A 284716-nucleotide genomic window follows, 5' to 3' on the forward strand; every position below is an offset into this window, starting at 1 on the left:
CAGGTGTGTATAATAGCTGCAGATAGTCGTTGATTTTCACTAAGCAGGTGGAGGTTCAGTGTTCATGCTTTGTTTCAGGAGGAGAAAAATTTTTGTAGCCTCCTTTTACCTGGAGTTCCCAGTCTTCTAAATCTGTATAATTCCACTTTGGAGGAAGAATCATTTGGGGTTTGTTAAACTTTTAAGTAGGTACTTAATCTTCTCTTGAAGCTCATTTCCTACCTTTATGATAAAGACTTGTTAGCCATGACTAGTTTGGTTTTCTTAACCCGCACACTTGAACTTAAAAATAGAGAAAACAAACTACTTTAGATCTCACTGTTCTACTGATTCACTGGGCTGCCATTTTGGTTTCAGCAAATACCTTCCAAATTCTTAGAAGATTGATGTATTAAAGGTGTCAACATTTTCCCCACTTTTTAAAACTTACATGTTTTGTTGTACTTGTAACTTTAACCCTTTAAACTTTATTGTTCCAGTGTTTGCATAGAGTGAAAACCCGAAGTATTTGTAATCGATATCCCAAGGGTGAACTAAAAATATTTTTTATATTTCTTAGTATGCTTTGCTTTCTCTGGTGTAAAAATGTGACTTTGAGACTACACAAATTTATTCCCTGGGTACTTTTTCTTAATTTTTTCATGAACACTTAACTGTTGAAATTCTTGTTAATCTTTGTGTTCTGCTTTTTTTTTTTTCCTTTTGTTTGCTGACCTTGGTAGTTTCTGAGAGAGAATATCTGGAGGGACTAAATCACACCAAGGAATAGTACATGTTGAGAATCTGTTCTTTCAGAAAGTAAGTTCGAAAGGCAGATTTTACTTTTCACCAAATTTTTGAGGAATCTTGTTACTATTCCGTAGTTCTTTTATTTTAATACCAATGGAATGCTTAAGAAGGACTTACTTCAGATCTTTTGTCTTCCAGGATCTTGAAATACATTTTCTGATAAGAAGATGAGAGATTTCGTGGATATCTCCTCAGAGATCATTTTTCTTTGACATGGTATTAGTAATGCTGCTTATGGTTTCGAAAATAGATGTTTGACATAAATTTGCCAGTCATCCAGTTCTTAATTGAACACACACAAGCGGTCTTTTAGCGTATTTTATTTTGTGAGGATCACTTTATTTTTTATGCATTAGTTTCAGGATTTTAATGTTGAAACCAGTCTTTATTTGAAGTGTATATGGGTATGCTTTAAAGGATTATTCACCTTGTAAGGCCTTTCAGCAGTAAACAGGGAAGTGGGGGGGGTCTTATCCTCTGGTTATCAAGCTAGTTGATTTTTGTTCTAAGCATACTTTTATGGTAGCCTTTTTTGTGAATCTCGAAATGTTTTTCTTTTCAAAATTTGAGAAACAGGGTTCTAGTTTGGTTCTTTTAGGAACTGTATCTTTGAACACCATCTATTTGTTGATAAATTGTTGTATTTTAACATATAGCCTATCTGGGAAGGAGTTAATGTATAGGACTTCAACTCTGCACATTAGATTCACTTGGGAGTTTTTTTTTTTAACTGATCTCTGGGTCATGCCCAGACTAATCAATCCGGCCAATTTGAGGCTTGGGCAAAGGCATATTTTAAAAGCACTGTATGATTCTGATATGCCGGCATTGAAAACCACTGGGCTGTTTCATCTAATAAGAGAACTTTCAAGTGGATAAATAAGAAAATGGATTTTTCCCCTCAATGTTTTCAGCTATTACCAAAATTATCTTTCATTAGGCACTAATTATATGTCAGTCCTGTTAAGCATTTCCATTTTGCTTGCTATGTAGATAGTATTATTTCCATTTTACAGGTGAGAGACTGAATCTGTCAAGAGTAGGTGCTTTAACTTCTGTGTCATGTTATTGAAATGATACTGATTACTCCTTTTGTCTTCGTACCAGGGATTAGACTCGGGCCTTCTCTAGCGGAACTATACCTCCAGCCTTTTTTATTTATATTTTTATTTTGAAACAGGGTCTCACTAAATTGCGATAAAGCTGGTCTCTAACCTGTACTGGGATTATAGGCTGGCACTCAGCTATTGAAGACTCATAAAAAAAAAAATTAGAAGTTTAGGGTTGTTTGCAGCACCCCAGTAACTTCAAAATAGTCTGCAGTTTGGTTAAAAGACATGTTAAAACTTCATAATAAATGTGTTCTTTGCCTTCTGCAAGTTTTCAAGCATATTCAGTGATAGTTGGTAGGTTTATGAATAATGTTAGGAAACTTTTCTGAAAAGATGTAAAAACATAGATATTTGGCTCCCAATAACTTAAATGTCCAATTGGACATTCAGTATTGTGAGGGCCTTCTCAGGTTGAGAATTCTGAGTTTAGTCTAAAATCAGTTTCTATTTTGTTTTGTTTTGTTTTGCAGTATGGAACCCAGGGGGAATTCTATCTCTGAGCTACACTATTTTTTTTTTGTAGCCCTATTTTTTTTCTTTATTTTGTGACAGGGTCTCACTAAGTTTCACTAAGTAGCCGAGTCTGTCCGTGAACCCTGATCCTCCTGTCTCAACCTCCCAAATGCTGGGATTAGAAGCATACGCCACCAGGCCCGGCTTAAAATCAAAACTAAAGTTTTTGTTTTGTATTTTTGTAGCATTGGCTGACAGTTATTCTAAGAAATGAATGAAATAGCAGTAAGAGACATTTGTTAATACCCTTGATTGCTTTTGCTAAATTCTATATGGGTGGAGAAGCCTATATTACAAATTAGGATCTATGAGCATTCCTTTTCTTCTTCTTTTTTTAATCTTCCAGTGCTGGAGATCGAACCCCAGGAGCCTCTGGGCAGGTTGGAGATATAGCTCTACCACTGAACTATATAGCGAACCCTATGAGCATTCTTAATAAGAAGAAAACTGCTCAATGGTCTTTCTGATAAATTATTTTACAAAATAGGATTTCGGAGATCATTGAAGTTTATGTAATTATTATAAGAAAAAAGACTTAGCCGGGCATGGTGATGCATGCTTATAATACCAGCATTTGGGAGGCTGAGACAGGAAGATCGTGGTTCGCAGATAGCCTCAGCTACTTAGTAAAGCCCTTGGGAACTCAGACCCTATTTCAAAATAAAGAATAAAATATAGGGCTGGAGGTGTAGCTCAGAGGTAGAATGTGCCTGGGTTCCATCCCCAATACTGCAAAAAAAGAAAGAAAGAAAGAAAGAAAGAAAAAGACTTGATGAAAGCGAAATGAAATTAAAATAATTGAATTTTCTCAATTTCTCTTGTTCGTTATAAAGTGATGACTACCGTAACGTATTATTTTAAGCAATGATATGAAAGAGTATCGTTAGGATGAGATAACTTACCTGAAGTTAGTTCTTCAAACATATGTAGAGTCCTAAGGCTATTAACATAGATACACACATATCCTTGTAACCGGCAGCAAATAGGTTTCCAGTTTTATTCTCAATTACTGCCTGACAGTGATTTTCTGATTTGACTATAAGAATCATCTGTAGCTGGGCGTGGTGGTGCACACTTATAATCCTGCAGGAGACAGGAGGATCACAGTACGCAGACAGCCTCAGCTACCCTGTTTCAAAATAAAGAATAAAAACTAGGGTTGGAGGTGTAGCTCTAAGGTAGAATGCCCCCCCCTGGGTTCCATTCCCAGCACCAAACACAAAAAAATCATCTGTGGAGTTTATTTCAAATGTTTCTACTTAGGTCTCTAGATTGTAATTAAATAGATCTGGAGCAGAAGCCAGGCATTCAAACAAAAACTTCAAGTGAAGCTGGTTGTGGTGGTGCATGCTTGTAATCCCAGTACTTGGGAGGCAAAGACAGAATAGGAGGATTGCAGGTTCTCAGCCAATGTTAGCTACTTAGATCTTTCGAAACTTAATGAGACCCTGTTTCAAAATAAAGAATAAGAAATAGGGGTGTAGCTTAGAGGTAGAACGCCCTTGGGTTTCACCTCCAGTACCACAAAAAACAAATCTTCAGGTGAGTCTCATGTGTGACTATGGGTTTTTTGTATTGTGTGTGTGACTGGTGATGGAACCCAGGGGCATTCTACCTCTGAGCTACACCCCAGACCTATTTTTTATTCTTTATTTTGAAATAGGGTCTCACTAAGTTGCAGGGGGCCTCACTAAGTCGCTGAGACTGTCCTTGAACCAGGATCCTCTTGTCTGAGCGTCCCAAATGCCGGAATTACAAACATATGCCACCACTTCCAGTTTTGTATTTTATCTTAGGGAAAGAGGAGATGAAGTCCTTTGCATTTTGTGTTGTACCATTAGGAGCTATACTCTTGCTTGAGTTTAGTTTTGTCATACACATTGACACATATTCCAGACTGGAACACAAACATAGTGGAAAATTCAGACAATAGATTAATACATGAGAAGGATTACAGTCAACATTACATATATATATATATATATATATATATATAGTATTCATTACTTATAAGCACCTTAGTTATGACGACACCTCCAAAATTAACCTTTTTCCTATCTGTTAAGGCATTGGTTGCCTTTTATAAATTCAGCAAATATTTATTGCACTTCTGCTATTTGTTAGGCACTACCAGTTTTTGTCGTCTGGAAGCTTATTGAATGAAGTGAGGGGAGTTGGAGTAACTGAGCTATAGAGTCCTTCCTGGCTCTCATTTTCTCCATTTTATGTGCCTAGAGAAGATTGAATGAAGTTGTTTTAAGAAATAGACTTTTTATGGTATAAGCCCATGGAATTATCCTGTTACCTTTCAGTTTCTTTAAGTAAAATAGGATTTTATTCTGCACTTTGTCATTTCTAGTGAGCCCAAATGTCAGGTGTAGTAGGAACGGTTTCTTTTAGAATTCCAGGCATATTGACTAGCAATTGCTATACTTAAACAATGCTTTTAATTTGGGGCCAGAAATGACATACTCTGGTGTTAACCCTTTTTCCTGTCATTTCTTTTCTGTGTTGATACTCTGTTTTTGCTACACTAAGCGTTTGTTCTTTTTATTAGTTCAGGCGATTTGATTGATTTTTGTCCTCCAAAGACATGTGCAGTGGTGAATGTCTATAGTCTCAAGTACTCAGGAGGCAGGCACAGGAGAATTGCTTGAGTCCTTGGGTTTGTGGCCAGCCTGGGGAACACAGACTCCTACCTCCACCTCCCTAATTACTTTTGCCCTCCAAATTCTTTTAGGTTGGTTCCTTTAGCACATACAAAGTATGTGGCATATAGACATTCAGTAACTGTTGGATAATCAGTTCTCTATATTACATTTTGGACATTATTGGCGGGGGGATTGCTGGAAATTGAACCCAAGGCCTCAAGCATGCTAGGCAAGTGCTCTACCATTGAGATATATCTGTAGCCCTGGATATGCTCTTTTTTTTGTGATACAGGGTATGGAACCTAGGGGCCTTCTACCTCCAGGTTATACTCCCAGACCTGTTTTATATTTTATTTGGAAACAGGGTCTCACTAAGTTGCTGAGAGCCATACTAAGTAACTGAGGCTGGCTTCGAACCTAGGCAATCCTGTCTCAGCCTCCGAAGTGCTGGGATTGCAAGCATGTGCAACCACGCCCAGCCTGAATATGGTTTTTAAAATTCCTTGCTCTTTTATTCTCTTCACTACTTGGAGTCACTTAACTTTAATAATGCTTTTATGATGATTCCTGTAATGGATCTTAGTTCTAGTCAGACCCTTCTCTTTTCACATGAAAGTGGCTCAAAGGGATGAAGTAGCATGACCAAGAGAGTATGTATGGATGGAACCCAGGGGCATTGTACCTCTGAGCTACACCCCCAGCCCTACTTTTTAGTCTTTTTTTGAAACAGGGTTTGAGTTGCAAAGGGCCTTGCTAAGTAGCTGAGGCTGTCTGCGATATTTCTTTTTTCTTTCTTTCTTTCTTTTCTTTTTTTTTTTTTTTTCAGGTCTGGGGATAGAACCCAGGGGCATTTGACCTCCAAGCTATACTCCCTGCCCTATTTTTTTATTCTTTATTTTGAAACCAGGTCTCACTGAGTTGCAGAGGGTCTCACTAAGTACTAGCTGAGGCTGTCCGCGAACCACTAGCCTCAGGTTTCGGCCTCCTGAATGCTGGGATTACAAGCATGCACCACCACACCCAGCTGCAATATTTCTTTATTTTTTTGTGTGGGTCTGGGGATGGAACCCAAAGGCATTTGACCTCTGAACGACATCCCTTGCTCTATTTTATTTTATTTTTGTGGTAATAGGATTAGAACCCAGGGGCTTTTCTACCTCTGGGCTATACTCCCAAACCTATTTTATACTTTATTTTGAAAGAAGTCTCAATAAGTTGCAGAGGGCCTCACTAAGTAGCTGAGGCTATCTGCAAACTGCAGTCCTTTGGGCTCAGCCTTCTGAATGCTTGGGATTATAAGTGTGTGCCACCACGCCCGTCTGATGGATTACCTTCTTCATAAAACTATATCTAACAAATGACATTAATTTTCTAAACCATTGCCTCTGTAGTCACTTAAAAAACTTATAAATTCTAGCCAGGTGTAGTGGCACATGCTTGTAATCCCAGCATTTGGGAGGCTGAGACCAGAGGATCATGGTTTGCAGAGAGCCTCAGCTACTTAGGCATTGTTTCAAAATAAAGAATAAAAAAAATAGGGCAAGGATTGTAGCTCTGAGGTCAAATGCTCCTGAGTTCTATCCCCAGACCCACCAAAAAAAAAAGTAAGTTCTTGCTCTGGTAATGGATAAAAAAAAGGTCAGAGACTGCTCTTCTTTGGTTATTACAAAGCACCTTAGACCAGTGCCATTCACAATAACTTTATAGACTCCCCGAATGGTGAAATCTAGGGAAGGACTGGCTTTTCAGTGCCTTGAACTGCTTGCACAAAATTGATGAGTCATCATTTTATGATGCCTTGGTTTATCCTTTCTGTAACTGATCAGTCATAGGAATTTTGAACATGTAAGGCCCCAGTTAACCAACTATTATCAAAATAATTTTTTTCCTTGTTATAACTTTAAGCTGATAATCTTGGATATTAGATCCCATACTCTACAGTCTAAATTGGAGAGAGAAGAAAACTTAAGAGAAAAAGAAGAGTAGGAGAAGCTTCTCATTTTTGTCTTATGCCAATTTCCTTCCTGTGACCGGCTGTTGAGAGGTGTAAGTTTGGATTGTTGTGTTGTCTCACTCTTCTGGTCTGTTCTCTCAGCTCATTAATTGGAACTTTTTTTTTTTTTTGCAGTACTGATGGAACCCCAGGGGCATTCTACCTCTGAGCTACACCCCCAGCTCTATTTGTTTTTTTTCTTTATTCTTTGTTTTGAAACGGTCTCACTAAGTTGCACAGGGTCTTATTAAGTAGCTGAGGCTGTCTGTGAACCAGAATCCTCCTGTCTTTGCCTCCTGAATGCTGGGATTACAAGCATGTGTCACCACCATGCTTGGCCTGGAACATCTTAAGTAAGGCTTCTGGTTACTAACTTCTACCCTAGAGAGCATGGAAATTGCAGTACCACATTAGACCCACGTTCTACCTTAACAGGGTTTCATCTCTGATCAAGATAATGTAGAAGGATATGGTTGTTCTCCTTGAAGACACCTCTAGTTCAGAGAGATCAGCAAACCTTTTCTATAAAGGGCAGATAATATTTTGGACTTTGTGAGCTTCGAGGACATTAGGCATACTTTGTATTGGCAAAATAAAAAATATACTGATAATTGGGTACAGTTGAGGTCTAATGAGAAAACATAATTTCATATGTGTGTGGGGGTAATGATATAGTATTTATTACTTAATTGGGGTTTAAAGTTAATGTTCCCTATCAAATTAATTGCAAATGTTGCTGTGTGAAATCCATTCTTGTGGACTGAGCAGAAGCAGGAGGCTGAATTTGGCCCGTGACCCTAGTTTGCTAGCTCCTGGTTCTCAAACCTGGAGGGCTTGTTAAAAGAGATTGCGTACCCTGAGAGTTTGATTCAACAGGTTTGTAGTGGATCTCTGAGAATATGCATTTCAAACAAGAGCCCACATAAGGAACCACCCCTAGAGAAATACTGATTTTTAGATTAATTCTACTATATTCAGTTCAGGGGCCTCAGCCTTGAAAGAGTTTTAAAACTCTTTCAAGATAAAGTGCTGGGGTGTAGCTCAGTGGTAGAGTGCCTCAGGGTTTGATCCCCAGTAGCACCCCCTAAAAGAGTGAGGCTCTCTTATAATTCTAGCCTGATTCTAGTCTAATTCTAGCCTGAATCTATTTGGGGGGGGGGTACTGGGGATAGTTCGAGGTTGTCCTTGAACCATGAACCTCCTGTCTCAGCCTCCCAAATGCTGGGATTATAAGAATGTGCCACCACTCCTGGTTCATGTACTTTAAGTTCAACAGTTGTAAAGTAGTATATCAAGCAATAGTAATAAATAGCATTATACCAGGCAATAGTAATAGAAGAAACACAGAATATAATTTTATTTATTTATTTATTTATTTATTTATTTATTTATTTATTTATTTATTTATTTTGTGGTACTGGGGATGGAGCCCAGGGGCACTGTACTTCTGAGCTACATCCCCAGCCTATTCTTTAGTCTTTTTTGTTTTTGAAACAGTTGCGAAGGGCCTTGCTAAGTAGCCAAGGTTGTCCACCAACCACCATCCTCCGGTCTCTGCCTCCCAGATTACAAGCGTGCGTTATCATGCCAGGCCAAAGTTTTATTTTAATATTTATTTATTTTGGTATTGGATATTGGATCCAGGAGATCATACCTCCAGCTACATCCCCAGCCTCATCTTTTTTTGTTTTGTTTTGAAGCATGGTCTCCATAGGTTGCTGTGTCACAACTTTGTTTAGACTGGCCTTGAACCTGCGATTCTCCTATCTCAGCCTCCCAAGTACTAGGATTATGGGCATGTGCCACCACACCTGGCCTGTTAAGAGTGAATTTAAAAATTAGCTTCCATAAACACTTTAGAGGTTAGAGTCTGTGAGGCAAAGAACACCATTTTGAAAACAGGCCAATGGTGTAAGCTAATTGGAAAAGGACATTGTCAGATACAGAAATATTTTATTAATTTGGTGTCTTGGGATAATTATATAAATTAATTTTCAGAACATTAAAGCTTGCTACTTAAATCATAATTTAATATTTAATGAAAAGCTTTTTTTTTTTTTTTTTGGTGGTGGTACTGGGGTTTCTGGAAGCCCTACCTCCGGGCTACACTTCCAGACCTATTTTTACATTTTTATTTGGAAACAGGGTCTCTTAAGCCAGCACACGTGGCTGGCTTCGAACCTGCGCGATCCTCCTGTCTCGTGCTTCCCAAGCGTGGGGATTACAAGTGTGCGCCACCACGCCCAGCTAATGAAAAGCTTTTTAAAGATGTTACTTTTTATAATTTTTATCTGTTTGTGAAATTAATATATTCTGTTAAGAAAAAGATTGGGGAGCATGAAGGGATAAGAGCAAAACACAAATCCCACCCTTGATAATTTCACTACATGGAAGCAACCTTATTATATTTTTTTATTTTTTATTTTTGGTGGTACTAGGGATGGAACCCAGAGGCTTTCTACCTCTGGGCTATATACTCCTAGATCTATTTTTTATATTTTATTTGGAAACAGGGTCTCACTAGGTTGCTGAGAGCCTCACTAAATAGCTGAGGCTGGCTTCAATCCTGTGTGATCATCCTGTCTCAGCCTCCCAAGCACGGGGATTACAAGCGTGCGCCACCACGCCTGGCGGAAGCAACCTTATTTGATAGATCTTTCCCTTTTTTTATGTTTTTTTGTGGTACTGGGGCGGGAACCCAGAGGCTTTTCTACCTTTGGGCCATATTCCCAGGTCTCTTTTTATATTTTGTTTGGAAACGGTCTCATAACTAAGTTGCCGAGAGCTTCACTAAGTAGCTGAGGCTGGCTTCGACCCTGTAGCCTGTAAGATCCTCCTGTCAGCCTTCCAAGTGCTGGGATTCAAGCATGTGCCACCACGCCCGGCTGATAGATATTTTTCTATCCTACCTTTTTTACTTTTAGGTGGGGGTGCTGTAGGGCATATTCTCTGTGCACAAATTTTATTTTATAACCTTTATTTTTCTGAATTAGGGATGGAACCCAAGAGGTGTTCTATCTCCAAGCCATATCCCCAGCTCAATTTTTAATTTCTTATTTGGAAACAGGGTCTCACTAGGTTGCTGAGCCTTACTAAGTTGCTGAGGATGGCTTTGAACTTGTGGTCCTCCTGTCTTGGCCTTTCAAGTACTGAGGTGACAAGCATGCACCATCACACCCAATTTAAAACTTTTTTTATAAGTATTTTTCAGTTTTTTAATATTCCATTGCATGAATTTATTACTATATAACTTTTATACCCCCAGTCCTTTTTTTTTTTTTGTAGGTCTGGGGATGGAACCCAGGGGCATTTGACCTCCCAGCTACACCCCCTGCCCTATTTTTCATTCTTTACTTTGAAACAGTGTCTCACTAAGTTACAGGGCCCTCACTAAGTAGCAGAGGTTGTCCTGGAACTGCAGTCCTCAGGTCTCACCCTCTCAAATGTTTGGATTACAAGATTAAAAGCGTGCGCCACCACACCTGGCTTTCCTGATCCTATGTTTTATTTGAAAACAAGAGTTTCATTAAGTTGTGATCCTCCTGTCTCAGCCTCCCAAGTACTGTGATTATGCTGGGTTTCCTGCTGAATTCTTGATTATTATGTTAAATCAAAAGTTCTCAGCTGGAAGCTGGGCATCATGGTACAGATTTGTAATCCCAGTATTTGGGAGGCTGAGACAGGAGGAATCCCAGGTTTGTGGCCAGCCTCAGCTACTTAGGCTCTCAGCAACTTAGTGAGACCCTGTTTCAAAATAAAGGATAAAAGATAGGGCTGGGGATGTAGCTTGGAGATGAATATCTGGGTTCCATCCCTGGTACTAACAAAGTTCTTAGCTGGGCTCCGTGGTACACACCTGTAATCCTAGTGCTTAGGAGGCTGAGACGGGAGGATCACAGGTTTGAGGACAACCTCAGTGAGAATCTCATCCATCTAGCAAGACCTTTATTTATTTTTTGGTATTGAACCCAGAGGCATTCTACTTCCAACCTATATCCCCAGTCCTATTTTATTTATTTATATTTTGAAACGGGGGTCTCTAGGTTGATGAGAGTGTCGCTACTTGTTGAAGCTGTCTTTGAACTTGCAATCCTCCTGTCTCAGCCTCCCAAATACTGGGATTATAGGCATTTACCACCACACCTGGCTTCTTTCTTCTTTTTAATGGGTTATGGACTTTGGAAATGAGATGAAGTGCTTATTACAGTTGTGTTGCATATAGAGTGAGGGTCTCAGCCAGGTGTGGTGGTGCATGCCTTTTGTAAATCCAGTACTTGGGTGGCTGAGTCAGGAGGATCACAGGTTCGGGGCTAGCTTCCCCAATTTTTTTCTTTTATTTAAAGGGTCTCACTAAGTTGCTGAAGGTCTTCGCTGGCCTCCATCCTCCTGTCTCAGCCTCCCAAGCACTAGGATTACAGGCGTGTGCCACCACGCCAAGCCCAGCTTCCACAATTTAGTAAAACTCTTTCAAGATAAAGTGCTGGGGTGTAGTTCAGTGGTAGAGTGCCTCAGGGTTTGATCCCCAGTAGCACCCCCCAAAAGAGTGAGGCTCTCTTATAAGAACTTTGTGATGAACTCTATTTCTACATTTTTTTCATTGGAAAGAAGTTAGCAAATCCTCAACTATGATGTATTTGGCTTTTGTGTTATCTCGACTTTGATACCTTAAGACCCCCTTAAAAAGTCATATTCAAGATGGGTGTGGTGGCACATGCCTATAATCCCAGTACTGAGACAGGAGAATCTCAGGTTCAAAGAAAGGCGCTCAGCAAATTCAATGAGGCCCTCTGTAGCTAGGATTACAGACATGTCCCATCTCGCCCAGCTAAGGAATGCATTGTGTATGAAAGCAAGATACTGCCTATCTACAGTGATCTCTGACCTCTTAGGGGAATTACTGTAGAAAATCTCATGTCAGTATGCATATATCTTTTTACTAAGTCCTCTGTAGATACACATTAACCAGTTATCCAGATTATTTTTTCTTTTTTGGTAGTGGGGATTGAATTTAGGGGCATTGTACCTCAGTTATACCCGCAGCCCTTTTTTATTTTTCTTTTTGAAACAGTCTAAGTTTCTGAGGCTGGTCTTCTTTTTTTTTTTTTGCAGGTGTAGGGATGGAACCCAGGGGTATTCGACCTCTGAGCTACATCCCCTGCCCTATTGTTTATTCTTTATATTGAAACAGGGTCTCACTAAATTGCAGGGGCCTCACTAAGTAGCTGAGGTTGCCCGCGAACCATGATCCTCCTGTCTCAGCCTCCCCAATGCTGGGATTATAAGTGTGCGCCACCATGCCTAGCCTCTGAGGCTGGTCTTGAACCTGTGATCCTCTTGTCTCAGCCTTCCAAGTACTGGGCTTACAGATGTATACCAAGTATTAGGATTATAGGTATGTGCTGGTACACCAGAGTTCTTAATGAGCTGTTAACTTGGAGCTTGCTGAGCTCACGGAAGAGGGATTGTGGGGCCAGACCTAGTGTTGGCAGAGGAACCTACTTAATGTATTGCTTGTCTGGTGTCAGTGCATATCATTATTTGAGCCATGTAAATGTAATCTGAGGATTGCTTTAGTTATCCTCGGTGCACGGTGAGAAGAGGCATCCTTTCAGTGAAAGGAGAATCCTGGTAAGATTCTTTGGCATCCATTCAGCTTCAAGAATCACCTTCTTCAAGGAAAGCTCCTTATCTCTTTCTGCTCCCCAAATGCTGCTCAAAATTCTTACTATGCCAGTTCCATCAGAATGAAATCATTTTTTCATGGTCCAGTCTACTTTTGCAAGATTCTCCTGTCTCAGCCTCCTGAATGCTGAGATCATAAGCGTGCACCACCACACCAGGCTTTTATTTTATTTTGATACGGAGTCTCAAAAGTTAAATTGCCCAAGATGACCTCAAACTTTGTGATCCTCCTGCCTCAGCCTCCCAGTTGGCTGGGATTACAGCCTGACTAGCTCATTACTCTGAATGGCGTTTTATGGGATGTCATAACTGCCCTTAACCTGATTGTAAGAATGTAGTGGGTAGCCAGGCCTGGTGGCGCACACTTGTAATCCTAGCATTGGGACGCTGAGACTGAAGGATTGCTGTTTGAGGATAGCCTCAGCTACTACTTAGGCCCTTTGCAGTTCAAGTGAGGCCCTGTTTCAAAATAAAAAATAAAAAAATAGGGCTTGAGATGTAGCTCCATGGTAAAATGCCCCTGGGTTCTATTAGGAGTCGCAAAACAACAAAAAACAAAAAGAAAGAATGTAGCGGGTAATAAAGAGCTTAAATTTCAGCTAAAAGGTCTGGGTTAAGGTTGTAACTACTAACTAGTAAACAAGTGGTTAAACCTTGATGAAACTGTAAAATAGAAAAACTGGGTGATTGTTCTCTTACTATGATTGAAATGAGTTCATTTAACACCATTTTAGGCAGAGGGAATATAAAGATAATCTTCATTTTCAAAGCTGTAAAGTCTAGTAGGCCAAGCAGGCAATTAGACAATTCCATTAGAATTGTGTGAGGGCCTGAGGGCATGTAGCTCACTGGTAGAGCTTGTCTTTAGGCTTTATGATGCTCTGGGTTCACTCCATGGCACCAAAAGAAAGAAAAAAGAATTAAAATTAAAGTGGGAAAAGGATGAGATCATTTGGTTTGGGTTTGGAAGAGGTTTCTTGGTCTTAAGACATAAGCCATTTTGGGTGGCCTTATGGAATTAGAGCAGGGACTTCCAGGAAGGCAGAAGCATCTTACAACTTAAGATCAGACAGGGTTTTTGACATCATTGGCCTGATGTTGTTTGACTGGATAATTCTTTGTTGTGGGTTGCTGCTCCATCATCTCTGACCTCTACTTACAAGGTGCAATAGGAACTTCTCCCTTCACTGTGACAACTAGAAATGTTTTTAGACATTCCTAAGTGTGCCCTGGGAGCAAAATTGAGAGCCATTACTTGAAATGGAGCGATGGGAAAGTGAAAAGATAGTGGTTTTAGTGGAAAACTGGTAGCATGTAGAAGGAACACTGAAGTTATTGGGTAAAGGGCATTAAAGATGAGATTAGAAAGGTAGTTTGATGCTAAGATCATAAGGAATGTTTGAGTGTCATGTTAGGGGTCTTTTGGAATAATAAGATAGGCCAAGTTTGTGAAAGGAGACATTTGGTTTGGGGGTATTTATTTATTTCATTTGTGGTACTGGGGGTGGAACCCAGGGACATTGTACCTCCAAGCTACACCCTAGCCCTATTTTTTTTTTTTTAGTCTTTTAGTTTTTGAAACAGGGTCTCACTGAGTTTGCAAATGGCCTCGCTAAGTAGCTGAGGCTATCTGTGAGAGGTGACCCTCCTCCCGTCTCTGCCTGCAGAATGCTGGGATTACAAGCTTGTGCCACCATGCCTGGCTTTTTTTTTTCTTTCCCTGCAGTACTGGGGATGAAACCCAGGGACATCCTATCTCTGAGTTACACCCCCGGCCCTATTTTTTTAGTCTTTTTAAAATTTTTTATATGGTCTCACTGAGTTGTGAAGGGCCTTACTAATTAGCCAAGGCTGTCCGTGAAACGCGATCTTCCAGTCTCTGCCTCCCAATCCTGGGAATACAAACTTGTGCCGCCATGCCCAGCCAATTTTGGGGTTTTTAAAGATGTATTTTTTTGTGGTGCTATGGGTGAAATCCAGGGCCATTCTATCTCTGAGCTATGCTCCCAGCCCTATTTTTACTTTTTATTTGAAATATCTTGATGGTCTCATTGAGTTGCTGAGGCTTGCTTTAAACCTCAGATCCTTTACTCAACTAAGTATTGGATTCACAGGTGTATGCTACCAGGCCTGGCTTAAAGATAATTATGATGACATCATTGGTGAAAATAGAAGAGAATTAATGTAGTAAGGGAATTGAGTTTGTATTTAATCTAAGTGAGGATTAATAATTACTTGGAAAAATGGAATAAAGGAATGAGATCTGTAGGGCTCCCATTTTACATGGGAGGTACTGCTAATTTGACTGGCTTCTCTGTCACCAATGGAGTCGTCTTTCAGCTCCTTCTCCTAACTCCAGGTCCATCTCTCACTGCCTGTTGAGATGTGTTGAAAGGTCATACAGAGACAGGAATCTGGGTTATAGAAGGAAGGACTATTCTCCCAATGTGGTTCTTTTACTTGAAGTGGTAGATTATCAAAACACATTTGTTTCTTCACCCCTCCTAAATGTAGGGTCTGGCATTTAGAGAACTTTAACTGTGGGTTCTCCTTGGTTTGTGTAGGTGTTGTTTAGCCACTTTTAAATAGTTTGAAAGCTGGGTGTGGTGGCGCACACTTGTAATCCCAGCATTCGGGAGGCTGAGACCGGAGGATCACAGTTTGCGGACAGCCTCAGCTACTTAGTGAGGCCCTCCACAACTCAGTGAGACCCGGTTTCAAAATCAAGAATAAAAAAATAGGGCAGAGGGTGTAGCTCGGAGGTAGAATGCCCCTGGGTTCCATCCCCAGACCCACACATACAAAAAAATAGTTTGAGCCAGGTATAGTGGTGCATGCTTGTAATCCCAGGATTCAGAAAGCTAAGACCAGAGGATAGCAGTTCGCAGACACCCTCAGCTACTTTGTGAGGCCCTTTGTAACTCAGAGAAACCCTGTTTTAAAAATTAAAAGTGTAAAAAATAGCGCTGGGGTGTAGCTCAGAGGTACAGTGTCCCTGGGCTCCATCCCCAAGTTGGGCATGGTGGTGCATGCCTGTAATTCAAGTACTTGGGAGGCTAAAATAGGAGGATGACAGGTTCTATTCCAGCGTCAGCAACTTAATGAGTCCCTGTTTCAGAACAAAAAATAAAATAGAGCTGATGCTGTAACTTAGAGATAGACAGCTCCTGGGTTTAATCCCTATTATCCCCCCCACACACACACACACATACACACAAATAAATACATGGGAAAAGTAGCGTTTAGAGAAAACAAATTTTCAAGTAAAGGAAAATAGCATAAAGGGGTTTAATGAGTTCAGGAGTTGTATTGATAGGTAAGCGGAGGGATAATATAACAACATGAGTGTTTCTTTCCCTTTGATTCTAGGTCTGTGTAGGGTCTGATAAGCTTTATTTAGAATGCTATGGATTAATTGTGCTTGGCCAATAGCTTCTAGTATGAATCTAGGGACCATAGATTTGGTAGCCAGAGGTATTTATTTGTCAGATCAACTTAAAGCTAGGTGATTGTTTGAGGGGTTTTATTATTTCTTTTTATGGTGCTGGGAATCTAACCCGGGCATGCTACCACTAAACTATAACCCAGCCTTGAAGCTCTTTGTGTGTGTGTGTGTGGTACTGGAGATGAAATCCAGGGGCCTTTTACCTCCAGGCTGCATTCCCAGACCTATTTTATATTTTATTTGGAAACAGGGTCTTGCTAAATTGCTGAGAGCCTCACTAAGTAGCTGAGGTTGACTTTGAACCTGCACGATCCTCCTGTCTCAGCCTCCCAAACGCGGGGCCGGCCTGAAGCTCAGTTTTTCTCTGAAGTCTTGCTTAAGCTTTAAAACATTATTGCTGCAAAAAAGTGATGTAGCCTATTGGGGAAGGTAATACTATGGGGAATTTTTTTTTAATTGTGGATGAAAATACACAGATAAACATAGCAATGATTTTTGTCTGGCACAGATGGTTTCAGAGAAAATACTGATACAACATATTCATCACTGTAAGAACTAGCAAAACGAGCTCTTTTTTGTGGTACTGGGGATAGAACCCAGGGGCATTCTACCTCTGAGCTATACCCCCAGCCCTGTTTTTTATTCTATATTTGGGAACAGGATCTTGATGAGTTGCAAAGGGCCTAAGTAGCTGAGGCTGTCCGCAAACCACTATCCTCCTGTCTCGGCCTCCCAAATGCTGGGATTACAAGCGTGCGCCACCATGCCCAGCTTTGAACTTTGTTTTTTATTTTTTCTTCCCAGTACCTGGAGTAGAACCCATGAGCATTCTACCTTGGAGCTACACCCCAGCCCTACTTTTAATTCTTTATTTTGAATCAAAGTCTCACTAAGTTGTAGAGGCTCTTGGCCTCCCAACTATTGGGATTACAAGGTTATGCCACCACTCCCAGCTTTTACTGTTTTTCTTAACCTGGTTATTCTCAAATTTACTGGTCTCAAGACCTCTTTATACTCTTAAATTATCAAGGACGAGCTGGGTGTGGTAGTGCATGATTTTGTAATTCCAGTACTTGAGAGGATGAGACAGGAGGATCTGGGTTTTTGGCCAACTTCAGCTACTTAATGAGGCCCTCTGCAACTTTAGTGAGAACCGGTTTCAAAATAAAGAATAAAAAATGGACTAAGAGTGTAGCTCAGTGGTAGAATGTCACTGGGTTCAATCCCAAGGAAAAGACATACACACTCATCAAGGACCCCCAAAGAGCTTTTGTTTATATGGGGCTAAACTCATCAATATTTAATATATTGGACATTTAGACAGATCTTTTAAAATTATGCATGCGTTTGAAAACGTACATTGCATGTCATTGTAATTTTTTTTTTTTTTTTTGCAGTACTGGGGATGTAACCCAGAGGCATTGTACCTCCGAGCAATACCCTTGCACTGTGGTTTTCTTCATTTTGAAACAGGGTCTTAACTGAGTCACAAAGGGCCTTACTAAGTAGCTGAGGCTGTCTGCGAACTGTTATCCTCCTGTCTCAACCTCCCAAATGCTAGGATTCCAAGCGTGTGCCACCACACCCAGCCATTGTAAATATTTTTATAAAAAACATTATTTTTCTAAAACAAAAGTTTACAAATGGCAGTTTTAGTTTGCCCAAATGTCTATAAGTACTGGATTCTGTCTACTGTCTTTTTTTCCATAATGGTACATTATATATTGTAGTCTCTGGAAAAAGTCTACTGTATACCCAGGAAGAAAATGACAGTGAAAATAGCAATAGTTATTACATTAAGGAAACAACTTTAACCTTTCAGACCTCTTGAAAAAAGATCTCAGAGATGCCAGGTGTCCCTACACCACATGTTTAAGAGGTTGCCTTAGACTGCCAAGCCAAGAGAATTTGATATTCTTTTATGTCGCATATTGTAATTTTCTACTTTTTAGCTGAAATATGTAACTTACACACAGTAAAATGCACAGTTCTTAAGTGAAAAGCTTGTAAAGTTTTACATGTGCATATGTCTGTATAACCACCCATCAGATCAAGATACAGAACTTTTCTAGCATTCTGGAAGATTCCCTCATGCCTCTACCCACCCTGTGCCCCCCAAAACAAGTATTCTGACCTCACTTTCATTGACTTATGCCTGTTATTGAACTTCATGTCAGTTAAGTAATATAATGTATAGTGTTGTATCTGGCCACTTTTGCTCAGTGCATGATTCATTAATTTCCTTTTCATTACTTTGTGATATACCATGATTTGTTCATTTACTATTGGTAGATATTACCAATATCTACCAATAGTTTTAATCAAAACAGAGAGTGTTCCCGCATGCATTTTTGTTATTGTCTTGGTGGGTCTTTACCATACTTTATTTTTGTATTGTTGTTATTATTTTTTGGTGGTACTGGGGATGGAACCCAGGGGCCTTCTACCTCCAGGCTACACTCCCAGACCTATTTTTTTAATATTTTATTTGGAAACAGGGTCTCTTAAACCAGCTGAGGCTGGCTTCGAACCTACGCAATCCTCCTGTCTCAGCCGGGATTACAAACGGGATTACAATCGTGCGCCACCACGCCAGGCTTTACCATACTTTAAGTATGGGTGAGAGGGATTAGGAAAGTTTACTCTAACATTATCTCCAGTTCATGAAGTAAAGCTATTTCTGTAAGATTTTTTTCCTCCATTGCTGGAGATCCAATCTAGGGCCTCTAGTAAGCTTAAATAACAACAATAAAAAAGATGCTCTGTACCACTGGGCTAGTTTAGGCCCTTCTCTTTGTTTAATAATAGCTGGGCATGGTGGGGCATGATTGTAATCCCAGCATTTGGGAGGCTGAGACAGGAAGATCTCCTGGTTTGAGGACAGCCCCAGCTACTTAGGCCTTTTGCAACTCAGTGAGGTTCTATTTCAAAATAAAAAAGAAGGCTGGTGATGCAGCTCAGAGGTAGAAATACCCTGGGTTTCGCTCCCAGTACAATTAATAATAATAATAATAATAATAATAATAATAGTAGTAGTAGTAGTAGTAGTAGTAGTAGTAGTAGTAGTGTTTCCCCAGGTGATGGCCTGTATTCTCAGCTATTCAGGAGGCTGAAGCTTGAGAATCCCTTGAGCCCAGGAGTTAGAGGGCATCCTGGAGAGACCTTGTCTTTAAAAGTTGTATTAAAAAATGCCTTCACACTATAATAAGGGGGATAAGGTATCATAATTAATTAATTTAGGGGATGTGGACACTGGGGACTGAACCCAAGGGTGTTCTACCTTTGAACTATATCCTTCTAACCCTATTTTATTTTATTTTATTTTATTTTATTTTGAAACAGGGTTTCCCTAAGTTTCTGAGTCTGGCCTGGAACCTGTGATCTTCCTGTCTCTACCTCCCAAGTACTGGGAATACAAGTATGTGCCACCACACCCAGCTTATTATTTATTTATTTATTTATTTATTTATTTATTTATTTACTTATTTATTGCAGTACTGGGGATGGAACTCAGGGCCATTCTACCTCTTAGCTGTACACCCCTAGCCCTATTATTTATTCTTTATTTGGAAACAGGGTCTCACTGAGTTGCGGAGGACCTCACTAAATAGCTGAGGTTGGCCGCAAATCTACAATCCTCCTGTCTTCAGCCTCCCAAGTACTGGGATTACAAGAATGTGCCACCATGCCCAGCATGTATTAGTATTTTAAGTCAATGTTGTTAACTCATTTTTATTGATGAATTATTGGAACCTTATACCATTTGTAAGGGTTTAATAAAATATTTAAAATTTGTATATCTTTCTCTTGAAAAGAGACCTAGTGGTATGTGCAAAATGTATCCTCAGGTCTCTTTAAAAAATTTTAAAAGATTATAATTTTGTTCCAGGGGGCAGAACTATATTTGATAGATGTATCAGTCACAAGGGAAGTTGATTTTTATTGGAGAAGGGGAAATAATTTTTTTGTTTTTGTTTTTGTGGTACTGGGGTTCCTGGAAGCCCTTCTACCTCTGGGCTACACTCCCAGACCCATTTTTATATTTTTTTATTTGGAAACAGGGTCTTTTAAGCCAGCGAGGCTGGCTTAGAACCTACGCAATCCTCCTGTCTCTGCCTCCCAAGCGCAGGGATTACAAGCGTGCACCACCACGCCTGGCTGGGGACATAATTTTTGACCAACAGTAGTGGACTTCACAGTGCTGAAACAATATGTCCAAGGGGAAAATAGATGTAGAATTTTATACATTTGGAGCAGTTATTTTTCAATTCTTAATATTCTCTCAGCACCCTTCCCTGCAGGGTTCTGGCCTTTCCAGTATCTTTTTGGTGCCCTTTTTATGTTCAAGTTAAAACAAAAGTGTTTTAAAAACAAGTCTTTTTATTATGATATCATTCAACATAAATACATGTATTTTTGACTGCCTGGATGATTGACTCATAATCAAGAACTGACACCATTTCAATACTAGTTAGCCTTGTGTTTTTAATGCCTTGGCGCTCATTTGTACCATTTAATTTGTGGGATAATAAGAATAACAGGCAAGCTTAATATATGAATGATGTGTTTGATGCCATGGGTGAATGATGTCACAGCACACCATGTATGCAAAGTGATGTGCTAATTGAAGTAGAAGTAGGAGAGCTAAGTCTCCCACATGATATTTGATGGTGTTGGTAAACCATGCAAAACACAGAGGAACCCATGCCTTAACAGTCAGCAAATGCTGCCATCTGTCACATTATATTAATATCAATGGGTTTGTTTGTATTTAGTTTATAAATTTGTTTTGGTTTTATAGTTATAGCAGTAAATATAAGGAGTTTAATCTTTTATTTCTGCATATATTTAAGCAGTATTTAAACAGAAAGCAAATTAACTTTTAAAAATTCTGTTTAGAACCAGAACTAGCAAATGAGCCAGCTTAGTTGTCCCCCCACTCCATGGTACTAGGGATTGAACCCAGGGTTGTTCTACCTCTGAGGTGCAGCCCTGTTTAGTTTGATATAGGGTCTTGTTAACTTGTGGAGGGCCTCCTAAGTTGCTGAGGCTGGCCTTGAGCCTGCAATTCTCCTGACTCAGCCTCCCAACTACTGGGATTACAGGCATGTGCCATCACGCCCAGCTCAGTATAGTGTTGTTGATAGAAAACTGGCGCTTGCAGTCAGATGATTAGAACTGGACCTACAGTTTCATATTTACTAGATTATTTCTCTGTTTATTAAAGAGAAAAAGATCTATTTCTACCTAGGAGAGTGATTCATTTGTTTTTCATTCAGTGGATAATTAGTAAATTGTATAGCACTGCATAATTTCGATGACTTTTTTTTGTGTGTGTGAGTCTGGGGATGGAACCCAGGGGCATTCAACCTCTGAGCTACACCCCTGCCCTATTTTAAATTCTTTATTTTGAAACAGGGTCTCACTAAATAGCAGAGGGCCTCACTAATGCTGGGATTACAAGCGTGCGCCACCACGCCCGGCTTAGCTTCATTATTAAAAGAAGTTTGGCTAGTGATTTAGGACTAGGAAAAAAAAAGAAAAGAAAACCATGATGGTCAGAAGGCATTTAAAGTTCTGAAAGAAACTATAATCCCTAGGCTTTCTACCTCTAAGCTAAACCCCTAGCCCTATTTTTAATTCTTTATTTTGAAGTACTGGCGATGGAACCCAGGGGCATTGCACATCCGAGCCATATCCCCAGTTTTATTTTTTAGTCTTTTTATTTTTTGAAACAGGGTCTCACTGAGTTGAAGGGTCTCGCACCCCCAGTCCTATTTTTTAGTCTTTTAAAAAATTTTTGAAACAGGGTCTTACTGAGTTGTGAAGGGTCTTGATAAATAAGTAGCTAGCTGAGGCTGTCCACAGAACACAATCCTCTGGTCTCCGCCTCCCAAAAGCTGGGATCACACCCGGCGTTATTCTTTATTTTGAAACAGGGTCTCACTGAGTTGCAAAGGGTCTAAGTAGCTGAGGCTGTCAGAAAACTGTGATCCTCCTGTCTCAGCCTCCCAAATGGCTGGGAGTACAAGCGTGTACCACCATGCCTGGCTAAAGATCACCACTGTTGCTGAGAATCCTTTATATGTGAAGGCTCACTTACTTAAAATTTTTTTTTTTTTTTGGCTTTTGGCACTTTGATGGTATTTCTCATTCCATGTCTCTACTTTTAGCCTAACAATAGCTGTTGTGAAGTCTTTGCTAAGTGTGACATCTGGACCCTCTCAAAGCCAGTTTCTTTGCCTACATCTTTTCCTTCTTGTGTGTGGATCACACATTTCTGTTTCTTTGCATGGCTTGCAGGTTTTAGTTTAGAATTGGACCATTTATATAATGTAGTAACTGGACATTGAATCCTTACTCCCCATCACCACTGGGGGTTTGTAGTTTTAGTTGTCCCTTCCCCTCCTGTCTTCTTCAGTGGACAAATCCTTAGTCAAGTTCATTGTCACTCTGGGGTAACAATGGTTTTGGAAAGGCATTTCTTTGTGAGCTTCTGTGCTTATATGTATGCTTGTGGGGTCTCCTTTTACACACAAATGTTAGCTCTGCTAATTGGTGACTATTGTTTTACACGGTACCTTGGTTTATAAGTTGACCTGCAGTCTGATCCAGTTTTCATGTTTTTCTGAGTTAAACTGGGACAGTGTATCTTAAGTTTATTCTGATCCAAGGAAGGTTTTCATAAGCTCTTTTTACCTGGTTCTCTTTGGTAAACTGCTTCCTGGATGGCTTAAGTTGTTACTTTAAGGCAATTACCATCCTTTGAATCCAAATATAGTCAGTTGACTTTGAGAACTTCAGAGTTTTCAGCTATGGGCTGCCTTTCCCCCTGGCCAAAAAAAAAAAAAAATTTATTGTAGTCCTGAGGATAGAACCTAGAGGTATTGTACCTCCGAGCTACACTCTCAGCTCTATTTTTGTTCGTCTTTTTATTTTTTGAAACAGGGTCTCACAGAGTTGCTAAGGGCCTTGCTAAGTAGCTGAGGCTATCTGGGAATGGCAGTCCTCTGGTCTCAGCCTCCCGAATGCTGCCATTACAGGAGTGCGCCACCACGCCCGGCTCTCTGGCAAAATCTTTATGCTATCCTTTCCTCTCTGCTTCTTGAGCAGGGTTCTGAGTGGAGACAGCAGCAGTCTCTGGTTGTCTCCCCTTGTCTCCTGCTGTGGAACCTTGGCTCTGTGGTTGAGATGGCGTGATGGCCGTTAGGACTGCACTGTTGTTGGTTTGCTGCACCTGAGGTTGATCTTCTGCCCCACATGTGAATGAAAAGAGCCCCAGAGTTCTTTGCTACTTGTTCCTGCAAATAGAGCCTCTGCAACTTAAAGTTGGGGGAGATGAGAAATGTTGGCTGCCTTGCCTCTCCTGGGGAGATACCATCAATTGGGAGGGGACAGTGTTCTTTACTGTATTCCCCTGGAATGGAGCTTCTGTCCTCTTGAGCTGGCTTAAATGCCAGACCGCTCTTAGGTGTGGTAGATTTTCTTGATTTTTTTAATTTCTTATATGCCATTGGACAATTTCCAGAGAAATTGAAGTATTTCTGTGTTCTAAAAAATTTACACCTGTTATGGTGGTGTCACTGGGGAAATTTCCCACAGAGCTTCTGATGCCGCCATTCATTCCAGAAGTCACTTTTAATTTAAAATTACTCAAATTGACTACAACAGCTTAAAAATTCCTATTTGAAAATGCCTTGGAAAGGATGCCAAAGTTTACTAAGGCTTTTATGTATGTCTAAATGCTTCCAGGGCCCTAATTGTGTACACATGACTTGACAGACCTTAGTATAGAGAAGTTTTGAATAAGTATTTGGCCAATTATCAAGCATTTCTAAGTGAATAATTGCTGCTGCCACAAAGAATTTTGAACACAGGATACAGTTCTATAGTAATGACTTCTAGGAAGTTATCCCCAGGAAATAGCCATGAACCTATTCAGTGATTTAGTGACAAAAAGAGATTTTTTTTGTTAGTTTGAAAACAGAATATGGATATTTAGCTCAAGTAACATGTTTGAATTTAACAAAGATTAATTGGACATCTTTGCATTTTATTATTATTAATAATTATTATTATTATTTTGGTGGTACTGGGGATGGAACCCAGAGTATTTCTACCTCTGGGCTATACTCCCAGACCCATTTTATTTTATTTTATTTTATTTGCGGGTCTAAGGATGGAACCCAGAGGCATTTGACCTCCGAGTAACACCCCCTGCCCAATTTTTTATTCTTTATTTTGAAACAGGGTCTCACTGAATTGTGAAGGGCCTCACTAAGTAGCTGAGGCTGTCCAAGAACTGCGATCCTCCAGTCTCAGCCTCCCAAATGCTGGGATTACAAGAGTGAGTCACCACGCCTGGCTCCTATTTTTATATTTTATTAGAAACAGGGTCTCACTAAGTTGCTGAGAGCCTCAGTAAGTAGCTGATGCTGGCTTTGAACCTACACAATCCTTCTGTTTCTGTCTCCCAAGTGCTTTGATTACAAGTGTGCACTACCGCACCCAGCTACATTTTCTGAATTATTGACGGGATGTGAAGTTGTCTAAAACTGATATCCGACTTGGAGGGAAAGCCCTGTGCTTAATATAGTTACCCTCTCTGATTTTGTGTCTTATTTAATATAATAATGAGGGATAAGACTGATAACCTCTATACTAATGAAAATGGCAATGCTGATGGAGCTAGAAAAAGAAAATCCTGTCTTTTGTTTCAGAGGCATTCTTACTCTGAGCTAGACCCCCCAATCCTTTTTTATTTTGAAATGGAATCACTTTGTTGCTGAGTGTCTTGCTAAATTCCTGAAGCTGGCCTTGAATCCATGGTCTTCCTGTCTCAACCTCCTGAATATTAGGATTGCAGACATGTACTGCCTTGCCCAGCTGAACTATAATTTTTATAACATGATTTCTTCTTATCATATTGTATTCTTTAGGAATAGAGCTAATTGTGTTTTAAAAAATATGAAACAGCCAGGCTCGGTGGCGCACGCTTGTAATCCCAGCATGGGGAGGCTGAGACCTGAGGATCACGGTTCATGGCCAGCCTTAACTACTTAGTGAGGCCATCTGCAACTTAGACTCTATTTCAAAATAAAGAATAAAAAAAAAAGAGGTGCCGGGCGTGGTGGCGCACGCTTGTAATCCCAGCATTCATGAGGCTGAGACTGGAGGATCATGGTTCGCGGACAGCCTCAGCTACTTAGTGAGGCCCTCTGCAACTCAGTAAGACCCGGTTTCAAAATAAAGAATAAATAATAGGTTGTAGCTTGGAGGTCAAATGCCCCTGGGTTCCATCCCCATACCCACCAAAAAAAAAAAAAAAATAGAAGAAAAGAAAAGAAAAAAAGAAACATGGGAAAATAAATCACAAATTAAGTGAAAAGTCTGATTTTTGTAAAACATATACTGCAGCATAAGATGCCTCCAACAGATGATGATAATAAAAGAGTTAAACATAGACATTTGAAAGGAAGAAAAGCTATCAAATAATTTTGATACATATAACCAGAATAGGTAGCCAATCCTGATGGCACATGTTTGTAATCCCAGCATTTGGGAGGCTGTGACAAGATAGCAGTTTGCCGCCAGCCTCAGCTACTTAAGTGTGGCCTTTTGCAACTCAGTAAGACCCTGTTTCAAAACAGAGAATCAAAAATAGGGCGGGGGGTGTAGCTTAGAGGTAGAATGCCCCTGGGTTCCATCTCCAGTACCATTAAAAACAACCCAGAATAGGTAAAATTCACAAATTGATAATTTTTATATAATATAAAATTGATAATTTTCTTTCTTCTTCTTCTTTTTTTTTTTTTTTTTTGGTGGTACTGGGATTTCCTGGAAACCCTTCTACCTCCGGGCTACCCTCCCAGACCTATTTTTATACTTTTTATTTGGAAACAGGGTCTCTTAAGCCAGTGCCCGCGGCTGGCTTTGAACCTGTGCAATCCTCCTGTATCCCCCTCCCAAGCGGGGGGGGGGGGAATTACAAGCGTGAGCCACCATGCCCGGCTATAATTTTTAAATACAGAATTTAAGAATGATCTTTCATCTTGTTTTCTAAGAAATAACTAATTTTGATTTCTAGTAAAGGAAATAATTTGATAGGGTATTTGAATTACTGTTGCATATTTTTCTTTTCTCAGCCTGTAATATTCTATTATTTGAGTCATTGTGCTCCAACCCTATTTTCATATTCTTAAAAGTTTGGCTATTATAGATATTAAGTATATATTTCTTTCCTTGAATGACTAAGCTTTGGGTGGGTGGGTGTTTGTGGCAGTGTGGATGGAACCCAGGGGCATTCTACCTCTGACCACCCCCAGCCCTGTGTTTTGTTGTTGTTGTTTTGGTGCTACTGAGGATGGAACCCATGAGCTCCTTTCTACCTCTGAACTACACCCCTAGTCCTATTTTTTTATTCTTTATTTTGAAACAAGGTGTCACTAAGTAGCTGAGGCTGTCTGTGAACCCGGAATCTTCTGTCTCAACCTCCCAGGTACTGGAATTACAAGTATGTGCCACCATGCTGTGCTTTTTTTTTTTTTAAACACAATCTCACAAAGTCACTGTGGGCCTTGCTGAGTTGATGAGGCTGGCTTGGAGACTTCGATTTTGTAATTCTCCAGTCGCAGCCTCTCAAGTAGTGGGATTACAGGTGTGTGGTACCAAATTTGCCTAAGTTTTTGGGTTTTTAAACATCTTTTGCTTTTGGATGAAAAGAAAAAAATTCAGAAAGAGAGCATCTTTATATATGTGTTGGTCAGTTTTCTATTACTCTAACAAATACTGAGAAGACCATCTTATAAAAGGGAAAGGTTAATTTGGGCTCACAGTTTTAGAGGTCTCAGCTTAGAATGAATTGGGCCTGTGGTTGCCATGATGAAAACCATTTAGGTTATGGCTAAAAGGCAAAAATTGTGGATGAAGGGGATGAGGACCTAATGTCCCCTTCAAGGGCAAAACCCCCCCCTCAGTGTCTGGAAGACCTCTTGCTAGGCCCTACTGCCTCTGGATTGCACTGTAGCCTGGTGTCCAAGCCTTTAATAATAAACCTTTGGGGGACACTTAGCCAGCAGTATTCTAGGGTCATATATAATATCATAGAGGATTTGAGCATGCTGTATGAAAGTTTCTGGAGTGAGTGGAAAATGAGCAGAGAAGGAATAATGACTAGGGAGAGAAGGAGCATTCTCTGTCAGAGGTGTTTTTTTTGTTACTAAAACCCTCTGGCTTGAAAGCTGCTGTGCAACATCAGTTCTGTAAAGTTTAAGTAGTTGGCTACTTAGGGAATACTAGCTTATTTAAGAAAATAAAGTTCAATTCTATCTAGGTAAAGGTAATGCTTTTCCCATAATGGAATGTGTTGAGATGGTAAGTTTGAATATGAAAAAATTGTTGTGCATCCTAAAGGCATTAGAATACATTAGTTTGGTTCTATTTTGTGTTGCAGAAAATTCAAGATGTAGTCGGACATCGTGGTCCACACCTATAACTCAGTATTTAGGAGGCTGAGACAGGAGGATCATATATTTAAGGACAGCCTCAGCAAGTCGTGATTCTCTTACCAACCTAGGAAGACCCTGCTTCAAAACAAAAATAAAGTAGGGGTAACACACCCCTGGGTTCAAGCCCCAGTACCTTTACCCCACACACAAGAAAATTCAAGATGCTGTTTGCTTGCCCAGTACTTTTTTTTCAGACTTTACACAATAAAAATTCACTTTGTGTTTCACCAAATTTGAGCATTTCTGTAGGAGCCATTGGTATGGTGTCAAGTTTTATTTATTTATTTATTTATTTTTGCAGGTCTGGGGATGAAACCCAGGGGCATTCTACCTCTGTGCTACACCCCAGCTTTATTTTTTATTCTTTATTTTGAAACACGGTCTCACTGAGTTACAAAGGGCCTCAGTAAGTAGCTGAGGCTGTCTGCGAACCGTGATCCTCTCAGTCTCTCAAGTACTCAGATTACAAACATGCACTACCACACCTGACTTCGTGTCAAATTATTTATTTATTTATTTATTTATTTATTTATTTAGCAGCTCTGGGGATGGAACCAAGGGTCATTTGACCTTTGAGCTACACCCCCTGTCCTATTTTTTTTATTCTTTTATTTTGAAACAGGGTCTCAGTGAGTTGCAAAGACCCTTATAAGTAGCTGAGGCCACAATCCTCTGGTCTCAGCCTCCCAAATACTGGGATTACAAGTGTGTGTCACCACGCCCAGCCTCCTGTCAAATTTCAAATGATTTGAGTAACTATTGAGCTGCTTGGTCATGTATAAGATACTGTTTCTATGACTTGGAAGAAAGCATGTTCCAGCCTTGCTTAATTAGATATGCCTAAATTGGGCATGTAACACATGAAAACAAGCCCTTTTTAAACTACGAGACTACTGCTTAAAATCAAGTAAAGCAAATGGTTCTAACCTGTTTCCACTTCAAGAAACATAACAGTAATTTTATCATTTCTGTGATATAATTTTCTCCCAAACATTTTCAGATCATCTGAAAATATTTTAAAATTTAATTCCTCAAATATTGAAGAACCCTGCAAAGTACCTTATAGAAAGGGAAAAGGAAATTACATTTTAAAAGCCTTACTCTGTGCTTGGTGTTTGTGAGGCACCTTTTATGAAAAACAAATTTTATGTCATTTTTGTGGGTAGCAGTATTTTTTTTTAATTTGGTAGTATTTCAGTTTTAAAATATGGGAAAAGTGAGAGGTGGTTATTGGGTTTTCAAATAGGCAGATCTTAAGTGGCAGAGGTAAGATTTTGAACAAGACTATGATTGAATTTAGAAATTATGTTTATTTGATCCATACCTATATCTTGCTTTTTAGATTGTTAGCTTAACATGCCAAGGGAGAAGGTATCAAATTCTCGGTATGATAGTAGAGAGATGGCTGGAGGATCATGGTTTGCAGATAGCCTCCGCTACTTAGTGAGGCCTTGTTTCAAAATAAAGAATAAAAAATAGGGCTGGGAGTGTACCTCCAAAATAGAATGCCCCTGGGTTCTATCCCCAGTACCGCAGGAAAAAAAAAAAAAAAGCCATCTGACTATAGCAGGGTATGGTATACTGAGACCTAGCATACCTGCCCAGCAATACTAGAATGAAACGAGAACTTATAGTACAAACAGAAAACAAGAGCTAGAAAGGTTGCAGTACTAGGGATTGAATCCAGGACACACTACCACTGAGCTATATCCCCATCCATTTTTATTTTATTTTGAGGCAGGTCATGCTAAGGCTGGCCTGGAACCAGTGATCCTCCTGTCTCATCCCCCTGAATCACTGAGATTACAGATATGCACCATCTCACCAGCCTATTATGCAGTGCTTTTTTTCTAGAAGTTTTGCCTCAATTTTTGTCAGATATTTGTCTATACCTGGAGGGTTGTGGGAAAACACACATACATATATATGGAGGAATATTGTACATAAAACAATATAAAGTTAGTGTATTTGCCCACGAAAATTGTAATTAAAGTTTTAAAAGTTAAAGCCAGGAGTGATGGCATACGCTTGTAATCCCAGCATTTGGGAGGCTGAGACCGGAGGATCACAGTTTGCGGGCAGCCTCAGCTACTTAGTGAGGCCCTTTTCAACTCAGTGAGACCCTGTGTAGCTCGGAGGTCGAATGCCCCTGGGTTCCATCCCCAGACCCGCAAAAAAAAAAAAAAAAGTTTGAAAAGTTAAAAGTAATGAGTTCTGCCAAGCGTGGTGGTATACGATCGTAAACCCAGCTTTTGGGAGGCTGAGACTGTTCGCAGACAGCCTCAGCTACTTAGGCCCTCTGGAACTGTTTCAAAATAAAGAATAAAAAATAGGGCTGGGGTTGTAAATACCATCCATTTCCACAACTTTTCTGTTTTCCTGACCTAAAAAACTGTCTCCTTGTGGCAACTCTCCACTGTCTCCTGGCCCTGACAACCACTATTCTACTTTCTGTCCTTATGAGTATGACTGAACTATAGGTTCTAGTGTAAGTAGAATCATGCAGTATTTGTCCTTTTTGACTGACTTTTTTCACTTAGCATAGTGTCCTTAAGGTAAATCCATGTCATACACATGTGCCTGTTTTCCATCCTTTTTATACATACATCCTTTGTATGTATAAACAGTTTGTTCATACATACATGTATATATGTTTACTCATCCATTGTTGGGCACTTGGGTTGCTTTAGAGCTGGTTGACTTAATGGACGAGGCAACAGAAGATGATCTAGGCATGTCTGCTTGTTTACTTGTTACCTATGTCCTTTGTAAACTGTTAACATTTACCGAAAGAATACTTGAAGTTTGATGTGCCTCAAGGTCCCCTACCCCCACTTGCCCTATTCATAGGAATATACTGTGCTGCCCACCTGCAATCATGACATACTTCTCAAAAGGAGGTGATAGAGGTTATATTTATTAAAATAAAACTCCCTTGTGATGCTAATGAATCCATCTCCTCTACTCTGGTGAATAATTAGCTCAAGATCCTAAATTTTGCCTAAATTACATACTTGTAGAGTCAGCTGTGTAGTAAATGGATGTTTTATCTCAGTTTTAATGTTTAAAACTACCATCACCACTACTGTGCTGTCCTTCCCCTTTCCCTTCCCTTTGAAAACAAAGAGGAGCAGAAACTTGGAATCTTGAAGCCAAGGAAGCCTAAGAGTCTCAAGAAGGGGAGGGCAGGTTTGGGGAAGCCATTGTTTCTGATGCTGAGAAAAATGCCAAACTGGATGAATATTATTGATCTGTGAACCAGCCCTCTCCATCCTTCCCCAGTGCACATACAAAACTTTGTGTGTTCTTTTTTAAGTTAAAGGCTTCAAACCTATCAGTAGACCTCAGTTAAGACCTTATGGCCTAAAGCCATTTTGGTAGTTTGGGCTGACAGAAAGGCAAAAGTGAAAAAGGAAGCAGGGACAGGACTTTTGCCTTGAGGATTGGTGACTTTTATATAATTCTTTTTGTACCTCAGGGTGTTTAAATGGAAGACCAAAAGTGAGAGACTGTTTAATCAGATATTTTCATTGTTTTTCACTTTATGTTTGAAAGAACTTCTATGTGGGTCCCTTGCCTTGTTGGTATTTGATATTATCTTAAGTTTTAGTTATCTTTATTTTATAATTTGCATTTTCACAATACTAATGAAGTTGAGAGGCAGGATAGGATATGGGTTAAGAGGTATGGACTTACGTGGATTAGAATCCCATTTTGCCACTTAATCATGCAGGCAGTTTTTTACTTTCACTTTCTTTTTCTCATCTGTAAAGAGGGGTGATAATAGTTCTTACTGTATACATTTGTGACACTTACAGTGCTTCAAACATTGCCTAATACATTTCATGTGTTTTGGGGTTTACTTAAACTTTTTCTAAGACTTTTAGTATCCTTTTTCTATTTTTCTACTGAGGTGTCACCTTTTTATTTGTAATATTTTAGAAATGTATAGATACTTTATGGCTCTGGGGATCAAATTCAGGCCTCATGTGCCTCTCTTCCCCAGAGCTAAATCTCCAGCCTTTTTATTTTTATTATTTTTTTTTGGGGGGGGGGTGCTACTGAGTATTTAGTCCAGGAGTTTTCTACCTCCAAACCACATTCCCAGCCCTATTTTCAAATTATTATTTTGAAACAGGGTCTTCCTAGGTTGGTGACAATCTTATTACTTGCTGAGGCTATCCTTGAATCTTCCTCCTCTCTCAGCCTCCCAAGTACTGGGATTACAGGCATGCCCCACTATGATCAGTGTACCTTTTAATTTTATTTATATATTTATTTATTTATTTTTGCGGTACCAGAGACGGAACCCAGAGGCATTACAAACATTACAAATAATGCCCTCTGAGCTATACCCCAGCCCTGTTTTTATTTATTTATTTTGATGGTACTGGAGGTGGAATCAAGGGGCTTTTCTACCTCCAGGCTATACTTCTAGACCTATTTTATACTTTATTTGGAAACAGGGTCTCAGTAAGTATCTGAGGCTGGCCTTGAACCTGTGCAATCCTCCTGTCTCAGCCTCCCAGCGCAGAGATTACAAGCATGTGCCACCATGCCTGGCCTCCTATTTTTTAGTCTTTTTATTTTTGAAACAAGGTCTCCCTGAGTTGCTAAGGGCAAGAGCCTTGATAAGTAGCTGAGGCTGTTCGCGAAATGCGATCCTCTGGTCTCTACCTCCCAAATGCTGGGATTACAAGTGTGCGCTACCATGCCTGGCATTAACTTTTAATTTTTACAGAAAAAAAAACTTTTAGACCAATAATCTATTCTTTTGTATGGTACCTTTTTTGGAAAGTGATAGAGAACTTGAAGAGGACGGTGTCAGATCTCAATTAGAGTTGGCTCTCCAAAGCTTGGACAAATACCTGCAGCTGTTACTTTTGACTCTGCTTTCTGTGCTGTGTAGACTGGATGTATTGTGCACAGAGCACTTGGAAACCTTGTACTTTACAGATGTAATGTTTTCCTCCTCTATGTGTCTTGTGATAAATACTTAATGTTACTAAAGCAGATGAGCTATAGGTATGTTTTATATACCGTGTTGTAAATTTGGTCTTGAATATCTTAAACAAGGTTATAATTTGAAAGAAGAGAAACTAGTGTTTTGGGGAAATGTTTTGAGCTTTGAGAACAACTGAGTTAGAACCTTGACTGGGTTAAGTGATTCTTTTTCGGTTTTAGGTAGACTTGGACTGTTCTGGGCTAAATCAGAGGTATGGTCACCTTACTTAAAACCAAATACAAGCCGGGCATGGTGGTGCATGCTTTGTAATCCCAGCATTTGGGAGGCTGAGCCTGGAGGATTGTGGTTCGCAGACAGCCTCAGCTACTTAGGCCCTCTGCAACTCAGTGAGATCCGATTTCAAAATAAAGAATAAAAAACAGGTCGGGGATATAGCTCGGAGGTCGAATGCCCCTAGGTTCCATCCCCAGACCCGCCTCCCCCCCAAAAAAAACAATACATATAGTGAACCAGCCGAAGTTTCTTGACCTGTTGGCACTTCATAATCAATTGCAGGAGAGATTCTTTTTTTTTTTTAAGCATTCATGTCTAATCCTTAAGCCTTACTCCCACATGATGTAATTTATTCCATCTGAAGAGAAACCTGGACATTAGTGTTGTTAAAAGTACCTTTGGTGATTTAACTACACAACTAGAGATGGAATGTACTGTCTTAGAATATAGAATTAAGGGTTTGGTAGTATTCTGTGTGCCTTTGTTAGGTTGCAAAGAATGGCTTCTAGTCCTGTTGGGGTTTCAAGAGTACCTGTGGCCAAAATCTTGCCCCAAACAGAAAGCTTGAGGTCACTGACAAACACAGTCGTATTGGAATGGTAATAAATATTTTGCCTTCTCCAAAGAAAAACTACCCCAGAGAGGATTTTTGTTTGGGGGAAGGATTGACAAAAATTTATTTTCTCTCCATTCTGAGGTTGGAAGTCCTCTAGAGAAAGGTGTTGCCAGGGTTGATTCTCTGCAAACCCCCCCACCCCCACTTCAGCCTAAAAGTGGCCACCTCTTTGCTGTCTTTACCTGGTCTTTATGCTGTATGTGCATACCCCTAGATCTCCCTTCCCCCTTCCCAGTATGGAAAACATTTTCATATATAGTGCCCTAGGATCAATGACAAATGTTAGATGTGCAGTCTTTCCTGAAGTGTTTTATTTATTTTTGCAGTACTAGAGATTGTACCTGTACCTAGGGTGTTCTACCTCTGAGGCACACCCTTACCTCCACTCCATGGGTGCACTATTTTATTTTTCATTTGGAAACAAGGTGTCACTAAGTTGCTAAGGCTGGCCTTGAACCTATGATCTTCCTGTACTAAAATTGTAGGCATGCACCACCACATCTGGCCTAACTTGTTTTTTTTAACGTGTTGTGTTGTGTGTGTGTGTTTTTTTTTTTTTTTTTTTTTTTTTTTGCTTTGTCTCAAGCACACATTTTTTGCCTTGTAATTAAGGCATTAGCAGGTTGAGGACAGATAGTATGTCATTCTATAATTCAATCAATTTTCAGCTAAGTAAGTGCCTCATACTGTGTTCAGAGTCAGCTTTAAAAGAAAACTGAAATATTACATAATAAGGCGATTATTACATGTTTTCTTATTATAATGTCTGGTGTACCATTATCAGTTTATTATGTTGAATGTGGTAATGAAATTTTAGCTTTTTATTTTTTCTCTCATTTATATAGCCACCTTTCTCCTGACCTAATTTGTTGCTGATAACTAAATTTGGACAGTTGTTTAATTCAGATTTTTATAGCTAAAATAAATGTATTTTTTTTTCTCCCTTGTAGGTTATGCAATGGTCTCTGCAAGATGGTTTATTCTTGAATTGGAGCTTTTTAAGACTGACAAATGCTGGTACTTCATCTTCTATAAGTGGACTATAATTTCTTTTCTTAAGACAACTACATAAGCAGACAAAATTGCAAAGATCTGCCCTGTGTCGAGTATGACAGCCACGACTCGTGGCTCTCCAGTTGGAGGGAATGACAACCAGGGCCAGGCACCTGATGGACAGTCTCAGCCCCCCCTCCAACAGAATCAGGTAGGATATTGAAGATACTGATAAAGCTACATTGGTATATTTACCGAATGATGAATCATGTTTATAATTTGCGTCGTAACCATAAAATTGTTTTGCTTTAAGAAAAGTTAACATAAGGTTTTATGCAATAACAATGAAGTATAGGTGCTCTAGACAGCAATGTTTGAGCCAATCTTTTTTGGGGGGTCTAATATTATCAGTTATTACAATTAAGTATTTAACCCCTGTGTCAGTTCTAGGGGGGAAACATTCAATGTAGTCTATGGAACCATCATAATATCACTTTGTACCCCATAATATATATATATATATATATATATATATATATATATATATATATATATATATATATATACACACAATATTTCTACTGTCAATTTAGAGTAAAAAAAAAACCATAGACTCAAGTTAAACTGCTAGTGTTCAAATTTTTAAAGTCTTAGGTAAGTTACTTAACCTTTATTTCTCAGTTTTTCTCTATAATGGAGGTAATGGTCTAACTAGCTTCATATTATTGTTAAAAGGATCAGCGAAATAATGTTCAAGAGGGGCTTAATACAGATTTTGGTATTAAGGTTTTATGCTGGCCTTAGAACATGCTAGTGGGCAATATTCTTTACTACTTGAATGAGTTTCTGTAAGGCTTCTGTTATTTTTTTATTAATGGTTTTGGGAAGATTTTACTGGTGGAACCATCTGTCCTGGGATTTATTTTTGTGGAAAGAATTAATTTGTAGACCAAACAGTTTTTAAAATAATTTTCTGGGTGGGGTTTTTGTATTTTGGTATGTTGCATTTTTCAAGGAATTTGTCCATCTTATCTAAATTTTTAAGTATATTGAAATGCAGTTGTTCTTACTCCGTGTGTGTGTGTGTGTGTGTGTGTGTGTGTGTGTGTGCGCGCGCGCGCGCGCACATACACACGTGTGCACACATGCTTAGGGATTAAACTCAGAGTCTTAAGCATGTACTCCACCACTGTACCCTTTATTATTATTATTATTATTATTATTATTATTAATTATTTTATTTATTTTTTGGTGTCACTGGGTATTGAACTCCGGGGCGGTCAAATTAGGCTCTGGCTAAAATGTCACCCATGGCCTGGAACCTGTAATCCTTCTGTCTCAGTCTCCCAAGTACTGGGATTACAGATGTATGTCACCACAACTCGCTCTTTATCATCTTTGAGTGTCTTATGGCCTATGGCATTATCTTTTTGTTTATTTATTCATTTTTCCTTTTTGTGGTATTGGGATGGAACCCGAGGGCAGTCTATCTCTGAGCTATACTCCCAGCCTGATCTCTCCCCCCCCCGCCCCACCCTGTACTGGGGATGGAATCCAGGGGCATTCTACCCCCTAGCTACACCCCTAGCCCTATTTTTTTTTTATTTATTTTGAAACCAGGTCTAACCAAGTTGCGCTAAGTAGCTTGAGGCTTGCCTACGAACCGCGATCCTCCTGTTTCAGCCTCCCAATGCTGGGACTACAAGCAAGCACCACTACACCCAGCTTCCAGCTCGATTTTTCATTCTTTATTTTGAAACAGGGTTTCACTGAGTTGCAAAGGGCCTCACTAAGTAACTGAAACCGTTCTCAAACTGCGATTTTTCTGTCTCAGCCTCCCAAATCCTGGGATTACAAGTGTGTGCCCCCACGCCCCGCTTCCTTGTTCATTTCTAATACTGCAAATTTGTGTTCTTTCTTGACAGTCTTTCTCTAGGGATTTGCCAATTTTATATGTTACAAAAACACAACTTTTGGGGTTTTGGTTCCACTCTATACATGTTTTTACCCTATCTCTTTGTTCTTTATACTTCCTTTGGATTCAGTTTGCTGTACTTTTCTCCATTTTTTGAAAAGGAAGTTTAGGTAATTTATTTGTCTTGTTTCCCAATATATACAGTGTTAAACTGAATAAGACAAATATTATAATTTGCTACACAGTTCGAATAGTGCCTAGAGTTAAATAAGCTGAGGTATGTATATATGAGTCATAAACATTCTGTTTTTAGTTGGTACATATTTTTATAGAATATGTGTGGATAAGTTTTAAGGGGAAAGAATTGTAGCATTGTTATCATAAACTTAAAATTTGTCATTTGAGGATAAGTTGTTGTTGTCGCAATTGCAGATTAGATCCTCTCTATATCACTTGTGTGATAGAAAAGAGCTGTTTGCCTTTTCTCTCTCCCTATGCCATTTTAGAGAAACAAGCAGGTCAAGTCCCAACCATGTAATAAATGTGTCAGATTTATTGTTTTTCCTCTCTATTTACCACTTTGAAGACATAAAATAGTGATGTCTGTGGCCATGGGTCTTGGACAGAATTAAACCTTTTCTGTGTCATAAATTCTATAATTCACTGTTTTGAAAGCTCTTTTATTAAGGCAATTACATTTGTTTCAAAAGCAATCGTAAACTGGGCGTGGTGGTGTACACTTGTAATCCCCGCTCTTGGGAGGCTGAGACAGGACGATCACGCAGGTTTGAAACCAGCCTTAGCTACTTAGTGAGGCTCTCAGCAACTTAAGTGAGACCCTGTTTCCAAATAAAATATAAAATGGGTCTGGGAGTATAGCCCGGAGGTAGAAAGCCTCTGGGTTTCACCTCCAGTACCACCAAAAAATAAAATTTGAGGCTGGTATAATTCCTTCCTTCCTTCCTTCCTTCCTTCCTTCCTTCCTTCCTTCCTTCCTTCCTTCCTTCCTTCCTTTCTTGCGGTACTGGGGTTGGAACCTGGGGCATTCTACCTCCAAGCTACACCCCTAGCCCTATTTTTAATTCTTTATTTTGAAACAGGTCTCACTGAGTTGCTGAGGCTGTCCATGAACTACTATCCTCCTGTCTCAGCCTCCCAAATGCTGGGATTACAAGCGTGCGCCACCACGCCCGGCTCTAGTGTCATTTCTTTAAGCATAGTCAAGAGGTTATATTGGATGCTAAAGAATCCTGTTTTTAAATATAACCATTACGAGTAGTTAGGAGTCCCAATATCATCCCTCTCTTTCTTCTTTTTTACACTTGGATTGTGCAAGGAAGTCTAGTGTTTGTAACTTTGTGTGGCTTTAGATAAAAATGAAACCTTTAGCCTGGCCTAGTGGCACACGCTTGTAATTCCAGCATTCGGGAGGCGGAGACCAGAGGATGGCGGTTGGTGGACAGCCTCAGCTTCTTAGTGAGGCCCCTTGAAACTCAGTGAGACCCTGCTTCAAAATAAATAAAGACTAAAAAGATAGGGCTGGGGGTGTAGCTCAGAGGTGCAATGGTCCTGGGTTCCATCCCCGTACCACAAAATAAACCTTTAACCTTTTGTTTTAAACTATACTTGGTTTTTAGATCTCTGCAATTAGTTTTATATGTCTATATATAGATAAAAACAATATTCTTATGTTTTTGAAGGTGACATGTACAGCAAAGAAAACCCTGAATTACATTTTTACCTATCTATGGAATTGCTGACCCTTTTACTTTGTTACCCTCTACTTTTTTTTTTCTTTTCTTTTCTTTTTTCTTTTTTTCGGATCTGGGGATGAAACCCAGGGGCATTCAACCTTTGAGCTAAACCCCCTGCCCAGTTTTTATTCTTTAATTTGAAATAGGGTCTCACTAAGTAGCTGAGGCTAGCTGTGAACCGTGATCCTCAGGTCTCAGCCTCCCAAATGCTGGGATTACAAGCATGCACCACCATGCTTGGCTGCCCTCTACTTCTAATGTTAGAGTTTAGGTTATTTCACAGGATCTGACACTGTTGCACCAAATAGGAGCAATAAAAACATAAATCACTCATCTTAAGGCTCAGCTTTTTGATTTTTTATGTGTTGGCATAAAGGGAATTTCTAAATTCAGGTTTTTCCACTTAGTATTCTTGGACTTGAGTATAGCTCAGTGTAGTTTTCCTAGTATGCATGAAGGTCAATCCCCAGCACAACAACAGTAAGAAAAATATTCTAATAGTGCATTCTTATAAAAAAATTTTAAGTTCTAGTATGTATGAAAACTCGATTACACCCAGGATTATGCCTATAATCCCAGTACTTGGGAGGCTGAAACAGTTGGATGGTAGATTCTTTTCTTTTCTTTTTTTTTTTTTTTGTGGTACTAGGGGTGGAACTCAGGGGCTCTTTTACCTCCGGGCTATACTCCCAGACCTATTTTCTATTTTATTTGGCAACAGGGTCTCACTAAGTTGCTGAGAACCTAAGTAGCTGAGGCTGGCTTTGAACCTGTGCGATCCTCCTGTCTCAGCCTCCCAAGTGCTGGGATTACAAGTGTGCGCCACCACGCCCGGCTCAGGATGGTAGATTCTTGGCCAGCCCTAGCAACCTAGCAAGACCTTGTTTCAAAATAATAAGATAGGGCTGGAGTCTAGCTCAAAGGTAGAATGCCCCTGGTTTCATTCCCTAGTACATATACACACACCTGTATAAAAGTGAAACAACCTTGGTTGAAGGCACTGGGGGTGAATACTTGTATATGGTTGCTAGGAAGGTGCTGAGTGGAATTTGGCACCATGTGTAAATGTCCTTAAAAGAAATTGTTTCTACTGTTGTTCTAGAAACCATATTTCTAGGATCTATTCCTAAGGGGAAAAAAGTCAGTGCAAAGTTCAGCGCAAAAAATTAACATAAAAAATCCAACATAAAGATTTTTATATGAAAAGATTCATTAGAAATACTGAATGTCCCTTAATCTAATTCACAATACTATCTGGCTATCAATTTGTTTTGAATAAAACAGGTACATCAAGTTTTTTCTACTGGTCTAACGCTTGAGTCCTGTTATTGAGACTAGAGATGTGGCACCTGCACAGTGTTCTTCGTTTTAAGGAAAAGCTCATCACTAGCTGCTAATTAGCCACATGAGTTCATGCACAAACTTTGTAACTGGAACATGTTATCATTGCAGGCATTTACCTATGCAACTCCAAAATTTAGTGAGGCCCTTGTAACTTAGACCTTTTTTTTTTTTTTTTTTTTTTTGTTTGTTTGTTTGCAGGTTTGGGGATGGAACCCAGGGGCATTCGACCTCCAAGCTACACTCCCTGCACTAGTTTTTATTCTTTAATTTGAAACAAGGTCTCACTAAGTTGCGGAGGGCCTAAGTAGCTGAGGTTGTCCGCTAACCGCGATCCTCCCGTCTCAGCCTTCCAAATGCTGAGATTACAAGCATACGCCACTACGCCCGGCTCCTATGCAACTCTTTATTATATACAGGTGCTTGAATAATACAGAAAAAGACATTTTTTCTAAAAGGGCCATCAATCTTTACTGAGTAGAAAATTCAAGAACAAGCTGGGCATGATGACATGACACAGTCCTGTATAATCCCAGTATCTGGGAGGCTAAGACCAGAGGATCACAAATTTGAGGTCAGTCTCAGCAATTTAATGAGACACTGTCTCAAAATAAGTAAAAAGTAGCTGACTGTGGTGGCATATGCCTGTAATCCTGGTACTTGGGAGGCTGAGACAGGACAATCACAGGTTTGAAGACAAGCCTCAGCAAGTAGTGAGACTCTTATCAACCTAGTGAGACCTGATTTCAAAATAAAAAAAATAGGACTGGGAGTGTACTCAGAGGTATAATGCCCCTGGTTCTATCCTCAGTATAAATAAATAAGCAAATAGGGTTGGGTGTATAGTTTGGAGGGAAAATACCCTTACACCACTAAATAAATCAATAGGGTTGGTAGTGTAGCTTGGAGTAGAATGACTCCTGGGTTCCATCTCCAGGACAAAAGAAATTTTAAGAACATGAATAAAAGTCAATCTAAAATAAGAATAAGGATCACGGCTGAGGATATAGCTCAGTGGTAGTGTATTTACCTTGTGTGTGTGAGGCCCTGGCTTCCGTCCCTGGCACACCACAAACACACACAAAGAATAATTATAAAAGTTAATTTAGTTGTAAAAATACTATACATAGCTAGCTAAAGTAGGGGAAGAGATGTGCTTAAAATGACAGAAATGAAAATAAGTACTGTTAGTTGAAAGTGACATGACTTGCTTAGAAACCACAATTGTGAAGTTTTAAATTATTATTTAAATACTTTGACAGAGAAATTATAGAAAATCATTTTCATTTTCTCCCTTCTAATAAAAAAAATAGAAGTTATAAGCCAGATGTGGCTTTGCACGCTAGTAATCCCAGCATTTGGGAGGCATTTGTAATCCCCGCATTTTGTAAAAATGTACAATGTTGACAAATTTTAAAAAAAATTTATAGTTCTAATCTTGGTTGAATTCAACTGAACCCAGCTGAATTACTGGATATTGTATATATACTGTAGAAAATTAAATCTGGAATGTTTAATTTTTGGTCAAGACTTCATCGCCTGATTCTTCAAATGAAAATTCCCCGGCAACTCCTCCAGATGAACAAGGTCAAGGTGATGCTCCCCCACAGATTGAAGATGAGGAGCCTGCATTCCCACATACTGACTTGGCGAAGTTGGATGATATGATTAACAGGTGAGTTCTTTTTTTATAATGTAGTAACATAATAGAAGTTTCTGAGCATTGTTTCTTCTAGTGCATAAGAAAATCCGAAGTGAAAGAAGAATATTGCGGTCACCCACTGTTCCCTTGCTAGTCTGCAAATCTCAGCCACTGCTCAATACTTTGTAGCCTGTGCTTTTAAATGGAGTTAATAAAGGGAGTGAGAATGTTAGTATAAATTTTTAGATTGGCGATGGCCCTAGCTCTTGTGTTCCTGAAGTAGAACTGTCAGTGCAGTTTCATTTCTTGAGAGTTTATGAGGCTTTCTCTCCTCACTGGCATGCTGTTTTCTGGATGATTTTAATTACATTGGGATGGCAATGGGGTAAACCAGGTCAGGAGGAGACCAAGTTCATCAGAGCCTGTTCTTAGTGACTCCCAGAGACAGTAAAGCTTTAAGCTTCTATGAAGGACAAGAAAAAGATTTAAACAGAATAAGAGCTGAGCATGTCAAGGAACCCCAAGTGGATGCAGTCCTCATTGGGCAGCATGCTCAACAAGTGAGTGCTGGAGAGGTATGACCCATTCACCCCCTTAAAAAGGAACAGCCAGCTGTGGTGTAACCCCAGTATTTATTAATTTTTTGCAGTACTTGGAATGGAACCCAGGGGCATTCTACCTCAGAGCTATACCCCCAGCCCAATTTTTTATTCTTTATTTTGAAACAGGCTCTCACTGAGTTCCAGAGGGCCTCACTAAGTAGTAGCTGAGGCTGTCTTTGAACCGTGATCCTCCTGTCTCAGCCTCCCAAATGCTGGGATTACAAGCGTGTGCCATCACGCCCAGCATAACCCCAGTATTTGAAAGGCTGAGACAGGAGGATGAAAGATTCAAACACCAGCCTCAACAAATTGGCAAGACCCTGTTTCAAATTAAAAGATAAGCCAGGTGTGGTGGCGCACACTTGTAATCCCAGCGCTTGGGAGGCTGAGACAGGAGAATCGCACAGGTTCGAACCCACCCTCAGCTAGTGTGGCTCTTAGCAACTTTAGTGAGACCCTGTTTTCAAATAAAGTATAAAATAGGTCTGGGAGTATAGCCTGGAGGTAGAAAAGCCCTGGGTTCCACCCCTAGTACCACTGGGGGGAAAAAAATTAAAAATAAAAAGAGCCGGGCTTGGTGGCGCATTCTTGTAATCGCAGTGCTTAGGAGGCTGAGATAGGATGATTGCACAGATTCAAAGCCAGCCTCAGCTACTTAGTGAGGCTCTCAGCTACTTAGTGAGACCCTATAAAATATAAAATAGGTCTGGGAGTATAGCCTGGAGATAGAAAAGCTCATGAGTTCTACCCCCAGTACCACCAAAACTAAAATAAATTAAAAAAAGATAAAAAGAGCTTCGAGTCTAACTGACAGGTAGAAAGCCCCTGGGTTCAATCCCTGGTGCCAAAATAAATAAAATAGGAAAAGCCAGGCTTGGTGGCACATGCTTGTTATCCCAGCATTCAGGAGGCTGAAACAGGAGGATCACGGTTCGTGGACAGCCTCAGCTACTTGGTGAGGCCCTCCACAACTTAGTGAGATCCTCTTTCAAAATAAAGAATAAAATATAGGGCAGGAGTGTAGCTCAGAGATCGAATGCCCCCTCTGGGTTCTATCCCCAAACCTGCAAAAAAATAAAGTAGGAAAGAAACAAAAAAAACACTAACACTCATAGGTACTTGCTAAAATAACACTATATTTAACACTATTAAAAGCATAATGTCGGAGAACATTATTCTTTGCGTTTAAGAAAATACCTGAATATATAATTAATAAATTTGGTCAAGCATTTTCTTACTCTTTTTTTTTTTTATTGTGGTAATAGGGATGGAACTCAGGGGCATTCTACCTCTGAGTTTCATTCCTAGCCCTATTTTTTAACCTTTATTTTGAAACAGGATCTCACTAAGTTGTGGAGGGCCTCACCAAGTATCTGCGGCTGGCACTGAGTTGCAGAGGGTTAGTAGCTGAGGTTTTCCATGTATCTGTCATCCTCCTGTGTCATCCTCCCAAGTACTGGGATTACCAGCATGCACCCACAGCTGGTTTAGCATAGAGCTATATTGTAGGTGAATTTCTCTTAAATTAGCAACCAGTATATTCTTTAAGATAATCTTTGTGTTGTCTATCATGTAAGTATATAGTAATAGTGTACATTGAATTGTAGTCAAACAAAAATTGTGTAAATATTTCTGTAATGGTCTCTGAAAACTCTGCATAGCAGAGACATCACAGCATAAAGTTGTTGGCTTATAGTGGGCATGGTGGCGCACACCAGTAATCCCAGTACTTGGGAAGTTAACACAGAAAGATTGCAGATTCATGGACAGCCTCAGCAATTTAGTGAGGCCTGCTACAACTTGGTGAGACCTTATTTCAAAATAAAAAATAGGGCTGGGGGGATGTACCTCAAAGATAGAATGCTCCTGGGTTCAATTCTTAGCAACATGCACACACACACACACACACAAACACACACACACATGCAAGTAAAGTTTTTGGCTTCTGATTTTGTCTGGAGGTTGGTGATTGTTAATGAAGTTCTTAGGCAAACTAGAGGATTGGGTTCCATGTTAACAATCCTTAAGGAAAAAATTACAAAGAACATTTTATATTTTAATACAATGACAAAGTTTCTATACATGTGTTTCTAATAGATTATCTGGTAATGGATTGTCTTTATTAAAACACAGAGGTATTTGAGAATTTTGCCAGGTCTTAAGGCATAAATAAGGGGATTGTTTGAAGAATCTTGCCATTTGTGGGAAGCAGTGGTCATTTAGGTGGTGGTGGTGAGGAGGGTAAAGGATAGGAAAAGGGTGAAGGACGAGATGTTGGGCTGGCACCCAGATCACGAAGCATTTGGGTATAGGCCGCATCCTTGTTTGAGGGAGAAGGGCGCCTGTGTAAAACAGATAGTAGACCCACGGCTCACTTTCAGGAAAAGTTTGAGTTCTGATGGATTGAAGCATAAATCAATCTTTTGTCTTCTAAATTTTTTGTTCTTAGGAAATTCAATCCATATCCCATCTAATCGGAATCGCAAAAGACTCTTCCTGTGAACTTTAGCAATAGGCATTTATTGTACCTAATTAATTTCATATATGATTATTATAGTAGTGTCATAGTCTGCTATTAAAATATCTTTTTTCTCTTATTGTTACTTCTTTATCTTTTGTTTGACAATCCCATAAGAATTCTATTTGTAGAGACAACAAGTGGTGCTTAGTCACACAAAGATTTGGCCAACTTCACCATTTTAATGTTACTTTAGTTTTAATATTTAATATCTTCCTAGAGAGGTAATTACAATTGGTGTAACTTATTTATAGTACCTCTTTAAGTGTGCACTGAATAAATATCTTTATTTTATAAAATCTCTTAGGCCTCGATGGGTGGTTCCAGTTTTGCCGAAAGGGGAATTAGAAGTGCTTTTAGAAGCTGCTATTGATCTTAGTAAGAAAGGTAAGTTTCAATGTTATACTTTCTGTAATGTATACTACTAAATAGGGTTTCACTTTATCCCTGAAGACTTTTGTTTGCTTCTGTTATAAACACTTTACTATAGCTTATGGAAAAGGCTAATAACCTTTGGGCAGTTTTTGTAACCTTTGGACACCTGTCAAAGTGTATTGATGAACTCTCTAAAGTTAGATAGAAAATTTAAGTATATTCATATTTCTAAGGAATGGATCTCTTAATTTAGTCAGATTCATAAAGGGGTTGTTGCTCAAAGATTAAGCTTTTGTGTGTGTGTGGTACTGGAGGTTGAGGCAGGGGCATTCTACTTTGAAGCTATACCTCAAGCCCTACTTAATTTTTGTTTGGAAAGAGGATCTTGCTAGTTATGGTGGTCTTCACTAGGTTACTGAGGCTGGCATGAACCTGTGATTTCCTGTCTCAGCCTCTCAAGTACAGGGATTACAGGCATTTGCCCCTGTACCCTACTACAACAAAACAAAAAGTGTTTCAATGTAGGGTTCTGTGAGGGAAAATGTGATACACACTAAAGAACATTTTACAGCTAAGTACACTGTAGGTGATGGGTGGTATGGACTTCAGATATAGCTGGCTATGTATGTGTATGTTTATCCTGAGCCATTTCTGGCCCCTGTATAAACACTGTCTAATTTGTCAGATTATATGACTTTTTTTTTGTAGTACTGGGGATGGAACCCAGGGTCCTTCTACCTACATGCTAAACCTCCAGACCTATTTTATATTTGGAAACAGGGTCTCACTACATTGTTGAGAGCATCACTAAGCTGCTGAGTCTGGCTTCAAACCTGTGATCCTCCTGTCTCAGCCTCCCAAGTTACTGGGATTACAAGCATGTGCCACCGTGCCTGGCATTATATGACTTTTGACTTTGCTTTACTGAAATACCAGTGAATCAAGGACATATGGATCTTTGTAACTAGTAGAATCTTCATCTGTGATCCTTTGAATGAAGATACCATTTTATTAATAGTGCTTTTAAAATAAATGATTTAAAGCTGGGTGTGATGGTGCATGCTTGTAATCCCAGCATTTGGGAGGCTGAGACAGGATGATTGTGGTTCTCAGACAGCTTCAGCTACTTAGTGAGGCCCTTTGCAACTCAGGGAGACTGTTTCAAAATAAAGAATAAAAAATAGGAGTGTAACTTGGAGGTAAAATGCCCCTGGGTTCCATCCCCAGTACCACACACACACACACACACAAAAGTTGATGATACATAAATCACATAAAATTAAGCAAAATAGAAAGAAGTCTAGATGCCCAGACAGTGATACAGTGAAAGAGACTAGTAAGGGAGACAAAACAGTTCATCTTACTTGATTAAACACAGAGTCTTATAAGGATCTGTGTGCTAACTGGATGCTTTTTAACAAAGTAAAATTTTCTTTCTTTTTTTCTGGTATTGGGGATGGAACTCGGGGCATTATATCTCCGAGCTGCACCTCCAGTCCTAATTTTTAGTCTCTTTATTTTTGAAACAGGGTCTCACTGAGTTACAAAGAGCCTCACAAAGTAGCTGAGGCTGGACGCCTACCATGATCATCTTGTCTCTGCCTCCCGAATGCTGAGATTATAGGCGTGCACCACTACGCCTGGCTTAAAATTTCAAAAATAGTTGTGAAAGGGCTTATTTTCAGGAAGTACCATGCTGTGAAGTATTTAGATTTTCTCTCATGGGTTTACTGACAGCCATTTTGTGTTTAAGATTCAGTGTCATAATTTGTGGCATTTTCAATTAGTTTTACTATTACTAGCTTAATGTACTTTAAATATGTTTAGCCAGGAGTGGTGGCGCACGCTTGTAATCCCTGCGCTTGGGAGGCTGAGACAGGAGGATCGCACAGGTTCGAAGCCAGCCTCAGCTACTTAGTGAGGCTCTCAGCAACTTAGTGAGACCCTGTTTCCAAATAAAATATAAAATAGGTCTGGGAGTATAGCCCGGAGGTAGAAAGCCTCTAGGTTCCACCCCCAGTACCACACAAAAAAATAATAATAATTAAAATGTTTAGAATATATTGGAGATTATTTTTCTTTCTGAATCAAGTTATCTTTTTGACACATAGGGACTTTAATAATTTAGGTATATAATTAAGTTAACTTTTTGACTTAACACTGCCGTGAATTTTTTCTCAAAGCTATTCTGTATTTATTAGCTGTCATTGAAGAGTTTACTATTATTAGATCTTTTACCACTGAAAAATATCAAACAATCAGAAAAATACTATGTTCATGATAATTTTCTTCCCCCTTTTTAGGCCTTGATGTTAAAAGTGAAGCATGTCAGCGATTTTTCCGAGACGGACTAACAATATCGTTCACTAAAATCCTTACAGATGAAGCAGTGAGTGGCTGGAAGTTTGAAATACATGTGAGTCTTGAATCTGACTTAGTAAGATCAAATTTATATAGTTAAACTTTGAGTGGGTAGGAGGGGGGAAGGGGAGGAGGTATTTAGTTATATATGTTGGGCCCATTAATTGAATTAGAGTATAAAAATGCAAATTTGTATATGGGCAGACACTGGTGATTATGAACACAGGTGCATTCTGTCTCTGAGCTACACCCCCCAGCCCTATTTTATTTTTATTTTGAAACAAGTTCTTGCCAATTTGATGAAAGTATCACTGGTTGAGGCTCTCCTCGAACCTGACATCCTCATGTCTCAGCCTCTCCAGTATTGGAATTACAAACATGTACCACCATGCCCAGCTAAAATGAAACTTTCAAAATAATTGTTTATGAATTATTTTCTATTGAAGGTCTTATGGTCATTTAGAATGAGCATGAGATTTAGAATTAGAAAATTTGTTACATAGGCAAATCACTGCATTTCCTTGAAAGTCTATTGCTGTCCATTATAAGGTACAACACTGTTTCAGTACCACTAAGGAAGAAAAATACTCAAGATAGGGAATGTAACACATGTCTGAGATACCAAAAAGGTCAGTGTAGAAGTAAATGAGAAATGAAGTCATTCAGGAAGGGACAGCAAAGAAACATGTTTCTTTCCAACCTTGGCACCTGGTGGAGGGAAAAATATATATATAAAAATTTAAGTCGGAGGGAAAAAATATATATAAAAATTTAAGTCATTAGCCAGTATTTAATTAGTTTTGTAGTCTAGATTCAAATTATAGTTGTAATATAAGCTTTTATTGGAGACTTTAGAGCTGGGGTTGATGGCATATGCCTGTAATCCCAGTACTTGGCAAGCCTAGACAAGAAAATTGCAGGTTCAAGGACAGCCTCAGCCAAGAAGTGAGACTCATCAACCTAGCACCCCTGTTTCAAAATAAAAATAAAACAGGGTGGCGGAGTATCCCAGAGATAGAATGCTTTTGGTTCTTACCACTAGTACCGCTATTAAAAAAAAAGACTTTAAAGTGGATTCAGGTTGGGTGTGGTGGTGCACACTTATAATCCCAGTACTTGGGGGGGCAAGACAGGAGGATCACAAGTTCACACCCTGCCTCAGCTACTTAGTAAGGCCCTGTTTCCAAATAAAGAACAAAAAGGAAGGTTGGGATGGAGTTGAAAGGTAGCATGCCCCTTGGGTTCAATCACTAGTTCTTTAAAAAAAAAAAGGTAAATTCAGGTCTGCATTGTTCTTCAGTGACTTGCCTAGGTGAACATAAATTCTATCCACATAAACATCTCAATCAATGCTCATTGTTTTTAAGATAGAGATTTTAGAGATCTTAAAAAGTAAAAAAAAAAAGTCTTAGACTGATGAAAATCTATTTCTGGTTTTATATGGAAGTGGTCATTAAGTTGTAAAGCAGATGATACATTTGTGGTTCGTAAACTATTTCCCAATTATGACCATGGCATAGTAATTCTAATATCTTCAGATTTAATGTATAATTTTAAAAGACTTAGAAATGTAAAGTTTGGAAGTGGTATCATTAGGGTAGCAAATCTGCTCCATTGTGGATAATTGACATAAACATGTAGATTTTAATCATGTTGTCTGTAATGTATAAATTCCAAAGAGGAAAAAAATAACTTGTATCATTTGTGGACATAAAACAGAAATTGGTAACTTGTGATGCTGCCTTCATTTTTAATGGCTTTTGAAAGTAATGTAAATTCTGAAGTAAAAATTTTTGTTTTTGATAGTTTGATCCCAGTATGAGGGAAATACAATTCAAATGCTGAGTATGGACAAAAAGGAAAGACCATTATCAAGATAAGAGTAATTAAAATTATAACATGTTCCTGTTTAAAAGTGCAATGTTTTGATATTCTCAAATCACCTTCTCCCCACACCATAATAGAGATGTATTATTAACAATACTCATCGTCTGGTGGAGCTGTGTGTGGCCAAGTTGTCCCAAGATTGGTTTCCACTCCTAGAACTTCTTGCCATGGCCTTAAATCCTCATTGCAAATTCCATATCTACAACGGTACACGTCCGTGCGAATCCGTTTCCTCAAGTGTTCAGTTGCCTGAAGATGAACTCTTTGCTCGTTCTCCAGACCCTCGATCACCAAAAGTGCGTTTTTTTTCTTCAAAATTAACTATTAACATTGTCTTATTTTGCCATATAACTTTTCAGTACTCTGAACCTACTGTTGTTAATGGTACAAAGTGTAATTTCATATTATTCTTGAAGAGATTCTGTAGATTTTGTGGTTTGGAGTCTGCACTTTATACCAAAGCTTTACTCTGTCTTTTGTTTCTACTACTGGCAAGTTTTTCTATATTGAATTATTTAAAAAGTGACAGTAAAATTTGCTTTGAGGTGTTAAATGAAAATATATAGAACTGGGAGCCTTTTTGCTTAGGTTGTAGCATTCTAGTTCACTGCTTAGGGCCATCGCTTTTTTTTTTTTTCACATTCTTCATGCATTGTTCAGTCCTTATAATCTTTTGTTCAGTCTCATTAAAAATAAGAGTTAATATGAACTAGACTGTATTTTTATAGTAAAAATAGGCAATTACTTGAAGACCTCGGTTGTTAATCTGTAAGGCCATATATTTATGGATATTTTATGATTCTAACTCCTAAATCCAGTATATCCTCTTAATGTTTAATAAATGACAAAAGCAAGTAGTAAATGTTCACATTACACTCTCACACACACACGTATCTATTAGTTTCCATAAATTTTGTTATTCCCTAATTTCTGCTCTTACCCATTCATCATTCAATAGTGTATCATTCAATCTCCATGTATTTGAATAATTTCTTTTGAGTTTCCTTTTGTTGATTTCTACTTTTATTCCATTATGGTCTGAAAAGATGCAAGGAATTTTATTACATCTTTTGAATTTGCTGGTGCTTTCTTTGTGTCCCAGGATGTGGTCTATTTTGGAGAAGGTTCCATGGGCTGCTGAGAAGAATGTGTATTCTGTAGTTCCTGGCTGAAATATTCTGTAAATGTCTATTAGGTCCATTTGGTTTAAATGGTATACATATATGCCGGGCGTGGTGGCGCACGCTTGTAATCCCCGCGCTTGGGAGGCTGAGACAGGAGAATCACACGGGTTCAAAGCCAGCCCCAGCTACTTAGTGAGGTTCTCAGCAACTTAGTGAGACCCTGTTTCCAAATAAAATAGAAAATAGGTCTGGGAGTATAGCCTGGAGGTAGAAAGCCTCTGGGTTCCACCCCCAGTACCACCAAAAATAAATAAATGGTATACATATAAACTGTACTTGGTGCCCTCTCCCCCCACCCTGTCCCCGTTTTCCCTTCTCTCCCTCCCACCAATGATTGCCCAGGGTAACCATGCCATATTCATACTTTTACACATATTCGGATGTAGACCCTCATTAATCAAGTTCAGCCTTCCTCTTCTATCTTTCCATTCAGACTTTGTTGAGATTTCCCCTCCATTATCTGGAGTCCCTCTGGTATCCCCTATGTTCCCTAGTTTGGGCATATTAGAGGAAATATGTCTCCTTCTGTGCTTGGCTGATCTCACTTAACATAATGTTCTCCAGAACTTTCCATCTTCTTCCAAGACACACGTATATATTAAATGTTAAGTTCCTATATCATTGTAAGCAGAGTACACAATTTTTATTTATATTTATTTATTTATTTATTTATTTATTTATTTATTTATTTATTTATTTATTTATTGGTGGTACTGTGGGTGGAACCCAGGGGCTTTCTACCTCCGGGCTATATTCACAGACCTATTTTTTTATATTTTATTTGGAAACAGGGTATCACTAAGTTGCTGGGAGCCTCACTAAGTAGCTGAGACTGGCTTCAAACCTGTGCGATCCTCCTGTCTCAGCCTCCCAAGCACAGGGATTACAAGTGTGGACCACCACGCCCGGCTAAACTACACAATTTTTTGCAGAGCTGAGTGTGGTGACACATGCCAGTAATTCCAGTACTTGGAAGTTTCAAAATAAATAAAAAGGTCAGGAGTTGTGGCTGAGAGGTAGAATGTCCCGGTTCAATCCCTAGTACCACCAAAAAAGTATTCTTCATAATTTTTAAAACTATAATTTACCAGAGCTGGGCATGGTGCTGCGCACACACTTGTAATCCCAACATTTGGGAGGCTGAGACAGGAAGTGCAGGTTTGAAGCTAGTCTTAGCTACTTAGTGAAGTTTTCAGCAACATAGTGAGACCCTGTGTCCAAATAAAATATAAAATAGGCCATCAAAGTGTAGCCCTGAGGTAGAAAGTCCCTAGGTTCCATCTCCAGTAACACACACACACACACACACACACACACACACACACACACATACACACACACACGCACACCTTGGTGTTTTTATTTTCCAGTTCTGAGGAATGAACCCAGGGTCATTCTATCTCTGAGATACACCCCCCCCAGCCCTATTTTTTATTTATTTTTGAAGCAAAGAAGCAGAGAATCACTAAGTTGCAGTGAGCCTAAGTAGCTGAGGCTGGCTGTAAACCTGTGATCCTCCTGTCTCAGCCTCCCAAGTCTTGAGACTACAGGCATGTCACCATGCCTGATTTATTTATTTTATTTTATTTTATTTATTTATTTATTTTTATTTATTTATTTATTTATTGGTGGTACTGGGGTTCCTGGAAGCCCTTCTACCTCCGGGCTACACTCCCAGACCTATTTTTACATTTTCATTTTTGGAAACAGGGTCTCCTAAGCCAACGCGCGCGGCTGGCTTCGAACCTGCGCGATCCTCCTGTCTCCGCCTCCCAAGCGCGGGGATTACAAGCGTGCGCCACCACGCCCGGCCACCATGCCTGATTTAGAGTGATGTTTCTAATATTGTGAATCTTGTAGGAAACTTTTTAAAAATCTAACTATCCATTAAAAGAACTTAAGTCATTGCCGGGCGTAGTGGCACATGCTTGTAATCCCCGTGTTTGGGAGGCGGAGAAAGGAGGATCGCGCAGTTTCGAAGCCAGGCTTGCTGGCTTAAGAGACCCTGTTTCCAAATAAAAATATAAAATAGGTCTGGGAGTGTAGCCCGGAGGTAGAAGGGTTTCCAGGAACCCCAGTACCCCCCAAAAAAATACTTAAGTCATGCATACAGTGCTGTTTATTTTATTAGAAACTGAATCCATAAAAAAATAGGTGAGATTTTTTTTATCTTTTTGCAGTACTGGGGATGGAATCCAGGGGCATTCTACTGCCGAGCTACACCCCCCAGCTCTATATTTTTTTATTCTTTATTTTGAAACAAGGTCTCATTGAGTTGCAAAGGGCCTCACTAAGTGGCTGAGGCTGTCAGCGAACTCAGATCCTCCTGTATCAGCCTCCCAAATGCTGGGATTACAAGCATGCTGGTCTCTAGTTGAGATGTTTTTTGAAAGTTCCCATTTCATATTATCGCCACTAGATGGCATGCTTTTGGTTGAATATCTATTTCTTTAGGTTTTACTTAATGGGTCAGTAATCTACAATATAAGATACAAGTGACTTGATTGAACACAGCGAATACAGTTTTTCGATGACTTCTCATTGAAGATTTTTTTTTATAACTTTGAATTCAATTCTTATGAAATACAGGGTACATAACTATTAAAAGCCTTTAAAAGCACTTTTTTTCTTTTTTGGTACTAGGGATTGAACCTAAGAATATTCAACTTCCGAGCTACATCTCCAGCCCCATTTTTTATTTTTTATTTTGAAACAGGGCCTTATTGAATTGCAGAGCACCTCACTAAGTAGCTGAGGTTGGCCGCAAACCCTCCATCCTCCTGTTTCAGCCTCCCAAGTACTGGGATTACAAGTGTGGGCCATCTCGCTTGGCTAGGTTGGTGCTGCTTCTAAGATATAAATCAAAGTATCAACTGATGTATTGTAGTTAGGAACAGGAAATGTTATTAATACCAGAGTTATCTGTTTTATAGGGGGAGTTAATTATTTTTTGCATGGAGATGAGAATGGAACCCAGGGCCTTGCATGTATTATGTGGCAACTACTCTGCTTCTGAACCACATTCCCGGCCCACCAGTTTTTAATTGACAGTTCATTCTCATGCTTTAAGATTATTTTATTTATTTTTGATAATGTGAATTGAACCAAGGGGCATTCTACCTTAGAGCTGCACCTCCAGCCCTTTAGGTGTTTTTTGTTTTGTTTTGTTTTGTTTTGTTTTTGCGGGCCTGGGGATGGAACTCAGGGGCATTCAACCTCTGACCTGTACCCTCTGCCCTATTTTTTTTTTTATTCTTTATTTTGAAACCGGGTCTCACTGAGTTGCAGATGGTCTCACTAAGTAGCTGAAGCTGTCTGTGAATCACGATCCTCCGATCTCAGTCTCTGGAATGCTGGGATTACAAGCATGCACCACCATGCCTGGCTAGCCCTTTAGTTTTGAAACAGACGCTCATTAAAATTGCTGAGGTCGTCCTGGAACCTGCAATCCTCCTGTCTCACATTCCCAAGTACGGGATTCCAGGTGTGCACCACTAGGTACAGCACAAAAATATTTTATTGGGAATTTTGCCCCCTTCTACTGAATATTGAACCCAGGAGCATTCTACCTTTGAGCTACACCCCCAGCCTTATTTTTTTTTAATTCTTTATTTTGAAATGGCATTACTAAGTTGCAGAGAGCCTCACTAAGTAGCTGAGCTCACTAAGTAGCCTCACTAAGTAGCACACGTGGCACAAGCTTGTAATCAGAAATTTTATCTATTGGGAAATTTGATACTTAGAGTTATGGAAATGGATTAAGACCTATTTATACTAAGTTACTAAATAACTTTTTCTTGATTTATTTTCCCCTGAATTCTTTATACCTCAATTATTTTAATAGAGTATTTTCGTGTAAGTAGAAGATATTCATTCTCTTTTGAAATTGCTGAAAAGGAATTGTTGTTTCTGTTTTCTCTCCACTAGCTAATTTCTAGAAACAGAGCTGCACCCCTATGAGCTAATCTATACTTGCTGTTTATTCTGCTACATCTCATAAATTGGGAGTATTATTTAAAAATTGCTGTATTTTGAAGTCTTTTCAAAGATAAATTGACATAATTTGTTTTAGTGAATTTACTATTTCTAGTATGTGTGAATCAAGGTAGTATTCTCTCCCCCAAATGAAAAATGTTAACTTTTTTTGTTAATTGTTTTGCAGGGTTGGCTAGTGGATCTTCTCAACAAATTTGGCACTTTAAATGGGTTCCAGATATTGCATGATCGCTTTATTAATGGATCAGCACTAAATGTTCAAATAATTGCAGCCCTTATTAAGTAAGTCATTTTAAGATGAATGTGCTATGTACTATAGAAATTGCTATTTTATTGCTTGATTAAAAAAATGAGTTATTCAGCTGTAGGGTGTTTTTGTTTTTGTTGTGGGTTTTTTTTTTTTTTTTTTTTTGGTACTGGCAATTGGAACCTAGGGGCATTCTACCTTCGAGCTACACTCCCAACCCTATTTTTTAGTCTTTATTTAGAAACAGGGTCTCACTAAGTTGTAGAGGGCCTCACTAAGTTTCTGCAGCTGTCTACGAACTGCAGTCCTCCTGTCTCTGCCTCCCAAGTGCTAGGATTACAAGGGTGTACCACCACACTCAGTTAGCTGTAGGTTTTTCTTAAACTCATTACTTGGATTTTTTTTAAATAATATAATCTGAGAGTTCAATCTTAATTGATTTTATGAAATTGAGAATTACAGGAGTTTAATATCTTTCTTATTTCAGACCTTTTGGACAATGCTATGAGTTTCTCACTCTTCATACAGTGAAGAAGTACTTTCTTCCAATAATTGAAATGGTTCCACAGTTCTTAGAAAACTTAACTGATGAAGAACTGAAAAAAGAAGCAAAGAATGAAGCCAAAAATGATGCCCTTTCAATGATTATTAAATCTTTGAAGAATTTAGCTTCAAGGGTTCCAGGACAAGAAGAAACTGTAAAAAACTTAGAAATATTTAGGTTAAAAATGATACTTAGGTAAGTTTCTTATCTCTTGAAGTAATAATGTATGTACATTTGCAGACTTGCACTCATCACTAAATTTCACTTCTAGATTATTGCAGATTTCTTCTTTCAATGGAAAGATGAATGCACTGAATGAAGTGAATAAAGTGATATCTAGTGTATCATACTATACCCATCGGCATGGTAATCCTGAGGAGGAAGAGTGGCTCACAGCTGAAAGAATGGCGGTAAGTAACTCACTAAGTAACTGAGGCTGGCTTTGAACCTGTGTGATCTTCCTGTCTCAGCCTCCCAAGTGTTGGGATTACAAACGTGCGCTGCCATGCCCAGCTTTTAATTCTTTATTTTGAAACAGGATCTTACAGAGTTTCAAAGGGCCTAAGTACCTGAGGCTGTCCGTGAACCGTGATCCTCCTGTCTCAGCTTCCCAAATGCTGGGATTAGAAGCGTGCACCACCACACTTAGCTACAATTAACTTATTTTTAAATGTGATGTGCTGAAGTAATTCTTAGCATTTTAGGGAGTTGGGAGTTCATGGTAGTGGAATAACTAGAAGTGATCTGTGAAGTGGATGGAGTATAATTCCATATAATGGTGCCTAATGAATAAAGTAGCCTCTTCTTCATTTGACTAATTCCAGTTAACGGTTTTAAAATAGTATAATTACTGGAATACAGTCTATACCAATTAAGGTTTTATCTTGACCTTAAGCATTTCATTTTGAAATCACCTGTGTTTGTATCATTTTGACATTGAACATTTGGCAAACTTTTTAGCTATTTTATGAATTATAGTTTTTAAACAAATAAGTTGTCATTTAACTTACAGAACCTATGTTGAGAGTATATTGTGTGGTATCTATAAAACTATATCCTGAACCTCAAGGAGCCCTCAGTTTAGTAGAGGAAATAATGAATAGAATATGATAAAATGTTTGTGGTATGGCTTAGCTGGAAATGTTGCTCAGTGAGTCCCTGGGCTCAATCCTTAGCACCAAAAAAGAAGAAGAAGAAGAAAGTATGGGAGGGAGGAGTGTATTGAATGCTTAGACTTTGGCTGTCCTGTGTTAGTCAGGTGTTAGATGTCTGGTTTTGTACCTGGGAAAATCATGTACAGGGCTCCTCAAATTATGATCTGAAACTGCTCCTGGCTTCGAACTGTAACACATCGTAGAGAATCAGAAAATGGCATTAAGTACCAATTTGATAGTCACTGTGTGTGTGTGTGTGTGTGTGTGTGTGTGTGTGTGTGTGTGTGCAGCTGGGGATGGAACTCAGGGGCTTTCTGCCTCCAGGCTACATCTGCAGACAATTTTATATTTTATTTGAAAACAGGTTCTTACTAAGTTGCTCAGAGCCTCACTAAATAGCTGAGGCTGCCTTCAAACCTGTGCGATCCTCCTGTCTCAGCCTCCCAAGTGCAGGAATTACAAGTGTATGCCACCACACCTGGCTGGATACTGTCACATTTTTATAATATTATACGAAATTATCTGTACCAAATTAGAACATTTTTAAAAGTTGGTCTTTAATCATCTGAGAAGTATACTTTTATAACACATTTTGGTTGCAACTGCTTTGTATTTTCAGTAGGCTGAGTTTTATAAATCAGATAGTGTAGATGTGACTACATTTTTAAAAGCCATGGATCTAGCACTTTATTGCTCTCAGTGCCAGATGAGCACCAGTCAGGGAGCCTAGCACACAATAGAAGCATGCAGACTTGATGCAGATTCCAGTTCCAGCCCATGTAAACCTGTTTACTTTCCTATAATAGGATAATGTATCTCTATCTAGGTTTGTTTGGAAGATGGAAGAGCTAATACATAGGCAATGTGTTTGACACATGGTAATCAGTTGAATAAAAGTAAAAAATAAAGAGTGCCTTTTTAACCATGGTCATTATCACACCTGTTTTTCTGAGGAAATGGAAGATTATGTATAGAATCTCCTTTTCTTTCTTTTTCTTGGTGTGAGATTTGAACCTAATGCCTTGTGTATGATTGACAAAAACTTTATCACTGATTTCAGTGTTTTCCAGTTCATTGGGGCATTTTTGTATGTGGAGGATTTAAGTGGTAAGAAATTACTGTAATCTTTTTTTCCGTAAGTTTCCTTTCCAACAGCACATAAGCGTACTATCAGTGTATGTTACTTTAAAAGTGTATTTTGTTATTTCTACTTAGATTAATAGTGTGAACAATTAAAAAGATTTAAGTTTTTAAAGTCTTTTTTAAAGACTTCTGTTTTAGTTTCTACTTACAAACAAGTTTTATTTTTAAAATACATTTAGGAATGGATACAGCAGAACAATATTTTATCCATAGTCTTGCGCGATAGTCTTCATCAACCACAGTATGTAGAGAAGCTTGAGAAGATTCTTCGTTTTGTCATCAAAGAAAAAGCTCTGACATTGCAAGATCTTGATAATATCTGGGCAGCACAGGTAAGGAATTTAGGGTGGGATTATATAATTTTCTATAAGAAAGTTACAGTATAAAGAAATGCAGTAGTCATGAAATGGAATTGCATGTTTTTATTATTTGACTTTTACAACATTTAAACACTTGCTATATTTGCAGAAATTCTGCAAAGAAACTTTTTGAAATAGTAATATTTTAAAATACTCCATTTCTATTTGGTAAAGGTTGACAGTATGGAGGTGGTTTTAAATAAGAGTCAAGCGTAAAGTATAAGTAATATTAAAGTATAAGACATCTATGATTGATTTCTTTTTATACTTGGAAAACACCTTCACTATCAGCAGAGCTAAATCACTCTATTTTCAAAGGCTTGTAACAATTATTTCTAAGAATTTACAACTTGTCAGAGGGTTAGCAACCTTTTTGAAAAATTTCAGAGTAAGAATATACATAAGTCCTTGGATTATCATAATGGCAGGTTTCTACTTATGAATTATATTGCATTGTATAGTGCGAGGTTACAAAGCTTTGAGTTTTTGTGTTGGGGGTGGAGTCTGGGGATGGAACCCAAGGGTATTCAACCACCGAGCTACATCCCCTGCCCTAATTATTCTTTATTTTGAAACAGGATTTCACTGAGTTGCAGAGGGCCTCACTAAGTAGCTGAGGCTGTCCGCAAACCACGATCCTCCAGTCTCAGCCTCCCAAATGCTGGGATTACAAGCGTGCGCCACCACACCCGGCTACTTTGGCTTTTTTAATGTACAGAAATCAGAAAATAGTTTTTCTTTTAATTTCACTTGTATACCTTATTTTAATCCTATTTGTAATATTAAAATAAGTGTGTTAAATTCCATAAACTACAATAAAGGTTCATAGGACTTGTCAGAATACACATTAGCTAGATAGCCGGGTGTGGTGGCGCACGCTTGTAATCCCTGCGCTTGGGAGGCAGAGACAGGAGGATCGCGCAGGTTCGAAGCCAGCCGCGCGCACTGGCTTAGGAGACCCTGTTTCCAAATAAAAATGTAAAAATAGGTCTGGGAGTGTAGCCTGAAGGTAGAAGGGCTTCCAGGAACCCCAGTACCACAAAAAAAAATATATATATATATATATATATATATATGTATGTAAAGGAGCTGGGTGTAGTGGTGCACGCTTGTAATCCCAGCATTCGGGAGGCTGAGACAGGGAGGATTACGGTTCATGGACAGCCTCAGCTACTTAGTGAGGTAGGTCCCCAGTACCACCCAAAAAAAAAAAAAAAGAATACACATTAGCTTCATATTCATATATATATATATATATATATGTATAATATTTGTACTGGGGGTGGGACCCAGGGGCTTTTCTACCTCCGGGCTATACTCCCAGACCTATTTATTTATACTTTATTTGGAAACGGAGTCTATGTTACTGAGAGCCTTACTCAGTAGCTGAGGCTGGCTTCGAACCTGTGCTATCCTCCTGACAAGCTTCCCAAGTGCTAGTATTATAAGCGTGCACCACTACGCCCAGCCCTAGCCTCATATACTCAGAAACTAAATTGCCAGATTTTATGTCACAAACATTTATACTATTTTATGTTACATAATTAAATGAAGAAAATGGGAATAACTTACTAATAGTAATCAACAATCAACATACACTGCTTTTCTATTACTCAGTCTGATGCGCTATGATTTTTCTTTTTTGTTGTTTCTTCATAGGCAGGGAAGCATGAAGCCATTGTGAAGAATGTACATGATCTACTGGCAAAATTGGCATGGGATTTTTCTCCTGAACAACTTGATCATCTTTTTGATTGCTTTAAGGTAATTTTTAACTTAGTAAAGTTATCACCTTTTTATATTGGATAGAATTAATTCATTAGATCTGTGAGTTCTTAGAAATATTTAATTAAAAGTTTAATTAAATCTCTGTTGTGAAGGAATTTGCCATTTTTTTCTGGTAAGAACTTAATGTTTTTTTAATGGTAGTAACAGGTCTCATAAATTAAGTAATCTCACTGTTTTTCAAAACTCAGTTCATCAATTTGGATACTCCCCTATACAAAGCAGTTTGTACTTTGATAATAGATTGCAAAGAATTATAGGACTGCAGAAAAGGATGATTGTAGGGAAAAGTATAAATGCTTAATGGATGTACTTCATAAGATAGCCTAAGACCCATTCACACCCTTTTCTGCATTGCTGTCATCATGTGCACTTTTTTGTGGGGGGCGTGGTACTATAGGTGGAACCCAGAGGTGTTCTATCTCCGAGCAACACCATCTTCTTTTTAAGGTTGGGTTGTGTAATATTCTCTCATTAGTCGGTTGGGTTTGTAAAAGCTCAAGTGATTAGTGAATTTTTGGATTAAGAGTATATGACCTGCCAGGTGTAATGGCGCAAGTCTGTGATCCCAGTACTTGAGATACTGAAATAAGAGAATTGAAGGTTCCCAATTATTTTCAGCAACCTAGCAAGACCCTGTTTCAAAAGAAAAAAAGGGCTGGGGACATAAGTTGGAGGTAGGATGCCCCCAGGCTCAATCTCCAATACCATATAAGAAAAAAATATATGAGACCTTAGGCAGGTGTGGTGCCACACACTTGTAGTCCCAGTATTTGGAAGGCAGAAATAGGAAGATTGCCAGGCCCAGCAATTTAGTGACCCTTAATTTTAAAATAAAAAATTGGCCTGGGGATGTAGCTCAGTGGTAAAACAACCCTGTGTTCAATCCCCAGTGTCACAAAAAATATTTTTAAAAAGTACTATACTAGCCAGGCATGGTGGTGCACGCTTGTAATCCCAGCATTTGGGAGGCTGAGACGGGAGGATCACAGTTCACGGACAGCCTCAGCTATTCAGTGAGGCCCTCTGCAACTCGGGACCTCTGCAATTCAGTGAGACTCTTTTGAAATAAAGAATAAAAAATAGGGCTGGGTGTATAACTCCCAGGTAGAATGCCCCTGGGTTCCAACCCCAGTACTTCAAAAGAAAAAAAAAGAAAAATATACTCTACTGACTGCTGGCACAAACAAACATATGTTCTAGTAGCCACTTTAGAAAATAGATGAGGAGGCTCAAGATGTAGCTCATTGGTAGAGGTCTTCCGTACTGTGCAAAAGGCCCTGGGTTCAATCCCAAACAACTTAAAAGGAGAAGAAAAGAAAAAAGAAAAATGTGGTATTCCTTGTAAAGTACAGTATTTTCATGATTCCTTAGTTTGTTTTCTGAATATGTACTTGAGAAAGTCATGCATCTGTGTATCAGGATACATGTTCAAAATTACTTGTAGCAAGTCAGGCAGTGGTGGCACATGCTTGTAATCCAAGTACTTGGGAGGCTGAGACAGGAGGATTATGCAGATTTCCAAACCAGCCTTAGCTACCTAGGCTCTCAGCAACTTAGTGAGACTTCGTTTCTAAATAAAATCTTAAATAGGTCTCGGAATGTTAGCCTGGAGGTAGAAAGCCCCTGGGTTCCATCCCCATTACTACCAAAAAAAGAAAAAAGAAACTTGTAGCAAAGTTAAAAGGAATAAAATCATACCATCATTAATATACCCTGGTTATATTGACATAAACTGCAGAAATGGCTCCTGGTATGTTACTTATATCATATGCTATTTTTGTCCTTGTTAATAGTTACACAAATGTTTGCATTGTATACTATAATAATGGTTTGTGGGGAGGACCCAAATTACTTCCACCCCTAAATCAGAATTGCTAGATCTAAAGCCCGGCAATGTATATTTTAAGCAGATTTCTCAGATGAATCCTAAGCACATTAAAGTGTAAATTAATATTTTATGGAAAATTTCAGTTTGAAGGGAACCAAGTATTTAGTAAATTATTTGTGATTCGTAAATTTAAGACATTTTATATTTACAAATATAAGACATTTGTACTTTTCCCCTCATCCATTGAAGTACATCACAACACCTGAGGAAATAATCGATAACCATGGGTACCTCTCTTAGTCAGTTTTCCTGACACTGGGACAAATGTACCTCACAAGAACAACTTAGAAGAAGAAAGCTTTATTAGTGCTCAAGGTTTCGGTCCATGGGGCCCATTCCAAAGTAGAAACATGTGCAGTGGCTGTTGTGCTTAGCAAAGGGATGCAGCTCTGTCATCTCAGCTGAAAGCTAAGAAGGAGAGGAGGGAGGAAACCTAGTCATATATTATCGCCAAGATCATACTCCTAGTGACCCTCCTCCTCTAGTCAAGATTCACCTCAAAACCTTGCTGTTAGGAGCTTTTGGGGAATCCCCTAGGTTTTCCACTTCTGCACTACGTACAGTAATTTAAAAAAATACAGTAATTTTCTAAAGATAATTCCTTATGGTTTTTTCTCTTGGCTCATCAAATGTTTTTGAGGACTTAATATTTAGTAACAAGCACTGTTTTGTGATATTCAGATTTGAACCCAGGGACATTCTACCAATGAACAACACCCCCAGTACTTTTTTATTTTTTATTTGGAAACAGAGTCTTGCTAAGTTATGGCATTCTGGCCTCACAACCTGCAATCCTGTCTCAACCTCCCAGGTACTGGGATTACTGGTGTGTGCCTCCACACCTAGTTCATTTAAAAGTCTTAAATGACTGTTCTACTAAATTGAAATAACATTGTTATTTCTGAGTACTTTTTATTTAAATTTATTTACTTATTTTTGTGGCACTGTGGATTCTATTTCTGAGCCACACCCCCAGCCCTATTTTTTACCCCCAGCCCTATTTTTTATTCTTTGTTTTTTATTCTTTATTTAAAAACAGGATATCACTAAGTTATGAAGGGCCTCACTAAGTGTAGCTGAGACTGGCCACAAACCTGCAATCCTTCTGTCTCAGTCTCCCAAGTACTGGGATTGTAAGCATGGGCCACCACACCTTGCCAGGTTACTGGTAACACACTCTTTGTTTTGTTTGGTGTTACTATTGAACACAGGGGGCTCTTCACTGAGCTACATTCTCTTGCTTTTTGTAATTTGAGAGTTGCTGAGGCTGGCTTTGAACTTTGGATTAGATTCTTCTGCCTAAACTTCCCAAATCACTGCAATTAGAGTCCCTGAAATTACAGGCATGTACCATCATACCCAACAGTATTTTGTCTTGATGAATTTTGTGTGTGGGGGGGGGATACTGGGGGTGGAACCCAGAGGCTTCCTACCTCCAGGCTATACTCCCAGACCTATTTTATATTTTTATATGGAAACAGGGTCTCACTAAGTTGCTGAGCCTCACTAAGTAGCTGAGGCTGGCTTCGAACATGGTGCGATCCTCCTGTCTCAGCCTCCTAAGGCCTGGGATTACAAGCGTGCGCCACCATGCCTGGCTAGGTGGGGGTCTTTTAAATGACTCCTTGAGTATGGCTCCTTCTTTTTATCCCAGAATCACACCACACCCGGCTCTTTTTTTTAACGGGTCGAGGATGGAACCCAGGGGCATTCGATCTCCAAGCTACACTCCATGCCCTATTTTTTATTCTTTATTTTGAAACAGGGTCTTACTAAGTTGCAGAGGACGTCACTAAGTAGCTGAGGCTGTCCGTGAACCACGCTCCTCCAGTCTCAACCTCCCGAATGCTGGGATTACCCTGCTTGCACACCCGCTCTTGATGAATAATTTAGACTTTGTCAGAGTTTTTTGTTTTCACACATGATATACTGTAGTCAATAACTGAGACTCTTTGTTCATTATGAAAATCTTGGTTACATCAAGTTGTCTTTCCTGTCTTTACTATAAAGTCATAAGAGCAGTTCAAATATAAGACAGTAATTCAGACATTTTAAGTTATCTTGGGTAGGATTGCTACTGGGTAGAGGCTAAGGGTGATGCTAAAAATATCCTACAGTGCACAGGGAAGCCCCACAATAAAGACATTTCCAGCTTTAGATGTCAGGAATACTGAAATTGAGAATTCCAAGTTAAGGCATTCAACTGTAAATGAAAGTTTTTTGTAATTTAACTGTGCTCCCTGAATACTGTCTTAGATGTTACTTGAACAATTCTGTGCTCATCTCTGATTTTCTAATGAATTAACCTGGTAACACTTTATTTAGAAATTATAACCAGCTGGGTGTGGTGGCGCACACTTGTAATCCCAATGCTTGGGAGGCTGTGTACAGGAAGATCACACAGGTTCAAAGCCAGTCTCAGGGACTTAGTGAGTCTCTCGGCAACTTAGTGAGACACTGTTTCCAATTAAAATATAAAATAGGTCTGGGAGTATAGCCTGGAGGTAGAAGAGACCCTAGGTTCCACCCCCAAGTAACACACACAAAAGTAACCAAATATGGGTTGTTTACAGCCTGGCATGGTGGCGCAGGCTTGTAATCCCCATGCTTGGGAGGCTGAGACAGGAGGATCGTGCAGGTTCGAAGCCAGCCTCAACTACTTAGTGAGGCTTTCAGCTACTTAGTAAGGCTCTCAGCAACTTAGTGAGACCCTGTTTCCAAATAAAATATAAAATGGGTCTGGGAGTATAGCCCGGAAGTAGAAAGCCTCTGGGTTCCACCCCCAGTACCACCAAAAAAAAAAAGAAAAATCAAATATGGGTTGTTTTCATGTCGTTTACATTTCTTTTTAGGCCAGTTGGACAAATGCAAGTAAAAAGCAACGGGAAAAGCTGCTTGAGCTGATTCGTCGTCTTGCAGAAGATGATAAAGATGGCGTGATGGCACACAAAGTTTTGAACCTTTTGTGGAATTTAGCCCATAGTGATGATGTGCCTGTAGATATCATGGACCTGGCTCTCAGTGCCCACATAAAAATACTAGATTATAGTTGCTCCCAGGTAAGGTGTGCTGCTTAGCTTACTTGTTAACTTTTTCCTTTATTCCAGGATGGCTTAGTTGCAGAATAGGTCCAGATTGTTCCAGCATTGTTTTTTTTTTAAATGATCTTCAAGAGTTGCCATCCTTTTGTCTGTATATCAAGATTTTGTCAATTGTCCGAGCCAACTTGGGAGAAAGATGTACAAACAGTAGACAGTTTAGTGGTTGTATATCAAATGTAAGATGCAGAAACATCAATTTCAAATGTATCGTAAAATATTAAAGATGATTAGGGACTTGAGGTAAGATAAAATACTAGTTATTCTTTCATGGGCAGATTAAGAAATATTGCTAGAATTAATTTCCTTCCTTCCTTCCTGTACTGGGGATGGAACCCAGGAGCATTCTACCTCCGAGCTATGCCCCAGCCCTATTTTTTTATTCTTTTTTTTTTGGGGGGGGTGCTGGTGGTGGTACTGGGGGTGGAACCCAGAGGCTTTCTGCCTCCGGGCTATACTCCCAGACCTATTTTCTATTTTATTTGGAAACAGGGTCTCACTAAGTTGCTGAGAGCCTCACTAAGTAGCTGAGGCTGGCTTCGAACCTGTGTGATCCTCCTGTCTCAGCCTCCCAAGCGCGGGGATTACAAGCATGCGCCACCACTCCGGCTTTTATTCGTTATTTTGAAACATGGTCCCACTGAGTTTCAAAGGGCATCGCTAAGTAGCTGAGGCTATCCACGAACCATGATCCTCTTGTCTCAGCCTCCCAAATGCTGGGATTGCAAGCATGCACCACCACGCCTGGATGAATTTCTTAAATGATATAACATTTAATTCTGGATATTATATATCCAGTTCTGTGCTATATCAGATTTTGTGTGTGTGTGTGTGTGTGGTACTGGGGACGAAATCCAGGGACATTCTACCTCTGAGCTACAACCAGAGCCCTATTTTTTATTTTGAAACAAGGTCCCACTGAGTTGCAGAGGGGGTCAGTAAGTAGCTGAGGCTGTCCGTGAACAGCAGTCCTTCTGTCTTGTCTCAGCTTCCCAAATGCTGGGATTATGAACGTACACCACCACTCTCGGCTGTGTGTGCGTGTGTGTGTGTCTGTGTGTGGTACTGGGGCTGGAACCCAGGGGCATTCTTCCTTGGAGCTATACCCCCAGCCCAATTTTTTATTTTATTTTGAAACAAGGTCTCAGGAAGTTGTGGAGGGTCTCACTAAGGTAGCTGAGGCTTTCCTCAAACAACGATCCTACTATCTTAGCTTCCAGGTACTACGATTACAAGCATGCACTACCACACTCGGCTTATTATCAGAATCTTAAAACACCAAATAAAACTCAATACCTCCTGGAAAACTTAGTCAAACTATACTGAATTTTTATAATAGTGCTTTACAATTTGAAGTTTGGGTAGTACATGTAAAAACAACACATTCAAGCTGAGCATCATGGTGGAAGCCAAGCCTATAATCCTAGCTACTTCAGAGGCAGAGGCAGGAGAATCTCAAATTCCATGCCAGCCTGGTCAACTTAGCAAAACTCCATCTGAAAATTAGAGAAGGACTTGGAATGTTTCTGACTGGTAAAGAGCCCCTGAATTCTAACCCCAGTACCATTAGAAAAATGTCTTAAATAAAAATAATCCTTACTACAACTATAGCATAATTGTAAATGCTCATCTTACAAGAAAATCATTTATTTTATAATTCTTTAAATGATATTGTCAATTAGTAGAATTTTACTGAGTATTGATTTATACATATAAAACCATTAAAATTGTTTGTTTAAGGACCGTGACACCCAAAAGATTCAGTGGATAGATCGCTTTATAGAAGAACTTCGCACAAATGACAAATGGGTTATTCCTGCACTGAAACAAATTAGAGAAATTTGTAGTTTGTTTGGTGAAGCACCTCAAAATTTGAGGTAAGATTTTTAAATCTAGGCAATTTTAGTCTTTTTATTTACATATCTTGTTAAAAAAGAATTAGTGAATCCGTTGCTAAAAGCAAATTTTAAAGAAGGAAAATTACTGTGGTAACATGGTACAAAGTGAAGGGGATTAATTTGGAGCAAAAGAGTTCTTTGTTTTATCTACCTCCTTTGATTTATTGAGAGAGACTTAGCTGCAGTTAAGTGATAAGTATCAGAAACAAGATGATATTACCTTCAGGTTCTTGATTCAGAGTTATCTCTTATTTCCAGCAAGTATGTCAGATAATTTCATGGCACATTCTATGTCTATTAACCTCATTGATTTTATTTTATCCTCTCTGCATTTCTTATTTGAAACAGTCTGCTACAGAATAGTTTTTAAAGTAAAACCTATTTTTAAAGTTTATTTCTAAGATTAGACTACAAAGACATAAATGATGGAAGATGATAGGATATAGTTGAAAATATTTTTTAGCTAAATTGCCTTAGATGCCAAATCCTGCTTACTGAAATAATTTGTCTTTATATTTTCTGGTAATAGAATTGGAAGTAATAAACTAAAGGGAAAAATAATGTTTAGAGAAAGAGTTGAGTATAGTGGAAAGAATATCCATATGAAGTACAAACCTTTGTCAAACCAGTCATTTAATGTTTTAAGTATTATCATTGTTTATAAGTATTATCATTGTTTTAATCATTATCATTGTTTAAATATCATTGTTCTTATATTGGCAAGCTCTAATACAACTCTGGATTATTTTAAGAGAGAAGAAAAGTTTATACATATCTTTTGATATTAGTAATTGTACTTTATCTCATTTTTAGAAACTCAAAAAGCTAGTCTAAGAAGTGATTGGGAAATTCTGACATTTATCTTATTTACTAGTACCATTTATTCTTTACTAACAATTACAATGCTATTCTTGCAAGGATTGTTTCTATTTATAATTCTCAAATTATAATGTAACATAACATATGTGCTTTGCTGTACTACTATAGGAGTAGAAATAAGTCATTGATATAGACTCCCATGGGGGTGAAGTTAGAGAATACTAGTGCATGGTTTTCTGGTAAAATGGGAATATAATAAGATTATTTTCCTTTAAATTGCTTAATGTTTTCATTAAATGAAATAAATGGACAAAACTAGAGTTTTTAAAAATTTTAATTAATAGCTAAAGATTTAGGTAGTATAAACTCTTGATTACAACAGAGTTTAATTGCCTAATTATATTGTTAAGTTCTTCTCGTTTCAGTCAAACTCAGCGAAGTCCCCATGTATTTTATCGCCATGACTTAATCAATCAACTTCAGCACAATCATGCCCTAGTAACTTTGGTAGCAGAAAACCTTGCAACATATATGGAAAGCATGAGACTGTATGCTAGAGGTATGTATTGTACGATAAATTGAACTATGAAAAGTAATGGTGATCTCTTTTTTTGTATTAATCACCTTGGGAATAACAGATTTAAGAGCTACAAAGTATTTGGTGTTATGAATTGTGGTTTTTTATGGTTTTCTGATCCACCTTTACTCCCAAATCTTATGTAAACTATACTCCAGCCCAGCATTTCAAGGCTTACTTTACTTAGTGCTTGTCTCCCTCCTTGTTGACTTCTTTTTCTTCCCTGCCTTGGGAGCTCTGCCAGCCTGTACTGTATTTGGTTGTTACCATCTGAAGTATGTAGTTGACTCATTTTCAACTTTGCTTTTTGATTTTGTGATGCTGAGGATTGAACCCTGGGGCATTCTACCTCTGAGCTACACCCCCAGCCCCACTTCTTATTTTTTATTTTGAAACAAGATCTCACTGAGGTGAACAGGGCCTCACTAAGTAGCTAAGGCTGTCTGTGAACTGTGATCCTCCTGTCTCGGCCTCCCAAATGTTAGGATCACAAGTGTGCACCACCACACCTGGCTTCAACCTTTGTATTCTTTCTGGTTTTTTTTTTTTTTTTTTTTTTTTGTTTTTTTTTTTTTTTTTTTTTTTTGCATTTGACTTCCGAGCTACACCCCCTGCCCTATTTTTTATTCTTTATTTTGAAACCAGGTCTCACTGAGTTGCAGAGGGCCTCACTAAGTAGCTGAGGCTGTCTGAGAACCATGATCCTCCATGTCTCAGCCTCCCGAATGCTGGGATTACAAGCGTGCACCACCACGCCCTGCACAACCTTTGTTTTCTGATTGCCACCACAATTATTACTTTATGAAAAGGTATTTTGGGGGGAGCAGCACTGGGGATGGAACTACGGGCATTCTACCTCCAAGCTACACTCCCAGTCCTATTTTTTTTAATTCTTTATTTTGAAATAGGGTCTTCACTGAGTTGCAAAGAGTTTAAGTGGTAGTTGAGGGTGTCCTTGAACTGCAGTCCTTCTGTCTCAGCCTCCCAAATGCTGGGATTACAAGAATGTGCCACCACGCCTGGCTCTAAAAAGCTGTTTTGTTAGTCTGTTCTTGCTTGTATTATAGTTATTTTATTATCCTAAGCCTGTTTTATAAGTATTTCAAACTTTATGAGTTAAAAATTCATGGAGACAAGCATCTGGGTGTTTATGTGTGTTTTGACATGTTAATTTGTTTAAAAATGTTGAGATGAAGTTTCCTGAGGTTTCAACAGATAAGTTTTAAATGTCGGTGATAATAAGGAGCTTTGTGTCAGAGCTTGTTTTGCTTTTTAACTCTTGTCAGAATCTGTGCTAGAATGTAGATAGGTGGGTTCTTAGTACATGTTCTCCTATGTCTTATGGCAAATTCAAAGCCTCCTCCACCCCCTCAAAAAAAGAAATCTATGTGTATTCTCTAGTGTGTTCCCAGAGCCATAGAGAAGAGGCTTGAACATCAATGTTATTAAACATACCACTCATTGAGCATGTTATACCAGGAGCTGCAGAAGACAATCATATATATTAAAAGTGGAGATATTTGCAGTACTCATTTCAGAAGCAGACTCTTGATATTGAAGAAAACTCCATGATACTATAAATCACTAGACTTTGGTTTAATACTTAAATTCAGATAAACATAAAGGTTAAGTCAAGCAACTCATAAACTAGCCATGTTGATTTTATTGGCTGTGTCTTTCCTTTCCTTTTCTTTTTTTTTTTTTTTTTTTTTTTTGGTGGTACTGGGGTTCCTGGAAGCCCTTCTACCTCCGGGCTACACTCCCAGACCTATTTTTTATACTTTTTTATTTGGAAACAGGGTCTCCTAAGCCAGCGCGCGCGGCTGGCTTCGAACCTGCGCGATCCTCCTGTCTCTGCCTCCCAAGCGCAGGGATTACAAGCGTGCGCCACCACGCCCGGCTCTGTGTCTTTCCTTTTCTACTTTTTGGGCCTGCTGAGTCAGATTGTAGAGCTAGACACAGTCTTAAGCATCAGGCAGCTGATAGGCACCTTGGCAATGGTGTTTTATCATCTGAGTCCTAGTTTTTTTTTCCTAGGCAGCAGGATAGAGCAGTGAAAGCAATATAGGCATGCAGCCATTTCACATTATTTAGACTTTTTGTCATTGCTTCTTTGTGGTACAAAGCCTTACATTTGCCAGTGTAGCCCTTTTCCCAAACCCAGAGTCATATAAATATGTGCTTCAATGCTAATTTTCATCTCTTTCATTTGCACATGGTATATTACTTAATTTTATTATCAGAAGATAGGAAATCTACTATTGGACACTCAGAAGGTAGTGTGCGTGCAATTCAACCTTTAGCGTTTTCTCCACTTTAGTCTCTACATGAGTTACTGCCTCATCTGAATTTCATGGTCACAGGAATATTTGTATTCTTCAGGTTACCCCTTCTTTAGTCTATCACTCCACAAGGTAAGAGATGTGAATCTGCACATTGCCTAGCTTTGAGATGACACAAATGTATTCCCTAAGACCTTGGGCATGTTATTTGTGTTAGAACGATATCTGGCACTTGGGAATTTTTTTTTTTGCTTTAAATATTTTCCTCTGAATTCATTGACATCATATACCTTCAGTTTCTTCTAATCTTTATTTCGCTAATTTTTAACACTATTCTAGTTGATACTCATCAATGATAGATACTTAAGGCCTATGTACAGAGGAAGGTAATTGTTAACATTAGTAAAAATTCTCCTTTTAAAATTTTAACATTAAATCAGTTTTGTGGTAACATTATCCACCAACATTTCCGAATTTGCAATTCTACAGTAAATCATGGTTTTTGCATCTGCATAATAAAACTGTAGCATGAATCCCAGTGGGTATGAGACATATTATTCAGCAGGATAACATCAGGCTTTTACAGCTTTCTAATGTTTTCGATTTTAGATAACTTTTTCACCAGTATTGGTTCTGCCCATATTTCATCTCCACTGGCATTTTCAGATTTGGAGAAAGAACGCCATTTACTAGTTGGCGAAAGGCCAGTGGCTTTCCCCAGTAGCATGGGGAAACATCTCTTGTTTTAATGTTGCTTAGATTAAGGAATTAGCTTATTAAAAATCTCTCCATTGTTCATTCATGTGTCTCACTACTAAAGATTTTCATTTGGACACAACAAAGTATAAACTATCTGTCAGAGCTAGGCATACTTGTGCATACCTGTAATCCCAGTACTTGGAAGACCAAGATAGGATTGTAGGTTTGAGGACAGCTTTGGCAAATAGTGAGCTTTTGATCAACCTACTGAGACCCTGTTGTTTTTAAAATAAAAGTAAATAGGACTAGGAGAATAGCTCAGAAGTAGAAATGAAATGCCCCTGGGTTCAATCTCCAGTACAAAAATAAATAAAAACCATTTGCCATTTATCATTGAGGTTTTAGATCACTGGTAGAATGGTCATTGTACTCACTTGAACAGTTACTGAAATTTTAATTTGCCATTTTTCTGGTTTCTGAATAGATTTGAATGACTTGTATTCACTGTAGATGACATTTTTATCTTCTTTTTTCTAAAGATTGCTACCTTTCACTACTACTTCTCAATCTCTTACATCCAGCACTGACAGTTTTGGAACAATTTCTACCCCCACCCCACAAAAAGATTTCTTCATAACTGTCATTTACCAGCAGTGTTCTGTTAGGATACAGATCCTGGGCTAGGTTTTCTTGGGAACCTGACTCATTCCTACACGTCACTTCTTCAAGTAGAAAGTCTGTGGGGTCTTGTGTTTTTTTGTGTGTTTGTTTGTTTTTTGTTTGTTTTTTTATAAGCTAGTATTATCTGTTTTGTTAACAGTGTATACTTTTGTGGAGAAATAGCTATTTCCAGACTTGGAGCGAGTAAAGTGTAAGATGATTATTCAACATCTTATTTCAGGAAGTAAAAAAAAGAATCATGTTATCGCAAAAGGACAATGGAGTTGGCTTTTGCTAGCCCAAACTCTGGGTCAGAACAGTACAAATAATTGAACCCATTTAAAGTGTCTAGAAATTGTCGTAAAGAATATAGCAATTGGGGAAATATTTACTGAAAAAAATCTATCATCCTTCAGAATAAAACAGCAAGAGTTGTAAAATCACAACTTTCTCATCTCCTCACGGAGCTCTGTCATGTAGAAACTTACTGTGGGTTGGTGTGACTAAGAGGGTGGGCTTCCTCTCCCTACAAATGCTTGTCTAAGTTACAAATTCACCCCAGAAGCAGCAGGGTTTCAACATTTCTTAACCTGTTGAGAGAGAGAACCTATCTCTCTCCCAGACAGACCTGCCTAGAGGACCAATGGTCCCTTACTCATGCCTACTAATCCGCCATCCCTACTAATCTGCTGAAACTTTACTCTACGCATTACAGGCTGAAATACTGAGGCTCTAATTATCCTCTCTCCAGTTTGCTCCAACTGTGGAAGTTTCACGTGAGGGGGACAGTCTGAGAAAATATGTGGCGTCTCCCTTAACTCCCCCCCCCACACACACACACACACTAGCACCTTCTCATAAAACAGGGCTATCATTCTGGGAGAAGTTGGCTGCTGTCCCACCTCATGTTTCAGTACAGTGGCACAGATGTTCTGCCCATAGGGAAAGAGAAACTTTGACGACAAAGAGCTTAGCAGTTATGCTTGAAGGGATGACTGTTTGGACTAGAGCATGCCAGGGCAAAGAACTTATTAAAAAAAAATGAAGATTCAGGTGAAGAATAATTAAGAAGGTACTGGTAGCTCCCTTGTACTGATATCAATAAGAACAACCAGAAATTTATCTAGACAAAAGGCAAGACAAGCCCTTCTGGGATCCCAGCCCATCCAAGGGGTATATATGTGGCTGGGCGTGGTGGCGCACACTTGTAATCCCAGCATTTGGGAGGTGGAGATCAGTTTGCAGACAGTCTCAGCTGCTTAGCAAGGCACTTCGCTACTCAGACCGTTTCAAACAATAAAAAAGACTTAAAAATAGGGCTGGGGTGTAGCTCGGAAGTATAATGCCTCTGGGTTTTATCTCCAGTACCACACACAAAAAAATTGGGCTGGGGTTGTAGCTTGGATGTAGAATGGACCTGGGTTCAATCCCCAGCAATAATAATAATAATGATGATGATGATGATGTGTGTGTACTAGGCTGTATTTACTCAAAAGCAATCAGCAGGACACTGGAATCCGTCAGCAAAGGCTGATCCAACCTCACTAGCACAAAGATTTCAAATTACAATTCTGACCATCAACACTGGATGAACACTAAGTGCCCTTACTCAGGAAGAACTCTTGGGAAGCCACGCTTAAAATTATATGCATTCGTGGCATTCTGGAAGACTGTATGCATGCCCAGGACTTCATTGATTCTGGAGTTTTGGAAAAAGGGAACATCCAGACTACTAGTCCCCGACTGAACATAGGACAAAATCATAGGCTTCTTCAACTGTGATAACAGCCTCCAAGACTTGTAAGGGTAAAAATGTAGCCAGAGGCCTTAAGCATAAGTTTGTTCAATGGAGACATGCTGATCTGGGAGTAACCCCTGGGTTGTTTTAAAAAAAAACTATGGGGAAAGTATTTGAGCAGAGCTCTAAGAAGCTGTGGACTGAGGGGGAAAACACACTTCACAAAGTTCAGCCTAGTCAGTGAACACCTTACCAAGCAAATAGCATCAACTAGAGAGGAAGGGAGGGAGGGACAATCTTCAAGTTGCTGCAATATATAAAAAATGTCTATTTCAACAAATTTAAAATGTGAACACAGGCAGGAAGATGTGACCCATAGATTAACACAGCAAATGGCCTTGAAAAGGGGCTTAGATGGTGAACTTTGCATAAAATAGAAAGCTATTATAAATATGTTCAGAGTTGGGCATGATGGTGCACACTTATAACCCAATATTTGGGAGGCTGAGACAGGAGAATTGCAGGTTCACAGCTAGCCTCAGCTACTTAGGCCCTCTGCAACTTAGACCCTGTTTCAAAATAAAGAATAAAAAATAGGGCTGGATATGCAGATTGGAGGTAGAATGCTCCTGGGTTGAATCCCCAAGACTGCAAAAAATAAATATGTTCAGAAAACTGAAGGAAATAATGTCTAAAGGATTAAAAGTAGTGATTCCAGATATTTTTTTTTAGTACTGGGTAATCCTTAGCCCTTGCTATGTTTTATGTTGAGACAGGGTCTCCCTAAACTGCTCAGTCTGCCCTTGAACTTGGTCATCTCTTGCCTTAGCCTCCTGAGTACCTGCAATTATATCTGTGTACCACTGTGCCTGATTAAGAGAGAAACTACTTCTTAAAAACTTAAAGGGGATAAAAAAAACACCACTTGGAAATTCTTCACTTTAAAAGTATAGTCAAGCCGGGTGTGGTGGCGCATGCTTATAATCCCCGCGCTTGGGAGGTGGAAACAGGATTGCACAGGTTCGAAGCCAGCCTCACTGGCTTAAGAGACACTGTTTCCAAATAAAATATAAAATAGGTCTGGGAGTGTAGCCAGGGTTCCATCCCCAGTACCACCAAAAAAAAAAAGTATATCCAAGAGCCAGGTGGTTCATGCTTGTAATCCCAGTAGTTGGGAAGGTGAGACAGGATTGCAGGTTTTAGACCAGCCTCCGCAACCTAGCAAGACCCCGTTTCCATATAAAAAATAAAATTGAGCTGAAGGTATAGATAGCTCAGAGGTAGAATAGAATGCCCCTGGATTCAATCCCCAGTACCACAAAAAAAAAAGTCAAAATGAAAATTTCACTAGGATTCAAAAGTAGATTTGATCTGGCAGAAGAAAAAACTTGATCTGAACTTGAAGATCAGTAAAGAGTATGCAAGATATGAAGAAAAATGAGCAACTTCAGGAGATGTAGGCTTACATTAAGCACACCAACATACATTTAAATCGAATATTGGAAAAAGGGAAGCCGGGTGTGATGGCTCACACTTGTAAGCCCAGCACTTGGGAGGCCAATACAAGGACGATCACAGTTCATGGCCAGCCTCAGATACTTAGGCCCTTTGCAACTCAGACCCTGTTTCAAAATAAAGGATAAAAGCTGGGTGTGGTGGCGCATGCTTGTAATCCCAGCATCTGGGAGCCTGTGAAACAGGAAGATCATGGTTCGAGGACTGCCTTAGCTACATAGTGTGGCCCTCTGCAACTCAGACCATGTTTCAAAATAAAGAATAAGAAATAGAACTGGTGTGTCACTCGGAGGTAGAATACCCCTGGGTTCCATCCCCAACACTGCAAAAAAAAAGGGGGGGTGCAAAAAAGTTGGTGAAAGATAGTTCTAAGCTCAAGAAGGTAAAAAATTCCAAGTAGAATAAATGAAAGACCCAGACTCAGACACAAGGAAAATCCTTGATTCCTTATCACAAGGAAACTCCAGTAGTAACAAACAGCTGACTTCTTACCAAAAACTCCGGAGGCCAAAACTCAATAGAGTAGCATACTCCCAAGTGCTGGTATAGTGAGACAGCCTGACAACCAAAAATTTTGCATTCATTTAAACTGTCTTTCAAGCAGGCGTGGTGGCGCATCCTTGTAATTCCAGCATTGCAAGAGGCATGGTTCTTGGACAGCCTCAGCTACTTAGCAAGGCCTTTGCAACTTGGTGAGACCCTATTTTAAAAAATAAGACTGAAAAATTGGACTGAGGGTGTGGCTTGGAGGTACAGTGCTCCTGGTTTCCATCCCCAGTATCGCCAAAAAACAAAACAAAAAAAACAAAAAAACTATCTTTCAAAACAAAGAGGGGAAAAAAGGATATTCCTAGATAAAGACAGAATTTATTACTATCATACTTGATTTGTAAGAAATCCTAAAGGAGTATTTAGGTGAAAAGCAAGTGACATCAGTGATTCAAAATCTTCAAGAAAAAGAAACAGAAGACTTGAACATTGTAAACCAGACATAGAACAATGATGAGGAAACTACCAAAACAACATGACCAATTTCAATAGTGGCAGAAAAAACATTTGACAAAATCCTATGATGTTTCATTATAATAACACTCAACAAATCAGGAATAAAAATTAACTTCTTCAGATTGATGAAGGGTATCATCTCAACAAACGCAGAGCTTACATCATACTAAATGCTTAAAGACTGAGTTTCTCCCTAGGATCAACACTGAGGTAAGGTAAAGTATCTCAATCGAGAATTAAGAAAATTGTAAGTATTGTTACAGAAAATCATGAGGAATTCAGTAAGAACTATTACAGTGAGTTCAAGTAGATTATTGGAAAAAAATTAATACACAAGTAGGAGTTAATGACCGGATAATCAGTTAACAATTTCAATTACAGTAGCATCAACAAGCATAAAATACTTGGAAATATATGGACAAAACTAAGGCACTGGAAACTACAAAAGGTCAAAAAGAAGTTAAAGATCTAAATAGATGCAAGGATATCACATGTTTGTGGAGTAGACTTAAGGTGATAACATGCTGTAAATATGTCTCTCAAAAACTGATGGGCATGGTGGCGCAGCCTTTTGTAATCCAAGCATTTGGGAGGCTGAGAGTGGAGAATCGCAGTTTGCGGACATCTTCAGCTACTTAGGTCCTTTGCAACTCAGTGAGACCCTGTTTCAAAATTAAAGAATTAAAAAAAAAAGAAATAGGGCTGGGGATACATCTCAGAGGTAGAATGCCCCTAGGTTCCATCCCCAATATCACAAAAATAAATGTCTCTTAAATTCTGCATGTTTTAAATTTAATCCCTAATTCTATAAAAGGTGACTATATTATATGGATTAATATCACTGTTGATGGAATAGGTTAGATACTGTAAGAGTGGGTTATTGTGGCCAGTTTGGTCCCCTCTTTGTCTCTCTCTCTTGCCCTGCCATCATTCACCATGGTTTGGCACATGAAGAAGACCCTCATCAGATACAAGCACTTACACATGGGAGACATTGGACTTACCCACCTCCAGAGTGCTAAGGAATAAATCTCTCTTAATAAGTTACCCAGTCACAGAAGTTGTTATATAATAGCAGCACAGAATGGACTAAGAGTTGATCTTCAGATTCACCACAATCTCTAAATATCCCAACTTGCCTTATTTTCCTGTAGAAATTAACAACACTGATACTAAAATTCATTTAGAAATGCAAAGGGCTCCAATAACCAAAACAAACCTGACAAAAATTCAAGAGACTTTTACTTTCTGATTTCAAAACTTAATACAAAGCAACAGAAACAAGATAGTGTGGTACTGGCATGAAGATAGATGTATCAACGAAATACAGTTCACAGTCCAGAAATAAACCAGCACATTTATGGTCGATTGACTTACGAGGATGCCAAGAACATGCAGTGAAAAATGAACAATATTTCATAAATGTTTCTGGGACAACTGGATCTTTTCATCTAAAAGGATATGATTGGCTCCCCTTCCTCATACCATATGTAAGAAACAGGTACTAGGCTTACGGTAACAGCTAAAAGTGTAATACTTCTAGAAGAAAACAGGTACAAATCTGAGACATTAAGTTTAGAGAGAGCACAGAATGGTTAGGCTGAAAAGAACAAATGGGGAGGGGTGGTAAATTGTACTGTATCAAACTTTAAAACTTAACCTGCTGCAAATGAAAGCCTCCAGAAAGGGAAAAGAGAACTCAAGAATCAGTCTAATAAGGGACTTACAAGCAGAATACGTAAAAACTTATTACTTAATTAAAAGACAACCTATGAGATAGTCAAAGGATCTGATGAGAAATTTCTCCATAGAAGATAGTGCTCGCAGCGGATAAGCACATGAAAAGATGCTTGATATTGATATTAGGGAAGTGCAAATCAAAACCATAATGCATACTACCTTACCACTACAGAATGTCAAGACAATAAACAGCAAGTGTTGGTAAGGATGTAATTAGAGGCTTTATACATTGTGGAATTGTAACGTTATATCCACCTTGCTTAAATGGTTGGCAATTCCTTAAAATGTTAAACAGAATTTACCATGTGCTCCTTTCCCAGCTGTATACTGAGTGAAATGGAAACATGAATCCATGCGAAAACTTGCACATGAATGTTCATAGCAGCATTGTTTCTAATAGCCCAAATGTGAAAACAACCTAAATGTCTGTTGATGAATAAGCACAGTGTGTTTGTATATGCAAGGAAATACTACACAGCACTTAGAAAACAGTAATACATGGCACAGTGTGTACACACCTTGACAGGAAAAGGCCACATATTACATGATAATATTTATATGAAATGTCTCAAAATAAGGGGCGGGTGTGGGTAGAGATGGAGTGATTTGTAAGCATATCTGAGGTGATGAAAACTATATAGATTGTGATAGTAATTACACAATCCTATTAGAAATTGGATTTATTCTCCAAATTGCTGGATTTTGTGGTATTTGTGCTTGCTTGAATCCCAGTATTTGGGAGGCTGAGACAATAGGATTACAAGTTTGAAGCGAGCCTCTGCAACTTAGTGAGACCCTGTTTCAAAATAAGAAAATAGGGCAAGGTGACCCTAAAAATGACTTGCCAGCCAGGTGTGGTGGCACATGCTTGTAATCTCAGCATTTGGGAGGTTGAGACAGGAGGAAAGCCTAAACTACTTTGGCCCTGAGCAACTCTGTGAGACCCTGTTTCAAAATGAAAAATAGGGCTGGAGGTATGGCTCGGAGGTAGAATGCCCCTGGGTTCCATCCCCAGTACCACACACCAACAAAATTGCCTAATAAATGATGCTGTATATGAAGTCCCAGAATTGGAAAGGGGGGCAGGATTATCTGACATTCAGAATTTAGACAGATATCTCATACTTCAAGGCTATTGCTGTAAAAAAAATTTTTTTACATGGTTAAAGAGGATTTTTTTCTGTCCTGTTTCTTGTTTTTTTCTTAGGTGCTATAAATCAAACTCGGGGCTATACCTCTAGTCTCTATCCACTTTCTTAAGAAAACCTTTTTTTTTTAATGTGGTACTGGGGTTCCTTCTACCTCCAGACTACACTCCCAGACCTATTTTTATACTTTTTTATTTGGAAACAGGGTCTCTTAAACCAGCATGCACGGCTGGCTTCGAACCTGCACATCCTCCTGTCTCTACCTCCCAAGCGTGGGGATTACAAGCGTGCACCAAGCATGTGCCACCATGCCCGGCTAAAGAAAACCTTTTGACTCCAGTGCTTTTTAAATCCTGAGTGGTAATAAAATTGACTTTCACAGAGGTAGACAATATGCATTTAGGACTCCTGTCAGTTACTAATATTTATGCAAGTAGAAAATGTTTTTCAAACACTAAAAGTCTCACCTTCACAGCATATTAAGATGCTCAGGGAAGAAGCCTCACTGTCTAGGAATACGTCGATTAACTCTATTCTTTCCAAAAGGGAATTATAATTTTTGGCAGTACTGTGCATGTGCTGTAAAATTCAATATATTGATAGCATAGAGATATCAACAATTAATGCTAAATGAAAATGACATGTTTGACAGGAAAAGAAATTGAAAGAAGTTACTTTGGTTTGGTTGTCCATTTATTACAGACCACTCAAGTCAGTCTTCTGCTACAGTGATAAATAGTTAAATTGTATATGAAGGTTGAGTGAAAGGTTAATTATTTTGTATGTTAACATTTTTCTCTTGGTTATGTAAGAGGAAAGTTTATTTTTGTGGGAACAGTAGGACATGAGTAGAAACCACTGATTATCAAATGTCCAGATATTAGTAAATTTTAGGCTGCCTCCTAATGATAAAGGATTAAGAACTTAACTGATAATTTATTTGAAGCAGCAGTGAGTGGTGTGTGTAGGTGTCCATGTGTTTGATGCATAATTTTTTTTAATTTGCAGACCACGAAGACTATGACCCACAAACTGTGAGGCTGGGAAGTAGATATAGTCATGTTCAAGAAGTCCAAGAACGGCTTAACTTTCTTAGGTTTGTATTGCATAATTATCGTTGCTCTCTTTGGGACACAGGTGAGGAATGTAGAGTAAATATGCTATGTAGCTTGGATCTTTCTTAGGTGATCTTTTCCCAGTGCCACCTTTTATTTTCTCACATAAAAATTCTCACCTAAAAGTTACACATCTCCAACATTTGTTAATAAATACTTTTTAAACTAACGGCCAAGTTTTAACTTTCTACTTTGTAGTATTTCGAGAAAACACATTTTAAACTTTAGGATAAAGCCAGGCGTGGTGGCGCACACTTGTAATCCCAGCATTTCGGAGGCTGAGACCGGAGGATCGCAGTTTGTGGACAGCCTCAGCTACTTAGGCTCTCCGCAACTTAGTGAGACCCTTTTTCAAAATTAAGAATACAAAATAGAGCCGGGCGTGGTGGCGCACGCTTGTAATCCCAGCATTCGGGAGGCTGAGACCTGGAGGATCGCGGTTCGCGGACAGCCTCAGCTACTTAGTGAGGCCCTCTGCAACTCAGTGAGACCCGGTTTCAAAATAAAGAATAAAAAATAGGGCAGAGGGTGTAGCCCGGAGGTCAAATGCCCCTGGGTTCCATCCCCAGACCCGCAAAAAAAAAAAAAAAAAAAAATACAAAATAGGTCAGGGGATGTAGCTCAGAGGTAGAATGCCCCTGGGTTCCATCCCCAGACCCACCACCAAAAAAAACCACTTTAAGATATACTTTTATTTGTATATGCTGGAAATAATGTTTTTAAAGGATAGATTTTTATATTTTGATAACAACTAGGAAACTGTTCTAAAATTTTGATCAAAAGGTTGTTAGATCAGCACCCTCAAAGAGTGGTTTGAGTCTTAAGCACCTTGTTTAGTTTAACAATGGACAAAGGCAATCTGAAGTCATGTTAATTACGCCCTTTTTGATAATGAAGAAAATAGGTCTGTTCTACTAAGCCAAAGTGAAATGCCCAAAGATGAATTTCCTCTGTAAAATGTAGCTTTAACTGATTATACATTTGAAGATTTAAAAGTACCTTTGTGGCTAAAACTATAATGTATCTTGTGAATTCAGAAAACCACATGGAGTAGCAGAAAAGTTTATTCTTCTAAGTATGCCAAACAAATTCCCAGATTATCAGTGCTTTAGAAAATCTATTAACTTAGTATTTTGATAAGAGAATGCTCCTTGGCTTCATTAATTAGGAACTTCTCTTTATTGAATTCTGTGCTTTTTAATGAGAAAACAAAGTACTTAGATGATGATGTTAACTTGAGAAAAACCATCAGATTTTAAGAAAGTTGACATTCGTTTAAAGTGAAGTGGTTTTAAGAGTTTTTTGGCTCTTTTGACCACTTGAATAGAGGAACCTGCCTCCCCTTTGTTTGTTTATTGGCATATATATTCCTTCAGTTTACTCAAACAGAAAAGCTGTTGTTACAAGCCCTCTTTTGCCATATTAATGCTTGGAATCAGAGGACCTATTTTTATAACCCCTACTCTATTAGCAATTGTGACCTGTAGCAACTCACTTAAGGCAAAGGAACCTGTTGCTTGATTTATGTTTGGCTCATATTATACATTTTACATTTATACATAACAATGCAGTAAAGTATAGGCAGTAACTCCCATTTGATCAGCAGGGAAAAGTTCAGATGGCCTACTGTAGCTTATTTGAAATCACACAACGAGGATGTGATGGAATTATGTTTCTCAACTAGATCTCTGTTCTTCCTATCACAGTAATAATTTTTCAGATTTGAGGTTTTCAGACTTCTGAGTAAATTCCTCCAAGATTTCTGAGCAAGCACTGGGAAGTTTTATCCTTTTTTCCTTTTTCACCTTCCAACAACCAGAACAGCTCCTCGTCTGTACATCAAAGTTTTAAATAGCATTTCCACTTAAAGGCTCCTGCTATCTTTTAAAAACAAAACTGTGCTGGGCAAGATGGTGCACCTGCAATCCCAGTACTTGGGAGGCTGAGACAGGAGGATCACAGATTCACAGCTATCCTCAGCTACTTAGACCTGGTTTTAAATAAAAGAATAAACTAGGGATGGGGGTATAGCTTGGAAGTAGAATCCCCCCTGTGTTCCACCCACTAGTACCACAAAAAAAGAAATTCAAAAGCACTAGTACCACAAAAAAATTTAAAAGTAAATAAAAACAAAGCCAAAAAAATGCAGAAGACCCTAAGTATTCAGATTCAAAACTGCTTTGAAATAGAAAGAGGGCTTACTAACATGCACCTTAATTCTAACAGGACTCATAGCCACCATTATGGTATGAGCTAAGAAATAAATGTTACACGTTCAGAATAAAATGACAAGTTCTTTCTCTGTCATTCCTAGATGCGGCAGTACGTAGTGGGTGGGTGAATGCTAAAAAAGGGGTGGGGGGGCTAACCAAAAGAAGCATAGTTATCTGACTATATATAGTTAGAGTGAAACTCACTTTCATCGTTGAGTGACCAAATCCAGTAGTCACAAAACTAAAAAGAGCTAGATAACATCATTGAATAATTCACAAGCATCATGTTGGTTACTGACAAAGTGTTTAAAACATATGTAAGTTAATTGTATTTATTGTGACCAGATAATAATGTGTTTAGTTAGGTCATCAGGACTATTAAATTTTAGGCATTTTTAACTTATCAAACTCATTTAGTTGGAATACCTCATTTTTCAGTGGTGCCATATAAACTAAATGCTAAATCTTTTAAACTCAAATTACTTTCAAAATGCCTGGTTTCTAAGACTAAACTATTTGAGGTCAAGGAATAAATATTTTATTCATAATCACCTAGCTGAGTTCCACAGAGCTCAGAGTGGGTAGGTACCCAGGAAAGGCTCATGGAAAGAATTCATATCTGGTATAGTTTTTTGTACCAGATAAATCTTACTGACATATTTTTGTCTATAGTTAAAATATAATTGTGATAAATGTATTACTTCATACATAAACATTGCCATTCCATATAAAAATTATGTTAAGTCTAATTGCAAATTTTTTGTTTTTCCAAGATTTTTATTGAAGGATGGCCAACTGTGGCTATGTGCTCCTCAGGCAAAACAAATATGGAAATGCTTAGCTGAGAATGCAGTTTACCTTTGTGATCGTGAAGCCTGTTTTAAGTGGTATTCCAAATTGATGGGGGATGAACCAGACTTAGATCCTGATATTAATAAGGACTTCTTTGAAAGTAATGTGCTTCAGCTCGATCCATCCCTATTAACTGAAAATGGAATGAAATGTTTTGAGCGATTCTTCAAAGCTGTGAATTGTCGAGAAGGAAAACTAGTAGCAAAAAGGAGAGCCTATATGATGGATGATTTGGAGTTGATAGGATTAGACTATCTTTGGAGGGTAAGTCAAAAGTAGGAACACTGTAAACATTGTATCTAATGTTCTTTGAATAGGTAAGGAATTATAACTTTACATATCAATTATGTACTGCTGCCTTCCCCAGGAGTATGAGGTATTCATATTTATGTTTCTATGCCATTTATCTTTTGAGAAGTTTTTTTTTTCTCTTCTCCCTCATTCTACCTGATGTTCTCTTGTTTGGGCTTGGAATCTGTGTGTTCATTTATGTTTAGGAGTATACTTGACCATGCAAATCTTACATGAATTCCTCTTTGAAGTTAAATCTCCCCACCCCAGTTCTCATTCAGTGTAAATCTGTTTCTACCTCTTGTGAGTTTGGGGTTATTATACACTTATCACTAAAAAGAGGACAAGAGGCCAGGCATGGTGGTGCACACTTGTAATCCTAGCGCTTGGGAGACTGAGACAGGAGGATCACACAGGTTCGAAGCCAGCCTCATCTACTTAGGCTCAGAACAACTTAGTGAGACCCTGTTTTCCAAATGAAATATAAAAATAGTTCTGGGAGGCTGGGCGTGGTGGCGCATGCTTGTAATCCCAGCATTCGGGAGGCTGAGACCAGAGGATCAGGGTTCGCGGACAGCCTCAGCTACTTAGTGAGGCCCTCTGCAACTCATTGAAACCTGGTTGCAAAATAAAGAATAAAAAATAGGGCAGGGGCTGTAGCTCGAAGGTTCAATGCCCCTGGGTTCCATCCCCAAACCCGCAAAAGAAAAACAAAACAAAAAACACATAGTTCTGGAGTATTGCCCGGAGGTAGAAAAGACCCTGGGTTCCACTCCCAGTACTAAATATATATATATATTAGAGGAACTCAGGAGCATTCTACCTCTGAGCTACACCCCCAGCCCTATTTTTTATTCTGTGTTTTGAAACAGGGTCTCACTGAGTTGCAAAGGGCTTCACTAAGTAGTTGAAGCTGTCCATGAATCCAGATCCTCCTGTCTCCGCTTCCCAAATGCTGGGATTACAAGCATGTGCCACCACGCCCAGCTAGGAACTTTATTTAGAAGGGACTATGACTGTGTACTTTATTGGTACTGTTTAACCTGTGATATACTTGGGGAAGTGTAATATCCATTTAAGATGAATCTTTTCATTTTTTATATAGTGTTCATGTATTTATTACTGTATTTGAAATCTGACCTGAGACCAGGCATAGTGGCACACATTTGTAATCCCAGTACTTGGGAAGCTGAGACAGAAAGATGGCAGATTTGAGGTCACACTCGGCAACTTAGTAAGAACCTATCTGAAAATAAAAGGAACCAGGTGCAGTGGAGCATGCCTATTATCCCAGCACTAGGGAAGCTGAGAAATAAGCCTGCAGGTTTGAGGCCAGCCTTAGCTATTTAGTGAGACCCTATTTCAAAATAAAATGTAGAGTAGGTCTAGGATGTGACTCATGGTTAGAATGTTCCTATAAATAAATAACAAATCCCCAGTGCCACACACACACACACACACAAATAATAATAATAATAATAATATAATAATAATAATAATAATAATAATAATAAAAGGGCAGCGGTGTTAGCTCAGTGGTAAAGCACCTCTAGGTTCAAATCATTCCGTTGACTAAAACATCCATCTTTTTTTTTTTGTGGTGGTACTGGGGGTGGAACCCAGAGGCTTTCTACAACTCCAGGCTATACTCCCAGACTTTTTTTTTATATATATATTTTATATTTTATTTGGACAAAGGGTCTCACTAAGTTGCTGAGAACCTCACTGAGTAGCTGGGGCTGGCTTCAAACCTGTGTGATCCTCCTGTCTCAGCCTCCCAAGTGCAGGGATTACAAGCGTGCGCCACCACGCCCAGCTAAAAATATCCATCGTATTAGCAGTTTATATTGCTTCTTAGGTTTCTATTAAATATTTTTATGCAAACCATAAAGTGTCGAATATGGCATTTGTGTATTTAAAAACTGAGTGATTGACCATTTTTTAACAGCAAAAAGCATTAGGGGAGCCGGGTGTGGTGGCACCATCTTGAAATCCCAATACTTGGGAGGCTGAAACAGGAGGATCACGGCCACCCTCAGCAACTTGTGAGGCCCTGCAACTTAGTGAGACCCTGTTTCAAAATAAAGAATAAAATAAGGCTAGGGGTATAGCTTGAAGGTAGAATGCCCCTGGGATCAATTCCCAATACCAAAAAAAAAGCATTAGGGTATAGCGCATGCTTAGCATATTAGCATGGGGAAGTCCCTGAATTCAATCCTCAGCACACACACAAAAACTTAGCAATAGAAACACTTTTCAAAAATCAAACTCTATTGAATAGCCCCTAAAATGTCCAGTTGTTTGAACAAAGAAAGCCTGTGTTTTTCTCTTGTTCTTCAATGTCCACATACTTTATCTCTTTACCCTCCCCTCTTAAAGGTGTCAGCCTGGAAACATCTCCTTTAAGCCTTCGGATTTGGGATGAACTACATCCTAAGGATTAGAATTGGGGGTGGAAGGGACTGGATTTGCTTTTTACATTAAAATGTATTTTAGGAAGTTTTGTACTTCCTTCCAAATAATTGGAATTCTTCCTGTAATGCCTCACATATTGGTTGTAAAGATGTTAAATTACAAGGTTAAATAATAATGGTTAATGCCTTTTTTATACTTAGTAAGATGTTTTATTTTTAAACAAATTGCTTTATTCAAACATTTTTTATCACCTGAATTTTACTTGATTATCAAAGTCAGCTTAATTATTGAATAGTGTACCAAAAATAACTGCATTGAGATTTAACTCTCAACTTACATATTTGAGGACTAACACTTAATAATCTTCTGCACCTAGGTTGTGATTCAGAGTAATGATGATATTGCCAGCAGAGCTATAGATCTCCTTAAAGAGATATACACAAACCTTGGTCCACGACTACAAGTCAATCAGGTGAGGATCATGTGTATTAAAACTTTGAAATAAACTGAATACAGTAACACTAGCCTGTAATCCCACCTGTGTGGGAGGCTGAGGCAGGAGGATTGCAAGTTCAAGGCCAGCCTGGCAATTTTGTAAGATCCTATCTTAAAAGGGGGCCAGGAATATAGCTCAGAGATAAAGTGCTTCCCTATCATGTACAAGGCCTTGGGTTCCAGCCCCAGTACAAAAATTACAAAATTCCACATAATAGAATTCCAGTTCACTACATATCTTGAAATAATTCTTACCTTTTTATTGGTGCATTGTAGTTATACATCTTAATGGAGTACATGCACTCATTGCCCAATTAGCCCTTACCCAATTCCTCCCACCTCCCTCCTTCTCATGTTTGGCTTAGTGATTTACTTTGATATGTTTGTTAATGAACATTAGAGAATTTTTTCTCTCCCCCCGTCCCATCCCCTCAGGTCACCTTGTTTGTTCATCTATAGTATTCTCTTCTTTAAAAGAATTTTTTACTATCTTGTTTATCCTTGTTAACTTAAGTAGCACTAGCTTCTTTTTAAGAAACTTGGTCTGTGTTATCAGTATAGACTATACGTAAATATTACTAAGAACTACTTTTACATTCACTATTGCTATCTCTAATTAGAGTACTGTTGTCTTAATTTTTGCATTTCTGAGCAACTTAAACTGTCTTTATTTGACCCTTTATTTCTAGGTGGTGATCCATGAAGATTTCATTCAGTCTTGTTTTGACCGCTTGAAAGCCTCTTATGACACGTTGTGTGTATTGGATGGTGACAAAGACAGTATTAATTGTGCAAGACAGGAAGCTGTTAGAATGGTTCGAGTATTAACTGTTTTGAGGGAATATATAAATGAATGTGACAGTGATTACCATGAGGAAAGAACAATTCTACCTATGTCGAGGTTTGTAAATAACTGATAAGCTGGGGCTACTTCATAATTATTTGGTGTTTTCCAAACTAATTTGATTTTTAAAAAGATGCATATAGGTAAAAGAATTGGGAAAGTGCTCTTTTTTGAAAATGTTAGTGTCTTGGTCTTTAAAAATTATTTGCTTAAGCTAGGCATGGTCACACAAGTTTGTACTCTCAATATTTAGGCGGCTGAGACAGGAGGATCACAGGTTCGTGGCCAGCCTCAGCTAATTAGTGAGGCTCTTTGAGACTCAGTGAGACCCTGTTTCAAAATAAAGAAAAGCCAGGCATGGTGGCGCATGCTTGTAATCCCAGCATTTGGGCTGAGATCTGAGGATCGCGGTTCGCGGACAGCCTCAGGTACTTAGTGAGGCCCTCTGCAACTCAGTGAGACCCTGTTTCAAAATAAAGAATAAAACATTGGGTAGGGGGTGTAGCTCAGAGTTCCATCCTCAGACCCTCCTCCCTCAAAAAAAGAAAAAAGAAATAGGGCTGGGGGTATGGCTCGTGGGGGTATGGCTCGGAGGTAGAACACCCCTGGGTTCTAGCACACCAGCTATTCCAGAGGCTAAAGCAAGAGTATCATGAAGTCAAGGCCAGTCTGAGCAACATAGCAAAATCCAGTCCTTTTTTTTTTTTTTTTTTTTGGTGGTGGTGGTGGTACTGGGGATGGAACCCAGGGGCCTTCTACCTCCGGGCTATACTCCCAGACCTATTTTTTATATTTATTTTAAATTTGGAAACCGGGTCTCTTAAGCCAGCAGAGGCTGGCTTCGAACCTGCCTGGTCCCCCTGTCTCAGCCTCCCATAAAACCCAGTCTTTTTTTTGTGGGTCTGGGGATGGAATCCAGGGGCATCATTGTACCTCTGAGCTACACCCTGGTATTAACAGTCAGGTGCTCTCATGCCTGGCTACATTTGAAGTATCTTTATTTTGATGTTGTTTCTATTGTTTAAAAAGTAATATAGTCAGATTGGGGGATAATTGGAAAGAACTCTTCTTTTTCCTCCAGTACTGGGGTTGAATCCCAAGGTCCTCTACTACTAAGTTATATCCCCAGCCCTATTTATTGTCTATTTTGAGACATTCTTTAAGTTGCCAAGGCTGGCATTGAACTTGCCATCATCCTCCCTTGACCTCCTGAGTCACTGCGGTATTATAAGTGTGGGCCACAATGCCCAGATAGAACTCTTAAAAGCTTTCTTGACAGGAACAGATATTGTAGTAAGAAATATTTTTTCGCCGGGCGTGGTGCGCACGCTTGTAATCCCTGCACTTTGAAGGCAGAGACAGGAGGATCGCACAGGTTTGAAGCCAGCCTTGCTGGCTTAAGAGACCCTGTTTCAAATAGGTCTGGGAGTGCAGCCCAGAGGTAGAAGGGCATCCAGGAACCCCAGTACCACAAAAAAAAAAAAAGAAATTTTTTCTTTTCTTGGGGGAGAGGAAGGGGTGTCCTGGAGACTGAACCCAGAGGCTTTCTACCTCCAAGCTATACCCCCAGCCCAATTTTATTTCTTATCTGGAAACAATCTCACTGGTCTGCTACAAGTCTCACTACGTTGGCAAGGCAGCATTTATCTTAAAGCTTCACTATTTAGTAATTCACATGATATAGTTCAGGGATGTTTATGAAAGTGTCTTTTTTTTGTGGTACTGGGGTTCCTGGAAGCCCTTCTACCTCCGGGCTACACTCCCAGACCTATTTTTACATTTTTATTTGGAAACAGGGTCTCCTAAGCCAGAGCGCGCTTCGAACCTGCGCGATCCTCCTGTCTCTGCCTCCCAAGCGCAGGGATTACAAGCGTGTGCCACCACGCCCGGCAAGTGTCATCTTTTTTAAAAAAATTATTTTTGTTGATGCTGAATTATATAAAGTTGCTCCTTTAGTATGATTTTGTTTTTTATCTTAATAAAGATAATATACTAATGTAAATGCTATTTTGGAGTGAATTTTGATCTTACGGGTTTCTCAGGAAAAATGTTTATCAGATTTTTTTGTGGGTGGGGGAGTATAGGAGAAAAAATTGAGGGGCATTCTGCCTCCGAGCTATTCTCCCAGCACTAATTTATTTTGAAATAGGGTCTAAGTTGCAGAGTGCCTCACTAAGTTGCTAAGGCTAGCCACAAGCCTTTGATTCTCCTGTCTCAACCTCCTAAATTCTGAGATTACAAACATGGGCTATTACACCCATCTAGCATTATTATTGCTAATCTCGAAAAGTTTGTCTTTCATATTTACAAAGCCTTAGTGAGTTGGATTTTTACAGCATAAAGTGAAGTGTACTAAATGAGTGGCACATGCCTGTAATCCTGTGCATACCTATAATCCCAGTACTTGGGAGGCTCAGACAAGTGTAGCACAGGTTTGCGGACAGCCTCAGCTACTTAGTGAGGCACTCTATAACTTAGATCCTGTTTTAAAATAAAGAATAAAAAAAATAGGGCAGGGGGTGTAGCTCGGAGGTCAAATGCCCCTGGGTTCCATCCCCAGACCCGCAAAAATAAATAAATAAATATAATAAAAATAATAAATTAGCCGGGTGTGGTGGTGCATGCTTATAATCCCAGTACTTGGGAGGCTGAGACAGATGTATTACAGGTTTGTAGCCAGCTTCAGCAACTTGTGAGGCCCTCCACAATTTAGTGAGACTCTATTTCAAAATAAGAAATAAAATAGGGCTGGGGGTATAACTCGGAGGTAGAATGCCCCTGGGCTTAATCCCCAGTACCACAATAATTAAATAAATAATTAATTAAAAGGGCTAGGGGTATAGTTTGGAGGCAGACCATCTCTGGGTTCAATCTCCAGTACCACACACACAAAGAAAGCAGATAATTGTGTGCATGGATGTCACTATCACTATGAACTACATTATTATGTGAGATTATTATTGTACCAATAAAAATATAAAAAATGAAATTAAATTGTTTTGGTAGTGACTTTGTTAATATAATCATTGTTTATGTTTATAAGTATATACAAATACATTTTTATTATATTTAATAGTTTTGAATATATAAAAAATATTAAATATCATTTGTAGTTAAAAGGAGCAATCAATTTTTCTTCTCTAGATACTAAAAACATTAAGTATCTTTAAGTCATTTTCTTTTTTTTAATAAGAAAATACTGAATGTCATTGAATTTCCAGCTTTATTTTGCCACAAGATTTGAAAGTCTATTGAATCTGATGTCTTCCTTTTTTTCCCCCACCAGAGCTTTCCGTGGGAAACATCTTTCTTTTATAGTTCGATTTCCAAACCAGGGCAGACAGGTAGATGACTTGGAGGTATGGTCTCATACAAATGATACAATTGGTTCAGTTCGACGATGTATTCTCAACCGAATTAAAGCCAATGTAGCCCATACAAAAATTGAGCTCTTTGTGGGCGGTGAGCTGATAGATCCTGGAGATGATAGAAAGTTGATTGGACAGTTGAACCTAAAAGATAAATCGGTGAGTAAAGTATATATAGTTACTAAGGTTTTTGTTTGGTGGTTTTTTTTTTTTTTTTTTTTTTTTAGTGGTACTGGGGATGGAACCCAGAGGCTTTCTACCTCCAGGTTATACTCCCAGACCTATTTTATATATTTTATTTGGAAACAGGGTCTCACTAAGTTGCTGAGAGCCTCACTAAGTAGCCGAGGCTGGCTTCGAACCTGTGCGATCCTCCTGTCTCAGCCTCCCAAGTGTGGGGATTACAAGCATGCGCCACCACGCCCGGCTTAGTTACCAAACTTTATCAAAACCAAGCCTAAAACTGTTTCTTCAGTAAATGCTGATTGACTATTGGTTATAACACTAACTAAAACATCCCCACAATTAAGATGTATTAGAATAAAGGGTTTATAAAAACAAAACTAAATATGTAAGTAAGAATACTATTAAATTTATTTTTGAAAGTATAGCATGTTTTGGGGGGGATTTTGTTGGTATGTAACTAGGCTCATGGTTTGTTTTGTGTTTGTCTTTGATACTAAAAAATAGTCTATCATTTTCAGCTAATTACAGCCAAGCTTACACAAATAAGTTCCAATATGCCTTCAAGCCCTGATAGTTCTTCTGATTCCTCAACTGGATCTCCTGGAAACCATGGTAACCATTACAGCGATGGTCCTAATCCAGAAGTAGAAAGCTGTTTGCCTGGAGTGGTGAGTAGATGCAGTTGGGAACTACTGTATAGAAGGCATTTTACTATGAGAATTTTTAAAAAGTGTATCAGGAACCGGGCGTGGTAGTGCATGCTTGTAATCCTAGTATTTAGGAGGCTGAAACAGAACGATCACAGGTTTGCGGCCAGCCTCAGCTACTTAGTGAGGCCCTCTACAACTTAAGGAGACCCTGTTTCAAAATAATAAAAAAATAGGGCTGGAGGTGTAGCCCAGAGGTAGAGTGCCCCTGTTTTCAATGCCCAGCACCACAAAAAGAAAGTATATTCGTATTTTTCCTGAGGAGTTTATAGTTTAATGAGGCAAAATATCAAGTAACTACACAATCATCAGCTTCAGAATGGATTAATCTGAAAGGTAATTATTACACAGTTGAAATGTAACCCAAAACTTGTATATAAATAGTGTGGCTATGTTTACATAGAAGTAATTTATTAAAATTTAAATGTAACACATGAATATATAAATTTAGAAACGTGCCATTTTTCTAATGCCAATTATATTTTGCATTTGTATTGGAGCGTGGATGCTTCCTTTCAATTTTTTTATATAGACAACATCTGTAATCTTTCTCAGGTTCTGAATAAAACACCTTGTATCCAAAGAAACAATCCACTCCTTTTCGCCAATCCCCATAAAAATTTTAGTGGCTGCAATAACACCAGCCATTCCAGTGTCAGAATAATCTTGCTCCCTACAATGGGTGGATTAGGGATGTAGGTAGTAAGTATGGTAGACTTTTGTGTGTTCAGTTTCAGTTGCGTGTATATGAGAATTTTGTGTGTGGTGCTGCAAATGGAAGCCAAAGGCTTTCTACCTTCGGGTAACACTCCCAGACCTATTTGGTATTTTATTTGGAAACAGGGTCTCACAAAGTAGCTGAGGCTGGCTTCGAACCTGCACAGTCCTCGTGTCTCAGCCCCCCAAGTACTGGGATTACAAGCATATGCCATACCAGCTGCCGGCTGAGAAAAAATTTAATAGAACAGTGAAAAAGCTATCACAGAAATTACTGGAGATGTCTTAGACATATGTTCAGTCTGCATTATAAAGGGTTATTAAATGTGAGAAGATGTAGAGGGCAATTTCTGAGTAGAAATGAGATAAGCAAAGTATGGAGATAAGCAATCTTATTAGAGATTTAATTTATATGTAATTATATTGTGTGTTTATATTCTAGATAATGTCACTACACCCCAGATACATCTCTTTTCTTTGGCAAGTTGCAGACTTAGGTAGCAGCCTAAATATGCCACCTCTTAGAGATGGAGCAAGAGTGCTTATGAAGCTTATGCCACCAGGTAAGCATTTTAAATGAAGGTAAAGTATATACTGGACAAAACAGGGATATTTTAACAAATTCTATTTCTCAATGAATCATTCATCAAGGATTGACAAACTAGAGCACATAGGCTCATGTTTATAATCTCAGTACTTGGAAGGCTGAGACAGGAGGATCTCAGGTTTGTGGCCAGCTTCAGCTACTTAGGTGAGGCCCTCCACAACTAAGACCCCGTTTCAAAATGGAAAAAATAGGGCGGGGGTGTGGCTTGGAGGTAGAATGCCCCTGGGTTTAATCTCCAGTACCACCAAAAAAAACTGGCTCTTTACAGAGAATATTTGCCTACACTTGTCCTCTTATATAGATCATGTGCCATCTTCAGAATTGTTGCTTTTTTTCTGATGAAATTTACCTTGCTAGAAGAGAGCCTCACTAAATTGCTGAGGTCCTCACTAAGTTACTAAGGCTCACCACAAACCTGTGACCTTCTTTACCATCCTCCCAAGTACTGGGATTACAGATGTTCGCCGCCACACTTGACTGGAAGCCTGTCTGCTTATATGCATTTGATTCATTTGTGTCTTCCCAAGTACTTGGCATTAAATTCTTAGTTTTGTTAGATTCATTGAAATTAAATTTTTAGAGTCCCTCTTCATTTCCTACTTGCCCCCTTAAAACTCCTGGTTCAGCCAGGCATGGTGGCTCACGCTTGTAGTCCCGCGCTTGGGAGGCTGAGACAGGAGGATCACACAGGTTCAAGGCCAGCCTCAGCTACTTAGTGAGGCTCTCAGCAACTTAGTGAGACCCTGTTTCCAAATAAAGTATAAAATCGGTCTGGGAGTATAGCCCGGAGGTAGAAAGCCTCTTGGGTTCCACCCCTAGTACCACCAAATAAATAAATTAATTTAAAAATAAATAATTAAAAAAAAAACTCCTGGTTCAGCTAACGCAACCAATGATATTCCATCCTCTCTGAGCCTTCTGTAGTTTGACCACTCTCTAGTGTTGCTTTCACTTGTTTTTATGACCTTCTGAGCTTATGTTTTTATGTATTTTTTTATTTTATTTTATTTTTGGGGGTGGTACTGGGGATGGAACCCAGGGGCCTTCTACCTCCAGGCTACACTCCCAGGCCTCTTTTATATTTTATTTGGAAATAGGGTCTCTTAAGCCAGAAGAGGCTGGCTTCGAACCTGCGCGATCCTCCTGTCTCAGCCTCCCAAGCGCAGGGATTACAAGCATGCGCCACCACGCCCGGCCTGAGCTTATGTTTTTATACTCATTTTAGTAGAGCTTGAGGATAAAACATTGTTGATAAGTACAGTCCTATATGGCCTACATAATATTTGGGGGGGCAGTATTGGAGATTGAACCTGGGAGCATTCTACCTCTGAGCGATACCCCCAGCCCTATATTTATCTTTTTATTTTATTTTATTTTTATTATTTATTTATTTATTTTATGGGTCTGGGGATGGAACCCAGGGGCATTCGATCTCTGAGCTACACCCTCTGCCTTATTTTTTATTCTTTATTTTGAAACAGGGTCTCGGTTGCGGAGGGCCTCACTAAGTAGCTGAGGCTGGCCATGAACCGCTCTCCTCCGGTCTCAGCCTCTCAAATGTTTGTATTACAAGCGTGTGCCACATGCCCGGCTTCCCAGCCCTATTTTTTATTCTTTATTTTGAAATAGAGTCTCATTAAGTTGTGGAGGTCCTCACTAAGTAGCTGAGGCTGGCCACGAACCCAGATCCTCCTGTCTCAGCCTTTCAAGTACTGGGATTACAAGCTTGTGCCACAACTCCCAGCTGGTCTAGATACTTTTTTAAATGGTCTTGTGCTTCTGAAGTTGCTGCATTTTTCTAAAGTAAGCAGCCTGTTGGCTTTCTTTTCTTTATTTCTCTTCTTATGGGGTAGAATCAGTTTACTAAATATTAGATTCTCAGCAAGGCTTCTCAATTTTATTCAGTTTTGATCATTGTTACATTGATAATTACCTCCAAATCAATTGTGGCATTATGTATGCAGATTCAACCTTCACCTTTTAAAACACCCCCTATAGAATTCTGATCTTGTTATTTGATCCTTATTCCACCAGATGGCACAAGTGAGCTCTTGCCAGGAAGTTCAGGCAGGAAACTTAATGCTGCTTGCTTTTTGTTGGGGGGGGTGGGGGGGGCTTACAAATTAAAAAGCCAGTCCTGGTGGCACATGCTTGTAATCCCAGTACTTGAGAGGCTGAGACTGGAGAATTGCAGGTTCGTGGACAGCCTCAGCTACTTAGTGCCAGCCCTCCACAACTTAGTGAGAACCTGTTTTAAAATAAAGAATAAGCCAGGTGTAGTGGTGCATGCTTATAATCCCAGCATTCAAGAGGCTGAGACAGGAGGATCGTGGTTTGTGGAGAGCCTCAGCTACTGCTTAGTGTAACCCTTTGCAAAACTCAGACCTTGTTTCAAAATAAAGAATAAAAAATCAAGCAGGGGTTGTAGATCCAGGTAGAATTCCCCTGGGTTCAATCCCTAGCACCACACACACAAAAAAATAGAATAAAATGGGGCTGGGGGTGTAGTTCAAAGGTAGAATGCCCTTAGGTCTACTCCTCAGTGCCATGAAAAAAATGTCTTCATAGCCGGCCGTGGCGGCGCACGCAGGCTTGTAATCCCTGCGCTTGGGAGGCAGAGACAGGAAGATTGTGCTGGTTCGAAGTCAGCCTCGCTGGTTTAAGAGACCCTGTTTCCAAATAAAAATATAAAATAGGTCTGGGAGTGTAGCCCGAAGATAGAAGGGTTTCCAGGAACCCCAGTACCACAAAAAAAAAAGTATTCAATACAAATCATAGTATCTCTTAAAAACACTAGTTTTAATTATATTACTCGAATATATTTACTCAAACTCTTGTTTCTCGTTTTTTCTATGTAGCCTCAGACATGAGTCGTCTTAGGTGGATTTTTTTTGTAGCTTTTTTTTGGGGGGGGGTGGAACCCAGGGGCATTTGACCTCCAAGCTACACCCCCTGCCCTATTTTTTATTCTTTATTTTGAAAACGGGTCTCACTGAGTTGCACAAGGCCTCACTAAGTAGCTGAGGCTGTCCACGAACCGCAATCTTCCGGTCTCGGCCTCCCGAATGCTGGGATTACAAGCGTGCGCCACCACACCCAGCTTGCTTTTGTTTTTTATACCACACACACACCCCTTGTTTTTTACTCCATCTTTCATTAAGGATTTAAGGATTATTTTTATTTTGGGCACTAGGGATTGAACCCAGAGGCATTCTGTGTCCAAGTTATACTCCAGCCCGATTTTATTTCTTATTTGGAAACAGGGTCTCACTAGGTTGTTGAGAGGCTTGCTAAGTTGCTGAGACTGGCTTTGAACCTCATTCAGGATATTTTGAAACCTCTTGAGACACTCTAATTAGAGCATGGTGCCATGCATGGTGGCACACGCTTGTAATCCCAGTTGTTTGGGAGACTAAGACAGGAGTATCTCACAGGTTCAAAGCCAGCCTCAGCTACTTAGTGAGGCTCTCAGCAACTTAGTGAGACCCTGTTTCCAAATAAAATATAAAATAGGGCTGGAAGTATAGCCCAAAGGTAGAAAATCCCTAGGTTCCACCCCTAGTACTACACACACACACACACACACACACACACACACACACAGAATAAATGAATAAATAAATATGGCATGGTTTGTCTTTAATGAGTAATTTGACAGTCTATGTAAAGTCTTGAACTTTAGGTCCAAGTTCTTAATGCTTACAGGGTTTTTTTTTTGGGGGGGGGTGCTGGGGATTGAACCCAGAAGCAGTCTACCTCTGAGCTATGCCTTCAGCCTTATTTTTTTATTCTTTTCTTTTGAAACAGGGTCTCAATAAAGTTATGAAGGGCCTTGAGAAGCTGAGGCTGGCCTTCTGTCTCAGCTACCCAAGTAGTGGGATCACAAGCATGCACTACCACACCTGGCTTACTTACAGGATTTTTTTTGTGTCTGTGTATGTGGTACCAGGAATGGAAACCAGTGGCTTTCTACCTCCAGGCTATACTCTCAGACCTTTTTTTTTCTTTTTTTTTAAACAAGGTCTCACTAAGTTTCTGAGCGCCTCATTTAAGTACCTGAGCTTGGCTTCAAACCTGTGCGATCCTCCTGTCTCAGCCTCCCAAGTTTTGAGATTATATGCATGTGCCACCATGCCTGGCTACTTATAGGATTTTTTTGGGGGGGGTGGTACTGGGGTTCCTGGAAACTCTTCTACCTCCAGGCTACACTCCCAGACCTATTTTATACTTTTTTATTTTTGGAAACAGGGTCTCTTAAGCCAGCGCGGCTGGCTTCGAACCTGCACGATCCTCCTGTCTCCACCTCCCAAGCGCGGGGATTACAAGCGTGTGCCACCATACCCAGCGTACTTACAGGATTTGTAATGATGAAATAATTGAAAGGATTCAGATTCTGTGGGTTTGTTTTTTGTTTTTTTGTTTTTTGGGGGGTTTTTTTTGGTTCTATGGGATGAACCCAGAGGCATTCTACCTCCAAGCTACAACCCCAGCTCTGTTATTTTTCATTCTTTATTTTGAAACAGGGTCTCGATGGGTTTGAGTCTCACTGCTCTTTGAGCCTGTCCTTGAACTTGTGATCCTCCTGTCGCAGCCTTCAAAGTACTATGGTTACAAGTGTTCACCATCACACCCAGCTTTTCTGGTATCTTTTGCTTATAGAAAAATGGGGGGAAACCTAAGTGCTCAAAAATGGGAAATGGTAAAATGGAAATATCAGCAAAGTTTGAATGGAAAGATAGGAGAGGAGGAAGGCTGATCTTGATTAATGAGGGTCTACATCTGAATATGTGTAAAATTATGAATATGATATGGTTAACCTGGACAACCATTGGTGGGAGGGGGGAAGGGAAAACGGGGGCGGGGGGCACCAAATAAAGTTTAAATGTATACCATTTATGTTCAATAAAAAAATTTGTTTAAAAAAAAATAAAATAAGCAACAAAAACACACCAAGAAGGTTTTTTAGAGCTTGGCTTATAAGCATGTGCCACCACGCCCAGCCTACTTACTTTTTTAAAAAAATATTTTACCATTCCCACCATTACCATGCTTTCATATTGCAATTGGGCCTGAATACTGTTCCTGACTTTTTAGATTTTTTTTTTTTTTAGGTTAAGGGATGGAACCCAGGGGCATTCTACCTCTGAGCTACACTCCCAACCCTATTTTATTTCTATTTTGAGACAGGGTTTTGCCAGGTTGATGAAAGTCACATTACTTGCGGAGGCTATCCTTGAACCTGCGATTCTTCTGTCTCAGCTTCCCAAGTACTAGAATTACAGACCTGTGTCACATAACTTCTTAGAATTTAATGCTGACAGGAACTGTCATCTAGATTAATCATTGTATTATCCTCAGCAGACAAGTCCATATGTTTTAGCTTGCAAGCAGGCTCTTCCTCACAGCCTGACTTTCAGTGCAACAGTAGTGGCTACTTGCTGTGGGTTCATCACCTATTTGGAGCTGGGATGTTATACGTATGCTTTTTCCTAATTCACAGTTCTTATTAACCATCTTAGATAATAAATCTATAGGTGAGAAAGTGAAAAAAATGGCATGTCATTTTAAATCACCAGTAAAAATGTAAGAAATGAACTTTTAATAAAATGATACATTCACAACTATCTAACTATAAAAATAAAAACATTGTATTTTGTTACATATGAGAGCTATTTCCAGGCCTATAAAAAGAAAATTTGTAGCTGGGCATGGTGGCACACGCTTGTAATCCCAGCATTCGGGAGGCTTGAGACCTGGAGGATCGCGGTTCGTGGACAGCCTCAGCTACTTAGTGAGGCCCTCTGCAACTCAGTGAGAACCGGTTTCAAAATAAAGAATAAAAAGTAGGGCAGGGGGTGTAGCTCGGAGGTCGCATGCTCCCTGGGTTCCATCCCCAAACCCACAAAAAAAAAGAAAAGAAAATTTGTAGTAATTTGAGTTACTTTTTTCTTTCTTTCTTTCTTTCTTTTTTTTCCTTTGATGGTACTGGGTTCCTGGAAACCCTTCTACCTCCGGGCTACACTCCAAAACATCTATTTTTTATATTTTTATTTGGAAACAGGGTCTCTTAAAGCCAGCAAGGTTGGCTCCTAACCTGTACTATCCTCCTGTCTCCACCTCCCAAGCACGGGGATTACAAGCGTGCGCCACCACACCCACCCAGCCTCAATCTTATTTTCTATGTGGCTTTTTAATCATAGGGCAATTACCTTAGAAATGACTTGATTATAACTTTCTAAAGATAATTGAGTATTTTTAGGTTTTTTGTTTGTTTGTTTGTTTGTTTTGGGGTGGTACTGGGGTTCCTGGAAGCCCTTCTACCTCCGGGCTACACTCCCAGACCTATTTTTTATATATATATTTATATATATATATTTTTTTTTTTGGAAACAGGGTCTCTTAAGCCAGCGAGGCTGGCTTCAAACCTGCGTGATCCTCCTGTCCCCGCCTCCCAAGCCTGGGGATTATAAGCATGCGCCAGCACGCCCGGCTATTTATAGTTTTTATATTGTTTTGTTGTTTGCTTTTGTGGTACTAGAAATTGAACCCAGAGGCATTCTGCTTCAGCTACACACCCCAGACCGATTTTATTTCTTATTTGGAAACAGAGTCTTACTGTGTTGCTGAGAGCCTCCCTACTTGCTGAGGCTGTCCTGAACTATAATTCTTCTTTCTCAGCCTCCCAAGTACAGAGATCAGAGACATGTATTACCACACCTGGCTGACTATTCTTAGTTTGAGTGGTAGCATATACTTAGTAGCAGATACTTAATTATACTGTAGGATTATCATTTTTAAACTTTTTTTGCTGTAGTTTAAAAGAAAAAGATGGTTTTGTTTGGGTTTTTGGGGGGAGGTCTATGTATTGGGGATTGAACCAGGGCAGTTTACCTCCAAGCTATACCCCCAGCCCTATTTTTTATTTTATTTGTTTATTTTTCAGTACTGAGATAGAATCCAGACATTCTATCTCCCAGCTACACTTCCAGCCCTATTATTCTTTATTTTGAAACAGGTTCTCACTAAACTGTGGAGGGCCTCACTAAGTAGATGAGGCTAGCCATGAGCCAACAATCCTCTTGTCTTAGCCTCCTAAATGCTGAGATTACAAGCGTGCGCCACCACACCTAACCTTTTCTTTTTATTTTTAATTTTTTTGGTGGTGGTACTGGAATGTGGAACCCAGGGGCTTTTCTAATCCTAGGCTATACTCCCAAACCTATTTTATATTTTATTTGGAACCAGGGTCTCACTAAATTGCTGAGAGCCTCACTAAGTAGCTGAGGCTGGTTTCGAACCTGTGTGATCCTTCTGTCTCAGCCTCTCAAGTGCTCAGATTATAAGCGTGCACCACCACGCCTGGCCTATTTTTTTTTCTTTTGAAACAAGGTCTCACTAGGTTCCTGAGAGTTTTACTACCTTCAGAGGGTATCCTCACACCTGTGTTCCTCTTGTTTCACCCTCCCAAGTACTGGGATTTCAAGCATGCACTACCATTCTTGCCTGAAAAAGATGTCTTAATAATATGAGAAAAGGGAAAAAGGGAGGAGCATTATGCACTATTTATTTCTCTTTTTGCTTTTTAGGGTTCAGTTACTTGGATACCACTAAGTGTCTCAGTGATAAAACCTAGTTAGTATATAGTGTTATGGGGGGACAAACAGAAGTTGACAGGAAGAGATTATAATTTTCTTTTTGGTTATATTCAATCAGAACTACTTGCTTCTAAAATGTATTATATTTTTTCAGTCTCCATTTGCTCAGGAAAGCATGTTGACTGGAGGCCTCTGAGTGGAGATGGCTTGCTTTGTGTTTAAGCTAACTGATGAGAAGGCCCTGGTTAGTGGTTGGGTTATTTCTTTGCTTTAAATAAATCAAGGTCGAGCCAGGCATGGTGATGCATGCTTGTAATCCCCACACTTGGGAGGCTGCGACAGAAGGATCCCCCAAATTCGACGCCAGCCTCAGCTACCTAGTGAGGCTCTCAGCAACTTATTGATACCCTTTTTTCAAATAAAATATAAAATAAGTCTGGGAGAATGGCCCAGAGGTAGAAAGCCTCTGGGTTCCATGCCAGTACCACAAAAAATAAATTAAATAAATAATAAATAAATCCAGGTTTGGTATATCTTAAAAAGTTTGAGCCTCTGGTCCCATTGAATTAATACTCTGTTTATGAAATAGTCTTCAAATATGAGAAGTAAAATATCAACATGTGAATTATGTTTTGTTTCAGACCATGTTTCTCTTTCTTACAGATAGTACAACAATAGAAAAATTAAGAGCTATTTGTTTAGACCACGCCAAACTTGGAGAAAGCAGCCTTAGTCCATCTCTTGACTCACTTTTCTTTGGTCCTTCAGCCTCACAAGTGCTATACCTAACAGAGGTTGGTTTTGTCCTTTTGAAATTATTCCATGTTCTTTCAGTTTCACCCTTCATATATATTCATGTAAAGAATGTGAATAGGACTGTAATGGGTTATTTTGGAAATGGTCAGGATTTTCTTAGCAATGACGGTAGGAGAGGTAGAAGTCATTATTTTTTTAAGAAACCTTTTAATCCAGTCTTTCATGTCTTCCTTTGTTTTCCAGGTAGTCTATGCCTTGTTAATGCCTGCTGGTGCACCTCTGGCTGATGACTCCTCTGATTTTCAGTTTCACTTCTTGAAAAGTGGTGGTCTACCCCTTGTCCTGAGTATGCTAACCAGAAATAACTTCCTACCAAATGCAGATATGGAAACTCGAAGGGGTGCCTACCTCAATGCTCTTAAAATAGCCAAACTGTTGCTAACTGCCATTGGCTATGGCCACGTTCGGGCTGTGGCAGAAGCTTGTCAGCCAGGTGTCGAAGGCGTGAATCCCTTGACAACGGTAATACAGAATTTTTAAAAATCTTTATAATACTAGATAGTAAAGTTAAGGTTAAACTTCTCAGCAACTGTTAGGTATACAGTTCAGGATTGACTCAATCTTTCTTAGAGATCTTTTAAAGAAGTTTTTTCCTCTACTAAACTATATAGTAAAAGTACCAATGTAGCCAACTGTAGTGACACATTCCTGTAATCTCAAGACTAGGAAGACTGAGACAGGAGAATCACAGGTTTGAGGCCAGCCTCAGTGATTTATTGAGACCATGTTTCAAAATAAAGGCAGAGGATTTAACTCAGTGGTATGAGTATCTCTTTGTTCAATCTCCCAATACCTCCCACACACACACAAGTGCTCTGCTAGTCACTTGACTATACTAATTTGAAAGGGTAGTTTCTCTCAGCTTACATACTGCTTGAATTCCAGTTATTTTAAGTCTAACAAAAGCTCCATGCAAAGAAAGAAATTTCTTACTTTAGAAATGACTAAGCCAGTAGTTCAGGGGGCTGGGGTGTAGCTCAGAGGTAAAATATCCCTGAGTTCAATCCCCAGTGCAAAAAAGAAGCAATTACTTAGGTCTCAGTTGGGGAAGGTTTTGGTGGTTGTTTTTTTTTTTTTTTTTGTGTGTGTGTGTGTGTGTGTGTGTGTGTGTGTGTGTGTGTGTGGTACTGGGGCTACAGCCTAGGAGTATTCTACCTCTAAGCTACACCACCAGGCCTGTTTATTCTTTATTTTGATACAAGGTCTCACTGAGTTGCAAAGGTCTTCACTAAGTAGTTGACACTGTCCTCAAACCGCAATCCTCCTGTCTCAGTCTCCCAGATGCTGGGATTACAAGAATGTACCACCACACCCGGCTAATTGGGGAAGGTTTTAATGTTAATTATGATATCGCACACAGTTTTTTTTGTTTGTTTTTTGTTTTTTGGGTTTTTTTGGTGGTACTGGGGTTCTGGAAGCCCTTCTACCTCCAGGCTACACTCCCAGACCTATTTTATATTTTTATTTGGAAACAGGGTCTCTTAAGCTAGCAAGGCTGGCTTCGTACCTGCGCAATCCTCCCATCTCCACCTCCCAAGCGCGGGGATTACAAGCGTGCACCACCACGCCCGGCCAGTGTATGTATGTGTGTGTGTGTATATATATATATATATATATATGTATATAATTTTTTTAATACTAGCAATTGAACCTGAGGAATTCTACCTCCAAGCTACACCTTTAGCCTGATTTTATATCTTTATTTGGAAAAAGGGTCTTACTAAGGTTCTGAGAGCCTTGCTGTGTTGCTGAGGCTGGCTTTGAACCTGTGATCCTTTATCAGCCTTCCAAGTACTAGCATTATAAGGGTGGGCATCATACCCTGCATCATAGTTTTAGATATGATAATATTGTTGTTGTATTTGAAAGAAAGAGACCTTATATTTCTGAAATAATTGCTGAAATGTTTACAGATGAAATTATGTGATACCCGGGATTTGTCTAAAAATAATCCTGAGATGGGGACAGGATGGAAAGTTAAAGGGAATAGTTTTTTCCCATTAAAGTAGTTTTTACATGCTTTTTAAACATATTTTTATTAGGGCAGAAGTAGGGTTCTTTTTTTTTTCCCATAATGCCTGACACAGGTGCTTAATGAAGTACTTAAAACAATCAGACTTTTTTTTTTTTTACCTTTTCTGCAATCTCTTCTCCCTTTTTACTTTTTTTTGCCTCCATTCTCGAGCTCACAGCCAGTAGGGAGCTAACTGCAAAATTAGTTTTATAGGAATCTTTCAAATGATGTAGAAATATTTACAATTCATAGTTAGAACTCAGATGCAGTTCAAATCGCTTGGTTAACCTTAAAATTAACCTGTTCTTTATCATAGAGTTAAGACCTTGGTTATATTATTTTGTAAAAACACTACTATAAGCCAGGCATGGTTGTGCACACTTAAAATCCCAGTATTCAGGAGGCTGAAACTGGAGGATCATGTTTTGTGGACAGCCTCAGCTACTTAATGAGGCCTGTAGCTTGTTGAATGCCCCCTGGGTTTTATCTCCAGTACCACAAAAACAAAAAATAAAACACTGCTATCTTGTTCTTCTTTTTATATTCCTTTATTGTTCTCCTGTGGGGTTTTTTTTGTTGTTTGTTTGTTTTTGTTTTTCTTTTGTGTATGTGTGTGTCATATTACCCCAGGGGCGTTCTACCTCTAAGCTATATCCCCAGCCCTGTTTTTTATTCTTTATTTTGAAACATCTCACTAAGTTGGAGAGGGCCTCACAAAGTAGCTGAGGCTAGCCACAAATCTGTGATTCTCAGCCTCCCAAGTACTAGTATTATAAGCATATGCTACCACACCCAGCTGATTTTTCTTTTTTTTTTTTTTTAAGCAGAATTTGGTGACAGTGGAGAATGCCAACAGGGTCTGTCCAGGGTCATGTGTATAAAAGATGTGTAATGTTTCACTGAGTTTCTAGATAAGGTTGGACTCAGTCTGTTCAGTTTATCATTTATAATATGTAAGTTAAGCTGAGCCTAGTAGTAAAGATAGAAATTGGATTGATCTAGAATGGAGATTTGCAGAAAGTATGTGGGACTTAAAACTCAAGAAAGAGGCAGCCTACACCTTGTTGGCAATGTGAAGTACATTTTATATAAGTTGCCACAGGTTCTAAGGAATTTCAAGAATGTTCAAGGATAGAGGTGCAAATGATTGTATCTGATTATATATAAATTATTTATTCAAAATAACTTTTTCCAGGTCAACCAGGTTACTCATGATCAAGCAGTGGTGCTACAAAGTGCCCTTCAAAGCATTCCTAACCCATCATCTGAGTGCATGCTTCGAAATGTGTCAGTTCGTCTTGCCCAGCAGATATCTGATGAGGTTAGTATTATAAGGGTTATATGGTATATGGTTTTTATGTTACATTCTAAGGGTTACTTATTATAAGCACAATTTTAATCTCTTTTTTTTCTCTCTTTTGTGGTACTGGGGATGGAACCCAGTTGCATTCTACCTCTGAGCTACACCCCCTGCCCTATTTTTGTTTTTTATTCTTTATTTTCAAACAGGGTCTTACTACGTTGCAGAGAGCTTCACTAAGTAGCTGAGACTGTCCGCAAACTGCGATCCTCCAGTCTCAGCCTCCTGAATGCTTGGATTACAAGCATGCGTCACCATGGTTGGCTCCACAATTTTATTTTATTTTATTTTATTTTTTATTTTATTTTCTTTTTTGGTAGTACTGGGCTTCCCGGGGAACCCTTCTACCTCTGGGCTATACTCTCAGACCTATTATTTGTTTGTTTTTTGGAAACAGGATCTCTAACGCCAAGGCTGGCTTCCAACCTTGAGCAATCCTCCTGTCTCCGCCTCCCAAGCGCGGGGATTACAAGCATGCGCCACCATGCCCAGCCACAATTTTAATTTTTTGACCCACTCATTTTACTCACTCTCAGTTTAAAGTTCTCTTAATATCAATCTTGTCCTTAATATTATTACTTTAGCATCCTTCTAAAAGACAGAGTTCAGTGGATGGTGACGAATGCATACTTGAAATCGTTGCACAGAATTTATGTGGGGTTTGGGGTATTGGGAAGCAAATTGTGGGCCTCACACCTGCATCCTTAAGACTCAGAATATTTCTTTCACTCTGTGTGCCCCTTTGTAGTTCCTTCTTTGCTCTTGCTCTGTTCCCTCTGATCTTTTTGTCCCGATATAGTTTTATTTTCTAGAATTTTCACTAAGAATCATACCTTTAATAATTACATATCCTGTCTGTATGAGCAGTTCATTCATTCCTTATGGTTGCTGAATAGTATCCCACTATGAATATTCCACATTTTGTTTCTCTCTATGCTGGGGTTGGTTTTCCTTTTGGTTGTGCATAAAGATGCTTTGGATGTTCTGAACATGCGTTTGTATGAACATAGGATTTTACTTGGATATGAACTGAGAGTGCAATACTTGTCATCTTTGTAGTCTTAAGATTTTCACAAAAATAGTGCAGAGCCCCACTACCTATCTGGAGAGTATATTTTATGATATTGATGTTTAAACAAAAAAAAGGCAAAAAGATCCTAAAGTCAAGGATACTACTTTATATGGCAACTCCTATTTTCTTTATAAGGAGAACTTTTTTTGGTAATTATTTCATTCTAATATTCTATTAATAGTTTTAACTACTCACTATCTTGCAGGCCTCAAGATATATGCCTGATATTTGTGTGATCAGAGCTATACAAAAAATTATCTGGGCGTCAGGATGTGGAGCATTACAGCTAGTATTTAGCCCAAATGAAGAAATCACTAAAATTTATGAGAAGGTAAGAATTGTGATGGACACATTCCTTTTAAATAATTATTGCTAATTGTGTATATATAGATAAATTTGTATTATGTTGACTATCTTTAAAACTTTAATCATTCTCATCCTAATGGTTGGAAATGAACTGGTAGGTATCCTTGAGAATTCATTAAAATTTTGCTTTGAAAATACTTAATCCTGCCGGACGTGGTGGCGCACGCTTGTAATCCCTACGCTTGGGAGGCTGAGACAGGAGGATCACACAGGTTCGAAGCCAGCCTCAGCTACTCAGGCTCTCAGCAACTTAGTGAGACCCTGTTTCCAAATAAAATAGAAAATAGGTCTGGGAGTATAGCCCGGATGTAGAAAGCCTGTGGGTTCTACCCCCAGTGCCACAAAAAAAAAAAAAAAAAAAAAAAACAATCCTGGCCGGGCGTGGTGGCGCATGCTTGTAATCCCAGCACTTGGGAGGCTAAGTCAGAAGGATCACACAGGTTCGAAGCCAGCCTCAGCTACTTAGTAAGGCTCTCAGCAACTTAGACCATGTTTCCAAATAAAATAGAAAATAGATCTGGGTATATAGCCCAGAGGTAGAAAAGCCCCTTGGTCTGGGTTCCACCCCCAGTACCAGAAAAAAACAAAAAGAAAATACTTAATCCTGCCATGAGGCTGCTTTTCTAATGGGTCTATGTTTATCTGTTTATTTCAGTCAGATAAAATTGTCTCATTAAATTTACTTCCTTTTATTCTCTTCCTTTGCCTTTTTTTTTTCAGTACTTGGGATTGAATCACTCCAATGAGCTGCATCACTAGCCTTTTTATCTTATTTTAAAAGAGGGTCTGGATAAGTTGCTGAAGCTTACCTCAAAATTATCCTCCTCTACAACTCAGTGAGACTCTGTTTTAAAATAAAGAATAAAAAATAGGACTGGATGTGTAGCTCTGAGGTAGAATACTTCTGGGTTCCATCCCCAGTACCACCAAAATTTTTTTAAATTATTTTGCAGCCTTCTGAATAACAAAGATTACTTGTAACATGTGCCATCACTGCTTGATTTTCTTAAAACTGAAAAGTAGAGAACATACCAGTCAGTTAGGTATTATCCCTGACCTTCTGTTAAAATAATATACAGAAGAAAGCTCTGCTTTTCTCTTTATATTCTGTCATGTGTATGTGGTCCTGATAGGTAGGCACTGCTGCGTAGTTTGAAGGACAAACTGACTTCTCCGAACTTTTCAGGCATGGTAGTTTCCCTTTTGTAATCAACACATAACACTCATTGGCCTCATTACTTTATTGATTCCCCATAGTATCTCTCGGGTACAGTCCTGAGTATTCAGCAAATATTGGAGTGTCTATTCTACTTCAGACATGTACTATAATTAATATTGCTTTTTTTGTCTGTGTGGGTCTGGGGATGGAACCCAGGGGTATTCACCCTCAGGTATACCCCCTGCCCTATTTTTTATTCTTTGCTTTGAAACAGGTTCTCACGGAGTTGCAGAAGGCCTCACTAAGTAGCTGAGGCTGTCCGCGAATCATGATCCTCCGGTCTCAGCTTCCTAAATGCTGGGATTACAAGTGTGCGCCACCACACCGGCCAAAATATTGCTTTTTAATGAATAAAGTCACATAAGCATAATTTAGGCTATAAAAATCTTTGAATACCTTGCTCAACAATTGTCCAAGACAGTTAATATTGAATAAAATGGCACAGTGGGCAAACCTCGATGATGGACCCTGTCAAAAGTACCTAACTGCTGTGCTAGAGTGATTCTTGAAGGACAAATAGTTTTTGGTACAGAAATACACTCATGTGAGCCAGGTGACACATGCCCATAATCCCAATACTTGGGAGGCTGAGACAAGAAGATTGCAGGTTTGAGGCTTGCTTTGCCAACTTAGGGAGACCCTATTTCAGAATCAGAAAGACTAGCGGTGTAGCTCAAAAGTAGAATGCTCTTGGGTTCAATCCCCAGCACCAGAAACAAAATTAAAGAAATGGTAATTTTATTCCTTTTCTAGTGATTTAGTACTTTCTGGTGAGGACTGGTTCTCACTTGTAAAACATATCGAGCAGCCAGGCATGGTGGCACATGCTTGTAATCCCTACGCTTGGGAGGTGGAGACAGGAGAATCGCGCAGGTTCAAAGCCAGCCACGCTGGCATAAGAGACCCTGTTTCCAAATTTCAAAAAGTATAAAAATAGGCATGGGAGTGTAGCCTGGAGGTAGAAGGATTTCCAGGAACCCTAGTACCACCAAAGGAAGGAAAAAAAAAAACGAGCATAAAATGAAAAAAAGAAATACACAGCTCTCAAAAGGTCTTTAGGAGCCTAAAGGACAAAGAATGAGATTGTATATGAATTATGTTTTTTTTGTTTGTTTGTTTTTTTGCGGGTCTGGGGATGGAACCCAGGGGCATTTGACCTCCGGGCTACACCCCCTGCCCTATTTTTTATTCTTTATTTTGAAACCGGGTCTCACTGAGTTGCAGAGGGCCTCACTAAGTAGCTGAGGCTGTCTGCGAACCGCAATCCTCCAGGTCTCAGCCTCCCGAATGCTGGGATTACAAGCGTGTGCCACCACGCCCGGCGTGAATTATGTTTCTTCACCCCTTTTGGAGACAGAAAACTACTGGAGTTAGACTCCATTTTTCTATTATAGTTTCTAGACTATTCCTGTGGGGCCTCACGAATTCCAGGTAAGGAGACTGAGGTCAGCCATATGGTTTAAGCAAGTAGGTTAAGTTTTAAGCAGTAACTTAGAGTCTCATGAGATTTTTCTTGAGTGCTTCTCTATGTAATTTCCTCATTATAATTTTACAGACCAATGCAGGCAATGAGCCAGACTTGGAAGATGAGCAGGTTTGCTGTGAAGCATTGGAAGTGATGACATTATGCTTTGCCTTGATTCCAACAGCCTTAGATGCTCTCAGTAAAGAGAAGGCTTGGCAGACTTTTATTATTGACTTACTATTGCACTGTCATAGCAAGTAAGTGTCTTTAATTTTATGAAACTATACAAGCAGGAATGAATTGATTTATGTTGGCAAACTATCATAAATCCAATAGTTTCTATGGCACTTTGGTGTTGGAAAAAATTTTATGTAACAGTGTTTTTGCTTAACTTTGATTTTAGTCCCTACAAAATGCCAACATTCTCAAAGTACTGATTAATTTTTCTGCTTGTAGCATTCAGTGTCACCTGAGAGGTATATATATCAGATTTAAATAGGATATTGGCTTCCTGTCTTAGATTCCTAGTTTTCTTTAGTCAAACTTAATTTGATGTAAAATTCATTAGACAGTGTTACTATAGGAACTTTTACATTTTACACTGGGATAAAGATCATATTAGCCCCCATTTTCAAGAGTCAGTAACAATTTTATTGCAAGCTTTTTTTTATATAGTCAATTAGATTTGTAGAAACTATTTTTCCCTCCCTTTTATGTCAATCTGATCCTGACCTTCATATATTAAAGTAAATTTGTAAAACTAGTGTCATGATTATATGTAATCTGTTATTTTGTGAAAAAGTAGAACATTTTCACTGTATTATTTAGTCACATGTCCATGAGTAATGAGAAAATGAGCTGATGAAAGCTTTAGTGTAAAGTCAAAATAAGCAATTTGCTGAAATGAAGGCTAGTGATCAATAAAGCTGAAAAAATGTATATGATGTAATTATGTAGTTTCAATCTTCTCCCTTTTGAGAAGGTTCTAAAATAACAGTGTCTTGAATGGGAATGTTTATTATTTTCAAAAGTTCCTTGAGCCAGGCATGGTGACACACACCTGTGATCTCAGTACTTGGGAGATTGAGACAGGAGGATCGCAGATCAAGACCATCCTTGGCAACATAGTGAGATGCTTAGCAACCTATTGAGACTTATTTCAGAATAAAAAAATGCAGCCAGGCATGGTGGCTCACACTTGTAATCCCAGCATTTGGGGGGCTGAGACAGGAGGATCCAGGTTCGTATACAGTTTCAACAACTCAGTGAGACCCCGTTTCAAAATAAAGAATAAAAAACAGGGCTGGAAGTATAACTCGGAAGAGAATGCTCCTGGGTTCCATCCTCAGTACCAAAAATATTTTAAAAATGAAAATGCCTGGGGGTGTAGCTGCCCTTGGGTTCTGTTTACCAAACCACAGAAAAATGGGAAAAAATGTTTTTTTTTTTTAAGCTGGGCATGGTGGTGCACACCTGTAATCCCAGCAACTTGGGAGACTGAGACTGGAGGATCGCAAGTTCAAGACTAGCCTGACGAATTAGCAAGATCCTATTTCAAAATGGAAATTTTAAAAAGACTGGAGGTGTAGCCAACTGGTACACATCAGAATTTGATCTCTAGTATCAGTAAAGAAAAAAGAAATTAGTCTTGTGTAATTTCCTAGAAGAATCTAGTGTTGGCCCTTTCAGAAATGTCTTTCACGGGATCTTCACAAATCAGGATAGGAGGAAGACTTGCTACTTCCTTGAGAAAACTTTATTATGCTTAACAGCTATATATATTGGAAAATATAAATAGGTTGAATAAATCTAACTCTATTTAATACGGCATTTGGGTGGGAGTGGTGAGGAGAAAGTTGACTAGCCAGTAGTTTTAATGAAATCAAAACAGGAGATAGCACATTTCTTACTCTGTGATGATTTTTCTAAACCTTAAATTAGGAGCATGATTTAATCTCTTGTGAACATGTTCTCTGCCTCCATTTATAAAAATTTCTCTTGCCAGTCGATGATGGCGCACACTTGTAGTCTTAGTACTTTGGGGGCTGAGACAGGAGGATTGCAGGTTCATTGCCCACCTCTGCAACTTAAAGGCTGGGGGTATAGCTCAGTGGTAGAATGCTTGCCTAAAATGTATGAGGCCCTAGGTTCAACCTCTAACACCACCAAAACCAAAATTCTTATATGTTGTAGAACCATTTCACTCTTCTCTTTTCCTGAAACTGCCCATAATGGGGAAAAGTGCTATAGAAAGCATGTAATATCAGATCTTTCTTACTTTGTAATGATAAAGTATTCTTTTTTTTTGGGGGGGGGTCTGGGGATGGAACCCAGGGGCATTTAACCTCCGAGCTACACCCCCTGCCCTATTTTTTATTCTTTATTTTGAGACAGGGTCTCACTAGGTCACTTTGGGCCTCACTAAGTAGCTGTGGCTGTCCGCGAACCATGATCCTCCAGTCTCAGCCTCCCGAATGCTGGGATTACAAGCATGTGCCACCACGCCCGGCTCATTGATAAAGTATTCTAACGATAGTATCTTTGAGCTTTTAGGTATTCCTTATCTGAAATGCTTGGGTCTAGTATTTCAGATTTTGAAGTTTTCCAAATTCTGGACTATTTGCTTATTTGCGTAGACTTTACTATTAGAGGATCTCTAATTCAAAAACTCTAGATGCTCCAAAACTTGAGGCTTAAGTATCTACTGTTCATAAAAATCCCCTATTTCCAGTTTATAAAAATTTGACAGCAAACCTGACCTGAATATTATGTTGTTGGCATTAACTTTCTAAAGTTTATGTTCTGGAACATACCTGGATCAAAACTTACAGGGCCTGTGAACCGACATACATGAATTTGTCCTCAGTTAGGGTCTTCACTTGAATAATCATACTAGTAAACAGTGTAGCTATTTACAAAGCACTTCTCACTTGATCCCTATAGTAATTCAAAGGTAGACTTTGAGCTGGAGCATATAGCATGCATAAGGTCCTCTGGCTTCCCTTCCCAGCACCAGCGAAAAGTATATTTTGCTGACTGGAAAGGCTGAGGCTATTGAAATGAAATGATTGACATCACTAAATGTTAAAACTTAAGTCTCAAACAAGGTTTTCTACCTGTTGGATTCTGACTTGTTTTTGCCACACAGTTTGACTTTGGGTATAATAATCCACCAGCAGTATATATGTGAGTCCTTACTATGTGCTTCGCAATTAAAAAGTCAGTATAAGGAACTTTGGGATAGAAATTGGTGCCATAAAAAGATAGTACTTTGATAATTAGAAGAATAGGTTATTTTCATTGAAGAGTTGTTTTTGGTTTTTGTTTTTTTTTTAGGATAAAATATATAAGCTCATGTTTGAAAAGGATTTGTATGTACATAAAAATGAAAAACTAGAGGTTGAGATTATATCGTGTGGGGGGGGTGGTACTGGAGGTGGAACCCAGGGCTTTTCTACCTCTGGGCTATACTCCAAGACCTATTTTATACTTTATTTGGAAACAGGGTCTCACTAAGTTGCTGAAAGCCTCACTAAGTAGCTGAGGCTGGCTTGAACCTGTGCGATCCTCCTGTCTCAGCCTCCCAAGCGCAGGGATTACAAGCGTTCGCCACCACACCTGGCTTGAGATTATAGTTCAGTGGTAGAGCACTTGCTTTAACTTCCTATGGCTTTCACTTCTATACACTTTTCTTTCCTCCCGTTGTACTGCTTCTCACCCTAAGCAAGCAGCTCCTTTTGCTGGACAACTGCAGTACCTTTGACCTCCCTGCCACTGGTTTACACTCCTTAACCTATGAACCATACAGAATGATCTCCAAAAAGTGCATTTATGTTGCTTTCCTGCTTAAAATGATTTCAATTCCAAACATTAAAATTTGGCTTATAATATGTACACTAAAGTTTATCCCGTTTTGACTCATTCAAATTTTAGCTTAAATGCCACATTTTCCAGTAACTTTTTATTGTCCTTAGATGAGGAAGGTTTCCCAGACCTCTATTCTTATTAAAAGATCTGCTTTCCCATTACAACACAGATGCTTGTACTTGGGAGGCTGAGACAGAAGGATCACAGGTTTGTGGCCAGCCTCAGCAACTTGTGAGGCCCTCCACAATATAGTGAGACCCCATTTCAAAATAAAGAATAAAATAGGGCTGGGGGGCAAGCATGGTGGCACACGCTTGTAATCCCAGTACTTGGGAGTCTGAGACAGGAGGATTACAGGTTTGCAGCCAGCCTCAGCTACTTAGACCCTCCGCAATTTAGCGAGACCCTGTTTCAAAATAAAGAATAAAAAAAAAGAGGGCTGGGAGTATAGCTCGGAGGTAGAATGCCCCTGAGTTCCATCTCCAGTGTATGTACACACACGCCTGCCTGCCTGCCTACCTACCTACCTACCTACGTACCTTCTGGGTTCTAGAGGCACAGTGTTGATGTTTCTGCCCCTTTGGAATTTTTTTTCCTAGGGAAATCTGTGTAGTATATAAAATCTGTGTAGTATATAAAAGTTTTGTTTTTCCTTAAATATCTTTAATGCTCATGTAAAATTTTCAGTACTAAGACGAGAGCCCGGCGTGGTGGTGCACATTTGTTATCCCAGCATTCAGGAGGCTGAGACTGGAACATCGCTGTTCGCGGACAGCCTCAGCTACTTAGTGAAATAAAGAATAAAAAATAGGGCAGGGCGTGTATCTCGGAGGTAGAGTACCCCTGGGTTCCATCCCTAGACCCACAAAAAAAATGCATCATCACTTCTCACTACCCCCAGTATATCTGAGGCAGGACATCTGGGATGGGGCCTGAAAACTGGCAGGTCTAACAAGTTCCAAGATGATCTGGTGTTGCTGACCTGGAGACTGTGCTTTTGAAATGACTAATACAATGTAAGGATTATCTTACAGGATTCCTACAGAATTCTGTTATTCCAGTGCACAGTTGAAGGAAAATTCCGTGGAAGGCTTGCTATCGAGCTTTTTGTATCCAAAGGAGCATTTCCATCCTGTTCTGAGAGAGGGACATTAGAAGACAGCCCTCAGACTATTAACAACAGTGTGAGGTGATAGTTCTGGGCACATGACAGCCTGAGTTCATCTGCTATGTATTGCTGATAAGAGTGCTTAACTAAGGTTACCTTGTATAGTTAATATTAACTTATAACCCCCAAGAGAGAACAGTGTGAGGTTTTTTTTATTTATTTTTTGAGAATAACATGTTGAATGTGGAATATTTCTATTTCAGAACTGTTCGTCAGGTGGCCCAGGAGCAGTTCTTTTTAATGTGCACCAGGTGTTGCATGGGACACAGGCCTCTACTTTTCTTCATTACTCTGCTCTTTACCGTTTTGGGGGTGAGACATTTTTTAATATGCTTACCATTGTAGTTTGTTCTTTCAACAAGGACATTCAAGAATGTGTAGTTTTAGCTTGTGTTTGTTAGGTCAGTCTATATTTAATAAATAAAATATTAGGAATTTCCCTATTATAGTAATCTGCTGTAGTCAATTAAGTTTTTAAAAATTGGATTCTAAGCATGGACATAAATTCATTGTACTTTTTGTTTTCAGAGCACAGCTAGAGAGAGAGCTAAACATTCAGGCGACTACTTCACTCTCTTGAGACACCTTCTTAATTATGCTTACAACAGTAATATTAATGTACCCAATGCTGAAGTTCTTCTCAATAATGAAATTGATTGGCTTAAAAGAATTAGGGTAAGTTGCAAGTTATATTGTTTGTGTCATTGTTTTTAAAAAATGAGATTTATTAATAGATGGTTCTGTATCGGGGTGGCACACGCTTGTAATACCGGTACTTGGGAGGATGAGACTGGAGGACCAGAGTTCGCGGACAGCCTCAGCTACTTAGTGAGGCCCTTTGCAACTTAGACCCTGTTTCGAAAATAAAGAAGTCGGGCATGGTGGCACATGCTTATAATCCCAGCATTCAGGAGGCGGGGACCCGGGGGATCACAGTTCACAGACGGCCTCAGCCACTTAGCAAGACCCTTTGCAAATCAGAGAGACCTCATTTCAAAAAATAAAAAGACTAAAAAAATAGGACTAGGGATGTAGCCCAGAGGTGCAATGCCTCTGGATTCCAGCCCCAGTACTACCCCCAAAAAATTAATAAATAATTGGGCTAGGATGTAGCTTGGAGGTAGAATTCCACTGGGTTCAATTCCTAGCACCACAAAAAACAAAGAGAGAGGGTTTTATAAGTTTTTTAAAGCCACATGTGATGATGTACACCTGTAATCTGAGTACTTGGGACACATAGACAAGATTTCAGATTCAAAACCAGCATTAGTAACTTAGCAAAATTGAAAAATGTTAAAGTATTTTTGAATGGTTTTCATCAAAAATGAGTCTGTCAAACTTTGACTTTTGATTAAAACTCTTAGACGTAATTGTATGAGAATTTCTTTCTGATGACATGTAAAGTTTTGGCCTTCAGATTCAGCATTTTGTTTAGGAGTTTGTAAAGCACATTTTTAGGAAGTTCTGAAGCTAATTTAAACTTGTTTAATTGGAAAGATGTTGGGGAATTATTATTTCATGTCCTTCTAGCTCTGTCTTGTTCTGGCTCCTCCTTTACTCTTTACTTCCTTTTCATAACTTAGGCATTCCATTTTTTTTCCCATTGGCAGGATGATGTTAAAAGAACAGGCGAAACAGGTGTTGAAGAGACCATCTTAGAAGGTCACCTTGGGGTAACCAAAGAACTACTGGCCTTTCAAACACCTGAGAAGAAATTTCACATTGGTTGTGAAAAAGGAGGTGCTAATCTTATTAAAGTAAGCTCATCATTCTTGATCCTAAACTAGATAACATACCTTTCTAAATGATTCATTATCAAATTTGTCAGATTGATAGGTAGTATCATGTCTTTAGAGCAGGACATGGTGGTACACACTTGTAATCCCAGTACTTGGGAGGCTGAGACAGAATCACGCATGTTTAAAGCCAGCCTCAGCTACTTAGTGAGGCCCTCTGCAGTTTATGAGACCCTGTTTTCAAATAAAATATTAAAAATAGGTCTGGGAGTGTAACCCAGAGATAGAAAGCCCCTGGATTCCATACCAGTACCACAAAAAAATATATAGTATCATGTTTTTAGTTGCATTTTCTTGATTTTTTTTTAATTTTTAAGAATTTTTATCAAGGCTTCAGTAGGTTTTTAAAATATACCCATGTTTTGCATTATTTAATCGGTATTTACAAATGTATATAAGTAAAACTTCTAAGCCAGGTGTGATAGGACACACCTATGTAATCCCAGTACTTGGGAGGCTGAGACAGAAGGGTCTTAGGTTCAAGGACAGCCTCAGCAAGTAGTTAGTGAGACTCTTTATCAATGTAGTGAGATGCTTTTTCAAAATAAAAATAGAGCTGGAGGTGTGGATTAAATTTCTGTATACAGTATTAAAGCAAGTACTGTTTAACGTTTCTCTTATGAAAATCTGAATTAAGCTGGGCAGTTTGCACTCATCTGTAATCTCAGTACGTAGGAGACTGAGACAGGTTGCAGTTTTAAGGCCAGCCTCAGCAGCTTGGAGAGACCCTGTTTCAAAATAAACAAGCCAGGTGTGGTGGCGGACACTTGTAATCCCAGCATTTGGGAGGCTGAGACAGGTGGCGATTGCAGTTCATGGATAGCCTCAGCTACTTAGGCCCTTTGCAGCTCAGTGAGGCTCTGTTTTAAAATAAAGAATAAAAACATAGGCCTGAGGGTGTCTCTTAGAGGTAGAATGCCTCTGGATTCCATCCCCAGTACCACAAAAAAGTAAATAAATAAAAAATAGGGCTGAGTATTTAACTCAAGAGACAGAACTCCCCTGGGCTCAATCCCCACCACAAATAAAGAAAAAAATATGAATTATTCATTTCACCCAGCTATTTAAATGGGGCAGGCCTCTGTTTTGCAAGACTGCATTATATTTCTTTAATGAGTTTCTTGTGTATGGTAATTCAAACAAAAATTATCTTAATGAATTTTATTTTTATTTGGAATTGGTTTACTTTGAAATGCATTTGATTAAAGGAGTAAAAAAATATAAATTTTATTAACACATTTCTTCCCATGAGAAATTGTGTTTATTAATAATAGTAGTATTTTGAAGTGAGATCTTTTTATTAGAAAATAAGTGGTTTTTTTACAAGAGACATTTCTTTGGTTTTCTGAATGTATTATTACTAATATATACTCCTTTTTTTTAACTCCCTAGGAATTAATTGACGACTTCATCTTTCCTGCATCCAATGTTTACCTGCAGTATATGAGGAATGGAGAGCTCCCAGCCGAACAGGCTATTCCAGTCTGTAGTTCCCCAGCTACAATTAATGCTGGTTTTGAATTACTTGTAGCCTTAGCTGTTGGCTGTGTGAGGAATCTCAAACAGATAGTAGATTCTTTAACTGAAATGTATTACATTGGCACAGCAATAACTAGTAAGTATTTTTAAAGACAAAGTTGTGATAATAGCTCTCATGTTTCAAATTCTAGGTTTTTTTTTTTTAATGAAAACCTTCTAGTTGTGTTTTTTTTTCCTCTAGCAGCTAGTTTAACATTTTTAGAAAATGAATATATAATTAAATTATTATTAGCAAAAAATTTTATACAGGAAATATTTTCACATGTTTATTAAATGTCATCCCAAACCAGGCATGGTGGCACATGCCTATAATCCCAGTACTTGGGATGATGAGACCAGAGGATTTCAGGTGTGAGGTCAGACTTGGCAACTTAGTGAGGCCCTCAGCAACTTAGCAGGACCCTGTTTCAAAATAAAAAGGACTGGGGGTGTAGTTCAGAGGTAGACTACTCCTCAGTTCGATCTCCAGTTACTTGTCAGATTTGAAGTAGAACCTAAAGTCCAAAATAATAAATAGCCAGAGCAAATGCTACTTAAAACTAAATTGCAATACATTCAAAAACCTCTCATGGTGACGCATACCTGTAATCCCATTACTTGGGAGGCTGAGAAGAGGATGGCAAATTCAAGGTCAGCCTCAGTGACTTAGTGTGAGACCCTGTCTAAACATCAAAAACAAGAGATAAATAAAACAAGCCTCATAGCCCCACTGAACCTTATTGGAAGAGTGACCCTTGAGTTCAGTCCCACTACAGCAAAATTGAAAACTTCCGGGCTCTTAGGAGTTCTTCAACATTATTTTCATAGGAGTTATACAAAAACCTGTTTTTTCAAAGTTTAGACTCTGAGAAGATACTATTTCAGTACATTTTATTTATAGCCTCAATTGATACTCATATTTAGCCAATGAAACTAGACTGCAGATTTCAGATCTGAAAGAACTGAAGGTCAAAAGGAATGAGGGCAATATAAAATAACACCTAGCAGAAATACATGTAGGCTGCTTTTTGTTGTTGTTTTACTAGGGACTGAACCCAGAGTTTTGTACCTCAGAGCTACACCCCAGTCCTTATTTATTTTGAAACAAGGTATTGATTATTTGGCTGAGGGTATCGTTAAGTTGTCAAGGCTGGCCTCAAACCTGCAGTCCTCCTTTTTTAACCTCCTAGGTACTGGGATTATAAGCATGTACCACCACACCAAGCTGCCTGTTGCATATTAAGAAAACTATAGCACCAAGCATGTGGTACATGTTTGCAATCCTAGTACTTGGAGGCTGAGACAGAAGGATCACAGGTTCAAAGACAGCTTAAGTGAGGGAGACTCTCATCAACCTAGAGAAACCCTGTTTCAAAATAAAAAGTAAAATAGGGCTGAGAGTATAGCTTGGAGGTAGAATTCCCCTGAGTTCAATCTCTAGTATCACAAAAGAAAAGAATTGATTATATTAAATATGTAAGAACATGTTATTTTACTTTTCAATATGTTATGTCTCAAAACATAAGGAAGTTTTAGTTTTTTGTTTTTTTGTTTTGGTCTTTTTGTTGTTATACTGGGCATTGAACCCCAAGCTACACCCCCAGCCCTATTTCATTTTTAATTTTGAAACGGGCTCTTGCTAGGTTGATGAGAGTCTTACTGCTATTTATTTATTTACTTATTTATTTTATTTTGTGGGTCTGGGGATGGAACCCAGAGGCATTCTACCTCTGAGCTACACCCCCTGTCCTATTTTTTATTCTTTCTAATTTAAAACAGGGCTTCACTAAGTAGCTGAGGCTGTCTGGGAACCATGATCCTCTGGTCTCGGCCTCCCGAATGCTGGGATTACAAGCATGCGCCACCACGCCCAGCTAGTCTCACTGCTTTCTGAGGTTATCCTCGAACCTGCCATTCTCCTGTCTCAGCCTCCCAAGTATTGTGATTACAAGCATGTACCACCATGCCCACCACCAAAAATTAGACTTTTAGCTATTATCTTTTTTTTTCTTTTTTTTTTTTGTGTGGTGTTTGGGATAGAACCCAGGGGCATTCTAACTCCGAGCTACACCCCCAGCCCTATTTTCTTTATTTTGAAACAGGGTCTCACTAAATTGCCAAGAGCCTCTGCAAACCACAATCCTCCTGTTTCAGCCTCCCAAATGCTGAGATTATAAGATGGACCACCGCACTTGGCTCTTACCAAATTTTCTTATACTAGGTGATTTTTGTTTTTATTTTTAACTTAATGGAGGGGAATTCATGTGCTTATTTTTATTTTAAAGTATTACATTGGTATGGTAAAATCTTTAAATGCTAGAGATAATATATACTAGAAAGTATGTTTCTACTAATGCATTTCCTCAGTTCCCTCTCTTTGTTTTGTTTTGGTTTATTGTTTGTATTGTGCTGGGGATGGAACCAGGGACATTCTACCTCTGAACTACACCTCCGCCCTATTTTTTTTTTTTTAAGATCTTATTAAGTTGCTGAGGCTGGACTTGAACCTACTATTTTCCTGTCTCAGCCTACCAAGTACTAGGATTACAAGAGTACACCACCATGCCTGGCTCAGTTCCTTCTTTTTAAAATACTTTAAAGTACAGTGTAATTATGTATCATAGTGAGAATCAGAGTGATATGAACATGTATGCACATGTAACTTAATGTGTTTCCCTCCTTGTACCCCTGCCCACTCTCCTTCCTCCCTCCACATACATGTTAGTTTAGTAGTAATGCCATCTTACATGGATGTAACCTTGTTTGAATCCTTCCTCAATTCCTTTTGAAAGCTATAATAGTTGCCACTACTTTTATTTCTATCCTTCCAGGTTCTCTGTATATGCAAAATATTTTTCTTAGTGTTTTAACCACAAATGGGAATGTAGTACAATGTTCTTCAGTTTGTTTTCCACTTAATATGACTTCCATTGTTCCCTATCTGACCATAAGTTTTTACGTAATTCAATTTGTTGACTATATACCTTTCAGTATGGTTCCCTAGAAAATAAAGCTTTAATTGTTCCAGGGATATGTATATTGATTTATACCTTTTCTAAAACTTTGAAATCCACTGTCTGGTTTGCTTCTGAAGATAGCATTTCAGAAAAGGGAAAGCAACTGTTCTTAGATGGAGGGAAAGAAAGCTCACCTGAAGGTAAAAAAAATAGTGTCAGAACCAAGTTGAGAACCTAGGTGATTTTTAGAATTATTTATTTTATTTATTTATTTATTTATTTTGGTGGTACTGGGTGTGGAACCCAGAGGCTTTCTACCTCCAGGCTATACTCCCAGACCTGTTTTATACTTTATTTGGAGACAGGGTCTCACTAAGTTGCTGAGAGCCTCACAGTAGCTGAGGCTGGCCTCAAACCTGTGCGATACTCCTGTCTCAGGCTCCCAAGCGCAGGGATTACAAGCGTGCGCCACCACGCTCGGCCTAGAATGATTTAAAACTGAACAAACTATCATGTATTGATGTATTTTGTAGGCATCCTTAAAACATACAAAAGCATAAAGTGCTAAGAAAATTAGTAATGACTAAATGGTAAAGATATGAGAATCATTGGAGGTGCAGCTCAGTAGTAAAGTGCTTTCCTAACATGCATCAGGCCCTGGTTCAATCCTCAGCACTGTAATATATATATATCCAAATTTAGCATGTGTAGATATTAGCGTTATGTCATCTCATATGATTACTTTTGAGACAACCATAGAAGCACACCAGATAAGACTCAAGAGTTTGTGGACATATGGGTAAGAATCTTAGATGGAGGGGGGTGTTGAAAGCGAAGTGAGCACATTCACTGCCTTCAGTGGATTTGGAGTTGGGGAGAGATCTTCACTACTATTCTGTTGATCTTGAAAGCACAAAATGCTACAAGATTCTTTCCTTCTCTCAGCTTGTGAAGCACTTACTGAGTGGGAGTATCTGCCACCTGTTGGACCTCGCCCACCAAAAGGATTTGTTGGGCTGAAAAATGCTGGTGCTACTTGTTACATGAATTCTGTGATTCAGCAACTCTACATGATTCCCTCCATCAGGAATGGTATTCTTGCGATTGAAGGCACAGGTAGTGATGTAGATGATGATATGTCTGGGGATGAGAAGCAGGACAATGAGGTAAATTTAAGTTATTTTTCTTTTCTGTGTTTGACATTGTGATACCAGATATCATGGATACAGCTGTCTCTCAGTATCCAAGGCAATTGGTATAGGAGCCCCTGAGGATACCAAAATTCATATACGTGTATGTGTATGTATATATGTATAAGTAAAAAAGGAAACTGAAATTCAGATGGCATACACCTGTAATCCCAGTTCTTAGGAGGATGAGAAAGGAGTCTCACAGGTTTGAGGCCAGCCAGAGTAATTTAAGAAGACCCTGTTTGAAGATTAAAAAAGTCAAATAAGGCTGGTGGTGTAGCTTAGAGGTAGAATGCCCCTAGATTCAGTCCCCAATGCAAAAGAAAGGAGTTTTGTGGTTTCAACTCTTATATTTAAGATTTGGGTACATTTTGAATTAATTTTGATATAGTGTTAATGCTAAGGGTTCACAGCTTTATTCTTTTGCATATAGATACCTGATTTTCCCAGCACTGAAGAGTGCTGTTATTAACATGTTCATTTTATTGAATATTTATAGTTCCAAACACTTTCTATATAGTAACTCATAGTTCTCAAAATAGCCATGAGTGTATTATCCTCATTCATACATAAGGAAATTGAAGTTTAGAAAGTTTAAACCAGGCATGGTGGCTCACACTTGTAATCCCAGTACTTGGGAGGCTGAGACAGGAGCATCACAGGTTCACAGATAGCTTCAGCAAGTAGTAACACTGTCATCAACCTAACACCACCCTGTTTCAGAATAAAAATAGGGCTGGAATGTAACTCAGATGTAGAATTCCCCTGGATTCAATCCACAGTACCAAAAAAAGAAAAAAAGTTTTACTTGGCCAAAGTTACTTGTAAGTTTTAGAGAGTACTTTTGTGTTCATTCAGTCTACCTCAATCACTACATTAATTTTATTCTGCTATGTTATGTTACTAATATTATCTGCCTCTCTGTATCACGGTCAGGGTTATTCACTTAGGATAACTCATGTGGAATGGTGTACATGGTGGCGCACGCTTGTAATCCCAGTGCTTGGGAGGCTGAGATAGGATCATAGGTTTGCGGCCAGCCTCAGGTACTTAGGTCCTCCACAACTTAGTGAGGCCCTGTTTCAAAAATAAAAAGTAGGCCTGAGGGTATATCACAGAGGTAGAATTCCCCTGAGTTCAATACCCAGTACTGCCCAAAAATATAGATGGGTGGGTGTGGGTATGGGTGTGGATGTATAAGTATAAAATCAAGCCAGGCGTAGTAACACGCACTTATATATTCCCAGTACTTGGAAGGCTGAGGCAGGAGGATTGCACAGATTCAAAGCCAGACTTGTCTGCTTAGTGAGACCCTGTTTTCAAATAAAAATACAGCTGGGGGTGTAGCCCAGAGGTAGAAGGCCCCTGAGTTCCATCCCCAATACCATTAAGGAAAAAAAAAGAAAAGGCAAAAGTAAAAATCAATTGTTCGCTAACTGGCATTTGTCTCAACATATTTTGCTACACTTAAGATGAACTTGTTAATGATACTGTTTGGTTTCTAGAGCAATGTTGATCCCAGGGATGATGTGTTTGGATATCCCCAACAATTTGAAGACAAACCAGCACTGAGTAAAACAGAGGACAGGAAAGAGTACAATATTGGTGTCCTAAGACACCTTCAGGTTATCTTTGGTCATTTAGCTGCTTCTCGACTACAATACTATGTGCCCAGAGGATTTTGGAAACAGTTCAGGTAAACTATGGATGGATAATTATTAGGGATACTTGTTGAATTGTGATGAACATCTCAATACACTTAATGTTTAACTTCTGAAATACTTAAGACATCTTTCTGTTCAGCATTGAAGCAATCATAATAATCCCAACTATCCTTGAACCCCAGGGACTCATGTATATGTTGGGCAAGTGCTCTGCCACTGAGGTACTCCCAGCCCTTGTTGATTTTCTTTTTTAATTGACACATAAAAATTTTACATATAGCCAGGCATGGTGGCGCACACTTGTAATCCCAGCATTCAGGAGGCTGAGATCAGAGATTCGCAGACAGCCTCAGATACTTAGCAAGGCCCTCCACAACTTAGTGAAACCCTGTTTAAAAATAAAGAATAAAAAATAGGGCAGGAGGTGTAGCTTGAAGGTCAAATCCCCCTGGGTTCCATCCTCAGACCTGCAAAAATAAATAAATAAAATTATACATATGTAAGCTGGGTGTGGTGGCACATGCCTGTGATTCCAGTACTTGGGAGGCTAGAACAGGAGGTGTACAGGTTCGTAGCTAGCCTCAGCAACTTAGTAAAACCCTGTTTCAAAATAAAAAGAATAGCTGAGCTGGTGGGACACACTTGTAATCCTAGCATTTGAGAGGCTGAAACAGCTACTAATTGAGGCCCTTTGCAACTCAGTGAGACCCTGTGAGGCGGAGACTGGAGGATCGCACAGGTTCAAAGCCACCCTCCGTGGCTTAAGAGACCCTACTTCCAAATAAAATATTTTTAAAAAGGAAAATAGGTCTGGGAGTGTAGCCCGGAGGTAGAAGGGTTCCATCCCCAGTACCACCCCCCAAAAAAAAAAAAAGAAGAAGAAAAATGGGAAAAAAAATAGGGCTAGAGATGCAGCTTAGAGGTAGAACGCCCCTGGGTTTCATCTCCAGTACCACCACCACCCCCCCCCAAAAAAAACTACATATGTATGGGATACTATGTGATTTTTCAATACATAGAGAAGCAGCATTCAATCCCCAGTACCGCCAAGAAAATAAAATATATATCAATATATATACATAGAGTGTATTTGTTATGACTGTCACAAGTAATATGTTTTATTCTATTTATTTCCTAGACTTTGGGGTGAGCCTGTTAATCTGCGTGAACAACATGATGCTTTAGAATTTTTTAATTCGTTGGTGGATAGTTTAGATGAAGCTCTAAAAGCTTTAGGACATCCAGCTATGCTAAGTAAAGTCTTAGGAGGTTCCTTTGCAGATCAGAAGATTTGCCAAGGCTGCCCACATAGGTAAGTGCTAATTACCTGTTGAAAGTATGTTTAGTACTGTGTATATATTAACAAAAGCAGAGTATGCCACTGTTTATTAAATACCTAAAAGTGAGTGAATTATATAATGTGCATACCTAATTCTTGTGAGACATTTTTTATTTTCTCAAATAACTTTTCCTTTTACTATACTTAATTTCTTATTATTTCATACTCTTAAATTCTTTTATAGAGCCAGGTGTGGTGGTGCACGCTTGTATTCCCAGCATTTGGGAGACTGAGACAGGAGGATCATGGTTTGTGGATAGTCTCTGCTACTTAGGCCGTCTGCAACTCAGTGAGACCTCGTTTCAAAATAAAGAATAAAAAAGGGCTGGGGCTGTAGCTTGGAGGTAGAATGCCCCTGGGTTCCATCCCCAGTACCACAAAAAAAAGAACTATGTCCAGTCGGGCCTTGCAGAGTACCCTTGTAATCCTGGCACTTAGGAGGCTGAGACAGTAGGATTGTGCAGGTTTGAAGGCAGCCTCAGCTACTTAGTGAGGCTCTCAGTAACTTAGTGAAACCCTTTTTCCAAATAAAATATAAAATAAGTCTAGGGGTATAGCTGGGGATAGAAAGCCCCAGGGTTCAAACCCTAGTATCACCAAAAAAAGGCAAAAAGACTATGTCCATAAAGAAGTTATAAAAAATCTGAATGGATTGAAGGAATAAACAAACAATTGCATTGGATTTATTACTAATAGAATAGACCACATGGAAAACAAAGTCTCAGCCGGAGAAAATAGTACATTCAAAACTGAAAATGAAGTGATAAATTTACTTTAAAAAAAAAAAAAAAAAGCCGGGCGTGGTGGCACACGCTTGTAATCCCAGCATTCAGGAGGCTGAGACCGGAGCTCCGATCGTGGTTCATGGACAGCCTCAGCTACTTAGTGAGTGCCTCTCCAACTCAGACCTGGTTTCAAAATAAAGAATTAAAAAATAGGGCAGGAGGTGTAGCTCCGAGGTTGAATGCCCCTGGGTATAAAAACAGGATAAGAACACGAGCTTCAGGATATTGGGGGGGAGGATCTGGGGATGAAACCCAGGGGCATTTGACCTTTGAGCTACATTTTATTCTTTATTTTGAAACAGGGTCTCACTAAGTTAGGGAGTGCCTCACTAAGTAGCTGAGGCTGTCCAGGAACCAAGATACTCAGGTCTCAGCCTCACAAATGCTGGGATTATAAGCGTGTGCCACCATGCCCGGCATTCAGGAAAAATTTAAAAGACCAAACCGAAGAATAATTGGCATTGAGGAAAGCATAGAATTAAGGGAATTAAGAATCTTTTCAGATAAATATTATCAGAAAATTTTCCAAACTTGGATCAAGGATGAGGACATTCAAATACATCCAGAACCCCAGTCACACAAGACAAGAACAACCCCATACCACATTATAATCAAAATGAACAACATTGAGACTAAGGAGAGACTCCTTAAAAAAAAAAAAGTTCCTCAATCCCCAGTACAAGAAAAAGAAAAAAGAAATGATTGAGAAAGAATAGTACATGAATGAGAAATTGAGACTAAGGAGAGACTCCTTAAAAAAAAAAAGTTCCTCAATCCCCAGTACAAGAAAAAGAAAAAAGAAATGATTGAGAAAGAATAGTACATGAATGAGAAATTTTATGGAATTATAGTTCTGTTCATTCAGAATTAGGACATACGGTTATTTTTATTCATTTATTTATTTGTGGTACTGAGTATGAAACCTAGGGGCTACACTCCCAGACCTATTTTATACATTTTATTTGGAAACAGGGTCTCTTAAGCCAGCGCGGCTGACTTCGAACCTGCGTGATCCTCCTGTCTCCACCTCTCAAGAGCGGGGATTACAAGTGTGCGCCACCACGCCCAACAACCTAGGGGCTTTCTACATTCTACCTTTGAGCTTATACATACAGCTTTTTTTTTTTTTTTTTTTTTTTTAGGTACTTAGGTTGATATCTTGATACCCAGGGACATTCTACCTCTGAGCTTTATTCCCTGCCCTATTCTTTATTCTTTATTTTAAAAGAGGGTCTCATTGAGTTTCAAAGGGCCTCACTAAGTAGTTGAGGCTGTCCAGGAACTGTGATCCTCCTGTCTCAGCCTCCCAAGTGCTGAGAATTACAAGCATGAGCCACCATGTGGGACCATAAGCTTATGTTTTATTTTTAGCCTGGGCAGCTTTTAGTCTTTCCTCTAAAAGAGGTTTTACATTGGTTAACAATAGTTTGCCTTATTTATTTTTGTTACAGGAGATAGAACTGATGGGCATTCTACCTCCAAGCTACATCTACAGCTCTTTTTTTTTTTTTTTCATAAACAGTCTCACTGAGTTGCTGAGGGTCTCCCTAAGTTGATAAGGCCGTACTCAAAACTGCAATCCTCCTGTCTGAGCTTCCCAAGTACTGAGATTGCAGGCATGTGCCATCATGCCCAGCTTCAAGTTTATCTTTTAGATAGAACAGGGTTCAATAGACTCTACAGCATGGATCAAATCTAGCTCCTCCCTTGTTTCAGTATAGCTTTATTGGAACATGCTCACTCAGTTAGGTCTTACCTGGATGCTTTTGCTATAAGAGCAGAATAATTGCTACAGAGACCAGAGAGTCCATAATTTCCCTCTAAACAAATCACACTAAAGTACTGTTGGGGGGATACAAAGAGCTTAAGCTGTAAACTCAGATCAACCTTGCTTTCAAACACTTTTTGCCCACTTTTCTCATCACTAAAGTAGGGACAATGACATTTCTCTAGCAGATTTGTCGTGAACACAAGGAACCTAGTATAAAAGTGTTGAAATAACCTAATGTGGTGACTAACTTAGGCAAATAACTGATAATTACCATTGGCATTAATAACATTCTGTGACTTAGGAGTTTCATATAATTTTTCAAATGTTATTTTTTTCAACTTTATAACTACATAAAATGTTTAGAAAACTAAGGAATAAATTCTTTTTCATTCTTTCTTTAATATCTTTAGGTACGAATGTGAAGAATCTTTTACGACTCTGAATGTAGACATTAGAAATCACCAAAATCTTCTTGACTCTTTGGAGCAGTATGTCAAGGGAGATTTACTAGAAGGTGCAAATGCGTATCATTGTGAAAAATGCAATAAGAAGGTATGAATCATCCAGCTTTAAAATATTTATGACATTTAGCGATTTTAAAGAAGTTGGCTTTTTGTTGTTTTCACCCTCAGAATTCATTCCTTTTTAATTCTGTACTCAATTGTAATTATAATGGATATGTAGTCAAAATGATAACTAACTTAAAAATTTATCAAGAAACGAAGGTTAAAAAGTGCCAGAAGCCGGCCGTGGTGGCACAGGCTTGTAATACCTGGGCTTGGGAGGCTGAGACAGGAGGATCACACAGGTTTGAAGCCAGCCTCAGCTACTAAGTGAAGCTCTCAGCAATTTAGCAAGACCCTGTTTCCAAATAAAATATAAAATAGGTCTAGGAGCCTAGCCCAGAAGTAGAAGGCCCCTGGATTCCATCCCCAGTAACCACCTAAATAAATAAATAAATAAATAAATAAATAAATAAATAAATTTTTTTAAGTGCCGGAAAGCTGGGCGTGGTGGTGCATGCTTGTAATCCCAGCACTTGGGAGGCTGAGACAGGAGGATCCCACAGGTTCAAAGCCAGCCTCAGCTACTTAGTGAGGCTCTCAGCAACTTAGTGAGACCCTGTTTCCAAATAAAGTATAAAATAGGTCTGAGAGTATAGCCTGAGGATAGAAAAGCCCTAGGTTCCACCCCAGTACCACCAAAAAAAAAAAAAAGTGCCAGAAAACAGGTGTATAAGAGTGAATAATTTTAGCCGGGCATGGTGGTGCACGCTTGTAATCCCTGCACTCTGGAGGGTGAGACAGGAGGATCGCACATGTTTGAAGCCAGCCTCAGCTACTTAGTGAGGCTCTCAGCAACTTAGTGAGACCCTGTTTCCAAGTAAAAATATAAAATAGGTCTGTGAGTATAGCCTGGTGGTAGAAAAGCCCCTAGGTTCCACCCCCAGTACCACCAAAAAAAAAATGAATAATTTTAGAACGTACAACAGATTAATACTACCTTTTCTTAGGTGAGTTACAAACTCTTATGGAACTGTTCATATAGAGCTAGTAAAGAAAAGCATTTCTTTTTTTGTGTCCTTTACTTGGTAAAACCATTAATTTATTTGATCACGTAAGATTTCTTTTGCTACCCATGTTTTTATTTTTAATTTTAATTTTTAATTTTATTTATTTATTTATTTATTTATTTTTGCGGGTCTGGGGATGGAACCCAGGGGCATTTGACCTCCAAGCTACAGTTCCTGCCCTATTTTTTATTCTTTATTCTGAAACTGGATGTCACTGAGTTGCAGAGGGCCTCACTAAGGCTGAGGCTGTCCACAAACTGCAATGCTCCCGAATGCTGGGATTACAAGTGTGCGCCACCACGCCCCGCTCTACCCATGTTTTTAAATTATATGAGTCAGATTTCTGGACCCACCCTGATTAGTTTTTATCTGTGGGAACTTAGTATTTTTTTGGGAAAGATGATTACACGCATAGATAGTAAATAATGTGTATTACTTCAGACACCCAAACCCTCTCACCTCCAAGTCCCCTGTGCTTTTTAGACCTTATGCGCCACATAGAGATATATTAAAATCTAGATACAGAAATGTGGGCTGTGAAACCTTGCTGCCTGCCACCTGTAGTTCTATGAAATGAGACAAGTTACTAAACCTCTCTAGGACTCCTAGTCTTTGTTTTTTGTTTGTTTGGTTTTTTGGTTTTTTTGTTTTTGCGTGTTTGGGGATGGAACCCAGGGGTATTCAACCTCCAAGCTATATCCTTTGACTTTTTTTTATTATTATTTATTTTGAAACACAGTCTTACTAAGTTGCAGAGGGCTTCACTAAGTAGCTGAGGCTCTCTGGCTGGGATTACAAGCATGCACCACCATGCCCGGCTTTCTAGTCTTTAAGTAGTACCTGCTTTTGAAGGCTGTAAGGATTAATGAGTTACTGCTTAATGAGTTACTGCTTGGGCCACACTTAAAATATTATGTGGCCTTTAATTACCCTATGAATAAGTTTCATTTCTTTAGTTTGCTCACAACAAACCACCTTCATTAAAATAACAGTAAACATCAAACAAGTAATAATGACTAGACAGCAATGACAGTATAGAAACCAGCCAACAAAGAATATCTATATCACTAATTTTTGCAATTTGTAACATATGGCACACTTCATTTCATCTAAATTTTACTTAACATTTAAGTAACTGACGAATTACCTTGAGTGTATTTGTTATATATTATTTTCTTACTTGAAAACTGAAGTGCGCCTAAAAGAAATTTGAATGCCAGGCGTGGTGGCACATGCTTGTAATCCCCACGCTTGGGAGGCGGAGACAGGAGGATCGCACAAGTTCGAAGCCAGCCATGCTGGCTTAAGAGACCCTGTTTCCAAATAAAAATATAAAATAGGTCTGGGAGTGTAGTCCGGAGGTAGAAGGGCTTCCAGGAACCCAAGCACCACAAAAGTTAATTAATTAAGAAAGATAGAGGGGGGGAGGGAGGGAGGAGGGAGGGGGAGAAAGAAAGAAAGAAATTTGATATTTAAATTTTGCTTGGGTTTTCTTTTGTACATTTTTAGCAGTGGGTTTTAAAAATATTTGTTTTATGTAATTTTTTATTTTAGGTCGATACGGTAAAGCGCTTGCTAATTAAAAAATTACCTCCTGTCCTTGCTATTCAACTGAAACGATTCGACTATGACTGGGAAAGAGAATGTGCAATCAAGTTCAATGACTATTTTGAATTTCCCCGAGAACTGGACATGGAACCTTACACAGTTGCAGGTGTTGCTAAACTGGAAGGAGACAATGTTAATCCTGAGAGTCAGCTGATACAACAGAACGAGCAGTCTGAAAGTGAGACAGCTGGAAGCACAAAGTACAGGCTTGTAGGTGTGCTTGTCCACAGTGGCCAAGCAAGTGGGGGGCATTATTATTCTTATATCATTCAGAGGAATGGTGGAGATGGTGAGAAAAATCGCTGGTATAAATTTGATGATGGAGATGTTACTGAGTGTAAAATGGATGATGATGAAGAAATGAAAAACCAGTGTTTTGGTGGCGAGTACATGGGAGAAGTATTCGATCACATGATGAAGCGCATGTCGTACAGGCGCCAGAAGAGGTGGTGGAATGCTTACATACTGTTCTATGAACGAATGGACACAATAGACCAAGGTGATGAATTGATAAGATATATATCAGAGCTTGCTATCACCACAAGGCCTCACCAGATCATCATGCCGTCAGCAATTGAGAGAAGTGTGCGCAAGCAGAACGTACAGTTCATGCATAACCGCATGCAGTACAGTTTGGAGTATTTCCAGTTTATGAAAAAACTGCTTACATGTAATGGTGTTTACTTAAACCCTCCACCAGGTAAGCTTCAAGGGTATTGCTTCTTAGTAATAATGATTCTTACTTGTAGGATGTATTGGGCATTAACATGTTTAAATGGGTCTGAATTTTTGCTTTTCGGTATTTTAAAGTAACATTAAAAATGACTTACCTTTGAGCAGTATTTACTGACTTCCATTTGGGGATAGATGAGGTTTCATTTCTTTCAATAATGTGTTTTCAACTTGTGCAGTTCATTTGAAACGCTTTGGAGAGCTGCTAAAATCAGGAATAAGTATTTCATAAATAGCTTGAGAAGGGTTTTTTTTTTTAACAAATTTAGGACTTCTGAAAATACAAACTTGTTTAAAAATGGGGCTTAAGAATAAAAAATTGTTTGATTTTTATATCTGCATTTTATTTATAGGGCAAGATCACCTGTTGCCTGAAGCAGAAGAAATCACTATGATTAGTATTCAACTTGCTGCTAGGTTCCTCTTTACAACAGGATTTCATACAAAGAAAATAGTCCGTGGCTCTGCCAGTGATTGGTACATTGCTTTGACTTTTCATTCCTGTTCACTATCATTTGGTTTGGTTCTTTAATAAAGTTGCTTTATCTTTTCCAAACCATGAGACATTTGAAATGAAATGGGGCGTGATGGCACAGGCCTGTAATCCCAGTATTTGGGAGACAGGAGAATCACAGATTCTCTGTCACAGAATCTCTGAGACAGGAGAATCACAGATTCCAGGCTAACCTCAGCAATTTAGCAAGACCCTATTTCAAAAAATATAGTTGGTCTGGGGATGTAGATTGGAGGTAGAATGCCTGCCACTGGGAGCTATCCTCAATACAAAAAAAGTTTTGAAATTAATAGTAAAGAATTCTTTGGTAGCAATAGTAAGAGAAATGATACTAAAATACTTAGCCTAAACATGACCAATTTTATAATTTAGAAGCTGGCTTCTGCTTCTGTTCCTTTTGTATCCCATCCTTAAAGTCTGTGTATAAAACAAGAATGAGGTTGAAAAGTCTAAGCTATTTAGTCAAGAAATCACTAGATTGGGCTTCCCTGGTTTAAAATTCTGCCAAAGATTTAAAGTGGCTTTAACTTTCTAATTATAAAAGTACAGATTGTACAAGGTATCCATTGTAATACCTTGATTTAAAAATTTTACTGTCAGGTGTGGTGGCACAGGCTTGTAATCCTAATACTTGGGAGGCTGAGACAGGAAGATCACAAGTTCAAAGCCAGCCTCCACAACTTATGGAGATTCTCAGCAATGTAGTGAAACACTGTTTCCAAATACGAAATAAAATCAAGCTGGAGGTATAGCTTGTATGGAGGTAGAATGCCTCTGGGTTCCATCCCTAGTGCCAGTAAAAAAAAAAAAAAATTATATACACACACACATACTAATTTTACTCATCCAAAAGTAAAAGGAAAGTTTAAGGGAAAAGGAGAATATTTTGTTATGTAACATAAGATTTTGATAATGAATTTTTAGAGAAAAATGCAAGATTGACTCATAGTATTCATCTATCATTTTAATGTTAGTACTAGAAGCAACCATTGCTACTGCTTTCTCCATAAAAGAAAGTTCTTCATATTTTTTGTGATTCATAGAGATCATCCCTTTTCTATATGAAACAAGTTACCGAATTGATAGTCATAAGTTCTGTTTGTTTGTTTTAGGTATGATGCATTGTGTATCCTCCTTCGTCACAGCAAGAATGTACGTTTTTGGTTTGCTCATAATGTCCTTTTTAATGTTTCAAATCGCTTCTCCGAATACCTTTTGGAATGCCCTAGTGCCGAAGTGAGGGGTGCGTTTGCAAAACTTATAGTTTTTATTGCACATTTTTCCTTGCAAGATGGGCCATGTCCTTCACCTTTTGCATCTCCTGGACCTTCTAGTCAGGTAATTGCACTGCTTTCTAATGATTAAATGCTTACTAAATAGTGTTTCTTGGAAATTGAAATCACAGACTTATGTGCACCTCTTTGATATGTTTATCTAAATACACACGTTACACATCTGGTGTCTGAGTTCAATGAAAATTAATGCATAGAAAAAAGTGATTATTGGCTCTTTTAGAACATATAATTAAGCTACTGATTACAGTTGAGTAAAATTTTTTAAAGGCTTTTTATGGTACTGAGGATGGAACCCAGGGCATTCTACATTCAAGCTACACCCTCAGCCCTATTTTTTATTCTTTATCTTGAAACAGGGTCTCACTGAGTTGCAAAAGACCTAAGTAGTAGTTGAGGCTGGCCATGAACCGTGATCCTCCTGTTTCAGCCTCCCAAATGCACAGATTACAAGCGTGCGCCACCACACCCGGACTTCATGGACTTTATAGTTTATATCATGAAGGATTTATAATGAAATCTATATCAGATCTTCATTCCCCTTTTTTTTTCCGATATTGGGGACTGAACCCAGAGACATTCTATCGCCAAACTACACCCCCACCCTATTTTATTCTTTATTTAGAAACAGGATCTCACTAAGTTGAGAGGACCTCACGAGTAGCAAACAAACCTTCCATCCTCCTGTTTCAGTCTCCCAAGTACTGGGATTAAAGGTGTGCACCACCATGCCTGGCTTTCATTTCTTTCTCAAGAAACGGCCCTTTTTAATAATTTAATCAATCCCTCCATAAATATATGCTTGTATTCAGCTAGTTCTAATTTTTTGGAAATAGAATTATTATGCCTACTCATTGCTGAGAAGCAACTAATATTTTGTCTTTTACAGGCTTATGACAACTTAAGCTTGAGCGACCACTTACTAAGAGCAGTGCTAAATCTCTTGAGAAGGGAAGTTTCAGAGCATGGACGTCATTTACAGCAGTATTTCAACTTGTTTGTAATGTATGCCAATCTAGGTAAGAATCTAGGTTTTCATAATCTATTTTGTGTTAAGCAGTGAAGTCACATTTCTGCATGTGTCTTAGCTCTGCATTATACACAGATGAGAATCTGTCTTAATCATGTTTTGTCCTACAGTAGTGGTTGCAGATCTGACTGCTTTTTGAATGTACTCATTCATAGGCCCCGTCCCACACTGATACCAGAATTCACAAAGTCAATACAAGGAATCCCATGTTTTCAAATGTCCCAGATGGTTATACTCCCCATGTTTGTTTTTATATTATGGAAACACTGGTAAAGTAAATGAAAATAAGTGGTAATATATTCACTTAGGGGACTTAGTGGTAGAGTGCTTGCCTAGTATGCATGAGACCTTAAGTTCAGTCTTCAGCACTGCAAACAAAAAATTAGGAGTTGACATGAATTACTGTGTTACCTCTGTGTATATCAACTCTTCTTTTCAAAGCAATTTGTTCTTTCTAAAACCACTTGGTGATTTCTCTCAGGGATTACTAGGCTGGGCCGCTTAATCACCGCTTGCTCTGTTATACATTGGCAGGATTCATGATTTTGCATTGTTCCCCAACTACTAGATTCTGCAGTGCTCAGAAAATGTTCACTGAGTAGCTGGAGAGTAAGGAATATCAAGAAGTCCTTCCAATGTTAACTTTGGTGTTTTTATCTTTTTTTTTTTTTTTTTTTTTTTTTACTTTTGGGAAGGAAGGTAATATAAATTTTTTTAAAAAGTGTTAGTGTACTGATCCCAAAATGATTAATTTTTGAGACATTCCAGTCAAAGTCTAGAGATGATAATATGTATAGGGCCAGATAAGGAATTGAGTCAGATACTTGATAGGTAGTTCTTGAGTAGCTTAAAGTACCTTATATAAAAAAATTGTTTTATACCCAAGTATCCCTATTTAAGATTTTTCTTTATTAACATACTAATCACCAATTGATACAAAGCCCTTTTGACATCAGGAACATTTTATTCTATTTTTGTCCCTGTAGTTGGTCATCTTTCCCTTAACCTTTCTATTACCAGAGATGATTGGGTGTCAAAAATAACAAATTTAGGTATTCACAAAATTTCTGTTAACTCCTCTTCTAGATACTACCTATTCATAAAATAATATCATTGGTCCATAAGGGAACCACTGGTAAAATTTCCCTGCTAAAGGCAGATAATAGGTCTGCAGACCTAAAGATGAACCCCCTAAGATAAGATACACTTAGAGATTCAAAATTGTTTGTATTTAAGAAAGGTAAAGCAGAGCCAGGGGTGGTGGAGCATGCCTGTGATCCCAGTAACTTAGGAGGCTTCGAGGACAGCATTAGCAACCTAGTGAGACCCTGTTTCAAAATAAAAATAGGACTGGGAGTGTAGCTCAGAGGTAGAATATCGCTGAGCTCATTCCCAAGGTAAGGCAGAATCGGATTGATGTGCTCCCAGTACTTGGGAGGCTGAGATGGGAGGATCACAGGTTGGAGGTAATCTTAGCAACTTCATGAGGCCTTCAGCAACTTATACCCTTTTTCTAAATAAAAAGTGTTGGGGGTATAGTTTGGAGGTACACTGTTCCTGGGTTTCATCTCCTGTACCAAAAATAATAATAGCTAGAACTTAAAGCTATTGGTGTGGGCTTGGTCATCCAGGGAAAGCATAGAGTGTGAAAAGATAGCCTGGCCTGGGAACTTTGAAGAGGATCAATTTTTAATGGATGAGAAGAAGCCAGATGTGGTCATACACCTGTAATCTCAGTACTTAGGGGGATTTCAGGTTCATGGCCAACCTCGGCACCTTAACGAGATTCAAAACAAAAGGGGGACTAGGGAGTGTAACTTAAAAGTAGAATGTCCCTGGCTTTAATCCCCAGTACTAAAATAAAAGGGATGGGAAGAACTCACAAGTAAGACCAAGAGCCAAAGAGGAATCCAAGGAGGATGTGGTTAAGGGATAAAAACTGTTCCATAGCTTTACCCCATAAAAGGGACTAGGAACCAAATTGGTACAAGTTGTAAGGAATGAGCAAATGAGAAGGTAGAGAAACTAGATATAAGCATCTTTTTCAAGAAGTTGGGTCATGGAGAACAGAGAATCAATTTATGAAATGTCATTTCTCAGTATAGTTCTTACTGCCTTTACAGTAAAGGATGCAGTAGGAAACTTATCCCCTTATGGCCCCGAATAGCTCAGTGGTAGAGCTCTCACTTAGCATGTGCAAGGTCCTGGGTTCAATCCCAGCACCAAAAACAAGAAAGAATGAGTAGGAAATACTTTTAATAATTCCTTCTTTGGTTCCCAAAGCCCTTGCCATCCTAATGTTTCTTTTCCTCTCCTCCCCTATTCTTCATTGTAGGTGTGGCAGAGAAGACACAGCTGCTCAAACTGAGTGTACCTGCCACCTTTATGCTTGTGTCTTTAGATGAAGGACCAGGTCCTCCAATCAAGTATCAGTATGCTGAATTAGGCAAATTATACTCAGTAGTGTCACAATTGATCCGCTGTTGCAACGTCTCCTCAAGAATGCAGTCTTCTATCAATGGTAAAGTAGAAAGTCTCTTCCTTGACAACATTTTTTTCAGTACTGCTAGGTATAGGTATATATAGTACTTGATCAGATGTGTCTGAAGGAAGATCCATGCTTGGGAATACTTTATATTTCGAGTTTGATACCTTTTTCACGTGTTTTTTTTTTTAAGTTTGGAATTTGCTATTTATTGCCGGGCGTGGTGGCGCACACTTGTAAGGTGCTAGGGAGGCTGAGACAGAAGGATCACACAGGTCGAAGCCAGCCTCAGCTACTTAGTGAGGCTCTTAGCAACTTAAGTGAGACTCTGTTTCCAATTAAAATATAAAATGGGTCTGGGAGTATAGCCCAGAGGTAGAAAGCCTCTGGGTTCCACCCCAGTACCACAAAAAAAATTGTTATTTATTATAGAAGCATACATGTTTCCCCTGAGATCCCACCCTGCCTCCCTCTACCCCTTCATACATATTATTGAGATTGGGATTGATAACTTCCAATATATAAACATTATTTGAACTATGTCCATCATCTTCCTTCATCTTTTTTCTTCCTCATCTTCCTCCCCACATCCCCTTTCATTATTCTTTCATTATTCTACTGGTTATCTCTCTTCATTTATCTGAAGTCTCTTTTTGTTTCCCAATTTCTCTATAGTTTCCACTTAAGAGACCCTATTTATGACCCTACTTCACTTTCTGAGACTGGCTGATGTCACTCAGTGTAATATTCTGTAATTCTGTTCATTTTCCTACAAGGCCATAATGTTGTTCTTTATGACTGAGTAAAATTCTATTTGTATAAATCAGTTTTGTAATCCATCCATCTGTTGACGAAAACCTAGGCTGGTTCTATAATTTGGCTATTGTGAATTTTACTGCTATGGAGATCTCTTCTGTCTGCTGTTAAGTAGTTGATAAGTTAACTTTTTTGTTTTTGTGATACTGGGGATTAAACTCAGAGGCATTCTACCTTCGAGCTACACCCCCAGGCCAGTTTTTTATTTCTTATTTTGAAACCAGATCTCACTAGGTTGATGAAAAGCTCACTTCTTACTGAGGCTGCCCTCAAACCTGCAATCCTCCTGTCTCAGCCTCCCAAGTTCTGGGATTACAGGTTTGTACCACCATGCCCACCTTGAGTTAACTTTTTGGCCAGGCACCGTGGCGCATGCTTATAATCCAAGGGACTCAGAAGGTTGAGGAAGGAGGATCACAAGTTCAAGACCAGCCTTGGCAATTTAGTGAGACCCTGTCTCAAGACAATGTAAAAAGGTCTAGGGGTGTAGCTTAGTGGTATTGCACCCCTGGGTTGAATCCCCAGTGCCACAAAATAAAAAAGAATTAACTTTCTGCATTTTATCATATCAGTATATTGATATATATAATCATTGTAACACACACTCTATTGTCCATGATACTTAAGCATGATTTAGCCAGGTGTGCTGGTGCATGCCTGTAATCCCAGTATTTGGGAGGCTGAGACAAGAGAATCATAGGTTCAAGACTAGCCTCAGCAGTTTGGCAAAGACCCTGTTTCAAATTTTTAAAAATAAAAAGGACCAGGGATGTAGTTCAGATGTAGAATGCCTATACATTCAATCCCCAGCACAAAAAAGAAAAAAGAAGCTACTTCATTTGCATTGTTACTTTTCTAAAATAAATTTACAGGCTGTCTTCTGCAGTGAAATCTGTGTATTACTGTGGAGAAGCTTATTCCTTACTGATACCAAATCTGCATTCTAGGTAATCCTCCTCTTCCTAATCCTTTTGGTGATCCTAATTTATCACAACCTATAATGCCAATTCAGCAAAACGTGGCTGACATTTTATTTGTGAGAACAAGTTATGTGAAGAAAATCATTGAGGACTGCAGTAACTCAGAGGAAACTGTCAAACTGCTTCGTTTTTGCTGCTGGGAGAATCCTCAGTTCTCATCTACTGTCCTCAGTGAACTTCTCTGGCAGGTTAAAAGACAACATTCATCAGTTCTATGATTTGGCTTGTTATTCGTATAAGTTACTCACTATGTCTTACCTGTATTTTAGGTTGCATATTCCTACACCTATGAACTTCGGCCTTATTTGGATCTGCTTCTACAAATCTTACTGATTGAGGACTCCTGGCAGACTCACAGGTAGATATTCATTTTATTAACAGACTAACTAGATTTGTGCAGTACAGTCACTGCATTTTTCTTTTAAACTTTTGAAGTTAAAATGTTTCATCTTTAATTAGGAAGAGCCGGGCGTGGTGGTGTACACTTGTAATCCCGGCTTGGGAGGCGGAGACAGGAGGATCGTAGGTTCGAAGCCAGCCACGTTGGCTTAAGAGATCCTGCTTCCAAATAAAAAAGTATAAAAATAGGTCTGAGAGTATAGCCCGGAGGTAGAAGGGTTTCCAGGAACCCCAGTACCACCAAAAAAAAAAAAAATTTAGGAAGAGCATACTATTGTAATCCCAGCATTTGGGAGGCTGAGACAAGAGGACCGTGGTTCAAGGACAGCGGTTCAAGGACAGCCTCAACTACTTAGTGAGGTCCTTTGCAACTCAGTGAGACCCTGTTTCAAAATAAAGAATATAAAATAGGGCTGGGGGCGTAGTTTGGAGGTAGAATCCCTCTGGGTTCCATCCCAGTACTGCAAAAAAAAAAAGAAAAAAAGACTCAGGGTGGCTGAGCCCAGTGACACAGGCCTGTAATCCCAGCTCAAGAAGCTTAGGCAAGAGGATCATTAAGATCAAGGCCGGTCTCAACAACTTATCTAGACTCTATCTTTTAAAAAAAAAGGGGGGGGGCAGATATGCGGCTTTGTGATATAGCTGGTGATTAACATATGCACTTCTATCTCCAGCACCAGAAAAAAAATAGCATTAAACCAGAAATCAGTTTTCATGATAGAGAAATTTAGTAGTTCCAAAGTATAGTCATTCATTTCAGGTAGTACTCAATACATCTCTCAATAATATCAAAGGATTTAAGACATTTCTTCTGAGTTGATTTAATAAAATCTGATTTTTAATTTTTCTTCTTTTAATATTGTGTTTCATCTTCGATCATTAGAGCAAGTGAAAATAGTAAAGGCTCCAGGCATGGTGGCACATACATGTAAGCCCAGCACTTGGGAGGCTGAGATAGGAGGATCCGGTTTTGCAGCCAGCCTCAGCTGCTTAGTGAGGCCCTTTGCAACTCAGCGAGACCCTGTTCCCAAATAAAGAATAAAAGGGCTAGCTGAGGGTGTAGCTCGGAGGTAGAATGCCCCTGGGTTCTATCCTCAGTACCACCAAAAAAAAAAAAAAAAGTGAAGGCATATGTGCTAGATTAAGTACTTTGAAGTAGTAGTATGCATGACTAGCCCAGTCTCAGTAATTTTTCATAAGTGAGCTTTTAGTTGAGTAAACAGTTTCACATATTTATGGAATGCCTACCATGTGTCCAGCATTGTTAGGCATCAGAGAATTAGGCAGGCAAAGATATTAAAGATGGCATTTGAGCCAGGCATGGTGGCACACCTTAATAATCCCAGTACTTAGGAGGCTGAGACAAGAGGATCACAGGCTCAAAGCCAGCCTCAGCTACTTAGTGGGGCCCTCTGAAATTTAGTGAGACACTGTTTCAAAAATAAAAAAAAAAATAGGGCTTGGGCTATAGCTTGGAGGTAGAATGCCCTTGGATTTCACCCCCAGTACACGTGTATGTGTGCACACATACACGTTGATGCTAATAGGAAGAAAACATGGCAAAAATGTGTGGGGTTTTTTTTTTTGGGGGGGGGTTGGTGGTACTAGGGTTCCTGGAAGCCCTTCTACCTCCGGGCTACACTCCCAGACCTATTTTATACTTTTTTATTTTTGGAAACAGGGTCTCTTAAGCCAGCACGCCTGGCTTCGAACCTGTGCCATCCTCCTGTCTTCGCCTCCCAAGTGCAGGGATTACAAGCATGCGCCACCACACCCAGCTCAAAAATGTTTTAAACGTCATTGTCACTTGACAAAACTGACAGTAAACACTAGTGCTGTGCTTCATATTAAACATTAAGAAACCTATATGTAGCCGGGTATGGTGGCGCATGCTTGTAACCCTGTACTTGGAAGGCTGAGACAGGAGGATCTGGGTTTGCAGACAGCCTCAGCTACTTAGGCCTTCTGTAACTTAGTGAGACCCTGTTTCAAATAAAGAATAAAAAAATAAGGCTGGAGGTATATCTCAGAGATAGAATACCCCTGGGTTCAATCAGAATAAAAAGAAAGCCTGTATGTGGTTTCTAACTTGCTGAGGGTCTCAGTTACTATCTGAGGTTGGCCCTTAACCTATGATCCTCCTGTACTGAAATTATAGGCATGTGCCACCACGCCCAGCTATACAATCATTTTTTTAAAGTTGCTTATTTCAGAAAAGAACAAAAATAGCTGGCCATGAATTATCCTGTTGTTTGTTAAGAATTCAAATGAAATCCCTGTTAATTAGTACATTAGCCTAATTGTACTATTGCTGGTAAAAATTTCTTTGCCATGTATTCCCATGATTTGAATTCAAATTCTCTACTTCCAAATTATATCACTGTCCCATAGTCACTGAATCCTAACTTAACCTTTAGAAAAACAGTTTTATAGCCGGGTGTGGTGGCTCACGCTTGTCATCCCCGCACTTGGGAGGCTGAGACAGGGGATCGCACTGGTTCGAAAGCAGCCTCAGCTACTTAGTGAGGCTCTCAGCAACTGAGTGAGACCCTGTTTCCAAATAAAGTATAAAAAATAGGCCTGGGAGTATAACCCAGAGGTAGAAAAACCCCTGGGTTCCACCCTCAGTACCACAAAAGAAAGGAAAAGAAATACAGTTTTATGAAAGGAACTGACCTAAAGCAGATTATTCTCAACTGATAATTGTTAACTTTTTTAAGACTGCAGTACCCTGAGTGTCTTGAATTCACTTCTGGTAATGTATTTGAGTTACATACACAAGACTATTTCGGGGGGAGTACTAGTTATGGAACCCTGGGGCTTTCTACCCCCGTGCTACACTCCCAGACCTGTTTTATATTTTGTTTTGAAACAGGGTCTCACTAAGTTGCTGAGAGCCTCACTAAGTAGCTGAGGCTGGCTTCGAACATGCGGGATCCTCCTTTCTCAGCCTCCCAAGCGCTGGGATTACAAGCGTGCGCCACCCCGCCTGGCTACAACAAGACCATTTTGGACTGGTAACAAGTTAGTAAGAACACAGACCTGAGGTAGCCTTCTGACCTGAAGCAAGTCATTTTACATGTTTCTCACCTTTGTAATTGCTCAGTAACAGTACTTTCTGTCTGGTGTCAGATTCAGTGACTAAATCAGGCGATCAGTGAACAACATATAGTAGGCACTCAGTAAATGATAGTTGAGTCAGGCGTGGTGGCGCACGCTAATAATCCTAGCATTTGGGAGGCTGAGACCAGAGGATCGTGGTTCGGGGACAACCTCAGCTATTTAGTGAGGCCCTCTGCAACTCAGTGAGACACTGAAAATAAAGAATAAAAAACAGGGCAGGGAGTGTAGCTTGGAGGTCAACTGCCCCAGGGTTTCATCCCTAGACCTGCAACAAAAAAAAAATGATAGTTACTAGATTTTAGAAATTTTAATCATATATCTGGTTTTTTCAGAATTCATAATGCCCTTAAAGGAATTCCAGATGACCGAGATGGACTCTTTGACACTATCCAGCGCTCTAAGAATCACTATCAAAAAAGAGCATACCAATGTATAAAATGTATGGTGGCTCTGTTTAGTAATTGTCCTGTTGCTTACCAAATCCTGCAGGTGAGGAGCTTTCTTAGAACTTTGTAGAAATTTTCATTAAAATTATGTTATTCATTTTTGAAATAAGAGAATCCTGGGTAGTTGGTGTTCTCATTTTAAATTAAGTTTGAAGTATTTCAAATCTTCTTACATATTTTCATTTGTCTTTTGAAGGGCAATGGAGATCTAAAAAGAAAGTGGACCTGGGCAGTGGAATGGCTTGGAGATGAGCTTGAAAGAAGACCATACACTGGCAATCCTCAGTACACTTACAACAATTGGTCTCCCCCAGTACAAAGCAATGAAACTTCAAATGGCTATTTCTTAGAGAGATCCCATAGTGCTCGGATGACACTTGCAAAAGCTTGTGAACTCTGTCCAGAGGAGGTAAATTTTAAAAAAAGGAAAAGAAAATTTGCCATTGTGTAGCACATAGAAGTAGAAGAAAATCACAAAGTAATTTTTTATGGCCCAGTAATACCAGTTAATGTATTACTAGGATTTAAAAAAGGTTAGGAGCCAGTCGTGGTGGCACAGGCTTGTAATCACAGTACTTGGGAGCCTGAGACAGGAGGATTGCAGGTTCGTGGCCAACCTCATCAAGTTGTGAGACTCTCATCAACCTTGCTAGCAAGACTGTGTTTCCAAATAGAAGTAAAATAGGATGGGAGACATAGATCAGAGGTAGAATGCGCTTGGGTTCAATCCTCAAGACCACATAAATTTTCAGTTTAATCCTAGCACTGGGGAAAAAATGGTTATTACGAAGTTTTGTTTGCTGGTAATGCCTGAAATTTATTTCTAAGAGAATTCAAATCAGGGCTTTTTCCATTTGTTTTAATTTGTTGGTATGGAGTAAAAGAAAAGTTAGTTTTATAGGTTTTTAAATTTTAGTCTGAAGCTAGGCGTGGTAGCACATGCTTCTGTAATCCCAGCATTTGGGAGGCAGAGATAGGAGGATAGCAGTTCAAGGACAGCCTCAGCTACTACTTAGGCACTTTGCAACTCAGTGAGACCCTGTTTTAAAATAAATAATAAAAATAATAGGGCCGGTGGTATAGCTTGAAGGTAGAATAACCCTGGGTTCCATCCCCAGTTACTGCAAAAAAAAAAAAAAAAATCAGGGCTTGGGAAGTATAGCTCAGTGGTAAAGTGCTTGACAAGTAAGTACAAGTCCCTTGGTTAGATCCTCAGCACCATAAAACAAAGGCAGGCGCAGTGGCACGCACCTGTAATCCTATCTACTTTGGAGACTGAAGCAGGAGGATCATAAATTCAAGCCCATCCTCAGCAAGTTGATGAGGTCCTGTCTCAAAAGCAGTTGGGAATATGGCTCGGATGGGTTCAGTCCTCAGTACCACACAAAATTAGTTAGCTAGACATGGTGGTGCACACCTAATTCCAGTATTTCTGAGAATTAGACAGGAAGATCACAAGTTTGAGGCAAACGTTAGCAACATAGCGAGACTCGATGCCCTTGCAAGACCCCGTTCAAAATAAAAAGAGCTAGCTGGGAGTGGTGCCACACACTTGTAATCCCAGTATATAGGAGGCTGAGAAAGGAAGTTTGCAGGTTCATGGCCAGCCAAAGCTACTTAGTGATGTCCTCTGCAACTTAGACCCTGTTTCAAAATAAAGAATTAAAAAAAAAAACAGGGCTGAGGGTGTAGCTTGGAAGTAGAATGCCCCTGGGTTCAATCCCTAATACCATAATCTAACAATTAAAAGAAAATTGAATCAAATAGAGAAAGTTTAAATTGAGCAGGAATTTGCCTCCATAAATCTTTTCTTCAAATATTTGCATTAGGAGCCTGATGACCAAGATGCCCCTGATGAGCATGAGTCTCCTCCACCTGAAGATGCTCCATTATACCCCCATTCACCTGGATCTCAGTATCAACAGGTAAACAGGCATTTGATGGTGTATTTATCCCCTAGAACCAGTTCAAAGGCTTTATGTGAAAGGATTGCTTTATTTGAAACCCAAATTTAGGGTTGTAGCTTTCGGGCATGATCAGAGGACGACCTAGAGTGGGTCATGGTGCGCACTTGAACTTGCCCCTGTGTTATTTTCCTTGTCAAATAGGTGTCCTGATACTGATGGTTATACTAACATTAAAATGATAGCCAATGTTTAGTGCAAATGATTTTAATGCTATTTTCTGTTAGGCTAAATTCTCAGATGGATTCTAAAGTCATTAAGGTGTAGCAGTGAAATAAAAAGTTGTTGGTTACTTATCCCCTTATTTCAGTGAGAGTAAAATTTATCAGCCGGGCATGGTGGCACACGCTTGTAATCCCAGCATTTGGGAGGCTGAGACGGGAGGATCACACAGGTTTTTAGCCTGCCTCAGCTACTTAGTGAGGCTCTCCACAACTTAAGTGAGACCCTGTTTCCAAATAAAGTATAAAATAGTTCTGAGAGTATAGCCCTGGGGGTAGAAAAGACCCTGGGTTCTACCCTCAGTACCACAAAAAAAAATTATCAAAAAATTGAGAATTTTGCAGATCTCCATGGGTGATTAACTGTAAAAATAACCCAAAAAAAGTGAAGAAACACTCTAAATGAGAACTTTTTAAAAACCCAGTTGTGACTGAATCCAACTTTTGAAATGACAGTGGTACTGAAACTTGAAGAAGCATCAGTCTCCTGGCAGGCTTGTCATGGCACAAGGTTGCTGGAGCAGAGCAGCTGCTTCCATAGGTGTGCCTAGCCAGGCAGCAGGCAGTCGACAGTTCTTAGCAGGTCCCAGGCGCTGCTGTTGTTTCTCTGAAAAACCACAGTTTTGAGGAATACATAAGGCATTCTTTGGAGTCAATATTGTAAATAGAAGAATACTGAAGAGTTAGTGTATATTCAGCATATTTGTTTTCATAATACAGATTATAGGAAGTAAAGACTAAAGTCTTGGCTGATGAAGATGTACAGAAAAATGAAAAATAAATTCTTGAGCCTTTGAGACTCAAGAATTTAAAAAATTTATCTGGGCATGGTGGCACATGCTTGTGTAATCCCTGTGTTTGGGAGGTCGATACAGAAGGATAGCAAGTTTGCAGCCAGCCTCAGCAACTTAGGCCAAGTGTGACTTACTGAGATGCTGTTTTAAAATAAAAGAACAGAATGCCTCCAGGTTCTATCTCCAGTACAACAACAACAAAAAAAATTAAATTTAAGGAACAAAATCCACAGGAGAAAGTTACCCTAAGGAAGCTCTTATTAATCGTGCCTGATTACATATCTTCTTCAACGTTTTTTTTTTCTTTCATTAATTTCATTCTGTGTTCGTGATTTTTGCTCCTGCAGATTTCATCATGGTCAGATTTATCATAAAAGTCAGAATTCCATGTGTTCTAGCTCACAAATCATTCTTTGGGAGGATCTTAACAAAGATTAATGGGCTAGTCCTTTATTTGTCAGACTCTTGCACTAACTGTTTTGGCACCAAAAATGACTAGTCAAAAAGTTACGCGTAGCTACACACTCCAGAATTTGTGGCTTTGGGGTTTGTATTTAAACTAGTTTTTTCTCTTTCAAACCAGTTTATCTTTTCACTATTAGCCCAAGTGTGTTTTTTAAGGGTAAATTCCAGGAATGAAAGAAATGCTTGTATCACCACAACTTTGAGCTCGTGATTTTTGAGCTTGTAACCTGCAAATCTCTTCTCCCCTCCAGAATAACCATGTGCATGGACAGCCATACACAGGCCCAGCGGCACATCACATGAACAACCCTCAGAGAAGCGGCCAACGAGCACAAGAAAACTATGAAGGCAGTGAAGAAGTGTCCCCACCTCAGACCAAGGATCAGTGAAATGCACAGAACTAACTGGTTCCATCAAGACTGTGCACCCAGGCCTTACAGTCCAACCTTTTTCTGTGTCTGGCTAATATTTAAAACTAGAAAAACTATCCTAATCAACATGGAGTGGAGAGTTTATTCACTGTCTTATCTGCAGAAATTTGCTGTCAATATATAACCCGCCTGCAGTGGAAAGTGTATAGTGTTTTGTAATAAATGGCCTGATGCTAATGTGTAAATGGCAAAGGTGTATATAGTATATTAATGTTTGACTGTTAATTCTTAAGCAAGAAACTTTTTTCTTGATGAGACTCATAGATCTACAAAAACTACAAAAGTTAATTTTCTTGTTATACCCACTGCACTCTGCAACCAGTGTTGCCTGCCTTGTGGCAGTTGGATCTATTCCTACAAAAAACAAAAACAAAAAATAAAGCAACAGCAACAAAACAGCCCCAATCATGTCAGCCACACCAATAGTTTCATGTTAATTCTTTGCCACTGGAGTCCATTTTACTATGAGCAATGTAAGGCTGGTAACCTTTCAATTATTTGGTTAATGTGGAAAATTGGTGATGTAACATTGTTTCTAGATCTTTTTCATTGCCTTTTTATTCTGATATTAGGTTAATCACTTTGAAGCTATAGTTATGCTGTAACATTTAGCATGGCTTCACACCAAGTTAGTGTAGCCAATGAGGAGAAAATTACCATAATGACTGCAGTTGTCCCACAGTGACAGCTGTGTTACTCAGAGCTTTTCCTTCTTACACCTAGAACATAAAATAGAACGAGGGGAGAAATGCGACAGGCAGGCCGTTTTCAGTTGCACATATGATCCTTCTCTTGTTGGACAGCTCAGTCTCTGGGTGGATGGAAGAGCACTAAGTATCAGTAATGGGGATTTTAAGAGATATAAAACAAATATGCAAAAAGTTGCTATGCCACAATGCTGGAGCATAATATAGGAGACTGGATTTGGTGTGCTTGTTTTGTTTCTTTGGTAGCGCTTATTAGGTGAACTTCTGCAAACCTTCCTCCTACTGGATCCCGGTGACTTGGAAGTCGTCAGAATCCCACAGTCCTTGGAGTACCTCTGCACCGAGATGTCTGGCTGATTTTCTGTTCAGTCAAAATTTTACTTGAAAGCAAGAATTGTCTTAGCTCCTTTTCCATTATTCCAAAAATATTAATATTCAAAGCAGGGTCTAATTTAAAAAGAAACTACTGGTTAGTTAATATAATTGAAGTATCACAATTTTGGAATAAACATTTGATTAAAGATAAAGAAAATTCATCAGTTGATACTGTATTTAAAAGAGAATTGGTGACTTGAATGTGTGTAATTTTTTGGAACCTGTCTAAAAACCAAATACCCCTGCAAACGGATACAGTCCACCCTATTCTATTTAAATATTTTGCTGTTTTGTTTTATAGAAATTATTTTGCTGAATTCACAAATAGAATTTGATTTAAGAAGAACTTTTTGTCCTGTGGTGTGTTTTTGTTTTGTTTTTTTGTTAGTTTTTTGTCCTTTCTTTTTTTTCAAGGACTGCTTATTAAAATTCTGTGCATAGCATGCATAGGCATGACCCTGAATTCAGGATTTCAGTCACGTTGTTTTTGTGCACAGAAAGGTTAGACCCTTGGCCCTTTACTACAGACTAAGAGAAAACAGGATGTTGACACTGTCAAAGTTTCCTAACAATCAATCTTGTACTTTTTGTATGTTTTTTATATACATGTATATTTAATGAGCACAAGCTTGGTTGTATTTTTTACAATTCGGTTAGTAGGAAAATATCAAAAGGCTATAGTTGGAACGGAACGAAACAACTGAGCATTGCATTATTTTGTGATTAAAAGGGGCAGGTATTTAAAATGAAGCTTTGGGAATCTTCTTTGCAGTACTCTATAGTCAATCGAAGCTTCTAGGTTTTCTGTAGTATTAGAAAGTTTTGACACCAGATAGTTCTAATTTTAAAGATGTCACATCTGCACTTATGTGTTTAGTGGGCTTTTTCCATTTTATTTGTATCTTGCAGAGCTGGAGGTGGAAGTCAGGTTTTGAAGCATGCTAAACAAACGCTCTACCGCTGAGCTCCATCCCCAGCCCAAGTTTCAGTTTGAGCAAAAGTAGTACAGTGTTGGCAGTTTCAATTGGTAGTTGTATCTTAAAAGTTCCTCGCTCACAAGCCTTCTCAACTAGCAAAATAGATTAACTTTATTTGGACACATAACTATCATTAATTACACCACCTCTCTGTCTGAGGGGTGATTTTTAATTTCCTGTTCCTTTGCAAAAGTACGGAATGTGCTTAATTTCAAAATGTAATGACTTCCTAGATGAGAAAAAACTTGACATTTTAAAAGGCTGTGAATTTTTCTCTATAGAGGGAGATCCCAACTTGGGTTGCTTTAAATTTCTGAGCCCTGAAGTGGCAGGTAAGGACTAGTGAATCTTTTCCCTCTGTGTGAGGAAGAATGGTCTGTGTGACCAGGAGTGAGGGGAAGTGCACAGAGTTATTTTTGTTTGTGCAGATTCCTTTCTGTATTAACTCTTCAGCATTGATGTATAACTGGAAATTTTAAGATGCATGTTATTGTAAGAGCAACATAGTGGTGATTTTGAGGTCTTTTCTTGAACACAAATGGCACGTTTTAAATTTCAAGTCTTCAAAGTGCCTAAAGATTATTCTCCCTCAACTGATTTTTTTTTTTTTGAGCCATATTTCCTACTTTAAATGTTTGTTGCAGAATCACTAGTCTTCCTTGGAAAGAAAAACTCCAAATGGCATGATCATTCTATAGAAGACAGTAGAATCTGTGAACATTATAAAGACTGAAGATATTTTAGTTGTAAAACTTTGTGAACCAGGGCTTTGCCCTGTTGGATCTTAAGTATTTCAGTGTACAACGTGGTCAAAACCATATTGCTGCTGTTTAAGCCCTCCACCAACCAAAATTTTATGTTCAATGTGGTAGAGGCAGAAATAAGAACTTATTTGGGGGTATCTTTTGTTGTTGAATTTTCTCTCAGTGATAATTCCCAGCCTTGTGTCTTTTAGCTATTATGTATACAAATTTAGAATTATTAAAATGTTTTCTATTTTTTTCATGATTTTTATCAGTGAATGATAAGTCTTTAGTCCTCTTTGTGGTTAAAGAGATGAGGAGCTTCTTTTTTTTTTTAATTTGAATTATGTTTGTAAACGAAAGCCAGTCTGAGTATTCAGATGACAATTTCAGAATAGTTTTCCATTTTTTATTAGGATTTTTCTAGCTTATGTTCTCCAGTTGACTCTTTTACTTTGCTGAATTTTGTGGTTAATTTGGTGGATATATCCTGCCTTATTTTGAAATTCTAACTGGATAAGAAAATTGCCTTTTCGTTTTAAGTGCCCAGTTTCCGTCTCCAGTTTGAAGGTACTACATACAGGCTGCCGATAAAGACAACACCCCCCTTGCCCCAGTTTTTCTGTTACCAAGAAAGAAACCAGTACTGGTTTCCTAGCAGGGCTACCAGAACTGGTCCTACGCCTATGTGAGTGTTTAGTATTTGAAAATAAGGTTTTTGGTGTGATAAATCACTATAGAAGTGCTAAATGTATTAAGAACTTACTGCCGATTGTATTTATAAGTTATTTTGTGCTTGCAGAAATGTAGCACTTTTTCTCCAAATTTATAGGTATAAGAAAAGGTGGGGAGAGGTGCACCACATTTTAAAGTCACAAGTGAGTGCAAATTTGTTTTTTTAGTTTGAAATCCAGATTCCGGAAAGGAAATTTCACCACTCAAATCACTCACACTTCTTAGCCTTTTACAAGCCAACAGACTGACATAAAGATTGTCCACAGTTCCTAAGATTTAGCACATATGCGAAATAAAACTTTATAAATTAAATGTCGGGTTTTCCTTTCATTTATTAAAAATTTCTAAGATCTGAAGGGATTTTTTTGTGTGTGTATGTGTGTGCAGCTGAGGCCCAAGGCCCAGAGCTTGCATGGGCAAGTTGGCTGAGGGAATTTTTTAAAGACAAATGTTTTGGGAGATTGTAGATCAAAAGTGTATTCACATTTGCAGTTCTACACTGAAGTTGCCGGGCTTGGTGGCACATGCTTGTAATCCCAGGGTTTGGGAGGCTGAGAAAGGATCGCACAAGTTCAAAGTCAGTCGCAACCACTTAGTGAGGCTCTCTGCAACTTAGACCATTTCCAAATATGAAGTAGGCCTGGGAGTATAGCCCGGAGTTAGAAATGCCCCCTGGGTTCCACCCCCAGTACCACCAAAAAATTTTTTAAAAAGGTTCAATAGTTTGTTTCAGAGTGAGTACTTTCAGATTATGAAATCAAGCAAGTGTCTTGTTTGAGGGGAAGTCATAAAACGGAAAGTTGAGATACGTCTAACACATTTGATCTCTCTCACTCTCTAACTTGTCAGCTGGGCGTGGTGGCGCACGCTTGTAATCCCCGCGCTTGGGAGGCTGAGACAGGAGGATCACACAGGTTTGAAGCCAGCCTCAGCTACTGAGTGAGGCTCTCAGCAACTGAGTGAGACCCTGTTTCCAAATAAAGTATAAAATAGGTCTAGGAGTATAGCCCGGGGATAGGAAAGCCCCTGAGTACCACAAAAAATAGTCACGTTTCAAGAAAATAGGCCTTCTAAGGGTACATCCCTAAAAATTGGGCTTTTTGTTTTTGTTCTTGGTGCTAGGGATTGAACGCAAAGCATTCTAATACACAACCATATTTTATATTTGATTTCACAGGTTTGAGGACAGCCTCGGCAATTTAACAAGATTATTTCAAAATTTAAGATATGGCAGGTGTGGTGGTGCACACATAAAAAAAAAATCCCTGTATTTGGGAGGCTGAGACAGGAGGATTGCAGATTTGAAGGCAGTCTCAGCAATTTAGTAAGGCTCTCAGAAACCTAGGGAGACTGTTTCCAAATAAAATCTGGGTGTAGCTCAGAGGTAGAATGCCCCGGGTTCAGCCCCCAAAATCCCCTCACCCACCCTACACACACACACACACACACACACACACACACACAAAGAGGGAATGCACCACATTTTACCAAATCAGATATCAAAAACCAGGCATGTTGGCACATGCTTGTAATCCCAATACTTAGGTGGCTGATACAGGAAGATTGGAGATTTAAGGACAGCCTCAGCAATTTAGACCCTGTTTTCTTTCTCTTTTTTTTTGCGGGTCTGGGGATGAAACCCAGGGGCATTTGGCCTCCGAGCTACACCCCCTGCCCTATTTTTATTTTTTATTCTTTATTTTGAAATCGGGTCTCACTGAGTTGCAGTGGGCCTCACTAAGTAGCTGAGGCTGTCTGCGAACTGTGATCCTACAGGTCTCAGCCTCCCGAATGCTGGGATTACAAGCGTGCGCCACCACGCCCGGCTGACCCTGCTTTCAAATAAAAGATTAAACTCATTGGCACACCCTTGTAACCCTGGTACTTAGGAGGTCAGCCTCAGCAATTTACCTAGACCCTTTGCAATTTAAAGAGGGGCTAGGAGAGCTGGCGTGGTGGCACACCCATGTAATCCCAGCATTCAGGAGGCTAAGACCAAAGGATCATGGTTTGTGGACGGCCTCATCTACTTAGGCCCTCTGCAATTTAGACCCTGTTTCAAAATAAAGAATAAAAAATAGGGCAGGGGGTTTTGGAGGTCAAATGTCCCTGGGTTCTATCCCCAGACCCTCAAAAAAAAAAAAAAATAGCCACACGTGGTGGTACACGCTTGTAATCTCAGTACTTGAGAGGCTGAAGACAGGAGGATTGGGCAGGTTCAAAACCAGCCTCATCAGTTTAGTGATGCTCTCAGCAGGTTTGAGGCCAGCCTTAGCAACCTAGCAAGACACTGTTTCAGGAAAGAAAAAGGGGCGCCGGGCATGGTGTCACACGCCTGTAATCCCAGCATTTATAAATCTGAAAGAAGATCACAGGTTCAATGACAGCCTCAGCAAAGCAGCGAGACCCTACTTCAAAACAAAAAGTTTAGCTGGGCATGGTGGCACACACTTGTAATCCCCGCGCTTGGGAGGCGGAGACAGGATGATCACGCAAGTTTGAAGCCAGCCTCAGCTACTTAGTCTCTCAGCAACCTGGTGAGACCCTGTTTCCAAGTAAAATATGTCTGAAAGTGTAGCCCAGAGGTAGAAAGCCCCTGGGTTCTATCCACAGTACCACACAAAATAAAAATAAATTTAGAAAGGGCTGGGGATGTGACTCAGAGGCAGAACACTCCTGAGTTCAATCCTCTTGTACTACACAAACACACACACAAAAGAAGGGAGGGGTGCTGGGGGCGTGGCTTGAAGGTGGAAACTCCCCTGAGTTCAGTCCCCTAACCCTCCCTCTTGTCCCACCTCAGTACTGACCTCACAGTGTCTGTTAGCTGAAGGAGGCCTTTGCAGTGCAGTGTACCCAGGAAAGAGCATGAGAGCATGTACTGTGTTGGAAGTCCTTCATAATCCATTTTCCTATGGTGTTTAAGTGCTTTGGATGTGTCCCTGACATTTGTTTTCTTTTCCTCTTTCTTTCTTTCTTTCTTTCTTTCTTTCTTTCTTTCTTTTTTTTTTTTTTTTTTTTTTTGTGGTACTGGGATTCCTGGAAGCCCTTCTATCTCCGGACTACACTCCCAGACCTATTTTATATTTTTATTTGGAAACAGGGTCTCTTAAGCCAGCGGGGCTGGCTTCGAACCTGCGCGATCCTCCTGTCTCCGCCTCCCAAGCGCGGGGATTACAAGCGTGGGCCACCTCATCCGGCTTCCCTGACATTTCTTGATGTATACCCATATGTTCTAGCCTGGCATGGTGGTGCACGCTTGTAATCCCAGCATTCCAAAGGCTGAGACAGAAGGATCTGGGTTCACAGACAGCCTCAGCTAGTTAGTGAGGCCCTTTGCAACTCAGTAAGACCCTGTTTCAAAATAAAGAATAAAAAATAGGGCTCAGAGGTAGAATGCCCCTGGGTTCCATCCCCAGACCCACGAAATGAAAGAAAGAAAAAGAGAGAGAGAGAGAAAGAAAGAAAGAAAGAAAGAAAGAAAGAAAGAAAGAAAGAAAGAAAGGGAGAAAGAAGAAAAGGAAAGGAAAGAAGGAAGGAAGGAAGATCAGCTTCTGTTCTGTTGGGTAATTAGGGAAAAAAATTACCTAACAGTTTTTCAGTCTGTGCTTAAAATGAGAAACCCATGTAGTGGCAGCTTAAATTTGGTAAGTTAGAACCTTCGTGTGTGTGTGTGTATGTGTGTGTGTGTGTGTGTGTGTGTGTGTGTGTGTGTGTGTGTGTTACTAGGGATTGAATTTCCAGGGGATTTCTACTTCTGAGCCATATCCCAGTCCTAGTTTTTATTTTTATTTTGAAACAGAGTTTCCCTAGGTTGATGAAAACCTCACTAAGTTGCGGAGCCTGCGATCCTCCTATGTCAGCCTCCCAAGTACTGAGATTTCAACTGTGCACCACCACACCCAGTCAAGTTAGTACCCTTCTATGTAAATATTAACCAGTACTATTAGTAATGACTTCTTCCTGCCCTGTTTTTTTGTTTTGTTTTGTTTTTGTGTTTTGTGGTACTGGGGATGGAACCCAGGGGCATTCAACCTCCGAGCTACATCCCCAGCCCTGTTTTTTTGTTATTTATTTATTTATTTATTTATTTATTTATGCAGGTCTGGGGATGGAACCTCCGAGCTACACCCCCTGCCCTATTTTTTTTTTTTATTCTTTATTTTGAAACCAGGTCTCACTGAGTTGCAAAGGGCCTAAGTAGCTGAGGCTGTCCGCAAACCATGATCCTCCAGTCTCAGCCTCCCAAATGCTAGGATTACAAACGTGTGCCACCACGCCCAGCGTATTCTTTATTTTATTTTTTATATTTATTTATTTACTTATTTATTTATTTATTTATTGCGGGTCTGGGGGTGGAACCCAGGGGCATTCGACCTCCGAGCTACACCCCCTGCCCTATTTTTTATTCTTTATTTTGAAACAGGGTCTCACTGAGTTGCAGAGGGCCTCACTAAGTAGCTGAGGCTGTCCGTGAACCGTGATCCTCCGGTCTCAGCCTTCCGAATGCTGGGATTACAAGCGTGTGCCACCATGGCCGGCTGTATTCTTTATTTTAAAACAGAGTCTCACTGAGTTGCAAAGGGCCTCACTAAGTAGCTGAGGCTGGCCGCAAACCTGGATCCTCCTGTCTCTAAAGAGATTTAAAAACTGAAGAAAGTTCTTAAGTCAGTTTTAAATACCAAGCTCTGAGCTGGGTATTGTGGTGCATGCGTGTAATCTCAGTACAAGTCTGAGACAGGAGGATCACAGGTTGGTGGACTGCCTCAGCAAGTAGGGAGACTCTCATCAACTTAGTGAGACCCTGTTTCAAAATAAAAATAAAATAGGGCTGGGGATGTAGCTCAGAGGTAGAATGCCCCTGGGTTCAGTCCCTAGTACCACAAAGAAATAAATACCAAGCTCTTTGGTAAATTAATATGTTTTTCACTATTTTTCCATGATTGGTGTTTTTAACTAATAGAAAAGTAAAAACAGAGCTAAATGACTCTGTATCACTATGCCTTGCAAGCTTTCTTCTTAGAAAACTACGAGCCGGGCATGGTGGTGCACGCTTGTTATCCCTGCGCTTGGGAGGCTGAGACAGGAGGGTCGCGCAGGTTCGAAGCCAGCCTCAGCTACTTAGTGAGGCTCTCAGCAACTTAGTGAGACCCTGTTTCCAAATAAAATAGAAAATAGGTCTGGGAGTATAGCCTGAAGGTAGAAAGCCCCTGGGTTCCATCTCCAGTACAAAAAAGAAAAGAAAAAAGAAAAGAAAAAGAAAGAAAGAAAGAAAGAAAGAAAGAAAGAAAGAAAGAAAGAAAGAAAGAAAAGAAAAGAAGTGTGCTGCAGCTTCCCAAAGCCTGGCCATCAGGGGACTTAGATTCTGCCCAAGATTCCTGCGGCTTTAAACCTACCATCAGCCTAACTTTGCAATATTCTCCAAACAAATAATGAGAAATGAAGCCCTTGAAACCATCTGTCCCAGTGGGTGCACTCTGCCTCTAGTGTTTATAAACCTGCCTTGACGAAAAGCAAAAACAAAGCTCAGAGTTTAGCAAAAACCAGGGTTGGGTAAGCCACCCAAACAATTTCCATCTCTGAAGGAAACAAGGGAATTTATTTTTATCCAAGATGTTTTAGTAATGCAGGGTTTGCTGTGTGTGTGTGTGTGTGTGTGTGTGTGTGTGTGTGTGTGTATGTGTGTGTTGCTGGGGATTTGACCCAGGGATATTCTACTTCAGAGCTATTCCCCCGGCCCTATTTTATTTTGTTTTATTTATTTATTTTGGTGGTACTGGGGATGGAACCTCCTATTTTTTACTTTTTATTTGGAAACAGGGTCTCTTAAGCCAGCAAGGCTGGCTTTGAACCTGCAGGATCCTTCTGTCTCTGCCTCCCAAGCGTGGGGATTACAAGCGTGCGCCACCACGCCCAGCTTTATTTTTTAATTTCGAAACAGGGTCTCACCAGGTTGCTGAAAGTCTCACTACTTGCTGAGGCTGTCCTCAAACCTGTGATCCTCCTGTCTCACCCTCCCTAGTACTGGGATTACAGGCTTGCACCACCAAGCCTGGCTTGGAGTATTTTGTAAAGCCTCCAAAACAAACACTTTCAGAGTATTTGCTCTGGGATTCCTTAACAACTTCTTAGGAAGGCCCTGCATCCTGGGACAGCAGCTGTTCTGAGCCCTGACATTTACAGAGAAACCTTAGAAACCCTGAGACTTCTGACTTAGTGTATTAACAACAAGCAGAATTTTGAACGTGTTGCTTTCCTGCATTGGATCAAAACAAGTCTAAGTGGCTGATCAAAGGGTGAGAAAGCAAGCATCCTGCTGGTGAGCGATGGTCTTGTGCTCTTCTATTTATCTCTGTCTTTGGCCTGTGGGCTAATTTTAAGGCAAAAGATTAGAAAGCTGCCTGTATGTGACTCATTCTCAACTCTGGCAGATATTAACGTTTTTGTAACTGCAAAGCGTGCCCCCTCTTATTATCGGCATGAATCGACTTGATTGCACGAGCATTTTGCCCTGGAAGAAAATCGACTTCCCTCCTTGGGATGCAATGCTATTTTCATTGGGAATGAAAATAACTGCAAGCCCTAAGTATCATCAACCCTTCCTGCAAACTGGCTCCCGTGGGGGCGGGGGAGGGGTGCGCACCACAAATATAAAGCCTTCTAGATGCTACGAGGGGTTCTGATTAGAGCAGTGTGCTTCCTCATCACCCAGCGCCCCCAGAATCCCTGATGAAGGAAACTGGAAAGAAGGCAACCAGGAAGCTCAGAGGAGCAGCTGGCTGGTCGGGGAGGCCCCTGCGGGGTTGGGAGGCTCAGGGCTGCTGCTTCCCGAGCCCCTGAGGATTTTGCTCTATGTGAGGGAAAATTAGATCCAAACTGGAGGGAAGTTTTAAATTTGGCCTCTGAAGTTGCAACCATTTGAGTCTATGAAATCAACTGACAAGAGGCAGACTGGGAAAGGAGCCCAGGAAGTCTGCTACATTTTGACCCTTATAATAAGAAGAGTTTAAAGAAACCCCGAGGCTCGAGGCTGGGGTAGAGGGATAGAGGCTCAGTTTGCAGCCAGGGTGGACTTGTGATGCAGATGGCGTCTCCTAGGCAACAGCCACCTGCCGTGGTCTCTGTGTGGCAGGTACCAGGCCCCCACCTGTTACTACTGAAAAGAGCCCTTCCAGGCAGAAAGAGATGGGCCTCTGCACGGGGATCGGCTTTTCTCATGCAGATACATGGAGATTGCCTTTGATAAAAGGACCACTTTCCAAGCCTTCTCGCTTCTGCAGAGGACTGAGGTTTCTCTGAATGACTAACAGGAAAGATGCCGACAAATATATTGCGGGCGGCATGTTTTGTCCGCCCCACACACAAAATGGAGTAAGCAGGGCACGGTGGCGCGTGCCTGTAATCCCAATATTTGGGAGGCTGAGGTGGGAGGATGGTTCCTTCAGCAACCTAGTGAGACCGTTTCCAAATAAAATAGAAAAAGGGCTGGGGGTGTAGCTCGGTGGTACAATGGCCTGGAGTTTAACTCCAATACCAAAAAAAAAAATTTTTTTTTCTAATGGAGTAAGATTTTTCTAAAGCTGAATTTACTCCATTTAAAAGACTATTCGGAGCCAGACAGGAGGATGGCAGGTTCCAGGCCAGCCTCAGCTACTTAGTGAGGCCCTCTGCAACTTAATGAGACCCTGTTTCAATGCGCCTGGGTTCCATCCCCAGTACCGCAAAATATAAATAAGTAAAGAAAGAAAGAATAAAAAGTAGGGCTGGGGGGGGGGGGGGAGTGTAGTTTGGAGGTAGAATGCCCCTGGATTCAATCCCTAGTTCTGCCAAAAAAAAAAAATTAAAATTAAAATTAAATAAAAAGGGCTGGGGTATAGCTCAGAGGTAGAAAACCCCTGGGTTCAATTCCCAGTGCCAAAAAAAAAAAAAAAAAAAAGCAGTTACAGCTGAGGAGGCGCACTCCTATAATACCTGCGAGTCCCAAGACTGAGACAGGAGGATCAAAGGTTCGAGGCCAGCCTGGGCAAATTTGCAAGACCCTGTCTCAAAATAAAATATAAAAAGGGCAGAGGGTGTAGTTCAGTGCTAGAGGGATCCTGGATTCAATCCTCACTCCCAGAAAGAAGAAAAACAGGTCTGGCCCGGGCCAGGCCGGGTGGGCGCGTCTCCTGCTGCAATTCCGGGGCCCTGGAGATCGCCAGAGCGAGGCGGGCCGCGGGCCTCTGAAGGCACCCTGGCAATGGAGCCTCCGCGGCAGCCCAAGATGAGACTATAGTGCCCTCTAGCGTCGAGGAGTAACATGATCCATAGTGCGCCGGGGCGGAGGTTTTATTCAAGGTCCCAGGGGCCCAGGCAATGATGTAAATCCTACCCTTCTTTGCTCGCTCTTCGGCATTTCGCTGCCTTTTTTTTTTTTTATTGTTTGAAACAGGGTCTAAGCTGCAGAGGTCATCGCTAAGTAGCCGAGGCTGTCTGCTAACCTCCGTCCTCCGGTCTCTGCCTCCCTAATGCTGGGATTGCAAGCCTGCGCCATCACGCGGGGCTTCGCTGCACCTTTTCAATTTAATTTTTTTCCATACTGGGGGTGAACTTAGGGGCATTCTACCTCCCAGCTGTACCCCCAGCCCCTTTTAATTTTGAAACAGTCTACTGGCCTCGAACCTGCAATCCTTGGGAGGCCGAGACAGGAGGATAGCAGGTTCAAGGCCAGTCTCAGCAACTTCAATCTCAGTACTTGGGGGACTGATACAGGACGATTGCAATTTGAAAACAGCCTCAGCAACTTAATGAGACCCTGTCTCCAAATAACAATTAAAAAGGGCTGGTGGTTCGGCTCAGAGGTAAAACACCCCTGGGTTCTATCTCCAGTACCAAAGAAAAGAGAGAGAGAGAAAAAAAAAAAAAAACACAGGAAGAAAGAAAAGAAAGCAACAAACAGAATCCTCACACCATCATACATAGGCGGAACACCTACACAAAACTAATAAGGCTCCAGCTCAGGCCCCAGATTTGCAAAAGGTCCTTCCGGGGCTCTGGAGGGACCCCAGAAATGAACACACAAGGTACAAAAAAGAATGATTTGGAGCCGGGCGTGGTGGCGCGCTTGTAATCCCAGCATCTGGAAGGCTGAGACCGGAGGATCGCGGTTCGAGGACAGCCTCAGCTACTTAGTGAGGCCCTCTGCAACTCAGTGAGACCCTGTTTCAAAATAAAGAATAAAAGCCGGGTGTGGTGGCGCTTGGGAGGCCGAGGCAGGAGGATCGCGCTGGTTCGGAGCCAGCCTTGCTGGCTTTAAGAGACCCAGTTTCCAAATAAAAAAAATATAAAATAGGTCTGGGAGTATAACCCGGAGGTAGAAGGGTTTCCAGGAACCCCAGTACCATCAAAAATAAATAAACAAATAAATAAATAAGAAAGAAAGAAAGAAAGAAAGAAAGAAAGAAAGAAAGAAAGAAAGAATAAAAAACAGGGCTGGGGTTTAGCATGGCCCTGGGTTCCATCCCTGATACTGAAAGAAAAAAAATAGAGAGAATGGCTCGCATTGCTATTGGTTAGGGTTCCTGTCCCTTCCCACTGTGAGTGACTCTTTTCACTGTGACCTCCGCCCCACACCCGGGGTCCTGGAGTGTCGCACGCAGTGACGACTCTTACACGATCTTCCTCAAGCAGTTTTATTACCCCAGGTTCTTGTACAGTTACCATTCCTCTTTAATGCTCTCTCAACGCCCTCTCAGGTAAAAACAACATCAGTCTTCTATCCTCTCCCTCATCACTCCACCAACCCTCTTCCGTGGCACTCTACGTCTCTGCTGCAGCACACACCGGTCACAGTGGTGGCTTTGTGAACATGTCCGTCCCAGCTCGGAGCCCGGAGCAGTCCGCCAAGGAACTGCTCTTCCTGTCCACCAACCCTCTTAGCTCCTTCTCCTTCTTCCCGCTAGGGCATGCGCGCTTTTTAACCTTCTCCTGGGCGGGCAGGTGGTAGCACGAGGCGTTGCGTCACTAATTATCCGTAAGGCGCCTGATAGGGCTCACTGCGCAGGCTCAGGGCACCGCCAGCCTCGTGAGCCTCGTGACTTGGCTGCAAGCCCAGGCGCCATCTTGAGTCCACGCTGGCAACAAGCCTGGGTGCCACCTCGGTCCTGCCGAGTGGTCCCCAACATATCTCCCTTTTTGTTTTATTAAAATAAGGCTCGGGATCGTGCCTGTCTTAGGTTGCCGACCCTCAAGGACCATTCTTACCCGTCATTGGGAGAACAATAGCATGATTGTTTCCCTGTCTTAGGTTGAAAGGTCCCGGGGACGATCTTACCCGTCACTGACTACCGATCCAGCATACTGAGCCGTACATGGGGAGATAAGCCAGCTTCAAGGGCTGCCATAGCTTGCACCAATATGCGCTGTTGTTGCAGTGTGCGTTGTCGAGTTCGCCTGATATATCCAACCATGAAACATCATGCTACCACCAGCAAGAATGCCCAGAACGCCATGCCACCCCAGTCTTTTAAAAAACCCAATGTTCCGTGTATTAAGTCCATTCATTGTTGTACTGTGGCGACTTCCACGCGGGTAGAATTAATTGCAGCGATGGATGCTCATAGCTCAATCATGGTGTGTTCAAATTCACGGCTCCAAGTTCCTAGAAGCGTCTTGCTTAATTGACGAAACAAATTGCCTGCATGGGAGAAATTCTGATACTGCACATACGTTATACATATAGTCCAGATAATTGAGCTTGCTGAGCCATGCCAGCAGCCACATGTGAGGATAGAGCATTCATAGTGGCTGCAATAACTGCCACGGCCACAGAGGCCACAATTACAGCAATAAGAGCAGAAATTCCAAAGTCTCCAAGGGTGCATAGAAGCATAGCAGAAAGTCAGAAAACAGGTATCAATAAAACAACCTAAACTATCATTAACCAAGGTAAAGGAAGAGGGAAAGTAGAAATAATTCCCCAAAGATCTTAAAGAAAACAACTCATCTCTACGGTACCGAGCAGCAGTTTACAACTCTTACGTTAGGAACTAATCTTCTGACCTATCCTTTACACATTAGGCGCCTTTTCCAACTAACCTCAGGTGTCTTCCATCTATGGTGGCGGATTAGGAGAGGGAGTCGAATCAGGACCAGCCCGATTCTCTAACTTGCTTACACTAAAAAAATATCCTCCTTAATGGAGCCCCCTTTGATCGGGGAAAATACAGCGCTGTCCCTCGCTTTTCCGCGAGCCTCGCTTATCCGCGAGCCTTATTTAAAAAATATCCTCCTTAATGGAGCCCCCTTTGATCGGGGAAAATACAGCGCTGTCCCTCGCTTTTCCGCGAGCCTCGCTTATCCGCGAGCCTTATTTAAAAAATATCCTCCTTAATGGAGCCCCCTTTGATCGGGGAAAATACAGCGCTGTCCCTCGCTTTTCCGCGAGCCTCGCTTATCCGCGAGCCTTATTTAAAAAATATCCTCCTTAATGGAGCCCCCTTTGATCGGGGAAAATACAGCGCTGTCCCTCGCTTTTCCGCGAGCCTCGCTTATCCGCGAGCCTTATTTAAAAAATATCCTCCTTAATGGAGCCCCCTTTGATCGGGGAAAATACAGCGCTGTCCCTCGCTTTTCCGCGAGCCTCGCTTATCCGCGAGCCTTATTTAAAAAATATCCTCCTTAATGGAGCCCCCTTTGATCGGGGAAAATAACCCTCCGTAAACGGAGCCTCCTCCTCCCTTTTCGGAGTCAAGGAGTACTTACCAGCCAGCTGCCCCAGCTGCCCTGGACTGCCGAGGTTCTGATCAAAGCGAAGTTCCCCGTACGGGCCACCACTTGTCGTGCGCAGTGACGACTCTTACTCGATCTTCCTCAAGCAGTTTTATTACCCCAGGTTCTTGTACAGTTACCATTCCTCTTTAATGCTCTCTCAACGCCCTCTCAGGTAAAAACAACATCAGTCTTCTATCCTCTCCCTCATCACTCCACCAACCCTCTTCCGTGGCACTCTACGTCTCTGCTGCAGCACACACCGGTCACAGTGGTGGCTTTGTGAACATGTCCGTCCCAGCTCGGAGCCCGGAGCAGTCCGCCAAGGAACTGCTCTTCCTGTCCACCAACCCTCTTAGCTCCTTCTCCTTCTTCCCGCTAGGGCATGCGCGCTTTTTAACCTTCTCCTGGGCGGGCAGGTGGTAGCACGAGGCGTTGCGTCACTAATTATCCGTAAGGCGCCTGATAGGGCTCACTGCGCAGGCTCAGGGCACCGCCAGCCTCGTGAGCCTCGTGACTTGGCTGCAAGCCCAGGCGCCATCTTGAGTCCACGCTGGCAACAAGCCTGGGTGCCACCTCGGTCCTGCCGAGTGGTCCCCAACACTGGAGCATGTGAGGGGCTGGGGGGCTTCGGATGTGGAGTTGAGTCAGAGACACTTTTAGTGTGACTTTTCACGGGCGGTGTCCACATATAGCTATGACTGGCCGCCGGGGCAGGAAGGACTCCCAGGAATACTCTCGCCGGCTGGAGGGGGCTGAGCTGTGGCAGCTGCCACGTGGGTGGCGCTAGAGAAACGAGGTTGGAAATGTTCAGAGCCAGAAGCTGGTAGGGGGAAATTCTCCCCAGTACCAAAAGTGAAAACTTGTGAGCAGGTCAAAATGGAAGTTTTTCCTGATAAGAATACAATCAATAATCAATTCCCTGGGGATAATTGTGAACTCACTATACAATAAAGCTATTTTTCAAATATTTTTTTGCGGCTAAACAAAATAAAAAAGTGTTCTGACATTAAGAAAAAGTGGCTAGCCGGGCGTGGTGGTGCACGCTTGTAATCCCAGTACTTGGGAGGCTGAAACAGAAGGATCACAGGTTCACAGCCAATCTCAGCTACTTAGTGAAGCCCCCCAAGGCTTAGTGAGACCCTGTTTTAAAATAAAGAATAAAAAAATAGGGCTGGGAGTGTAGCTTGGAGGTAGAATGCCCCTGGGTTCCATTCCTAGTACAATAAATAAATAATAAAGAAAACTAAATAAATCAATAAAATAGGCAGAACAAATGTAATCCCATACTTGGGAGGCGGAGACAAGAAGATTGAGGCCAGCCCCAGCAATTAGTGAGGGCCCTGCAATTTAGCAAGGCCCTGTTTCAAAAAAAAAACAAACATAGCCGGGCGTGGTGGCGCACGCTTGTCATCCCCGCGCTTGGGAGGCAGAGACAGGAGGATCGCGCAGGTTCGAAGCCAGCCACGCGTGTTGGCTTAGGAGACCTTGTTTCCAAATAAAAAAAAATGTAAAAATGGGTCTGGGAGTGTAGCCTGGAGGTAGAAGGGCTTCCAGGAACCCCAGTACCACCAAAAAAATAAATAAACATAAAGGTGGGTGTGGTGGCGCAACCCTGCAAGCCTAGGAGGCTGAGACAGGCGGATCATAGGTTGGAAATCAGCCTCAGTAACTCAGGAATTTACCGAGCCCCTGTTTCCAAATAAAAAACACAAAAATAGGGCTGGGGGTGTAGCTCAGAGGTAGGAAGCCCCTGGGTTCCACCTCTAGTACCACAAAAAAAAAAAAAAAAACATAAAAGAGGACTGGGAGTGCAGCTCAGAGGCAGGATGCCCTAAATTTAATCCCTAGTACCATAAATAAATAAATAAATAAATAAGTAATAGGGCTTAGGATATAGCCTGGAGATAGAGTATTCTTACTCCTGGGTTCCATCCCCAGTAACGAAAGAAAGAAAGAAAGAAAGAAAGAAAGAAAGAAAGAAAGAAAGAAAGAAAGAAGAAAAAAGGAAAAGAAAAAAAGAAAGACAGGCATGAAAGCTGGTTGCTGGGCATGGCGATGTACACCTGTACTTGGGAGGTTGCAACAGGAAGATCACAGGTTGGAGACCAACCTCAGCAACTTAGTGAGACTGGGAGTGTAGCTAGGAGGTAAAATGCCCCTGGGTTCAATCCCCAGTACTGAAAAAGAAAAAAATTGTACGCTCCCTAAACTATGCGTGGTGGCACACGCTTGTAATCCCAGTACTTGGGAGGCTGAGATAGGAGGATTACAGGTTTGAGGCCAGCCTCAGCTACTTACTGAGGCCCTCCACAATTTAGTGAAACTCTATTTCAAAATAAAGAATAAAAAAATTGGGCTGCAGATGTAGCTCAAAGGTAGAATGCCCCTGGGTTCAATTCCCAGTACCACAAAGAAAATATAAGGGGAAAAAAAAAAAAACCAGAAAAGGTAAAAGGAAAAAAAAGAAAGAAAAAAGAAATTATAAAATATTTTCATATCATACCCAAAGATGAAGAGATAAACCATTTTTTGCTAAATAAATACAGCTTTATTCATCTTCCAGAGATGGTCCTTAGTTTGAGAAGTATATATATATAATTTTTCAATACTGGCAATTGAACCCAGGGGCATTCTACCTCTGAGCTACACCCTCAGGCCCCTTTTTTATTCTTTCTTTGGAAACAGGGTCTCACTGACTTGCAAAGGGCCTCAGTAAGTAGCTGAGGCTGTCCGCGAACTGTGAACCACAATCCTCCTTCCTCTTGGCCTCCCGAATGCTGGGATTACAAGCGTGCGCCACCACGCCCGGCCACCCAGCTATTTTAAACAAGGTCTTGCTAAATTGCTGAAACTGACCTCGACCCCAATGTGATACTCTTGTCTCAGCCTCCGGAGCCCCGGGAGTACAGACCTGTCACCGCGCCTGACTTTGTCTTTTTTTTTTAAGGGCCTCCAACCTGGGTGTAATCCTAGTACTTGGGAGGCTGAGATAGGAGGATCGTGGTTCGCAGACAGCCTCAGCTACTTAGTGAGGCCCTTTGCAAGTCAGTGAGACCCTGTTTCAAAATAAGAATTAAAAATAGGGCAGAGGGCCTGGCGTGGTGGCGCACGCTTGTAATCCCCGCGCTTGGGAGGCTAAACCAGGAGGATCGCGCAGGTTCGAAGCCAGCCGCGCTGGCTTAAGAGGCCCTGTTTCCAAAAATAAAAAAAATATATAAAATGGGTCTGGGAGTATAACCCAGAGGTAGAAGGGCTTCCAGGAACCCCAGTACCACAAAAAAAAAAAAAAAAAAAAAAAAATATATATATATATATATATATATATATATATATATAGGACAGAGGGTGTATCTTGGAGGTCGAATGCCCCTGGGTTTCATCCCCAGACCCGCAAAAAAAAAAAAAAATAGGTCTAGGGGTGTAGCTCAGAGGTAGAATGTCTCTGGGTTCCATCCCCAGTATTGCAACAGCAACAACAACAATAACAATAATAATAATAATAATGGGCCCCCAAATTGTACAATCAGATACCCAAACACGTGGCTACACCCCCAAGCATGTTTACACACAGGTACAGGCGCAAACACATAGATGATTTGCACGCTCCCACATGCCCTTCTGCACATATTCCAGAAAACTCACAAAATGGCAAAATAACTCCCAATTTATTAGAAGCTTGTTCTGCGGGGAATCATTTGTTGTAATTAAGCTAATTTTATTAATAAAGCCGATTTTCCTGTTACTTCCCTCCAGGGCCTTCCAGTCTGAACTTCAGCACCATCCCCATAGACACCGTGGAGGACGGGACTGGGGCGCTGACTTCACCATCACCTCGGAGGGGCAGTTTATCTTCCTTCTTAGTCTTTGGAGTATTTTAAGATTATCATCTGCTATGGGAAAAAAATCAAACTTTCACTTTTCATGTTCATGTTTCATAACCTCAATTTCTCAATTTCTGTTCTTTTGTTCTATAGGGAGAGGATGTGTGTCTGGACGCGTGCGTGTGTGGGTGCGTATGTATAGTGCTGAGGAGTGAACCCGGGGGCATTCTACCACTAAATTACACCCCCGGCTCTATCTTATTTTTTCTTTTGAAACAGAGTCTCACTAAGTTGCTGAGGCTGGCCTCAAATCTGCAATCCTGTTTTAGCCTCCCAAGTACTGGGATCACAGGTGTGCGCCACCACATCTGACTAGCAGAGGATTTTTTTTTTTTTTTGTATTGGGAGTGGAAACCAGGGGCTTTTCTACCTCCGGGCTACACTCTCAGACCTATTTTCTATTTTATTTGGAAACAGGGTCTCACTAAGTTGCTGAGAGCCTCACTAAGTAGCTGAGGCTGGCTTCGAACCTGTGTGATCCTCCTGTCTCAGCCTCCCAAGTGCTATGGTCACAAGCGTGCGCCACCATGCCCGGTTTAGCAGATGATTTTTTAAAAGTCTGTTTCTCAAAATTTAGCAGACATTACCTGAAGAGAGTTCCTTGCCCCTTTTAAGATATAATATCCTTGTTGATAAGGAGTTTTGAGTCCCGCGATGTTTTTTTTTTCCTCTGTCTCTCTTTTTCTGGTTGTCCTAGAAGAAATATAAAAGGCATATGGCTATGCCAGATGGTGAAAAATAGGTTCACAGCACCAAAATAGTGTTGTATTTATTAAAAACTAAGCTGGTATTGAATGCCAGAAGGCACAGAAGCCAGCACTGAGTGAGAATGTCATATTTAGCATTGAGCTCGGCCCAGCTCTGGGGGCGCTGGTCCGCCTGGGGATGTCCCTGCAAGCTGGCTCCTGCCAAGCCAGCTCAACCTGTCCCCTCCGTTCCTACCATAGGACTGGGAGTCCTCAGCCCACGCTCTCCAACTCAACGCATTTCTCCTTCAGCCTGGATATTCACTCTCTGAATCTGTCTTTCTTCTGTGGCACTGGGGATTTTTTTTTTTCTTTTGGTGGTACTGGGGTGGAACCCAGGGGCTTTTCTACCTCCAGGCTATACTCTCAGACCTATTTTATACTTTATTTGGAAACAGGGTCTCACTAAGTTGCTGAGAGCCTCACTAAGTAGCCGAGGCTGGCTTCGAAACTGCGCGATCCTCCCTCAGCCTCCCAAGTGCGGGGATGACAAGCCTGCGCCAGCACGCCCGGCTTGGTGCTGGGGATTTTACCCAGGGCTTCATTTACACCAGGCGAGTGCTCTCCCGCTGAGCTCCACCCACCCACTGCCATATAACGACAGCATGTGTGTGTGCCTGCTTGCGTGCATGCATGTGTGCGTGCGTGTGTGTGTGTTATGGGATTTGAACCCAGGGGCATTCTCCTTCAGCCCTATCTTATTTTTTATTTATTTATATAAATATTTTTTATGGTACTGGAGATTGAACCCAGAGGCATTCTACCTCCAAGCTATACCTTTAGCCCTTTTTTTTTTTTTTTTTTTTTTTTTTTTTGCAGGTCTGGGGATGGAACCCAGGGGCATTTGACCTCCGAGCTACACCCCCTGCCCTATATTTTATTCTTTATTTTGAAACCGGGTCTCACTGAGTTGCAGAGGGCCTCACTAAGTAGCTGAGGCTGTCCACGAACCGCGATCCTCCTGTCTCAGCCTCTTGAATGCTGGGATTACAAGCGTGCGCCACCACACCCGGCTTACCTTTAGCCCTTTTTTAAATTTTTTAAATTTAAGCCGGCAATGGTGGTACACGTTTGTGATCCCAGTACTTGGGAGGCAGAGACAGGAGGATTGTGGTTTGAGGACAGCCTCAGCTACTTAGTGAAGCCCTTTGCAACTCAGTGAGACCCTGTTTCCAAATAAAGGATTAAAAAAAATAGGGTTATGTGTATAGCTTGGAGGTAGAATGCCCCTGGGTTCAATCCACAACTGAAAGAAAAAGAAAGGAAGAAAGAAGGAAAGAGAGAGAGAGAGAGAGGAAGGAAGAAAGGAAGGAAGGAAGGAAGGGAGGGAGGGAGGGAGGGAGGGTTGAGGATGTAGCTCGGAGGTAGAATGCCTTTGGGTTCAATCCTCAGTACTAAAAAGAGGAAGAAAGAAAGAATAAAAATAGGGCTGGGGTGTAGCTCAGAGGTAGAATGCCCCTGGGTTCAATTCCCAATATTGCCAAAAAAAAAAGGTATGTCATGCTCCTTGATATTTACCCACAGAAGATGAAAATATGCGCACACACTGTGTGTGTTGTAAAAACAAAAGGAGCTCATTTTGTACCTAACAGCCATGTTCTGTTCCCATTCTGTCCCCCGCAGTTTAGACATGTGGTGAGTCCTCGGTTCAGGAACTTGGGGTCCGCAGGGTCCTTGGCTAACATGACGGAAAAGAATTTGAGCACACGCCAGTTAGAGACATGGACAGAGGTTTATTGGGGAAAAGGGGAGGAAATACACATTCAAGAGAGAATGCGGCCCCTCAAGATGAGGAAGGCATTTGGGGGAGTTCAGGGTTCTCTTCTTATAGGGGACTTTCGTGAGGGGTGGGCTAGACACGGTATGCGAGGATGAGCTCAGTCCGGCAGTCCCAAGGCGGTTTATGGTGGGCAGGTGTCTGGCAGCCTTAGGGTGGGAGAGCTCAGTCCAGGAGTCCCGAGGCGCTTCCTGAGGGTCTGTGGTCTGGTCAGCCTTAGGGTGGGTGATCTCCGGTTGATTGGGGTCCTCATTAGCTGATTGATGGATAAGCTGGAATATCCTAAATTATAGATTTTCTCGGAAATAGTGTTAACTCTAGGATCTACAGGTTTCCCAAGAATTTATGGGAGAGTCAGGCCTGGGAAACAGAACTGGTTTGTGGACTAGAGGCAGAAACACTTCAGCTCCAGGTTCTCATATCAAAGTTATATTTTTTACTTTTCCTTCCTGTCTGTCTCCTTTCTACCTACTTATTCCTTCTATCCTACATCAGACGGCCACCCGTTTGTGGGTTTTCCCCTTATAAACCCCTCCCATGGCTGGCAGGTGGCCCCTCCAGCCAGCCTTCTGGACTGAGGGCACCGCTGCTGGCCAGCTAATAAAGGCTTCAATTGGCCCATACCCCTGGACTCTTTCTGTACCTGCATGTTTGTGTGTTACTAGGGTTAGAACCGAGAGGCATTCTATCAAGCTACATACCCTTAACCTTTATTTTTTATTTCTTCTTCTTTCTTTTTGTTTTGTTTTGTTTTGTTTTGCAGTCTGAGATGGAACCCAGGGGCATTCTACCTCTGAGCTACATTCCCAGCCCTATTTTTTCTTTATTTTGAAACAGGGTCTCAATGAGAGGCAGAGGGCCTCACTAGCTGAGGCTGTCTCTGAACCGCGATCCTCCTGTCTCAACCTCCCAAATGCTGGGATTACAAGTGTCTGCTACCACACCCAGCTAATTTATTTATCCTTATTTTTTATTTTTCTTGTGGTACTGGGGATTGAACCCAGGGCACACCCTGAGCCACACTCTCAGCCCTATTTGATTTTGAAACAGGGTCTCACCAGGTTGCTGAGAGCCTAAGTAGCTGAGGTTGGACAAAAACCTTCGATCTTTCTGTCTCAATCTCCCAAATACTGTCCGCCACCACGCCCCAGAGAAATCAAGTATTAAGCTATGAAATGACATGAGAAGAATTATTTTTTCTTTTCGGTATGATTCCAACTCTATGACATTCTGGAAAAGACACAACTATGGAGACAATCAAAGGATCTGTAGTAGCTTGGGGTGGTGGTGCACGCCTGTAAGCCCCGCACTTGGGAGACAGACTGGGGGATCGTAGTTTCAAGGTCAGCCTCCGCTGCTACCTCAGGAAAGGCAGCTCAGCCTGAATGATAAAACCCGCTCCACCCTCCGGGCGGCCGCGGATCCTGTCGCCCTGAGATCCCTTTGTTCTTTCTTGCCGGGTGTCGCGTGCCGGGGTGCCCTGCGCCCAGCCTTGTGGAGGAGAAGCCTCGGCCTCTCCGCGTCGCCTCTGGGCTTTGATCATCGCCGATAGTAAACACTGTGAAAACCAAGATGTCCCCCGAAGTGAGGGGACGGGTCTCCAAGGAGGCCGCGGGGCGGCGGGAGGGCGGGAGTCCCCGGCGGGCGGCGGCCCGGCGGATCCCGCGCCGGCTTCCGTTTGCTGTCCCCCAGCCCCGCTCCAGCCCGGAGCCATCCTCCCACCCTCCCGGCCTCCGGCTCTCGGCAGGTCCAGTCCTTCCCCTGGCCCCCTGCGAGGCTGGAGGGAGCGAGCGGGGGCTGGTGCCGCCAAGATGCTGGCGCCAGGGCCAACACGTAAGCCGGGGGATTTTTATGACTTCCTTTTTATTTTCTGCACTCTGGTTAATAATAAACTACTGCTGCCGAAGACAAGGGAACCTGGCAGGACCTCTACGTCGCTGGGTTACGTAAGAGGGATGAACCGAGGCGGTGGGTTGGAAACGTGGCTCCCAGGGCTCAAGCCCACCCGAAAGCACGCGAGCACACTCCCTCCCCCGGCCGGAGCCGGGCTGCCAGCAGGACCTCGCCCCGAGGCCTGGGCCGTGGACTCTCCTGCACAGGAATGTAGGATTGGGATAAAGAGGAAACCCTGTGTACGAAGAGGCAAAAATATTCTGGTGAGAGCTGGGCGTGGTACACGCCTGTGATCCCAGGATTTGAGAGTCTGGAACAGGAGATCGCAGGTTTGCAGCCAACCTCGGCAACCGCACCATAAGGAGACCCTCTGCAGCTTAGACCCTCAAAACAAAAATAAAATAAAATAGGGCTGGCTGAAGCCGGGCGTGGTGGCGCACGCTTGTAATCCCAGCTTTTGGGAGGCTGAGACAGGAGGATTCGCAGCCAGCCTCAGCTACTTAGTGAGGCCCTTTGCAACTCAGTGAGACCCTGTTTCAAAATACAGAATTAAAAAAAGAAAATAAGATTGGGGATGTAGCTTGGAGTTGGAATCCCCTGGGGATCCATCCTAAGTACTGCAGATAAACAAATAAATAAATAGGGCTGAGTAGGGGCGTAGCTCAAAGGTATAATGCCCAATATCATTAAATTTTTTTTTCCTGTTTATACTTTTCCAACCCTTCTGAACTTTAGTGTTCACAATATATAACATCTTCCAATTAAGGGAAAAGCCTATTTCAGCCCTGCAAGTAAACCGGAATCAAATGTTTTCGCTTTAAGAAAAGAGAAGATAATCATTAATGAATCCTGGAAACCAGAGATCCCAGCATTTCTGGTTTCAGTTGTGGTCCAACCCGTCGGGAACATTCTTTGACTTCGTCTTCCGCAGCAGGTTCCAGCAGGTCCCAGTGGCGCCCTTGGGAGAGCGCCTGGCTCAGCCCCTCCCCCTCCCAGGGCTGTCCAAGGGTCTGGCGCTTTTCTGCTGGCACCAAGTTTAAAGAGCACCTGCCCACACTCCTGCCTCCTGATTTCTCTGGAGGTCGAAATCAGTGTGCTACCGGCAGGGGTTGCTCTAGTTCAGTCCCCACACTGTCTCTGCAGCACCCTCCTGTCATAAAACCAGTAGCACTTTATTTATTTATTTATTTATTTATTTATTGTGGTACTGAGGATGGAATCCAGGGGCTTTCTACCTCCGGGCTACACTCCCAGACCATTAAGTTGCTGAGAGCCTCACTAAGTAGCTGAGGCTGTCCGTGAACCCCGATCCTCTTCTCTCAGCCTCCCAAATGCTGAGATTACAAGTGTGCACCACCACGCCCAGCTCTGTTTTGTTTTGAAACAGAGTCTCACTAAGTTGTGAAAAGCCTCATTAAGTTGTCGAGGTTGTCCTCAAACCTGTAATCCTCCTATCTCAGTCTCCCAAATACTGGGATTATAGGCGCGCACCACCATGCCCAGCCCAACACTTTGGATTTGGAATGTTCTCCAAGACCTCACAAAGGGTGAGCAGCCATGTTGAAAGTGGAACTTGGTTGAGAAGGGGCCCCTGGGGGTGTGGCCTTGGGAGTTATATAAGGCCCCGCTTCTATTTAGTCCCTCTTGTTTCCAGCCCTTGTAATATGAGAGCAAAACCTTACTCTCTTTCTCTCTCTGCTTCCAGACTCCATGCCCTGAGCTCTGTAAACCCGTCCTGACATGGACTGAACCTCTGAAACCTCCAAAAACTGTGAGCAAATCTTCTTTCCTCTAAGTTGTGTGGTAGGTTGTTTTGGCTTACAGTGGTGAACACAGTGACTGAGACAACCTGTGAGGATGAAATCTGGTGAAAGGGAGGAAGCATAAGATAGACTAGGGAAACTGAGGGATCAGAGATTGGGACCAGGTGGATGGCTTCAACAGCACAAGTGCCTGTCAGCTTTGGAAGGACATGGCCATTTGATCAGTCTACTTGGGGAAGGACCTAATACTTGGATGAAGATCAGGTGAGCTGAGAGGCCAAAGAGGAAGGCCGGGTAAAGGAGGAGGCCCCAGTTAATTGCTCTGCAGGAGTTTCAGGCAAGGGGATAAAACGTCTTTGAATCTGCAGTGAGGAGCAGGGAACCTCTGCAGTCAGGTCCAGGCATTGCCAGGCACACAGCTGGAGCTCATTAATCAGCAATGGAGCCAGTCAGTGTGTTTATGGATTCTACCCTAGCAACCCAGGAGTGAAGTAGAGAAACAAACATTTCAGACGCCACTTCCCTGCCAGCCCCTGGACCACGCAGGCTTCTCCCAGGAGGCACAAAGTCCAAATAGGCCTGTCTCCACTGGGGTGGCCAGTTCACCATGCCACCCTGCGGCCTGGCTTTCTGTTCCCTCCAGCCAGGCACCCACGTCCCAGGGCCCTGCTTGAGCTGGAGTGGTTGGGGATGGGGTGCACCTTCTCTGATGACTGCCAGTGCTGAGTTCCCCTTGCCCATGGGGGAAAATCTCTAGAGGTCCCTGGGAGCCAGCTTTTTGAGAGCTCTGCTCGTTCCATTGCCCCCCAGGGATTTAAGGGAAAGTAGATCCCTCCTGGAAGGAAGAGACAGCTTGGCCAGAGCCCAAGCGCTTTCCCTGCGAACCCATCACCTGCCATCCTCCCTGGCTTGGTCTTTCCATCTCTACCTCATGATTACAAGATTACATGCTCATTATCAGGCACTGAAATAATGTGGAAGTGTACAATATAGAATATTAACTGTGTCCCCACCTCTGGCAGTGACTGTTCACTTGGGATATATATATATTCTCATATTGAAAATGTAGTCAAAGCCGGGCGTGGTGGTGCGCACTTGTAATCCCAGCATTCGGGAGACTGAGACAGGGGGATCATGGTTTGCTGACAGCCTCAGCTACTTAGTAGGCCCTTTGCAACTCAGTGAGACCCTGCTTCAAAATAAATAAAAAATAGGGCTGGAGGTGTAGCTCGGAGGGAGAATGTTTCTGGGTTTCATCCCCAGTACTGAGAAAAAAAAAAAAAAAAGAATATAGTCACCGGGCGTAGTGGTACACACTTGTAATCCCAGCATTTGGGAGGCCGAGAAAGGAGGATCCGGGCTCTTGGCCAACCTCAGCTACTTTGCAACTCAGTGAGACCCTGTTTCAAGAAATAAAGAATAGTAAAGATGGGTGTGGTGGCACATGCTTGTAATCCCAGTACTTGGGAGGCTGAGACAGGAGGATTGCAGGTTAGCAGCCAGCCTTAGCAACTTGTGAGGCCCTCTGCAATTTAGTGAGACCCTGTTTCAAAATAAAAAATAACATAAGTCTGGGGATATAGCTCAGAGGCAGAATGCCCCCAGGGTTCCATCTCCAGTACTGCAAAAAATAAAAATAAAAAGAACGTAGTCTTCGGCCAAGCATGGCATGGTGGCGCACACCTGTACACCTGTAATTCCAGTACTGAGAGGCTAAGACAGGAGGAACGCAGTTTGAAGACAGCTTCAGAAAATAGATTCTCATCAACCTGGTAAGACCCTGTTTCAAAATAAAAATTAAAACTTAGAGCAGGATGTGGTAGCATACACTTGTAGTACTTGGGAAGATTGTAGGTTTGCGGCCAGCCTCAACTTAGTGATGTCCTGTCTTAAAATAAGAAGTATATAGGGCTGGGATGTAGCTCAGAGGTAGAATTCTCCTAGGTCCAATTCCCAGTGCCACACACACACACACACACACACATACACACACACACACAGGAAGAGGAAGACAGACTGGTTAAAGAGGAAAGGTTGCTGAGACAGGAGGATCACGGCTCGCAGCCAGCCTCAGCTACTTAGTGAGGCCCTCCACGACTTAAGGAGACCCTGTTTCAAAATAAAGAATAAAAAATAAGCCGGGCGTGGTGGCGCACACTTGTAATCCCAGCATTTGGGAGGCTGAGACCGGAGGATCGCCGTTCACGGACAGCCTCAGCTACTTAGTGAGGCCCTCTGCAACTCAGTGAGACCCGGTTTCAAAATCAAGAAGAAAAAATAGAAGTCAGACGTGGTGGCGCACGCTTGTAATCCCAGCATTCGGGAGGCTGAGACCAGAGGATCGCAGTTCGCAGACAGCCTCAGCTACTTAGTGAGGCCCTCTGCAACTCAGTGAGACCTGGTTTCAAAATAAAGAAGAAAAAATAGGGCAGGGGGTGTAGCTCAGAGGTAGAATGCCCCTGGGTTCCATCGCCAGTACCAAAAAATAAATAAAAAAGTAAAGGTTGAGCCTGGTATGGTGGTGAATGTCTGTAATCCAAGTACTTGAGAAGCTGAGACAGGAGGATCGGAGGTTCAAGGTCAGCCTCAGCAAGATGCGAGACTCATCAACTCGCATCCTAGCAAGACCCTGTTTCAAAATAAAAACTAAAAAAAAAAAAAATAGGAAAAGGGGTATAGCTCAGAGGTAGAACTCTCCTGGGTTCAATCCCTGGTATCACAAACACACACGTGCGTGCGTGCATGCGCACACACACACACACACACACACACACACACACACGAGTAAAAATGGAGCTGGGCTTGATGACACAAAACTGTAATCCCAGTACCTGGAAGTCAGAGACAGGAGGATCACAGGTTTGCAGCCAGCCTCAGCTACTTAGTAAGGCCCTCCACAACTTTGTGAGACCATGGTTCAAAATAAATTTTAAAAAATAGGGCTGGGGGTGTTACTTGGAGGTAGAATGCCCCTAGGTTCCATCCTGAGTACCACACACACACATACATACATACAAAATAATAATAAATTAAAAATTAAAAGCTGGGCATGGTGGCGCATGCTTGTAATCCCAGCATTTGGGAGGCTGAGACAGGAGGATCACGATTCTTGGACAGCCTCAGCTACTTAGTGAGGCCCTTCGCCACTCAGAGAGACCCTGTTTCAAAATAAAGAATAAAAAAACAGGGCTGGAGGTCGAGCTCAGAAGTAGAATGCCCCTGGGTTCCATCTTTTACTCCCAGTACCAAAATAAATAAATAAATAAATAAATAAATAAATAAATAAATAAGGCTGGAAGTGTATCTCAGAGGTAGAATGCCCCTGGGTTCAAATCTCCAGCAACACACACACACACACACACACACACGACGAAGAAGAGGAGGAGGAGGAGAAAGGAAGGAAGGAAGGAAGGAAGGAAGGAAGGGAAAGATAGAAAGAAGGAAAGGAAGAAAGGAAGAAAAGAAAGAGAGAAAGAAAGAAAGAAAGAAAGAAAGAAAGAAAGAAAGAAAGAAAGAAAGAAAGAAGGAAAGAGCGAGCCAGGCATGGTGACATATGGCATACCTTTGTAATCCCAGTACTTGGGAAGCTGAGGCAGGAGGATTACAGGTTCTGTCCACCCTCAGCTACTTAGTGAGGCCCTCTGCAACATAATGAGACCCTGTTTCAAAATAAAGAACAAAAGATAGGGATGAGCACATAGCATGGAGGTAGAATGCTCTGGGGTTCAGTCCCTAGTACCGCAAAAAAAAAAAAAAGAAAATGAAAAATAAACAAAGAAAAGAAAACGAAACAGAGTATTGCTAGGTTGCAGAGAGTCTTACTACTTGCTGAGGCTGTCCTTGAATCTGAAATCCTCTTGACTCAGACTCCCAAGTACTGGGGTTACAAGTGTGCATCATCTTGCCAGGCTTATTTTTTTTATTATTTATTTATTTATTTGGGGTACTGGAGATCAAACCCAGAGACATTCTACCTCTGAGTTATACCCCCCAGCCCTATTTTTATTCTTTATTTTGAAACAGGGTCTCACTGAATTGCAAAGGGCCTCATTAAGTAGCTGAGGCTATCCACAAACCGTGATCCTCCTGTTTCAGCCTCCCAAATGCTGGGATTACAGGCGTGAGCCACCACGCCCGGCTATTTTATTTATTTTTTATTTTTTTTTTTTTGTGGTACTGGGAATGAAACCCAGGGGCTTTCTACCTCTAGGCCACACTCCCAGACCTATTTTATACTTTATTTGGAAATGGGGTCTCACTAAGCAGCTGAGAGCCTCACTAAGTAGCTGAGGCTGGCTTCGAACCTGCGCAATCCTCCTGTTTCAGCCTCCTGAGTACTGGGATTATAAGCATGTACCACCACATCTGACCTATTTTATTTTATTTTGAAACAGAGTCTCACTAAGTTGCAGAGGGCCTCACTAAAATGTTGAGGTTGGCCTTGAACCTGTGATCCTTCTGTCTCAGCTTCCCAAGTACTGGGATTACAAGTACATGCTACCACACCCAGCTTACTTTTTATTTTTAGAGTCTTGCTAAATTGCTGAGGCTGTCCTCAAACCTATGATCTTCCTGTCTCAGCCTCCCCATACTAATATTACAGGCATGCACCACTGTGCCTGGCTGGATGAAGACTTTATTTTTTTTTTCTTTACTGGGGATGGAACCTAGAGGTGTTCTACCTCTGAGCTACTGAGCTGGGGGTGTAGCTCGGAGGTAGAATGCTCCTGGGTTCCATCCTCAGGACCACGCATACACACACACATATACACACACAAAAAAATAGGGCTAGGGTGTAGCTCAGGGGTAGAATAAATGAAATAAAATCAATAAACAGCACACCACGTTTGTAATCCCAGCATTCGGGAGGCTGAGACTGGAGGATCATGGGTTTTCCACCAGCCTCAGCTACTTAGTAAGGTCCTCCACAACTTAGACCCTGTTTCAAAATAAATTATAAAAATAGGGCTGGGGGTGTAGCTTGGAATTACAGTGACCCTGGGTTCCATCCTCAGTACCACAAATATATAAAGAAATAAATAGATAGATGATAAATATATAAATATAGTACATCATAGTAGTCCTTGGGCATTGCCTTCCCAGGAGGGCGGGAGGGGTCTTGGGGACCTGGCGGTGAAATACTGCACAGCAGCCTTTCCTGGCGCTCCCTGCTGCCCCTGTGCCCGGCACAGATGATCGCGCCTGTGATTCCCCCAGACTTTTGGCAAGCCTCTCACAGGCGTTACTCAATAGAAGATGACTCTGCTTTTCTTTGTCTGTTTAGCAGATCTGGAGACATGGTGACAGTTTAATTTTCTGGCAATAATTAGTTTAGGGTCCATGAGATTGCATGGTAGCAAATATTTGGTGGCTCTTTAAAAAGATTCTCGCCAGGCGTGGTGGCGTGTGTTTGTAATCTCAGCATTTGGGAGGGTGAAACGGGAGGATCGCGGCCAGCCTCAGCTACTTGGTGAAGCCCTTTGCAACTCAGTGAGAGCCTGTTTCAAAATAAAGAATAAAAAATAAGGCTGGGGGTGGAGTTTGGAGGTAGAATGCCCCTGGGTTCCATTCCTAGTACCGCAAAAATAAATAAATAAATAAATAAATAAATAAATAAATAAGATTCTCTACTTTGCTCCCCAGCTTAAGCCAAAAGTTCTGTGTTTTGTTAAAGTGTTACAAACTGTGGCTCGTCCTGAAGCCCCTTTGGCATTTTCTGGATAACTCAAGGACAAATGCGCATGTATGGATAAAAAATGCATAGTCACTCAACAAACACTTGACTATAAAAAGTTCCATAAAAGCATGTCTTACTTTACATAATGAACATGTTGAGGATTCCAGAAAATTGTGTGTAACTGAAATCCTATCTCTAATTTGTTTATGATTGCCCTCAATAGAAGGTCCAGAAGTCAGGTACAGCCGGGTCCAAGAGTAAGATGCTATCTCAAACAAAAAAAAGGCTCAGCACATTTATCACCAGGTGAGGAGGGAGCAAATGGAAAAGCAAACAGAGATAGCAGGAACGTGGACCAGAAACCAGATAACACTAAAAGGGAAGACAAGGAGAAGGGCAAAGTAACCAGGAGAGAACAGAGCAGGGAAGGAACCACAGAGCTAAAAGCCAAGGAGCAATTGGCAGGCAGGTTCCTTTAAGATTATACTGAAAGTCGGGCGTGGTGGCGCACGCTTGTAATCCCCGTGGGGAGGCAGAGACAGGAGGATCGCGCAGGTTCGATGCCAGCCTCACTGGCTTAAGAGACCCTGTTTCCAAATAAAAAGTATAAAATAGGTGTAGGAGTGTAGCCCGGAGGTAGAAGGGTTTCCAGGAACCCCAGTACCACACACAAAAAAATTACATTGAAATAACAATTAAAAGGATTAAATCCTCTATGAGATTGCCTGCTAGGTTTATGCTACCTTTCCATTTTTACTATTGGTGGTTTGCAGATCAATCAACTCTGTGATTTTTTTTTTTTCCTGTACTGGGGATGGAACCCAGGGGCATTCTACCTCTGAGCTATACCCCTAGCCCTATATTTTAAAAATTTATTTTGAAAAAGGGATTCATTAGCCAGGTACGATGACACATGCCTGTAAAGTACTTGGGAGGCTGAGACAGGAGGATTGTATGTTCAAAGCCAGCCTCAGCAACTTGTGAGGCCCTCTGTAATTTAGTAAGACCCTGTTTCAAAATAAAGAATAAATATAGGGCTGAAGGAATAGCTCCGAGGTAGAATGCCCCTGGGTTCCATCCCCAGTAACTAAAAAGAAAAAAAAATGAACTCACTAAATTGTTGAGGGTCTTGCTGAATTGCTGAGTCTAGCCTCAAACCTTGTGATCCTTCCGTTTTAGCCTCCCAGCTTTCCAAGTACTGGGATTATAGGAGTGTGCCACCATGCCTACCTAAATTGCACATTTTTTGGGGTGGTAGTACTGGATATTGAGTCCAGAGGCATTCTACCTCGGAGCTAAACCCTCCGTACCTTCCTTTTTTTTTTTTTTTTTTCGGGTCTGGGGATGGAACCCAGGGGCATTTGACCTCCGAGCTACACCCCCTGCCCTATTTTTTATTCTTTATTTTGAAACCGGGTCTCACTGAGTTGCAGAGGGCCTCACTAAGTAGCTGAGGCTGTCCACGAACCGCGATCCTCAGGTCTCAGCCTCCCGAATGCTGGGATTACAAGCGCGCGCCACCACGCCCGGCTCCATTTTTTTGTTTTGAAGCAGAGTCTCACTAGGTTGCTGAGTGTCTACTTGCTGAGGCTGTCCTTGAACCTGTGAGTCTACAGTCTCCGCCTGGCAGTACACTATCATTTTCCTTTTGAATTTTGGCTCTTTGAAAACATACAGACATAAGGTTATACCAGATCTCGTGTTTTGCTAAACTTTTATTGTAAAACGTAGACATTTAAGCCGGGTATGGTGGCACACGCTTATATCCCCGTGCTTGGGAGGTACCCCCAGTACCACACAAAAAAATCTTTTAAAATGTAGACATTTTAGGGTATATTTTGATTCTAAATATGATAAAAGAGCTTTTCACCTAAATAAAGACAGAAGAATAAGAATAAGAATAAGAATGAGAAGGAGAAGGAGAGGAAGAAGATTACCTAGCATGCAGGAGGCCCTGGTTTGATACAAAAAGAAAGAAAGAAAAAAGTCAGGATAATTCCTTTTAGAAAGTTAATAATAACCTGTGTTGCAAATCCACATTTTGCCCAGCTAGAACACTGGAAATCTCTTATTCGGTATTTATTTATTTATTTATTTATTTATTTATTTATTTATTTATTTATTTATTTCCGGGTCTGGGGATGGAACCCAGGGGCATTCGACCTATGAGCTATACCCCCTGCCCTATTTTTTATTCTTTATTTTGAAACCGGGTCTCACTGAGTTGCGGAGGGCCTCACTAAGTAGCTGAGGCTGTCTGGAACCACGATCCTATGGTCTCAGCCTCCCAAATGCTGGGATTACAAGCGTGCGCCACCACGGCCGGCTATCTCTCTCTTTCTCTCTCTCTCTCTCTCTCTCTCTCTCTCTCTCTCTCTCTCTCTCTCTCTCTCTCTCTCTCTCTCTCTCTCTTCTCTCTTTTTCTCTTTTGGTGGTATTGGGGGTGGAATCCAGGGACCTATTTTATATTTTATTTGGAAACAGGGTCTCTTAAGCTAGAGCGGCTGGCTTCAAACCTGCGCGATCCTCCTGTCTCCGCTTCCCAAGCGCAGGAATACAAGCGTGCGCCACCACGCCTGACCGGCTACTCCTGGCTCTCTTATTCAGTTTATTTACTTGCCTTACGGTGTGCTCCCAGCAGAAGCGACATGGCTTCTCGTTTGGGGTTTCAGTCCGTTAGGGCTTTACAGAGGAGTGCACAGAGTCCCCACGAGCTGTGTGTCTGTGATGCTGGTTGTGGACAGGCCACGAGAAGTATCACACTCTCCCTCCTTCCTGCAGGGGACAGTGGCAGTCCGGGCTGTGCCCACCATCCCCAGTGCTGGAAAGGCCCAGCTGAGAGAAGCAGATATATGTGAACAGGGACCAGGACGTCACCAGCCCAGAAAGCGGCTCCCCCAAACCTTCCGGGCATGACCAGCAGTTTCTGTGTAAGGGGAAAGTTGGGACATTCCTGTCCCTTTCTGGTTTACAGCAAGGCTAAATGTTTGGACTGATGGAGACAGTACAGCCCAGGGATGAATCCGTCCTGAGCCCACAAAGAACATTCCTGAAATCCCCACATCAGCTTTGCTTTTCAATATTTCAACATCACGTAATAAAATCCAAGTTTATGGCATAACTGTATGGAAAGATGCAAACGAGCAGGCTGGAATCGGATACAAATGGGGCATGGCCACAAAATGCCATTTTGAAATTTGTGGTTTGGACGTTAGAAGGCTTCTTCTCAGAGAAAAATAGAACAATGTTAACTGGGTCTTGGATTCCTAGGCTAGACCTCAAAATTCCATGTAACTCACAACGTCACTAAATTCCTCTGTGTGTGTGTGTGTGTGTGTGTGTGTGTGTGTGTGTGTGTGTGTTTTACTGGGGATTAAACCCAGGGGCATTCTGCCTCTGAGCTACATCCCCAACCCTATTTTATTTATTTTATGTTTTGTGCTGGGTGTGGTTGTGCACGCTTGTAATCCCGGTACTTAGGAGACAGAGACAGGAGGATCTCAGGTTTGTGGTCAGCCTCAGCTACTTAGTGAGGCCCTCTGCAATTTAGTGAGACTCTGCTTCAAAATAAAGAATAAGCCGGGCGTGGTGGCACACGCTTGTAATCCCAGCATTTGGGAGGCTGAGACAGAAGGATCGCGGTTCACAGCCAGCCTCAGGTACTTAGTGAGGCCCTTTGCAGCTCAGTGAGACCCTGTTTCAAAATAAAGAATAAAAAATAGGGCTGAGGGTATAGCTCAAAGGTAAGATGCCCCTGGATTCACTTCTCAGTATCATAAACAAACAAATAACAGCAAGAATAAAAATGGGGTCTCCTAAGTTGCAGAGGGCCTCATTAGGTTGCTGAGACTAGCTGTGAACCTCCTGTCTGAGCCTTCCAAATCCTGGGATTACAAATTTGCGGCACCAAACCCCTGCCCTCTCCCCTCTCCTCTCTCCTTTCTCTCTCTCCCCCTACCCCCTCTTTTTTTCTGTGCTGGGGCATTCTACCTTTACCCACCCCTGGCCTGTTTTATCTTGGTTTTTTAAACAGGGTCTCCTTAAATTGTAGAGGATCTCTGCTAAATTGCTGATACTGTCCTCGAACCTGCAATCCTCCTGTCTCAGCCTCCCAAGTACTGGGATTATAAACATGCACCACCATGCCCAGCTCTCTTTTTAAAGGCAACCATAAGCTGGGTGTGGTGACACAAACTCATAATCCTACTTGGGAGGCTGAGACAGGATTGCAGGTTCAAGGTCAGCCTCAGCAAGTAGTGAGACTCTCCTTGCAAATGATGTGATACTGTTCTTCCTTTTTTTTTCTTTTGCGGTACTGAGGATGGAACCCAGGGTCATTGTACTTCCAAGCTACACCTCCAGTCCTATTTTTTTTTTTTTTTAGTACTGGGGTTGGGACCCAGGGGCATTCTACCTTGGAGCTCCATCCCCAGCCTTATTTTTTATTCTTTATTTTGAAACAGGGTCTCACTGAATTGCAAAGGGCCTCACTGAGTAGCTGAGGCTGTCTACAAACCCGGATCCTCCGTCTCAGCTTCCCAAATGCTGGGATTACAAGTGTGCGCCACCACACCCAGCTCCCCAGCCCTATTTTTTAGTTTATTTATTTTTATTTTTTTGGTGGTACTGGGGTGGAACCCAGAGGCTTTCTACCTCCGGGCTATACTCCCAGACCTTTTTTATATTTTATTTGGAAACAGGGTCTCACTAAATTGCTAAGAGCCTCACTACGTAGCTGAGGCTGGCTTTGAACCTGTGTGATCCTCCTGTCTCAGCCTCCCAAGCGCTGGGATTACAAGCGTGCGCCACCACACCCGGCTCTAGTATTTTTATTTTTTGAAACAGGGTTTCACTGAGTTGCGAAGGGCCTCCCTAAGTAGCTGAGGCTGCCTGTGAACTGTGAGCCTATAGTCTCAGCCTCCTGAATGCTGGGATTACAAATCTCCGCCACCACACCTGGCTTTTGTTCTTCCTTATTGCTGAGTAGAATTCCAATGTGTGTATTTCCTATAATTTTTCAATCCATTCATCTGTTGATGAACACCTGGGTTGGTTCCATATTTTGGCTATTGTGAATTGTGCTGCTATGAACATAGGTATGCATATGTTGCTATAGTTCTCTGAATTCAACCCCTTTAGAAAAATACCCAGGAGTGGTAGAGCTGGATCCTATGGTGGATCTATTCCTAGCTTTCTTAGGAATCTCCACACAGATCTCCATAGTGACTGAACGAGTTTGTACTCCCACCAACAGTGTAAAAGAGTTCCTCTTTCCCCACATCCTCACCAGCATTTGTTGTTATTTGATTTCTTTATGCTTGCCACTCTGATTGGGGTTAGATGGAATCTCAGCGTAGTTTTGATTTGCATCTCCCTGATGGCTAGTGATGTTGAACATCTTTTCAGGTATCTTTTGGCCATTTGTATCTCTTATTTTGTGAAGTGTCTATTCATTTCAGTTGCCCATTTCTTGATTGGGTTATTTGTTTAGCTAGTGTAGAGTCTTTTGAGCTCTTTGTATATTCTGGATATTAGCCCTCTATCAGAGTGGTGGCTGGTAAAGATCTTCTCCCATTGTGTGGGCTTTCTCTTTAGGTTCTTGATGGTTTCCTTTGATAAGCAGAAACTGTTTAGTTTGATGCCATCCCACTTGTTAATTCTTGTTTTAATTTCCTTTGCTTTGGAGGTCTTGTTGTTGGAGTGTTGAGCCTATGCCCTCCTCTAATAGCTTCACAGTTCCTGGTCTAATTTGCAAGTCTTTGATCCATCTTGAGTTGATTCCTGTGCAAGGTAAGAGGTAAGGATTTAGTTTCATCTTTCTACAAATGGGTAGCCAGTTCTCCCAGCACCATTTGTTGAAAAGGCTGTCTTTTCTCCAGTGTATGAGTTTGGCCCCTTTGTCAAAGATTAATTGACTATAGGTGTGTGGGTTTGTTTCTGTATCCTCTATTCTGTTCCACTGGTCAGTATGCCTGTTGTTGTGCCAATACCATGCTATTTTTACTACTATTGCTCTATAGTATAATTTATTTATTTATTTATTTATTTATTTATTTATTTTTGTGGTACTGGGGTTTCTAGCAACCCTTATACCTCTGGGCTACACTCCCAGACCTATTTTTATACTTTTTAAAATTTGGAAACAGGGTCTCTTAAGCCAGCGCGGCTGGCTTTGAACCCGTGCAATCCTCCTGTCTCCGCTCCCAAGCGCAGGGATTACAAGCGTGCGCCACCACGCCCGGCTCTATAGTAGAATTTGAAGTCAGGGATTGTGATGCCTCCTGCGTGGTTCTTATTGCTGAGAATTGCTTTGGCTATTCTGGGTCTTTTCTTTCTTCATATAAAATTCATGACTGATTTTTCTAGGTCTATAAAGAATGTAATTGAAATTTTGATAGCAATTGCATTGAATCTGTAGATCACTTTTGGCAGAATGGCCATTTTGATGATACTTATTCTGCCTATCCATGAACAAGGGAGCTCTTTCCATCTTCCAAGGTCTTCTTCAATCTCTTTCTTTAATGTTTTATAGTTTTCATTGTAGAGGTCTTTATGTTAAGTGATATCAGCCAACCACAGAAAGAGAAGGGACATGTGTTTTCTCTAATATGCTCAGACTAGGGAGTACTAGGGATACCAGAGGGACTCCAGACAATGGAGGGGAAACCTCAGCAAAACTAGAATGGAAGGATAGGAGAGGAAGAAGGCTGAGGAGCTGCATTAGAATATGTGCATAATAAGTGTGAATGTAGCATGGTCAACCCGGACACTCATTGTTGGGGGGGGGAGGAAAAATGGGGAGGGGGAGGTAGTCAAGCACTGTGTGAATGTATGCCTTTTCCAATATGATCTACATAAAAATAAAAAAAGGAAAGCCGTGGTGGCTCAAGCTTGTAATCCCCATGCTTGGGAGGCCCCATGCTTGGGAGGCAGAGACAGGAGGATCGGATCGCGCAGGTTTGAAGCCCCAGCCTCACTGGCTTAAGAGACCCTGTTTCCAAATAAAAATATAAAAAATAGGTCTGGGAGTATAGCTCAGAGGTAGAAGGGTTTCCAGGAACCCCAGTACCACCAAAAAAAAAATAATAATAATAATAAAAGAAAAGAAAAAAAAGTAATGAGACTCTCATCAACCTAGCAAGATCCTGTTTCAAAATAAAAATAAAAGGCCGGGCGTGGTGGTGCATGCTTATAATCCCAGCATTTGGCAGGCTGAGACGGGAGGGTTCACTATTTTACATATTTTTTTTAATTTGGAAACAGGGTCTCTTAAGCCAGCAAGACTGGCTTCAAACCAGCACGATCCTCCTGTCTCTGCCTCCCAAGCACGGGGATTACAAGCGTGCGCCACCACGCCCAGCCTATTTTTATTCTTTATTTGGAAACAGGGTCTCACTGAGTTGCAAAGGGCTCACTAAAGTAGCTGAGGCTGTCCTCGAACTGTAGTCCTCCTGTCTCAGCCTCCTGAATGCTGGGAGGCTGAAACATAAGTGTGCACTACCATGCCAGGCTGGGGCTTGCTTTTTAGCTAGTAGAATTCCTTGAAATGCTAATTGCATGACTTCTACAGTTATGGCTACCACTCGGGGCTCCTGTGCCGGAGCCAGCCGGCAAAAGTACAGGTTCCGAAGAGAGGAGTGAGGATGAAGAATATAACTCTAAGAATTTAATTCAAATAATATTTATTTCTAACATGGAAGGATCGCCTGTCCACTCCAGGGTCGCTATCTCTACTGACCGATCATCGGGTTTATTCTCTTGTGGTATTTATAGTTTTTAGCTTCTGGTTACCCAGACGAGAAAGAAAAGTCCAAAGTTCAGGCAGGTCAAAGAATACCCTGGTGCAACACAAACAACACAAACCTGATCTTAGCTCAGACAGAACAATAGCATCATTAGTTCTGAGAGAGTCTTAATTACTTTGAAACCTCCATGACCCCAAAACTTGTTGACTCTGGGCAGAAGGACAGTCAGAAGTACTCTTTTAGTAAAGATAAGGGGAAGACCTTAATGGCTCCCCACACTCCTGCATCATGGGCTCTAGGGGAAGCCAGCCACCATGCTGGCCTAAGGAAGTCCCACTACTCTGAGGCTACTATGCAATAAGGACTTCTCTAGCTGTTTTCCAGCTGCTCCAACATATGAGGCAAGAAAGTTCAGATTAAGTCTAGCCTTATCTACCAAATTGGGTGCCTTATGCACCAAATTCAGAAGCTCAACTGAGCCTATTATCTTCTCCACAAAGCTATGAAGAATAGCAAGTAAATTGTTACTGTAAATCACTGTTTTTGTTTTTTTGGTACTGAAGGTTGAACCCAGAGGCATTCTCTCTAAGCTACGCCCCCAGCCCTATTTTATTTTCTATTTTGAAACAGGGTCTCACTAAGTTGCTGAGGCTGGCCTCCAACCTGTGATCCTCCTGTCTTAGCCTCCCACATACTGGGATTACAGGCATGGACCATCGTGCCCAGCATTTGGGGGTGTTTTTTACATAGTAATAGATAACTAAACTCCAGATTAAGCCCCAAATTTGCTTTCTTACAAGGCACACCAACTCTTCAGTTCCAAATAACCATCTACTCCTAAGAGGATACGTTGACCCACTTCAACCTACTCGGTAGGAGGAATCATTCAGAGTGTGAGTGGTTCTGGCATGGTGGTGCCCACCTGGGAGCACTTGGGAGGATGAGACAAGAGGTTTGAAGCCAGCTTCAGCAATTTAGCAAGACCCTGTTTTTAAATAAAAAATAAAATAGAGCCGGGCGTGGTGGCGCACGCTTGTAATCCCTGCGCTTGGGAGGCTGAGAGAGGAGGATCGCATGGGTTTGAAGCCAGCCTCAGCTACTTAGTGAGGATCTCAGCAACTTAGTGAGACCCTGTTTCCAAATAAAATATATAAAAAAAAGGTCTGGGAGTATAGCCCGGAGGTAGAAAGCCTCTGAGTTCCACCCCCAGTACTACCAAAATAAATAAATAAATTAATTAATTAAATAAAATGAAATAGAGATAGTATAGCTTGGAGGTAGAATGCCCACTGGGTTCAATCCCCAGTACCATTAGAGAGAGACAGAGACAGAGACAGAGAAGGAGAGAATGAACGAGAATATCTCTGAGTAGCTGATGTGACGGCATACATCTGTGATCCCAACTAATGGGGAGGCTGAAGGAGAAGTATCGCAAGTTTGAGGCCAGCCTGGGAAATTTAGTGAGATTCTATCTCAAAATAAAAATAAAAACTGGAGATGGGCGTGGTGGTGCACGCTTGTAATCTCAGCATTTGGGAGGCTGAGACAGGAGGATCGTGGTTCGCGGACAGCCTCAGCTACTTAGTGAGGCCCTGTGCAACTCAGTGAGACCCTGTTTCAAAATAAAGAATAAAAAATAGGGCTGGGGTGTAGCTCGGAGGTAGAGGTCTCATGGGTTCCATCCCCAGTACTGCAAATAAAAAAATGAATAAATAAAAGTCAAGCGATTATGAGTAAGGACGGCAATAAGTAATAATGACTGTGAACTCTTTTTTTGTGTGTGTGGTACGGGGCATTGAACAAAGGTGCAGTCTACCTCCAAGCTACACCCCCAGCCCTATTTTATTTTGTATTTGGAAACAGGGTCTTTCTAAGTTGCTGAGAACCTCACTACACTGCTGAGGCTGGCCTCGAACCTATGACCCGCTTGTCTAGCTTCTCAAGTACTGGGATTATAGGCGTGCACCACCACACCTGGCTGCCCACAACTCTCGAAGGAGGGTCATCCTGAACGCAACCAAGGTAATGTTAGTTACTTGTAGTGTTGTGGCGGGGCAGCCTTCGTGGAAGCCCAGAAGTAAGTAACTCTTGGCCAGTGTTCCATAGCTGACTGGAGGAATGTTTCTTGTCTCTGCAGTTTTACTGCTATGAGTTAAAATCTCCTCCGCATCTCTCTAATCTCTTTCCAAGAACTGGGTGCCTCTGGAGATAGAGAACAGCGTAGGCGTTTTTCAGAGACTGGCTTGAAGTGCTGGGGAAAGACCTCCGGACATATTGCCTAAGATCCCCCGTGCTGTCCAGATGACTTCAGAGAGCAGTCATTTGTTCGGTGAGTTTCAGTGTGTTGCTGTTTCTTCTGACAAGGCCGATGGACTCCTGGTTGAACAATTACACAGATTAGGTCGGCCAGGTACCACAGTCGCCAAGCTGACCAAGATATCCTGGGGTCTCAGTAATTCCGTCTGCAGGAGGCATTAAGCATGCTATTATGTTGGAGACGCTGATAAGGGAAATAATTTGTGCAGGGGTTAGAATCACCCACAAAGATGATAACAGGGGTTGTTTTCCTCCATCCACCCAGAATATTGTCAGGAAACACTGGCAGTACTCAAAAATGCCTGCCTGGTGAATGAGTCTATGACTTAGAAGTCCCGAAACTGAGCAGCTTGGAGTCAGGTAACCCACAGGGATCCTATAAATAGCAAGACTGGAACCAGTTCCATTCATGCTGTAACTGAGATCCACCCCAGCTGACTAGCCAGCTCCCAAAGAGGCAAATATACAGACAGAATGCCATCGAGGACATTTGCTTTTTTTTCTTTTTTCTTTTTTCTTTTTTGGTGCTGGGGATCAACCCTGGAGTGTTCTACCTCCAAGCTCCACCCTTAGCCCTTTTCAGGCTTTTTTATTTTTTTCCAGTACTAGGGATTGAACCCAGGGTGTTTATTCAACACCAGCCTTATTTTTCATGATTTTGAAATAGGGTCTCATTAAATTGTGGATGGCCTCACTAAGTAGCTGAGGCTGGCCGTGAACTGTGATCCTCCTGTCCCAGCCTCCCAAATGCTGAGATTACAAGAGTGTGTCACCATCCCCGGGCCTCTTTAGTCTTTGAAACTCTGGATCACTACGTTGCTGAGTGTCTTACTAGTTGCTGAGGCTGGTCTGATCAAACCTGTGATCCTCCTGTCTCAGCCTCCCAACTACCAGGATTATAGGCAGGCATCATTACACCTAGCTCATCAAGGGCATGATCAGAAAAATGAAGCCAAACAATGATTGTATCAACATTTCCAGACTTTATGGACACCCTGGATTTTTCTTTTTTATTAATTAATTAATTATTATAAGCCAGGTACAGTGGCACATGCTTATAATCTCAATACTTGGGAGGCTGAGACAGGAGGATCGAAGGTTTATGGCCAGCCTCAACTGAGGACCTCTGCAACTTAGTGAGAGCCTGTTTCAAAATAAAGGGTAAAAAATAAAGCTGGATGCCGGGCGTGGTGGCACACGCTTGTAATCCCAGCGCTTGGGAGGCTGAGACAGGAGGATCGTGCAGGTTCGAAGCCAGCCTCAGCTACTTAGTGAGGCTCTCAGCAACTTAGTGAGACCCTGTTTCCAAATAAAGTATAAAATAGGGCTGGGGTGTAGCCCGAAGGTAGAAAGCCCCTGGGTTCCACCCTCAGTACCACTAAAAAAAAAAAAAAAAAAATGCTCCTGAGTTCAATCCCCAGTACTGAAAAAAAAAAAATTATACTTTTTGTGTGTGTGGCACTGGGGATTGAGCCTAGGGGCATTCTGTGAGCTACACCCCCAGCCCTACTTTATATTTGTTTTTGAAACAGGGTTTCACTTGGTTGAAGAAAGTCTTACTAATTGCTGAAGCTGTCTTTGAACCTGCAATCCTCCTGTTTCAGCTTCCCAAGTACTGGGATTACAAGTGGGCATCAACATGTCTGGCTTTAATTAATTATAATAATTATTATTATTTTGTGGTGCTGGGGATTGAAGCCAGGGGCATTCTACCTCTGAACTACACTCCCAGCCCTACTTTATTTTTTATTTTGAAACCATGTCTTGCTAAGTTGTTGAGAATCTTATTACATTGCTGAAGTTGTCCTTGAACCTGCAATCCTCCTGTCACAGCCTCCCTAGTACTGGGATTACAGACATGTACCACCATGCCCAGCTTCACCAATAAATATTAACATCATATATCAGATCTTTTACCAATTGGTTTTCAAAGACATTAGCATCTTTTTTTTTTTTTTTTTTTGCGGTACTGGGGATGGAACCCAGGGACATCTGACCTCCTAGCTACACTCCCAGCCCTATTTTTTATTCTTTATTTTGAAACAAGGTCTCATTAAGTTGAGGAGGGCCTCACTAAGTCTGTGAACTGTGATCCTCCTGTCTCAGCCTCCTAAATGTTGAGATTACAATCGTGTGCCACCACGCCTGGCACATCCTTTTTTTTTCTTTTCTTTTCTTGGTACTGAACCCAGAGGTATTCATCCCAGCCCTTCTTTTTTTTTTTTTTTTTTGGTGGTACTGGGGTTCCTGGAAGCCCTTCTACCTCCGGTATACACTCCCACGGGCTACACTCCCAGACCTATTTTTTAACATTTTTATGTGGAAACAGAGTCTCTTAAGCCAGCGAGGCTGGCTCCGAACCAGTGCGATCCTCCTGTCTCCGCCTCCCAAGCCTGGGGATTACAAGCGTGCGCCACCACGCCCGGCTTTTTTTTTTTTTTTTTTTAAATAGGTTCTCACTAAGCCAGGCATGGTGGCTCACGCTTGTAATCCCAGCATTCGGGAGGCTGAGACCGGAGGATCGCAGTTCGTGGACAGCCTCAGCTACTTAGTGAGGCCCTCTGCAACTCAAGTGAGACCCTGTTTCAAAATAAAGAATAAAAAATAGGGCGGGGGGGGGTAGCTCGGAGGTCGAATGCCCCTGGCCTCCATCCCAGACCCGCCCCCCAAAAAAATAGGTTCTCACTAGGTTGCTGATGATCTTGCTAAGTTTCTAAGGTTGGCTTCAAACCTGTGAACCTCCTGTCTCAGCCTCCCAAGAACTGGGGTTATAGGTATGTTCCACCATGCCCAACGAGGCACTCTATTTTAATCTTCCAGGATCCTCAGAAAACAGTACACCCAGACATTTGTCATAAGACGTTTTTTATTTGGTGCTGAGGATTGAATCCAGGACCTGGTGGATTTCAGAGGTTTTACCAAAGAGTAAAAAAATGACAATTTCCAGACCCAGGAAGGAAGGTACAGTAATCAGCATCAAGTCGTGTGTGTGTGTGTGTGTGTGTGTGTGTGTGTGTGTGTGTGTTACTGGAGATTGTACCCAAGGTTTCCTCTGAGCTACACCAACAGTCCTAATTTTTTTTTTTTTTTTTTTGGTGGTACTGGGACTTTCTACCTCCAGGCTATACTCCCAGACCTATTTTATATTTTATTAGGAAACAGGGTCTCACTAAGTTGCTGAGAGCCTCACTAAGTAGCTGAGGCTGGCAGCCTCCCAGGGGCGAGGATTACAAGTGTGCGCCACCACACCCGGCCCAACAGTCCTAATGTATTGTTTACTTTGAAACATGGTCTCACTACGTTGTGCAGGGCCTTTTGTGGCTGAGGCTGACGGAGAACCCACAATCCTCCTGTCTCAGCCTCCCAAGTACCGGGATTATAAGCGTGTGTCACCACACTCAGCAGTATAAACAAGCCTTTAAAAGAAATCTGCTTCCACTGTTTCCCCACAAAACAATCACAAAGGATTCAAAATTTAAAGGCACATTGGAAAGCTCTAGATAGATTTTAATTGCCTCAAAGTTCCCACAAATCATGATGTAAGAAGTTTTTAAAAGAGAGAGCGTACATACAGAAAAAGCAGTTGCGAGTCAGAAATGCTGACTGGTTTCATTTTTTTTTAACTTTTAACTTTGAAATAATTATAGATCCACAGGAAGTTGCATAACTGTAATACAAAATCAAAACCAGGAAGGGCTGGGAATGTAGCTCAGTGTTAAAGCGCTTGCCAAGCATGGGCCGGCCCTGGGTCCCAACCCCAGTATCTCAAAACAAACAAATACAACCAGGAAATTGACATGGGTGCAGCCCACAGATCTTATTCAGGTTTCGCCAGTTTTACATGCACTCATTAGTTGTGTGTGTGTGTGTGTGTGTGTGTGCGCGCGCACAATTTTATCACAAGTAGCTTGCACCACATCAAGATATTAACTCAACGATCACCACAAAGCTTCTCAAGCTATCCCTTTGTAGCTGCACCCACTCCTTCCCCTGATCCCTAACCCCATCTCACTAAACTGTTCTCTCAAATTGTTATCCACTGAATCAATAAATGTCATATACATGGAATCATACCATAGTATGTTTTTGTATGTGTGTAGTGCTAGGGATGGAACCCAGGGGCATTCTACCTCTGAGCTACATCACCAGCCCTATTTTTATTTTTTATTTGGAAGCAGGTTCTTGCTATTGCTAAAAAGCCTCACTAAATTGCTGAGGCTGGCTTTGAACCTGCAAATCCTCCTGTCTCAGCCTCTCAAGGACTGAGATTACAAGTGTATGTTACCATACCTGGCTATAATTATTATTTTTTCAATGCTGGGGATTGAACCCAGAGGCATTCTACCTCTGAGCTGCACCCCCAGCCTTAGTTATTTATTTTTATTATTCTTTATTTTGAAACCGGGTCTCACTGAGTTGCAGAGGGCCTCACTAAGTAACTGAGGCTGTCCGCGAACCGTGATCCTCCATTCTCAGCCTCTCGAATGCTGGGATTACAAATGTGCACCACACCACGCCTGGCCCCAGTCCTTTTTTAAAAAAATTGAAACAGGGTCTAAATTTCTGAGGCTGTCCTCAAATCTGCAATCCTCCTTTTTTTTTTTTTTTTTTGCGGGTCTGGGGATGGAACCCAGAGGCATTGATTGGACCTCCAAGCTACATCCCCTGTCCTATTTTTTATTCTTTATTTGAAACAGGTCTCATTAAGTTGCAGAGGGCCTCACTAAGTAGCTGAGGCTGTCCGCGAACCGCGATCCTCCAGTCTCAGCTTCCCGAATGCTGGGATTACAAGCGTGCGCCACCACATCCGGCTCTCAAATCTGCAATCCTTCTGTCTCAGGCCCCCAAGTACTAGGATTACAGACATGTGCCATCATGCCCAGCTTGATATGGATTTATTTTAGTTAAAAATAATGGCCAGGCATGGTGGTGAACGCTTGTAATCCCCGCGCTTGGGAGGCAGAGACAGGAGGATTGTGCAGGTTCAAAGCCAGCCTCGCTGGCTTAAGAGACCCGGTTTCCAAATAAAAATATAAAAAATAGGTATCTGGGAGTGTAGCCCAGAGGTAGAAGGGCTTCCAGGAACCCCAGTACCACCAAAAATTAATTAATTAATTAATGAACCAGGCGTAGTGGCCAATCCCAGTACTTAGGAGGTTGAGACAGGAGGATCTCAGATTTGCAGCCAGCCTCGGCTACTTAGTGAGGGCCTCTGCAACTTAGTGAGACCCTGTTTCAAAATAAAAAATAAGCCAGGTGAGCCAGGCGTGGTGGCGCATGCTTGTAATCCCAGCGCTTGGGAGGCTGAGACAGGAGGAGGATCACACAGGTTTGAAGCCAGCCTCAGCTACTTAGTGAGGCTCTCAGCAATTTAGTGAGATCCTGTTTCCAAATAAAGTATAAAATAGGTCTGGGAGTGTTGCCCGGAGGTAGAAAGCCTCTGGGTTCCAACCCCAGTACCACCAAAAAAAAAAAAAAAAAAAAAAAGCCAGATGTGGTGGCGCACGCTTATAATCCCAGCATTGCGGAGGCTAAGGCAGGAGGATCACGGTTCACAGACAGCCTCAGCTACTTAGTGAGGCCCTCTGCAATTTACTGAGACCCTGTTTCAAAGTAAAGAATAAAAAAAAGGACTGAGGATGTAGAATGCCCCTGAATTCCATCCCCAGTACTGCAAAAATAAATAAATAAATAAATAAATAAATGAAAGAAAGAAAGAAAGAAAGAAAGAAAGAAAGAAAGTCATAATCAGGCCACTCTCACGCTCTAGGTAGTCTGCGTTTTTCCTTGAATGTGTATTCTCTCTTTCCTAAATAAATAAACCTCTGTTTTTTTTGTTTGTTTGTTTTTGTTTTTTGTGGCGCTGGGATTGAATCCAGGGACATTCTACCTACCTCCAAGCTACACCCACAGCCCTATGTTTTATGTTTTATTCTTTATTTTGAACTAGGGTCTCACTAAATTCCGGAGGGCCTCACTAAGTAGCTGAGGCTGGCTGTGAACCTGTGATCCTCCTGTCTCAGCCTCCCAAGTACTGGGATTACAAGCAGTGCCACCACACCCGGCTTAAATCTCTGTTTTTGTCTCTAAAAGAAAAAAAAAATTATAGCCATCGTGGTGGTGCACGCTTGTAATCCCAGCATTTGGGAGGCTGAGACCGGAGGATCGTGGTTCGCAGACAGCCTCAGCTACTTAGTAAGGCCCTCCACAGCTTAGTGAAACCCTGTTTCAAAAATAAAGAATAAAAAGTAGGGCAGGGGGTATAGCTCAGAGGTTAAATGCCCCTGGGTTCTATCCCCAGACCTGGAAAAAAAAAATTATAAGCTGGGCGTGGTAGTGCACGCTTGTAATTCCAGCATTTGGGAGGCCAAGACAAGAGATTCTGCGTTCACAGCCAGCCTCAGCTACTTAGATGAGGTTCCTTGCAATTCAGTGAGACCCTGTTTCAAAATAAAGAGTTAAAAATAAGGGCTAGCGTGGTGGTGCACGCTTGTAATCCCCGTGCTTGGGAGGCGGAGAAAGGAGGATCGAGCAGGTTCAAAGCCAGCTGTGCTGGCTTAAGAGACCGTTTCCAAAAAAAAAAAAAAAATAGGTCTGGGAGTGTAGCCCGGAGGTAGAAGGGCTTCCAGGAACCCCAGCACCACCAAAAAAAAAAAAAAAAAAGAAAAAAAAGAAAAGAAAGAAAGAAAGAAAGAAAGAAAAGAAAAGAAAAAAAAGGGCTAGAGCTGGGCGTGGTGGTGCATGCTTGTAATCCCAGCATTCAGGAGGATCAAGGTTCTCAGACAGCCTCAGCTACTTAACGAGGCCCTTTGCAACTTGGTGAGACCCTGTTTCAAAAAAATTAAAAAGGACTAAAAATAGGACTGGGGCTGTAGCTCGGAGGTACAATGCCCCTGGGTTCCATCCCCAGTACCACAAAAAAGAAAAAAAAAAAAAAATATATATATATATATATATATATATATATATAGAGAGAGAGAGAGAGAGAGAGAGAGAGAGAGAGACTGAGAGAGAGGGAGGGAGGGAGGGAGAGAGAGAGAGAGAGAGAGAGAGAGAGAGCGCGTGAGCGCGCGCGCCAGGTGTGCATACCTGTAATTCCAGTCCTTGGGATGCTGTGACAGGAGGTTTCAAAATCCTAGGTTTGCAGCACAACTACTTAGTGAGGCTTTCTGCAACTTAGTGAGACCTTGTTTCAAGATAAAGAATAAGAAATAGGGCTGGGTATGTAGTTTGGAGGTAGAATGCCCCTGAGTTCAATCCTCACTACAGCAAAATAAATAAATAAATAAGTAAATACATACATACATACATAGAAAGAGTTGAGTGTGTAGCTGAGAGGTAGAACACTCCTGGGTTCTACCATGCACACACAAAAGAGTAATAGTGATCTTCTGGCCTACCCTGTCATCCATAGAGAATTGGGGCATATACATATTGCATCCATCTCTTTTTTTTGGGGGGGGGTACTGGTGATTGAACTCAGGGGCATTCTACCTCTGAGCCACACACCCCCCAGCCCTATTTTTATTTTGAGACAGGATCTTGCTAAATTGTGAGGGTCTCACTAAGTTGGTGAGGCTGGCCAAGAACCTAAGATCCTCCTGTCTCAGCCTCCTAAGTCCTGGGATACATGCGTGGATCATGACACCTGGCTTCATCTAGTCATCTGCTCATCCATCCATTTATTCAGCCAACGTTTATTGCATACATATTATGTTCCAGGTTCAGTATTGAAATGGGGGGTTTCTTCTGAGCCCCCAAGATGAAACGGGGGGGTTCTTAAAAAGAAACCCGGTGTTTCATCAAAGATGAAACGGAGTTTCGTGAGAAGAAACTCGGCATTTCCTTACCGGGTTCTTGTCTACGGTGAGCGAAGAATGACACCCGCAGACCGCAGGAAGGGGAGTAAATGGTTTATTGGAAGCAGCAGGGAATAGGGAAAAGTGGCCGAACACCCCAAAGGGGCTGTCAGAACTCTGGAGTCCAGCAGCTGCCTTCAGGACAATACTTGAGAGTAGCCCAAGCCTAGTGCCTTCAGTTGCAAGCTGCTTTCTTCCAGAGTCCACACGATCTGCCAGAAAGGAATAGGGAAAAGTGGCCGAACACCTCAAAGGGGCTGTTGGGACTCTGGTGTCCAGTAGCTGCCTTCAGGTCACTACTCGAGTGTTGCCCGAGCCAAGTGCCATCAGTTGCAAACTACTTCCTCTCAGGGTCCACGCGATCTGCCAGAAAAGTGCAGGTCACCCCTAGGGGCCCTGGTCGGCCTTGATGTCCAGCAGAGGCCTTCAGGTCACTACCCGAGTATAGCCCAGGCCACGTGCACTCAATTGCACTCTGTCTTCTCTCAAGGCTAACGCGACTTGCTAGAGAGAGAAAAGCTCCCCAAAGGGGAGGGGGTCCCCAAGAGGGAAAAACCCGTTTTGGTGGCCGGTCTGAGGTTTTGCCGATGTCTGCGTGTCCTCTGTTGGTTGTGGTGAGCTTGGGATTTGGGGAATTCTGGGAAACAGCTCTCAGAATTTGCATAGGGTATTTGCAAGTCCTTTGAAGAGTCTCCTTTCATTCAGTAGGAGTGTCAGACTTGCTCCAGTGATGGCTCCTGGGTTTGTTGATTAGTAAACCGATAGCTTCGTGAAGCTTTGGTCCTTCTTATCTCTGAACCTTGGAATAGCTGATCTCAAAAGCCTTGGAAGTTAATTAGTATTCCTCGCCCCTCAGGAAATTGACTTTTTTTCTACCTTTTCCCTATCTGCCTATTTCCTTTCTATCTCCTCAGTATCAGGTACTAGTAATTTGAAAATGAATGAAACACAGCTGACTTCCCCTGTTCACAGTTTAGTAGACCAGGACACGAGATCACATGCCTTCTATTGGAGTATGCTTAAGGATATAGAGCAGGCTGTGGGAGCCCAGGACAGAGCATCTATTCTGGCTGGAAGAGGTGATGAAGGCTGCTCCTTCTTAGCATTAATTAACGAGTTGAAAATTGTAGTGTTGCTGTATATGGTGGCGGTGGCACATACCTGTAAATCCTAGTACTTAGGAGGCTGAGACAGGAGGATCGCAGGTTCAAAGCCAGCCTCACCAACTTAATGAGTCCCTGTTTACAAGTAAAAAATAAAGAGCTGGGCGTGGTGGCGCACGCTTGTAATCCCAGCATTTGGGAGGCTGAGACCGAAGGATTGCGGTTCATGGACAGCCTCAGCTACTTAGTGAGGCCCTCTGCAACTCAGTGAGACCCTGTTTCAAAATAAAGAATAAATGCCCCTGGGTTCCATCCCTAGTACAGAAAAAAAAAATAAGCTGGGCTTGGTGGCACATGTTTATAATCCCAATACTTGGGAGGCTGAGATAGGATGATCGCAGGTTTGCAGCCAGCCTCAGTTACTTAGTGAGTCCCTCCGCAACTTAGTGAGGCCCTGTTTCAAAATAAAGAATAAAAATAAAATAGGGGTGGAGCCGGGCATGGTGGCGCACGCTTGTAATCCCAGTGCTTGGGAGGCTGAGACAGGAGGATCACACAGGTTCAAAACCAGCCTCAGCTACTTAGTGAGGCTCTCAGCAACTTAGTGAGACCCTGTTTCCAAATAAATATAAAAGATAGGTCTGGGAGTGTAGCCCAGAGGTAGAAAGCCCCTGGGTTCCATCCTAGTACCACCAAAAAAAAAAAAAAAAAATAGGGCTGTGTTGTAGTTCACAGGTAGAATGCTCCTATGTTTAATTCCTGGTAACATGCACACACACAAAGTGAAATCGTATTACTCTTGTTAAATACAGGACATAGTATATTCTAAGAGATATTCGTGTGTGTGTGTGTATGTGTGTGTGTGTGTGTGTGTGTATGCATGTGTGTGTACTCAACAAATACATTTTATATATTATTTTCATCATAATTATCACTGGTTTATTTATTTATTTATTTATTTAATTTATTTATTTTTTGGTTGTACTGGGGGTGGAACCCAGGGGCTTTTCTACCTCCGGGCTATACTCTCAGAACTATTTTATACTTTATTTGGAAACAGGGTCTCACTAAGTTGCTGAGAGCCTCACTAAGTAGCTGAGGCTGGCTTCGAACCTGTGTGATCCTCCTGTCTCAGCCTCCCAAGTGCGGGGATTACAAGTGTGTGCCACCACGCCTGGCACACCACTGGTTTATTTTATACAAGATTCTTTCTCCACATCCCAAAATAGTGTATACCAAAACTGAGATCCTGTGAGATTAACTGAGAATTCACTCCCAGACATCATTTTTTAAAAACACAATGGCACCTGTTTGACAGCTGGTCTTTCCTGGGAAGCGCTGGCCTCAGGGAAAGGTGTAGATGGGGCTTGTGGCATAACAGTCCTTGGTCCCAATAGAGTCACCTTCATCTGAGAAGCTTAAGGACTTGCTCACATGACAGGAGGCCTCATGTTTGCACCGATTCTTTGAGGAAGGCGAGGTTTATTATGCAGTGGCCTATATTCCAAGTAAAGTATGAGGCTCCCTACCCAACCAACTAGGAGAGTACATCCAGTGACACATTTGGGAAGAACTTAGCAATCTATAAGTGAGAAAAGAGGACTGGCTGGTGCACGGTATCACACGCCTGTAATTCTAATACTTGGGAGGCTGAGACAGGAGGATCTCAGGTGTGAGGCCAGCCTCAACAAGTATCTCAGAGATAGAATGCCTTTGGGTTCAATCCCTAGTACCACGAGAGAGAGAGAGAGAGAGAGAGAGAGAGAGAGAGACAGACAGACAGACAGACAGACAAGACAGACAGACAGACAGACACAGAAAGAGCATGAGTGAGCCCTCTAAACTTTTCGTTTAGGCGACATTTTTTGGCTTTTTTTTTTTTTTTTTTTTTTGCGGTACTGGAGATTGAACCCAGGGGCATTCTACCTCCAGGCTACACCCCCAGCTGATGTATTCCAAGTACTGAGATTACAAGTGTGCGCCACCATGTCTGGCCCCAGCCCTATTTTATTCTTTCTTTCTTTTTGTACTGGGGATGGAACCCAGGGACATTCTACCTCTGAGTGATACCTCTAGCCCTATTTTTTATTCTTTATTTTGAAATATGGTTTCACTGAGTTGCAAAGGACCTCACTAAGTAGCTGAGGCTGGCCGCGAACCACGATCCTCCTGTTTTAGTCTCCCAAATGCTGGGATTACAAGCATGCACCACCATGCCTGGCTAGCAAGTCCCTATTACAAAATAAAAAATTAAGTAGGGCTGGTGGTATAACTCAGTGGTAGAATGTCCTTGCGTTAGGCCCAGTGTAGTGGTGCACGCTTGTAATCCCCGCATTTGGGAGGCTGAGACAGGAGGATCACAGGTTCATGGCCAGCCTCAGCTACTTAGTGAGGCCCTCTGCAACTTAATGAAACCCTGTTTTGTTTTGTTTTGTTTTGTGGTACTGGGGGTGGAACCCAGGGGCTTTTCTACCTCTGGTCTATACTCCCAGTCCTATTTTTTTTTTTTTTGGTGGTACTGGGGTTCCTGGAAGCCCTTCTACCTCCTGCTACACTCCCAGACCTATTTTTACATTTTTATATTTGGAAACAGGGTCTCCTAAGCCAACGCGCGCGGCTGGCTTCGAACCTGCGCGATCCTCCTGTCTCTGCCTCCCATGCGCGGGGATTACAAGCGCGCGCCACCACGCCCGGCTCCCAGTCCTATTTTATACTTTATTTGGAAACAGGGTCTCACTAAGGTGCTGAGAGCCTCACTCAGTAGCTGAGGCTGGCTTTGAACCTATGCGATCCTCCTGTCTCAGCCGCCCAAGTGCTGGGATTACAAGCGTGTGCGCCACCACGCCCGGCCGAGACCCTGTTTTAAAATAAGGAATAAAAAATAGTGCTTGGGGTGGTGTAGTTCAGAGATAGAATGCCCCTGAGTTCAATCCCCAGTTCCACAGGAAAAATAAAAAATAAAAAATAAAAAGGGATGCCCTTGGGTTTAATTCCAAGTTCCCTCCTCAAAAAATGTTAAAATGTTGGAAAAGTTTTAAAAACCTTAAAAGTGATTAAACCCACTAGCTATCAAGATCTGTAGGCAGTGATGGCAATAATTGCTAAGGACCAAGGTGCAGGGAATGAGTGAATTCGTTTTACTACGTACAGAATGTGGGATTCCAACACAGCAATGATGCCCCATCTGTGAGGCTGAATGCAGGCTTCAGATTCTACATCACTCAGTGTCTCTAAACGTGTGGCCCTAGGACCCGGAGGCAGCTGGATTCCGGGGCGGGGCGGGGGCACCACCTGCCTGGGCTGGATTTCCAAGACTCCAAGCCCGTTTAGCTCCAGTTCAGAGCCTCTATCAGCCTCCTCCTCCTCCTCCTCCTCCTCCTCCTCCTCCTCCTCCTCCTCCTCCTCCTCCTTTTCTTCTTGTAGTACTGGGGGTTGAGCCCAGGGGCATTCTACTTCTGAGTTACACCCCCAGCCCTATTTTTATTCTTTATTTTGAAACAGGGTCTCACTAAGTGGCGGAAGGGCCTCACTATTGAGAAACCATAGTCCTCCCGTCTCAGCCTCCCAAGTACTGGGATTGCAAGCGTGCGTCACCATGCTCAGCTGTCCATGGCTTCTGTATGATTCCTCCTAGGGCCTAGTCACTGTGCATAAACGAAGGCTTTTTTTCTGTTCGAAAATATTTTTAGCAATTTTAATGAGCAGACGATGGCCTCCGATGTAATTTTGTTTTGGTTTTGCCATCTTTGTGGAAGGAAGGCAAAATCCAGGCTAGATCTGGTTTTAGGAACTGCCTAAAAGATTCCTGGTTTTGTGTATCAGCCCCCATCTTTGGAAAAGAAGGGCATATGGCCATATACTAGAGTCCACCATGGCATTTTCCTCTCCACCTTTATCAGTCTCTACAGAAACATTCTCCTAATCACTGCAAATTTCTTGTCACTGGAAACTAATCTGCTTTACCCAAAGGCACAAACAGACTGAAAAAAAAAAAAAACCCTGCAAAAGGACTTTAACAAAAGGAGCCTCAGGAGGGAACTGCTTTTACTTCCTTACCTATAATTATCTTTCTGATTACAGGGTAGTTCCACTGTCTTTGAACTTTATTCCCAGTCCAAGCTAAAGGGGAAGTGTGGGTCAGATAGACCCCAAAAATCCTTCCCTTGGACCTTGAGAAAAAAGACTGCCAATCACCGAGTTCATTAAAGGCTCCATCCTAGGTGTCTATTTCTTAGAATTCCTTTTATTACTCCTTATCTTCTAGCTGCAGAATAGTCTAATTATCTTTGTGCAGGGTTTTAGGTTACTTAGCCGCATTATTTATGTGCGTTGTGATAATGTGATAAGTCTCTCTCGGTCTCAGAAAGTGGTGATGGTTTGTTTTGGGTCATCTGCGGAAGCAAAATAATGGATGTATCCCCTTACCCTGCCCCACATTAGAACTTGCCAAGGACAGGCATTTGCACCATTCACCAATCATTCGGCATCTGCGGGCATCTGTGTCCTCCACCCTGGGCAGGGAGGCGTGACAAGTTCCCCTCCTCTGTGGGGTCACAGACAATGGCAGTGCCGTACGGGTTTGAACAGTGATGGCCGCGGCAGCCCAGTGCCCAGGCTACCTGATCTGCTGGGGAGGAGACAGGATGGGGAGAGAGGAACTACCCTGGATCAAGCCCTTACTCCTTGCAGAGCATGTCCATGCACGAGACCTTGACCACCAACCGCTGCTTGAGGCGGAAACTCCTTTTACTTTATTTTTTTTTACAAAATGGATACTGCTTACTTTTTGTATGACCTCATAACTTCTAAGGAAAAGATTCCTTTTATTTATTTATTTATTTATTTATTTATTTATTTTTACAAGCAGAAGCTCCTTTTATGGCAACACTAGATAAGAGATCTGAGGCACTGAGGTGGCAGGTGGGTGTCTCCAGGCGCACGGCTTGTAAGTGGTAGAGCAGAGAGCTTACTGCTGGTTCCAGGAACTGCAGGTCCTGGGCGCTCCGCGGGCTGCCTCCGGGGAGAGGGGGTAGGGCTGTGTGCTGCGGAGTATATTTGCTTCAGTGTGGGCATTTAACTTAAAATGGCTGAGAAGGAAGAAAAGTGAGCACGCAAAACAAAACATGTCCCTGGATTCAGTCATTTCTAACCCGTTTTAGGTCACCCGCAATAAAATCTGCAAAAGACTGCCATGTGGAGAAGATATGCAGACGTCTGCTTAAATGGAAAAGTCATCCGGAGCACAGTGAAAGCTGACTCCTTTAGCCGCCTCAAGTGTGTAAATCATTATTTTTCAGAGTGTATGTGTTTGAAGACAAAGCTTTGTAGGTCCCTCCTCCCTTCCCCTTCATTTGATAGTCTAACATATTGATTAACAAAATGCCCTGGTGGCTTGAAATTAGTATGCCTATGAGCCAGGGGTTAATTGAAAATAGGAAACTGCTGTATTTTTAAATTTTTTACGTACTCCCATGACAGTAAGTACCTCATATGCCAGCTCTACCCGAAAGCAAAACAAAGCCCATGGCCAGGGTAGTGAGCACGGCACATCCTCCCGACATGCAGTGTGTAGAGCTATCAGAACTCACAGTTTCTGAATCTTGGACTCAATTTACCCGAGTCTATAGAAAACTGGAACTGAAACATAACCAAGAACATATCCACCCATGCTCTGTGAGAATCCCCAGATCTCATAGCAGGAAGAGACCCGGATAATCATTAAGCCTCCTGGTCCTCAAAGGGGCTTTTGGAGCCCTGTATTTTCAGTTGCCACAATGACTGATTGGCAGGAGGCAGGTGTGCTAAATGGTCTGTGATGCTGCTCAGTCCCGTTCAGCAAAGAATTGGCAATCCTGTAGGTGAAAAAGCAGTTCGTCAACATCTAAGCCTGGACCCCAGTGTGCATAGAAGCAGTATTTTTACTCAGTTTTCAGATATGCTGAGTTGAATGCAACTACTGTACGAATTGAAGGAAGCGGAGACTGTTTTGTTTTGAATGCTACTCCATTTTGGAAAGTGAGGTTATCCATGGTAATAATGTTCGTGACAGCCGGGCGTGGTGGCGCAGGCTTGTAATCCCTGCGCTTGGGAGGCAGAGACAGGAGGATCTCGCAGGTTGGAAGCCAGCCTTGCTGGCTTAAGAGACCCTGTTTCCAAATAAAATATAAAATAGGTCTGGGAGTGTAGCCCAGAGGTAGAAGGGTTCCATTCTCAGTACCACCACCATCACCAAAAAACAAAAAATGTTCATGGTACTGGAGTAGTGAAAACAGTACACCTTTCCAGTTTGCCTTTGTGGCAGCCTGTTACCCTGGGCAGGTGTCTACCATCAGTTGCTATAGTTGTGCAGGAGTTTTACATATTTTTTTATGGTACTGAGGATTGAACCCAGGGGCATGCTACTTCTGAGCTACATCTCCTCTTCATTCCTTTGTTTTTTGTTTTTTTGTGGTATGGGGGGTGGAACCCACAGGTTTTCTACCTCTGGGCTATACTCCCGGACCTATTTTGTATTTTATTTGGAAACAGGGTCTCACTAAGTTGCTGAGAGCCTCACTCAGTAGCTGAGGCTGGCTTCGAACCTGTGCGATTCTCCTGTCTCAGCCTCCCAAGCACGGGGATTACAAGCGTGTGCCACCACGCGCGAGGCTGGAATTTTACATATTAAAACCCTCATCGTTTGGCGGGGCGTGGTGGTGGACGCTTGTAATCCCTGCACTTGGGAGGCTGAAACAGGAGGATCCCACAGTTCAAAGCCAGCCTCAGCTACTGAGTGAGGCTCTCAGCAACCTTAAGTGAGACCCTGTTTCCAAATAAAATATAAAATAGGTCTGGGAGTATAGCCCAGAGGAAGAAAGCCTCTGGGTTCCACCCCCAGTACCACCCCCCCAAAAAAAAAACTTACATTGTTTTATTATAATCCTTTTGTTTTTGCATTGCAGTTAGGTGATTTTTTTTTCCAGTATGGTCAGCAGGTGAGTTAAAAAAAATGAAAACTCTTGTTATACAAAGGAGATGGGTCTTTTACAGGGTTATGTAGTTGTTGTATGCAGGTCCAGTGAGAAATGAGAGACTCGAGAGTCCAGGGGTATGGGCCAATTGAAGCCTTTATTAGCTGGCCAGCAGCGGTGCCCTCAGTCCAGAAGGCTGACTGGAGGGGCCACCTGCCAGCCATGGGAGGGGTTTATTAGGGGAAACCCCACAAACAGGTGGCCCGTCTGTTATGTCAAAGCAAGCAAGGATGTTACAGAAGCAAGGACTTACAGTAGGCTAATGTTCCAACCTAGTTACAAAACTGCGGGGGACAGAATGGGAACAGAACATGGCTGTTAGGTACAAAATGAGCTCCTTTTGTTTTTACAACACACACAGTGTGTGCGCATATTTTCATCTTCTGTGGGTAAATATCAAGGAGCATGACATACTTTTTTTTTTTTCCAGTACTGGGAATTTAACCTAGGGGCATTCTACCTCTGAGCTACACCCCCAGCCCTATTTTTATTCTTTATTTTGAAACAGGGTCTCACTGAATTGCAAAGGGCCTCATTAAGTAGCTGAGGCTGGCCGCAAACCGCAGTCCTCCTGTCTCAGACTCCCAAATGCTGGGATTACAAGCGTGCGCCACCACGCCCGGCTTTAGCAGACACCTTTTATAGATGAGAAAATTGAGAACTAAAGCCCTTAAGCAACTTGCCTGAGGACAGTGTTAAAATTTCCCTCATCTCATTGAAATTTTAGCTTAGACTTTATTAAGCTGGCAAAGGAAAGAAGTTATGTATGTGGTAAATTATGTGATGAGAATAGCTATTTGAATTCTGGCAGCAGAAGCCCTTCTGGGGGATGGTGGAAAACCTTTGTATTATTTCTGTGAAGCTAAGGGTCAAAAGAGAGGGTGGAAAGAGATTCCAGAAACCATGTCTCGAGCACACTAGCTTAAAGCCAGGTAGCCATCAGTCAACACTTTTTTTTTCTATTTAAGGTTTTGTGGTGCTGGGAGTGGTGGCATATGCCTGTGATCCCAGTACTTGGGAGACAGAAGGATCACAGGGTCGAGGACAGCCTGAGCAAGTAGTGAGACTCTCGTCAGCTTAGGAAGACACTCTTTCACAATAAAAATAAAGTAGGATTGGGAGTGTAGCTCAGAGGTAGAATGCCTCAGGGTTCAAACCCTGGGATCACTAAAAAAACAAAAAAGCCTGTGGCTCAGAAGCTGAGACTAGGAGTGGCCTGCCCTGGAGGGGGCCACATGAAGAGGCCCCTCCGATGGCAGAAACCTACTTCCTCCCATTACTGGTCACTGCAGTACCCTGGGGGGGGGCTGTCAACCTGAGCCCAGGTTGTTGCACTGGGTCACAAACAGCACCCTTACTCTCTCGTGCCCTCGGGCAGTTCACAGCCCCTAGGTCCCCAGGCGGCGCCGAAGGCGACCGGGGAAGGGAATTAGGGGCCTCAAGTGGCCGGCACACCGCAGAATGTCGGGGTTTCTGGAGGGTGCCGGATGGAGATCAGCGCGTGCGGATCTCATTGTTCCCTCACAGCTGCGGGCGGGGGCGCGCTCGCGTGGGGGGGGGGCGGGAGAGGCTTTGGGGTTTCTAGGCGGCGTCCCTGCTACCTAGGCAACCGCGCTAGGACGCCTCGGGCCACCAGCGCAAGCCGCTAGTTCTTTTACTTCTCCCCCATCCCGGTCGCTATACTGCCCTCCTCTCCCCTCCTTTTCTCCCCTTCTTCCCTCTACTCCTCCAGTTCCCCCTCTTCCTTCACCCCCTCCCCCCATTCCAAGCACTCTATTCAAGACACAATTTCTTGCTGCACAAAATGGCCACCGTACGCAACACCTGCGGTCATGTGACCCGTCGCCCTCTCATTCTCGAGCCTGGTTTTCCCTAACTCGGGTTCTGGGAAAATTGCACTGGGAAGAAGGAGGGCTGATTAAACCAGAAAAATCCCGTGACATCTCCATATCCGAGGAATGAGGGGGAAGGACGAGCGTTAGAAAGAAAGAAAGATCGCAAACTTTGTGCATTGGGGGTGGGGGAGAGGGAGCAGAGAGGCCTAGGTTAAATTTTAAGGCTCCGTTGCTGGAGGGAAAAACGAGTTCTCGCGAGATCTCGAGACTTCCAAGAATGACGCCAGGGTATTAGCGGAGAACTGGGAAACTGAAGCCCAAACAAAATAGGACAGCCCTTGACGCTCTGGGTTCCAAGGAGGGACGACGGAAAGGGGGACGGGACTGATTATAAAATCCCGCGAGGTTAGGACAAGCGCGCGCAGTTGCCTGGCAGAAGTCGTGCCGCCAGGGGGCGTGCACCGCCAGGAGGCGTGGCCACGTCGTGCGTGCTGACGTAGCACTCTTTCGAGTGACTATATCAGGCCCGTGGCCCCGCCGAGCGCTCCAGAGCCGCAGTTCTCCCGTGAGAGGGCCTTCGCGGTGAATCCAGCCTCGCTCAGCAGCGGAAGACTCCGAGTTCTCGGTACTCTTCAGGGATGAGTCATGTGGCGGTGGAAAATGCGCTCGGGCTGGACCAGCAGGTGAGCCCCACAGGTTCGCCGCTGGACGAACCTCTCCCCCCGACCTGGCTTATGGCGCAGCGCCGGCTGCCAGTGTTAAGTTTCCGTTTTCGGGGGGTATATCGGTCCGGAGAGTGGTAGAGCCCGGGGCTGTGGAGGGACGGGGAGATGGCGGGAGTGCTGGCAGTGGTTGCCGTTCCGGCTCGGCCCGGGCTGGGCCCGCGGTATTGTCCCCGAGCCGAGCACAATGGCGGCTTTTGTGTGTGCGTGCGCAGGCGGGCGGAGGGGGAGGGGCGCGCGCACGCGGCCGCGCGCACGCGCGAGCCCGGGCTGTTTAGTGACCCATGGGGGGTGGGGGGGGGCGCGCCGCGTGTCGCCACGCGGCGAGGGACCCTTGTGGCCCCGAGGGCTCTGGCGGCCCCGATCCCCGTCCGGGAGAGCCGGCGCGGGCGCCGCGCGGTGGCCGTGCCCCCGTGACCGGGCGAGCGACGCAGCCCTGGAATGTGGGAGGGGGCGGCGCGGGGGGGGGCGGCCTCGCGCCGGGTAATGGCGGCGGCCTCCTTTGTGTGGTGTCGGGTGGCTGGGCGGCGCTGCGGCCCGCGGCCGGGAGAGGTCGTGTCGGCGGCCGGGGAGGGAGAGGGCGCGCTCGACGCCGTTCCTCCCGCCTCCCGTCCGCAGCCCCTCGCTCCGGCCCGGTTTCCGCAGGGCCGTCGCCAGCCCTGCGCCGCGCCCGGGAGGCCGCGCTTCCGGAGTGGAAAGTTTTGTGACGCAGAAAATTGAGGGGGGAGGGGGACGGGAGGAGGAGTAAAGGGCCGCGTCTGCGGTGGCGCTGGGCTCTGGAGATAGAGGTTGGACGCGGCGGGAAGACCGGGGAGGTGCGGCGCCCGACGCAGCTCTCGAATCCCTTTTTCTTCAGATGGCCACTATGTGGCGATTTCGCAAGGGCTGCGCAGTGTTTTTCTCAGTGGGGGAGAATACCGCGGGATGTGAGGTTGCCCTTCGGCTCATGACGTTAGACGCAGCGACTCACGAGAGAGAAAAAAAAAAAGACCTCAATATGGCTTAGGGGGGAAAATAAATCGGTTTTTGTCGTTGACTTGTTGCTGCTTATGGAATAAAAATTTGGAAAGGGTCACATGCCCCTTGTCTGTTGTTTTAACCGGAATCTTTTCCCAGGGTTTCAGGGCAGAGAAGACGATGTGGATCTGAGAAAGGATTTAATGATCTGTTCTTTAGAAAATATTTTAACTCCCGTTACTTAGCCAGTTATGTTAAATCCCCCATATTATTGACATTTCCTGGGTTGATTGAAGCATCGACCAAAAAAAAAAAAGATTTCAAGGGCAATCAAGGCTAAACTCGAGTTAAAACATTAATGGTGTCGATTTGTATGGAAGGCAAGAATGAAGCTACAATTTTCAATTTTTGAGTTTAATAACTCAAAACATGCGTTAAAATTTAGATAAGAATTTGCCACAAGGAAATTCACTGAGGAAAACAATGTAATTCTATCAGTCTTCAGAAGCGTTTGTGATTGCTTTAGTTCATATTGCAGCAATATTAAAAACAAAAATTTGTGCTGTAACAAGTGCCAAAAGAAAGTTTGTGTTCCTGTTGTACTCCGCTTCTCTGCTAATGGAGAATGTGAAAAAGGGGTCCCTGAGGTCCTACCCTCCTGGGTGGGGAGTCTCGGTATGGAATTCCAGTACTTATGGTGCTGAGACAATCACAAGTTCAAAGCCAGCCTCAACAACTTAGACCGTGTTTCAAAATTAAAAAAGGCTTTTTTTTGCCTTTACAGAGTTTTGTTCAACGTATAGTTATAAGTATTTATTGCCATTTTTTGTTGTCGTTCTTTCAGAGTACAACCCTAATTAAAATACTTTTTATTTGGGGATAAAGGAGCAAGAAAATGGCCAATTTAAATTTTGCCCTAATTTTCAAGTGTGCTTTTTTTAGATTTAATACGAAGTAGGAAGATGGTACTTAAAAATACTTGTCAAATATGATTGGTGCTAAAGCGGATTCTATACCTGTGTAACATGTTAGAGTAATTTTGAAATTGCATATAACCAAGTTTTAGTTTGGCAAGTGGTTAGTGAGCTTTTGCTATGAAAATTAGGGAAAATTTCATATTGAATGAACCAATTAAATTTGGGTCCAGTTTCTCTTGCGTAGCACCAGCATCTTACTGTGCTGCCTTCTACATTTTGCACATCAGTACTCTTAAATTTGATTAAACATTTATAGTCTTCAAAGCATTCTATAGCTAATCCCTGTGAGGTAAAAGGGCAACCATTTAAATGCAGTGCTAGTAAATGCTAGAGGTCAGGACAAGTTTTCTTAGTGTAATAAATCAGCACTGGGTGTGCTAACCATCTAACTCTTCTTCTAGTTTGCTGGCCTAGACCTGAACTCTTCAGATAATCAGACTGGAGGAAGTACAGCCAGCAGTAAGTAATAACATTTGGTGGTTTTATTGTATATTAGAGCTTAATATTTTAATATTTCCTTGGACATATTTAAAATTTAAGAATTTGATCTAGTTTTTACCACATAGAGAATTTGTATAGACTTAGGGTAGTACTCAGTGTATCAGTCTAAAGCAGTAAAAAGCTGTTAATCATTAAAAGAACATACACAGGTTACATCTAAAAGGCTTATTTTTAAACTGATAATAAAGCATAAAATTGTTTTATGACATGTATATTATGTAATTGGAGACACTTTTTAAGCGATTGTATGTTAGAGGCTTAGGTTTACTAGTAATGACGCAAGTTTGGGGGCTGGGGGTGTAGCTCAGTGGTAGAACACAACTACTTAATGGGCATAGGAAACAAAAGGCTCTTAGTTTTTGGAAACGGGTTTAACATGGTTTTGTATTTAATTGTCTATCTTTTCTTTTATAGAAGGGCGCTATATTCCTCCTCATTTAAGGAACAGAGAAGCCACTAAAGGTAAGTCCTTAAACCAACTTTGTAGACCTAATTCTTGGCAAATTTAGAAATTAGTGAAAGCCTAGGGAAAATGAAGAAGCAAGTTTTAAAGTGCTGGGAGTGCTTAATCAGTTTGTAATTATTCACAGCATGGTTTTGATTTGAAAAAGGTAAGTGAGTGCCTTGCTATGTAAACCAAGCTGCATGATAACAATCTAGCCTATTACTTACGTGCCAAAATGCACAACACTTAGTAATTGTAGATTTGGCCACACAGCAGTAGATCGGGAATGGTTTTCTGGTTTCATCTCCTTTACTCTTTATATTTTTGAAACAGGATCTCACTGATTTACAAAGTGCCTCACCAAGTAGCTGAGGCTGTCTGCGAACCGCAATCCTCTGGTCTCCGCCTCCCAAATGCTGGGATTATAAGCATGCATCACCATATCTGGCCTAAATTGATTCTTGGTTGCTAGCAAAGACACTTGGCTGACTGATGGTACAGCAGAGTAACTTAATTTCTGACTATCATTGAAGCTAGTCAGGCTTGGCCTTCAGTGATAATCACAGTACTTGGGAAATCCTGAGACAGGATTTCACTCAGGTTCGAGGAACACCCTCAGCAATTTAGCAAGACTTACAGCAACCTAGCATGACCCTGTTTCAAAACAAAAAAGGCCAAGGATATAATTTGCAGATAGAGTACCCCTGAGTTAAATCCTCAGTAACACACACACGCCAGTCGAAGCTAGTTGAGTAACTCCTATATCTGTCTTTAAGCTTCTCTGTTTTGGAGCTGTACCTTTGGCATCCCCCCTTGAATATTTTAGTCTCTAATAACTTGTCCCGTACTGAGAATACAGTTTTTCTTTTCTAGGTGGTCTGATTCTCCTCAAGCTTATAGTAAATAAACCATTAAATTGTACCTTCAACAGTAGTGTGTTTCAGGTGTACAAAGCATTCTTATTGATACTATAGAAACAAAAAATACTAAGCCAAATAATCTGGCATGCGAAGAAGAATGTTCCGAATGAATGCCATCTAATAAACATGGAAACAATGGTAGCCGGTTCCTCAAGCTCATTCAGACCTGTGAAGTGAATGGAAATTAAAACATGACATATATATGACAATACTGTAGTCATTGTATTGAAGCGAAGTTATTGACCTTTTAGAGGTGGCAATCATTCAGAATATTTTAGGATTTTCAGACTAATTGCCTGATTTTCTAGTGGAGAAAATTGGATTCTTAGAAGTTGTATATGTTGTAACCAGCTCTAAATGTTGGTTATTTTCTAGTGCCATAATAGGAATAATTCCTTTGACCCTTGAACCCACAGAAATAAGCAGGAGGGCTTCACATTCAGATACTTTAATGTTCTAATATAACACAATGGGTGTGTGCTTTTTTTAAAGGGTTCTACGACAAAGACAGTTCAGGGTGGAGTTCTAGTAAAGATAAGGATGCATACAGCAGTTTTGGAACACGAGGTGATTCAAGAGGGAAATCTAGTTTCTTCAGTGATCGTGGAAGTGGATCAAGGGGAAGGTAAGTGAGTTTTTCCTCTTAACCACACATGCATATACAATAACAATTTAGGAATTGGTGTTTGTTTTAGATGTTAAACATTGTTCAATCATCGTATTTTCTTGGTTGTGAAAGGTCTTTACTAAAGTGAATCTGTTAAAGTGTGCTCTTTGACATAATAAGTTTTTTTATTTCTCTAGTCTCATATAGTCTAATATGGTGGCCTAATTTGGTTGACATTTTTGTGGAGTCTTGCCTGATCATTTTTAAACATCTTATATTTTTGATTATGCAAGTGTGGTGAACTGACCCTATGTGCCTAATAGCTGTGGTTAGTCCTGTGTCCTGATTTTTCGCAAACAGGCCTAAACTCTAAAAACATCTTAATTCAGGTAAGGATTATTTTCTACCTTTTATTTTTATGTTGAAACAGGATCTCATTTAAGTTGCTAAGGGCCTCTCTAACTTGCTAACCCTGGCCTTGAACTTGAAATCCTCCTGTCTCAGCCTCCCAAGTATTGGGATTACAGGCATGCACCACCATGCCTGGCTTTCTTTTCTACCTTTTATGCAACATTTGTTGCACAGGTGAATTGTCCTTAGTATAACTTACATCTTAGTTTAGTCTAGGCAATTATATTTGATGTCCTGTTTTCTTTTTTCTATCAATAAATGTATTTGGGTGAGCACTTAAAGCGTGATTCCTAATGTTGGAGTATTTGAGGCATGATTGGGCTCCATGATTTATAGAAGTAGAAAGATCGTGAGTTTAGGTGTAAATGATAGTCTGGCAATTAGTAAGCTTTATTCCTCAAATGAGAATTAAGCTAGAATTGAATCGTTGACATCTTGTAGCTAACCATAATTCTTACATACCTCCAGACAGTTCTGGTATAATGATGATCTAATAGTAGTTAAGGATAAGCTTCTGATTAAGTGCTTGTGCTGTTCAGGTTTGATGATCGAGGACGGAGTGACTATGATGGTATTGGCGGCCGTGGAGACAGAAGTGGCTTTGGCAAATTTGAACGTGGTGGAAACAGTCGCTGGTGTGACAAATCAGATGAAGATGATTGGTCCAAGCCACTGCCACCAAGTGAACGCTTGGAACAGTAAGTTTTTGAAATGTGTGTTGTGATGAAGCCCCATTAGCTAGTTTAACAGGTAAACTTACCAATGGCTTGCTTTCAGGGAACTCTTTTCTGGAGGCAACACTGGGATTAATTTTGAGAAATATGATGACATTCCAGTTGAGGCAACAGGCAACAATTGTCCTCCACATATTGAAAGTGTGAGTATTTCTGTTTGACCTTTGGAAACAGGGAAGAGTAGGTTTTCTGAGCACATCAGAATGAGATGAGCTGCCGGTGGGCATGTATACATACACCTTGTCTGAGTTCACTTGTCATTCATTACCTGAAATAGGAAATTAGCTCATATTTTTCAACATAGGTTAAGTTTGGGAAATTGTATTTTTCTTAAAATAAAACTTTACCTGAACAAAGTATTTCCATCATTGTGTTAATATAAAACATTTCTAACTGTTTGTGATGAATTTCTCCACAGTTCAGTGATGTTGAGATGGGGGAGATTATCATGGGAAACATTGAGCTTACTCGTTATACTCGCCCAACTCCAGTGCAAAAGCATGCTATTCCTATTATCAAAGAGAAGAGAGACTTGATGGCTTGTGCCCAAACAGGTAAGCTCACTTTAGATAAAAAGCAAAAACATTGTCACGTTTTCTATAAACAACCAGACAATAATACTTGTTTTGCAAGTTGGATCCCCAGTTTTGGAAAAGGTTATGCTAAGTTGCCCTGACTGGCCTTAAACTTGTGATCCGCCTGCTTCTGCCTCCCAAGTAGAGGGGATTGTAGGCCTGCGCCACTGTGCCTGGCTTGTTTGTGGGTTTTTGTGGGCCTTGTGGTCTCTTGCAACTATTTACTTCTGCTGTTTTATATTATGAAAGAAGCCATAGATGATGCATAAATTTTAGGTTTGAGTATGTTCTATTAAAGGTTCATTTAGAAAAGTAAGGGGCAGGCTGGGCCTGAATTTGTTGATTCCTATTAGATAACCGGAGAAATCAGTTAGCATACGCTGTTAATTTGGGGGCAAATTTGGGGCATAAAGTAAAATTGCAAATTAACTAATAATAGGGCAGTTAACTCGTTTACCAATATATTGAAAATAAGTATGATTTATTTTTGTGCTTGAATGGATACGCTTTCTCTGAATAGGGTCTGGAAAAACTGCGGCATTTCTTTTGCCCATCTTGAGTCAGATTTATGCAGATGGTCCAGGTGAAGCTTTGCGGGCAATGAAGGTAAATATTTTTTTTTTCTTTTTTCCTGCAGTGCTATAAGATAATTGAACCTAGGGCCTTGTGCATACTAGGCAAATGCTCCACCACTGAGTTATGCCCCTAGCCCAGCATTCTTTACAAAATGAGGAATTACCATAGAACTTGTAGTGACTGTTGAGAGAGCCTTTAAAATTATACTAAAGATCTATCTAGTTTAGTGAACACTTTCACATGTAAAAGGTAGTTTAAAAAGAAACTATATTGTGATGAACCTTGTAAAAAGACTGGTAGAATTTAACGTATAAGTTATATTTTTTTTATTTCTTAGGAAAATGGAAGGTATGGGCGCCGCAAACAATACCCAATCTCCTTGGTACTGGCACCAACAAGAGAATTGGCAGTACAGATCTATGAGGAAGCCAGAAAAGTAAGGATGCGTTTTAGTGATGATTAAGCTTTCATTAATTTTAATGAAGTCTTATGACCATGTAAAAATCTTGACCTTGAAGTTAATAGAATTGTTATGCTTACAGTTCTCATACCGATCCAGAGTTCGTCCTTGCGTGGTTTATGGTGGTGCTGACATTGGTCAGCAGATTCGAGACTTGGAACGTGGATGCCACTTGTTAGTAGCTACTCCAGGACGTCTGGTGGATATGATGGAAAGAGGAAAGATTGGATTAGACTTCTGCAAGTAAGTTAATTTTTAAATGCATGGGAGAAAACGTTGTCTTAATAGCCATTAGTTTTGTGGTATTAGCATTGTCTTAAGTTTATTTTTTAGTACTATGAGTTGAGCCCAGGTCTTTGAACATGCTAGGCAAATGTTCTTGATGGCCCCGGGCCCTCTAAATTTAAAAATAGGGCGGGGGATGTAGCTCAGGTATCAGTGCACATTCTTGCAGAGATTGAGAACGACCAGACTAAGAGACAGTCAAGTAGACCAAGGCAGTCAAGTAGTAAGAACTCGGTTATATGATCTTGAATGACTTAGCTAGTGTTGAGTTCTGTACTTGTGTCTACCTGTATCGTCATGCAGTGTAAGCATAACTTCATGAATGAATTTATAGTTATAATTACTTAGATACAACCATACTAAAATCATCTTCGGATTTCTCCTCAAAAATCTACATTTTTTTCATGACAGATACTTGGTGTTGGATGAAGCTGATCGGATGTTGGATATGGGGTTTGAACCTCAGATACGTAGAATAGTTGAACAAGATACCATGCCTCCAAAAGGTGTCCGCCACACTATGATGTTTAGTGCTACTTTTCCCAAGGAAATACAGGTACTATATGATGTTGTTAGGTTTTATCTGTTTAGAGATTTACTTCAGTAGATGCTAAAAAGGTTTTTTCTTTCAGATGCTGGCTCGTGACTTCTTGGACGAATATATCTTTCTAGCTGTAGGAAGAGTTGGCTCTACTTCTGAAAATATCACACAGAAAGTGGTTTGGGTGGAAGAACAAGACAAACGGTCATTTCTGCTTGACCTCCTAAATGCAACAGGTAAAATTATAAAAAACTTCACTATTACTTTGTGGCTTAAGTAATGAGTCTATTTTTGAACACTTACTACTTTAACTCCCTGTTTAAAGCATTTGTTAAACATTCCAGCTGGGTGTAGTGGGGCATACTTGTAATGAGACCACCGGAGGATCATGAGCAGCCTCAGTTACTGTTTCAAAATAAATTAAAAATGGGGCCGGAGGTGTAGCTCAGAGGTCGAATGCCCCTGGGTTTCCGCCCCAGACCCAGACCTGTACACAAAAAAATTCCATTTAATTGCCTCTATTTACATGTTGTTTTTTTGTTTATGTGTGGTACTGAACGCCCAGAAGCATTGAACCTCTGAGCTACACTCCCAGCCTTATATTATTTTTTATTTGGAAAATAGGGTCTTCGAAACTTGATGCAAGCTTTGCTAAGTTGCTGAGGTTGGCCTTAAATCTGTGGTCCTCCAAAATATTGGAATTACAGGCATGCACCAACATGCCCGCCTTCTATATGCATGTTTACTAAGTACAAAGAGAACTAAGCTACTATTAGTGACAGAAATCTTGTAATTTTTCAAATTTAGGCAAGGATTCATTGACCTTAGTATTTGTGGAGACCAAAAAGGGCGCAGATTCCCTGGAAGATTTCTTATATCATGAAGGATATGCTTGTACCAGTATCCATGGAGACCGCTCTCAGAGAGATAGGGAAGAGGCTCTTCATCAGTTCCGCTCAGGAAAAAGCCCAATTCTAGTGGCTACAGCAGTATGTATAATACTTTTGTTTTCTTCCAAGTTGAAGTGGGACACACATAACAAAAGTTTTTTTCCAGGTAGCTGCAAGAGGACTGGATATTTCAAATGTGAAACATGTCATCAATTTTGACCTGCCAAGTGATATTGAAGAGTACGTGCATCGCATTGGCCGTACAGGACGTGTAGGAAACCTTGGTGAGTGTTTAGTTATTGGAGAATCAATATTTTTTGTTTTCCATCGTGATGCACAAGTGAAGAACTTTGGGATCTTACAGTGCAGTTGGGTTAAGTTGATTAGACTAATCTTTTTTCTTTTGGAACTGTTTAGGCCTTGCCACCTCATTCTTCAACGACAGAAACGGAAATATTACTAAAGACTTACTGGATCTTCTTGTTGAGGCGAAACAAGAAGTGCCGTCTTGGTTGGAAAATATGGCCTTCGAACACCACTACAAGGGTAGCAGTCGTGGACGTTCTAAGAGGTAAGGTATAGAACAAGGGAGGGATAAGTTCCCAGTATCATCTCTTGCTTTTAGGCAAGTTAATGATTAGTTTCAGCATTCAAAGCTTAGTTTTCTTGGGTAAAGGATCCTTATTAGACAAGGTACGGTAAGTTAGTGTCAATTTCTCACTGATAAGGCCTTCAAAACCACTTTTGGGTAAGGTGTGGATAAATGGGGAATTGTCTGAAAGGGAAACTCAAAAGAATGGAAAGTTTTAACAAGAATTGAGTTATTTTATAGAAGTTCATCTTCATGCAAAGTAACATTGATTTCCCCCCCCCTTTGTAGCAGCAGATTCAGCGGAGGATTTGGGGCCAGAGATTATCGACAAAGTAGTGGCGCCAGCAGTTCCAGCTTCAGCAGCAGCCGCACAAGCAGCAGCCGCAGCGGTGGAGGTGGCCATGGCGGCAGCAGAGGATTTGGCGGAGGTAGCATTCATCTTTAACCTCACAACCCTTTGGGAGAGGGCATTACTCCTTTTGGTTTTATAACTACACCAAAATATGTATAAACAAGGGAAGGATTGTTTCAAACAGTGAATGACTTAATTTCTCTCTCTTTTAGGTGGCTATGGAGGCTTTTACAACAGTGATGGATATGGAGGAAATTATAACTCCCAGGGGGTTGACTGGTGGGGCAACTGAGCCTGCTCTGCAGTAGGACACCCTGCCAAACAAGCTAATATGGAAACCACATGTAACTTAGCCAGACTATACCTTGTGTAGCTTCAAGAACTCGCAGTACATTACCAGCTGTGATTCTCCACTGAAATTTTTTTTTTTAAGGGAGCTCAAGGTCACAAGAAGAGATGAAAGGAACAATCAGCAGCCCTGTTCGGAAGGTGGTTTGAAGACTTCATTGCTGTAGTTTGGATTAACTCCCCTCCCGCCTACCCCCATCCCAAACTGCATTTATAATTTTGTGACTGAGGATCATTTGTTTGTTAATGTACTGTGCCTTTAACTTTAGACAACTTTTTATTTTGATGTCCTGTTGGCTCAGTAATGCTCAAGATATCAATTGTTTTGACAAAATAAATTTACTGAACTTGGGCTAAAATCAAACCTTGGCACACAGGTGTGATACAACTTAACAGGAATCATCGATTCATCCATAAATATTATAAGGAAAAAACTTATGCGGTAGCCTGCATTAGGGCTTTTTGATACTTGCAGATTAGGGGAAAACAAACAACAAACGTCTTGAAGCGTATTAACGGAATTAGTTTCTAATGTGGCAAACTGTATTAAGTTAAAGTTCTGATTTGCTCACTCTATCCTGGATAGGTATTTAGAACCTGATAGTCTTTAAACAAGCCATTCCAGTCATGACGCGGTGATGTATGAATACATGCATACATACGAAGCACTGTTTTCAAAGTTAATGCAAGTAAATACAGCAATTCCTCTTTCAGTGTTTAGGCAGATCATTAATGATGAGCTAGCCAAATGTGGGCATACTATTACAGGGAAAGATTAAAGGTCTGATAACTTGAAATAGGTTTTTAGGAGAATTCATCTACTTAAGACTTTTTAAATGCCTGCCATAAAAGAAATTGAAATGGTAGAATGGCTGACCACAGCAATGACCAGCCCTTCTTAGGGCCCTGGATGATTTTTGGTCTAATAACGCATGCTAGTGTTGATGTTTTTTGGTCAAGAGGGTATGAACAGGAAGAATTATGCAGCAGGCTTTATTTTAAATGCCGATTCACATTACTCTGTTCAAGCTGCGTTGAGATGTTAAACTGGCTTACTATAGACTTTGTAAAAATGGCTCCAGAAGAGTAACAAACTGAAATCTTTGAGATCACACAGGTTGGAAATATGTACATAACTGCACAAGGTGTCGATTCTGCTCTACAGTGCAGTTTAGTCAGTTTTAGTTGCATAGGTTTCCATTGTATTTATAGTCTGTTTATGCTAAATCTGGCCAAAGATGAGCATTGTCCACCACTAAAATGCCTCTGCCACTTTGAATTCTGGGCTAATTTTGTGGCCAGAATGTGATGATCAAAACGCTCAATCTTTTTACAGTGGCATAGGAAGACGGCAAAAATTTCCTAAAGTGCAATAGATTTTCAAGTGTATTGTGCCTTGTTCTAAAACTTTTATTAAGTAGGTGCACTTGACAGTATTGAGGTCATTTGTTATGGTGCTATTTCAATTAGTCTAGGTTTAGGCCCTTGTACATTTTGCCCATAACTTTTTACAAAGTACTTCTTTTATTGCACATTCAGAGAATTTTATATATATGTCTTGTGTGCGTGTCCTTAAAACTTCCAATCTTATTTTGTCTCTTGGAGATTGTTGAACGCAGCTTGTCTAGGAAGGGGATGGGACTAGATTCTAAAATTTATTTGGGACCATGGGAATGATAGTTGGAAAGAAAACTATTTGCACACGACAGATTTCTAGATACTTTTTGCTGCTAGTTTTATGTAATATTTATTGAACATTTTGACAAATATTTATTTTTGTAAGCCTAAAAGTGATTCTTTGAAAGTTTAAAGAAACTTGACCAAAAGACAGTACAAAAACACTGGCACTTGAATGTTGAATGTCACCGTATGCGTGAAATTATATATTTCGGGGTAGTGTGAGCTTTTAATGTTAAGTCATATTAAACTCTTAAGTCAAATTAAGCAGACCCGGCATTGGCAGTGTAGCCATAACTTTCTGATGTTAGTAAAAACAAAATTGGCGACTTGAAATTATCATGCCAAGGTTTTGATACACTTGTCTTAAGATATTAATGAAACACTTCAAAACACTGATATGAAGTGTCCAGATTCTCAGATGTTTGTTGTGTGAGTTTTGTTTAGTTGTGTGTTTTTTTTTTTTCAGTGAATGTCTGGCACATTGCAATCCTCAAAACATGTGGTTATCTTTGTTGTATTGGCATAATCAGTGACTTGTACATTCAGCTATAGCATTTGAGCAAGTTTTATCAGCAAGCAATATTTTCAGTTAATAAGGTTTCAAAACTCACGTAAGAATGAATTTAAACTTGCTGAATGTAAAGATTGAACCTCAAGTCACTGTAGCTTTAGTAATTGCTTATTGTATTAGTTTAGATGCTAGCACTGCATGTGCTGTGCATATTCCGATTTTATTAAAATAAAAAGTTGAACTGCACAGTCTCCTTTGTTGTTGTCAATTGTGGTTTATTTTTAGAGGTGAAAATAAAGTCGTGCTCTTGCCTGAAAGATTGTAGAATGTGTTTTCATTGCTGTCTCGGTATTTTGAGAGTCGACAATCCTGGTTACGAGTATTGGCAATAAAAGACAACTGATGGGATTTGAAATACAAAGAAGCAGGGATTTTAGTAATAGATGGAAATCAAAGGCAGGTATAGAGCATATATTGCAAAGTTAATACTTTAATCTTCGTTTGGATCTATCCTTTGAAGCTTTTTTTGTATGGAGGTGGCTCAATATAAGAAATTGGGCAAGAGTCTTGGTAACCCAACAAGTGACAGTTAAAGAACTGGACAAGCTGCTGCAGGCAATCCCTACAGATTAATAGGCAACAGGCCAAATGGTGGCAATTTGATGTGGTTCAACCTAAGGTAGTGGACCGAGAAAAATTGCGGGGTCCTGGTTTAATCTCCAGTACAAAATTTGCATTGCAAAAATACTTGGTTTTGGCCGGGCGTGGTGGCGCACGCTTGTAATCCCCCCCCTTGGGAGGCAGAGACAGGAGGATCGCGCAGGTTCGAAGCCAGCCGCACGTGCTGGTTTAGGAGACCCTGTTTCCAAATAAAAATGTTAAAATAGGTCTGGGAGTGTAGCCCGGAGGTAGAAGGGCTTCCAGGAACTCCAGTACCACCAAAAAAAAAAACAAAAAACTTGGGACTTAAAAATAGGCCTTTTTTCTCTTGCTGTATGGGGGTTGGAATCCAGGGGTTCTTTGCCACTGAGCACATACTCTGTTAAATAACATTTTGAGATGGTTCCGTGTTACCAGGGCTGGCCTTGAACGTGGACCTCCTGCCTTGGCGCTCTGAGTGCCTAGGATTGTTACCCTCCCCTCCGCCGTGGGTTTGGGCCCATGTGTTGACAGAATTTTGGAGCTAGAGGAAGGGATTAGGGATAAATTGAAAAACCATTGCTAGTTTGAAAAAGAAGATTCAAAAGGAATGGATTGTAAGGCTAGCTCGTGGAGAGTGGTTATCTTGCCTCCTGTGTGCTGTAGCGTAAATGTTCAGTTGCTTGAGGTCATTTCTAGTGCATAGGTTAGGATTATGGAAAATCAAGTTTATTATGTCTTCATACTACTACGTTTTCTGTATTTTGGTCTTAATTTTGTTTACAAATGAAGCTGGGCGGACCGCTTGTAATCCTATTACTTGGGAGGCTAAGACAGGAGGAAGGATCCTAGGTTTAAGACCAGCCTCAGGTAATTAGTGAGGCCCTGGTTCAAAATAAAGATTAAAAAATAGGGGCCGGGCTTGGTGGTGCACACTTGTAATCTCAGAATTAGGAGGATCATGGTTTGCAGACTAAAGCTGTTTAGTGAGGCCCTTTGCAACTCAGTGATACCCTGTTTCAAAATTAAAAAAAAAAATAGGCCTGGGGGTGTAACTCAGAGGTAGAATGCTCCTAGGTTCCATCCCCAGTAGCCCCCCCCCCCAAAAAAAAAATAGGGCTCAGAGGTAGAAAGCCTCTAAGTGGCATTCTAGGAGTGTATGGTCTTATGCTGGATATGTTTCCTCTTGTGTTTACTGACTTGCTCAAATGGGCACAGGCTCGCTCTTTTTTTGGCAAATCTTGGGGTGGAACCCAGGGGTATTTGATCTCCAAGCTACACCCCTGCCCTATTTTTTATTCTTTATTTTGAAACAGGGTCTCGCTAAGTAGCTGATCCTCCTGTCTCCGCCTCTCGAATGCTAGGATTACAAGTGTGCGCCACCAGGTCTGGCAGGCTCCCTCTTACAAGCTCGGTAACACGGTGCTGACAGTGATCTTGCCCCCTTCCCTCTGGAATCCAAGGCGTCGTCTGCAGATTCAGGGCTCTCAAGGGTTTAAGGCTATCTGGCTTGTCTGCTTCTTCCTATTCCCCGCTGTTCTCACTGAACATGATTCTGGGTATGCTTAAGCCAGTTTGGCTTCCTATTATGAGCTATTTCTCAGCATGGTTAGTATCTACTTTTTTCTATTTTTGTGGTGGTACTGGGGATGGAGCCCAGGGGCTTTCTACCTCCAGGCTGCACTCCCAGACCTAGGCTGATGAGAGTCTCACTGCTTCCTGAGGCTGGTCCTGAACCTGCGATCCTCCTGTCTCAGCCTCCCAAGTACTGAGATTACAGGCATGCGCCACCACACCTGGCTAGATCGACACAATTGAGAGCAGGAAATAGATGTCTCAAAGTGAGAGTTAAATAATAGAATTACCATGGGACTCAAATCCACTCCTAGGAAACTTCTACCTTCGAGAAAAATGGGAACAACTCAAATGTCTGATGAGTGGATAAACAAAATGTGTAAATGGAATAATGTATGATATCTATTATCTGAGAGACCAAAACAACTCCTTAATTTCCTTTCCCTCTTCAAAGGGTCACCAAGTGGGCCTATCAGTACTGTGACACACATCTATTCTGCCTATAAAGTTCTGATTTTACTGTATTTAGCAGAGGAAGTCACAATTTATAATTTGGAGTTGTTATTCTTATTTTGTACTGGTGATTGAGGCTGGCCTCAAACCCTGGTGTGTGATGCTGGTTTTTGGTGGTTTTTTTTTTTTTTTTTTTTTTGGTTCTAGAAATTGAACACAGGTGCTCTATGCTCTACCTCCAAGCTATATCCCCAGCCCTTTTTATTTTTTTTATTTGAAAAAGGATCTTGCTAAATTGCTAAAGCTAGCCTTGAGCTTGCTGACCTCAAACCTCCTATCTCAGCCTCTCAGGTACAAGGATTATGGGACTGAATGAAGACCTTTTTTTTTTTTTCTTTTGGTGATACTGAGGGTTGAACCCAAGAGTATTCTACCTCTGAGCTACACATCCAACCCTTTCTATTTTTTGTTTAGTGGCTGTTTTCAAACCTGTGAGCCTCTTATCTCAGCCCCCCCCCCCAAGTACTGAGATTATAGGCATGTACTATGCCCAGTTTTATACTTTTTTTTTTTTTTTGGTGTTAAGGATTGAGGACTGAACCCTGGGACACTACCTCCAGGCTACACTCTAAGACCTTTTTATTTAATCCTACAGACCTTGATGGCTAGTAGGTTTGCGGGTCTGGGGGTGGAACCCAGGGGCATTCAACCTCTGAGCTACAGCCCCTGCCTTTTTTTTTTTTATATATATACTTTATATTTTGTTTTTCTTTTTTATCTTTTTTTCAGGTCTGGGGATGGAACGCAGGGGCATTCAACCTCCGAGTTACACCTCCTGCCCTATTTTTTATTCTTTATTCTTTATTTTGAATACCGGGTCTCACTGAGCTGCAGAGGGCCTCACTAAGTAGCTGAAACTGTCCGCAAACCGCGATCCTCCGGTCTCAGCCTCCCGAATGCTGGGATTACAAGCGTGCGCCACCACGTCTGACTTCTATTTTTTATTCTTTATTTTGAAACCAGATCTCACTAAGTTGCTGAGGCTGGTCTCCAACGTGTGTGTGTGTGTGTGTGTGTGTGTGTGTGTGTGTGTGTGTGTGTGTTACTGAGGATGGAATCCAGGGACACTCTACCTCTGAGCTAAACCCCAGCCCTATTTTTATTCTTTATTTTGAAACAGGGTGTCACTGAGTTGCAAAGGGCCTCACTAAGTAGTAGCTGAGGCTGTCCCCAAACCGTGATCCTCCTGTCTCAGCCTCCCAAATGCTGGGATTAAAAGCGTGTGCCAACACAATTGGCAACCTTTTTTTTTTTAACCTGTATAGTAAGTCTTAAAATTTGGAGCCAGGTATCATGGTACACACTTTAATCCTAGTACTTGGGAAGCTGAGACACTGAGATAGGATCACAGGTTCAAGGCCAACCTCAGCAATGAGACTCTCAGGCTATAAAATGAAACCATAAAATATAAAACTATAAAATAAAATAAGGCTGGGGATGTGGCTCAGAGTCAAAACTCCACAGGTTCAATTCCCAGCGCCATAAAAACATACATTTTAGCCGGGCGTGGTGGCACAGAACAATCAAGGTTTGCGGACAGCTCAGCTACCTGAGGCCCTTTGCAACTCAGTGAGATCCTGTTTCAGAAATAAACTGCTGGGCACAGACTTGTAATCCCCGTGCGTGGGAGACGGGGACAGGAGGATCGCGCAGGTTCGAAGCCAGCTGTGCTGGTTTAAGAGACCCTGTTTCCAAATAAAATATAAAAAATAGGTCTGGGAGTGTAGCCTGGAGGTAGAAGGGTTTTCAGGAACCCCAGTACCACACACACACACACACACACACACACACACACACAAACACATACATACACAAAGAGAAACTAAAAATTAGGGCTGGGGGCGTAGCTCAGAGGTAAAATGCCCCTGGATTTCATTCCCAGTACCAAAAAAAAAATTAGAATAATTTGGGGTACTAGAGATTGAAACCAGAGCGTGCTCCACCTCAGAGGTATATGCCCCGTTTCCCTCCTCAAGCTTTTTTTTTCTAATCAGGGTCTTGCTAAATTGCTAAAGCTGGCCTTGAATTTCTGATCCTCCTGTCTCAGCCTCTCAAGTACTGGGATTACAGGCGTGCAACACCACACCTGGCTTTGAATAAACTTTTCTATATTTTTAAAATATCCTGCTGTAGCCAGGCATGGTGGCAAACAACTCTAATTCCAATACTTGGGAAGCCGAGACAAGAGAATCGCAGTTCATGGCCGGCCTTAGCAACCTAGAAAGACCCTATTTCTAAATAAATAAATAAATAAATAAAACAGTCCGCTTTTTGTTTTATTATTTTTTAAATCTGGAAACAGTTTGGCTAAGTTTCCTGCTGGGATTGCAGCGGTCATTGTGCTAAACTTGTAGATCAATTTGGGGACAAACTAACTTCACTCTACTGAGTGTAAAATTTGTTTTGAAGTTGGGAACTCAGAATATCTAACCACAGGGAAAGATAGCTTGGTGTTCTCCAACACGGAACACTCAGACTTGTACCTTCTAGGACTGCATTTCTCTTTTGGCCAGGTGCCCAGGAATAAGAGTCTCCGTCAAGTGCTTCCTTTGGTAAAGTTCCTACGGGAATCAGGGAGTCCGGCTTCTAGTCATTACGGCCTTAGATCTTTCATGTCAACCTTGGGGAAGAGACACTGCAGGCATTCCTCTTCTGCACCTGGCCGCTCTTTTGAAGGGGTTCCTGTCTGGGACAGATATAGAGGCTTCACAGTAGGCCATAAAGTAACTGGACAGAAAATGTAATATTTAGCGGATCTCAAACTTGGAAGAAATCTTAGACCATTTCAGTTGCATTGTGTGTGTGTGTGTGTGTGTGTGTGTGTGTGTGTGTGTGTGTGTTAGTGGAGACTGAACTCAGGGGCTTTCTACCTCTGAACTACACTCTCAGCGCTAGTTTATTCTTTTATTTTGAAACAGGGTCTCACTAAGTTACTGAGGCCGGCCACAAACCTGCAATCCTCCTGTCTCAGCCTCTTAAATACTGAGATTACAGGTGGGTCCACTGCATCAGCTCAATTGCATCTCATTAAACCTCATCAAGCCGGGCGTGCTGGCGCACGCTTGTAATCCCCGTGCTTGGGAGGCTGTGACATGAGGATCGCACGGGTTCGAAGCCAGCCTCAGCTACTTAGTGAGACACTGTTTCCAAGTAAAGTATAAAATAGGGCTGGGGTGTAGCCCGAAGGTAGAAAATTCTCTGGGCTCCACTCCCAGTACCACCAAAAAATAAAAAATAAAAAATAAAAATAAAAATAAACCTCATCAATTTTTATGGTATTGGGGATAGAATCCAGAGGCTTTTCTAACTCCGGGCTACATTCCCAGACCTTTTTAATATTTTATTTGGACACAGGGTCTCACTAAGTTGCTGAGAGCCTCACTAAGTAGCTGAGGCTGGCTTCGAACCTGTGCGATCCTCCTGTCTCAGCCTCCCAAGCGTGGGGATTACAAGCGTGCGCCACCACGCCTGGCGAGAATTTTAATACCATTTAAATTTCTCATGTCAATTTTCATCAGGGAATGTCCTTGAATGGCGTTGTTGTGCCTTCCTGTAGGGGTTTTTAAATTGGAACACATTTGAGCCAAGTCTCCCCTTTCAAGTAGGGCACTGAAGCAGCTGCCATATGCAACTTGCAATCTTCTTTATTCTGTAGGGATTTTGAAGGAATATACTGGGTTTACCAAATTCCCCCTCAGAAAAGAGAGTCTGTATGGCTGAGGCACAGGTCAGTGGTAGAGTGCTTGTCTAACATGCACAGTGCCCCGGCTTCCCTCCCCAGCACTGCAAAAGAGACGGAGAAAGCCTACAAGCTGCGTTTATAAGTTTATCTTGGGTATCAGTTTCACAAACATAGTAGTGTGTGAGTGTGTGTGTGTGTTACTGTGTGGTGTGTTACTGGAGACTGAACCCAGGGGCATTCTGCCACTGAGCTACAACCCAACCTTTTTAATTTTTTTTTTTTTTTTTTTTTTTGGTACTGGGGATGGACCCCAGGAGCATTGTACCTTGGAGCTACACACTTAGCCCTAGTTTTTAGTTTTTTTTATTTATTATTTTATTTTATTTTATTTTTTGGTGGTACTGGGGTTCCTGGAAGCCCTTCTACCTCCGGGCTACACTCCCAGACCTATTTTAACATTTTTATTTGGAAACAGGGTCTCACTAAGTTGCTGAGAGCCTAAGTAGCTGAGGCTGGCTTCGAACCTGCGCGATCTTCCTGTCTCCGCCTCCCAAGCGCGGGGATTACAAGCGTGCGCCACACCCGGCTAGTCTTTTTATTTTTGAAATAGGGTCTTACAGAGTTGCAAAGGGCCTCGCTAAGTAGCTGAGGCTGTCTGAGAACCTCAGTCCTCTGTTCTCTGCCTCTTGAATGCTGGGATTACAAGCGTGCGCCACCACGCCCGACTTTAATAAGGTCTTGATAAATTGCTGGGAGTCTCACTAGGTCTTTGAGGCTGACCTCGAACCTGCAATCCTCCTGTCTTAGCCTCTCAAGTACTGGGATTATAGGTGTGTGCCACCATGCCTGGCTGTTTTGACTTGTTACTGAATAAGAAGGAATGTCTGAGACAGTAGAATTTAGATTTAAGAAGGATAATATAAACTGCGTGGTGCACATCTGTTATCCCAGAACTTGGGAGGCTGAGATAGGAGGATCGCAGGTTCAAGGACAGCCCTGACAGTTTAGCAAGGCCTTCCGCAGCAACTGAGACCCTGTTTCAAAATTAAAATTAAAATAGAGCGGCCGGGCGTGGTGGCGCACGCTTGTAATCCCCGCGCTTGGGAGGCAGAGACAGGAGGATCGCGCAGGTTCGAAGCCAGCCGCGCGCGCTGGCTTAGGAGACCCTGTTTCCAAAATGAAAATGTAAAAAATAGGTCTGGGAGTGTAGCCCGGAGGTAGAAGGGCTTCCAGGAACCCCAGTACCACCAAAAAAAAAAAAAAAAAAAAATTAAAATAGAGCTGAGGGTGGAGTTTAGAGTTAGAATGCACCTGGGTTCCACCTCCAGGACCACAAAAAAAAAAAAAAAAAAAAAAAAGAAGAAGAAGAAGAAGAAGAAAGAAAAATAAGAAAAGAAAAGCTTTTTTTGTTGTTGTTGTACTGGTGATGGAACCCAGGGGCTTTTCTACCTCCGTGCTATACTCCCAGACCTATTTTTAATATTTTATTTGGAAACAGGGTCTCACTAAGTTGCTGAGAGCCTCACCAAGTAGCTGAGGCTGGCTTCGAACCTGCGCGATCCTCCTGTCTCAGCCTCCCAAGCGCGGGGATTACAAGCGTGCGCCACCACGCCCGGCTAAGAAAAGCTTTCTTTCTGGAGGAGCTACGGAAGGAGAGTCGAGGCCAAATCTCTTACTGATGCCTTTCTCAGGAACGTAGCATTGCGGCCGCAGCACCTGTGGCTGTTGCCCATGTGTTCAGGCGTCATCAGTACTTCCCACTCTCCTGGCTCATTCCCTTAACACCCCCCATCTCCACGCCATCCTGATCCCACCCTCTCCAGCTCCCAACTGTCTTTTGACACCTCCCCCAACTGCCCGCAAACCCTCGGATTTGCTGTCTACTTCTTTGTCTCTTTGATTTTTGCTTCTGCCCAGCTCACCTGCACCGGCATTCTCTTGGCTCTCTCGCCTCCTCGGTGCCCCGCTTCCCTTGTGTGTGCGTGTGTGTGTGTGTGTGTGTGTGTGTGTTACTGGGGATTGAACCCAAAGATGTTCTACCGCCAAGCTTCACCGCCAGCCCGATTTTATTGTCTGCTTTCAGACAGGGTCTTACTAAATTATTGTATGCTGGACTCGAACCTGTGATCCTCCTGTCTCAGCCTCACTAATTTTCTGTGGCTGTTATTATCTTGCTGGGGCAGGCTTTGAACCTGCAATCCTCCTGTCTCAGCCTCCCGAGTTGCTGGGATTATAGCGTCCCTAAATACTTTCATCTGTATCCATTTTTATAGTATTAGACACTTCTTTTTATATGTGTGTGTGTGTGTGTGTGTGTGTGTGTGTGTGTGTGTGGTACTAGAGATGGAACCCAGGGGCTTTTCTACCGCTGGGCTATACTCCCAGACCTATTTTTTTATATTTTATATATGTATTTGTTGGAAACAGGGTCTCACTAAGTTGCTGAGAGCCTCACTCAGTAGCTGAGGCTGGCTTCGAACCTGTGCAAGCCTCCTGTCTCAGCCTCCCAAGCGGGGATTACAAGCATGCGCCACCACGGCAGGCTCATTTTCATAGTATTAGATATGATCTCTTTCACTATTTCATTCATATATATTGCAACATATATATTATTCATGCATATGTATTTATATATGTATATATACATATATAAGTATCTATCTATATTTCAGTATTAGGCATTGAACCCAGGGGTGTTCTACCTCTGAACTATACCCCAGACCTTTTTGTTTTTATTTATTTATTTATTTATTTATTTATTTATTTATTTATTTATTTATTGTGGTACCAGGGATGGAACCCAGGGGCTTTCTACCTCCGGGCTACACTCCCAGACCTTTTTTTTTTCTTCTTACAGTACTAGGGATAGAACCCAGGAGCATTCTACCTTTAAGCTACACCTCCAGCCCTATTCTTTATTCTTTGAAGCAGTGTCTCACTGAGTTGCAGAGGGCCTCACTAAGTAGCTGAGGCTGTCTGCGAACCATAATCCTCCTGTCTCAGCCTCCCAAATGCTGGGATTACAAGCGTGCGCCACCACGGCCAGCCCAGACCTACTTTTTGTTTTGTTTTAATTTGGGGTTTGAGGATGAAACCCAGGGGCATTTGAATTCCGAGCTACACCCCCTGCCCTATTTTTTATTCTTTATTTTGAAACAGGGTCTCACTGAGTTGTGGAGGGGGGCCTTATTAACTATCTGAGGCTGTCCGCAAACCTGAGATCCTCCTGTCTCAGCCTCCCAAGTACTGGGATTACAGGTGTGCGCCATCATGCCTGACTTGCCTGGTTGGTTGTTTTTTTTGTGTGTGTGTGTGGTACTAGGAGTGAAACCCAGGGGCCTTCTACCTCTGGGCTACACTCCCAGACCTATTTTATATTTTATTTGGAATCAGGGTCTCACTAACTTGCTGAGAGCCTCACTAAGTAGCTGAGGCTGGCCATGAACCTGTGCGATCCTCCTGTCTCAGCCTCCCAAGTGCGGGGATTACAAGCGTGCGCCACCAGCCTGGTTTGGCTGGTTACTTTTTTTGTGTGTGTGTGGTATTGGGGGTGGAGCCCAGAGGCTTTTCTACCTCCGGGCGATACCCCCAGACCTATTTTTATACTTTATTTGGAAACAGGGTCTCACTAAGTTGCTGAGAGCTTCACTAAGTAGCTGAAGCTGGCTTCGAACCTATGCAATCCTCCCCTTTCATCCTCCCAAGCGCTGGGATTACAAGCGTGCACCACCACGCCCGGCTGGCTGGTTACTTTTGAACTGCAGTTATTTTCCAGAGCCACCTCTCCACAAATGGACAATGCCCTGGAGTCTAAGGGTTGTCAGTGTCACGTCACTAGCACTGGCTAGAAACTGCTGCTGGGGAGGGAGCGGTCACCAACCAGTCAGACCAGGTGGGCAGGGCTTGGGGAGCAGGCCTGCTGCGCTGTGCTCTGTGCAGGTGGACTCAAGGTCAGGCCTCAGGGCCCTCTGCAGCCTCAGCCTCAGTGAGGTTTGTGGGTGGTGCCTAAACAAGCCCAGAACAAATATAAGTCCACCTGTAACTTTTCTATGGATTTTTCTTCTTTTTGTGGTACTGGGGATGGAACACAGGGGAATTCTACCTCCAAACTGCACACCCAGACCTATTTTTTTTATTCTTTATTTTGAAACAGGATCTCACTGAGCTGTAAAGGGCCTCAAACCGCGATCCTCCTGTCTCAGCCTCCCAAATGCTGGGATTAAAAGCGTGCGCCAACACAATTGGCAATCATTTTTTTTAACCTGTATAATAAGTCTTAAAATTTGGAGCCAGGTGTCATGGTGCACACTTTAATCCTAGTACTTGGGAAGCTGAGACAGGAGAAGATCGCAGGTTTGAGGATAGCCTCAGCAAGTACTGAGGATAGCCTCATCCACCCAGGGAGACCCTGTTTCAAAATAAAATAGAGCTGGAGGTGTAGCTCGGAGGTCAAATGCCCCTGGGTTCAACTCCCACTACCACATACACGAAAGGCAGTGATTAATCCTACTTTATTATACTTTTTCAGTTATTTTTGTGCTTCTAATTCCTTTGCCTTTTTAAATTTTTTTTGGTGGTGCTGGGGATGAAACCCAGGGGCATTTGACCTCCGAGCTACACCCCCTGCCCTATTTTTATTCTTTATTTTGAAACAGGGTCTCACTAAGTTGTGGAGGGCTTCACTAAGTAGCTGAGGCTGTCCGCAAACTGCGATCCTCCTGTCTCAGCCTCCTGAACGCTGGGATTACAAGCGTGCGCCACCACACCCGGCTGTGTGTGTGTGTGTGTGTGTGTGTGTGTGTGTGTGTGGTACTGGGGATGGAACCCAGGGGCAATCTACCTCCGACCTACACCCCAGCCCTATATTTTAGTCTTATTATTATTTATTATTTTTTATTTTTTGTGGTACTGGGGGTGGAACCCAGGGGCTTTTCTACCTCCAGGCTACACTCCCAGACCTGTTTTATACTTTATTTTGAAATAGGGTCTCACTAAGTTGCTGAGAGCCTCACTCAGTAGCTGAGGCTGGCTTTGAACCTGTGTGATCCTCCTGTCTCAGCCTCCCAAGCGCTGGGATTACAAGGGTGCACCACCACGCCCGGCTTCCTTTCTAGTTTTGCTGAGGTTGCCCCTCCATTATCTGGAGTCCCTCTGGTATTTCTAATACTCCCTGGTTTGGGCGTATTAGAGAAAACATATGTCCCTTCTCTTTCTGTGCTTGGCTGATCTCACTTAACATGATGTTCTCCAGGTCTTTCCATCTTCTTGTGAATGACATAATTTTGTTCTTCTTTATTGCTGAGTAGGATTCCATTGTGTGTATTTCCCATAATTTTCAATCCATTAATCTGTTGATGGAGGCCTAGATTGGTTCCATATTTGGCTATTACAAATGGTGCTGCTCTGAACATGGGTATGCATATGTTACTGTAGTTCTCTAATTTCAAGCCCTTTGGAGAGATACCTAGGAGTGGTAAAGCCAGATCATATGGTGGATCCATTCCCAGTTTCCTAAGGAATCTCCACACTGATCTCCATAGCGGCTGAACTAGTTTGCACTCCCACCAACAGTGTAAAAGAGTTCCTCTTTCCCCACATTGTCACCAACATCTGTTGTTATTTGGTTTCTTTATGCTTGCCACTCTGATTGGGGTTAGATGGAATCTCAGCGTAATTTTTTTTTTTTTTTTTGCGGGTCTGGGGATGGAACGCAGGGCCATTTGACTTCCGAGCTACACCCCCTGCCCTATTTTTTATTCTTTATTTTGAATACCGGGTCTCACTGAGTTGCAGAGGGCCTCACTAAGTAGCTGAGGCTGTCTGCGAACCGCGATCCCCCGTTCTCAGCCTCCCGAATGCTGGATTACAAGTGTGCGCCACCACGCCCAGCATTTTTTTTTTGTATGTTATTGGGGATGGAACCCAGGGTCTTTCTACCTCTGGGTTATAATCCCAGCCCTATTATATATTTTATTTGGAAACAGGGTCTCACTAAGTTGCTGAGAGCCTCACTAAGTTGCTGAGGCTGGCTTCGAACCTGTGCGATCCTCCTGTCTCAGCCGCCCAAGCGCTGGGATTACAAGTGTGCGCCACCATGTCCGGCTCAGCATAGTTTTGATTTGCATCTCCCTGATGGCTTATGATGTCGAACATCTTTTCATGTATCCATTGGCCATTTGTATCTCTTCTTTTGGGAAGTGTCTATTCAGTTCAGTGGCCCATTTCTTTATTGGGTTATTTGTTTAGCTAGTGTAGAGTCTTTTGAGCTCTTTGTATATTCTGGATATTAGCCCTCTATCAGAGTGGTGGCTGGTAAAGATCTTCTCACATTCTGTGGGCTTCCTCTTTTTTTTTGGTGGTATTGGGGATGGAACCCAGAGGCTTTCTACCTCCGGGCTATACTCCCAGGCCCATTTTATATTTTATTTGGAAACAGCGTCTCACTAAGTTGCTCAGGGCTTCACTAAGTTGCCAAGGCTGTCCTCGAACCTGCGATCCTACTGTCTCAGCCTCCCAAGTACTGGGATTACAAGTGTCCGCCACCATGCCCAGCTTCCAATGGATTTTCCCTTTCAGTTCAAAGATCTTTCTTAAACAGGCTATATGTCTAGGACATGGGGGCACAAATCTTGGGGGCACAGAGCTCCCATATCTTTCCCTTAGGGGTGACCCAGTGGGCTCATCTGAGGCAAGGATGCCTTGCCTGCTGTTTCTCAGAACTCTGGGAATTTTTTTTTTTTTTTATGTTGGCGATTGAACCCAGGGGCGTTCTGCCTCTGAATGACATTCCCAGTCCTTTTTATTTTGAAATTGGGTCTCGCTAAGTTGCTGAGGGCCTCGCTCGGTTGCTGAGGCTGTTTTCAAATCTGTGATCCTTCTGCCTTGGCCTCCCAAGTACTGGAGAGCCTTCCTAGGAAGCTCTCTGGTCTCTTCCTGCTGTAAACAAAGTATCGCGTTCCCCCTTCTCCCCGTCCCCCCTCCCACTAGGACTGGAACTTTCTTTGTTCCCGAAAATGTTGAGGACTAGCCTGGTTTCCCCTCCCCCCAGCCACACTTTCCCTGGCTTCCTGGCTGAGGAGCTGGGTGACTCACCAGTTCTGGAAAGATCAACTTATTTACTTATGACTGAGATCTGGCTGAGAAGACTCGAGAAACATATAAGGGCTGAACAAAATCTAGCAAAGATTTGGGCAGCAGCCCATGAGGAAGCTATTCGTTTTTCTACTTAGAAGAAAAAGTGAGCCTTAATTCCAGAGCTACAAATGAACTAACACCATCTGCCCATCTCCCAAGCCCAGGAGCACAATTCCAGAGAAGAGAAGGCTGTGACAGCCATCGGATGTGAACAGCTGTGGCTTCTCCAGGACTGTTCCTGCCCAGAGATACCCGTTTGGGGATTTGCTGTCTTGATATAACAGAAAGGGAAACAAAAGCCCCATCCCCCCCCCCCCCCCCCCCCCCCGCTTTTGGCTGATATCAGGCGAGGCATACCCCGTGGCCCTAGTTCAATCTTTTTTGGCACTGGGTGACAAGCTCAGGGACAAGAAAAAAAGCCAATTTTGTACTCTGATCTACCCCAAATGAGGTGTGTGTGTGTGTGTGTGTGTGTGTGTGTGTGTGCGTGTGTGTGTAGCAGGACAAAAATATTAGCTAGCAAGACCCTGTTTCCAAATAAAAATCAAGCTGAGTGTAGTGGTGCACGCTTGTAATCCCAGTACTTGGGAGACAGGAGGATCGCAGGTTCGTGGGCAGCCTCAGCTAATTAGTGAAGCCCGCCTCAACTTAGTGAGATCCTGTTTCAAAATAAAGAATAAAAAATAGGGCTAGGGGTGTAGCTCAGATATAGAATGCCCCTGGATTCAATCTCCACTATCAAAAATAAATAGCCGGGCGTGGTGGCACACACGTGTAATCCCAGCATTCGGGAGGCTGAGACAGGAGGATCGCAGTTTGTGGCCAGCCTCAGCTACTTAGCGAGGCCCTCTGAGACTCAGTGAGACCCTGTTTGAAAATAAAGAATAAAAGCAGGCGTGGTGGCGCACGCTTGTCATCCCAGCATTCGGGAGGCTGTGACCAGAGGATCGCGGTTTGTGGACAGCCTCAGCTACTTAGTGGGGCCCTCGGCAACTCAGTGAGAGCCTGTTTCAAAAATAAAGAACAAAAAATTGGGTAGGGAGTGTAGCTCGGAGGCCAAATGCCCCTGGGTTCCATCCCCAGACCCGCAAAATAAATAAATAAATAAATAAATAAATAAATAAATAAATAAAGGAAGAAAACCCAGCTGGGCTATGACCTGTGCCTGTAATCCCAGTACTAGGAAGGCAATTTAGTGAGACACTGTTTTTCTCTTTTTTTCTTCCTTCTTTTCTTTTTCCTCATTCTCTCTCTCTTTTTTTTTTTTTTTGTGGTGCTGAGACTTGAACCCAGGGAAATTCTACCTTTGAGCTATACCCCCAGCCCTATTTTATTTTTATTTTGAAACAGGGTCTCGCTAGGTTGACATTCTCACTACTCACTAGGTTGCTGAGGGTGGCCTCAAACCTATGGTCCTCCTGTCTCAGCCTCCCAGGTACTAGGATTACAGATGTGTGCCACCATGCTCAGCGCTCACTCTCTCTTTCTTTCTCTCCTTTCTTCCTTCTCCTTTGGTACTAGGGGTTGAACCCAGAGGCATTCTACATCTGAGCTGCATACCCAGACCCCCTTTTTTTGCGGTACCAAGGATGGAAACCAGGGGCATTCTACCTCCGAGCTATACCCCCAACTTTATTTTTTCTTTATTTTTTGAAACAGGGCCTCATTGAGTTGCACAGGACCTCACTAAGTAGTAGCTGAGGCTGTCCATGAACCGCGGTCCTCCTGTCTCAGCCTCCCAAATGCTGGAATTACAAGCATGAGCCACCATGCCCGGCTCCCTTTTATTTTTAATTTTGAGACAGGGCCTTGCTAAGTTGCTGAGGCTGGTCTGAAACTTCATATTCTCCTGTCTCAGCTTCCCAAATACTGGGATTACAGGTGCATACCACCCAGCTGTGAGACCCTGTTACAAAGTAAAATAAAAACCACTAAGGGTATATAGCTCATAATCAGCAGCCCCCTGGTTTCCATCCCCAGCCCTGTGACGCACAAACACACAAGACCCCCAAGCCACAAGACCCCCAAGCCTTCTCCTGTCCCCAGAACTGAGCTTCTGAGTAAGAACTGTCATCCTGAGCCCACACAGCTAGCTTCGTGTCAATTTGCTACAAGACGCTGAATGTCAGGGCTTTGGCAAAGATTGGACTCCTTTGGTTTCAGCACATAAACTTGCGATGTTGTAAAAGGGGCGGGTGGGGGAGGGGAGCAAACCACTTCGACACAGGAAATTATTCAGGAAAAAAAAAGTCAAATAAGCCGAAAGTTTGTTGTGAGAGCAAGAGGAGCCAGCCTCAGCCTCAAAGGTCCCCTCTGGAGATGAGGAGGAGGAAAGCCTCCGCGCCGGCACGGGGCGCAATGGCAATTTCCTGTTTATCTGAGTCCCTTAGGGACTGGGGGTGGGGAGCGCGGAGAGCCCACGCTGTCCTGTTGGGCATCAGAACTGCTGGGTCAGTCCGGCAAATTGTGGCATGCGGTACCAACCCCGCGCCCCAGGGCTCCCGCCTGGCGCCCCACGACAAGAGCAAGCTAATACCATAATAACACCTACGAGCTGCCCTGCCGGCTTCAGTGGCTGCCAGCAGCTCTTCTGAGTCTCCAGGATCCTTCTGGGGGCGGAGATGGGGAAGAGATCCAATCCCAGTATTTTGTACAGATCGGACGGCGCTGGGGAGGCTGGCTGTGCAAACAGTGAAGCAGCCGCTCTGGGGCTGAGTCAGGACTGGGCTTGGACTCTGGCCTTCCCCCTCCTCCAGCCACTTCCTCCTAAAGACCTCCATCACTCAGAGTCTAGAGCTCCTAGTTTTAGCACTGAGACTGGCCCGGTTAATCCCTTGGTAGTGATCACGCCCTTAAGTACCATCCCCACCCTGGGGCTTTCTGGGGAGGATGATCCAACCCAGGGCGGCCCAGCACCTTGAAGAGTTCTGTAATTCTCAGGATGATGGCTAAGTAGGGCTTCCATGCTCAGCACAGGGATGCTCAGACTTGGTCACAAGTGAGGCCTGGTAAAAATACACATGCCAGCCAGGCGTGGGGTGCAGGCTTGTAATTCCAATACTTGGGAGGCTGAGACGGGAGGATCGCAGGTTCGTGGCCAGCCTCAGCTTCCTAGTGAGGCCCTCTGCAACTTAGTGAGATCCAGTTTCAAAATAAAGAAAAATAGGGCTGGGGGTGTAGCTCAGAGGTAGAATGCCTCTGGGTTCCATCCCCAGTACTGGAAAAAAAAAAAAGCCAGGCGTGGTGGCGCACAGTTGTAATCACAGCATTTGGAGGCCGAGACAGGAGGATCACAGTTTGCAGACAGCCTCAGCTACTCAGTGAGGCCCCCTTACAACTCAATGAGACCCTGTTTCAAAATAGAGAATAAAAAAAATTGAGCTGGGGGTGCATCTTGGAGGTAGAATGCCCCTGGGTTCCATCCCCGGTACCCCAGTACAAAAAAAAAGAAAGAAAGAAAGAAAGAAAGAAAGAAAGAAAGAAAGAAAGAAAGAAAGAAAGGAAGGAAGGAAAAGAAAAAAGAGAAAAAAGAAAGAAAAAAACCCCATACATACATACATATATACATGCATACGCCATGGATGTAGAGAAACTGGGTCCCTTGTTCCTTGCTAGATAGATGGGCTAAATGCTGCAGCTGTTCTGGAAAACTTACGTATCTGCCCAACAGAAAAGAGAATGTATGACCACACAAAAATTTTTAGATGAGTGTTTATAGCAACATTGCTCTTCCCAGCCCCAGCATGGAGATAAGCTAATGTTTATCAACTGACTGCCAGATAAAGAAACTGTGGTATATACGTTCAATGGACTATTACTTAGCCATTAAGAGGAATAAAGTAGTGGGGTGTGTGGTGGTACACCTGGAATCCCAGTCCTTGGAGGCTGAGACAGGAGGATTTCGAGTTCAAGGACAGCTTTAGCAATTTAGCAAGGCCCTTGGCAACTTCATAAGACCTTGTTTCAAAATAAAAATAAACTAAGACAGAATAAGGCTGGGTATGTAGCTCAGAGGCAGAATACCCCTGGATTCCAACCCCAACATCACAAAAAAGAAAAAGAGAGATAAAGTACTGATACCTGTTACAACCGTTTTGAAACTTAAAAACATTATGCTGTTTTCAACATAAAAGGCCACATATTACATACTGTATGATTCCTTTATATGAATGCAATGACTTCCATAAGTTATTAAATTCATACAGTGACTCCATGTATATGAATATGATTCTATTTTTTATGTCCAGAATAGACACATGCTTATAAATAGATTAGTGTTTGCCAGGGGCTGGAGGAAGGGATTCGGGAATTATATACTGCTAGTGGTGATGGGATTGTGTGTGTGTGTGTGTGTGTGTGTGTGTGTGTGTGTGTGTGTGTAACTGGAGATTGAACCCAGAGATATTCTACACCCCCAGCCCGTTTTAGTTTTTTGTTTTGAAACAGTCTCACTACATTGCTGAGGCTGGTCTTGAACCTACAATCTTTTTGTCTCAGCCTCCCAAGTACTGGGATTACAGGTGTGCAGTTGCAAAAGTACGGGTTCTGAAGTGAGGCGTGAGGATGAAAAGAATTCAATTCAATGAATTTTATTCAAAGAATATGTAGTTCTGTCATGGAAGGATCGCCAGTACACTCCCGGGTCGATATCTCTACTGACAGATCCGGGTTTATCACTCTCGTCCTATTTATACCGCTCCCGGTCAATCGAGCCCGTGCCGTCACCACCTGTGCGCTTAACGGTCAAACCGAGGCTGGCTTTGAACCCGCACAATCCTCCTGTCTCAGCCTCCCAAGTACTGGGATTACAAGCGTGCGCCACCACGCCCGGCTCAACTGTGTATTTTAAAAGGATATATTTTGAGCCGGGCGTGGTGGTGACCGCTTGCAATCTCTGCATTTGGGAGGCTGAGACCGGAGGATTGTGGTTCTTGGCCAGCCTCAGCTATTTAGTGAGGGCCTCTGCAACTCAGTGAGACCCTGTTTCAAAATAAAGAATAAAAAATAGGGTTGGGGATGTAGCTCAGAGTAGAATGCCTCTGGGTTCCATTTCTAGTACCGCAAAAAAAAAAAAAAAATATATATATATATATATATATATATATATATATATATATATACATATAAGTAAATAGTTAAGCCATTATAAAAAATTATATATGTCTGGGTCCACCCAAAGAGATTCCACTTTAGCATATCTGATATGGGACCTGGGCATTTGCATTTTTAGTAAAGCCTTAAGTATGAGGGAGGGGAGTGGTTTACAAGGAAGCACAGGACATCACCTGAGTCCCCGACGAGCTCACAGTCTATTGGGGAGTCCATTGGGGAATGGGGATCGGGAGTCTATTGGGAAACAATTCAGGGCCAACCCGTGTGGTTCTGGAGACAAGCACACCAATAGAGGACAAGAGAGGACACACTCCGTACTGAACACTGGAGAGAGACAGAGAGAGGAGAGGGGAGGGGAGGGAGGGAGGAGCCAGCACAGATGTAGATGTCCTGGAGGAGTAGGGTTGCTGAAATGAGCCAAGGATGGTGAACAAGATTTACACTGAAGATGGGCGTGGTGGCGCACGCTTGTAATCCCCGCGCTTGGGAGGCTGAGACAGGAGGCTCACAGTGGTTCGAAGCCAGCCTCAGCTACTTAGTGAGGCTCTCAGCAACTTAGTGAGACCCTGTTTCCAAATAAAATATAAAATAGGTCTGGGAGTATAGCCTGGATGTAGGAAAGCCCCTGGATTCCACCCCCAGTACCACCGGGGAGGGGAAAAAATATATATATATATATACACACACATACAGAGAGAGAGAGAGAGAGAGAGAGAGAGAGAGAGAGAGAGGGAGAGGGAGAGAGAGAGAATAGGGTTGGGGAGGTAGCTTAGAGGCGCAGTGCCCTGGGTTCCATGTCCAGGCTCCATTTTCTGGAGGTGAGATTGACTTGGGCTCACAGTTTCAAAGCGAGCGGAGCGTTGTGGCTGAGGAGAGCTGCTCTGCTCCTGGCAGCCAGGGACCAGCAGGAGCTAGCCGGCTCAGCTTTAGAAGCGGGGACAAATTGTGGCGGAGGATGTGGAGTGATGCGAAGAAGGCAGTTTGCCTGGCATTTATGAAATAATGTATCACAAGCAAGGACTGGCAGTTCTAGGCTGGTTGAGGAGTTGGGCAGAAGTCAAACAATAAAATGATAAGAATTTGATAGGGGACTGGAAAGATTCCATTTACAGTATAAAAATTAGATTGTTGCCAGGTGTGGGGTCACACACCTGTAATCCTAGTACTTGGGAGGCTGGGACAGGAGGATCGCAGGTCGGAGGCCAGCCTCGGCAATTTAGCGAAGCCCTCAGCAACTTAGTGAGATTCTGCTTCAAAATAAAAAACCACAAAGGTCTGGGGGTGTAGCTTGGATATTAAACAACCCTGGTCCCAGCAACACACATACACATACGGATGCACGCACGCATGCACAATTGGCAAGAGATTGCCTCATTAAGAATGAAAACCGGGAAAAATCAGAGAGAAGCCCACAGAATTATGGAGACAAAAAGAGAAAATGTGCCTGCTTTCAGGGTAAGGTCAAGACCTGGTTCAGATCCCAGACCTCTAGCCGGGCATGTAATCCCCGTACTTGGGAAGCTGAGCCAGGAGGATCATAGGTTGGAGGCAACTTTAGCAAGGTCCTCAGCAACTTAGCAAAACCCTGTTTCACCATAAAAATAAAAAGCGCTGGGGGTATAGTTTGGACGTAGAACATGCCTGGGTTCAATTCCTAGTACCAAAAAGTGAGAGTAGGAACTCTACCACTGAGCTGTGCTCCCAACTCCATCTTGAATTTCACCTACCTACCTTCCTTCCTTCCTTCCTTCCTTCCTTCCTTCCTTCTTTCTTTTCCTTCCTTCTTCCTTCCTTTCTTTTTCTTCTTCTTTTTTTGTTGTGTGGTGCTGGGCATTGAATCCAGGGGCATGCTACTTCTGAGCTACACACCCAGCTCAATTTTTTATTTTTTATTTTGGAACAGGGTTTCACTAAGTTGCAGAGGGCCTCACTAAGTAGCTGAGGCTGGCCAAGAACCAGAGATCCTCCTGACTCAGCCTCCCAAGTACTGGTGTGCCACGCCTGACTCTCTTTTTCTTTCTTTTTTGCATTATATCTAAACAACCTTCTGTCTAGATAGCCTGAAACCATCTCCATGGTAGTAGGGAAGGTTTTCCAAATTTCTTGAGCAAACTAAAAATCAAGCCAGTAGCACTCAGATCACAACGTGTCCTCCATGATGTAGAGAAGGAAGCCCTCTGTGGCCACCAGGGCACACGGGGCTTGGTGCCTTCCAGTAGGAGGAGGTGAAAGCCCAAAGGCCATCCCTTCTGGTTCCCAAGAAATGAACAGAAATATGGAGGGAGGGCTAGGAGAGGCTGTGGCAGTGGGACCCAAGGTCACTTTTCTGGGCTTATGGCCAGAGAAAGAGTGGAAAGTTGGCCAAGGTGAAAGGGAAACCAGAAGCCAGAGTTCTTTGACCAGATTCACATTTAGGTCTCTGAGAGGAAATTGTCTCCTCCCCCACACGCCTGGAAGCACATGGAATGCAGCGTAGGGAGCTAAGGGAGGGCGGGTGTCACCATCTGGGGTCACCTTCTGGTGCTCTGTGGCATGAACAGAAAACTCAGTTCCATTTGGATTTAGGTAAAGAAGGAGAAATCAGGCTACAGGAAGACACTGAGGAGTCAATATCCATTGAGCTCCTAGAAAGTTCTGTCCTGGGAAGAAGGAGAGACACAGAGCTCAGAGAGACAGAGAGAGACAGAGAGAGACAGAAAGAGAGAGAGAAAGGGGAGAGATGCAAAGATGAACTACAGTTCCAGCTCTCAAAAAAATGATCCTTAAACTATGTGTTGTGGTGCACACCTGTAATCTCAGTACCTGGGAGGCTGAGACAGGAGGACACAGGTTCAAGGCCAGCCTCAGTGAGACCTTGTTTTAAAAAAAGGTCTAGGGTGTAACTCAGAGGTAGAAAATTCCTGGGTTTAATTTCAAAGGACTCATGTGCGTGTGCACGCGTGCACACACACACACACACAACACACACAAATGATCCTTAAAGCCGATCTTGGTGACCTCGCCGATGAACAGAACAGAGACACCCATAATTAGAGAAAACTAGGGCAAAAGCCTGAGAGCACAAGATGAGGAACTGTGGAGACCGGAAGTATAGCAGGAAAACCAAAGGAATGCTGTTTGAAAGAACCGGGTGGAGGCCAGAGCTTTGAGAACATTCAGTTTAATAGGAATCAGGCTGATCCCTGTAGAAAGGATGGCATCTATCGCGTGCTTCGTACCCTCCTTCCGTTTCATGGGGTGGGATGGCGAAGCTGAATCCCCCAGGATTTCTTCACATGCTTGTCCGCAGGCTGCAGAGTAGCCCTATTGGATTCTGATAAGTCGGGTCCCTCCCCTCCCCCATGTGATCTCGCTGCGGGAACAGGAAGTGAAGCCCTGGAAGCCAGAAGCAGAGATATCGTGAGAATCCAGGTGCCGGGAGACATACTTGAGACTACAGATGTCGCGAGAGAATCGGCGTGCCTATGAAACATCAGTGCCTCCGATCCGCCACGTGACTCAGCTGGCCGATCGGGACTATGCGTGACTCTCCAGACGTGTGGCCGTTGGTCTCTTTCCCTATGGCCGGCTGACTCCCCGGAGGGTGCCGGGTTGGGTCCGAATAAAGCAGCGGTCTCCGATAACCCGGTTGGTGTTTTTACCTCCCTCCTAAACTCCCTAACTCTATTTTCAACCTTTCGGATTCCAGGGCAATAGAAAAGCAGATTCCTGGATTCTTGGGCTGGGGGGCACCTGGGTGGGAGAGCGCTTGCCTAGCATGTGCGAGGCGCTGGGTCACATCCCCGGGATGAGGGTGCAGGCAGAGCCCCCCCAGCCCTTACGGTAGGTGCCCTCCTGTGGCCACACCGGTTGAGCAGTGAGTCAGGGCCTTCACGAGTCCAGGGGACTTCTCCTGTCAGCAGGAAGCCCGGATCCTGGCTCCAGGCCAGAGGACACGGGAGCAGCTGAATTCCCTGACCCTGCCACGGCCACTCGGGGCGGAGTGGCTCCATCCTGGTGCCAGCGTGGCAGAGGCCGTGGGAGTGCCCAGACAGGCGTGCCCATTGGCCTAAGGGCAGTGGGCAGTTCACTTGCATGGCCAGGCCTGCCTTGTCCAGGTCTGTGAACTGGGCCAGGAGGGCGTGTCGGGCAATTAGTGAGGACCTTAATGGCTGTACACCACACGGCGCCCCATTTCCACACAACTGGCTGCCACTTGTTCTTCCGGTCTAGGGTAATTTGGATTTTGCTCTGGTTGTAACTTTCAGTAGCACCTGGGCTTGGAAAAGAAACTAAGAGAGAAATGGCCCCTCTGCTTAGACTCCATGGGAGTTTAGGACTAGATGGAGACTAGCCCTTGTGTGGGAAGGAGAGACCAAGGGATCTACCAATGTTTCTTCTGTGACATATTCATCCTTGTGACACAGCGTGGCTAGGGAATAGTCTTGTTTTTCGAGTTGTTCTGAGATTTTTATGATTTGAATCTCCTCTGATTTCAGCCAATTTTTACATGTGGAAGTTGTTTACTCAAAGCCGGGCGTGGTGGCGCACGCTTGTAATCCCCGCTTGGGAGGCTGAGACAGGAGGATTGTGCGGGTTCGAAGTCAGCCTCGGCTACTTAGTGAGGCTCTCAGCAACTTAGTGAGACCCTGTTTCCAAATGAAATATAAACTAGGTCTGGGAGTAGAGCCCGGATGTAGAAAGCCACTGGGTTCCACCCCCAGTACCACACACAAAAAAGAAAGTTCTTTACTCAAATTTTCACATCACTCATCAAGATGATGGCTTTGGAAGCTGCTGTGATTGGACCCTACCATCCCCCCAAACCTATCTTCTCCGGTACTGGAGATAGATTCCAAGGGCATTCTACCTCCAAGTTACACCCTCAGCAATTTTTTATTCTTTGTTTGGAAACAGGGTCTGACTGAGTTGCAGAGCGCCTCACTAAATAGCTGAGGCTGGCTTCGAACCTGCACAATCCTCCGGTCTCAGCCTCCCAAATGCTGGGATTACAAGCGTGCGCCACCACGCCCGGCTAGTTCATTCTTTATTCGTCTCTTCATTCATTCATTCATTCATTCGTTCATTCATTCATTAATTCCTTCACTCAACACATTTTGAGCAATAAGTATATATGAGTAGTATCTGCTTAAAGTCAGAGATATACTGAAGAAAAATGGGAGAAACAAATAAAAACAATTTTCTGGGCATGGTGGCGCACGCTTGTAATCCCAGCACTTGGGAGGCTGAGACAGGAGAATCACAGATTCGAGGACAGCCTCAGCAAGTAGTGAGAGTCTCATTAACCTAGCGAGACCCTGTTTCAAAATAAAAATAAAGTTGGCCTGGGGGCTGGGGGTGTAGATTGGAGGTAGAATGCTCCTGGGTTCAATCCTCTGTGCCCCCCCCCCCGCACATTACAATTCTGGCTGGGCAGAGTAGCACATGCTTGTAGTTCTAATATTTGGGAGGCTGAGACCAGAGGATTGTGAAGGTTCAAAGCCAGCCTCAGCAACTTAGCAAAACTCTCAGCATCTTTTTTTTGTGTGTGTGTGTGTGTGTGTGTGTGTGTGTGTGTGTGTGGTACTGAGGACTGAACCCAGGGACATTCTACTTCCAAATTACACTCCCAGCCCTATTTTTTATTCTTTATTTTGAAGCAGGATCTAAGTTGCAAAGGGCCTCACCTCACTGAATAGCTGAGGCTGGCCGAGAACTTACGATTCTCCTGTCTCAGCCTCCCAAGTACTGGGATTACAACTGGGTGTGCTACCACACCTGGCTCAACTCTCAGCATCTCAGTGAGACCCTGTATCAAAATAAAAGAAGACTGGGCTGGAGGAAGGCATGGTGGTGCACGCTTGTAATCCCAGTACTTGGGAGGCCGAGACAGGAGGATCTCAGGTTCAGTGACAGCCTCAGCAAGCAGTGGGACTCATCAACTTGGTGAGACCCTGTTTCACAGGAAACATAAAATAGGGCTGGGGACGTAGCTAGAAGGTAGAATGTCTCTGGGTTCAATCCCCAGTGCCGCAGGAAAAGAAAAAGAAGAAAGAAAGAAAAAGAAATAAGATAGAGCTGGAGGTGTAGTTCAGAGATTGAATGGCCCTGGGTTCGATCCCCAGTGCCAGGCACACACAAAAAGGGATTATGGTTATATAGGGCAGCGATGTCATTGACATCTCTGTGTGAGTACACCATGTTTGCACAATGACAAAATCGCCTAATGACGCAGGTCTCAAAACGCATCCCTGGGTCCATGGCCGTGTTACAGCAGAAGGGAAATGGCAGCAGATCTCACCTCGCTCCTTCTCCCTTCCTCCTCTTCTCCTCTCCCTCTCCTCCTTCCTTGCTTTCAAGAAATGTATCTTTACTCTCTTCAAGTACCAAGTACCGAGTACCAAGTACTATAAACAGAGTTGATGTTTTCTTTTGTGTTTTATTTTTCTGAACAGGCGGTACAAATATCTCTTTGTTCGTGAAAGAGAACAAAGGTCACCTGGGAGCAGCATCCCTCCTTCCCTGGTCTCCTCCCCAAAGGCAAAGCTTGCTACTAGTTTCTGGTTTATCTTCCAGAGATATCCTGTGCACTTAGCAACATACCTGGATATATATATATATATTTCTTTTTTGCCTGATATAAATAGTAGCATTCTTGCCGGGCGTGGTGGCGCACGCTTGTAATCCCCACACTTGGGAGGCAGAGACAGGAGGATCGCACGGGTTCGAAGCCAGCCTCAGCTACTTAGTGAGGCTCTCAGCAACTTAGTGAGACCCTGTTTCCAAATAAAATATAAAATAGGTCTGGGAGTATAGCCCGGAGGTAGAAAGCCTCTGGGTTCCACCCCCAGTACCACCAAAAAAAAAAAATAGTAGCATTCTTCATACCATCCTATACATTACAGTTTTACTTAAAATCAATTCCTGGAGCCAGGTGTAGTGGTGCATGATTGTAATCCCAGAATGTGTGTGTGTGTGTGTGTGTGTGTGTGTGTGTGGTACTGGGGGTGGAACCCAGGGGCTTTTCTACCTCCGGGCTATACTCCTAGATCTATTTTATATTTTTATTTGGAAACAGTGTCTCACTAAGTTGCTGAGAGCCTCACTAAGTAGCTGAGGCTGGCTTCGAACCCGTGCGATCCTTTGTCAGCCTACCAAGTGCGGGGATTACAAACTGCGCCACCACACCCGGCTTAATCCCAGAATTTGAGAAACTGAGACAGGAGGATCACAGATTGGAGGCCAGCCTCAGTAACTTAGTGAGACCCCCGAGCGACTTAGTGAGACCCTCCATCAAAATAAAATAGGTCTGGAGGTGTAGCTCAGAGGTAGAATGTCCCTGGGTTCCATCCCCAGTACTAAAAATAAATAGATAAATAGATAAGAAAATTCCTGGAGACATTGTGCGTCGGCTCGGCTGCGGTGGCTTCATCTTGGAGGCTCGCCCCATCGTTTTGCAAGCCTGCATATTGATACACATTGAGGTCACACGTCAATGTTTTTTATTGCAGACAAAGCGGCAACGTTCATCTTTGCTTGTTGGTCACCTGCATATGTGTGAATATATTTGTAGGATGAATCCCTAAAGGTGGAGTCATCAGGCCAATGGGATGGACAACTTTAATATTCATATATATTGCCAATTTGCCCTCCATCCAGGTTATATCTATTTACATGCCAACCAACATGAATGAGGGTGTCAGTCTTCCCCCGCCCTTTTAAACAAGGCAGATTAGATTTCCGTTGCTGCAAAACAAATTGCCACAAACTTCATGGCTCAAAACAACACCCATGTAAGACTGGGTACAGTGGTGCATGACTCTTATCCCAGGACTTGGGAGGCTGAGACAGGAGGATCACAGGTTTGAGGCTAGCCTCAGCAATTTAGCGAGACCCTCATCAACTTAGCAAGATCCTGTTTCAAAAATAAGGCCAGGTGTGGTGGTGCACGCTTTTAATTCCAGCATTCGGGAGGCTGAAACTGGAGGATCACGGTTTGCAGACAGCCTCAGCTACTTAGTAAGGTCCTCTGCAACTCAGTGAGACCCTGTTTCAAAATAAAGAATAAAAATAGGACAGGGAATGTAGCTTGGAGGTCAAATGCCCCTGGGTTCCATCCCCAGACCTGCAAATAAATAAATAAATAAATAAATAAATAAATAAATAAATAAATAAATAAATAATAGGGTAGAGGGCCAGGTGTGATGGCACACACTTGTAATCCCTGCGCTTGGTAGGCTGAGACAGGAGGATCGCACAGGTTCGAAGCCAGCCTCAGCTACTTAGTGAATCTCTTAGCAACTTAGTGAGACCCTGTTTCCAAATAAAGTATAAAATAGGGCTGGGAGTATAGCCCAGAGGTAGAAAAGCTCCTGGATTCCACCCCCTGTAACACACACACACACACACACACACACACACACACACAATAATAATAATAAATAAAATAGGGCAGAGCAGAGGGTGTAGCTCTGAGGGCGAATGCCCCTGGATTCCATCCCCAGACCTGCAAAAAAAAAAAAAAAAAAAAAAAAAAGCAAAAGAAAACAAAGAAACAAAAAACAAAATAAAATAGGGCTGAGGCATTCCAAAAATTAAAGTAAAAAGGGCTGGAGATATCATTTGGAAGTAGAATGCCTCTGGGTTCAATCCCCAGTACAAACAAGAAAAATGTTATTGAAATGATGACAAGCTAAGATGATAGCAAATTACTGGCTGTTCATCTAGAGCTTTGTGATCATTTACCATTATTTCAATTTTCTGTGTTTTTTAAATGGGGTGAAAGTCATATAATATAAAATTCACCATTTTATAGTGTACAGTTCAGTGGCGGTCAGGGTGTTTGTGGTACGCAACCATCAGCAGTATAATTCCAAAATGTGTCATCACCCAGGGAGACCTCATACCATTAGGAAATACACCCAAAGCCGGGCGTGGTGTCTCACCCCAGCATTTGGGAGGCGGAGACAGGAGGATCGTGCTTCACGGACAGCTTCAGCTACTTACTGAGGCCCATTGCAACTCAGTGAGACCCTGTTTCAAAATAAAAAAATAATAAAATAGGACTGGGGTGTAGCTCGGAGGTAGAATACCTCTGGGTTCTATCCCTAATACCACACACAAAAAAAAGAAAAAAAAAAAAAGGAATACACCCAGCTGCCCCTAGCTTACTCTCTGTCTCTATGGATTTACCTATTCTGGGTATTTTATTTTATTTTTTATTTTTTATTTTTTTGGTGGTACTGGGGTTCCTGGAAGCCCTTTACCTCCGGGCTACACTCCCAGACCTATTTTATATTTTTATTTAGAAACAGGGTCTCCTAAGCCAACACGCGCAGCTGGCTTCGAACCTGCGCGATCCTCCTGTCTCCGCCTCCCAAGTGCGGGGATTACAAGCGTGCGCCACCACGCCCGGCTATTCTGGGTATTTTATATAAATAGAATTGTATAATATATAAAAAATAGAGCTGGGGGTGTAGCTCGGAGGTAGAACACGCCTGGGTTCATCCCCAGCACAATGAAAACCAACCAACCAGTCAACTAAACAAACAACAACAAAACCCCAGCGGTTTATTAGTCCACAGTCGCGTGGTCAGGACCTGGCGTGGGGTCGTGGGTCCTCTGCTCAGAGACTGCAAAGGGAAGGAAGGTCGGGAGCCGAGTGGGCTGAGGTCCTGTCTGGACGTGCTGAGGGGACAGTCACTGCCCAACTCCTTCCCTTTTCTTTCTTTCTTTCTTTTTTTCTTTTTTTGCGGTACTGGGGATGGAACCCAGGAGCATTCTACCTCCGAGTTACACCCCCAGCCCTATTTTTTGTTCTTTATTTTGAAACCGGGTCTCACTGAGTTGCTGAGAGCCTCACTAAGCAGCTGAGGCTGGCTTTGAACCCGTGCCATCCTCCTGTCTCAGCCTCCCAAGCGCGGGGAATACAAGCGTGCGCCACCACGCCCGGCTCTTGGAGTGTTAATTTTTTTTTGTGTGGGTCTGGGGATGGAACCCCGGTACATTCGACCTCTGAGCTACACCCCCTGCCCTATTTTTTATTCTTTATTTTGAAACAGGGTCTCACTGAGTTGCAGAGGGCCTCACTAAGTAGCTGAGGCTGTCCGTGAACCATGATCCTCCAGTTTCAGTCTCCCGAATGCTGGGATTACAAGCGTGCGCCACCATGCCCAGCTCTTGGAGTGTTCATTTTTTTTTTTTTTGGTGTTACTGGGGTTCCTGGAAGCCCTTCTACCTCTGGGCTACACTCCCAGACCTATCTTTACATTTTTATTTGGAAACAGGGTCTCCTAAGCCAGCGCGCATGGCTGGCTTCGAACCTGTGCCATCCTCCTGTCTCAGCCTCCCAAGCGCGGGGATGACAAGCGTGCGCCACCACGCCCGGCTTGGAGTGTTCGTTTTTAAGAGTCAAGTATAAAGCCAGATGTGGTGGCGCATGCTTGTAATCCCAGTACTTGGGAGGCTGAGACAGGAAGATCGCAGGTTTGAGACCAGTCTCAGCCACTTAGTGAGGCCCTGTTTCAAATGAAAGAATAAAAAACAGGGCTGGGGGTGTAGCTCAGAGGTAGAGTGCTCCTGGGTTCCAAGCCAGTACCCCTCAAAAAAAGAATCAAGTATAACTTAAAGTGTCGCAGTGAATCAGAGCCTTGCCTACCTGCCGTCCTTCTTTGCCAAAGCAGGTACTTTGATCCCTCTCCTCGCTTTCTCCTGATATATACAGTATTACCATCTTTCCAATGAATACACTCCAGCCACTGCATCCATGCTCTCGTGTGTGTTTGTGTATATGTGTTGTGTGTGTATGTGTGCGCGCGTAGTACTGGGGATTGGACCCAGGGGCATTCTATCTTTGAGCTACACCCCCCAGCCCTATTTCATTTTTTTGTTTTGTTTTGTTTTGAAACAGAGCCTCTTCACTAAATTGCTGAGGCTGGCTTTGAACCGCCGATCCTCCTGCCTCGGCCTCCCAAGTTCTAGGATTACAGGCGTGGTGGCCCAGTTCCTATTCCGTTTTTTTGGCTTCTGATAGTCACGAGTCTAAGAGTCACATTTTCAAAGCAAGAAGCAATTCCTCCTTTTCTGCCTCCCTTTTGCTTTGCTGTGGGAAGGGTCCTTCCCCAAAGCTCCCAGTGGCCTTCCCTTTCATTCTCTGGGCCAGGACGAGGTCACGGGGCTCTAAGCCCGCATGCAGAGATGGCGAAGCAGGGAGCTGCCGCTTCAGCCTCCATCACGGAGAAGGGGATTCTGATGGGTAGGCAACCAGCAGCAGATGCCTACTGGGGTGATTTTGCTTCAAGTGACAGAAAGTGACTTAAAAAACAGTAGCGATAGGCCAGGCATGGTGGGTACGCTTGTAATCCCTGCGCTTGGGAGGCTGAGACAGGAGGATCGCACGGGTTCGAAGCCAGCCTCAGCTACTGAGTGAGGCTCTCGGCAACTGAGTGAGACCCTGTTTCCAAATAAAATATAAAATAGGTCTGGGGGTATAGCCTGGAGGTAGAAAGCCCCTGGGTTCCACCCCCCAGTACCGCAAACAAACAAAACAAACAAACAAACAAACAAACAAACAGTAATGATGAACTCTTCCCACAGCAAAAGAAATAGAGGTTATGAGGAGGAACGGATTCTTGCTTTGAAAATGTGACTCTTGGACTTGTGGCTATCAGAAGCGCAACTGAATGGGAGCCGGGTGCAGCAGCACACATCTGTCAGCCGAGTACCTGGGAAGCTGAGATAGAAGGATTGCAGGTTCGCAGCCAGGCTTAGAACTTTAGAGAGGCCTTCAGCAACCTCGTAAGATATTGTTTCAACGGGACTTAAAAAGCAATAATGAAAGCTGGGTGTGGTGGCGCACGCTTGTAGTCCCAGCATTCGGGAGGCTGACACCGGAGGATCTCAGTTCGCGGACAGCTTCAGCTACTTAGTGAGGCCCTGTTTCAAAATAAAGAATAAAAAAAATAGGGCTGGGGGTGTAGCTTGGAAGTAGAAGGCTCCTGAGTTCCATCCCCAGTACCAAAAAAAAAAAAAAAAAAAAAAAAAAAGAGCCAGGCCTGGTTGTGCACACCTGTAATCCCAGTTCTTGGGAGGCCAAGACAGGAGGTTCACAGATTCAAGGCCAGTTTCAGCAACACTAAGTGAGACGCTTAGTGTCTCAGCACTCAGCAATCTAGTGAGACCCCGTTTCAAAAGAAAAAAGAAAAACAGCTGGGAGGTCGAATGCCCCTGGGTTAAATCCCCGTACCAAAACAAAACAAAAAGCACAATAATGAGGTTTTTTCTTCTCATATATCAAGAAGTCCAGAGCTAGGGAAGTCCCATGGTTGGTTAATGCGGTTACTCAATGATATCAGCAAAACCCAAGTCTTTTCTGGCCTTCTGCTGTGTCATCCTCAGCTGTTGGCTTTGGTCTTTTTTTTCCGCGGGTCTGAGGATGGAACCCAGGGGCATTTGACCTCCGAGCTACACCCCCTGCCCTGTTTTTTATTCTTTATTTTGAAACCGGGTCTCACTGAGTTGCAGAGGGCCTCACTAAGTAGCTGAGGCTGTCCGCGAACCGCGATCCTCCTGACTCAGCCTCCCAAATGCTGGATTACAAGCCTGCGCCACCACACCCGGCTGGCTTTAGTCCTTTCGCTTGTCTCTTCATGGTCACGGGAGGGCTGAGACCTCAGGCTTGGTGGCACAGGTCCATAATCCCTGTACTTGGGAGGCCAAGACAGGAGGATCATAGGTTCAAGGTCAGTTTTGGCAATTTAGTGAGATTATCAGCCACCTAGCAAGACTCTGTTTCAAAATAAGTATAAAAAGGGCTAGCCGGAGGTGATGGCGCGCGCTTGTAATCCCAGCATTTGGGAGGCTGAGACAGGAGGATCGTGGTTCACGAACAGCCTCGGCTACTTAATGAGGTACTTTGTAACTCAGTGAAATCGTGTTTTAAAATAAAGAATAAAAATAGGGTTGTGCCGGAGCCAGCTGGCAAAAGTACGGGTCCTGAAGAGAGGAGTGAGGATGAAAAGAATTTTATTCAATGAATTTTATTCATAGAATTCTTCATTCTCTCATGGAAGGATCGGCAGTACACTCCCGGGTCGATAGCTCTACTGACCGATCCCGGTTTTATCGCTCTCGTCCTATTTATACCGCTCCTGTCAACCAACCCTCGTGACGTCACCACCTGTGCGCGCAACGGTCAAACCAATCAATTCCACCTGAGCTTCTCTCAGACCTTGAACTTTCCATGACCCCAAACCTTATCGGCTCTGGGCAAAGGACAGTCAGAAGTATTCTTAAAGGGGAAAACCTTAATGGCTCCCACAGGGTTGAGGGTGTAGCTTGGAGGTAGAAGACCTTAAAAAAAAAAGGGTTGGGGTTGTAAGCTGGAGGTAAAATGCCCTTGGATTTCATCCCCAGTATCACACACACATACACAACAGAAAGAAAGAAGGAAAAAAGAAAGAAAGAAGACTGAAACCACAGATGATCCATTGTTTGAAGAGAGAATGCCCAGTCATCCTGCCATTTTCTCGAGAGTGAGAAGTTCCTTTCTCAGGTCTTACAGGCTGGAATAGAGTCACCTGCTTATTTGCAAACCAGTTGCCCTAAGGGAATAAATGACCAGGAATGGCTTTGATGGGGAACAGAGAGGAACCCCAAAGCAGAGGAAGCTGATTTTTGCCTAAACGAAATTACAGTTCTGTAAGCAAAGAAGAAGGGGGGATGGCAGCCCAGCCAGGAATAGTGTATACCTGTAACCCTAGTACTTGGGAGGCTGAGACAGGGTGATTGTAGGTTCGAGGCCAGCCTCAACAACTTAGTGAATCCTGTTTCAAACTGAGGAATAAAATCGGGTTGGGGTGTAGATTGGGAGTAGAATGCCCCTGGGTTCGACCTCTAGTACTATTAAAAAACAAAAGAAAAGCCGGGCGTGGTGGCGCACGCTTGTATTCCCAGTACTTGGGAGGCTGACACAGGAGGATCACAGGTTCAAAGCCAGTCAGCTTAGTGAGGCTCTCAGAAACCTAGTGAGACTCTGTTTCCAACTAAAGAAAATCGGACTCGGGGTGTAGCTTGGAGGTAGAACAACTCTAGGTTCAATTCCCCAGCACCAAAAAAAAAAAAAAAGAAAGAAAGAAAGAAAGAAAGAAAGGCAAAGTTATTGCTTTCATAGACATTCCAAATCATATAGGTTGAGAATATTGCTCCATGGTGATACCCATCCTGAAATAGTGCCTGAATCACCAGTTATCATCCAAGTAGTTCAGAAAGGCTCGCGGCTTGGCTCGATAGGTCCAGCTAAAGTAATCACAGCAATGGTTTCCTTCCTTCCTTCCTTCCTTCCTTCCTTCCTTCCTTCCTTCCTTCCTTCCTTCCCTCCTTCCTTCCCTCTCTCCCTCCTCTTCTTTTTTCTTTTCTTTTTCTTTTGGTGGTACTGGGGTTCCTGGAAACCCTTCTCCCTCCGGGCTACACTCCCAGACCCATTTTATACTTCTTTATTTTTGGAAACAGGGTCTCCTAAACCAGCGCGCGCGGCTGGCTTCGAACCTGCGCGATCCTCCTGTCTCCGCCTCCCGAGCGCGGGGATGACAAGCGTGCGCCACCACGCCCGGCTCCCTCCTTTTCTGAAAGAGGATCTTGCTAGGTTGCCGAGAGTCTCACTAACTTGCTGAGGTCGGCCTTGAACCTGTGATTCTCCTGTCTCAGCCTCTGGAGTACTGGGACTGCAGGCGTGTGCCACCACTCCCAGCCTTGCTTGGTTTTGCACGTAGCTAATATTACTATGTCCCAAATGCCGCAAGATCCCTACTGCGAGCCAGCCCGTGGCGTTTCCCACATGCGCAAGCCCCACGGTCCCCTCTTTCCCAGGGCCTACCTCGCACTCTCTTTCCACCTCTCCGACTCTTGGCTTTCTAGGTGTGCTGCACAGCTGTTATTCCGTGGCTTCTCTTAGCCATTATCTCAGAACTTCCTGCTCTTCCCACCCTGGCTCTCCGTCGTCTCTATGATCCCCTTCTTTTTCTCACTGCCCTTTGACTCCTTTACTTTTCCCGAGCTTAGCCTCCAGGGGTTTCCTAAGACACATATGCATGGGCGTATACTCTGCGGCGCACATCCATCTGAAAATGTCTTTGTTCTACCTGGAACCCCCGGTTGGAAAGAGTTTTCCCCTAAGGGGGGATAAAAATATATAAAAGACATATTTTATATATCTATATCTGTATTTATATCTATATAGCCGGGCGTGGTGGCGCGCGCTTGTAATCCCTGCGCTTCGGAGGCTGAAACAGGAGGATCGCACAAGTTCGAAGCTAGCCTCAGCTACTTAGTGAGGCTCTCAGCAACTTAGTGAGACCCTGTTTCCAAATAAAGTATAAAAAATAGGTCTGGGAGTATAGCCCGGAGATAGAAAGCCCCTGTGTTTCACCCCCCAGTACCACACAAAGAAAATAAATAAGGAATAAAAAATATGGCTGGGTGTGTTGCTCCGAAGTAGAATGCCCCTGGGTTCCATCTGCAGTACTGCGGGGGAAAAAAAAGTGACCTCGACGTTGACCTTAGAGATGGGGTGGAGCCTGCTGTTGCCTGGTCCAGTTCACATCCACCCCCTTCGGGCCTTCGCCGCAGCCTAGACTCCAGCAGTGACTATCTTCCTCATCCGCTCTCCTTCATCACCTCCTCACCTCCTGTCCCTCGCTGCTCTGGCCTTCCCTCCTAGTCCTTTGGGTCTTCTTTCTCCTCCTCCTCCTCCTCCACCTCCTCCTCCTCCTCCTCCTCCTCCTTTTGCTTCTTCTTAATACTGGGGTGGAACCCAGTGCCTTGCACACGCAAAGCATGTGCCCAACCACAGAGCTACACCCTCAGCCCCTGCTTGCTTCTTTTTTTTTTTTTTCTTATAGTACTGGGAATGGAACCCAAGAGCATTCTGTCCCTGAGCTGCACCCCCTTACCAGATTTTTTTAGTTTGAAACAGGGCCTCACTACTTTGCGGAGGCTGAGCCAGGTGTGGTGGCGCACACTTGTAATTCCAGTACTTGGGAGGCGAAGACAGGAGGATCGTAGTTTTGAAGCTAGCCTTAGCAACTTAGTGAGGCTCTCAGCAACTTAGCAAGACCCTGTTTCCAAATAATAATTTTTAAAAAAGTTCTGGGGATGTAGCTCAGAGCTAAAAGGCTCCTGGGTTCCATCCCTAGTACCATATACACATACACAAGTTCCTGAGGTTGTCCTTCAACCTGTGATCCTCCTACCTCAGCCTCACAAGCACTGAAATTACAGGCATGAGTTACCACACCAGCTCCTTTATTTATTTATTTATTTATTTATTTATTTATTTATTGGTGGTACGGAGGGTGGAACCCAGGGCCTTTTTCTACCTCCCAGACCTATTATATATATATATATATATATATATATATATATATATATATATATATTTTACCTCTGGGCTAAACTCCCAGACCTATTTTTATATTTTTATTTAGAAACAGGGTCTCCTAAGCCAGCGCGCGCGGCTGGCTTCGAACCTGCGCGATCCTCCTGTCTCCGCCTCCCAAGCGAGGGGATTACAAGCGTGCGCCACCACGCCCGGTGACCTATTTTATATTTTTATTTGGAAACAGGGTCTAAGTTGCTGAGAGCCTCAGTCAGTAGCCGAGGCTGGCTTCGAACCTGTGCGATCCTCCTGTCTCAGGCTCCCGAGCGAGGGGATGACAATCACGCGCCACCACGCCCAGCGTGCTTGCCACTTTAAATCAGATCTCCTCACTTCCAACTCTATACCACCCATGATCAAACCCAGAGAAGACTTTGTCTAAACTCTTGGTTCAAGTCTGCTCACTTGCTCCCTCCTTGTGGAAGCCCCCATGCCGCCATGGCATCTGTATCCTGTATGGATTTAGTATCGAATTGGAAATCTGGTCACAAAATGCAGCAAGCGCCTTTGTAGTTAATTTGTCACTTTAGCAAGCTGGCTGGATGTTTGGAACCTCCCTGTGGCATCTGAAGTGGAACAGACTTGGTTTTCAATGTACATCTGTCCCTCCTGCCAGCTGTGGAAGCAAATTACTTCCTGGTCTGAGTCAAGAGTTTCTTCCTTGAATCCGTCAGGAACAATGCTTGTCGCCGAGGGCTGTCAGGACTGAGTGAAATCAGGCACTTGGCCCACAACGGGCCTTCAGTAATGTGCTAGCCTCCTCGGGCCTGTGTTTTGTAAAGTCTTAGCCATTAAAAAATCAGATTTAGTTATCTATATATGAAGTAAAATCTATTGAAATGCAAAACATTAATCGAAAGGTATAGCCAGTTGTAGTGGCAAACACTTGTCATTCCAAGACTTGGAAGGCTCAAGCAGGAGGATCCCAGGTTCCAGGCCAGTGTGGTGCCCAGCCCAGGAGTGGAAAAAAGGGGAACTGTAGCTTTAAATCTAGAAACCTCACGAATGCCGAGTGCCCTGCCTCCACTCCCCTTCACTCTGAAGGCCTGCTTTCCTCCAAAGCTTGCTTGCTTTCATTTTATTTTTTTTTTTGTGGGTCTGGGGATGGAACCCATTATTATAAAACAGGGTCTCACTAAGCTGCAGAGGGCCTCACTAAGTAGCCGAGGCTGTCCGCGAACCGTGATCCTCTGGTCTCACCCTCCTGAATGCTGGGATTATAAGTATGCGCCACCAGCCGGGCTTCAAGGCTGACTTTTTAAAAGGTCGAATAAACCAGGCGTGGTGGCGCACACTTGTAATCCCCGCACTTGGGAGGCTGAGACAGGAGGATCACACAGGTTCGAAGCCAGCCTCAGCTACTTAGTGAGGCTCTCAGCAACTTCCTTGTTTCCAAACAAATAAAATATAAAAAGATAGGTCTGGGAGTATAGCCTGGAGGTAGAAAGTCTTTGGGTTCCACCCCCACTACCAAAAAAAAAAAAAAAGGTCAAATAAATCTTAGAGCACTTTAAGTGCAGCTAATTGGGGTCTATGTAGTTTGTTAGTTCAGAATGTATTTTACACTGATCACAAGTCAAAGCCCAGTGATAAGCCGGGCGTGGTGGTGCACACTTGTAATCCCAGTACTAGGGAGGCTCAGACAAGAGGATGGCAGGTTTGCCGGCAGCCTCAGGTACTTAGTGAGGCCTTTTGCAACTTAGTAAACCCCGTTTCAAAATAAAAAAATAAAAAGTAGGAATAGGGCTGGGGGTGTAGCTTGGAACAAGAATGTCCCTGGATTCCATCCCCAGTACCGCAGGGGGGAAAAAACAAAATAAAAGTCCGAAAAATAAAAAACAAAACAAAAAAGCCCAACGATTCGGGCATAGCCCAAGGCTTTCCATCACCCCGCTGACATCGGCCTGATGATTCTGAGAACCAGACCACCATCCCTGCCTGCCATTGCTACCCCACTTGCAAAGTTTCCTGAAAAAAAAAAAAAGAGCCATGCCCTTCCGGCGTTGCCCCTCTGCTCGGCCTCCAGCCTCTCCACCTGTCTGTCTCTCCACCAGCCTCTCTATGGTCCGAATTCCATTCACTCATTCATTCGTTTATTCATTCATTCATTCCTGGTACTGGGGATGGAACCCAGGTGCATTCTACCTCTGAGCTCCACCTCCAGCCCTATTTTTATTCTTTATTTTGAAACAGGGTTTCACTAAGTTGCTGAGGCTGCCAGGTCTGTTGATGCACACCTGTAATCCCAGTACTGAGGGGGGCATAGACAGAAGGACCACAGGTTTGAGGCCAGTCTCAGCAATTTTGCAAGGCTCTCAACAACTTAGTGAGACCCTGTTCCAAAATAAAATATAAGCCTGGCCTGGTGGTTCACGTTTATAATCCCGGTACTTGGGAGGCTGAGACAGGAGGATTGCAGGTTGGGGCCACTGCAACTTAGTGAGACCCTGTTTCAAAATATACAATAAAGTAGGGCTGGGGGGTATAGCTCAGAGGTGGAATACCCCTGAGATCAATCCCCAGCACCACAAATAAAATAAAATATGGCTGGGGGCCTAGTTCAGAAGTAGAATGCTCCTAAATTCTTCCCCCCAAAAAGTTGCTAAGGCTGTCCTTGAACCTGAAATCCTAATGTTTCAGCTTCCCAAATACTGGGATTATAGGCATGTATTTTGGGGGCGGGCTACTGGGAATTGAACCCAGGTACATTCTACCTCGAGATACACCCTCACCCCTTTTTATTGTTTATTTTTGAACGGGTCTCCCTAAGTTGCTGGGGGTCTTGCTAAAGTGCTGATGCTGGCCTCAAACCTGTGATCCTCCTGTCTCAGGTCCCAAGTACTGAGATTACAGGCGCATGCCTGTATTTTATTTTATTTTCACTTCTTTACGAACACAATACAAGCTTCAGAACTGGTAGAAAATTGATGGCCCTTTCTCTGTGTGAAGAGAAAAAATAAAAATAATAATCCTAGCTGGGCATGGTGCTCACACCTGAAATCCCAGTACTTGGGAGGCTGAGACAGGAGGAACACAATTTCAAGGGTAGCACATGGTAACACAGTGAGACCATGCTTCAAAATAAAAAAAATAAAAGAGGGTTGAGGTATAGCTCAGAGTTAGAACACCCCTGGGTTTTCCTCAAGCCGGGTGTGGTGGCGTATTCTTGTAATCCCTGCGCTTGGGAGGCTGAGACAGGAGGATCGCACGGGTTCAAAGCCAGCCTCAGCTACTTAGTGAGGCTCTCAGCAACTTAGTGAGACCCTGTTTCCAAATAAAATATAAAATAGGTCTGGGAGTGTAGCCCGGAGGTAGAAAAGACCCTGGTTTCCACCCCTAGTACCACCAAAAAAAGTAAAAAGTTTTCCTCAAATGCTTCCAACAACCTGGAAAGCCTGAGAATGTTAGGAGGCGGACCCTCGCACACCCCCACATGGACAGCTAGCGGAGCATGGGGCACGCCCCAGCCCACCCCAGTCTCCCCTGCTCCCTGCTGGTCTCGGCCCCTCTGCATTCGGTCCCATACTGGTGCAGTGTGTGTGTGTGTGTGTGTGTGTGTGTGTGTGTGTGTGTGTGTGTGTGGTCCTGGTTGTCCCCCTGCCCCCCAGGTTCCTCAGCTCCAGCTGTGTCCATCTGTGTCACGCTCTGCTCTGGTCTGGCCCTAGGATGGAGCCCCCAGCACCGGGCGGCCTGGCCACTGTCATCAGGTCAAGGTGCTGGTGACGTGCTCTTTGTTACAGGGACGGGGATGAGGTGGCTGTCAGGCCCCACGGCTTACCCTGGTTGGAGGTGAACGCTGTCACCGCCTCGCTGGTGGCTCCCCGGGGCCTGGGCCTCTGCTCCTGATTACGGAGCATCAGTGGGACCCGGCCCACCCAGAGCCACGCTGCCATCTGACTCACCTCACTACCTGCTCGGCAGACCTCGCCCGCCTGTTTATCAAGCAGCGGCCGCCCCCGCGGGCCGCCTCCTGCCGGCCTCCAGCCAGCCGCACTTGGCGGAATTATAGCCCTCGTGAGCTCGGCTCGCCGGGCTGCACTGCGCCCTCTGCACCCGTCATCTCCTTCCCCTAATTGCGGCTGTGTGCCGGGCGCTCAACCCATTTCACAGGCGAAGGAACAGAGGCTTCCAGAGCCCATCCTGGCAACAGTCACCAGAGCCAGACCGAGTGACTCACCGAGCTAACTCATCATGCCGGTGACAGGTCATCCATAAATTTGCCTCCCTCTATCTGGAACATTCCATTTCCTGGTCACTAAGTTCCCATCTACTGCCCTCAAGCCTTATCATACCATCTGCTCTGTGTGTGTGTGTGTGTGTGTGTGTGTGTGTGTGTGTGTGTGCGTGTGCGTGTGTGTGCGTGCGTGTGGTACTGGCGATTGAACCTGGAGGCATTCTACCTCAGAACGATACCTCCAGCCCTTTTTTATGTTTGGTTTTTGAAACTGGGTCTTGCTAGAGAGTCTCCGAAAGTTATTGAGACTGGTCTCAAATCTGCGATCCTCCTGTTTCAGCTTCCCAAGTACTAGGATTACAAGTGTAGACCAACACACCTGGCTTGCTTTCTTTTCTCTTTCTTTCTTTCTTTCTTTCTTTTTTTCTTTCTTTCTTTCTTTCTTCCTTCTTTCTCTTTCTTTTTGCAGGCCTGGGGATGAAATCCAGGGGCATTTGACCTCCGATCTATACCCCCTGTCCTGTTTTATTCTTTATTTTGAAACAGGGTCTCACTAAGTTACGGGGGGGGGCCTCACTAAGTAGCTGAGTCTGTCCGCGAACTGCGATCCTCTGGTCTCTGGCTTTATTTATTTTAAACAAGGTCTGGCCACATTGCTGAGGTTGGCGTGAACCTGCGATCGTCCTGGCTCAGCCTCCCATGTACTACCTGATCCAGCTGCTTTTTTCGTTTTTGTTGGCTTTTGGTTTGGGTGCTACTGGAGACTGAATCCACAGGGCTTCTACCTCAGAGCTACTCTTCCCGTCCCATTTTATTTTACTTTATTTTATGTAGAAACGGTGTCTAGCTAAGTTGCTGAGGCTGGCTTTGAACCTGGGATTCTCCCGTCTCAGATTCCCATGCACTGGGGTTATAGGCATGTGCACCACTGTGCCTGGTTACCAACTACCTCTTCAAATCTAGCAAGAATTTTCCTTGTCCCAATAGGACATAGCCCACATTGTTTGTTTGTTTGTTTTTGTACTGGTAATGGAACCCAGGGGCATTTTATCTCAGAGCAACATCCTCAGTTCTTTATATTATTATTATTATTTTGAAACAGTCTTGCTGAGTTGCTGAAGGTCTCACTAAATTGCTGAGACTGGCCTCAAACCTGTAATTCTCCTGTCTTAGCCTCCCAAGTATTTGGATGACAGGTATGCATCACCATGCTTTTTTTTTTTTTTAGGTGGAACTGCAGATGAAACCCAGGGGCACCCTACCTCTGAGCTATACCCCAATCCTATATATTTTTTAATCTTTATTTTTAAATTTTTTATTTTTTGTGGGTCTGGGGATGGAAGCCAGGGGCATTCGACCTCCAAGCTACACCCCGGGCCTGATTTTTTATTCTTTATTTTGAAATAGGGTCTCACCAAGTTGTGTAGAGCCTTACTAAGTAGCTGAGGCTGGCCCAGAACCTGCAATCCTCCTGCCTCAGCCTCCTAAGTACTGGGATTACAAGCATGCGCCACTGCGCCCGGCTTCTAGCTATGTCCTTGAAGACATTTGGCTAGAAGCCTAGGGTCATAATAGAAGAATAAAAACCCTCTTCACAACACCAGGCGTGGTGGCGCATGCTTGTAATCCCACGCTTGGGAGGCTGAGACAGGAGGATCGCGCAGGTTCGAAGCCAGCCTCAGCTACTTAGTGAGGCTCTGGTTTTTGGTCTCCGTGGTCTCTGTGGACCAAAGCCTCTTGCAATAATTGAATCAGGCCTCTGGCTCTTCCTACCTAAATAGAAACCTGTGTACCCACTGTTCTCCGTGCCCTGCATGCCAAACCATGCTGCCTCCACAGGGTGGGCGTGCTCAGGGAAGAGGGCCTTGCCTCCTAGCCTTCTCCCCGGCCCCGCCCACAGCACCCTACCAGACTTCTCTTAGCTGAGTGCGGGTCACCGGGAGCTCAAGTTGATGAAGAATTGCGGTGTTTCGTTCTCCAGTCCTACAAGCTCATAAAGTGCTTAACGACTTGGTTCATTTGGTTTATTCAAATCCAATTCCTCAAGATCTTGGAATTTATGGAAAAATCATGATTTGCAGTAGAAAGCAGATCCTCCCCCCCCCCCCCCCGGTACTAGGGATTGAACCCAGGGGTGTTTTACTTTTGAACTACACTCCCAGCCCTTTTTATTTTTTATTTCCGAACAGGGTCTTGCTACTTGCTGTGGCTGGCCTTGCACCTCTTGTCTCAGCCTCCTAAATACTGGGATTATAGGCATGTGCCTCCACGCCTGGCTACATGTTCATGTTTCAATTTGTGGTTCCACAGGTACCACATGGTGGCTAAGAAACACTGAGTCATTAAACACTGCATGTTAGTTGGGCATGGTGGCACACACCTATCTTCCCAGTACTTGGGAGGCTGAGACAGGAGGATCGTAGGTTCAGGGCCAGCCTCAGCAATGCAGCAAGACTCTCAACAACTTACAGACTCTGTTTCAAAAAAAATAAAAAGGGGCTGGAAGAGCAACTCAGGTAGAATGCCCCTGGGTTCAGCTTCCAGTACCTCAAAAAACAACAAAAAGCAGATTAATCTTAGATTTATATATACATATCTATACACAAACACCTTTAATATACAGCAAGCATGATATCAAGTCTTTTGGGGGGGTACTAGGGATGGAACCTGGGGGACTCTACCTCTGAGCTCCACCCCCAGCCCCATTTTTTATTTTATTTTATTTTATTTTATTTTATTTTATTTTATTTTATTTTTTGCAGGTCTGGGGATGGAACCCAGGGGCATTTGACCTCTGAGCTATAGCCCCTGCCCTATTTTTTATTCTTTATTTTGAAACAGGGTCTCACTGAGTTGTAGAGGGCCTCACTATGTAGCTGAGGCTGGCCACGAACCGCGATCCTCCAGTCTCAGCCTCAACAATGCTGGGATTACAAGCGTGCGCCACCACACCTAGCTGATATCAAGTCTTTATGATGGAACATACATGGATATGGAACAGTGAGAATTCAGGAAGTTATATATTTTGGGGAGCCATTAAGGTTTTCCCCTAAAAGAATATTTCTGACTCAGCTGACTGTTCTTCGCTGGATCCTCAATTTCAGAATCTCCCCGTATGGGCCACCTCCTGCCAAAGCCAGCCGGCAAAAGTACGGGTTCCGAAGAGAGGAGTGAGGATGAAAGAATTCGATTCTAAGAATTTAATTCAAAGAATTTAATTCAAGCATGGAAGGATCGCCAGTCCACTCCCGGGCCAATATCTCTAACTGGCCCATCCCGGGTTTATTTCTTTTGAGGTATTTATACAGTTTCAGGTCAATCAATATCCTCGTGCTATCACCACCTGAATACAATAAAGACAGATGCAAAGCACATACATCATGGGCAGGTCAATCAACACCCTCGTGCCATCACCACCTGATCTTCTCTCAGACCTTTTACTTTGAACCTTCCATGACCCCAAACCTTGTTGACTCTGGGCAAGGACAGTCAGCTGAGTCAGAAATATTCTTTCAGGGGAAAACCTTAATGGCTCCTCACAATATATTTATAAAAATCTTTAATAACATTTAACTAGATTTTCAAATAACTGATGTTTCTGCTCTATTGAAGTCATTTTTACTTTATTTTTGGTACTGGGAATTGAACCCAGGGACATTGTACCTCCAAGCTACACCCCAGCCCTTTTGATTTTTTATTTTATTGTAGTTTTCTTTTTATGTGGCACTGAGGATGGATCCCAGGGGCATTCTACCTCTGGGCTACATCCCCAGCCCAATTTTATTCTTTTCTTTTTTTTTTTTGTGGTACTCGGGGTGGAACCCAGGGGCTTTCTACCTCCGGGCTATACTCCCAGACCTATTTTTATATTTTATTTGGAAACAGGGTTTCACTAGGTTGCTGAGAGCCTCACTAAGTAGCCAAGGCTGACTTCGAACCTGTGTGATCCTCCTGTCTCAGACTCCCAAGTACTGGGATTACAAGCATGTGCCATCACACCTGGCTCTATTATTTTAAAACAGGGTCTCACTTGAACTTGTGATCCTCCGGTCTCAACCTACCATATACTGGGATTATAAACGTTTGTCACCACACCTAGATTTTATTTTTTATTTTGAAACAGGGTTTGGCTAAATTTCTGAGGGTGGTCTTGAACTTGTAAACCTTCTGTCTCTGCCTCCCAAGTACTGAGATTAAAAGCCTTTGGTGTTTACATTTTAGATAGAGCTGTAATATCGTGCCCTGCAAATGTAGGGGCTGGGCCTGACCTAGACCTTGTGAATCAAGCTATAAGACAGTGTAGAGTAATAGCCCAGGGATTCCCACTAATTCCAAACCCCTTTCTTGTGTGTGTGGTGCTGGAGATTGAACCCAGGGACATTCTACCTCTGACCTATACCCCTAGCCCTTTTTATTTTTTTATTTTGAAACAACAGGGTCTCACTAAATTGCTGATGGCATCACCAAGTTGCTGAGGCTGTTCTTGAATCTGTGGTCCTCCTGTCTCAGCCTCCCAAGCCAAACCCCTTTCTTTAAAGCTCAGCTTCAAGAGTAGCTGTTTTCCTTTGAAAATAAATGCCACTATTTCCTCTTTTTGTCATTTTAGCCTCTTTTTCTAATATGAGCACAGATGACTTGATTAATTGCAATCTTAAGAAACATCTGCTGTTTGTGGTAGCCTAGAGTGCTGAGATATCAGGAATTATTTTCTTCATATTTTTCTATCACTTCCAAATTCTCTACTTTTTTTGTTTTTACTTATTCTAATTCTCCAGGGAACTTTTATATTCTGGAAAAATTATAAAGAAAAAAAATACATAGTTCTATTGCTGAGCAGAATGAAAGTTTTCTTGATCAGCAGTCTGATTCATAGAGCCTTGATGAATTTTAAGAAAATTGATTCAGCCGGGCGTGGTGGCTCACACTTGTAATCCCAGTACTTGGGAGGCTGAGACAGGAGGATTGCACAGGTTCGAAACCAGCCTCAGCAACTTAGTGAGACCCTGTTTCAAAATAAAAGGAATAAAATAGGGCTGGAGTATAGCTCAGAGATAGAATGCCCCTGGATTCCATCTCCAGTACCAAAAAAAAAAAAAAATGCTGGGATGTACTCCTCCCATCTCAACCTCTCAAATACTGGGATTGCAGGCATGCCACACTGTGCCTGGCAAGAGTAATATAATTTTTTTAATATTACTAAGTGCTTCTGAGAAGCCTTGATGTGAAAATCACTCTCATTTATGAGTATTTCCAGAATCATGAATTGAGGGCCCAAGCAAAGAAGAAGAAAAAAAGGTCCATCAACTGCTGGGAGAACCAACACTCATGGTTCTGAGAGCTTGATCAGGTTAGTGAGGGCTTTTCTTTTTCTCTTACCAAGTGCTACAGCCCCTCTAGTCCTGCTCTCCTCTCTGCAGCACCTCTCTGTCCACGTCTGGAGGCTTCAGCACAGCCCACAGACCCCACACCTCCTGCCCATGTTCAGCACTCGCTCAAAGGACTTAGAGCTAGACGTGCAGAGGAGTTTCCCCAAGGTCTGAATGAGGTCAGTCATGGGGTCAGTCGTGGGCGATGTTCAGGTCACTGGCTAGGCTGCGCCAATGTTGACTAGCCCATCCCAAGCCAAGAAGTGTCCGTGCATTTCTCAGTAAATACGGACATAAGCCGGGCGTGGTGGCACACACTTGTAACCCTAGTAACTTGAAAGACAGGAGGAGCGTAGGTTCCAGCCAGCCTCAGCTGCTTAGGCCCTCCACAGTTTAGCGAGACCCTGTTCCAAATTAAAGTATAAAAAATAAGACTGGGGGTGTAGCTCGAAGGCAGAATGACCCTAGGTAACACACACACACACACACACACACACACACACACACACCACACCACATTCAAAACAGCTCACTTAAAAAAACCAATAATTCAGGCTGGGCGTGGTGGCGCACGATTGTAATCCCAGCACTCGGGAGGCTGGGACCTGGTGGATGGCGGTTCGCGGACAGCCTCAGCTACTTAGTGAGGCCCTCTGCAACTCAGTGAGACCCGGTTTCAAAATAAAGAATAAAAAATAGGGCAGGGTGTGTAGCTAGGAGGTCAAATGCCCCTGGGATCCATCCCCAGGCCCACACACACAAAAAAAATAACAATAATTCAGAGCCGGGCGTGGAGCCGCACGCTTGTAATCCCAGCATTCGGGAGGCTGAGACCGGAGGATCGCGGTTCGCGGCCAGCCTCAGCTATTTAGTGAGGCCCTCTGCAACTCAGTGAGACCCGGTTTCAAAGTAAAGAAAAAAAATAGGGCTGGGGTGTAGCTCAGAGGCAGAACGCCCCTGGGTTCCATCCCCAGTACCACAAAACAAATAAGCAAAAAATTAAAAATTAAGAAAGGTTGGTGGTGTGGCTCAGAGGTAAAATGCACCTGAGTTTGATCTCCAGAATGTAAAATAATTAAGAGGCAGCTCGTGCTGTGTTACTCAGTCCAGCCTCAAACTCCTGGGCCTGAGCCGTCCTCCCACCGCAGCCTCCTGCGTAGCTGGGACTTCAGGGACATGCCACTGCGCCTTCTACTCCAGATTGTAGGTTACCTCGATGCGGAGATCCAGTAAGCATTCAATAGGATGCATCTTCCATATGGAGTCAGAGGAATGAAAACAAGAGTGGAGACTCATTTCATCTTAGTGAACTTGATGAACAAACGATTTTTAAACCAGAAAACTGTCATTTTTCTGTCCATGTGAGAATATGCAGTTCCATCCCTCCTCCATCCTCCTCCTCTTCTTGCTCCTGTTGTTCTTTTGTGGTACTGGGGATGGAACCCGGGGGCATTCTAACTCCGAGCTATGCCCCCAGTCCTTTTTATTTTCCATTTTGAAATGGGGTCTTGCTAGGTTGCTGAGGTTGGCCTCAAACCTGAGACCCTCCTGTGTCAATCTCCCAAGAACTGGGATTACAGGTGTGCACCACCATGCCTGGCCTGTTCTATATTCTGAAACAGCTTACAAGCATGCACAGCCATGTCCAGTTCTCCTTTGCCGTGTGTGTGTGTGTGTGTGTGTGTGTGTGGTACTGGGGACTGAACCCAGGGGCATTTTACCTCCGAGTTACACCCCCAGCCTGATTTTATTTATTTATTTATTTATTTATTTATTTATTTATTTATTTATATTTTTGGTGGTACTAGGGGTGGAACCCAAGGGCTTTCTACCTCCAGGCTATACTACCAGACCTATTTTTATATTTTTTATTTATTTATTTTTTTGATGGTACTGGGGTTCCTGAAAGCCCATCTACCTCCGAGCTACACTCCCACGGGCTACACTCCCAGACCTATTTTTATGCTTTTTAATGTGGAAACAGGGTCTCCTAAACCAGCGCGGCTGGCTTCGAACCTGCGCGATCCTCCTGTCTCCGCCTCCCAAGCGCGGGGATTACAAGCGTGCGCCACCACGCCCGGCCTATTTTTATATTTTTTAAATTAGGAAAGAGGGTCTCACTAAGTTGCTGAGAGCCTCACCAAGTAGCTGAGGCTGGCTTCGAACCTGTGTGATCCTCCTGTCTCAGCCTCCTAAGCGCAGGGATTACAAGCCTGCACCACCACGCTTGGCTTTTTTAAAAATTTGATACAGGGTCTCGCTAAATCTCTAAGGCTGGCTTTGAACCTGCAATCTTCTTGTTTTAGCCCAAGTACTGAGATTACAAGTGTGCGCCACCACACTGAGCTTCTCGCGCTTCTTTTTGCCCCAAATTTGATACCATATACTTTGAGCTTGTGGCTTTCCAACATTCCCAGTCTTAGGAACTGGGAATGCAAGGTAGCCATCTTCAGTGATCTTGCTCTTCCTTTCATCCGGCCAGTTTTGTGGCATTGGCTTAGTTGTTACATCAGCTCAACCGACCCCACCTATAATTCTGGCATCTGTGAACAGGAAGCAAGGCTCTGCCGGGAGGCAGACACGGCTCCTGCTGACCCAGATTTTTTTTTTTTTTTGTAAGCGAAATATCTGTAATTAGGCCAGTAGTAATATTTTCCTGGGGAAAGAATTGAGTAAATTTAGGGAAAAGAGTTTTAAAGTCCAAGATACATATGTCTGGGAGTAACGGAGATCCAAGATAATCTAAGAGTTTGCCTCGCTATTTATCCGCCTCCTTTCAGTAAGAAATTTATTTTTAGTAACATCAATACTGTTCTTTAGAGAGAGGGAGCTCCTCCTCAGAGTAAGAACTAGCCAGGTGCGGTGGTGCCTGCCTGTAATCCTAGTACTTAGGAGGCTGAGACAGGAGGATCGCGGGTTCGAAGCCAGCCTCAGCAACTCAGCAAGACTCTTAGCAACTAAGTGAGACACTGTTTCTAAATAAAAAAATTACAAGGGCTGGGGTGTAGCTCAGAAGTAGATTGCCTCTAGCTTCAATTCTCAGTACCAAAATCAAACAAATAAAAACATATCTTCAAACTAGCTGACAACGGAGAGCCAGGCGTGGTGGTACACGCTTGTAATCTCAGCATTTGGGAGGCTAAGACAGGAGGATGGTGGTTTGTGGACAGCCTCAGCTACCTAGTGAGGCCCTTTGCAACTCAGTGAGGCCCTGGATTGAAGGTTAGCAGCCAGCCTCAGCACTTAGTGAGGCCCTCACTGTTTCAAAATAAAAAATAAAAAATAGGGTTAGAGGTATAGCTCAGAGGTAGAATGCCCCTGGCTTCAATCTCCAGTACTGCAAAGAAAAAAAATCACATAATGGAATACTGTATTATATAAATATGACCGCCATATCGTATGACAATATCATGCATTGGAATTCATACAATGCAGTACTCAACATCTCACAATGAGAATGAATAAACTACATGTTAACAACATGGGTAGTCATATAGATAATAGTACCAAGGCAAACAATCATACACAAACTTGTACAGTTAATTCCATTTATGTAAAGTATCAAAATCAGCACAGATCATTTACAGTGTTAGAAGTCAGGATGGTGGTGATGGGAGTAGGTGGGAGAGGACAGGACCGTTCACTTTTCCATACACAGGTTATACTTTAGTAGGAAGTTCAAAACCACATCCAAGCTGGGCGTTACATGCCTGTAATCCCAATACTTGGGAGGCTGAGACAGGAGGATCAGCAGGGCCTCAGCAACTTAGTGAGGCCCTCCACAACTTAGTGAGACCCTGTTTCAAAATAAAAATAGGAGCCAGGCGTGGTGGTGCACCCTTATAATCCCCGCGCTTGGGAGGCTGAGACAGGAGGATCGTGCAGGTTCGAAGCCAGCCTCAGCTGCTTAGCGAGGCTCTCAGCAACTTAGTGAGACCCTGTTTCCAAATAAAGTATAAAATAGGGCTGGGAGTATAGCCCGGAGGTAGAAGGCCCCTGGGTTCCACCCCCAGTACCACACACACAAAAAAAAAAAAAAAAAAAAAGAAAGAAAAGAAAAGAAAAATAGGGATGGAGGTGTAGTTTGGAGTTAGCATGCCCCTGGGTTCAACCCTGTACCTCCCCCCCAAACTAGTTAATGTAAAGAATAATCAAATAGAAGCCAAGTGCTCTGGTTTACTCCTGTAATCTCAGTTCTCTGGAGGTTGAGACAGGAGGACTGGAAGCTTGAAGACAGCCTGGGCAATTTAAGAGGCCAGCTCAAGAAAGAAGGGGTTGGGGGCTGGGAATGTAGCTCAGAGGTAGAGCACTCCTGAGTTCAATCCCCAACGACACACAGGCACACAACTTTGCATGAACGCGCGCGCGCGCGCGCGCACACACACACACACACACACACACACACACACAGAATAAACGCATAAAAAAAGGGTGGCCCTTGGCCGGGTGGTGCTGGGCAGAGCTAGGCAGGCTGGCGGGCGCCTGCGCTGTCCTGGCCCCTGGCGATGCCCTGCTGGCGGCGCTCCGCAGCGCAGGCGTGGGCGCGTTTTGTGTACCGAAGCCCTGGGGCTCAATGCCCTGATGCGTTCCCCTGAAATAAAACCCAAGCCGCCCACGCTCCCCTCCCATGCCTGACCTAAGCGCCAGTCATTTAGCATGGCTGGCACCCTGGGTGGTGAGCAGGGCTTTCCAGGGGGGCAGGGCGGCCATGGCAACCGGGACGCAGCCTCTGCCTGCTGCAGGGGAGATGCGGGGAGAAGAGATTCCCGCAGGAGCTGCTGGCCCCTTGGCAGCCTGCATTGGCAGCCTACATTAGCTTCCTGCATACAATTTGTTTCATTTTCAATATTTTTAAAAATGCAGCCAAGCGAAGGCCCTTCCTTTCCGTCTGGCGGCAGCCATCAGGTAAGCCAAGATGGGCGCGTACAAGTACATCCAGGAGCTATGGAGGAAGAAGCAGTCGGACGTGATGCGCTTTCTGCTGCGGGTCTGCTGCTGGCAGTATCGCCAGCTCTCGGCGCTGCACCGGGCTCCCCGCCCCACCCGGCCGGATAAAGCGCGCAGGCTGGGATACAAAGCCAAGCAAGGCTATGTCATATACAGGATTCGGGTGCGCCGGGGTGGCCGCAAGCGCCCCGTTCCTAAGGGTGCAACCTATGGCAAGCCTGTCCATCACGGAGTTAACCAGCTAAAGTTTGCACGAAGCCTTCAGTCTGTGGCCGAGGAAAGAGCTGGACGCCACTGTGGGCCTCTGAGAGTCCTGAATTCTTACTGGGTTGGCGAAGATTCCACATACAAATTCTTTGAGGTTATCCTCATTGATCCATTCCATAAAGCTATCAGAAGAAATCCCGACACCCAGTGGATCACTAAGCCAGTCCACAAGCACAGGGAGATGCGCGGGCTGACGTCTGCAGGCCGCAAGAGTCGTGGCCTTGGAAAGGGCCACAAGTTCCACCACACCATCGGTGGTTCCCGCCACGCAGCCTGGAGAAGGCGTAATACTCTCCAGCTCCACCGTTACCGATAATATAAGTAATGTTTGTAAGATTCATACCTAATAAACAATTTAGGAGAGTCAAAAAAAATACAGCCAAGCGATTTTATAGAACAAAGAATATATTGGAATATATTGAAATACAGTCTATTTCTTTCTATATAGCAGTATTTAAGTGCAGCTCATGGACTTTTAAAGCTATTCAGGGTCCTCAATTGTGTGTGTGTGTGTGTGTGTGTGTGTGTGTGTGTGTGTGTGTGTGTGTTACTGGGGATTGAACTCAGAGGTATTCTACCTCTGACCTACACCCCCAGCCCTATTTATTTGTTGTTGTTTTGAAATGGTCTTGCTAAATTGCTGAAGCTGTTTCAGTCTCCAAGTCCTGGGATTATAGGCATGAACACCATGACCAGTCAACTCCATTTTATTTTTTTGTGAGAGCATAAAATATGCCACTCCAAATATGTTCCTTGGCATCTTTCTAGCTGTTTATCAGAGAAACCTCAGTCCTCCGCAGAAGTGAGACTTGGAAAGTGGTCCTTCAGTCAAAAGGAAGCCAGGCGTGGTGGCGCACGCTTGTAATCCCCGTGCTTAGGAGACTGAGACAGGAGGATCGCACAGGTTCGAAGCCAGCCTCAGCTACTGAGTGAGGCTCTCAGCAACTTAGTGAGACCCTGTTTCCAAATAAAGTATAAAAAAGGTCTGGGAGTCTAACCCGGAGGTAGAAAGGTCCCTGGGTTCCACCTCCAGTACCACACACACACACACACATACACACACACACACCAAAAATCCACACAAATAAAAAAATAAAAATTAAATAGGTCTGGGAATGTAGCCCAGAGGCAGAAGGCCCCTGGATTTCATCCCCAGCACCACAAAAAAAAAAAAAAAGAAAGAAAGAAAGAAGAAAAAAAGAAATGTACAAGCGGAGCGTGGTGGCGCACGCCTGTAATCCTGGTACTTGGGAGTCTGACACAGGAGGATCACAGGTTTGCAGCCAGCCCCAGCAGGTAGTGAGACTCTGATCATCCTAATAAGATTCTGCTTCAAAATAGAAATAAAGTCGGGTTGGGGTGTGGGTCAGAGGTAGAACACACACATACACACACACACACACACACACACACGGAAAAGGGAAGGAAAAAAGAAATCTACATCATCTCTTGGCATTAGTAAAGCTGAAAGTGAATACAGAGGGAGATTTCTCTTCTGCCATCCTTCCCTGCCTCCAGGGCTGTTTCCACAGGAGGAAGGGGAAGGGGCATCCTGACACCTGGCCAGAAAGAGTCCACTGCAGGTGGCTGTTACCTAGGAGACTCCGTCTGCATTATCGGGAGACCCTGCCTTGGGGTGTACAACCTCTTTTGCAGAACCTCAACCCCAGCCCCAGCCCCTGTCTCGAAGCTCTCTGCAAAGGTCAAAATGTAGTAAACGTTGTGTGCTCCTTTTTCTGTTATCTGTGTATAGTCTATCTTCAGTTTATTTCATAGACTAAAATGTAGCAAGACCTTGAAGCAAGGTGTCACCAGGGGTAGTAGCCTGTACCTGTAATCCCAGCATTTGGAGGCTGAGCCAGGAGGATTGCAGGTTCAAAGCCAGCCTCGGTGATCTATCAAGGCCCTCAGCTATTGAGAGTGGTTCATATGTTCGTTTTCTCTCTCTCTGTCTCTCTCTCTCCATATATATATATATATATATACACATCTATGGCTGAGGATGTAGCTTAGTGGTAGACTGCTCCTGAGTTTGATCCCCAGTACCACAGAAGGACAAGAAGTATATAGGGGTCCTGAGTCCAAAACTTTTTTTTTTTTGGTACTGGGGATTGAATCCAGAGGCATTCTCCCGCTGAGCCAGCCATGCCTCTAACCCTTTTAATTTTAAATTTTGGTAGTACTGGGGATTAAACCCAGTGGCATTTTACCTCCAAGTCAAACCCTGCCCTATTTAATTTATTTACCTATTTATTTATTTATTGGTACTGGGTGTTAGAAACGGATTTTAGGGAAGCTACAAATGAAAACTCATGACATGAAAAGTTACTGGGCGAGGTCATTTACTTCTGTGAAGAAGGGCGCAAGCGCACTGCGCAGCCATTCTCAGCCTTTTTTTCGTTTCAAAGGTGAAAGAAGAAATGATTATATTTTAATAGATATCTTGGTTCTGTGTACATTTTTTGGGGGGTCCTGTGGAGTGAACCCAGGAGCATTCTGCCTCTGAACTACACCCCCAGACATTTGTATTTTTTCTTTTTCTTTTTCTTTTGAATTTTTTATTGGTGCATTGTATTCATACACGCTCAGCCTTTTATTCCCTAACCTGAAGGTCTCTATGCTGTTCCCCATTGGCTGGAGTATGGTACAATCTAATCCCATTGGCTAGTTTTTTAAAAAATTTTTTTATTTGTGCATTATATTTATACATCATATTGGGGTAAAAAACTTGTGTGAACATACATGTACACATCACTGATTTAACCCCTACCCAATTCCCACCCCATTCCCACCCCGTCCCTCTCTCCCTTGCTTGGTTTAGTGGTTGAATTCGATATGTTTAAGTACATTGTGTGTTTTAGAGATTTCCTCTTCCCCCCTCCTTTCTCCTCCTGTAGGTTGTCTTTGCTCCTCTATAGGATCCTTTTTCTTCTAGAGTTCCTTCTATGACCCATTTCTCCCTAGCTCTCACATATTAGGGAAAGCATCTGCTTTCTTATTTTTTGTGACTGGCTAATCTCATTTAGCATAATGTCCTCCAGTTCCATCCATTTCCCTGAGAATGATGTAATTGAGTTATTTTTTTATTCACAATAAATTTGTTTATTTTTAACATAAGTTGGAATTATTTTGTGTATTTGACACAAGTATTCATTTTTTTCAATGCTTAGAAATTTTATTTTATTTTTTTTCTTTTAACAATTTTTTATTGAACATACATAGTATGTGTAAAATTATGAATAAGACATGGTTAACCTGGACAACCATTGGTGAGAGGGGGGAAGGGAAAACGGGGGTGGGGAGGAGAGGGCACCAAATATAATTGAGTTACCTTTAATGGCTGAGTAAAATTCCATTGTGTACATATCCCACAGTTTTGTAATCCATTCATCTGTTGATGGACATCTTGGCTGGCTCCATAGTTTGGCTATGGTGAATTGTGAAGCTATGAACATAGATACACATGCATTAGTCTGGTAGTTTGGTTTCCTTTTTTTTGGGTAGATACCCAGAAGTTGTATTGCTGGATCAAATGGTAGATTTGTTCCCATTCTTCTGAGGATTCTTCATACTTTTTTCCAGAGTGGATGCACTAATTTGCAATCCCACCAACAATGTTTTAGAGTTCCCACTTCTCCACATCCTCACGAGCATTTGCTTTTGTGTTTTGAATGGTTGCCATTCTAGTTGGAGTTAGGTCGAATCTCAGGGTAGTTTTGATTTGCCTCTCTCTGATTGCCAATCTTTTTTTTTAAATTGGTACTGGGGATTGAATTGTACCTATGAGCTACAACCCCAGCCCCTTATTTTTTTATTTTTTATTTTTTCCAGCCCCTTATTTTTCATTTTGAAATGGGGTCTTGCTAAGTTGCTGAGTCTGGCCATGAACCTGCCATCCTCCTCTCTCAAGCTCCCAAGTGTTGTGATTACAGGCATGTGCCTCCATACTCAGCCTTTTTACACCTTTTTAATTGAAGTCTAATATTTTATTAAAGTACCCATATCAGAGGCCCATAGCTTGGTTAATATTCACAAACAGCACCCAGAGCAAGAAACAGAACTCAAGGGCTGGAGTGTATGTAGTCCAGAGGGAGAGAGGCCCTGGTTCAATCTCCAGTAACACACACACACACACACACACACACACACACACACACACGTATGCACGCACGCACGCACACACACAAGAATTGGTTTTTATTCATGTGAGCAGGGCTGTTGGTAAAGGGGTCTGAGGGTTTAATTGGCTTTTGGCCCATTTCTTTCATTTCTTTCTTATTTTATTTTTTCAGTACTAGATGAAACCCAGGGGCATTCTACCTCTGAGTTACACCTCCAGCCCTATTTTTGATTCTTTATTTTTGAAACCAGGTGTCACTGAGTTGTAAAGGGCCTCACTAGGTAAGCTGAGGCTGTCTGTAAACCATGATCCTCTGGTCTCTGCCTCCTGAATGCTGGGATTACAAGTGTGTGCCACCATGCCCGGTGGCTTTTGGTCCATTTCGAAAGATGATTCTTTCTCTTTCTTTCTCTCTCTCTCTCTCTCTCTCTTCTTTCTTTCTTTCTTTCTTTCTTTCTTTCTTTCTTTCTTTCTTTCTTTCTTTTTCTTTCTTTCTTTGTGGTACTGGGGATACTCCCAGGCCTATTTTTATATATTTTTATTTGGAAACAGAGTCTCACTAAGTTGCTGAGAGCCTCACTAAGCTGCTGGGGCTGGCTTCGAACCTGCGATCCTCCTGACTCAGCCTCCCAAGTGCTGGGATTACAAGCTTCCGCCACCACGCCCGGCTCGAAAGGTGATTTTCTCTTCTCCTCCGGGGAGGGCACTTTAGCTTCTGAGGCGCAAGGCCGGCCTGTCAGCCTGGAGCCAAGTCAGCCTCCCTATCGGTGCCGCCTCCTGGATAAACCTCTCTGCTCTGTGATGAGGAGTTAGTGCTGTAGCTGCCGAGAGTGCGCAGAGGTGGGGACGAGAAGAAAGCACAAGTCATGGCGCTGAACCAGGCAGGGTCCCGGGGATCTGCTGTTTCCGCTCACTCCTCAGCGGCTTTATCCTTTCTGTGGTTTATTCATTTCTAATCTCCAGCATTACCTGGTGTGATGGCACATGCCTGTAATCCCAGTACTTGGAAGGCTGAGACAGGAGGGTCGCAGGTTCAAAACCAGCCTTGGCCACTTAGCAAAGCTCTCAGCAACCTAGTGAGATCCTGTTTCCAAATAAGAAATAGAATTGGGCTGGGTGTAGCTTGGAAGTAGAATGCTTATGGATTACATCCCTAGTGCAAAAAAAAAAGAATAAAATTAAATTAAATAAAATAGGGCTGGGGGTACAGCTCAGAGGTAGAATGCCCCTGCGCTCAATCCCCAGTGCCATCAAAACAAAACAAAACAAACAAAAGGAGCCATCTAACGCCCAGCGCCCCGGCCCCGTTGATGCACCTGGCTGAGACTGGTAAGCACCTGCCAGGCTTTGAGTCGCTACTGAGCCGCAAGGAAAGATGCAGAAGAACATCCCTCCTTTGTGCCTACGGTGGTCCTTGGGTGTGCCAACTGAGATGGCGCTCTGTAGGTTTCCATTTTCCTTACCCCTCACGATCATGGAGAAGTTATCAACTCCTTCTGCCCCAGCGTCTAAGTCAGTCTTTGGACAGGGCTCACCCGGCTGCCGGGAGCTCGAGCCCCTGCTCGGACAAGTGCGGCTTTAGGAGGACAGTTTACTCTGGCCATCTGGGTCACCTGCTTGAAAGTCCCCAAGGAAAGAGACAGCTCTGTCAGCAGAAGAAAGGGGCAAGCCAGGGCTGGGCACAAACAGCAGATGTCCACTACATATGTTCCGGATTTCCTGGGTGAGCCAAATACCACCGGAGATAGCACTCAACTGTTTCAAAACGTCCCATGTGATTGGCATCTGATTTTGCTTTTATATTTTTTTAATTTTATTGCCTTGTGGTTTGACCATTTGGTGGATGGTGTTTCTGCCTTTCTTTGAATACGAATCAAGCTGGTGTGCTGGAGAAGCTCATTACCATGTACTAAGCTAATGACGAAGGAATCTTTGTCGTCCAATATGGGAACTTAGTTTTTTATGTTTATTTGTAGATGGTATGATGTATGTACACTTAAAAAGTGGCTCATGTTTAATCTCTCCATATGATCATCAAACTCATACTGTTTATGGAATTAGCTTCTAATGTGGAGCACAGAACCTGGAACCTAGTGAGACCCCTAGCCAAAAAAGATCTGTGGACTGAATTATTCAGTCATATAATAGTTTTTCTCCTTTTTTCTTTCTTCTTTTTTTTTTTTTTGGTGGTACTGGAGGTGGAACCCAGAGGCTTTCTACCTCCGGGCTATACTCCCAGACCTATTTTCTATTTGATTTGGAAACAGGGTCTCACTAAGTTGCTGAGAGCCTCACTAAGTAGCTGAGGCTGGCTTCGAACCTGTGTGATCCTCCTGTCTCAGCCTCCCAAGCGCTGGGATTACAAGCGTGCGCCACCACGCCCGGCTTAGTTCCACCCATTTTCCAGCACATGACATACTTCTTTGTGTGTGTGTGTGTGGGGGGGTTGTGTGTTTCTGGGGATTGAACCCAGAGGCATTCTATCTCTGTGCTATACCCCAAGCCCTATTTTATTTTTATTATTTTTATTTTATTTCTTTATTTCTTCATTTTTTGCGGTACTGGGGATGGAACCCAGGGGCATTCTACCTCCAAGCTACACCCCAGCCCTATTTTTTATTCTTTATTTTGAAACAGGATCTCACTGAGTTGCAGAGGGCCTCACTAAGTAGCTGAGGCTGGCCACAAACTGCGATCCTCCTGTCTCAGCCTCCCAAATGCTGGGATTATAAACTTGCATCACCATGCCCGGCTCCTATTTTATTCTTATTTTGAAACAGGGTCTCACTAGGTCGTGACCCTCCTGTCCCAGCCTCCCAAGTACTGGGATTACAAGCATGTACCACCACACCTGGCTCATACTTTTTTTTAAGGGGTGTGTGTGTGTGTGTGTGTGTGTGTGTGTGTACTGGGAATTGAACTCGGGAGGCATTCTATCTCTGAGCTAAACTCCCAGCTCTTTTTTTTTTTTTTGCGGGTCTGGGGATGGAACCCAGGGGCATTCTACCTCCAAGCTATACCCCAGCCCTATTTTTAATTCTTTATTTTGAAACAGGGTCTCACTGAGTTGCAGAGGGCCTCATTGAGTAGCTGAGGCTGTCCTTGAACCAGGATCCTCCTGTCTCAGCCTCCCGAATGCTGGGATTACAAGCGTGCGCCACCACGCCCGGCCCAGCTCTTCTTTATTTTGAAACAGGGTCTTGTGTTGCTGAAGGTCTGACAAATTGCTGAGACTGGCCTCAAACCTGCGATGCTCCTGTCAGCCTCCCAAGCACTGGGATTATAGGCGTGCGCCCCCACACCTGGCCACGAGTGACATACTTCCAGCCCGTTTGTCCACTTCCTTTTAAGGACTTTGTTACAGTGGTTTGGATACACACACACACACACACACACACACACACACACACACACACATATTTAGTGTTTTTGTGATTTCATGAATTAATATATATTTGACCGTTATATAATGACCTTATTTATTATACTGCTTTTTGCTATGACATCTGTTACTGAAACAGTAATCCCAGCTTTTTTTTGGTTCCCAGAAGGATATCCTCTTACTACTCTGCGTAATGTTTTTAGCTTGTGTGTCTCTTGTACGCAATAAGTTATTAGATATTAGTTTTTTAAATTTTTTTATTTCATTTTAATTTTTTTGCCTGTCTGGGGATGGAACCCAGGGGCATTTAACCTCCAAGCTACACCCCCTGCCCTGTTTTTTATTCTTTATTTTGAAACAGGGTCTCACTGAGTTGCAGAGGGCCTCACTAAGTAGCTGAGGCTGTCCGTGAACCATGATTCTCCAGGTCTCAGCCTCCCGAATGCTGGGATTACAAGCGTGCGCCACCACGCCTGGCTAGATATTAGGTTTTTAAAAAAACACTTAGTTGCCTTCTTTCTATAGGAAAAATCAGCTTGTTGACATTTAATGCTTCTTTTTTTGTGTGTGGTGCTGGGAATGGAATCTAGGGGTATTCTACCTCCAAGATGCGCCCTTAGCCCTATATTATTTTATTTGGCAAAAGGGTCTTGCTAAGTTGATGTGAGCCTCACTAAGTTGTTGAAGCTGATTTTGAACCTGCGATCCTCTTATCTCAGCCTTCCAAGTATTGCGATTATAGTCGTAAGCCACTGCACCCGGATCTTTAATGCTTTAATTGATGAAATTTTTGTGTTTCCTTTTAGGTTTATTAAAACGTGTGTGTGTGTGTGTGTGTGTGTGTGTGTGTGTGTGTGTCTGGGGGAGTGGAACACAGAGTCTTTCTACCTATGGGCTATACTCCCAGACCTATTTTATACTTTATTTGGAAACAGGGTCTCACAAAGTTACCGAGAGCCTCACTCAGTAGCTAAGGCTGGCTTTGAACTTGTGTGATCCTCCTGTCTCAGCCTCCCAAGCGCAGGAATTACAAGTGTGTGCCACCTCGCTTGGCAGTGTGTATGTGTTTTACTGAGGATTGAACCCAGGGGCATTTTACCTCTGAGATATACTCCCAGCTCTATTTTATTTTTTACTTTGAAACAATCTCAAATCTGTGATCCTCCTGTGTCAGCCTCCCAAGTACTAGAATTATAGGTATTTACAGTGATGCCTGGCTTATTTTAACTTTAATTTCCTTTCTCCTTTCCATCTTTTGGGATTTATGTAGGCTTTTAAAAACTTTTTGTTTCTTAGCTGGGTGCAATGTGCACATCTATAATCCCAGTAGTTGGAAGGCTGAGACAGGGGGATCGCAGGTTTGAGGCCAGCCTCAGCAACTTAGTGAGATTCTCAGCGACTTAGCATGACCCTCTTTCAATAGATAAATAAAAAGGGCTGGGATATAGCTTGGAGGAAGAATGCTTGTGGGCTCATTTCCCAGGACCGATACATACATAACATCTGTGCATACATACAGAAAAAGGGATGGGGTTCTAGCTTAGAAGTAGAGTATCCCTGCATTCAGTCCTCAATACCACACACACACACACACACACCCTGAAAAGGAAAAAGTTTATGTCTCCAGCTTTCACTCAGATATAGAGAGTTTGTACTTATTTAGTATGCTGTAAAGGTCTCATCAGGCCTTAGTATTTGAAACTTTACAGCTTTCAGGATGAAAGCAGCAAGCGGTGGTCATGACATCATCGCTGCTAATCACCCCTTTGCCAAAACCTGCCTGAATACACGGGAGGTGGGTGTGTCTCCGTGGGTATTTAACGTGATGATTAAAATGCATTAATGATAGTTTTCACTTCTCTAGCTTCGCACCTCTTAGGATCTTCTCTAAACGTGCTTCCGCAGGCTTTAATTAGGAAGAGGTAAAACAGTCCCACTCTGCAAAAGGGGAAAACGAAATTCTAGGAGAAGGAGCCTTCTGGGGGGAAGGTCTGGGTAGGATAAAGCTGCCTGTCCATGGGTCAGCCATGGGCTGACGCTTTCTCCTTCCAAGGGAGCGACATTCGTAGGCTTTAAGCGAAGACACAATTTGTTTATACCTTCACACATCTGAGCCGAAAATCGCATGTTTTCAGGATGCATAGGAAATTATTGTTTAGTGGGGCTGGGGTTGTACCTCAGGGGAAGAGGGTTTGTCTCGTACACAGGAGGCCCTGCCTGGTGCCATGCTCCCATCATAAAAAGGAGAGAGACGATTATTGTTTATCATAAGCCAATTCAACAAACAAGAGAACAAAACAGTAAACTCTAACAAATCAAATGGGCCATAAAACTTTAGAAGTCCTGACTCAGTGTTCTCTAACCATGTTCAGTTGTTATACATGAAGCTGTTCTGGGTAAAAAATGGAGGAGATGCCAGGCAGAGTGGTGCGTGCCTGTAATTCCAGTACCTGAGAGGCTGAGACAGGAAGACTGAAGGTTGGAGGCCAGCCTCAGTAATTTAGTGAGACCCTCAGCAACTTAATGAGACTCTTTAAAAATATAAAAAGAGAGCCGGGCGTGGTGGTGCACGCTTGTAATCCCCGTGCTTGGGAGGCTGAGACAAGAGGTTCCATACCCAGCACCACAAAACACATGAAGAGGAAGAAGGAGGAGGAGGAGGAGGAGGAGGAGGAGGAGGAGGAGGAGGAGGAGGAGGAGGAGGAACTAAACATCACACCATTTCACTATAAATACTTCTAAACGTTTCTCTTAATGGATAAGAAAGAACTTTAAAAACAGAACTGTGGAGCCGGGTGTGGTGGCGCAGTTTGTAATCCTGGCGCTTGGGAGGCTGAGACAGGAGGATCGCGCAGGTTCGAAGCCAGCCTCAGCTACTTAGTGAGGCTCTCGGCAACTTAGTGAGACCCTGTTTCCAAATAAAATATAAAACAGGTCTGGGAGTATAGCCCGGAGGTAGAAAGCCCCTGGGTTCCACCCCAGTACCACCAAAATAAAAAATGAAACACACCCAAAGCTAAGCAAACCTCCAGATCTAACTACCACTTAAAGAAATGTGAGGGATGGAGAGACAAGTTGAAAGACACCACAGATACAGTCAGCTAAAGGCAGCCTGGAAACTTCTACACGGAAAGCGATCCATTTTTCCAACAAATTAATGGAATGTGGGAAAGCCACAGGAAGGTAGAACTCTTAAGTAAAAAAAAGACAAGAGACGTGGATTAATGCAATATGGGGACAATAATGAAACAATCTGTAGAAACAAATGCAGACTGGTTATTTGATAATGTTAAAGCGCTGGGTTTCTGTAGGGTGTGATCATGTATTACAGTTCTGGTTTTATTTATGAATTTATTTATAAATTTATTTATAAATGAAACACACCGGCTAGGGTGTGTTTCATTTTACTTTGGGCATAAGTACTTTACTGGTGGTGCTATAAATCCTTTTAATTTATTTACTTATTTTTGGCACTGGAGATTGAATTGGGCTATACCCAAGACCTATTTTATTTTTATTTTGAAACAGGGCCTCTTTAATTGGCTGATGGCCTTGCTAAGCTGCTGAGGCTGGCCTCAACCCTGTGATCCTCCTATCTCAGCCTCCCAAGTCCTGGGATTGCAGGCAATTGGGGGGCATGCTACAATTGATTCATAGGACTCATAACGTCATTGCAGCATAGTGATGTTCTCATGCTATCACCTCCACATGTGTTTTGCATGTGTGTTGCTGGGGATGGAACCCAGGGCCTTGCACATGCTAGGCAAGTACTTTACTACTAACTTATACTGCCAGATCTTTTTATTTTTTGAGATAGGATCATATATATATATATATATATATATATATATATATATATATATTGCTGCTGGGGATTGCATTCAGGGGCATTCTATCTCCAAGCCACACCCATAGACCTTTTTATTTTTTGCTTTGCAACAGGGTCTCCCTAAATTGCTGAGTTTTGCTCTGGTGCCAAGGCTGTCCTTCAACCTGCCATCCTACGGTCTCAGCCTCCCAAGTACTGGGGTTACAAACCAACATGAGCCACCATGCCCGGCTTCGGCTGACGCTTTTAAGAAGAAAAACATTCCCTCATCAACTACTGTATTTGCTTACCCTGAAATAGTCTATAAAGGAAAGGTGAGATAAATGTGTGATTCTTTCCCTCTAGTTGGCACTTTGTAGACTGATGCCCTCCTAACCTTCAAAGTCTACAGATGGAGGTTTTTCTTTTCTAAGTAGCATTATAAACTCATGGACTTAAAAATATACATTAGTTGATGGGTGTCAAGTCACCTAAACTAATGCGTTCATGCGTGTCACCACCTTCGCCAGCGCTACCACGAGTCGTTCCGCCCACCCAGCTATCTTTGATGGCTTGTTTTCTGAAATAATAAGATGTTCTAGGATGGTGTGTGCTTTGCCCCTTGCCTGTAATAAGAGAAGAAAGTGGAGATGTCCTCAATTAAGTTACAGGCCAGAGAATGAAGGAAAAAAGGAGATAAGCCAAGTTCACTTTAACTGATAGCTTAGAGCTTAATCAACAAAGAAAAAAGAAAAAAAAAACGGCTTCACATTTCTTCCCTATATGCTGAAGATTACCATTCTGCTTTTAGAACCAAGCAGCCTAGCAGCAGCAGGGACTTCTGTTTATGGACTCTCTACGAGTCTAGGACTCCACCAGCTTTGCAGTATCCTGACCCTCTTATCTGTAGGGTCACTGTAAATGACTCCTTTCTTCTCCCCAAAATTTCATTAATAAAACAGCCTGGCTCCTTAGGTCAGTGGACATTTCCCAACTGCTCTCTGGCCTTGCTGCTGGTGGTTTAGGGGATTTGTCCCAGGACCCTTTTACTTTTTTTGCTTCTGGGCATTGAACCCAGGGGCGTTCTCCCTCTGAGCTACATCCCCCCCCCCCATTTGCGGTACTGGAGATGGAACCCAGGGGCATTCTACCTCTGAACTATACCCCCTGCCCTATTTTTTATTCTTTATTTGGAAACAGGGTCTCACTAAGTTGCACAGGGCCTAAGTAGTAGCAGAGGCTGTCTGTGAACCGCTATCTCGAATGCTGGGATTACAAACGTGCGCCAGCACCCTTGGCTCTTAGCCCTTTAAAAATAAAAAATTTTTTTTTTTTGCGGGTTTGGGGATGGAACCCAGAAGTATTTGACCTCCGAGCTATACCCCCTGCCCTATTTTTTATTCTTTATTTGGAAACAGGGTCTAAGTTGCAGAGGGCCTCTGCGAACCGCCATCCTCAGGTCTCGGCCTCCCAAGTGCTGGGATTACAAGCGTGCGCCACCACGCTCGGCTTTTTTTTTTTTTTTGAAACAGGGTCTCCCTACATTGCTGAAGGCTGACCTCGAACCTGTGATCTTCTTGTCCCAGCCTCCCAAGTACCGGGATTCCAGGCTTGCACCACCACGCCCGGTTTACTTTTACCTTTTAGTATCGGCGCAATATGCTTTTATTTCAGAGATTTAAAAGCTGATGAATCCCTGGAATCAGCCTTTCCTTTAAGGGGCTGGAGAAGAGACCTACTTTGGTTGCAAGGCAGAGTGATGGCTTCACAAGTGTGGACCAGGAGGTTTATTTTCAGGCAGCACGTTTGTTCAGCAGGCTAGCTGGAAGGGACCCTGCGCCGACCTTTCATTTACACGTAATAAAAGGGGCCCTGAGAGCCTCTTGGCCTTCCCAAGAGGTCAGGCTCCTTCCCAGGGTGTGACCTTTGGCAAATCAGGGCCCCGCCCCGGAACCCCTTGCAGCGGGACCTCGCGCGGCCCCAGGTGCGTGACTCACGCTTCCGGCACAGGCGCACCCTGGGACTTTCCCAGGCCCGGCCCCGCCCCTCCCCCGGCGCGCCGCGGCAGGCGAGGCGGCGGGGGCGGGAAGCAGGCGGAGGCGGAGCCTCGGCGCCCCCTGGCGGCTGCGCGGCCCGGCGGCGGGGCTGAGGCCAGGCGGCCCCGCCTCCTCGGCCGGGGGTGGGGGTGGGCTGGGGCGGAGGTTACCCGCAGAGGCCCAGGCCGTGACCTTACGGAAATCGAAAACCCTAGGCAGGGGCCTTTGAGCCAAACTAGTTCTCCCAAGCTCGAGGAGTGGGGGAGGAAGGGAGAGAGAGGGTGCGCCCTGTTCCCCGGAGCACGGAGGGGGGTGCGAGCCTGCCCCCCACTGCAGCTCGGTGACGTCATTCCCCGGAGTCAGCGGAAGGAGGGCGCCGTCTCCTTCCCCTCCCCCCTGAGCCCGCGCCGCGCTAACCAGCCCCCAACATGCTGGGCTGGGAAGGTTGGAAGCGAAACGCCAGGGGAAGGAAGAAGCTTAGCCAATAAAGAACAAAGGAGTCACGCGCTCCAGCCACAGACCGGATTCAGCCAAAGCAGTTGAGGGGTGTCTGGCAAGAAGGGAGAGGCTCCCCTGTGCTATCGGGTTCTCACGCAGGCAGTGGGGGAGGGTAGCTGCGGGAGCTTTGTCTCCCTGCTTGCTAGAGCCCTAGAAAAAAAACAGGGACTGAGAAACAGGAGAACCGCGTCCTAGCTCCATCTTTACCTAACTGGCACCGCGGGGAGCAGGTCACTTAACCGTTCTGGGCTTCATCTTCCTCACATGGAGAATGAGGGCGGTACACTAGACGATAGAATTTGGTTATAGAATTTGGTTCTCATTGTACCTATGGCTCGGGAACTGAGGGCGCCTGTCCTGAGACCCTCTAGCAAGTCGGAGAAAAAGGCAGGGCTGTGGCCGAGCTGTCACCTATCCCACTAAACGGACTATAGCTCTTTTACAAATTCACACGCGGTCTTCAGTTCTTTTAGCAAACACTGAATACCTCCGCCCCTATGCTAAACACCAACTCGCCCCTAATGCTTGTGGGATCCGGCTCAGGATCCGGCTATTTGAAAGTTGTAAATCAAGCTAACAAACTATTCTATCAATTATGTTCTAGCCTACTACCTTGACAGATGTACCTTGTGAAAATCCTGAAGGGGAGCTGGGTGTGGTGGCGAATGCCTGTAATCCCAGCACTTGGGAGGCTGACACAGAAGGATGGCAGGTTGTAAACCAGCCTCAGCAATTTTTAAGAAGACTCTCAGCAAAATAAAAAATAAATTAGGGCTGAGAGTGTATCTAGGAGGTAGAATGCTCCTGGTTCAAGCCCCAGTACTCCCCCCCCCTCAATCCTGAAGGTCAAGGTTAAATTTGGAATTCTATTTTTCGGCATTCTGGGCTGGAAAGAGTATGGACAGAGAGTGGCCCCAGCTCAAAGGCCTCGGTAGGGCTTCCCTCTTCCTGAGCTGGGTCCGCCCCACATCATAAGGGCCCCTTCTTGTATATCTAAGCCCATATATCCACATACCCATAAAGGGCTGCCATTTAACGGGTGCATATTGGTGACGCCATTTACCTTCAGGAGACTGGACCAAGACAAATGGGTTCATAATCTGTTGACTAGAGAATATTGAGGCCCCCAAAACAACTTCTCCCATGTCTCCCTCCCTCTTACCTAGTCTGAGGCCAGACACGTGGGGGTACAGGCCTGGATCCAGGAAAGCCCTTTCATGGAGACCACCCATCCAAACACCTGCTAGGTGGGTGTGCTGGGAAGAACACATTTCTTTCTTTTTTTGGGGGTACTGAACCTCGGGGTGCTTTACCACTGAGCTCTATCTCTAGCCTCATTTGTTCATTTACTTATTTCTTTATACTGGAGATTGAACCTAGGGTGTTCTACCTCTGAGCCCTAATTTCTTTTCATAATACTGGAGATTGAACCCAGAGGCATTCTACCTTTGAGCTATACTCTCAGCTCTATTTTTCTTTAAACCCAGGGACATTCTGCCTCCGAGCTATATCCCCAGCCCTATTTTTATTATTATTATTTATTATTATTATTTTTTTGGTGGTACTGGGGATGGAACCCTTCTACCTCTGGGCTATATTTCCCAGACTTATTTTATATTTTATTTGGAAACAGGGTCTCTTAAGCCAGCGCAGCTAACTTCGAACTTGCACAATCCTCCTGTCTCCACCTCCCAAGCGTGTGGGGGGGGGGGATTACAAGCGTGCGCCACCACGCCCGGCTGATTTTTATTCTTTATTTTGAAACAGGGTCTCACTAAGTTGTGGAGGGCCTCACTAAGTAACTGAAGCTGGCCGTGAACCTGCGATCCTCCTGACTCAGCCTCCCGAGTACTGGGATTACAAGCGTGTGCTACCACGCCCGCTCTCAGCTCTTGCTTTATTCTTTATTTTGAAATAGGGTATCACTAAGTTGCAGAGGGCCTTACTAAATTGCTAAGGCTGGCCACAAACCTGCAACCCTGCTGTTTCAGCCTCCCAGGTGCTAGGACTACAAGTGTGTACCACTACACCAGCTAAACATTTGATAATTTTGCTGTTAAAGTCACTTAAAGATCCTTGGGGTTAGTCTTAGGGATTTTATGAGGCTTTTCCTCTAGCAATTGTGCCATCTGACAGGATGGGTCATGGTCTTTCCTGGCCATTTGGCTTCCCTTGAAGCCTAGGGGACATTTCCCTCCCCACTGACCCTCCTTTTTGCAGATTACATGCTGGTGGCTCCCAGGCTCTGAGGCCTTCGTGACCCACCTATCCTAGAGGTTAGATAAGTTGTCAGAGTCGCAGGGCTCCTAGGGAGGTCCCATTGTCCACTGGGTACTATTTCATCTTGGCGGGCAAGGGCCAAAATATTGGCTACTCCATCCTGATCAGCTCTTTCCTTTCCTTGTTGTTCCCTAGAACTCAGCTGTTGAATAACCAGGTCTGTTTTACCAGTCCTTTGAAGATGTCTTGCAGGTGACAGCTATTATCTGGAAACACTGTTTGGGTGTTGTACCTCTATTAAACGTTAACAGATAACACATAGTTTTATAAGAAAAATACAAAACAGAATTATCAGGAACAAAACATCTCATTTGTATCTTTGCATAAAGAAAATGGTCATAATACAATTTAAGAACACACAAATATAAACCTAAAAAGAATCTACTACTATGGGAAATGACTCTCAGTGTAAAACTTACTGGTTAAAGGATTGATGAACCTCTTTCTTGCTTTGGAAGAAAGCTGTCTTTCTTGAGGGAACTGAAGGCAGTGACCTCGCTGCATCTCTGCTAGCTAAGCTACTTCACCCTGTTGTGTAATCGCTTCGGCTGGCTTTGCGGAAGGATGGAAGACTGCCTTAAGGAGAAAGCTGAAGGCAGTGATCGCCGACACCCTTGCAAAACCACTAGACAAAAAGTTACCTTCTAAAACATTCCTAGCATAAGGTCCTACTTCTATAGCTAGAAATAAACAAGAACTTGATGACCTGATCATAACCTTGTAAACATGAAATAAAAGAGAGCTGTGTTTCTTTCAGGGAGTTGGCTGTCTTGGCTTCTCCCCTCTCCCCTCTTTGAGACCAGAAATAAAGTCTCAAGAATATTCTTTCATTATGTGGTCCCATGCACTGCTGGTATAGAGCTTGGCATATCACCATTAACAATTTTTTGTTTAGAGGACACCAGCTTGGCAAAGTGTCCTCTTAAGCTTTGCATTTTAGAAGAGACTTAGGAAACATAAATATATTTCACTTACAAAATAGCCAGTAATTAACATCACAGTTATACAAAAATTAAAATATATTAACATTTACCTTTGGAGTAAAATTCAGAAGCCATGGCTCAGAAAGATAAGTATAATAACAGGTCTCTGTAGGTTGACAGCATTGACAAAAATTAAAGGATGGCTCTAGACCTTTAATAAGTTTAGGGAAAAGTATTAATCACAAATAGGTTTCTTATCTAATGAGCAATTGTATCTTATTAACGATATTTCATATGTCCTTTTTTTGTGTGTGGTACTGAGGATTGAACCCAGGGGCATTCTACCTCTGAGCTACATCCAAGACCTATTTTATTTTTTATTTTGAAACATGGTTTCATTAGGTTGATGAGAGTCTCACTAATTGCTGAGGCTGTCCTTAAACCTGAAATCCTTCCTGTCTCAGCCTCCCAAGTACTGGGATTATAAGCATGTGTCACCATGCCCAGCTTCCTAGGTTCTTTATATTTAAAATGATAAAGTTTTCTGCTCTTAGTAATGTTTATGAAGAAATAGTTTAAGAGGAAAGGTTTTATGTTCAATAAAGATAATCTCTTATGTTTACTGTCATTGTTTGGTCTTTGATTACTTAGCAAACTGTATCTTAGCAGAGTCAGGATTTAAGTGTCTGTGTGTTTTTAATTGGTGCATTATAGTCATACATCCTAATGAAGTAGAAGATGGTAGCGGCATACATGTGAAGTGTCCATATTTTACAGCTTGTTCAATGACTATAACTCAAGCTAAATGAA

At 42.3% G+C, this 284716-nt stretch overlaps 3 protein-coding genes across 6 annotated transcripts; all 3 read left to right on the forward strand.

Moving 5' to 3' along the window:
• Positions 1-34655: 34655 nt before the first annotated feature.
• USP9X (ubiquitin specific peptidase 9 X-linked) lies at positions 34656-145020 on the forward strand (the record flags this gene model as incomplete). 2 transcript variants are annotated; one of them, XM_080719370.1, is made up of 44 exons in its annotated part: positions 34656-34751; positions 41080-41225; positions 44620-44699; positions 46991-47103; positions 49013-49231; positions 54282-54397; positions 54850-55101; positions 55178-55316; positions 57383-57535; positions 59222-59326; positions 64091-64297; positions 66077-66213; positions 67464-67612; positions 79426-79513; positions 82519-82861; positions 85680-85775; positions 86488-86699; positions 89929-90169; positions 90715-90864; positions 92063-92183; positions 100486-100616; positions 100822-101100; positions 103848-103973; positions 105290-105415; positions 108225-108391; positions 113373-113481; positions 113698-113844; positions 114780-114926; positions 116358-116580; positions 120386-120606; positions 122136-122326; positions 123433-123606; positions 126600-126741; positions 129317-130070; positions 130456-130579; positions 131729-131954; positions 132798-132927; positions 135274-135459; positions 137187-137407; positions 137489-137577; positions 141074-141230; positions 141384-141596; positions 143017-143112; positions 144883-145020. In XM_080719370.1, the coding sequence occupies 44 exons, from the start codon at positions 34656-34658 to the stop codon at positions 145018-145020; spliced, it is 7680 nt and encodes a 2559-aa protein (XP_080575496.1). The 2 variants fall into 2 exon arrangements, with proteins under 2 accessions (XP_080575496.1, XP_080575497.1); XM_080719371.1 differs by having other exon boundaries at positions 67479-67612.
• A 59573-nt stretch (positions 145021-204593) lies between these two features.
• Positions 204594-214792, forward strand: DDX3X (DEAD-box helicase 3 X-linked; the record flags this gene model as incomplete). Of its 3 annotated transcripts, none has more annotated exons than XM_080719180.1 (17): positions 204594-204638; positions 207013-207070; positions 207527-207574; positions 208970-209102; positions 210035-210193; positions 210273-210372; positions 210648-210783; positions 211325-211410; positions 211718-211816; positions 211923-212083; positions 212537-212681; positions 212758-212902; positions 213474-213655; positions 213723-213840; positions 213974-214127; positions 214437-214576; positions 214713-214792. In XM_080719180.1, the coding sequence occupies 17 exons, from the start codon at positions 204594-204596 to the stop codon at positions 214790-214792; spliced, it is 1989 nt and encodes a 662-aa protein (XP_080575306.1). The 3 variants fall into 3 exon arrangements, with proteins under 3 accessions (XP_080575306.1, XP_080575307.1, XP_080575308.1); XM_080719181.1 differs by having other exon boundaries at positions 214440-214576; XM_080719182.1 differs by lacking the exon at positions 207527-207574.
• A 51754-nt stretch (positions 214793-266546) lies between these two features.
• LOC308278626 (large ribosomal subunit protein eL15-like) lies at positions 266547-267175 on the forward strand (the record flags this gene model as incomplete). The annotated part of the gene is made up of 1 exon (XM_080718520.1): positions 266547-267175. Exon 1 carries the CDS (start codon positions 266561-266563, stop codon positions 267173-267175), a length of 615 nt encoding a protein of 204 aa, XP_080574646.1. The 5' UTR covers positions 266547-266560.
• Positions 267176-284716: the final 17541 nt, after the last annotated feature.

This window comes from Muscardinus avellanarius, assembly GCF_963383645.1.
Source record: "Muscardinus avellanarius genome assembly, chromosome: X".
NCBI classification, from domain to species: Eukaryota; Metazoa; Chordata; class Mammalia; order Rodentia; family Gliridae; genus Muscardinus; species Muscardinus avellanarius.